Source organism: Desmodus rotundus, chromosome 3 (genome assembly GCF_022682495.2).
Source record: "Desmodus rotundus isolate HL8 chromosome 3, HLdesRot8A.1, whole genome shotgun sequence".
NCBI lineage: Eukaryota > Metazoa > Chordata > Mammalia > Chiroptera > Phyllostomidae > Desmodus > Desmodus rotundus.
In genome coordinates this window covers 64645216-64915338 of record NC_071389.1, presented here as the reverse complement: position 1 = coordinate 64915338, position 270123 = coordinate 64645216, and the positions used below count along the sequence as shown (strand labels likewise).

General features: G+C 37.3%; 2 protein-coding genes, 1 long non-coding RNA gene and 2 other non-coding genes across 9 annotated transcripts; 3 read left to right on the top strand and 2 right to left on the bottom strand.

Moving 5' to 3' along the window:
- The first annotated feature begins 15441 nt into the window (after positions 1–15441).
- GTF2B (general transcription factor IIB) lies at positions 15442–41761 on the top strand. 2 transcript variants are annotated; one of them, XM_045199504.3, is made up of 8 exons: positions 15478–15589; positions 15964–16372; positions 19804–19910; positions 34008–34141; positions 37250–37396; positions 37529–37658; positions 38707–38988; positions 41250–41761. In XM_045199504.3, the coding sequence occupies exons 3-8, from the start codon at positions 19880–19882 to the stop codon at positions 41381–41383; spliced, it is 858 nt and encodes a 285-aa protein (XP_045055439.2). In that variant the 5' UTR covers positions 15478–15589; positions 15964–16372; positions 19804–19879; the 3' UTR covers positions 41384–41761. The 2 variants fall into 2 exon arrangements, with proteins under 2 accessions (XP_024421162.2, XP_045055439.2); XM_024565394.3 differs by lacking the exon at positions 15964–16372 and having other exon boundaries at positions 15442–15589.
- A 31233-nt stretch (positions 41762–72994) lies between these two features.
- On the bottom strand, positions 72995–189978 carry PKN2 (protein kinase N2). Of its 3 annotated transcripts, XM_045199394.2 has the most exons (23): positions 189554–189978; positions 163307–163405; positions 147724–148024; positions 138724–138878; positions 129361–129478; positions 128910–129055; positions 128605–128818; positions 116079–116264; positions 114061–114170; positions 97105–97248; positions 96725–96800; positions 95972–96146; positions 95623–95749; positions 95017–95147; positions 94858–94933; positions 94688–94779; positions 89756–89932; positions 85418–85480; positions 83878–83954; positions 79866–80008; positions 76338–76445; positions 76064–76144; positions 72995–75976 (listed from the first exon to the last, which is right to left on the bottom strand). In XM_045199394.2, the coding sequence occupies exons 1-23, from the start codon at positions 189599–189601 to the stop codon at positions 75773–75775; spliced, it is 3051 nt and encodes a 1016-aa protein (XP_045055329.2). In that variant the 5' UTR covers positions 189602–189978; the 3' UTR covers positions 72995–75772. The 3 variants fall into 3 exon arrangements, with proteins under 3 accessions (XP_045055329.2, XP_024421060.2, XP_045055331.2); XM_024565292.4 differs by lacking the exon at positions 163307–163405 and having other exon boundaries at positions 189554–189975; XM_045199396.2 differs by lacking the exons at positions 163307–163405; positions 189554–189978 and adding an exon at positions 169197–169221.
- LOC112309426 (small nucleolar RNA SNORA48) lies at positions 86921–87056 on the bottom strand. Its single transcript, XR_002975237.2, has one exon. It is a non-coding gene; the product is annotated as a small nucleolar RNA SNORA48 (small nucleolar RNA).
- LOC112309433 (U2 spliceosomal RNA) lies at positions 114967–115155 on the top strand. Its single transcript, XR_002975241.2, has one exon. It is a non-coding gene; the product is annotated as a U2 spliceosomal RNA (small nuclear RNA).
- Positions 188672–224304, top strand: LOC139440791 (uncharacterized). 2 transcript variants are annotated; one of them, XR_011650982.1, is made up of 5 exons: positions 188672–189348; positions 207313–207418; positions 209637–209739; positions 210280–210650; positions 224206–224304. It is a non-coding gene; the product is annotated as an uncharacterized lncRNA (long non-coding RNA). The 2 variants fall into 2 exon arrangements; XR_011650981.1 differs by lacking the exon at positions 224206–224304 and having other exon boundaries at positions 210280–211991.
- Positions 224305–270123: the final 45819 nt, after the last annotated feature.

Below are 270123 nucleotides of genomic sequence, written 5' to 3'. Positions count from 1 at the left end.
TAGAGTTTTCTCTTATTTATGGATGAATGCAAGGCTGCCCGATGTAGAGGGTATGGTACAAAGAACGTATTTTTCTTCTAGAAGATAAATTGACCTCATGAAAAGGCCTGGAAACAGAGAGAGGCCAATCAGAGGGCTCCCATAGGAGCCCTGGGAAAAGATGAGGAGGGCAAAAAGGATTTAGTGTGAGAGAAGGATAAATCATCATACATCTTGGTCAAATTCATAAATTTTTCTCATTACTCTTATGATGAAAAAATTATATAACAACACGGCCACCAAATATTTTAAATAAATTATTCCTGCCTAAAACAAGAACTCTCCTTGGTTACACTTGGATAAATCCATGGTAAAACAAAACAAAAACCTCAGCTATGCTCCTGTAACATAAGAATTTCATTTTATTGCTGCTCTGAGAATACATCTCTTTACTCAATCATGCCGATTAAATAGGAAGTTCACCTGCTGACAAACAGCTATCTTGGGATACATCAAAATAAACGGTGGAAATAATTGGATTTTCTAATCAATATTAACTTAATTACATTATGCAGCTGCTAATTTCTTTTACATTTAATTCACCACTATTTCTTATAATATGTAAAGCTTTTATTTGTAGCTAAATCTCATGATTAAAAAGGCAGATAATCATTTTGTCTTTTTGTCAATAAGAGTGGTTTTCCTGTCTGCAGTATTATTTTCATAAACTCTTTTATCCTTCACACTAATTATCCATTAAAAGTATAAAATCATATTTTAGCCAAACCTTAGTGCTATGTCTTCTAACACCATAACTCCATCTACCGTACAAATACCTGAGATGACTTATAACACTACTTTTATTATTTTTTACTTTAAATAATTTTTATTTTTAATTGTATTTGACATACAACATTATTTTAGTTTCAAGTGTATACCCCAGTGAGTAGACATGACATAACTTACTAAATGATCATCCTGATTAATCTAGTGCCCATCTGACACCATACGTAGTTATTACAATATTTCTGACTATACTCCTCCTGCTGCACATCCTCATGACTGTTCTGTAACTACCAGTTTGTGCTTCCCAATCCCTTCACCTCTTCCTCCCCCCCCTCCCACCTGGCAACTGTCAAAATGTTCTCTGTATCTGTGAAACTATTTCTGTTCTACTTGTTCATTTACTTTGCTTTATAGATCTATTTTGCCTGGTGTAAATACTGCTTCCCCAGCTGTTTGTTTGTTTTCCATTTCCATGAAATATCTTTTTCTATCCCTTTACTTGTCCATCTATGTCTTTCCATCTGAAGTGAGTCTTAGATACAGCATAGGCCCGGTTCTAGTTTTGTTATCCATTCAGCCACCATATGTGTTCTGATTGGAGCATTTAATTCACTTGTATTTAGCATTTAAAGTCATTTTTGATAGATATGTATTTATTGCCATTTTATTATTCATACTTTTGGGCTTTAAAAAAATCCTTCTTCTTTTTAAAAAAAAGACCCTATTTAACATTTCTTTTAATACTGGTTTGGTGGTGATGAACTCCTTTAGCTTTTTCTTGTCTGGGTAGCTCTTTATCTGTCCTTAAATTCTAAATGATAGCTTTGCTGGTAGAGTAATCTTGGTTGTAGGTCCTTGCTTTTCACCTTTTTGAATATTTCATTTCTGGCTTGCAAAGTTTCTTTCAGAAATCAGCTGTGAAGGTCTTATTGGACCTCCCTTGTAGGTAACTAACTGCTTTCTCTTGCTGCTTTTAAGATTCTCCCTTTGTCTTTATCCTTTGTTATTTTAATTATGATATGTCTTGGTGTGGGCCTCTTTGGGTTCATCTTATTTGGGACTCTGCATTTCCTGGACTTGTGTGTCTATTTCCTTCACCAAGTTAGGAAAATTTTTTGTTATTATATTTTCATATAGGTTTTCAACTCCTGTTCTCTTTCTCTCCTTCTGGCAACTCCACGAGGCAAATGTTGGTTTGCTTAATGTTGCCCCAAAAGCTCCTTATACTATCTTCATTTTCTTATTCTTTTTTTATTTTTGCTGTTCTGATTAGGTGTTTTCTGCTTTCTTATCTTCCAAATCTCTGATGTGATCCCCTGCTTCACCCTCTCTACTGTTGATTCCCTGTAATGTATTCACTGTAGTGTATTCTTCATTTATGACTGGTTCTTTTTTATGTTTCCTATCTCCATTCTTGTGTTTTCTATCTCTTTGTTGAAGTTCTCAATAAGTTCATCAAACTTCACCTAAGTTCACAGAGCACCTTTATAATGAGTGTTTTGAACTCTGCATCTAGTAGGTTGTTTGTCTCCATTTTTTTAGTTATTTTTCTGGAGTTTTATTTTGTTCTTTCATTTATGACACATTTCTTTGTCTCCTCACTTTGGCTGCCTCCCTGTGGTTGTTTCTATGTGTTAGGTAGAGCTGCTATGTCTCCAAGCCTTGGTAGAGTGGCCTTAAGCAGTAGGTGTTCTGTAGGGTCCAGTGGCACAGCCTCCCCAATCACTGGAGCGGGGCACTCCAGGTGCGGCCCCTGTGTAGACTGTGCATGCCTCCTATTGTAGTTGAGTCTTGATTGCTGTTGGCACATCAAAGGAAGGCATTTATCCCCAGGCTAATCAGCTGTGAAAACTGGCTGTGACTACCATGGAAGATCATCTCTGCAAAAGGTCCACTCCATGGTCAGGACTTACTTCCGTGAGGCTCTGGTGCCTGCTGAGTCCACCTCTTGAGTGTGTACATTGAGGAGGAAACTGGGTGGTGTTTTGATGTGGTTTGAATTCATCCACTGGGTGCGCTGGCCCTGGGGCCTCTTCGGAGGTGCAGACCAAAGTCAGCCACCACCTGTGCCCAGCTCAGGGCCACCTGGCATGAGCTACAAAGCAATCTGCAGATGACTAGTACTTGTGCTGGGTTTGGTGGTGCCCAGTAGAGGCCAAACTGTGAACAAAGGCCAGCTGTCATTAGTGTCAAGGCTGCGTCCACTTAGCTAGAGGTACATGGCACACTGAAGCTAGATTCTGCTTGTTTGAGAGAGTTTAGGAAAGTACGAAGCATGAGCCAAGAAGGCTGTTTGTATGGAAAAGCCACTGGAAACAAGTTGGGTGGAACAGGGTCTGAGAGAATCACCAGGGCAGGGCAAACAGTGATAGACAAGCTGATGGAGACTCAGTTATGCCACTCACCTGGAGGTTCTGTGGGGGGATGGTGTAGAAAAGAATCAATGGCCTCTGTCAGCACTTCTGCCTGGGAGAAAGCTGCCCCTCCAGGTCTTGCCCCTATGCCAAACAACTCAAGTTCCTTCCTGCATGCCCCTACTGCCTTTTAAGCTTCTGCCCACTGCTGGAACTCAGTCAGTGATCCTGAGTACTGTATTTTTCAAACTATAAGATGCACCCCACCCCCCCACTAAATTTGGGAGGAAAATGGGGGTGTGTCTTATATTCCAAATGTAGCTTACATTTACATTGGTGAAATATTATGTTATTTATGTTATTAAATATTTTACCACATTTTTTGCTTCAAAATTTTTTTTCCTATTTTCATCCTCTAAAACCCAGGTGTGTCTTATGATCTGAAAAACATGGTAAATCCCTATGCAGTCTCATTAAGAGGAACGCCTGGGACTCCAGAAGCCCTCTGTCTCAGCCACAATCCCTGCTGGTTTTTACAGCCATAAGTGATGGAGATTTGTCTCCCTGGCACTGAAACCCTGGGCTGGGGGCCAGATGTGGCCTTGTGACCTCTTGCTCCTCAGGGGGCCCTCTGCAGCCTGGATATCCTTCCCCATTTTTATCTGGCACATGTGGGTGTGGGACCAGCCTTTCTGTGTCTCTACCCCTCCTACCAGTCTCCACGTGGCTGCTTCTTTGTATCCTTAGTTGTAGGACTTCTGTTCAGCTCGATTTTAGGCAATCTGGAATGATGTTTTCTTCTATAGTTGAGTTATAATCCTGATGTGGTTGCTGGAGGACCCGAGCACCACATTTACCTGCACTGCCATCTTGACTGGAAGCCAGCACTACTTTTATAATTATTCTTGAAGCAGTCTCCTGACTTACATGCATAAAAGAATACAAAACTCATGAAAAACTGTTCATTTTTCTAAAAATATTTCCTCTCTGGAATCCCCTTCTCTTGGTAAAACACTGGTCTGCCTGCTGCACCCTGGGGAGCAACCATTCTAAAGCAAAGTTAGCTCAGGACACTTCTCTGTTGGAAACCCTTCAATGCCTCTCTGTCTCAGAGTAAAGGCCAAAATCTTCACTCTGACCTTCGAGCCCCTGCGTGACCTGACTCTTCTCTTCCCTAACCTCATCTCCTACTACTTTCCCCTTCCCTCTCTCTGCTCCTTGAAGATCCCTGAACACCAGCTCAGCAACTTTGCACCTGAGGTTCTCTCTGCCTGTGCCTGTCCCCACCAGTGTCCACCTGGCTACCTCAGATCTTTACTCAAATGATACCTCGGGAGAACTTATCTGACCTCTCATTGAAAATTGTAAATCCTTCCTCTCCCATCTCCATCCCTTCCTTATTTTCCTTTTTAGCACTTACCACCATTGAGCTTATAATAGGTTCATTTAATTTATCAGCTATGTGCTCTCCTAATATAAGTTCCATGAGGCTAGAGATTTTTAATGTTCTCTTTGCTGCTGTATCCCAAGCACGTATTGCAGAGTCTGGCATGCACTGGGCACTCAACAAACACTTGCTGAATGAATGAATTTCTGCACACTGAATCTGGCTCTCAGAACACCATTGAATTTTGCTGTTTTGTTTTTAACCTCAAGTCTCTCTTTGGCCCATGATTTTCTATGTGCCTTATTAATGATTTCCCGATGCGCCAAAGTTTCTTCTTAAAGTTTCAGATATGATTGGCATGTATCAGAGTCACTTTGGCCAGGCTCGGGAATCATTTGTGTGGAGCACTTCAGCTAATTTATCATGCGGGGCTCCCTCTGTCCTCTGGAAGCCCAATCCCAGGATACAGGACTCATAGCTGCACTTAACCCTTGGCTCCAAGATACTTAGGTTGAATGCAGTAGTGGTCCGCAAGCATCTTTAAACCATGTAGTGCATACATACACATGCATATGCACGCATGTAGTGCATATATGCATGTACTGTGTGTGCACATGCAACACATATGTGCACATGTAGTGCGTATGCGTGCACGCCCATGCACACGCAGTGCGCATATACATGTGTAGTGTGTGTATGCACGTGTAGCATATGTATACATATGCATATGCACACACATGTTTGGGATTAGATCCATCTCCTCTTTTGCATGGCAAATAGATAGTTATAATCAGAGTTTGGTTCTCAGTCTAACATTATTTTGAGTGGGTGTCTCAGCCTGTGCTTCCCAAACATGGGGGAACGGGCATTTAAATCAATGCAACCTTTCTGAAGGGCGATTTCTCAATATTTATCAAAATGTTCTATGAACATATTCCTCAATGCCCTGATTGTATTGCTGTGTATTTACCTTTTGAACATGCAAATGTTCATGGACAAGTATGAACAAGGAAGTTCATGACAACATTGTTTATGTTTTATTTTTATTGTTTTTAATCCTCACTTGAGGAAATGTTTACTGATTTTTAAAGAGAGAGAGAGAAGTGTCGATGTAAAAACAGAACATCGATCAGTCGCCTTCCGTACATGCCGTGACTGGAAGTCGAACCCATAACGTAGGTATGTGCCCTGAGCAGGAATCGAACCCACAACCTTTTGGTGTACGGGTTGATACTCCAATAAACTGAGTCACCCGTCCAGGGCAGAGCATTGTTTATAATACCAAAAAGGTGGAAATAGCCAACTTCTCCATTATGTAAATGGGTGATGTAAAGTACCTAGTCAAAGAATGCAATCCATCTCTTACTTGAAAAAAAAAAACCCTAACAGACTATTGCATATGATCTGTTTGTGCAAGTTAAACAAAAATACATCAGTAGATTAATATACATAGGTACAATATGTATGTATTCTACATGAATTTGAATTATGCAAATTAGATATTGGGCCACTAAAAATATTAATGTAGTCTTTTGTATCCTCAAAATTTTAAATAATTTTAACTTCCCAAATACAAAATTTGCTTAGAAATGCGTAAATTCAAGACTGACAGGCCCTATGTTTATACCATTGCAATAAAGCATTGTCACCCGAGCTATAAATAGTGCCATCTTTTGGCCAAGAAGCTGAGATGGGAGGAGCGTGGGAAGCAGGAGGAGCTGAATGAACTCCAGTGTAGTGAGATACAGCACTGACATCCCAGCGCTGCGCTGGGGCATAACCTTTGGCTCAGGAAATGGCAATGGCCGTCTGCAGCACTCAGTAAATGATTTTAAGTCACACAGTCTCTCCTTATTTCATAGTCAATTAAATGGAATATTAATAGATCCAAATACTTTCTTTTGAGTTCCAAATAAAAGGACTCAAAGGTGTATGACCTATCATATTGTAGTTTGGCTGTTTGAAAGTAAGCCATAAGTAAATTATCATTAACGTAAAGTATAGCTCATATTGTATTACTATGGAATAATTTTATGAAAATTGGAAAGAATTGGAGTCTAGTTATGTATACTAGATGTAGAAACTTGTGATCATTTAGTTTAGTGGAAAATTCTCAGATTATTGTGAAATCAAACATGTGGCCTTGGGTTTGTGGGGACTATTTTTCCTCATTTTATTATTTTCTTTTTACATTTTGACCCCCTGTTCACCCATTCTCCCCACCTCTGACAACCACCAGCCTATTCCCTGTACATAGAAGCTTGCAGGTATTTTGGTTATGTGGGTGTGTGTTTAAATATTCCATATATAAGACAGGTCATATGGTATTTGGCTTTTTCTGTCTGACTTATTTCATAATGTCCTTGAGGTTCATCCATCATGTTGCAAATGACAAGATGTCCTTCTTTTTTATGGCTGAATAATCTATTACATATAGATATGTACAATTTCTTTATCCAATCATCCATCAATGAACACATAAGCTTTTTCCATGTCTTAGGCTGTTGTAAATAATGCTGCAGTGAACATTGTGGTGAATATCCTTCCAAGTTAATTTTTTGTTTTCTTCAGATAAATATCCAGAAGTGCAATTGGTAATTCTATTCGTAGTTTTTTGAGGGACCTCCATACTGTTTTCCACAGTGGCCGCACCAATTTACAATCCCACCAACAGTGCACAAGGGTTCTTTTTTCTCCATATCCTTGCCAACACGTCATTTCTTGTCTTTTCGGTTAACAGCCATTCTAACAGGCGTGAGGTGACATCTCATTGTGGTTTTGATTTGCATTTCCCTGATGATTACAAATCTTGAGCATCTATTTCTATACCTGTTAAGCCATCAGTTTGTCTTTGGAAAAAAATGTCTATTGAAATCTTCTGCCCATTTTGTAACCAAATTGTTTGTTTTTTTATTAGTGAGTTGTAGGAGTTCTTTATATATTTTGGATATTAGCCCTGTATCAGATACATAATTTGCAAATATTTTCTCCCACTAGGAAGTTTGCCTTTTCATTTTGTTGATGGTTGCCCTTGCTGTGCAGAAGATTTTAGTTTGATATAGTCTTACTTGTTTTTGCTTTTGTTGCTTTTGCTATAGCTGTCAGATTAAAAAAATCATCACCAAGACCTATGTCAAGAAGTTAATTGCCTATGTTTTCTTCCAGGAGGGTTATGGTTTCAGGTCTCATGTTCAAGTTTTTAATTCATCTCGATTTAATTTTTGTGTGTGGTGTAAGGTAGTAGCTGAGTTTCATTCCTTTGCATGTGGTTATCCAGTTTTGAGACTGTCTTTCTTTCTACTGTTATTCTTGGCTCCTTTGCCATAAATTAACTAACCATATATGTGTGGGTTTATTTCTGGTCTCTCTATTCTGTTACATTAATCTTTGTGTCCATTTTCATGCCAATACTATACTGTTTTAATTACTATAGCTTTGTAATGTAGTTTGAAATTAGGAAGCATGATCCTTCCAGCTTTGCTCCCCTTTCTCAAGATTGCTTTAATTATTCAGGGTTTTGTTTTGTTCTTTTTGTTCCACACTAATTTTAGGATCATTTGTTCTATTTCTTTGAAAAATGTCATTGGAATGATGATAGGGATTGCAATTAATTTGTAGGCTGCTTTGGGTAGTGTGGACATTTTAACAATATTGATTTTTTTCAATCCATGAGCATGGAATATCTTTCAATTTATTTGTGTCTGCTTCGATTTCTCTCCTAATGTCTTGTAGTTTTCAATATACAGATCTTTTACACTCTTGGTTAAATTTATTGCTAGTTTTTTAATTCACTTGTAAGTGAGATTGTTTTCTTTATTTGTCTTTCTGATAGGTTGTTATTAGTATATAGAAAAACAACAGATTTTTGTGTATTGTTATTTTTATCTTGTAACTTAGTGAATTTGTTTATTAGTTCTAACAGTTTTTTTGTGCCTTTTTGGTTTTGTATACAAAATGTTATCTGCAAATAGCAACAGTTTTACTTCTTCCTTTCCTATTTGGATTTTCTTTCTTTCTTTCTTTCTTTCTTTTTTTTTTTTTTTTTTTTTTTGCCTAATTGCTCTGGCTAGGTCTTCCAATATAATGCTGAATAAAAATTACAAGAGTGGACATCCTTGTCTTGTTCTTGATCTTAGAGAAAAGGCTTCTCAGCTTTGTACCATTTCACATTATATTCCACGTAACAGAAAAAAAAAAAGCAGAACATATAACCAACCCCTCATTTGCAAAATAGACAATAATGTAGGACTACAAAGAGAGTTTAACATATTGAAAAAGTAGCGACGATAATCCATAGACATGTCAGGAGTAAGCGTTTGATGAGAGTGCCACAAAAGTAGCTTGAGTGGCCAAAATATTGGGTTAGAACAGATGATTGCACAATGTGTCATGGGCTTCATGCAGCTTCTGTACTGCTTGTTGATGCACATGCCGTAGAATAGCATTACTAAAATCAGGAGATGATGGCTAACCCATTGTGGTTTCGGTGGTTTTAACAGAAAAGTTACATTCAAGTTAACTTTCATTTTTTTACCTTGGAAAAAACCACCCCAGTAAAAGTGTTCTGCATAACTGATAGTGTACCAAACACTCCCTGTATTAAGTTATATTTGGGGATTGCTTATCTTACTGTCATTTAAAACACTCACCAAGAGACTTGGTTTTGCAGTGAGAACGTTGTTAATACTTAGATAATAATAGTACTGGTGATGATATCATGGACTCTCGTGATGTCTGACATCAGACACTGCAGAGACTACCTGTTTTAGCTAAGGTGAGTGGGCGGATCATGAATGGCAAATATTTTTACTTCACAGAAGTTGGGGCAGGGTTCATCCATCTTATTAAGTGAAAGAGCAAAACCCAAGGTAGGACAGGTCAAAAAATAGCGAGAATAAAGAAGTATAGTTGATAATTTTGTAGAAGAGAGAAAGCACATAGGAGAAAAAGAAAAAAAGCTTACTATAATGGGAAAACTCCCTTGGTAAACCTCACTAATGTGGTTTAATTATTGTGAAGAACAATCAGAATAATGATATTTTAAAGTATAGTCTTTCAACGATAGGCAATAGTAATCAAAACAGCATGGTACTGGCATAAAAACAGACACATAGATCATGGAATAGAATAGACAGCCCAGAAATTAACCCACACCTTTAGGGTCAATCAATATTTCACAGAGGAAACAAGCACATACAATGGGCTAAAGATAGTTTATTCAATAAATGGTGTGGGAAAATTGGACAGATAAATGCAGAAAAATGAAACTAGACCATGTTCTTACATCACACATAAGAATAAATTGAAAATGGATCAAAGACTAAAATGTTAGACCCTTAACTATAAAAATCGTAGAAGAAAACACAGGCAGCAAAATCTCAGAAATTGCTTGTAGCAATATTTTGTCAGATATATCTTCCCAGGCAAAGGGAACAAAAGAAAAAATAAATAGATGGGACTACATCAAACTATAGGCTTTCACGCAATACACCAATAACACATACAAACCAACATTTATTGAATGTCTTCTGTGTGTGAAAGATTAGTCACAAAGGTCCAAAGAAAAATAGGATGCCTCAGTCCTCAGGGAGGTCACTACAGCTACTTCCAAGCACCCGAGGTAACAGAATCAGCCTGGGTCTTACAGCATTGTGTAGAAAAGGTCCTTGGTTCACAGGTTGATTTCAACACCTAAACTGCACTAAGATTTTAGGGACTTTTTCTTTTATCATTCTCCTATTTCAAAGGTATAGGTTGCTTCCTATCTTAAAACTTTAAAACCAAAGTTTTAATGTTTCCATTTTTAGAGTTTTGCTCGTTTCTAATTTTCTGTTATTAGAAATAACTTTACAATGGACATCTTCATGAACACAGTATCCCATCTTCTGGATGACTTTTTTTTTACTCTGGTTCTCTGAAGGGGTTTACTGGCTCAAGAGGCTTTAACATCTAAATCTTTCTTGAAGTATTGCCGGATTGCGTTCTAAAAGGTCTGTACCAATTTATAATACTGTGAACAATTCATGACTGTAATGAGAGAAGCAATTTTATGTTCTTTTCACGTGGTCATACTTTATAATTAATAGTATCGGAGTTCTGATTTCACATTCAAAGAATTAGATTACTTGAAAGTAGGTACATATTTTATGCAGTAAGGTTTTTCACATGTGATTTTTAATGGAAATAACAAACACCTAATGTTGAAATTGAGACTTTAAGAAAGTGTCAAGTAATAAGTCGCATAAATATGGACATGTTTCATGCTTTCATTTCCCCCAATAATTCATCAGTGCATTTGAAAACCACTAGTAGGACTTTAAAAGCAAATGTTATTTACACTAAAATAAACACGATTAAGAACATTTTAAGGAAATTATAGTCTCATATATTGTTTCCCCCCATGTTTTTTATTGTAGAATGAAAAACTTGTTATTTGGGGAAAAATTATTAGCTTTCAGACATAAAATGAAACAACACTAGATAATGCAGCTTATCTTTTGAAGTCACACACAATGCCAAATGGTATCTTTCTGGACAGATATTAATTTAAAAAGTTGCAAACTATACATATAAACCATTTCGAATTATTTTGGTTTGCTTTCATCAGAGTGATTTAGAAATTAACAAAAAACCCTGCTTACTTAACATTGAATTAAAAGTGAATTACTCTTTATCAGTCTTCCTCCTTGATTCTGTAAGGAATAACTGATGGTTAATATTTTCTATTTATTAATGTTTTAAGCCTATATTCTATTTCTAGCACTTCTGAGAAGTTTCTGGCTTTTGTCAGTGAAAAACTGGTTCTATTCTTAAATGGAGGACAAGCTACCAATACTGGTGAATCAAAGATTTCAAATAAATTAACAAACAGACAAATGGCAAAGTTAGGTTCCGGGCCACATACACAAGTACTTTCAGCAATGGGATAGGAGCCAGGCACATTCAGGTTGGGTAGCAGGGAACCTGACAAACACAAGTGTCCTTATGTGGGCAGCTGGCCAGAACATCTTAGAGCAGAGCTGCCCCTAAAACAAAGCCCACACAAATGCTGGAAGCCCACTGCTTGTTGAATCCATTCCCTGATCTTAAAATGTGTAAATCTGCATTTTTGTATATTGAGTTTCTATGAGGAAGCATACTTCATTGATCTGGAGCCAAATTGCCAGAGTTTAAAGCCCTCTTCTGTCATTTATTGGCTGTGTTACTTCAAGCTGGTTCCTTAACCATTCCTGCACCTCAGTTTTTCCATCCATAAAATGGGGACAATAATAGTGTCCAAATCATGGAGTTGTTGGAAAGGTTAAATAGGTTAAAGTATAAAAAGTCTTAAAATAGCACTCGGCACATAGTAAGCACTATATGAATGTTTGCTACTATTATTATCATTATTAATTCTTATTACTACTTCTACCTGAATTTAATAAAGGTTTATAGCTGATTAAAGGATCAAAATGATAGTGAATGCCAATCTGTATTTCCCAGGGAATGGTAATTTGGGCCTAAAAATACAATCTTGCAATAACAGTTACATAGTAGGCAAGCACAGAAGTGGGAAAGTTTAAAGTCAGTCATTTCTCACTTTGAACTCTACCTCCACCTCTAACTTGTGTGAACCCGGGCAATTTACCTATTCGACCTCGCTAGGCCTTCAGGAGAATAATAATACTTGCCTGACAAGATAATCAATAATTTGATAAGATAATGAATGTGAGGTGCCTGACAAATGGCCTAAAGCACATGGGCCTTAGATCTACTTTCGAGAACTCGACTAGTTCTTGCAGCTCCACGTGGCAACCTCTCTTTTCCCTTTCTGGCTCCTTGCCACCTTCAACAGAGTCTTACTCTGCCGCCTGATGAAACCAAACACCAAGAAGCAGACCCAGGATAATCACCAGCTAAAAACTTAGTGTGTAGAGATGTCATTAGTAAGGTAGTCCGCATTATAATGCTATGTTAAAAGGGTCGAAAGTCATTATTTTTTAGAAATGTACATTATTAAAGTATGTACGGGTCAAGGTGATATATGGGACTTGCTTTTAAAATACTTTAGCAAAAGGAGAAAAATAGAGACATAAAGGACCCATGAAATAAATGTAGCAAAATCTTGATATTGTTTAAAGATGATAGGTACATAAAGATTTATTATATTATTCTCTATTAATGTTTAGTTTAGTGTATTTGAACTTCATACATGATTTAAAAAACTGAAAAATGTCAAAACCCTCATATTTCTAAAAGTAATATATATGGCTCCTTAACCACTAGTCGTATAAATCTTGTCTAATATTCTAGACATTTCATCCCCTTTCCAAAAGAGGCCAAGTCAGACCCGGTCACACATCTCACTGAATCCTTTGTTCTTCCTAGTCCAACAGAATATGCCATATAATTTCCAAACAAGTATTTGTCAAACTGTGCTTAGGTTAGGAATTTGTCATCTTTCCCAACATCACTATACAGACACCTTTATAGGACACTTAGATATCAAAGTTTCTAAAAATGAGGCCACAAGATAAACCTAATGAACCTCTACAATCTTATGCCAAGGGAAAGAAGCCAGACACCAAACAGGGCATGTCTGTCATGTGGTTCCATTTATAGGGAAAGCCCAGAAAAGGCGCTCTGTGGAGACTGGCAGCAGGTAAGTGGTTCCTGAGACTGCAAGTGGAAGGGGCGTTCACTGTGCGTGGCCTGAGTGACCTCACTGGGATGATGGAAATGTGTTAAAACTGGGTTGTAGGTATGGTTGCACAAATTGGTAAAATTACTAAAAATCATTGACTTCTAAACAGATGAATTCTATGGTATATAATTATACTTAAATAATTTTTTTTTAAAAAAGGATACAGCTTAGGCAACAAACTTAAAGTCATTTATTAGGTATGTAAAACATTTTATAGTTTCGAAGAACTTCAGCACATCAAATTATGATTTCCCAGCAATTATATAAGCTTTTATCTTTTTTTTTTTTAAGATTTTATCTATTTATTGTCAGAGAGAGGAGAAGGCAGGGAGAGAGAGGGAGGGAAACATCACTTGGCTGCCTCTTGTTCGCCCCAACGTGGGGACCTGGCCCGCAGCCCAGGAACTGGCCTGACTGGGAGTCAAAGTGGCCATCTTCTGCTTCGCACACCGACGGGCAATCCCCCGAGCTACACCGCCCAGGGCTAAACTCTTAAATAAACTTTCACATCTGACACTAACACAGAATAATACTGAATGTAAATGGTAATTGGAAAAAAGGTAAATATATATTAAAAATAAAATAATGAAATAAAATTTTAGGTTACAATAGATGAGTGAATGGAAATAATTGACTTAATTAAATGTTTTAATTAATACACATAAGTTAAATAAAAGTGATGATACTAACAAACTAGAAGTTCTGGTAAATGCTAGTCTGGATCATTGATTCCTAGGTGATAAAACCCCAGTTGTGTGTGTGTGTGTGTGTGTGTGTGTTTCAATCTCAGGATTAGATACAAAGATTAAATGGGAAAAATGTTGATGAAAATGCTTTATAAATTGCCAATGCTGCCCTAACAAAGGAAGAAGAGTGGTCTACTTAAGTTGGTTTCATTTTAATATAAAAGAAATCCTAATCAGATTGTGACAGATAGGTGACTCTCTAGGTGGGGCAGGAGTAAATTAACCGGTTACCCAGCTTCCCTCCTCTGGGGTTTCAATTTCTGTAATGGTTTCTTCCTTCCACAGACACTACCGAACGCCTACGAGGAATCCACTAGCTGGTCGGTCCTTATTCCTGATGCTCGAGAGGCGCCCAGCTGCCCTCCTCCTCTCCCTCTTCCCCCAAACCGAAGTGCTCTCCACCGAGCACCGCAGCAGCTTCCTTCCTGATGGGGCGGGGCACCCCCAGCCCTGGTCCTGGTTCCTGCTGGCACTTGGCACAGGTGAAAGGAATTGGCATTTTTGAAGTTTTTCCATATATTAGGGGAGAATACCAGCCGCCCCCATCCATAATAGTGAAGTTTTTAAACTACAGATTGGGAGACTGAACCCCCCCCCTCTCATCACCATCCTGATTTCAGTTCCTAATTCCTGTGTCTTGCACTCCTTTTTCTTTCCAAGGAGTGCGTCTTTCCCACCTTTCAAGAAGACAGTGGCATTTGAGTCCCATGCCCACAGAACAAAGCAGCCACTATATTCTAAGTTCCCATCCCCATAGAAACCAGGAGCCCTCTTTTAAGGGTGGTTTGTCTTCAGCAAAGTGGTGGTAGTGTTCTTTTTACTATTATTACTATTACTATTCTGATGTTAGCTCGGCTAATTAATAAATCTGTGGTATCTAAATGTTTTGGTATGTTCTCTATACTTCGACTATCAGCCACATTTGCGAAAGGCCACGGGGGGAAATCAGGTTAGGGCCCAAACATCTTTCTGCCTCAGGGGGTGCACAGGGCTTACTCATCCTTTCGTTTAATCTCCTGCCAATTCTAAAAGGGTAAGCAAGGCATTTACTATTATTACCCTTTGCACCGAAGGCAAAAGGGATGTGCCTAAGGAGACAGCTTGCTAGCTGATAACAGAGCCTGAGTCGACGCCTGTCCCACCTGACCTAAGTGAATTTCTCCTTTCGTTCCGGATTCCTTAGCGGAATTAGCCTCCAGGCAAGTAAAAACTGCAGTCCAACCCGAGTAACTGACTTCCGGGTGAAGAGAAGGGTCGTTAGCCCTCGGGGGTGTGGGCTTTGCCTCCAACGCCAAGCTAAGGTTGCCTTTGTATTTTAACTCAGTCCAGTTACGGTATCTCTGGGGAAGCCCGTTTGCACTGTTCCTTTGAAAGTTTTCCTGGGAAGTTCAGCTGATTCATCCAGCAATACAGCAAATCACAGAAACGGATTAGAAAAGCAAGAAAACGCAAAGCACGTGGCATACGTTTCTTGGCCTCTCTCCCGACCCGTAGCCGCGTCCTATTGCGACTGCGTGGGCCTATAAAAGCCTGGCTCGGTGCGTCTCGTCGCCACAATCGCTTCCTGTTCCCTTTATACGTTGAGACTGTTGTTGTTGTCGTTCTTCTCTCCTGCTGGAACCCCGGTGGCGGTGAAGATGGCGTCTACCAGCCGGTTAGTATGTGTGGCTGGTCCGGGCTAGCTGAGGGGCGGGCGGGCGTGCCGGGCGGCCGCCGGGGCTGCGGCGTCGGGCAGAGCGCGCTGGTGATGCGGGGGGGAGCCGGTTCGTGCGTCCGGTCGGGGCGGACAAAGACCCTGCCGACCGGCAGGGCTGTCGGGTGTCGCAGGGTTACAGAACCGTCGGCGTTAGCCCCTCAGCGTTTTAGATCGCTCTCTCCCCCAGGCACCCCTCTGGGGCGGGGCGGGGCGGGGGGGCGTCCCTGTGTCCCCGTGTCCCCAGCCTCTAGTTCCTCGTCTTTTGCGGATATTTCAACCTTTTTTTTTTCTCGTTACTTTTTTCTGCGTTTGTTTTTCTGTCTACGGTTCAGTCAGCCCAAGGGCCGCCGAGCCCTCCTTTGCTAAGAGCGGGAAAGGGTTGGTTCCCGGTCGCCGGCAAGCTGACAGCTAGAAAGTTGGAGACGCCAGTGTGGGGGAGCCTGAAGCAAACGGCTTACCATCCCAAAGGCCCTCTGAATGGAAGTTAAGGCACTTCTGGAAATTCGACAAGTTTCCTTCTAGGAGATGTCTTTACAGAGGTGGTCGCCTGCATTTTCCTGAAGAAAATGTGGCCTGTAGGAAATTACTGGCATATGCTGGGCAGTCACTGCGATGTATTTTAAAAATGCGTTGTAGTCACTTCTGCGGGAAATGCACGCAGTGCCCGTAGAGAGACAGCCTTTAGTTCTGTGGCCTGAAGAATGCCTGCAGGTCCTGATTCTCTCTCCTGACCACCGTGAGGTAGGTATAGTATTTCTGCATGAGTGTAAACTGAGTCACGCCAGTACTGGCTTTTCCAAAATGAGTGTTGGAACAGCGTAGAGACTCACATGTCTGTTTCTTGTTCCCGCAAGTGGTTCCCTCGTTAACTCAGAATGCAGTAAAAGTGTCACACTGGGCCTGTAGCTTCTGGAAGGCAACTCTGGCGTCCGTTTTTGAACTTGTTATGATCTGTGCAGTTGAGTTCCCAGTGAATACCATTGTCGCAAATAGCAAGCTGGCGAAGTCCGAGCCCCTCTGGTAACTTCCAAGACTGACCGACTATTGTGTGTTTCTGTATTTATTAAAAAGGGGGGCCTTGAGGCAGCTTTAGCTAGTGGCCTGTTTGAAAACAACCCTTAAAGTCGTCCACACGCTTGTTTACTGATTCCCCTTCTGTGACTGAGTGCTCGTTCCGCCTGGGCGTGGCTCGGGCAGGTGAGGTGTCCTGGTAGGCGGGTGGAAAACGTCCGCTTCCCGAAGGCACCCTAAATACAGCTCAGGGTCCCTCGTGGCGGTAGATCTGAACGGTGGGCATATTTGGCACGGCTTTTGCATGTAAGAGAACAGGAAGTTGTATGTGTCAGAAATGTTACAGTGTAAGTGTAGTAAATGCACTTCATAAATTCTTCACCCACTAAGAACACTTTACTTTGTGTGCCTTTATTGTCTTCATTTGTTTAAAAAAATTTGGAAATAAATTTTTTCTAGACAGGTCCGGTTCTATATGTTATTGCACTTGTTCAGCTCTTGAATTTTTCTACCAGTGAGAACAAAGGTAAATGTTAGTATTTCTACTTCTAGCTATTTTTTTCCTTGAGAAAGATACACAGTTACTAGGCTGTGAAACTGCCTGGTTTTTCACAGAGAAGAGGCACAAATGTTCTGAGTTCAAATTTAAGCTCCACCACTTATTCTGTGACTTCAGGCAAATCATTCTCTGAGAATAATCTTTAAAGTGGAGATAATGATGCCTGTCTTGCAGGGCTGCTTCAAAATTAATAATGTATGTATGGCACTAGACCCACGGTTGGCACCCAGTAAATTTTAGCTATAAAATGAAGTTGGGATTATCTGGCTTCTTGGGTTGTGTCAGTTGTTTTAAATTCAGGGGTGATTATTTCCACATTCCTTCCCTATTGTTTTTGCCCCTTCCTTTTCCCTACAACCTGCCTTGTGGTTTCTCTTCTGTATTACTCCTGTGGGTAATTTGTTTAAAAGGTGACTGGCGTGATTTCACTTTATTTTGGATGGGTAACACATACACATGGTAGAAAAGCAAAAAGAAAAGTGGAAAGCAGTCTGCTTTCTCCTCTAGCTTCAGCCTTCTAACTCTCCCCCAAAGCAGTCATTGTACCCAGTTTCTTGGGTTTTGCCCACTAAGTTTGTGCTTTAGCAAACATATGCATATAGTTCTAATCACCCCCCCCCCCCGTGCCAAAAAAAAAAGTAGTCTAATGTAAACACTGTGCCTTGCTTTTGAAGTTGGCACACACATTTTAAGTGCGCAGCTCAGTTACAAAGTGAACATATAAACAGACCTACCACCCAGGCTAAGAAATCAAAAACCACTTAGTCATTACCACATCCTGATTTCTAACACCATAGGGTTGTTTTGCCCCCTTTAAGTGTTCTATAAATGACACATGTGTTCATCTGTCTAGTTTCTTTTATCAGCATTTTGATAAATATTCATCCATTCACGCACATTTTACTGAATGTAACTGTAATTCACACTTTCTCCAATTTTGTATAAAATCTGTGCTTTTTCATTTAGCATATCTTTATGGTGTTTCTTTATCATTTATACACACACTACATGACGGTCTAGCTCCTTTTTAAGAGTGCAAAATACATCAGCCCATTTCTTTGTATGCTGTGTGCCACCTGGCTGCCCATTTTATGCATTTGTAATTACTATTACTCTGCTAACATTTTCCTTTATTTCAACATAGCTTTTCATAATTTTTGCTTTCTTAATATTTGTCATAATTTCTTAAAATATTTTTATATAGGAATTTATGGAATAAGCGTGAATTGAAGCTAACCCCACACCCCCATTTTTCAATGAAAAGATCTACATATGTTCTTGTTACCTTGAATATATAAATTTTGGGATGAAATTTTTTCAGTTTTCCAGTGGGAATTGCCTTTTATTTTGAGAATTACCATTCTCAGTTTATTTGCACGAGAAACTTTATTCAAAACCACTAATACCTATTTACATGGGTAATGTCTTTTAGATGTATATTTGTGATGGCCATAACATAACCTTTTACTGCATTACTGCAAGTGAATTTTTCCCATAGTTAAACATTTGCTTTATTCCACATAATACAAAAAACATTCTCAGAATAACAATACCTATACTGCCACTGATACGAGTACTTAAACATGTTAATAGTTTCTACAGAGGTCCTCATTCTTTTACAGTTGTATTTCACCTGAACCTTTAGAGCATACAGCCTTTATAAGTTCGGTGTCTAAAACTGGCTCACCACAAATCTTTGCATTGATGTCTCTCCTGCCATATTGGGTGTGTAAAACTCAGTCTCCAGTGAGTTCATAGGAAAGGGCTAATGGAAATGATATTCTTTGAGTTCTTGCATGTTGTTAACAGTTTATCAATGGTCTTTTCGTTGAAGGTCAGCTTTGCTGGATATAAAGTCTCTGGATTACGATTGGGTCTTCTTCTTTGTATATCTTTATTATGGTTCAGCATTATTTTATTGTGAGGTGATACCCCCGAAATAATTACCAAATCTATGCCAGATATCTTTGTTGCTTTTTGAAACTGATTGTGTCAGGCCCTCGAAGGCTGATGTGTCTTCCCCAAACTGTTTTATTTTCAAAGTAAGATAATTGAGCGAATTATTAATACCACAAATAGATTGAAAGGCAGCTTTAGAAGCCATTTCTTGATTGCTAACAAACTCAGTCTGCACCAGATGAAATCATCAGGTCTTAAGCAGAGCCACATCTACCACCCTCTTATGTACCTGTTGGGGTTAGTGTGGTGTGCTGAATCTGGCAGCAAGGGCGCACACTGAGCGGTTATTGGTAAACGTCACAGGTTATTGCGGTGCCTAGCCACTCCTATACTAATCAACATTTTTTAAAAACTTGGTAGCCTGTTAAGAGGAAAAAAACTTTTCTATTTAAGTTTTTCATTCTTTCTATGTCTGCAAACCAGTAACTTTCTTAAAAAAATAATTTCAGTGGAATCTACCCATTAATAACTAGCTAGAATTTAAAGTAATTTAACTGGGATGTTTTCTTTGAAAATTTAGCTTAAATGTATTATAAATATATAATATTGGAAATGTGTTCAAAATTTTCCTATTTCAAAGACTATATTGTTACATGTTGGTTGGGAGAATATTAAAAAATACCTTTTTTTTAATTTCATTTAGTTTGGATGCTCTTCCAAGAGTCACATGTCCAAATCATCCGGATGCGATTTTGGTGGAGGACTACAGAGCTGGTGATATGATCTGTCCTGAATGTGGCCTGGTTGTAGGTAAGCAGTTATTATAGTTTTAACTAAAATCACTTTTTTAGATACTTTGCTTTTGTGTATTTTCCAAACTGTCTTCTAGTGAATACATTTTGACTGTTCTCCCCTATAGGTAATTCATATTTATTGTGAAACATAAAGTTGGGGGGGGGGGAAGTAAAATCATTCAGAGATACTATGTTTAATTGTAAATTCACATGCTTATGTTTCATAATGTTGGTTAGGAGGGAATGTCAAACTGAGACAGCTAATCCACACCAAAAAAAAAAGGCCCTCAGTCTCCTGAGTTCTTTTTCTTTCTTTTTTTTTTCATTTTTATTATTGATGCTATTGCAGATGTCCCCATTTCCCCCACTTTGCCCACCTCCACCCAGCCCGTGCCCTGCCTTCCCAGTATTTGATGGGACTTTGAGGACAGCAGGATGATACACATACATATGAAATAATAGACGTAATCTAACTTTTGTGGGGTTTAAATATGATTTATTTCAGAGTATAAAATATATCTGTATTGAATCATATCCAAGGCCTTTTAGACAAAAAAAAAAAAAGATTTGTTGTGATTTCATTTGCTCATATAGAATGATTTATTTATGTTGTTCTACTGTATAGTTTATTGTCAAAAATATGACTTCTTAAAATTACACTTTTACTTATTTTTTTGCTCACTAATCTAGACATACAACAAAACTTCAGAATAGAGATGATCTATTTAACAATTATTCTTATGGGGGAGTTGCAGACATGCTTGAGAAAAGGAGTAATGCTGAGCGGTTTGAAATACTTAAGAACCAAAATGCTGATATACCGTGGGTGTGTTTACTTGGAGGACATCTGTAATATGCATCCCAGTAGGCTGCTTGCCTCAGACCTCCATTGGGAATTTTAAATCATGCAGAGTTGCTAATAAGAATTGGAATCCATTTGCAATTGTATTATACTCAAGAAATATTTACAGCTTGTGCACTTACTGTACAGTAGGCACTGTTCTAAATGATTTATGTATTCGCTCAGTTTATCCTCAGAGAAATCTGTGAGGTGAGTACTAACATAATCTTCATTTTAGAGATGAGGAAACTGAAGTTTAAGTAATCTGTCAGTCTAGCTCCTCGGTCTGCATGGGAGCCAAATTTTAATCCTACATTCTCTCATAATAAGTTTAATATGAGATTGGCAAACTATAACCCACCACCTGTTTTTATATGGCCTGTGTGCTTAGAATGGCTTTTACATTTTTAAATGGTTGGAAAAAATCAAGAATAATATTTTGAGCACATGAAAACATCAAATTAATATTTTAGTCTTCATTAATAATTATTGGAACACAGTCACAATCATTTGCTTATATATTGTCTGTTGCTGCTTTCAAAATGCAACAGCAGAATTTAGTAGTTGAAACAGAAACCATATATGTTGCTCTCATCACTTTATACTGCTGCAAAGCCCAGTTGATACAGTTAAAACTCCAGCCAAGCATATCTCCATACTGCAACATTTTGTTTGTGTTTGTTACCCTTGCATTCTCACCATGTCAAACAAACAAAAAACTTTGAATGCCATGCTTTTAAGGATAGAGTGTTAAGAGTTACTTTGTTATTGAATTAGATTGTGAAGCATTGTATTTATTATGCTTTGATAGTTTAGCTGTGCTAAAAGAATACAGTAAACATTGAGATTACCAGACAAAGCACTGTCATAATACTCCCAAGTGAGGAAAACAATGGTCAGAAAATTTAGAAATGTAAAGTAGAATATCTCATCACAGCAGAATTCCTTTATGAAAATAAAAGAATTAAAATAAAGCTGCAGCTAAAATAAGTTTCTGAGTGTCTCATTTGTAGGTTAAGCAAGGAAAACTATTTATCAGTGATGAGTTAATTAATTTGTGTGTGATTGCAGCAGCTGGAGAAATATGTCCCGAGGAAATAAACTTAAGTCTGTTAGCCTTTAAGCAAGAACCGTTGCTTGAAGAGTTGACATTGGGAGAAACATCAATACTCAAAATACCAGGCAAATTATTTCAAGTATTTTTCCTAGACTTTTTATGCCTAGACAGATGTTACTGGTGAGCTATTTATTCAAGGAGTCAGTGCAGAATTTACAGAGTTTGAAGTGACTGCATGGAACAACTACAGGAGAAAGTATTTTCAAAGAAATTGCAAAAGTAATGGCTCAGGACAACCTGAAGTGGAATCTGCTACGATGTATTACAACTGATGGTGGTGAAAATACATGTGGAGCAGAGGACTTACTGGACAAATTTACAAAGAGTGCACAAATGAAAGATTAAAAAACCCCAATAGTTACTCATTTTTCATCAGCAGATACATTGTAGAAAAGGTTTGAATCTATCATGTGTTGTTATTGATCCAATAGTGTCAGTAGTGGATTTCATTCAGTCTCATGGACCTATCATCAGTTCTATGAATTTTTTTCAGAAATAGAAACTGAATATCCTAATTTGCTCTGCTACACAGTAATTTGTTTGCTTAGCAGTGGCAAAGTTTTCCTGCCATTCTTTTTTTTTTTTTTTTTAAGCTCAGGGCAAGGTTGAAATGTTGAAATTTTTCTGAACCAGTACTGCTTTCAACTACTATTAAAAACTGAATGGCTTTAGTGATTAGCTATTGCTTCAGACCGGCTAATATTTCTTAATGAATTCAACGTAGAACTGCAAGGCAAAACAGTGCCTATATGTTAAGCACTGTGATAAAGTCAATTTGACAGCAACTAACATTTGAATCACAAGTAATGTCAAATTGCTTTATATAGTGTTTTATATATTTTCAGTGATGTTAGAAGTTAAAACAAAAGCTAAGATCTTCATTCCCAAACAGCTGCAACAGATACATTTCCAGACTGAAACTATATTTTTATCAGTGTTTTTCAGACCTGGATGAAAATGCAAAGGAAATTTTCATCTTTTAAAATCTGTTTAATTGTACAATTAAGTAACTTCCACCAAACCTTCAATTGGAAGTGATTAATCTACAATGTAGTGACATGATAAAAGGCAAATATCAGATGAATGTAATAAAATTCTATAAATACCTATCAAGCACTGAATATACTCAATTAAAATCATATGCTTGTGGATTAATATTAGTAATTGGCAGTATTTATCTGTGTGAAAAGGGTATTTTTAAAAATGAAATACATTAAATCTTGTTAACACAACATTGGCAGATGAACATTTGTAAGCAATGTTGATGATAGGGAAGCTAACTATGGATTCCAGTTACGTGAAATGTTATCTCCCAGGAAGAGAATTCCCATTCTTCTCAGTAGTAGGTATGTATTATAACATTATATTTAATTATTATTGTATTATATTTTTAATTTCATCAATAAAAACGAGGATTTTTTTTCTTTTTATAAAAAATATCTACTTAATATCCTCTGTTTGATCTCTTGAGTCAGAGTCTGCAATATTTACTGTATGGTCTTTTACGGAAAATGTTTGCTAACACCTAAGTTCAGTGAGAGCGCTCTGATTCTTCCAGAGTGTTAAGATCAAACCGATAATGAGTAAGAGTCTGACAGACCCAAAAAATTGAATATAACTCATCTTCTTGGCTCTCCTAATTTCTCTAGCCACTTAAAAAGAAGTGTAATAATATTTCATTATATTTCCAGCCCTTCCATCAGTTTCACTTCCACTGTGACCAGCAAAATAGTTGGGTAAGATTAACCAACTGGAAAAAGAAGATGGAATTCACCAGGGTTATATGATTTTTTGTGCTTGGAATCCTTAATTTTTACTTGCATTTTCTTGCTATATTAAACTGAAGTTAGTTTTCTTTTAGTTTTACTTTATTTTTAGTCCTGAACACCAGCATCAAAACTATTGTATCTTATTTTATTTTTTAAAAGGTTTTATTTACTTAATGTAACAAATACTGTTGAAAATACACAGTAGCCTCATTCACAGATATTTGTGGTTAAATGTGTAATACGATGTCCTGCAGGTGAAGAATCTATTCCATGACTACACAAGGGCTGGTCTGCTGAAGTTCTTTTTTTGCTGATGGTATCATCAAGCAAATTATGTTAAAAATAGCTTAGTTGAACATGGTACTCCATGAGTCTAAATTTTAAAGATACATATAAATATATACGAAAATATCATTATCACATATTAATAATAAATTTAGATTGTATTATATATTGATTTGCATTATCTTGATGGTTTAAAGACATATGCTCTTTGTTGCCAGCTCAATTCAAGCCTTTCTTATGCTGTGGAGACAGGGAAGAAATTAATCTGAGCAGGTACTCTGCAGTCCACTTAAAGCATGAATTTTGTGGCTTTTTCCTTTTTGGAGATACTGATGTTCATAGGAATTTAAATTCATACATGTAACATCATCTGTTTTCTAATAAATGATCTTGTCATAATGAATTGATTGTATTTGCCATAAAGTTTTTACATTGTCTGAAACTTTGTAGATTATACCATATTTATTGAATAATCACCCATCAAGATTAGAACCTGAAACTCTTTTGGAATTGTTTTTGGACAACTCTGTAATTAATATTTAATTTGTGCTTGAAATGTATGACAACTTGTCACTAACTCCTCTTAATTTCAAACTCAATGCTGGATAATACTCAGCTGTCATTTTCAGAGCCATATATTACTCCTCAAATAAGTCAGCACCTAGGTGAGTCATTACTGTCATCTTTTTTAATAAAATGATCTATAATATAAAAATTATATTTTATCTTACACTATATAGACTGCCTTTTCTCCAGTCTTTAACAACACTTGTCTCACTGTCCTGCAAACCTGCACTGACAGGCTCTGTGAAGTCCACCATTCAGTTGCAAAACCACCACCACATGCTTCTAGGATTTTCTTAAAGCAACATTATACTTTCAGGAAACGATTTCTATTTCAATTACATGACAAACTACCTCAAAACTTTGTGTCTTCTAACAGTCATTTTATATTGCTCATGATTTCATGGGTTATTAATTTGGGAAGGACTCTTCTGGGCCATTGTTTTCACGTGGCACGCTGGCTGAACCTGGAGGATCCACTTCCATGAAGCTGCCTCACCTGCATTTCTGGTGCTTCTGTGCTCTTGGCACCCCCACGTGGGCCTGTCATCCCCTAGGACTTCCCTCTGGTTGTCTCAGTGTAGCCATATTTCATGCATGGTTGGTTTCTAAGAGTAATATCCCAAGAACCAGTGTTTTGAGAGAGTGGAAGCTGGACTTGGGTAGTTAAAGGCTATGGGTAGAATATGATCACTTCTGTATTCTATTAGTCAAGGCAGTCTAGAGCCCACCTAGATTGGAAGGGCTGGAGAAACAGGCTCCACCTGGATGTGAGAGTGGCAGGTCATGTTGCAGAAGAGCATGTGGGTGGGCGATCTGCTGTGTTTGGAGAATACTAACATTTAGTTTTTTTGTTTCCTTTCCCAATATTTAAATGGTTGTGTAGTATTTAGTCTTGTAACTTGGGTTGTTTAAAAATTTTTGTGGCTATTTTTAACATTATTTACCATGTAACAGTTGTTTGACTTTCCTTTTTTATTTGAATTACAGGATTTTTATTTAAACATATGACTTGTTATGATTTGTGATTGGCTATCTCACCATATAGTAATCCATAAAATATTGGTAGTGACCTCTAAAATAGGGCCGATTTTTAAAGCAAAGTTTTGTCATTTCTACCATGAAACTATTGGCTGTAACAGCACTTTATTTGTGGGTTTCCCCCCAAATCCTAACAGTGTAATTGTGTTACATTAAAAAATGAGCACTAGGTGGCAGTATAATCATATTTAGATCATCAATTTGTATACAAATTTTACCTTGTACATTGTTTATATGTTGGCTTATAGTCAGCAAAGCATTAGGTTAATAACCTGTTGGAGTAGCTGTTAAAACATGAAATTGGTTATCATAACTTTTACAGTTAGGATTTCACAATGAGGTAATGTTTAGAACTAGTGGTATCATTTCTAGTTAAAGCCACTTTTGCATACCATTTAAAACTGAGTTCTTTCATTGTTCTTAAGAACAATTAAGGAAGATATTAGAAAATAGCTTAGGTAAACTTGAAGGAATAAATGAGTCCATTTGACCTCTCCCTCTAAGCTCATTCTGGGTATTGTTTATACCAGTGAGTCTGAAACACGAGTGTATGGATGTGCACTAAGAATCAGCTGCGAGTAATCATGTCACGTTCACTGCCTGTCGAAGTGTTAATATAGACCTTCTGTAAATAACTTTTTTTGAAAAGGAAATAAAATCAGCTGGAACTAAATCCTAAAAAAAAATCAACTGGGAAATATGTTTTAAAAGATTCCAGGTTTCTCTTCCAGAAATTCTAGCTCAGGTCATATATCATATTAAGAAACACAAATCTATACTATTAACTTGACAGTTTGTCAGTCTTCAAGATGTTCTGTATTTTTAGATTTTTTAATATTTATTTTCACACTTTCCATGTCTGCAGACCTAGACTGCAAATTCCTGTAGAGCAGGTATCTCATGTGTATAACCAAGAGTCAGTGGCCCTTGAGTCCAGGCTTGGCTCTACTAATTAAAAGCTGTGTAACTATATTCAAGTTACATAATCTCACCAAGTTTAATTTCCTTATTTCATATAAGTGTGAAATAAGTCCCTCTCACCACCTGGGGTATAAAAAAGGACAGGTACAATACATCTTATAATTCTTAGGAATTGTTAGAATCAATTGAGATGTGTGTAAAATATATAGTATAATTCTGGCATGAAATTTCAGTGACACATAATTTGGAAATACAAATGGTCCTTTTTGTTTAACTTTGTAGAAAAAGAGGGTGATTCTAAGTCTGAGGTGCTATTCTTACAGCAAGGCAGTTGTGAAATGTGTTGGAGTGATTGCTGTGGGTCTGTCACATTTAATGCTGCAGTTGTATTGTAAAGATTATTGGGGTATCATCTTTACATTTGCATCAGCAGTATTTCCTGAAGGGACAAATGCAGCTTTAGTTCAGTTTGACCAAGCTATATTTTTAATTTAAGGAATACTTGTATTCACTGTCAAAATTCTTGCTTTGGTTTCAGACAGCCTTCTTGCCTAATTTCGAATTTTTAATTTTGCTGCTGCTTTCTTATAAGCAGGAGAAAATTACTAATTTTACTCAGTTAACACAACCATTCTTTGAGGTAGTTTTTTCTATTTTACAAAAAGGTAAACTGAGGCTTGCAGTGCTTAGATAATTAGCTCAAGATTGTGCATCTAGTAAGTGACAGAGCTACTTAAATTCATATTGTAGGGCTTAAAAAGCTGTCGGGTTTTCTGCTACATGTTTCTGCTAAGCACTGTGCTGGTCAGAGAGAATGACAGAAAGATGAGATGCTGTAAGCAACCTCTGGGACAACTATTTGGCTAGTGTGTGGAAGGGAGGAGGTTAAATTAATAGAACATAGCATGTTAAAAGCTCTGTTACTGGTTTTCCAAATGTGGTGAGAATACAAAGGAATGGGGTGGTGACTTCCTGGGGAAATTACTGTTGAATTCACCTTGTAAGATCATTAAGAATGAGTAAGGGCTAATGGAGGGAAAGTCATTCTGAGTAGAGGGGAAAAGGCACATGTGCCACAGTTAGAGGCCTAAAAGTATTAGTGTATGAATGACTAAATTTATTGTCACCACGGTTAGAATATACCTTCCTCAGAGCCACAGGTCCTTAGCTCAGTATCTGTTGCTGCCGCACAGCTGCCTGTAGTTGAGGAAAACAAGGTGTGTTCAGGTAGTCAGGGATGGAACTTACAATGCATTTTTCTTTACAAACTGTTTTCCAAGTGGTAATTACACTATTGATTTATACAGGGTGGTTTTTGTTTTATTTTTTAGGATCTATTTTATGGGCCAGTATGGGAAATTAACTATGATGTGGTTTGTATCTAAGGGATAATTCAGTTTGAGTTCCTACCTAATTTACATTATGGGAACATAAACTATGATTTTTGAGACTGGCTATATTATTAATAGTGTTTCTTTCTAGAATATCTCTTGATTATAGTTCTCAAAATTTTTCCCCCTCAAAATTATTTTTAATGCAAGACTTCTGTTAAGAGCATACAGTAGCCCTAGGTTCTTTGAGAAATCATGGGAATGGTAGAAGGGGTTATGACTGAGTTAATAGCATTTTAAAAGTGGTTGGATCTAAGCATATAAAATATTACAGCAATTACTATTTAGAAAATGAGATTTTTAACAGAAAAATAATAGTTCTAGCCTTAAATGTGAAGTACATATAATCCGAAATGAGAGAACGAGTGTATTTCCTTGTCCAAGAAGATTGATAAAAATTACTCCATCATTCACCAAACATACAGGCTTGGTGAAGCTTAATTCAAAATCAGCAGTATTTTGGTGGGAATGATCTTAATGTATTGAGTTGTAATTGCATACATGAGAATGCACAGGTCTCAGATCTACCGTTTGAGTTTGGACGTTGCATGTGCTGGTATAACCAACACACACGGCGTGTAGACCAGCCCCTTTACCTCGGACGTTTTCTTAACTTCTTCCTAGCCGTCACCTTCATCCCTCATCCCCACCCAACAGCAACCACTGTACTGATTTCTAGCCTCAGATTATCGTACCTGTTTTTGAACTTTATATAAATAGAATCATAGAGGATGTTCTTTCTTGTAACTGACTTTTTTTTGGCTTAGAAGTAGTATTTTTGAAATGTGTCAGTAGCTTATTTGCTGAGGAGTATTTAATTGTATATATTTTACTGTTGATGGACATTCGGGTTGTTTTCCAGTTTTTTAGCTAATATGAATAATGCTACTGTTAACATTTTTGTGTGAGACTTGTACGTAGATATGTGAGTGGAATTGCCAAATCATAAGGTGGTAGGTGCCGAAGTAGTTGAACCATTTTAAAGTGGCATGAATGATTTTGGCAGGTACTCTCAATTTCTTGAAAGAGATGAAACTTTTTCTCTTTAGATATGATAAAATATCTTAGTTAATACTCTAGACCTTCCACTCTGATACATGCATTGAAAGCTGTACGTGTGTGAATTGTAAGTACACATAGTGGATGTGTTTGCTTTTCTGGGTGGGTAACTTGCTCAGAGTGTTAAAGATCGTAGACTGTAGAGAGAGGGGAGTAGTCCTGTTGTATGTTATAGTAGCATTATTTTAGCTATTATGCATCTTTATGTTTAGACTTTCTGGCAGATGTTAATTTTACAAAACCCTGTGGGTGGTTAAAAAAGACACCTGTAAAAGTTAACAATCTCCTACTGTGGTCTGGTGGGCAGATTCAGAATGCGGTCCAGAGTGGGACTCACTCCTCTAGAAGATCTCACTTCCACTGTCATTTCTATTGACAATGGAAGGGGAATGGGTATTGGACCACAGAGAAAAATGGTACTTTTCCTTTGCACAAAAGATAGATACTCAAATAGTACTACTCAAAGCTTGGGGACAACACCAGAGAAACACAAGAATACTATAACCCAAATACAGGATTGCAAGGCTACTGCTGAAATTCAACTCCAGACACTTTGAACCCATTCTACTCAGAGTGAGACCTAGGGAGACGAAAACGTAGGTCACTCGGCACCGAGTTATGTCCCCAGCATCACAATTCCACCTTTCCAAGTATGGGCTAAGAGGAGCAGTCCTTCCTTCCACTGCTCCCCAGTTTTTAGTGATTGGCCTCAAAACGTCCTATTCAGTAGACTTTCTCTTCTAGCTGCAGCCAGTTAACTAAGTCTTAGTTATTTTTGCGATTTTCGAAGGTTAGAACATGCACATTATAGAACATTTGGAAGTGACGTCAGGGTCATGGTAAAGTGAGAAAACCCCTTTGTGTCTCCCTTTAAATCCATGTTTCTCGTTTCTAGAACATTAAAAGGTGTGTGAGATTGTGGGTATGTGTGTGCACGTGCTAATGGGCAGGCAGCTTTGTCAGAAGATGAATATACCCAAACATTATGGCTGCCTTGTACAGTGACCCTTAAAAGATTCTGTATTGCAGTTTCCTCCCTTCCAGAGCAGTTTTTAAAATGCCACATCACTTAGGTGTTTTTCCAAATGATTATCTTTTATGTATTCTGACTTTTTTCCCTGAATGGTCTGCCCTGTTTCTTCTTACTTGCACACTTAATCTGATGGTCTAGTTGTAGTTTCATGATTGTTACTTATTTTGGAAAGTTTATTTCTTGTAATTGCTGTTTTGAGCATTAAAATATAAAAAGAGGCAATGGCTCTTGGCACACCCCAGAGATTGTTGAATGAGTCATGTAGACTATTCCCACACATGTAGAAAAATTACATCACTACTTAGTTCTGATTTTCTATTTATAATATTCTAGGCCAGATTTCACCCTCCCCTATCCATCTTGTCTTTTATTAGGCTTTATAAAACAAGCCATAAAAGAAACTCACAGTAAGTTACTCTGGACCAAAAGGAAAATGCTGTGAAAAATGAGGCATCTTGGCTAAGTAATACTTGATTTCTAGGGATTTAAAGATGTGAGCATTAACTACCTGCCTGTTCATTTGCACTGTTCTCTTAATACATTTATTGTGTTAATTAAAATACTACAAGGTAATGATGACATTTGATATATTTTTAAATCCTCACCCAAGGATATGGTTTTGTTTGTTTATTTTTAGTTGATTTTAGAGAGAGAGGAATAGGGGGGCGGGGGGAGAGAGAGAGAGAAACATTGATGGGTTGCCTCCTGCACACTCCCGACCTGAGATTGAACCTGCAATCTGGGTAGGTACCTGACCAGGATTGAACCCGAGACCTTTTGATGGACGGGATGATGCTCCAACTAACTGAGCCACTCAGCCAGGGCTGATTTTTTTTTTTCTTTTTTAAAATTAAAATTTAGTAAACAACTCCAAAATTGAAGGCTGTAGTAGTTTCTTGTCTTGTGGATGTTCAGGTTTTTATTTTACTATGAAAAAGTTACACTGACTTCTCTCTCTTTGAAAATATAGGTGTGTGGAGACATCGTGGTATCACTTTAATTACTGGATGCTTTTAAAGGGCTAAACTTTATCTAAAAATCTTGCTTTGATGTTTTAATATAAATTTAGTGAAAAGATCTTGTCATGCAGCAAGCACAATGTGATCTAATTTTAATTTTGGGGAAAATCAAGACATATTATAGTGGTTGTCTCTGGGTATTGGGAATACAGGTTATTTTGTTGTATATGATGAGGGCTGTCCAGAAAGTATCCAGCCAAGTAATACAAAAAATAGAGACATTTATTGAAGAAGATAAAAGATGCAAGAAATATTGTACATAGTACAGTGGTGCCTCGGTCCCCTTCAGTGTAGGCACCTTGGGACCTCACACAGTTCTAGTCGCCATCAGCTGCCCTGCCATAATTTCCTGAATCTCATCAATGGTCTAAAAAATCTCTTTCCTTTCAAATGTGATTTTAGTTTTGGGAAAAGCCAGAAGTCACAGGGCTACCAAATCTGGGCTGTATTGGGGCTGAGTCACCTGGGCGATTTGATGTTTCAACCAAAAACTGTGCACAAGTTGTGATGCATGAGTGGGCATATTGTTGTGATGAAGCTGCCAATCACCAGTTGCCCATAGCGGCCTTATGAATCATCTGAGTAGTTTCCACAGGAGAATGTTCCAGCTTAATGCAAAATTTGATGCAGATCCGTTGCTCTACTCGCTCAGTCATTTTGAATGTGACAGCCACACAGTACACATGCTCACTCAATGGTGTGTACCACCCCTGCTGACTACTACAGTGAAGTCGACCTTGTTCACACATGCACATTCCAGTCCACTCTCCTTGCCTGCCAGTTTACATTGCTGTCGTGTAAACTGTTCTCATTATACTAACAATTGCTGGTCTTTTTCCTGATAGACCTCTTAGGTACTGTTTCTTAAAGATTTTATTGTTTTATTTTTAGAAGGGAATGGAGGGAGAAAGAGAGGGAGGGAATCATCAATGTGTAGTTGTCTCTCATGCACCCCCTACTGGGGAGCTGGCCCACAACACAGGCCCTGACTGGGAATCCAACTGGTGATCCTTAGGTTTGCAGGCCGGCACTCAGTCCACTGAGCCACACCAGCCAGGGCACTATTTTTTAAGTAAGCAAGTAGTAGTATTTTATAAAAAGAAGAAAAATCAATCTCGTTAGAGTGCTCTCTGAGATGTGGGCCTTGTTTAATATTGTAGTAAGGCTTCAGTGCACGATTACAGTTTTTGTTATTTTCAGGTAAGTTTTTTAAATCTTAATTGATATAAATTATAATTGCTTCCCAAGTTTAGTAATGTTTGTTATTATGAGAAGAAAGCAGAGAAATTCATCATGACAGTCCCATACATTTAACCTTCTTTTTCTCCTTATTTTGGGCCAACTGCTCAATCTATAATCTGTGAAATTGCCTTACAACTGATCTGTCTGCCTCTGCTTCATTGGCCATTCCTGTTGCATATAGATATGGCCATGGGGGCCCAACCACTGGTCTCCGCTCCCTCGTGACACGGACACCTGGTAGTCCAAGTAATGTGTGGTTACTCCGAAGTGATTTGAGTGTTCAGAGAAAAACTAATTTTTCCAAACCATCAGGAATCATTCTGTTGTGTAATTACCTGCTTATTTATGAGAAACCATTAGATTATGATATCTGTGCTGTTTATGAGCATTTTAATTAATGTACCATATAAAAATAGCTTTGAAGGTTTAGCACAGTCTACATTGAGTTCCTTTCTTCTGTTCTTTGCCTACCTCTTTAAATACCTGCAACAAAGTACTCTGATACTTTTAAAGTGAAATGTGGAGATTAATCTTTTACAAATGGTGCCTCCCCTTATTTCCCCCACCAGAAGGGGGGAAATGGCAGAATATCTGCCATCTTATTTTCATTTTCATAGCAGTAAATAGCTAATATCACACACTCATTTGAACTGTTCTTTTAAAGCACTTTGCATGCAGTATACCTATTAGCTTACTGTTTAATCTTTACATCTTTAAAATGTGAAGTTATTGGGGAAATTTAAAGCTGAGAAAGTAAAGGTACAGAAATGAGGTAATTTGTCCAAGGCTAAGCAGCAAGCGGTAGAGCCCACACTGTTAAATATTTTATTAGTTTACTGTCAGTGCCAGAACTTCTTTAAAGTGCGGAGGTAACTGATACCTGCTGCTCCTTTCTCCCGTTTGTTGTGTATAGGCACAGAGGAGGATGGTCTGCTTCCTGCTTTCTTTATCACATGTTGGTAGAAAAGCTCATATTTAACCCAAATGCAGTATAGAACAGAGACTGGAATTTGATGTACATTTCAGTTCTAGCTGTGTAATCGTAGGCAAATTAATTTTATTTCTAAAGTGGCGATAAAAATGACACCTGCCTTTAAAAGAGAACATTTATAAAGGGCACAGTGAGTAGCATATGCAAATGTTCAGTTTGTCTGAACATTTTGGTTCAGTTAATTTTCGTCTACTAGCCATTGAGCATTCCTCCGAAAGCAGTAATTAACAGGATCCATTCATGTCTGGTTTCTTGGCATGACATACTTAGTCACTGCCTAAAAGGAAAAAAATTGCCTACTTGGTATTTTCTCACTGATTTCTAGGCTTAAAGTTTATTTTTTATAAATTATTTGGCCAAAAATATTTTTTCATCAAGTACATACTAAAACATAGGAGTAAGCTTATTTCTTTGCTAAGCATTTCCCTTGCAAACTCAGTAATTTTTATATTAAAGCATGTGCAATTGGTACCATTGTGAAGTGTTTTCTCTATTTTCCCTTGCCTGTTGCACATTTCGTGCAAACTTTTGTTCAGAATCATTGTTACTTTATCTTTGCATCACATGTGAATAGGTTTATTTTGTTATTTGTCTTTAGTTCTTCTTTCTTCCAAGAGTTAGAATATGATCATAGCATAATGTGTTAGAGGGTTATTAGCGGATTGGCACAATGATTAAAGGAATGCTTGCGGACGAAGTCTGAGACACAATAGTGACTCTGGAGCCCCAGTGTCCATGTTCAGATTTCCTGGGAATAAAAGGGTTGAGCTGGTCATTTTAGATGGTGTTAACTAAACCCTGTCTTGACAAGACTGGTTAGACTTGTGCTTACTTTCTTAGGTGACCGGGTTATTGATGTGGGGTCTGAATGGAGAACTTTCAGCAATGATAAAGCAACAAAAGATCCATCCCGAGTTGGAGATTCTCAGAATCCTCTTTTGAGTGATGGAGATTTGTCTACCATGATTGGCAAGGTAATACCAAGTGGGGCCTGACCAAAGACCTGGGATCTTGGGAAATTTGCAAAAGTATCAGTGAGGAATCTTGGCCTGAGAGTGAGATTTGCCAGTAATACCATTGTGATTGATGGTTGCCTTATGCATCGCTTCCCTCTTAAAGGGGAGGCCAACAGATCAAAATTAGAGTCTTTATATTTCAGGCCCTTGTTTTTACGAAGCACATTTTGCACAGAAATTAAGTTAAACATAGTGTGGTCTCTATGAATTTATATTGATATGTTCGTAGAACATTAGTAATGTCTTTTCTCTTTATACCACCTATAAGATAAATTGGAGCTCAATATATCATATTTGCTAGTGTTGAAAATACCTAAGCTTCACATTTTTCATCAGTGAAGTGAGAATAATAGTACTTAATACCGATTGTGGGTTACATGGGAATATACATAGAGTATTTATAACAACATGTAGTGTGTAGTATGTGTTCAGTTAATGGTAGCCGCTGCTATTATGGAAGACAGTAGCATAGTCTTCCTACCAACCTGGCTCTTTTTTGCTCTGATAACTAAATGGGAAATAGTACTGACATTATTCCAAAGGAAATGTGTGCTATTTTAATACTTAATCTATACTAATGCATAGCCTATTTTTAATAAAGTATGAAAAAGCAGGTCATTAATTATTTTTTCATGCTCTATAAATTGTTAGATTTGAAAAACATGGTGTACACTAGGTTAAAAAGATTATAGTATAGAGAAATATCTTTAGGTGATTTCTGCATTTGCTATAGTCTTACAGACTGGAAAAAAACAGATAGTAAGGACATTTTCAGATGTAAGATTGTAACTCATTGACATGACATTTTTTAATGTTTAATTTTTTTTCCAAGGGGAAATAACATGACTCAAAAACAAAAATGTAAAAACAACACAGTAAATTTTCCTCATCGTTGGTCCCCAGACTCAGTTCCCACTGCAACCCCTCTTTTCTCTGTCAGAAACAAGTAATCACTATTGTAAATTTATCCCGTGTCCTCTGAAAGTGGTTATGCCTACATGGGAAAAAAAAAGAATTTTTTTAATGCTACATTTATCATATACAGTTGAGCGTTGAACAACACAGGGGTTAGGAGCCTCTTGCTCAGTTGAAAATCCACACCTAACTTTTAACTCCCCAAAAACTTAACTACTAATAGCCTTCTGTTGACTGGAAACCTTACCAATAATATAAAGAGTTGATTAACACATTTTGTGTGTTATGTGTATTATAGTAAAGTAAATTAGAGAAAAGAAAATGTTAAATCTTAAGATATATTTACAATACTATATGTACCTATTGAAAAAAATCCATGTGTTAAGTGGACCCGCACAGTTCAAACTTGGGTTACTCAAGCATCAACTCTATTAAATTTTTAAATGTATTGGTTTGGCCAAAAAGTTTGTGTATTTTTTTCCTGTAAAATAAGAGACATTTTTCATTTTTCCCCATAACTTTATTGATTTGGGTATTTTGAGTATGTGGCTATCTCCACAGTGGTATAACGTTGACTGTTCTCAGTCAATGTCTTGATTTGATCGCTGTCAGCTTCAAATGGTCTACCCAACTGTGGAGCATCGTCCAGCGAGAAACCTTCTGCAGAAAACTTCGGAAATCACTTTTGACACGTTATGCAGTCAACAGCATCTTCTCCATACACTGCACAAATCTTTTTTGGGGTGGGGGGGGGAGTTTCAGTTGCCTTTTTACCTTTCTTGAAATAATAAAGCATAACATGCTGAAAATGTCGCTTACTTTCTTTCCTCTTCAGTATTAAAATGGCTACACAAAAATTCATCGATTTTAATAAAATTTTTTTAAATGTACACTGATATGACAGCTGTCACAATACAATCTAACAAAATCGTTTCAAATGGGCTTAAAGACAGCTAAGTTGCTACTAGAGCCATCATATGGAAGAAACCCAGCAAATTTGCTTGGCCCACACAATATTTGGGAACATTTCTGGACTTTCTATCCATTCTTTATCTTTAGTCAAATGCCATACCACACTGTTTTAAAACTGGTAATCTTAGCCCTCCTTCATTGCTCTTATTTTTCAGCATTTTCTTCACTAGTCATTTCCATTTAAAGGGTCACTTTGTTTAACGAAAAAAAACCCAAAAAACTTGGTAATTTTCACTGAGATTTTGGTTACATTTATTTGCAAACTTAGGGAAAATTGACAACTTCTTGATAAATCTTCCTATCTAAAAGGTATGCCTTTCCCCAGGTTGTATGTGTCCTTTAAGAGATGTTTTCAGGTTTTTTTCATGAAGGTCTTACATGTTTCTTAAGTTGATTCCTAGATACCTTTTTTGTTGTTGTAATTGGAATGCTTTTCTTTCATTGTCTTCTAACTGGTTGATTACATGTATAAGGCTATTGATTTCTGTTTATTAATTTTGGTCCTCTCTAATGAATTATTTTTCTCATAGCAGTTTTTAAAGTGATTTTCTTAAGTATTCTAGGTAAACAAAGATAATATCTGCAAATAATTTTTCCTTCCTAGATTTTGTAGGAATTTTTCTTTTACCTAATTTTAATATAATCATAGTAATATAATTATGCTAAGTAATTATAATGACATTATATTGGCTAGTTTTTCTAGCACAGTGTTACAAAGTGGTAGTGGTAGGAGATGCCTTTGTCTTCTGACTCTAATGTTGCAAATGTGTCTCTTTTAATCACGTTGCTGGCTTTAGGCCTGGGGTGGTGATTTTCTAATATGAAAAAGTACCCATTTTTAGTATTTTACCAGATTTTTCAAAAAGTGAATTTCGAGTTGTGTTTACTTGCCTTTTTCTAGCACCTTTGGAGATAATCAGTTGAGTTTTCCTTTTGGGTCTGTTAATATGATTTATATGATTACATTCTCAAATAATAGATATTCTTATATTTAAAGTATTTGATAGAAAACATCTCTAAAGCCACTTTAACCTGGTACTTTTTCTGTTGAAGAATAGGTAGGTTACACACAGGGTAGGTTTCTTGGGCGTATGGAGTCATGTAAGTTATGTTTTTTAGAAATTGTTCATTTTGGTTTTCAAATTTTTTTATATAAAGTAATAAAACTTTGTTTTATAGGGTACAGGAGCTGCAAGTTTCGATGAATTTGGCAATTCTAAGTACCAAAATCGGCGAACAATGAGTAGTTCTGATCGGGCAATGATGAATGCGTTCAGGGAAATTACTACCATGGCAGACAGAATCAACCTCCCTAGAAATATAGTTGTGAGTAGCTGTCTAGCTCTGTTAAGCCATTCTGGCATTGACTTTGCATAATTTAATGAACACATGAAATTTTGATACTGCATCTAATTAAGTGGCCTGGAGTTAATTAAACTTAGTTTCTCTGCTTTGAAGGATCGAACAAATAATTTATTCAAGCAAGTGTATGAACAGAAGAGCCTGAAGGGAAGAGCTAATGATGCCATCGCTTCTGCTTGTCTCTATATTGCCTGTAGACAAGAGGGGGTCCCCAGGACATTTAAAGGTAAGCAGTTAGTTGCACGGATAAAACGTGTTATCTATGTCACATTAAAGTGAGAGACCAGAGTCGGGCAGCTTTGATGCCAGGTGGCTCTGTCATGTCCTTGTGCTCACATACAGTGGTGCACCCCGGGTAAAATGCCCACTGCTTTGTTCCTTGACAAGAATTCATTCTGTGCTCTTCCTGACCATGTGCTGCTCAGGCTGTCCTCCCATGTAAAGTCGTTTTAGTCCATGCAAGTCCTGTGTGCTTGGTGGTGAGGTCTTCTGACTAACAGAATTTTGTAAGCTTTGAGACCCGTTGTTATAAACCAGAGTAAAAGGCTTTGTACTAAGTCTGTAAACGTGCTTCCTGGAAAACAGTTTCTGCTTACAGCTGGGTCTCTACAGGTGAGGGAGTCAATCCTTAGAACGCATCGGTGAGATTGTTTCCCTCGAGTTACATAATTTACACTTTTACACTTAAGTTGGAGGCTTTGAGAGAACTAGGGTTTGAATGTTTAAGTTTTACGTTTTCTTACGCCACTACGAAGAGGCAGTGACCTGTATCATCCTTTTCATTACAACTAAAACTACAGCTTTTGTTAAATTTATTTTGAAAGTGTTTGCTAGTTGGATTTTCAGACTAACAGGGTCGTGTATTTCATCTCCCGCTGGAGCCTGTGATTGCAGGGATGGCATGTACATAGGACACGGTGTAGTTTGAGAAGCATTATTTAGCTTGAGTATTTTCTTCATCCCCTTGATATTTTACTTATTGTAGATTAATATATAGATATCAAAGATGTTTTTGATTGGTTGAAGAAACTTATTTGCATAAATTAAAACTTCAGAGTTGTTAACATTTTGAAATACTAAGATCTACATTTAACTTTTGAAAAAACTTTAAATTTTGATAAACATTTAAATTACATAACATTTTAAGCTCTAAGGTAAGTATCATGGAGACATTTATTGCTGTTATAGTGTATTTTGTAATCTGGAATGATAGGTTTTAAAACGAACTGTATGACCTGCGATTTATTTAATTTTTTTTTTTTTTTTTTTTTTAGAAATATGTGCTGTATCACGGATTTCTAAGAAAGAAATTGGTCGATGTTTTAAACTTATTTTGAAAGCTTTGGAAACCAGTGTGGATTTGATTACAACCGGGGACTTCATGTCCAGGTTTTGTTCCAACCTTTGTCTTCCTAAACAAGTGCAGATGGCAGCTACACATATAGCTCGTAAAGCGGTGGAGTTGGACTTGGTTCCTGGAAGGAGCCCGATATCGGTGGCAGCCGCCGCCATTTACATGGCCTCGCAGGCATCAGCTGAGAAGAGGACCCAGAAAGGTAGGGGAGGGGCTGCCACCACCATGGCTGTAGTACTGAACTGTATTTCTGTTTAAGTGCGAAGCAGGTCAATATCCAGAGCTCGCCTTTAAAAGGCAGATCTCCTTAGTATCAAAACTTAAAAAAAACGCAGCATTTCCCTTTTAAGTGGCTCATAAATAAAAATGTTTGGAGGTATAACCCTTTGTAGAGAGTTAACTTTTTTCCCATTTGAATTACCATATTTTTCAGACTATAAGACTCACCCCCCCCCCCCCATTTGGGAGGGGAATGGGGGTACATCTTATAGTCCGAATGTAGCTTACATTTACATAGGGTGAAATATTATGTTATTTATGTTATTAAATATTTTACCACATTTTTTGCTTCCAAATTTCTTTTCCTGTTTTCCTCTAAAACCTAGGTGCGTCTCATGGTCCGAAAAATATGGCATTTTAGTTTGTACATTTTTTATTTGTAGAAGTTCCCCCCTGCTACATTTTGCTGCTTATTTTGAATAGGGTCCCCTCCTCAAAAAAACTGAGCTTTTTAAGTCTTGATAGGAGGGAGCCATGCTTTATTTCCCACTGCCTGGCTGTCAGGCTGGAACATTCTGCGCGGCCTGTCTGTCCTCTTTCTCCTTCAGTGCAGTGCTAGTTTCTTAACGAAAACACTGGCGTAAGTAGTTCGCATCTTCTAAAGCGTATTTGAATTTAATTTTGTTTTCAAACACAAGTATTAAAGTGAATTTCTTCACAAGCATGAATTCATTCATTCTTTTATGCTCAAAAAGATGTATAAAGAAAAAAAGAGCAGTTAATTCTAAATTTTAAAGTGTGGTAGTGAAGTTACTTGCTGCAGTAACTTTATAAACCCAATTCAGAACACATATAAAAACACATAATTTTTTATAATTTTATATAATTTTATATAATTTTATAATTTTTTTATAATTTTTTATAATTTTATAATTCAGAACAGCCTTTCGCCCTGGCTTTGGGCGGCGTTTCTGTATCAGTGAGAGTAAATTATGTAGAAGAATGATTAGAAAGAAGCAGCCAACCATTAGTTGTTTAAATGTTCCATTATCGATTGTCTTTGGGCTTCACTCATACTCCTTAAGGAAATTTTGAGTCTTCTGGTAGAATTTATAAGCTAAAGCAAGGCATAGATGGTCCTTACTTTGTTTCCTAGTTACAAAGTTTATTCTAATCAACAACAGAAAAATGTTTATCTGGCAGTTTCTTCTGCTTGTGTTTTACATTAATGGTTGCATTGAAATTTAAGGCCTTTTTCTCCCTAGCAGCCATATGTGTTCAGTAGTTGGCATTCATCAGTATCTCTGTCTGGAACGATGTAATGTACGAAAAGGAAGTTTAAAATCAGTTCATTGCACCGATGGCAGGCATCCGCACTGCAAGTCTGCAGAGCCTCACTCATTTGAACTGACTCTGAAAAGGTGGTAAAATAAGTTTCTGTTAAAGGGTGCGTTTAAAAAATGTTTTAATTGGGTACTTATAACTAATCAAATATGACAAGTGGTAGTCCTTTCAGACTTCTTTTAATAAAAAGAAGGAAAAAAGTGATAACTTCGAAGGGTTAAAATGTATCCACTCCTAGGATTCTGGAAGAGACTGCAGAAATCACCGTGCGAACAGTCCTCATGTGTGCCCAGTGGGTGTGCTTAACCGTATTTACAGTAGTGAGAAACACCTACATTTTATAATACACGGCTGTATGATTTCAGGTGTACTAAGTAGGACAAAGAAGCTGTAGAACAATATTTAGAGTGTGATTCCATTTTGGTTTTAGTCGATTAACAGAAGTTAGCTACGGGGAGATGTTGCAGGGGAGCGTTCAAACACAAATGATAAAAGTGTCTTCCTAAGAATGTACCCATGGATTGCTTCTGGGATCCTCAAAGAGGTTTCCCGTGAAGGAAAAGGAGCTGTCAGTTCAAACACGACGACCGACCGTACAGTGGCTGCCGCTCCAGTGCCCTGCCCTGAGCACTGGCCAGACGTCTCACACATAGCCGAACTGCGGTGCTGGCCTGGTGACCCTCTGAGGCCAGAAGTACTCCCACCATCACTGTCACTAACTTTAGCCCTGCTTTCAACTTTCAGTATGTAATTCTGTTACCAGTTTTTAAAAATCAATAGTTTTGGTTTTGTTTTTCATTTTGGCACTTCATAGAGCTTTCTCCCAGAAATTGAAGTTCAGGTAATAGAAGGTAGTAGGATGGAAGTTACACTTTTAACATTTTGATTTTTGTCTTTTAGAAATTGGAGATATTGCTGGTGTTGCTGATGTTACAATCAGACAGTCCTACAGACTGATCTACCCTCGGGCCCCAGATCTGTTTCCTACAGACTTCAAGTTCGATACCCCTGTTGACAAACTACCGCAGTTATAAACTGAGGCGGCTGGTGTTCAGCTCTTGTGGTCACTGAGCTCGGCCTGCTGCACATAGCCTGTACGAAGTGCTGGATTGAGCCTTCAATAAGGAAAAACAGACGACATGGTACGCATTCCAGGGCTAACTGTTAATTGCTTGGCTTTATGTATGTATATACTAGTAAAACATATTTAATGATTTAAATTTCTTATTGAATTTTGCTTTCTTTTGTAGCAGTCTAGGAAGCTATTTTGGAAGATATTTGAAATTATGTAATTCTTGAATAAAACATTTTTCAAAACTAAAGTTTTTGTTATAATTACATGTTATATGTACTTTATAATATGTAATTATAAATAATGCATATTATTACAGCTAATAAAGCTGTTAGAGGTCCTTGTTTTCTGGTTTTTTTTGTTACATAGATTGTTTAAAATAAGGTCATTGGAATAGCAAAGGCCAGTGACATGAAGAACATAATTAGCTTGCAGTATAAAAGTTTGTGTGAGATACATACATATATATGCAAGAAGTAGCCCTGACCGTTGTGGCTCAGTTGGTTGGGCGTCATCCTGCGAAACTTTAGGTCTTCAGTTCCATTCCCAGTCAGGGCACATGCCTGGGCTGTGGGCCAGCCCCCAGTTGGGGGCATGTGAGAGGCCACTGATCGGTGTTTCTCTCCCTTTCTTTCTCCCTCCCTTCCCCCCTCTCTAAAAATAAATAAATAAAATCTTTTAAAAAGAAGTGATGGACTGGACACTGAAAGGCAAAGGCTTGAGAGAGAAAAAAGGTTCAAGTCTCTGCTTTCCCTCAGTGATAGGAGCAGTGATGATGGTGCTGGTATGTACAGAGCAGCTCGACAGATTGCACTTTTCACATCTTAACTCTTCACGTTACAGCACCTGCATATCTGTAGTGTTGGCACTTACGGGAAACTACAGTAAAGACTACTTTAAATGGAGATTATTGGGCCTGAGAAGGTCCAGGAATGTTGTAAATAAGCACCCTGCCTTAGGAGATTGTGATGTGTAGGTGTTTTGCATATCACTTTTTGAGGAACATTGATTTAAGGTCCCTTGACGGTTAGGCAATGTAAACAGAGACCAACAAAACATAACTTTTTTTTAAACCAGCTATAAGTAGTTTGTTCAGGGGACTTAAATCCATGCCAGACACCACGACTGCACTGCTTTAAAACAAGTATTACGATTCTTACCCATCTGTGAAGAGGCAGCGCCAGATTAGAAGGACAATTTTCTATTGCGGCCGGGTGGACAGGCTCAGACTCTGGTCCAGAGGGACTTGCCCCTCTAGAAGATCAGATCTCCACTGTCATTTCTACCAACCACGGAAAGGGCAATGGGTATTGGACCACACAAATGGTATGTCTCCTTTGCACAAAATCTAGGCATTCAAACAGTACTAATTAAAAAGCTGGGAGAGAACACCAGAGAAAAATACGAATGAACCAGCTACATGATTGCAACACTAGTGATGAAATTTATTCCAGGCAGGCAGAACCAGCCCATCCTACCCAGAATGAGCACTAGGAAGAAATCTTAGGTCACTGTCCCTCTTGGGCACCATCTTTGGCCCCCAGCATCACACATCTCTGTCTTCACAAGTCCGGACTGATGGCAGCAGCAGTCCTTCCTTGTAATGCTCCCCAGTTTCTAGTAATTGGCCACAGAGCATCCCATTCAGTAGACTTTCTATTCAAGCTTTAGCCAGTTAACTAGAACTTAGAGGTTATTTTTGCAGCATCAGAGATCAGTGCCTGCACGTGACAACATTTGGAGTCAACACATTGTCGTAGAGCAAGAGACCCCTTTGATCTCCCCTTAAATCTAAAACTAGTTGGACATCCATAACGCAACAAGGTTCCTCTGCTTAACACACTAGCGTGCCTGAGAAATTCACGCAGTACATGGGAAGTGGGTGCAGTAGAATGCAGGATGGAGGGAAGGAAAGGGATGGCCCACAGGCTTCACTAGCAGTAGCAGCGGCAGCGGCAGTGCCTGCAGCCCCAGCTAAGGGGGTGGAGTCAGGGTGTGGCCCTCTGCTAAGCCCAGTGGAGGATGAAGAGCAGGAGCAGGGTCAGCACCAGACGACGCGCTCTCCTGCCATGGTGTTTGTAGCAGCTGTAACTGGTCTTTGCCTTCCAAGCTGCAGCTCTCAGAACGGCATGGCAGGCTCCTGAACCCTGGAACCTCTTCACCCACCACATTCCCCCACCATGGTGGTAATGCCCTGAGACTCAGGTGACCAGGGCACAGCAGGCACACCCACCACCCCAACACTCCAAGGACCCCAATGCCCCCCATGCTGTAACCCCTGAGGCACAAATAGTGCAGGAAAGAAAACAAAAACGTGTGCTACAGCGCCATCTACTGGAAAAAGGGAAGATCTCAACCTGAATTACTAAAGTCAAACTGGTGTGTTTACTACCTCAAATGTCCCAGGAGAACACATAAACAACATGATGACAGTTCTCCAGAAACCAAACCCGAAAGTCATGAAAGACTATGATGTAAATGGTAGAAAATTCAAAATAGTCACAAACCCAACAATACAAGAAAGCTCAGAAATGTTGTAAAATAAGTTCAGGAATAAAATTGATGAATAGAAGGAGTACTTTACCAAAGATATTTAAACTATAAAAAAGAACCAAACAAATTCTGGAGCTGAAGAACTCAATAAATGAGGTGAAGAATGCCTCAGAAAGCCCTGGCTGGTGTGGCTCAGCGGATTTGAGTGCCAGTCTGTGAACCAAGGGTCACCGGTTCAATTCCCAGTCAGCGCACAAGCTTGGGTTGTGGGCTGGGTCCCTGGTGGGGGGCATGCGAGAGGCAACCACACATGGATGTTTCTCTCCTTCCTCCCCTCCCTTCTTTCTAAAAATAAATCAATAAAGTCTTACACACAAAAAAGTGATCAGAAAGCACCGGAAATAGAGCGGATGGCCGGAGGGGAGACTTAGCAAGCTCAAAGACAGAAATCTAGAAATCAGTGGGACGAGGAGGGAGAATTAAGATTTCTTACAAATGAAAGTACTCTTATCACGCTGATTTCATTAGGGCAACAGAAGGTACGCCGGAAGGAGAGGAGAGGGGAAAGGGAACAGAAAGGCTATTCAGAGGAATAATTGAGAATTTCCTAAAGTTAGGGAGTGAACTGGGTATTCAAGTACAAGAGACTAACAGAACACCTAATTATCTCAACACAAAAGGTCTTCTCTAAATGATAATGATAAAGAATTCTTAAGAAGCTGGGGGGGTGTGGAGACAGTAACCTACAAATGAAACCTCATCACATTATCATCAGATTTCTCAGCAGAAACCCTACAGGCCAGGATCAAGTGGAATGATATATTCAAAATAATTAAAAGACAGAAACTGCCAGCCAACAATAATATTTTCCACAGAATTTTCCTTTAGATATGAAGAGGAAATAAAAGCTTTCCCAGACAAAACCTGAGGGAATTTACCACCACAAGACCTGCCTTCAAGAAACGTTGAAAGGAGCTCCTTTACTTGAAAAGACAAAAGTACATAAACGTTTTAAGTGACAAATAGAAGCAGAAAATTGCTACGTTATTTTATTATAGAGCATTGAACATTTAATTATAATGTGAAGGTTAAAGGAAAATAAAGCAATAAAATTAACTATGCCCTGGCTGGTGTAGCTCAGTGGATTGAGTATGGGCCTGGAATCAAAGGGTCGCCAGTTCGATTCCCAGTCAGGGCACAGGCCTGGGTTGTGGGCCAGGTCCCCAGGGGAGTTCTCGAGAGGCAACCACACATTGATGTTTCCCTCTCTTTCTCCTTTTCTTCCCTCCCATTCTCTCTAAAAATAAATAAAATCTTTAAAAAAATTAACTATGGGTAGTGCAATTTGGTAATGAATGCACAGCACAAAGAGGGATAATTTGTGACAACAAAAGGGGAAAAGAAAGAGGATGAAACTTGTGTAGGTGAATGAAGATAGATATTATCAAAATAAAAAGGATTAGTTTATCTGAGGCATTTTATACAAACTTCACAGTAACCACAGCACAAAGATCCAGCATTTGAGAAACAAAATATTAAAAAAGAGGAAATGGAGAAAAACATCATAGGAAATCACCTAACTAAAATAGCAAACAGAAACACAAGGGAAAAGAAACACTGGAGATACAGAGCAACCAGAAAACAAAAGATAAAATGGAAGTAGTAAGTCCTCATATAGCAATAATTACCCTAAATATAAATGGACTGAACTCACCAGTCAAAAGGCACAGAGTGCCCTGGCCAGGTGCTTCAGTTGGTTGGAGCATTGTCCTGTACACCAAAATGTTGCAGGTTCGATCCTCAGTTGGGGCACATATGGGAGGCAGCCAATCGATGTTTCTCACATCAATGTTTCTCTGTCTCATTGATGTTTCTCCCCCTTTGTCTCATTCTCTCTCTGTGTCTCTCTCTATTCCTTCCTCTCCCTAAAATCAATAAATATATCCTCAGGTGAGGATTTTTTTTAAAAGGTGCAGAGTAGTTGATTGAATTAAAAAAGAAGACCCAACTCTACGCTGCCTTCAGGAGATGCATTTCAGCAACAAAGACAGATATAGGGTCAAAGGGAAGGGGTGAAAGAAAGATGATACTCCAGGGATATAGTATCCAGAGGAAAGCACATGTAGCCACACTTCCATGAGACAAAATAGAGTTCAAGACAAAAAGGTAATGAGACAAAGATAGATACTGTATAACGATAAATGGGGCAATCCATCAAGAAGACATAACATTTAGTAATATATATTCACTCAACCTGGGAACACCAAAATATATAAAGCAATTATTAATAGATCAAAAGTGAGAAATAGATAACTACACAATAATAGTAGGAGACTTTAACACCCCAAATACACCAATAAATAGATCATCCAGACAGTCAAAAAGGAAACATCAGCATTAAATGACATTAGACCAGGTGGACTGAGGAGATACAGAACTTCCTATCCTAAAGTGACATAATACACATTCCTTTCAAGTGCACATGGAACATTCTCAAGGATAGACCATCCATTGGGATACAAAACAAGTCTCAATGATTCAATGAATCTTAAATAACATGCTACTGAACATCTGTTGGGTCAATGAAGAAATTTAAAAAGAAATCAAAAGATAAAGACAAATGAAAATATGACACACCAAAATATTTGGCATGCAGCAAAGTGGTCCTAAGAGAGTTTATGGCAATATAAGACTACCTTAAGAAATGAGAAAAATCTCAAGCTAACATTACAACTTAAGGAACTAGAAAGAGAACAAATGAAGCCCAAAGTCAGTAGAAGAAAGTAAATAAAAGTCGGAGCAGAAATAAATGAAGTAGACAATAAAAAGACAATAGGAAAAATTAATAAAGAGCTGGTTCTGTGAAAACAAAATTGACAAAACCCTTACTAGACTTTGTAATTAAAAAAAAGAGAAGATTCAAATAAAACAATCAGAACTGAAAGACAAGTTACAACTATGATGAAAATACACATAATTACAAAAGAGTCCTAAGAAAGGCTACCCGCACCAAATTGGACAGCCTAGAAGAAATGGACAAATTCTTAGAAATACACAACTTTTGGTGTCTGGGAAACTCAACAGCCATGTACAAAAGAATAAAACTAGGCTACTATTTTAAACTGAAGACTTGAAGGTAACAATAAAATGCACAGAAGAAAACATAGGCACAAGCTTCCAGACATTGGTCTCAGTGGTGTTTTTTCAAGAATTTTATTCCAAAGGCAAGAGAAACAAAGGCAAAAATAATCAAATGGGACAATATCAAGCTCAAAAGCTTCTGCACAGCAAAGGAACAACAACAAAAAAAGCAACCAACCAAATGGAAAAAGATATCTGCAAATCATATCTCATAAGAGGTTAACATCCAAAATACATAAAGAATTCATACAGGCTTCCGGCCAAGATGGAGGCATAGGTAGACACACTGCGCCGCCTCGCACAACCAAAAGAATGACAACAACAATTTAAAAACAAAAAACAACCAGAACTGACAGAAAATTGAACTGTATGGAAGTCTGACAACCAAGGAGATAAAGAAGAAACATTCATCCACACTTGTAGGAGGGGTGGAGACGGGCAGCCAGGCAGAGAGGACTCACGGCAAGGTGGCAGCTGGTGGACCCAGTGAGGTGGCGGATTGTGGAACGAACGGGGCAGGCCAGGCTGCAGCTAGCAGACCACACAAGGTGGTGGCTGGCAGACCCCACGGCCCCCACATTCGCACACAGATAAACCGGGAGGAATGGTGGGGGAGTGAAGCAGACGGGGCAACCCAGGGCTCTAGTGCAGGGAAATAAAGCCTCAAACCTCTGATTGAAAACACCCGTGGGGGTTGGGGCGGCAGCAGGAGAAACTCCCAGCCTCACAGGAGAGGTCATTGGAGAGACCCACAGGGGCCTGGGGCATGCACAAGCCCACTCACTCGGGAATCAGCACCAGAGGGGCCCAGTTTGATTGTGGGAAGTGGAGGGAGTGACTGAAGTCTGGGAGAGAGTGGAGCAGGTGCCATTGCTCCCTCTCGGCCCCTCCCCCACGTACGGCGTCACAGCGCAGAGACCAGCGTTACCCTGCCCTGGTGAACACCTAAGGCTCCACCCCTTTACTAACAGGTACACCAAGACAAAAAAAACTGCCTAAATGAAAGAACAGATCAAAGCTCAAGAAAAAATACAACTAAGCAACGAACAGATAGCCAACCTATCAGATGCACAGTTCAAAACACTGGTAATTAGGATGCTCACAGAATTGGTTGAATTTGGTCGCAAGTTAGATGAAAAAATGAAGGCTATGCTAAGAGAAACAAAGGAAAAGGTACAGGGAACCAACAGTGATGGGAAGGAAACTGGGACTCAGATCAATGGTGTGGACTAGAAGGAAGAAAGAAACATCCAACCAGAAAAGAATGAAGAAACAAGAACTTGGAAAAATGAGGAGAGGCTTAGGAACCTCCAGGACATCTTTAAACATTCCAAAATCCTCATCATAGGGCTACCAGAAGGAGAAGAGGAAGAGCAACAAATTGAAAAATTATTTGAACAAATAATGAAGGAGAACTTCCCCAATCTGGCAAAGGAAATAGACTTCCAGGAAGTCCAGGAAGCTCAGAGAGTCCCAAAGAAGCTGGACCCAAGGACGAACACACCAAGGCACATCATCATTACATTACCCAAGATTAAACAGGAGGAGAGAATCTTAGAAGCAGCAAAAGATAAGGACACAGTTACCTACAAAGGAGCTCCCATAAGACTGTCTGCTGATTTCTCAAAAGAGACCTTACAGTCAAGAAGGGGCTGGAAAGAAGTATTTGAAGTCATCAAAAGCAAGGACCTACATCCAAGATTACTGTATCCAGCAAAGTTTTCATTTAGAATGGAAGGGAAGATAAAGTGCTTCCCAGATAAGGTCAAGTTAAAGGAGTTCATCATCACCAAGCCCTTATTATATGAAATGTTAAAGGGATTTATCTAAGAAAAAGAAGACAAAAAATATGAACAGTAAAAATGACAGTTATTTAACAACCACACCTAAAACAAAAACAAAAGCAAACTAAGCAAACAACTAGAACAGGAACAGAACCACAGAAATGGAGATCACACGGAGGATTATCAACAGGGGAGTGAGAGAGGGGGAGAGAGGGAAAAGGTACAGAGAATAAGTAGCATAAATCATAGGTGGAAAATAGGGAGAGGGTAAGAATAGTATAGGAAATGTAGAAGCCAAAGAACTTATATGTATGACCCATGGACATGAACTATAGGGAGGGACTGTGGGAGGGAGGGGGTTGGCAGGATGGAGTTGAATGAAGGGGGGAAATAGGACAACTGTAATAGCATAATCAATAAATACATTTAAAAAAGGAAAAAAAGAATTCATACAGTTCAGCAACATAAAAAGAAATCCAACTTAAAAAAATGGGCAGAAGATGTGAATAGACATTTTTCAAGACATATACATGGCCAACAGGAACATGGAAAGAGGTTCAACATCACTAATTATTAGGGAAATGCAAATCCAAACCACAAAATGTGACCGTACACCTGTTAGAATGGCTATTACCAGAAAGACAAGAAGTTAACAAGTACTGTAGAGGATGTGGGCAAAAGGGAACCATCATGCACTGTTGGTGGATTGTAATTTGGTGCAGCCAGTGTGGAAAGCAGCATGGAGGGTCCTGAAAAAACTGAGAATAGAACTACAATGTAATCCAGCAAGTCCTCTTCTGGGTGTTCATCTGAAGAACAGGAAAACAGCAATTCAAAAAGACGCCTGTGGCCGCACGGTCACTGCAGCCTATTTACAATGGCCAAGTCATGGAAACAAGGTGACTGCCCGTGGCTGGCTGAATGCAGAAAGAAGATGTGGCACACGTGCACACGGAGTATTACTCGCCATAGACAAGATGAAAGACTGTCATTTGTGATGCCGATGGGTCTTGAAGGTACTGTGCCAAGTGAAATAAATCAGATGAATAAAAGGACAAAACCACATGATGTCATTCATATGTAAACTATAAAACAAAAAGAGTGCTGAACAAAGTAACAAAACAAAGCAAAAGCAAACTCCCAGGGGTAGACAACAGAATGGTGGCTGCCAGCAGAGGAGGCTTGGGGGGAGGGCAGAATGGGTGAAGGGGGTCAAATACATGGTAACGGAGGGAAACTAGACTTTTGGTGGCGAGCATGAAGTAGAGTATACACATATTGAATTCTCATGTCGTGTACCTGAAACTTACATAATGTTACTAACCAATACTACCTCAATACAAATTTTTAAGTTTTACAAAAGAACATTTGGAAAATGCATAATGAAAACACCCATAAGCCACCCAGTAATAACCACCAGTATTTTGATATTTTTCCTTCCAGCTGTTATGTTACACTTTATTTCTTTCTTAAAGTACAATTGTGATTCAGGTACAGTAATATGATTTTTCATTTTGCTGATTACAAAAATGTATGAGAGAACTAGAAAAATGCAGATAAACAAAGGGGGGGACGTGCCCCCCCCCAAGATGGGTCAACATGGTGGTCCATTTTTTTATTGCTACACATTTGGAAAGCTTGGATCAGCAGCACTGATTTTAAAGATTCATTGGGGCAGAGGGTATGTTTGCTTTTTTTTAGGGAAGGACCTCCTATTTTTGTAGGTGTTTCTTAAAAGTGAAAGAAGTAAAACGCTAGTTACTCTAAATTCTTCCTAAGCCACTCACGTGGTTTAATCACTTCAGCTCGATTCCGGGTATGGACAGAGGAGCAGGCCTGGAGAAGGGGCGACGCCGGCTGTTCCTCACTTCTCCCCCCGCCTCCCCACCCCCAACCCCGCCGCGCAGCTTGAGTGGTCCTGACAGAGGCGGGTGTGCTCCGGGTTGGATGTGTTGTTAGTGACGGTTTCGGGGAGTCACTTAATCTGACTGCTGGAACTTTTCCCTTACTTGGGAAGGGGGAGTCTACAGCAATTTCCATCTGGGGCTGCCCCCTCCCCCCCACCCGTGTTCCCTTCCCACCTGAATGGGACCAAGTCCCTCTTTGTCCATCTCCTTTGTTTGTTCATCGGACTGACTGGCACAGTATCGCAGGATTTGTGTTCAAGGCGCCCTTGTTTTACCTGATGGCCCCAAAACCCAAGAGTGGGGATGCTGGAAATTTGGATTTGCCAACGAGAAGCGGTAACGTGCTTCCTCTGAGTGAAAAGGAGAAAGTTCTCGACTTAATAAGGAAAGAAAAAAATTATTAGGCGCTGAGGTTGGTAAGATCTACGGTAAGAAGGAAACACCTATCTGAAATTGTGAAGAAGGAGGAAGAAACCGTGCTAGTTTTGCTGTCACTCGTCAAACCGCAAAGTGACAGCCGCGGTGCGTGACCAGCGCTGTTAGGATGGAGAAACGCTGAGTTTGGGGGTGGGAGACGTGAACAGAAACACGTTCCGACTCAGGGCACCGAGCTTTGTGAAGACTTCAGCAAGGAATCCCCGAAACAAGTGTACGGAAAGGAAGGGATGGATACAGTACGACACGTGGAGAGGTCACGTTCACATACTTTTATTACAGTATATTGTTGTAATTGTTCTACTTTATGCTATGGTTCTTCATCTCTTACTGTGCCTAATTTGTAAGTGAAAGTTTACCATAGGTGGGTGTGTACAGAAAAAAACATGGGATAGGAAGGGCTAGGTACTATCCGAGCTTTCAGGCAGGCCATTGTTCGTGACTCTTACATGCTGAGGTGTGAGAAACTCCCCATGCACAGGTGGACGCCCACCTTGTTCAGTGCTGGTCAGAGACGTTGGAGCCAGCTTCTGTTTGGGCCCACATTTTAACAAGTTGCGGATGCTACTGGTAGTGAGCCATGCAAGGTCATTTCTATGAGGATCAAGGGGACCCTTCCTGCACTTGCTAGCATTTTCAAGGAGTTAAAACATTGGTTAATGTGGCCCTTCCACATTTAAAACAGAGTCACTGGAAGCCACTTTCATCAACAATCTCTGCTATTACATGACGAGTTCAAGGATTGGATTATAAGCTTCATGGAATCGAAGTTGGAGCCCTCTGGTCCAAAGTCTCCGTTTTGTAGATGGGAGAAGCCCAGAGAAACCGAAAGATCTGTCCAAGTTCACCCAGGAACGAGAGAGGGGACTTACTCAGGTCCTTGGTCACTCAATCCAGTGCTCTTTCCACCAAAACATACTATTGAATCTATTTCAGAGAAGGCTGCCTCAGGACCAACTTTATTCTATTTTTAAAAAATTTATCTTCACCCAAAGACTTGCTTATCAATTTTATAGAGAGAGGAAGGAAGGGGGAGAGAGATGGAAAGAAACATTGATGCGAGAGAGAAGTGTTGATCGGTTGCCTCTTGTGTGTGTGCTGACCATGGACGAAACCCGCAACCTAGGTATGTGCTCTGAATGGGAATCAAACCCGCAACCTTTTGGTTTATGGGATGACGCTCCAACCAACTGAGCGGCACCAGCCAGGGCTCAGGACCAACTTTAGTTGTAGCTCCCAAGTAAAATTCTGTTCAATTACTCAATTAACATATTTATTCAATGCAATACCTGTGTCTGGTGTCTTGGGAAAAGCTCTTCAGAATGAGTTTTTTCTTTGTGGTTGTTGATGCCTTTACAGATGTCCCCATTTCCCCCCTCGGCGCACCTCCCCGTACCTTAGCACCCCTTCCCCGGCCACCAGCCCACTGTTGTCTGTGTCTGCGGGTCGTGCACTTATGTCTTTGGCTAATCCCTTCACCTTCTTCCACCCAGTGCCCCCTCCCCACCAACAGCGGTCAGTCTGTTCCAGAGTGAGTTTTGAAGTTCTTTTTAAATTAGTCCAGGTGTCAAGGAGTTAATAGCTATAAATCATTCTTCAGTTTTTCTAAACGAAATGCTGCTTAAACGAGAGGCCTCTTGACAGTAAGCCTTTGTGTTCAAAGCAACAAATGCACTTTACCCACGGCTGTCTTTGGTTTCTGAGCTAATTTTGTATCACAGGTGCAAGATTTACTTTAATTATCAAGAAGAACAGCTGAGGGGGTCAGCCTATTACCCATCTGGTCCTAATCCAGCCAAGAGGCCTCTGTGCCCACCGCCAATATTTCCAATTGTCAAAGGCCCTGACTTTTCCTGTGGCTGGAGTTTTAATCTCATCCGCCAATTGTGAACTTCTGACAGGTCCCCTGGCCCCCTAAACACCTCTTCACTCTCTCCCTCCTGGGTGTTTACACGCGCACACTCCTTTCTTCGGGATCTGAAGGTCGCGAGGTGTCAGAGAAAGCGCGGTTCAGCTGCGCTGCAGGCCCCAGAGCCCCAGCATCTTTCACAGCGCAGACCTCCGGTTCCAAACCCCGCCGGGCTGGCGAGTCTCTGGCCCGTGGCGGGGTGGGGGGTTCCCACTGCCATTCTGGGAGGCTCAAGCTCGCACTTGGTGAAAGTGGAAGGAAAAGATAAGCGTAAAGCTTTTCTTTTCCTCTGCAGACTCTCAGAACAATTTTCACGCCCTTTTTCTGATCTGCCACAGCCGATGCCTGGCACAGCCACTATTTGAAATGGTAAGTGTTTGGAGAGCTTTGAGAAAGAAGGAATATCACTAGCATGCAAAGTACTTCATAAGAGCAAGAACACAGAAGTAGAAGTGCTGTTACAAGATTCTGCCAAAGGATATTTTGCTTTAAATTGACAGGGGTGACAAAGTTCAAAACCGTAAAGGAATTGGGCCTGAAGCTCTGAGAGCTGTTAGGAAGGCTAGTCTGTACTGTTCCAAAGGCAGGTCTGGGATGTAGGAGTTACATGGAGCTCCCGGATGAACACGTCTATCACGCTGAACGCTTCACGGAGGTGTTTTACCAGGGACTTGCTGTATCTGTCAGACTTCTCTGGAATGACCTTACTGCCTCGGTGGTGCCTTCTAGCTCTGTGGCTATGAGACACCAGAAAAGTTAGTGATGGACTGAGAACTTTCAACCTCCTCCTACATTGCTGTGGCCCAACAAATATTGCCTGCTCCGCAACCATCTTCTCCCGCTGTTCTAATTTGTTAACCTGAGGGGTGGTCTGCTCTGCAGTACACATCGGGGGCCCAGCTGTGGGCCCCGGTAGCACATTAACTCTGGCTTTGCATCTGGAGGTGCCAATGTAAGAAGTAAGACACACCCCACACTTAGACAACTATGAGGTGGAGGCGGCGTGGGCAGAGGCCAAGAGGGTCGGAGAGGAAGAGACACTCATTCTGCCTGGGTAGAAAGAGCAGGCACAAAGTGTAAAAAGCAAATGAACAAGCAAAACCCAAACAAAAACCCTAGAACGTTTTAATTGAAAAAGGCCCTCGAAGCACAGGTGGGAATCACACTGGTGGGGAGACAGACATTCCTGTGACGAGGTCAGTACGCGGTCCCTGAGGCGGCATGTGGTGAGCCCAGTCCCTTGTTTCTGCCACCTAAGTAGCATTTACGCATCTGTGCTCTCACTCCTGAGTGACGCACCCCTGCTGACGTCTTCGTCTTCTCCCACGGTCCTTGAGGAGGCTCCAAGCTAGTGCTCCTGCCTTCAGTCTTGTACCCTCCGGTCCATTCTCCATGTGGCGAATCCAGTCACAGCGCTGCCAGGGGAAGGTGTTTCAGTGGCTCTGCGCAGAGGGGATCGATCAGAAAGCTCACGAAACTCGAGGTGTGCTTGCACAGGCCCCTCCAAGGCTCTGAATACAACAGCCATAAACACATCCTCATGGATTTCTTCAAGGGGACTCCCAGAAGTGTACACACTTCCAGCCCCGCAGAACTTACACCTACCCTGTGGGAAATAACCCTTTCTGAATAGTGCCTGCAATGTCTGCACAATGGAGCCTTTTCTTTCCTCATCTCTGCCTACCTGCTTATTTGTAGTTTGCTCCAGTGTGATGAGACGACATCAAACTAGAAAGCCTTTGCACGGAAAAACAGCCAGTGAAATGAAAAGGCAACCTACAGGACGTGAGAAAATATTTCTGAAACATTTCTCAGATGATGTACAAAATATATTAAAAAACTCATACAACTTAGTAACAAAAAAGTCAAGCAATCCAATTAAAAAATGGTCAGAGGAACTAAAATAGCTATTTTTCCAAAGACATACACATGGCTAACAGGTACATGAAAAGACGCTCACCATCACTAATCGTCATGGGAATGCAAATCAAAACCAGTGTGAAGTATGACCCACATCCTGTTAGAACGGCTGTCATCGAGAAGACAAGAGATAGTGAGTATTGGCGAGGATGTGGTGAAAAGGGAACTTTTGTGTGCAGTTGGTGGAAATGTCAATTGGTGCAGACACTATGGGAGACAGTACGGAGGTTCCTCAAAAAAAAAAAAGAAAAAGAAAAAGAAACAGAAACTATCACATGACCAGGCAATTCCACTCCTGGGTTTGTGCAAGGGAAATGCAAACAGGACAGGGAAGGCGTCCTGCACCCCCGTGTTCACGGCAGCGTGATTCACAACAGCCAAGACACAGCATCGACCAAGGTGTCTGCCAATGGATAAATGGAGAGAGACGTGAGACGACACACCACGCAGGAGGCTCGGCCACGAGAAAGAATATCCTGCCATTTGTGAAACCATGGACTCCTTGAGGGCATTATGCTGAGATAAGCAGACAGAGAAAGACACATACTATAGGATATGACTTACATGTGACATTTAAAGAAGCCAATCTCAAGTGCCCATCAGTGGATGAGTGGATAAAAAAGCTGTGGCACATTTACACAATGGAATTCTACATGGCTGTTCAAAAAGAAGAAACTTACCTTGTGACAGTGTGGATGGACCTGGAGAACATTCTGCTAAGTGAAATAAGCCAGTCAGAGAAAGACAAAATATCACATGGTCTCACTCATATGTGGAATCTAATGGATGAATAACTGATGAACAAAATAAAACCAGAGGCATGGACACAGGGAACACAGCGACAGCCCTCAGAGGGGATGGGGGCCGGGTAGGGGGAGCGGAAGAGATTAGCTGGAGAACAAATATGCATATAAGCATGGCCCGTGGGCACGGACAGTGATGTGGTGAAGGGAGACTGGGGGGGCAGGGCAGTGAGTAGCTTGGTGGAGGGGGGAAAAATAAAAAAGTAAAAAAAAAATCAAACATAAAATAAAATAAAACAGAGAAAGAATGGGGGTTACCTGGGGTTGGGGGTTGGGAAATTGGGGAGCTACTGTTCAAGGGTACACACTTGCCACCACTAAACCGTCCTGTAGATCGAATGCATAGAATAGTGACTACAGACGACAAACTTCGAAGCTGCTGAGACTAGGTCTTAACTGTTCCCGTGCCACCGGAAGAAATACAAGTGACAAGACAGAGGCGTTTGCTGACCCTACAGTGGCAATCATGTCGACACTCCGTGCACTGTACATTTACATGTTCTGTGTCAATTCCATTGAAATAAAAATAAACTTTGAAAAAGGAAAAATGGCAAGCCCTGGCATCACATGATCTAGTGCCCACAATGTGACAGGCTAAGTGTGTTTGTGACAAGGCTTTCATGAAGACAAAGATATATTAAATTTATATCAAACTGTTGGAAGACACAAACAGCGGATGTGTGCCTACATAGTTGGCCACACATTGTGAGAAAATGAATTTTTCCATCTTTCTATTGTGTATTCTGGTAAGAAGCCAGCTAAAGTTTCAAGAATTTCCAAGGGAAAGTATGATTACATGCAATTTTTGCTTCACTTAATTTGTAAATGAGTTTACTGCGTAAGGTTAAACTTCAGTTATATGCACATTTACATACCGTGAGCTACTCCAAATGCTGCTGAGTTATGAAAGTGTTACTGTATATTTCTTTTAGTTTTTTTTGGAGAACTGACTGCTCCACTGAATTGTCTTACAGTTTACAATTACATAAAAACATCAGTACATTACTCTTTTTCCTTTTATGACTTTTAACTCTCTTGCTGACTTTAGTGAGAAAAATGTGTGACTACTTTTGTATTTTTCAAGCAGATAACATACATGGATAGCTTAATAAGAGAAGTCTTGTCTATTTTCTGGATTTTGCTTATTATGTAAATAGCTTGGCTTCCTTCTAATGAGTTAATAATTAGCATGCTGATACCCACTTTCTTGTCATTGTTAGTACTTTAGCAACAAAATCATCTGATGCAAGATAATTCCCACATAAACATGTTATAATTGTGAAACTGTTTACGTATCAGATGTTGATAAAGTGATTTAATCTTTTAAGAGAGACTTGTTTTATGGCCAGACCAGAAGCATCAACATCACCTGGAAACCTATTAGAAATGTAAGTTCTCAGGCCCTACTCCAGGCCTACCGAATCAGAAACTGGGAGTGAGGCAGGCATACAAGTTCCTCAATGGGATTCTGACACATGCGGAAGTTTGAGAACCACTAGATGGAAGAAATTTCATACTGGCTCATTTATGGTAGTGAGAAGAGTTAGTGTAGTTGTTTGGATGCAAAGATAGATTTAACAATGGTTGGGGTGGTTCTTTTTTTTTTTCTTGGAGAGTTAAAAAAAACAATTTAAGAGGAGAAAAGAAAGGCCATTTGAGAACACAAGAAGACAGCCTACAAAATGAAGATAAAGGCCTCCAAGAAATCAGTCCTGCTGACACCTCGATCTTGGTCTGCCAGGCTTCTGAATTCTGAAAAAAAATAAATGTCTGTGGCCTCAGCCACCCCACACCCGTGGTACTTCGTAATGGTAGCCATAGCAAACTAACACAGTGGGTCGCTAGCTAACTTTTTAACCTTCATTTGGGCATCTGGCTTTGCGATCTGCAGATGGATCCCTTCTCTGCTCAGCAACCCCCGAACGATGGCCACCTCCTGCCGTCTCACACTTCACAATGGCAATGCCCTGATGCCTGCTGCTGACGGTGGGGGTTGCTTCCCTCCTTATTCCGGAAACAAACTTGCCTGCTATTCCCAAACTGAACGCGTGGACAGTACACTCTGAGGGATGTTGGAGTGGTTCTTTGCTTAAGGATTTGGGGCTCTGCTGCAGTGCCACGGGCTGCTGGGCCTTAATTTGATCATCCTGACCACAGGTTACGTTGTTCAGTGTGCCCCAGGACTATACCTTGAAGTGGGTTCCATGTGGATGCTCCTCTCCTAATGCTCTCTGCTGCCCCACCCTTCCCCAGGCCTCTCCCTTCATCCCCTACCTGCTAGAGCACCCCGCCATTTCACTTTCTGGGGAGGGTTTTTTTTTTTTTAAACAGAGGGGGTTGTACAAAGCAGCAAGAGAGGAGCAGTGAGGTGAGAATATAAGTGAGGGATGATGGATATGGGGTTTGAAGGGGGTGAAGGGCACGTTGTTTACTTATTAATATAATGAATACTGATGAAATTGCCACCTAACCTGAAGACCTAAAACAATACCAGTAACTTCTAACTACCAGTGTATTCTACCACTATCGTACTCTTCCACCTCATGATCAGATAATCACTATTTTAACTTCTGTTCAACATTCCCTGGCTTAAAGAGAAAAAAAAAAAAGCAATGTTTCATCACATTTACTTGGTTCACCTTAAACTTTAAAAAAGATTATCAGGCTGTAGTGTTCTCAGATGAGCTTCTATCACACATTTGGTTCTTTTGTATTGTTCCCTAGAGCTGCAATTATTTTCATCGCTGTATGTTTCACGGTATAAATACAGGGTCTGGCACAAATAAGGCCCCTTTTTTATTACACAACCATAAGCATGTAAATTCTGTAACATAACAATACCACACTCAAGCACACCATATGACATTTTAGGTGAAATGTGCAAACTATCTGCTATGAATTATTACACCCATATTATTACCCCACCAACCACACTCACCAGGCGTTACTTCTGCCTGTGTACTGTGTTTCACTGCACATCGCCTCCCATTCAGGAGCATCTGGGCTGTTTCCAGGCTTTGCTGTCCGTGCTATGAACATTCTTGCTCAGGCTCTAGGGGCAGATGTACAGCATGTCTTTGGGATAAAGCACTCAAGTGGAATCGCTGGGTACCAATCAATGTACGTAAATGTTCAACCTTCCAAGATAAATTCTTTTCCAAAGTGGTTCCATTTCTTTACACTACCCACAGCGGTTTACACGAGATCTCATTGTTTCACTCCATCACCCACACTTGAAATGGTCAGGAATTTAAATATTTGCCAATTGAACGTGTGCAAATTTTATCCAGTTTGGTGGTGGTTTGTAGTTGACTGTTGAGATTGGGCATGTTATTGTCCACATGAAATGTATGTTCATAGCTTTGAACTTTTCCATGTTCTTCTTATTTAGAAATTTTTAATACAAGCTATCATGCTTTCACATGGGATGTAATCTTCAGTTTGTGGCTTGTCTTTTTACTTTAATGTTTTTTGATAAACAGAAGTTCCCAATTTTATTGTTGTTGATTTATCAAACTTTCTTGCACTTTAATGCTTTCTTCTTATATACATATTTTCAATATTTTTAAGTTTTGCCTTTGTTTTCAATTCATTTGAAATTTTTACATATGCTGCGAAGCAGAAATTCAATTTATTTTTCCCTTTCCATGTGGATAAACAATTTTCCTAGCTCTATTTCTGAAACATTTTCTTCTTTCTGAATTGTCACTTCTTACAATTATCAGTTTCAGATATATCGAATTCTGTTCCTTGCCCTGTTCTGTTCCATTTGTCTTTTGTACAAATTATTGCAATAATTCTACACCTGTACAATTCTTGCTATCTGGTAAGAAATTCCCTCTGTCCTCTTTTGTTTTTAAGAAATTCCTTGCCTATTCTTGGCCTATGCTCATCTACATGACTTTTAGAATAACTTGTAAAGTTCCACAAAATATTACTGGGATTCTTTTTTTTTATTATTTTTTTATTTTTTTATTTTTTTATTTTTTTTATTTTATTGTTATGCAATTACAGTTGTATGCCTTTTCTCCCCATCCCTCTACCCCACCCCAGGTGAACACACCTCCCTCCCCCCTCTCCACCCTCCCCCTTGGTTTTGTCCATGTGTCCTTTATAGTAGTTCCTTATTACTGGGATTCTGACTGGAGCTGCATTGAATCTACAGAGCAATTTGAAGAAACTGACACAATTCATAAGATAGGATATTTCTACATTTTCTGACTGCTACCACGGAATTTTTTTGTCCTGGCCAGGTGGCTCAGCTGGTTGGAGGGTCATCCCGTGTGCCACAGGGTTGTGGGTTTGATTCCCCATCGGGGTAAATGCCTGAGTCACGGGATCAATCCTCGGTCAGGGCACATGTGGGAGGCAATCGATCAATGTTTCTCTCTCCCTTCCTGTCTCTCTAAAGATCAGTGAATGTATCTTCAGGTGAGAATAAGCAAAAATTTTTTAAAACAGGTACTGAGTATCTCTTGCTAGATTATTTCTGGGTAAATTTTGTTGCTACTGTGAAAGTTGTATTTTTAAAATATTATGTCTTCTAATTGTTTGATGATGGCATATAGACATGTTACTAACTTCTGTATCTTCAACTCACAACTGGCATCTTAGGTAAAACGGGATTGCTGGCAAGTTGCAGTCTTTTCAGTTTTCTAGGTAGACAACCGTCTGCAAGTAATAACCACTTTATTTTCTCCTTATATCACTGAGAGTAGAACAGTTCAATGTTGAAAAGTAGCAGTGACAGGCATTGTATCCTGTAACAGGCATTTGAAATGTAAGGGAAACTTCTAATGTTTACTTATGTGGGACAATGCCACTGACTTTTGTGTTTTAAATATAGACACTGTATCAGTTTAAAGAACTCCCTACACTGTTTTTTTAAAGCGAGAAAGTGTTCAGCTTTTTCTAAATCTATTACTTTTTCTCCTTTAATCTGATAAAATGGCAAATAACATTACAGATTTTCTAATGTTAAGCTATACTAGAATAAGCCCAATTTACTAATAATGTTTTTCATATGCCACTGAACCTGATTTAATATTGTTAGTATTTTTGTATCGATCTTCATGGAGTGAAATTTGCTAGTAACATGCTCTGGTTGCATGTTCTGTTATCTAGATTATACTGACTTGATAGAATTGGGTTGGAACTCCCCATTAGCTTGAAAATAATCCAGACTATTTGTTTTCTTTGTGGGAAAACTTTTAACTTCTACTTTTATTTAATAGTTTTTGGTTTATTCAGTCTTTAACATTTTCCTGTTAGTATTATTTTATTGTTCAACAATTATCTCCATTATTTTGTTTTCAAATTTACTTACGTAATGTTGATAGCATTTTTTATTTAAAAAATCTTTGCTGTATTTGTATTCCCATTAACAATAGTATTTATGCCTTTCATCTTTTCAGAACTGTGTCCATTTTGTTATAATTTTCAAGGAAAACCTTGTTTCTATAATTTTAATTGTATTGTTCACTTTCAGTTAATCTGTCATTCCTTTCTAACTTCTTAAACAATTTGATCAATTTCTTTCAAGTGTAAGAACTATTTATTATTTTAATTATATTTTATTGATTATGCTATTACAGTTGTCCCAAGTTTTCCAATTTGCTCCCCTCCACCCAGCACCCCCCACTCCCTCAGGCAATCCCCACATCATCGTTCGTGTCCCTTGGTCATGTGTATTGGTTCTTTGGCTACTCCATTTCCTGTACTGTACTTTAGGGGTCTCTAACCCCTGGGCCACGGGCCAGTACCAGTCCATGGCCTGTTAAGAACTGAGTTGCACAGCAGGAGGTGAGTGGTGGGTAAGTGAGCAAAGCTTCCTCTGTACAGCTGCTCCCCATCGCTCGCATTTCTGCCTGTGCTCCCCCTCCTGTCAGATCAGTGGTGACAATAGATTTTCAAAGGAGCGCAGACCCTACTGTGAACTGTGCACGCAAGGGGTCTAGGCTGTGCGCTCCTTATGAATATCTAATGCCTGGTGATCTGAGGTGGAGCTGAGGCGGAGATGCTAGCGCTGGGGAGCGGTTGCAAATACAGATTATTGTTAGCAGAGAGGTTTGACTGCACAGAGACTATAATAAATCCATTGCTTCTAGACTCATAACAAAACCCTATCAGTGAGAGGCAAGTGATAATTAAGCTGCATCTGGTGGCAGGCTTTCTAGTGGCAAGGGAGTTGATGTACTTCAATTGTACAGCTGTACCTGGTGCAGGCTTTAAGCCAGAGTCCGACACTTATTTTAGTCCGTGCGTGGCCTGCCCATTATTTTATTTACCACTTCCGTCTGCCCTCTTTCCCCCACTGTGTTCTTGTCTCAGTCAGTTTTGGCAAGCCCACATGCTCACCCTCGCCCGAATGAGTAAAAAACAAACATCACTGGGGAGCTTCTTTGAAAAGGGGGAAAGACCCAAGGACGGGACAGCAGAAGACTCTAAGACTCCCCACAAAAAGAGAGCTGCATTTAACAGAAAATACCAATTAAATTATGGTTCATTGCAACAGGTGATTCACATCCCACAAGCCCGCTTTGTATGTGGCAACCAGCTATCCAATGAAGCCATGAAACCTTCCAAACTGCTTCGCCACATGCAGACCAAGCACGCTGTATCAAAAGACAGGCCTTTGGAGTTTTTCAAAACCAAAAACATGAACACAAAGAACAGTAGCAATTATCGAAGGCTGCCCCTTCACCCAATGTGTCTGCCCTGAGAGCATCACTCTTAGTGGCTGACTGCACTGCTAAAGCTAAGAAACTCTTTACTGTTGGTGAAGAGTTGATCCTGCCTGCTGCTAAGGACATCTCTTGTGAACTTTTAGGAGGGGATACTGTTCAAAAGGTGGCATGTGTTCTTGTTTTGCTTAGCACCATAACTAGATGAATTGAGGAAAGAGCAGAGCATATTGAGGCACAATTGTTAGAGAGGACTAATGAGTCACTGTGGTAACACAACCCAGGTGGACGAGTCTGCTGATGTTGACAATGATGCTTGTTTTTGTGCGATATAGTTCCAGGGGATGCACACGAGATGTTATGTGCGCTTTTACTGCCAACCAGCACCACAGCTGCAGAACTGTTCGTCTGAATGATTACTTATCAGGAAGACTGAATCGGTCATTTTGTGTCGGAATATGCATGGAGAGAGTGGGTGCCATGACTGGACAGCTTTCTGGTTTCACTACTTGGGTCAAAGAAGTTGCCTCAGAATGTGAGTCAACACAGTGTGTTGTCCATAGAGAAATGCTGGCTAGCTGAAAAATATCACCTAAACTTAACGTTTTGCAGAATGTGATTTAAAATGATCAACTACATTAAAGTACATGCCCTTAACTCACGTCTGTTGATGCAACTCTGAGAAGATGGACGCAGAGCACACACATCTTCTCTTATACATAGAAGTGAGATCCATTTCTAAAGGTAGGTCACTGGCAAAAGTTTTTGAGTTACAAGAGCCACTGCAGAGACTTGAGAAAAAGTCACCACTGGCACTACATTTCAGTGACACAGAATGGGTCTCAAAATTGCTTATTTGTGTGATGTATTCAACCTGCTCAACAAACTCAATCTGTCACTTCAGGGGAGAAGGACAACTGTGTTCAAGTTGGCAGATAAAGTGGATGCATTAAAAGCTAAACTGGAATTATGGGGGCAACGAGTGAACATTGGGATCTTTGAAATGTTTCAAACATTAGCAGAGATTTTGAAAGAGACTGAGCCAGGGCCTTCTTTCTCCAAGTTGGTATGTGATTACCTGTTTTTGTTCAAAGAGTATGAGCATTACTTCCCAACCACAAAAGACCCCAAACTGGGAAGGAATGGATCCACAACCAATTTGTGAATAAGCCAGGTGAAGGGACTTAGTCTGAACTAGAAGAGGTTCAACTGCTTGAGATCGCAAATGATGGTGGCCTTAAAAGTATGTTTGAGACAACTTCAAATTCGCATACCTTCTGGGATTAAAGTCAAGGTGGAATATCCTGAGATTGCCCCCAAAAGCACTGAAAAGCCTGCTGTCACTTCCAACATCCCATTTTTGTGAGGCAGGGTTTGCTGTGGTAACAGTAACCAAAGTAAGATTACAGAGTAACCTGCACATAAGCAACACACTTCAGGTGTCACTGTTGCCTATCACCCCAAGGAGGAACCCTCTAGTTGCAGGAAAACAAGCTCAGGGCTCCTACTGGTCTGCATTATTGTGAGTTCTGTAATTATTTCATTATGTATTACAATGTAATAATAGAAATAAAGTGCATAGTAAATGTAACACACTTGAATCATCCAGAAAGAACCCCCTCACCTCCTGGTCTGTGGAATAGTTGTCTTCCATGAAAGTAGTCCCCGATGCCAAAGTTGTTGTGGACCACTGCTGTACTCTACATCCCCATGGCTATTCTGTAACTACCTATCTATACTTCTTAATCCCCTCACCCCTTCACCTGTTCCCCCATACACCCCTCCCATCAGGCAACCATCAAAACCCTCTCTGTATCCATGATTCTGTCTCTGTTCTTCTATTTTGCTTAGTTTGGTTTTTTAGATTGAATTGTTGATAGATATGTATTTATTGCCGTTTTATTGTTCAGTTTTGATCTTCTTTTTCTTAAACAACTCCCTTTAACATTTCACATAATAATGTTTTGGTGATGATGAACTCCTTTAGTTTCTTCTTGCTGGGGGAGCTCTTCATCTGCCCTTCAATTCTAAATGACAGCTTTGCTGGGTAGAGACATCTTGGTTGTAGGTTCCTGCTTTTCATGACTTTGGAATGCTTGAAGTTGTCCCAGAGGCTGCTTACACTATCCTTTGTTTTTAATTTTTGATTCATTTTTCTCCTTGTTCTGATTGGTTGTCTTTTGCTTCCTTATGTTCCAAATCACTGATGTGATTCTCGGCTTCACCCACACTACTGCTGCTTCCCTGCATATTGTTCCTTGTTTCATTTAGGGTATCCTTTCTTTCTCACTGGATCTTTTTTATGCTGTTGAGGTCCTTATTAAGTTCCTTGAGCATTATCACCAGTGTTTTGAACTCTGCAACTGATAGATTGCTTATCTCCATTTTGTTTAGTTCTTTTTCTGGAGTTTTGATCTGTTTTCTTATTTGGACCATGTTTGTCTCATTTTTGCAGCCTCCCTGTATTAGCTTCTACATATTAGGTAGAGCTGCTATGACTCCCTGCTTTGGTAGTGTGGCCTAATGTAGTAGATGTCCTGTAGGGCCCAGTGGCATAACCTCCCCAACCACCCAAGTTGGATACTTGAGGTATGCCCTTCTTGTGGGTTGAGTACACCCTCCTCTTGTAGTTGAGGCTTGACTGGTGTAGGTAGGTAAATAGGAGGGATTTACCCGGGCCAGTCAGCTGCAAGGACTGTCTGTGACCACTGTCCCCTAACCTCCACCCTCCATGGAGGATCAGCTGTGCAGGGGCAGGGTGGTTGTGCTCTGATGTGGTCTTTAGCTGTCTACTGGGTGCACAGGCTCTGGGGTTTTCCAGGTGGTGCAGGCCAACCAAGGTCACCCCCCACCTGTTTTGCTTGGGGCCACCCTGCCTGAGCTATAAGCAATCTGAGATGGCTGCTAATTGTGCGGGACTTGGAGATCCCAGGTGAAGCCAAGCTGTGAATCTAGGCTGGCTGCTGCTAACAGGGGCCACTTAGCAAGACCTATGGGGACTGGGGTTCCCTGAAGCTGGCTGTTGCTTGTTTGAGAGGATTTAGTAAGTTGTGAAGTATGAGCCAATACCAACCATTCATATGGAAAAGTAGCTTGGGCGGGCCCATAAGCTGGATGGGACTGAGTCTCTGAGGATTTCCAGGTCAGGGCAGTGATAACCAGGTTGATGAAGCCTCATAAAGGGCACCAGCAAGCTGGGTCTGTCTCTCTGTGGAGGGTTCAGAAAAGGGACATTGACCTCTGTCTGCCTGTCTGGGAGAAAGCAGACTCCCAGTGCTCACCTTGATGCCAGACACTTCAGTCTCCCCATATGCCACTGGTGCCTTTCAAGCTGCTATCCCAGTGCTGGAGCTCAGAGGGAGTCCGAGTGTATTCTTTAAGAGGAACTGCTTGGGACTCCAGAAATTACTTCCACTGACTCAATCCCTGCTGGATTTTGCAGCTGAAAGTTATGGGGACTGATCACTGGGATTCTGGGCTGGAATGCCTGGTGTGGAGCTGGGACTCCGTGCTCCTGAGATATCCCTTCTGAATTTTTATCCACCATATGTGTGGGACCAGCCTGTTCCATGTCTCCACACCCTGTCTACCAGTCTGGATGGATGTGGTTTCTTTAATTCCATAGTTGTCAAGACTTCCAATCAACATGATTCTGACGGTTCTGAGTGATGGTGGTTCTATATTTTAGTTGTAATTCTGATGTGGTTGTGGGAAGGGGCCAGCCGTGTTTACCTATGTCACCTTCTTGACCCACAGTAAGATCAATTTTTAACCCTCCTTTTTCTAATAAGCATTTAGTTTATAAAGGTCTCTGAAGAACCATTTTTGCTGTATATTAAATTTTGGTATGTAATATTTTTACTATTATTCAGATAGTAAATATTTAATTACTGCTATTATTTCTCCATCTATTATTTGATTTAAAAATGCTTCATGTGGGCCAGTCGGTTGGAGTGATGTCTTGGTCACCAAAAAGTTGTGATTTTATTCCCAGTCAGGGCGCATATGGGAGGCAACCGAATGATACTTCTGTCTCACATTTGTTTTTCTCTCTCTCCCCTCTTCCCCTTCCTGTCTCTCTAAAATCAATGAGCAAATCCTTGGGTGAGGATTTAAAACAATGTTCCATGTGTGCTTCAAAAGAACGCAGAATCTCTTAGTTGCTGAATGCAGAATTCTATTTATGTCCATTGGACAAAACTTGTTTTGTTCAAATATTCCATATCTTTGCTGATTTAAAAAAGTTCTTTGTCCAATAATGTAAGTAGGAATCTTCTACCCCAATGAGTATTTGTTAGTTTAAGAAACTAACAATTTTTTCTGTATGTATTTAACTATTTTATTGGAGACATACATGTTTTAAATTATATCTTTTTGACTAAATGAATCTTTTATCATTATGTAGAAATACATAATGATGCTTCTTGGTGATACTTATTTTTTCATGATAGAGCTAGAATCTCTTAAGTAGAGCTTTATGTCGACTTTACCATTTTATATATTCTTCCTTTCAACTTCTCTATCACTTACATTTTAGATGTACCTTTTGTGAATATTATAAAGCAGATTAAAAAAAATCTATACCTTGCATTTAACTGTGAGTTTACTCTATTTACATTGTGAATACTAATATATTTGAATTCAATTCCACAATATTAGCTTTTAGTTTGGAATTTATATGCACTACATACTTTGAGTGAATATTCTTGAAATGTAATGATGTACCTTTAACTAAAGTAAATCCATTCCCTGACACTCCAAAAATACAATAGCCTACCTTAGCTCTGACCTTCCCTATCTCAATTTTTTCTTACTCCTGTACAGAACAAAATCATCTACTTATTGACTTGGTTTACTGAGCTACTCAAGTGTTTACAATTTTGTTTGTTTCCCAAGCCTTTTTTGTAGCTTAGATCATCATTCTGAGATCATTTTCCTTCTTGTTAAAGCACTTCCTTTAGAGTAGGAACTTTGATGATAAATTTTTAAATGGTTAAGATGGTAGATTTTATATTATGTATATTTTACCACAATTAAAAAAAGACATGGGAGAACCAAGATGGCGGCGTAGGTAGACACACTGCGCCTCCTCGCACAACCAGAACTGACAGAGAATCGAACAGCAAGGGGGACCAACACCAAGGAAATAGACAATAACCATTCATCCAGACTGGTAGGAGGGGCGGAGACAGGCACCGGGGTGGAGAGGACTCGCGTGGCTGTGGCGGGACTGAGACTGGCGGAGTGTGGGATAAATGGCGCAGGCAGTCCGAGCACTAGCTGACCCTGTGGGCCCACATATTTGCACAGATAAACCGAGAGGGCTGGACTCAGAGTGGCGGAGAGCGGGGGGGAACACCCCCCCCCCCCCCCGGCACCACATTCGCCCACAGATAAACCAGACCAACGGTGGGGAGCGAAGCAGACCGTGTAACCCAGGGCTCCAGCTCCGGGAAATAAAGCCTCAAACCTCTGATTGAAAGTGCCCCTGGGGGTTGGGGCAGCAGCAGGGGAGACTCCCAGCCTCACAGAAGAGGTTGTTGGAGAGACCCACAGGGGCCTAGAGTGTGCACAGGCCCTCTTACTCGGGAACCAGCACCAGAGTGGCCCAGTTTGATTGTGGGTAGCGGAGTGTAAGATTGAAAGCTGGAGGAGAGTGAGGCGGGCGCCATTGCTCCCTCTCGGCCCCTCCCCCATGTATAGCGTCACAGCTTAGGGACCAGCGCAACCCCGCCCCGGTGAACACCTAAGGCTCCGCCCCTTAAAGTAACAGACACGCCAAGACAAAAAAAAAAAAAAGGCCCAAATGACAGAACACTTCAAAGCTCCAGAAAAAATACAACTAAGCGACGAAGAGATAGCCAACCTATCGGATGCACAGTTCAAAGCACTGGTTATCAATATGCTCACAGACTTGGTTGAATCTATTCGAAAAACAGATGAAAAAATGAAGCCTATGCTAAGAGAAACAAAGGAAAATGTACAGGGAACCAATAGTGATGCGAAGGAAACTGGGACTCAAATCAACGGTGTGGACCAGAAGGAAGAGACAAACATCCAACCAGAAAAGAATGAAGAAACAAGAACTTGGAAAAATAAGGAGAGGCTTAGGAACCTCCAGGACGCCTTGAAACGTTCCAACATCCGAATTATAGGGGTGCCAGAAGCAGAAGAGGAAGAACAAAAAATTGAAAACTTATTTGAACAAATAATGAAGGAGAACTTCCCTAATCTGGCAAAGGAAATAGACTCCCGGGAAGTCCAGGAAGCTCAGAGAGTCCCAAAGAAGCTGGACCCAAGGAGGAACATGCCAAGGCACATCATCATTACATTACCCAAGATTAAACGCAAGGACCTACATCCAAGATTACTGTATCCAGCAAAGCTATCACTTAGAATGGAAGGGAAGATAAAGTGCTTCTCAGATAAGGTCAAGTTAAAGAAGTTCATCATCACCAAGCCCTTATTATATGAAATGTTAAAGGGAGTTACCTAAGAAAAAGAAGATCAAAAATATGAACAGTAAAAATGACAGCAAACTCAGAGTTATCAACGGCCACACATAAAACAAAAACGAGAGCAAACTAGGCAAACAACTAGAACATGAGGGTTGTCATTAAGGGAGTAGGAGGGGGAGAGGGGGGGAAAGGTACAGAGAATAAGTAGCATAGATGATAGGTGGAAAATAGACAGGGGGAGGGTAAAAATAGTGTAGGAAATGTAGAAGCCAAAGAACTTATAAGTATGACCTATGGACATGAACTATAGGGGGGGAATGTGGGAGGGAGGGGGGTGGGCAGGTTGGAGTGGAGTGGGGGGGGGAATGGGACAACTGTAATAGCATAATCAATAAATATATTTAAAAAAAGAAAAAAAATTATTTGCTTGCATTCTTAAAAAAAATTTTTTTTCACTTTCTTTGTACACAATTCCAGGTTGACATTTTGCTTTCTAATGCTCTTAAGACAATATTCCACTGCTTGCACTGTAGCTATTGAGAAGTCAGCCATCAGTCTTTCCTTTATAGACAACTAGTCCTTTCTCTCTGGGCAGTTCTGAAATGTTACATTTGGTGGTCTGTAGTTTCAACTGTCCTATGCATATTTATATTTATCCTATGTGGAGAATATTGTAGTTTTTGAATATTTTCCAGCTGTGGACAAATTTGCAGTCTTTATCTAATTATTACCTCTCTTACATTCTTTCCTCCTGGGTCTCAGTTCTGTCTGCTGTATCTCTTAACCTTCCTTTCGTATTTTCCATTTCTTTATTTTCTATTTGATTTGGGGTGATTTTACAGATATATCTTCTAGCTTTACAATTTTTTCATCTCTCTAATCTGCTGTTAACCCTTCCACTCAGTTTCAAATTTGATCAATTATATTTTTCATTTTGGATTTTAAACATGTTTGTTAATTTCTTTACAATTTAATTTTATGTTTATCCTAGTAATTTTAGGTATATAAACATTTTACTTTTTTAAGTATATTTTATTGATTACGATATTAGTTATCCTAATTTCCCCCCTTTTCACCCTCCACACAGTATCCCCTTCCTTTCAGAAACTGCCTCCCATTAGTTCATGTCCATGGTTCACGCGTCTAAATTCTTGGGCTTCTCCATTTCCTACACTATTCTTAACAACCCCATCTGTTTGTACCTACCAGTTATGCTTCTTAATCCCTGTACCTTTCCCCCATCCTCACCCTTTCCCTTCCACAATAACACTCTAAATGATTTCCATATGTACGATTCTGTTCCTGTTTTAGTTGCTTAATTTGCCTTTCAGATTCAGTTGCTGATAGTTGTGAGTCTGTTCTCATTTTAATGTTCATAATTTTGACCTTCTTCTTTTTCTTAATTCCCTTTAACATTTCATGTAATAAGGGTTTGGTGGTGATGAACTCCTTTAGCTTTACCTTGTCTGGGAAGCACTTTATCTGCTTTTCTTTCTAAATGATAGCTTTGCTGGATAGAGTAATATTGGTTGTAGGTCCTTGCTTTTCATCACTTTGAATACTTCTTGTGAGTTCCTTCTTGCTCGCAAAATTTGAGAAATCAACTGATAGTCTTATGGGAACTCCTCTGTAGGCAACTCTCTTCTCTTGCTGCTTTTAAGATTCTCTACCTTTAATATTTGGCATTTTAATTATGATGTGTCTTGGTGTGGTCCTCTTTGGGTCCAACTTGTTTGGGACTCTCTGTGCTTCCTGGACTTGTATGTCTATTTCTGTCCCCAAATTAATAAAGTTTTTCTTTCATTATTTTTTCAAACAAGTTTTCAATTTCTTGCTCTTCCTCTTTTCCTCCTGGTACCCTATGATTCATATGTTGGCAGTTTTGGAAATGTCCCAGTCTCGTTATTCACTCTTTTGAATTATTTCTTCATTCTGTTCTGGTTGACTGTTTCTTATGTTACAACTTGTTGATTTGAACCCCAGCTACCTTCCCTTCAATGTTGGTTCCTTGTAGATTTTTATTTCATTTAGTGTAGCCTTCATTTCTTCCCTTATGTTTTTGCAATACTCAGTGAGACCTCTGAGCATCCGTATCATCAGCGTTTTGAACTCTGTATCTGATAGCTTGGCTATCTCCATTTCACTTAGTTCTTTTTCTGGGTTTTTGTTCTTTCATTTGGGCCATATTCTTTGTCCCCTCCATTTGGCAGCCTCCCTGTGTTTGTTTCTGTGTATTAGGTAGCACTGCTTTGACTCCCTTAGTGCAACTTTTAAGTTGTGTGGGATGGAGCCTTTGGGTTATCTGCTGGGTGGTTCAGTCTGCTTCACTGCTTTGAGGCTCTGTATGTGGGGGAGGGGTCGGAGAGTGGACAGTGCCACTGTTTGGCTGCTAGAGGCTTGCTTGGCACTCACCCCATTTCCAGTTACTTCACCCCCTTCCCATACATGACTGGTGCCCCTCTACCTGCTGCCCTGGTGGTGGTTCCCAGAGTGGGTGGGTTTGTGTTTGTTCTAGGACCATGTGGGCCCTTTAAATGCACTCTCTTGAGACACCAGCAGTCTTTGATTTTTCAAGCCAGAAGTCATGAGACTTCATTTTCTGGCACTGGAACCCAGGGCTGTGCACTGTGGCCTGGGGCTAGCTCTCTCCCCAAGGCGTCCCTCCTGATTCTATCCACCATATGTGAATGTGGGACGGCCTGTTCTACTGGCTGCCGTCGCCCCTGCCTTGCCACTACCACACCGTGTCCTCTTTGCCCTGCTCCCTCTCTTCTCCTCCTACCGTCTGGATGAATTTGGCTTCTTTAGATCCTTCGTTGTAAGATTTCTATACAATTCCATTTTTGGGCAGTTTTGGGTCTTTTCTGTTTTGAAGTTAGTTGTGATCCTTCTTATGGTTGTGCAAGGAGGCCAAGCATGTCTACCCACGCCTCTATCTTGACTGGAAGTAGTCGAAATAAATGTTTTATACATAATTCTTTTATATATTGTATCTGAAAATTCTAACATTTGAATTCTTTTGGAGGAGTGTCTAAATTTACTATTTTTTGTTGGTTCTTATTCAAATTAGCTTGCTGTCTGTCATGTGTTTGGTGATCTTTGACTGTGTATTTCTTAACCTCAATGTGTGAAAGGCATCTGTTCCATTTTGGAGAAACTTTCCTTCAGAAAGTATTGATTCTATTGTAGAAAGAGACTTTCAAACCAGAACTTGAGATTTTAGAGGGTTTGAGCACAAAACATAAATTCTACTGCGGTTGCAAGGTTAACCTCATAATGGTGTTGTGAGAGGAATCCATCTTGGTAACCCCACTTCTTCTGGGTGCCTGCATTTCCAAAGCCAGCTCTCTGCCATTCTGGCCTTTATTACCTTGTCCAACTTCCTAGGTCTCTGGCCTACTATGTGGACTCAGCTGCTAGTCCCAACCTTTGAGGAGTCTCACCTTTGTGTTTCAGCACTCCCTAACTCTTGGTGCAGAAGCCTTAGCTTGTCCAGATAAATGCTCATGTTTGCTGTTTTGGGGTGAAGGGTTGCCAGACACCACTCCTACCTTCGATGAGACCAAAACGCCTCAAATTATGGAGGTTTTGGAGCTTCTAGCTAGTTATAATACTATAAGTGAAAATTATGCAAGACTTTTGACACTTAGAAACTATTTAAAAGCTTACCTCTATTAATACATGGATATGTTTATAAATACATATACATATATAAGGTTAATATCTTAGACATTATACTTCAAAATATAGCTAGAAGGTAAATAAGAATTCTAAATTACGATTATGATCCATGGATTGCCATTTGCTCCTTTGGGTTCCTCATACCCTCAGTTTTTGGGGAAGATCAGTGATACCTGTAAAAATTGTGTTAGATTGGAATCTATAATGCAGCATTCACCTAGTCAACATACAGTAACAATTTCCATTATGACCCCAACTTGTATTACAGAAATAGCATGGATCATTTTGTATTTCTAAAATATTTCACCTGTAATTTTTGAATGACTATGAAATGGTTAGTATTCTGTTTACATGTACTATTTTCTGAAAGGTCAGGTCTTAAAAAAATTAAGTACATTATCCCAAACAAGAAGAAAGTACATAAAATAGAGTGCTTGCATTTTAGCATTAATGCATACCATTCTTTATTTGTGAAGACTTTGATGCTTCCCCTACCTTTCTATCCTCAGTGTATAGCCCACAGAAGGCATTCCACTACTATCCACTGGATAATAAATGCTACTGACCTTACGGGAGTAAGACACAAACTCTTCCCATTACCACCAGTGAAGACAGCAACTTGCTGTGAATCTTCATGATTTTGCTCTTCCCCAGGACAAAAAGTACTTGTAAGAAAGCTAACTAAAGTTAAAGTCTTTGAGATCTTGACTACAGTAGGGCTAATGCATAGCTGACCCACAGAAGTTTCCAAAAAGAAATAACACTTAAAACCAAAGTTACAAATTACAATCTATTTATATTTTAATTTGTGCATTCGTGGTAATTTATGACTGCAAAACACTTTTTTTCTTAGAATGACATAGTGAAAGGCACATTTCATCTGAACGCACAGTGCGCCATTCTACAACATCCAATTTCCTCACAAAGCGCTCGAGCAGCCACACATACAGTAATAGCGAAATATATTTACACTCTATAGAGTTTAAAATTTTAAAATCTAAAATATATATATATATATATATATTTAAAACTACAGAAAAAATTAGTGCTTTCTTCAGCTTAATTGTGTGAATATACCCTGCCCTCTAATTTTTTTAGTGATTGGCTTCAATTTAAAAAAATTTCTGTACATTGTGTAGTAACAAAAACGCTGTCAGTTTTTAATGCTAAAAGCCTACTTTAGACATTGCTTTTTATACATTTTTGAGAACCAGAAAAGGTGAACAGACTGTACCTCAAAAGTATTTAGTGTTTTTTTAATGTTGTGTTAATACTGTTTAAATTAAAGCCAGACAATTAAGCTAAGATCCTCTATTGTCCTTTACCAAAAGTTAACTGGCATTTAAAAATAACTTGAAACAACATATTGCTCCATCTAGAAGATTATCCCCCAAAGGATCTTGGGTAATAATCCATTTTAAAGGAAATATGAATTATCTTGGAACAATTTTAATTGCTCTGAGAGTACAACAAAAACATGCCAGCACACCCTGGTAAGGCTGAACTATTTATAAACGTTTTCAGCTCAACTCTCTAGAAACAAATGTGCTTTCACGTTTCTCATATTTAAACTTGAACAATTTTTAACACGTGAGATCACTGTGATTAAATGGTTATTTTAGTATGGTTAGTTAGCAACTTGCTGTTCCTGAGGTATGATGACCCTAATACGCTAAGCACAGAATCAAAGATGATGTTATTGAAGTAAAGAGAAACAATGAAGTTATGGACTGGAAGGGAAAAACAAATGAACAAACAAATTAAAGAAACCCAAAAACAAATCCAGGCAAGTGGGAAAGTCATGGCTTACAAAAAGACTTTCCTGTAAGAGCGTTAAAAAAGCCACAAAAGGATCCTCTGAAGAGTTGTAAAAAGTACTTGATCAAATTATTTTTGAGACTTTTGAGGTACAGCTTTAGTGTTATAATAATTTTTATAAAATATAGACTGTTTTATCAAAAATATTTATACATTCTGTTATAATATATTGCTTTTGCCCTTAGTAACTGCCAATATAAAATCTGGACCCAGTGGCCTAAACTGTACAAATGCACTTAACGTAAATGCTGGAGTTTGAGGTGTCCGCTTGGCCACTGTACAAAAGTGATGAAGTGGTGAAATTAAATAATAACCCTACAACATAGAATACATTACAACTTGCAAATATACATGTTCACAGCATGTATACCATAATTATCTCTACGTTTTAACAAAGATATAGTTCCCTTCTACAGTAGACACAAGAGCAAGATGAACTAGGTTGATAAAATGTACAATGAATATCAAAAAAAGCATTAATCAACTCACTATTTTGGAAGAAGGCATGAGTGAACACACTGAGGGGCTAGGCTTTGGGAATGCATGTAGGTAACACAGTGTCTTGGTTCAGGCTAATCAGAAGTCCTCATTCTTAACACTTTTAGTAAATGTTGATGTTTAGTTGTTCCTGTTCATTTCATAATGGTCTAATAAACAAAAAATTGTTTGGCAAGTAGCTCTGTTGGAAAGCTATGAGGTTCTGTTACATGGTTGGTAAAGATAAGGCAATAAAAATTTTCTCCTAATAAATATAAAAAAAAATTTATAAAACAATACATCGATTCATTTCATTAAAAAAGCCTAAAAATATGCATAAACTACCACTACTTTTTTGACATTAATTTCTTTAAAAAAAAAATAACAGCATTTGCCTTATTTAAAAAGAATCGTACTGTTTGTGAATAGGAATAGCATCCCAAGCCCTTTTTCCTTTTTAAAAATACAGCTATGTGAAGTTAACTGATTCATTTTCCTTCTGCTAAAGGCAGGCATACGGCAAAACCAGGGACTATAGAGGAGTTTTCTTCTTTTCTTTTTAAGACTATTGATCCAAAAGTATTTGTGATAGATTTTCACGGCTGATAATTCATTCAGCCTAAACTCCATGAAACTGTTTCCAGTGCTCAGATTTATGCTGAAAATACATCAAGAAGCTACTTTTCAGGAAGGTATTAGAAGTACTTTAAAACAAATCTTCATGTGTTTAAAAAAAAACAACAAACTCAGAAGCTACTGGTGGCACAGAGAGCAATGAAAGGTTGCTATTTTTAAGAGGTCATCTTGTAGTCAGTCTGCTTGGTTTCACAGTGTCTAGGAATTTAACACCAATCAGCAATGTAGTCAAAATCTCTGAACATTTCTTGCTCCTCTTCTGAAAGTATCCTTGGTTCTCGAGGTGGAGTCAGAATAGGTGCTTCTGAGGTAAATTCATCATCAAAATTACTAACATCTTCCCGTCCTCTAATGGTAGGTACAAATGGCGGCTTTACTTTTTTGTCCATCAGAGCAATCCAATCAATTAGCTAGATTACAAAATATAAAACGACCGCTTTAGTTTCCTACTCCTGATTGTTACAGTTTCAGAAAAAAACCTAAACTTTCATACTTACTCGAAAAAATGGGTGTTTTTTTACATCCTCTGCATCTTTCTCACCAGCTCCGAGGCGCCTCTCTGGATTTCTTCTTAATAGCTAACAAGATAAAGAAAAAATGTTCAAATAAAACCAGCAACTTGATAAAGATTCTCATAACCTGCAAAGATCTACATTTCTTTTTGGTATGTATTTGTCTAAATCATGTGTCTATGAACAACTTCTAGAGTTCTACTGAGAAATGTCTTTCAAAATAAAAAATATGAGTAGTTTATAAACCATTAATTCTTACCCTTCTCATTATTGAAATGGCTTCTGTAGATAAGAACCTTGGATACCTTACTTCATCATTGACAATACTGTCAAAAACCTCCTCTTCATCATCACCAGGAAAGGGAGACTAGAAGAAATATCTTTGTGTAAGTTAAAATAATTTTCAATACAGTAAAATCTTATCAGCTATCCAAAGAACAATCAAGAACCAGGTGGTCAAACTAAACTAACAAGCAAAATAAGGACAGACTCACAGACAGAGAGCAGGCTGACACCTCTGGGGGTGGGGGGGATTAGGGGCTGGAGGGATTGAGCAATAAAGAGAAAGGACTGATGGTCATGAACAACAGTGCGGTGAATGTTGGGAGGAGGGGGGGATGGGTGGAGGTGGGAGAGGGTATATGGGGAATAAATGGTAATAGAAAAAATATGATAAAAAACTTGCACTAAAAAAACAAGAACCAGCCCTGGCTGGTGTGGCTCAGTGGACCGAGTGCCTGCCTGCTAACCAAAGGATCTCTGGCTCAAGTCCCAATCAGGGCACATGCCTGGGTTGTGGGCCGGCTCCCCAGTAGGGGGTGCTCAGGAGGCAACCACACATTGATGTTTCTCTCCCTCTCTTGCTCCTTCCCTTCCCCTCTCTAAAAATTTAAAAAAAAAAAAAAAAAGAACCAGGCAGTAAAAAAATAAATAAAAATAAATAATTAAAACACACCACACAAACAAGGACTAGAAGAAGCCACAACAGATACGTATCTGTTGCCCATAGGATATACAATATACTCTTACTGAAATCTTCCTTAAATTTATTTCACAGACGTTTAACATATTTGGTCAAATCACTTAATATCATTTTCATTCCATTCCATTCAATTGTTTTATTTAATTCATTTATTCATTTATTTAGCCAGACAGTAAATATTTTTGGTGTCTACTAGATAGTGGGAAATATTTAGATAATAGACACAAACTTAAGAAGCTCAGTATTGTAGAAAGACAGGAGGAAATGAGCAGGTGAATATGATAATAAGTGTTACTACAGAGGAAAGCAGATTTTGTGGCAACAGGTCAGATATGGATATGCTTTGAATTTCACAGTCAACAGTAAATTAATTGTCATAAAACAATTAGAAATTTTACAGGCATAATACCTGCACTAAGAAGCAGCTGCCAACAAAATTAAACTGAAAGGAACTCAAAAGCCACATGTTTCCAGGCATATTTATTGTTCTATACACTGTAGGTCTTGGGGCATTTCAGAAAGAAGCAGAGTATTAAAATTATTACTCATAAGAAAAAATGAAACCAAGTCATAAAAAGGTAGTTAAACTCCATTCAGCATAACATAAGCTCTCAACCATGTTGAAAATGTGGCTATAAAATTACTACCTCAGAATTTCACCTGTTATTACCTCAGCATTTCAGATGGCTTAGATTTGATTGCTTGCTTCCTATAAGGTACTGAAGAATAAGAACCACGCAGCAGGCAGTATCAATAGAAAGAGAGGGTTCTTTGACCTGAGGAAGCTGTGAAAATGAATTCAGAACCCAACTTCCTGAAGCTGAGCTGCCCATGCTATTGCTCATATCTAAGATAATTTCAAACTTTTTTTGTCAAAACTTTATTCATTCACTCATTCAAAATACATAAGTCAAATACCTACTATGTGGGGACAATATAAGTTCTTTCTAGAATTGAGATAAGTCAGGGGAAATTTTTATTTCATAAGGATTCCCAATCAGAATTTCAAGTGGTAATTCAAAGCACTTTGGTATTTTACTTGATCAGTCAATTTTGTGTTTAAAACTGTCACTCTATAAGTCTCCGAATAGTAAAGATCTATCTTCATATTTGTTAAAATTCCTTGTTTCTTCAAATAGATTTTAAGCTAACAACAAAACCTAATGCAACTGTTTTAAACACATATAAAAATGCAACAGTCTATTCAGATGTCAAACATCTGATCCCCGTATCTAAGGTTACTTCACTGAGACATCATTTTGTGCAGGAAAAGGAGACCTGGTACATTTGTTTATTCCTGGGGTCTTCCCCGTCTTCGAAACTTGCACAAATACAGATACAAATTTCAAATACAAATTTGAATATGCATGATACAGCCAATGGGTTTTCAATTATTTGTAATAATAGAGAAATTAGAAACTTTAGCTCAACCTCACTTTTATCATAGTTTAGTAAACATACAGTCTTTGGTAACTTAAATCTCATACGCAATTGAATGCTACATTTAAAAAACAAAGCAACAAAAAATTATTTTTAAAAAGGGATTTGAAGTATGCCCGAATTTATAGAAACAATTATTAAGAGTACTTCTGGCATTCTTAGAAAGTAAAGACCACCAAGGATAAAATACATCTTTCAACCCTAAAACACCCTAATACAGTAAACTTTTCTAAAGAGATGTGAAAAATTCAGTTCTGGACCATTGTTTTAAGAATAGAAACGGGTTGGGTGCATTCAGTACCCTATTCTGGAGGTAGCAAAGCATAATGGTTTAGGAGACAGACTCTGAAGCCAGACAGCCAGTTTAAAATCCAAGCTGTACCACGTGAGAACTGTGTGACTTAAAGCAGTCTTCAAACCTCTGAACATCTGCTTGTCTCCACTTACACAACTGAAAATGGACGTGAGACTAGTACTGAGCATAGTAAAGGTTGCTGAAAAATTAAATGAGCTAACATTTATTAAGGACATAGAAACGTGCTTAGCACAGGATAAACATTTCTTTCCTCCCTTTTCTAAGTATTCACTCCAATTTGACATTCCAAAAAGGGCTGTCACTTGGATAAATTAAAATCATTTATTTGCTTGTTTGGAATAAGTGCCACTACATGACAATCACAGAACAAAATTTTAGAAATAACTAACATTCAATAATTTGGTCATTCATTAAGCTACTAATTTATTTATGCCAAGAATGTACAAGAAAGACTGCTGGCACTGGGGAAACTGTAGAACAATGCGTCAATCCCGTAGGATAATGTTTCTGGCATCTTGAGGTCATCAAGCCCTTCTAAGTAGTTTTCAATTACTTGTCTAAATATTGATTCTTACCCTGATTTATCATTTCCAACAATGTATAACAAAATAGATTAGTCTCTTATTACTGCTTTATTAATTGGATATAATTCACTATTTCCGAAGTGGTAAAAATTCCTGTGTACAACTAAATTATCCCCAGAAATTTATTTCAAGTAAATCTAAAGAAAACAGTAAGAAAAAAGAGTTAATTTTTTTTCAATTCTGCTGTATTGTTTTTTGAAAGTAACATTTATTTTTGACCAAGATATAGCTGACTTTTCTTTATAGGTATAGAGTACATTCTTTTCATTAGTTTTCCTGTTATTCTATTTCCTGTGAAATGATCTATATTATATCTTAGAATCAGAAGCAATTATTAATATATTATAAATATTTATAAAACCAGCTCCACTTATACAATAACATATTAAGTGGTTTTATAAATGACATGCTTTATTCTTTCAATCATCTTTCCTCTTTTCTTTCCAACCCATTTTTATTGCTTACCTCTCCAACAAGCATTTCATATATAAGTACACCAAGTCCCCACCAATCTACAGCCCTTGTATAGGATGTTTCTGTTAATACTTCCGGGGCAAGAAATTCAGGAGTGCCACAAAATGTGCTTGTTCTGTCTCCATATCCCATTCCTGAAAAAGGTAACATTTAATCATTTGTTAGCAAAGAAAAACATCTAGAATAAAAATTAGAAGATATCCTTAGGAAACAAAATTAAAGTTGCACATTAGTACACATGACCAAACTCACGATATACCAAAGACTTTTAAAGAAAATGTTAAAGGCTGGTATGGAGAAAACTGTGCAATAGCAACTTTAATTAATGGGTAAAAATAAAACTTTCATACTTTATTTACTTATTTTCTCTTTCTTGTCATTACAAGCGATGCCAAGAAGTTGCAAGAAAAGGAATTAATTGTAAGCTTCAATTTCTATCTTTCTAATTCAATCTTTTTAGGAAGTTTATTTGCTTCATTATAAAAATAACACTAAGTATAGTTTGGAAATTACCACAAAGCAACCTTTGGAAAATCAAGAGATCACCAAATGTGTTATATAATATAGAGATATGGTTTTAATAATTTTAGCTAACTAGTTTTCAAATATACACTCCCTATACTTTAGTTAATCAAGTATAAATTCTACATATTGAAGGTAATTGGTCAATGTATTCTAACGTGTTAAAAGCTCATAAGCATCTTCTTACGAAAGCACCTGAAAGAAAAGACCTCAATTCTAAATATAAAAAGGTATGCATTTTTAATGACGGAAATCTAAAATTTGTAAGTCTATAGATCAAGTCATGAAGGGCGTAATTAAATATATGAGCATATTACGGTGGGAGAATTTTTTTTTGTAAAATTTCCTTAACATTGGTCATATTGTTTTTTCTTCAATAAAATATTATTTGTAAAAAGAGTTGATTTTATACACACACACACACACACACACACACACACACTTATACAATCCTTTTAAATGCCTTGGTCAAGATTAGAAAAAAATTAGTTAACAAACATGGAAACAGAACTAATTTACTGATTTTTATTCTGTGTCCTGATTATATAATTAGAACATATTATATATGTCATACTTTTAGGTTAAATATACTCTAATTTTCCCCTTAGTTTTAAAATAGTAATATTATATATCTGAAGTATTTTTTTTAAACTGTAGTGTTTTAACGTAATACATACATACCATGTCACTTATATTAACATAATTATATTTCATTCATTCTAATAAATTTTCCTGTCCTGATAGTTTTAAAGGAAATTGAAAGTAGGCCCAATTATCTAAGACTTCAAATGGGTAAAACCCCACATAAGTAGTTAACATCAGGCTCTGGAGCCATGAATATCTGGGTTTAAATACCAGCTTTGCCATTTGTTAGACATGAGAGCATGGGGGAAGTTGTCTTACCTCAGAGTCTAGTTTCCTCTTCCGATCTACCAGCCTTCAGAAGATTGTTAGAATTTAAATGAATATGAAGCATTTGGCAAAGTGCTTGGCACACAGTAAGTGATCAAAAATGTTAGCTATTATTATTATAATACACAATGTATATTTTTATGATAATGAAGAAATACACAATTAATCTGGTTACTGAATACCTATTTTCCGAGCACCTATTATTTTCTAGGCATCCATGCCAAGTAGCAGGAACATAAAAATTACAGTTAAGACACAATTCTTAAGAAACTTACAGGAAACTGGAGGAAAACAAATATATACTGGTAATTTTATAATGATAGGGTAAAGAAAAATTATTATGGAAACACTTAAAAAATGACTCTTAAAGCTGATTTAAAAGTTGGGATAAGAGAGGAGTCTCAGGAAGCTTATATGAACAGGTGACACCTGAGCTGAGTCTGAAGGATGAGCAGACATTAGCAAATGGGAGTTGGGATGGGTAACAGTGGTGGAGAGACAGACTATAAACAGTTTGTTGCTGCTGAAGCAGCGAGTACTAAGCAGATGGCAGGCAGCAAGAGATCTGGCTGGAGAGGCTGGCAAGCAGATCAAGAAGGGCAATCTATACAGTCTTAGCCACTGAAGGATTTTTAGCAGGGGTGTGCCACGGTTAGGTTTGTATTTATGTGGACCCCTATAGCGTTTTGGCCATTACATGGCTGGCTGATGTGAGGGAGAAAAAAACTAGAGACAGAAAAGGTTAAGAGGCTATGAAAGTACTCTTGTCAAAATATAATGATGGTAGGCAGCATTAGAGAGGAAATAAAGTATTTAAGATACATTAAAGAGGTATCTACCAGCACAATTTGATGACTAACTGAATGTGGAAAGTAGAGAGGAGAACACAGTCCAGGATATTCCATATTTTCAAACTGGGAGATTGAGAGGACTGTGTCATCATCAACTACGAACTAGAACAGCAGTCCCCAACTTTTTTGGCACCAAGGACTGGCTTGTGGAAGACAATTTTTCTATGGATGGAGGGTGGGAGGTGATGGTTTTGGGATGATTCAAGCACAGTAACCTCAAGCTGACCTCCTGCTGTGCAGCCTGGCTCCTAAAAGACCTGGACCAGTACTGGTCCGAGGCCCGGAAGTTGGGGACCCCTAAACTAGAATATCTGAGGAAAAGAAACTTTGTTTATATAGCATTTGCGATACCTATTGACTATTCAGGTAGAGCTGTCTAGTAGACAGCTGAGTATATGTTAGGAAGGGAAACAGTAGATTTGGGAATCATTAACATATAGTTATTAGTTAAAAACTAGCAATGAAGAGCAATGAGCTAAGGGCTTACTCTGAAGAACAAAAGCATTTATTGATAAATCAACAGCGTCCAATTCAGGGAAGTCTAAGAAAAGGAAAACAGTTTTATCAGATTCAGTAATTGGAGGTCAATGGGTAACTAATGGACATATACTTACAAAGTTCATTTGTTCATTTATTTATTCATTCATTCATTTACTCATTCCTTCTCTAACTACTACTTATTAATTGAACATTCACTTTTGAATACTTTGGATATGCCAAGTACTATATCACGTGCTATCATGCATTATAACAATGTCCGTTATAATACAATGCATTATAATATTCTTAAATATAAAAATAACTATTTACTATATGTCGAGCACTGTGCCACATACTGATCTCCAGTTCTCATAATACTTCTAAACAATGAGGATTATATTTATTTTATAACTGAGGAAACATTCAAATACTCAATGAGGTTAAAAGTCACTCCTCCAAAAATAGAGAGCAAGTAAGTGGCAAAGCCAGGATTCAAACCCAAGACTGTCTAGTGCCAAAATCTGTGCTCTGTACACTTTTTTATGCTACCCTACCTCCGATTCAAATTTCTCCAGTTTACTTATTTATTTAACTTTGAACATACAGAAAGGATTCTTGGGCTATAGATTTTTTTTCCTATTTAAAAATGGTAAATGTTTTAAGAAGCCGGAGAGAAGTTATTAGTAGGCCTAATTTGTAATTTGCTCTACATCAGGGGTGTCAAAGTCATTTTCACTGGGGGCCACATCAGCCTCATGGTTGCTTTCAAAGGGCCGCATGTAATTTTAGGACTGTATAAATGAAACTACTCCTTAACAGTTAAGCTAGAGCTTGGAGCTGCCACCGGGTAGAGGCAAGGGGCCAGGCTGGATAAAACAAGGTGGAGGGCTGGATTTGGCCCATGGGCCTGGTGTTTGCCACCTGTGCTCTACATAGTTAGTCCCAGCAAAGCGAAAACTTCGGTGCTTAGCCAATGTTTTTGTAGAATAGTGATAGAATCATTATTAATCATACAAAGAGAATTTTTGTTTTATACTATAATTTCTGAAAACCTAACCATATTCATGTCCACAGAATTCTTAATAATGTGATAATTAGGTTACACGAACAACCCATAATGTTTTAATAAAGAATAAATTAAAGTTAAAAATACATTATACTTTCCACAAACTTGAAAACTAACAAAGTATAAAGGAATAGTAATTTATTAAAAAAGAAACTTTAAACTGTCCAATTACCTTCTTTGCAAAGACCAAAATCAGCAATTTTCACAAAGCCCTCTGTATCTAGCAATAAGTTATCCAATTTCAAATCTCTGTTGAGGATTAAAAAAAATGGAAATAAAATAAAATCAATAAAATCAATAGATAATAGTTAAAAAAATTTCACTAGGAGCTATATTTTCTTTTTACTAAAAACAAGCTTTTCAAGTTATGATTTGAGATTTAAATACTGTATTACAAACATTCATTTTTCTTCCTTTTGAAAAGTTTCTTATTCTGTATTTTCTGAATAATTTTCCTCTGTTATATAGGTAAGGAAGACTGTATTTAATGAGGAGTGTTTTTTCTATTTAAATATATATTTTAAGGCATGAAAGGAGTTCAAGAAACTTTAACTCAGATTTTATTAATTTGTTAATTATGATAATCAGACTTCGATTAAGTTGGAAGTATGCCTACATACCATCCATAAAAAAGAAATGTTTAATAGTATAAATAAGGTATTGGGGGAGCAGGCTTAACTTTCTAAGAGTGTAATTCAAAATAAAAAGAAAGCTACATGTCCATACTAACTGATTACAAATTAAGTTGAAAATATTTTATCCTGAGAGTAAAACAGGATCATGAGGAAACCTTTACCTTGAAAATATTATTAGAAGTTTGAATAAACTGATGTTTATAGTCTTCTAATTCTGACTGGCCTTTCCATAATCTGGTCTAGAGCTGTATTTTCAACCAGTGTGCCCCAAGAATTGTTAAAACATCCAATACCTGATCATTTAGTCAGGGGCACTGACCTCTTTTTTCCCCTCAGGTTGTCAAATAAAAACATGACAACAGCCAACACAATTGCTGTCTGGTGTGAATGAATCAAATTATACCTATTTTTTTTTTTTTGGTCAGATGGGCAGAAAATACAGTTTTTGGTGTGCTGCAGAATTCTGTAATTAGTTTGTGTGTGCCAGGAGAGGAGAAAGACTGAGAATCACTGGTCCTGAGCCACGCTACTCCAAGCACGGCCCATAGACTAGCTAGCTGCTGGGCTACAAACTCTTTGCTACAGTACTGCATTTTGAAAGGTGCTTGTGCCAGACATAAATCAACTATGTCACCGAAGTACACTGTTTAATTGACAGCAAGAGTTAATAAAGGCAGCAGGGTGATGTTTCACACTCTGGCTCAAGCTGCTTTATCATGGAAAACCTTCAACTAGTACTGGTTTACAGAAGCTTTCTGCAGTGGATCTGTTGAACATAAAACATTCACAAGGACGAATATTGTTAGTGAACTGTGTTATCAGAGGCCACCTTGTAATCTGACGACTGTAATTATGTAATGGGCAGAGGTTCAAGAACAAAGAGGTCCATCATATAATTACAGTGTTAATTATAATTATATAGGTGTCTTTCAAAATTGAAATTTAACTTTTAGATAGGCCAACTTATCATAGGAAAGTGAAAATTAAGAAGCTGATTAAAGAAAAAATATTCTTAACTCTCTTTAATTCTAATTTACACCAAAGTAAGCCATTAGGAAGTATCAAAAATTTACTTACCTATAGACAATTTTGTGTTCATGTAAATACTGCAACCCAAGAACTACACATGCAGCATAAAATCTGTTTGAAGAATTAAATTTTAAAAGTTTAATAAATTCCACTGTTGAATTCTAGTTTATACTTTCATGCTTCAAAGCAGAATTTCATAGTAAATAATTCCACAAGCATTTATTTAGTCCTTACTATGTGTCAGACACGGTAAGAAATGTACTAAATATTAGCAGTAAAATTAAAAAAAATAAAGAAAAAAATATAATCTCTACATCGGAAACCATTAACTGCTTGACGGCTTTCACTGTAGTCCTTAGAGTAGACACTTGACCTGGTTTTGTAGGAAAAATTACAATATGCCATAAGGGCAGAAGGATAGTGTGCAGAGAACTTTCATAGGGGAAATATAGGGCATTCCCTTAAAAAGGAAAGAAACAGAGTTATAAGAGGCATACCATGTTTGAAACCAATAATAAGTTTACTGTGGCTGAAGTAAAGAATAGGGGAGAAGCAGTGGGAGACAAGGATGAAAAGACAGCCTAAGGTCAAGTTGTGAAGGATCTTGAATGTCATATTATGGACACTGAAATTTTTTTCTTTTAGTGACAGAGAATCAAACTATTTTAATCAGGGCAGGATAATCAGACTTATGTTAGAGATTTTTCTGACAGTAGTATGAAGGCTGGAGAAGAAGGAGGTAGGTATCCAGAGGAATAAAGAAGAGATAACGCTGTTATGATGGTACAGATGGAACATCACAAGAACCTCCATTGTAGTGCCAACAAAGAGTACGAGACGGATTTAAAAGAAATTTTAAAACCAGCAAGAAAGGACTTGGTATCTTATTAGCTACAGAGGATGAGGGTGAGAAAAAAGCTTAAGATGACTCTCAAGGTTTCCTTCTTAGTGTAATGAATCTGTAAAGAAATAAGAAGTAGCCAAATTTTGTTGAGGAAATTAGTTTGGTGTAGATATATTGAATCTGAATTGCTTTGCGGTAGGTGAAGAGGTCTAGTAATGGAGGAGTTTGAATCTTACAAAAACTTGCCCTCAGCTAGAATGTTAACTCTTGAGGAACAGGACCATGTGTGTCTTTCATTGTTCATACTTAAATGCCTGGCAAAATGCCTGATACTAGGTAATGGTAGGCATACTGAATGATCAGGTAGGTTATAAATAAATGGGTAAATTTAAAAATGTAGATCTGTCTTCAGTGTAGAATAGCTTATTAGGAGACACTTAGGAGAATCAATTCTTAATTATACAAGCAATACATGGCTATTTTCTCTATCAAATACACATAACACCCTAGCCCCAAAGCACAATATTTCATTTATCCATCTATCATCCCACCCCAACAGCACTATCATCCATAACGATAACTACTCTTGTCAGTTTGGTGAATGTTCTTCAAAGTTTTAGAACGCATTTAGATGCATATGTAGAAAACACATGGCTGTGTTTTGTGTTTACTGATTTTTTAAAAAAATTTTAAAATTTATTTTTCATCTATGTGTCCAAGGCATGAACCAGGCATGGGCACAGACCAGAAGCCAACCTGGGATAAACAAGGAGTTACTTTGTCCCTGGCTGATATGAGACAAGCACCACCACGCCAGACGCAACTCTACCCAGATCAGGGAGAATTGTGTTTACTGATTTTTATAAAAATGGAACTACAATTTGGGAGAATTAAAATGCAACTATTTAGAAGTATTTATTTGATATATTAGATATAATTACTTACCAGAAATTTAAAAAATTTAACTTAAGTCCATTAAAACAAATGTAATTCTAAAATTGCTAGTTATTTTTAGCACTTATTTTGGTGGCAAAACATTATGACAATTATAAAAGTATTTGATTTCTCTTTTCTTTCATTTTTTAACAGATTGCCCTAATGACACTGAATAATTGGGCAATTTTTAAAAAAATATGTATTTCACTGAATACTATTTGTCAGATACTGTTAGACATTTTCATTTATCAGCTGATTTAATCTTAAAATAAAGCTTTTAAGATAAATATTTTACAGAAACAGAAAATGAAGCTCTCAGAGAGTAATTTGTCCAAAGTCACACAGCTAGAAAACAGTAGAGCTAGAAATCAAACTAATTTTGATTCCATAGTCTCAATCAGTAAAAATTCACTGACCACCTACTATGTGCCAGCCACCCTTCTAGCTGTTTCACTAATACACAGTGGAAATGGTCCTTGTTCCTGACTTTTACATCTCATGTAAAAAATAAAGTCACAAGATGATTTCAGGTAGAAACAAAGTCTATGGAGAAGTAAAATAGAAAATAGAATAGATAAGATTTGGACAATAGTGATGCAGTGGTTTTTATTATTTTTTTAATCCTCACCTGAGGACATGTTTAGAGAGAGGGAAAGGGAGGGAGAGAGAGAGGAAGAGAAACATTGATTGGTTGCCTCTTACGCACTCCCTGACTGGGGCCCAAACTCGCAACAGACATATGCCCTGACCAGGAATTAAGCCAACGACCTTTCAGTTTCTGGTTTACTGGACAATGCTCCAACCAAGGCTGATGTAGTGGTATTTTGGACAGGGTACTAAAAAAATGACCTTCACCCTGACCATGTGGCTTAGTTGGTTGGAGTGTTGTCCTGTACACCAAAAGGCTGCGAGTTCAGTTCCTGGTCAGTGCACATACCTAGGTTGCAGGTTCAAGACCCAGTCAGGGCACGTACAGGAGGCAACCAATCAATATTTCCCTCTCTCTCTAAAATCAATAAACATTTCTTCAGCTGAGGATAAAACAAATGACCTTCAAAGAAACAACATTTGAGGTGAGATCTGAATAACTGGAAGTAATGCAATGTATCATTTTATTCTTATATTTCATTGGGCTTGTTTCATTTGTATATGAGTTGTATTCTCAGCAAAAGTACAAGTTCCTAAAGGAACACACACACACACATATGCATAACAAGAACAAAGGAATTCCCATGGCAGCACACAGCTAGGCATAGTCTAAATGCCCTATTTTTAATTTTTAAATATTCAGGGAATAAATTATTAGTAGCCTTCTACTCTCTGGCTTTTTGCCTCCTTTGCAAAAGCTTCACTGTCTATCAGAACTAACTTCTTTCTCATCTCAAACTTGAAGGTATGACAGTATGCTACTACCTGCTGTACATACACCTAATGGTTATGAGGAGAATCAAATAAAGAAGTGAAAATGCTATACACATCAGTTGTCAGAATATAAACACGATGAAAATTCAAGAATAAACCCAGTAAAGGTTTATGATTGGTTCAGGATATGTTTTGGAGGCAAAATTGATCAAACTTGCTAATAATCTAGATGTTGCACATGAGGGATAAATAAGATCAAGACTGACTCCTGGTGTTTTGGCTGGTACACCTGGTAGACGGTACTGCTGTTTAATAAGATGGAGAAGACTACGAGAGTAGCGGGCCTGGGGAGTGGTATGTGAGGTCAGGGGAAAATGGGAAAAATCAGTTTAGTTGGAGAAGTTAAATGAGAAGTAATATGAACCATACAAAGGGAAAAGTCAAGTTGGCAAGTGAATATGGTTAGAACTGGAAGTATAGGGAAAAGGTCAGGGCTGGAAATATAAATTTGGCGAATACCAGCATATAGAGTATAGCTATATAAGAATACTTTCCTAGGTTCAAATCCTAGCTCCTCCACTTAAGAGCTATAAACTGTGATAATAATAGGGGAAAAATATATACATATATTTAATCTCAAGTGTTTGTTATTATCTTTTCTGTATGCATTTGAGTTGACAAAACCTTCACATAATATCAAATTCAAAAACTACAAAAACAATTCAAATGAAGTCTGCTTTCTATGTCTCTCATTGGAAGCAATACCAATACCAGTTTCTTTTATACTGTATAGACATTGTAAACAAATACTTAATATAGCAGTACTTTAAAATTACCCTATAAAATGCAAATACAAATATTTCATACATTATATGAAACAGACTATTCTACACTTTCTCCTTCCACTTAACAATGTACTTTGAGTATAGTTGCTATTTAAAGCCATGGTCCTAGATGGCATTCCCTAGGGAGAAAATGTAAAAGAAGAAATTTTGCTAAAAGGAACCTAAATTTTGTTATCTAAATTATCAAACATGATTTAGGATAATCCATGAAGTTTTCAATATGGACAACGGAGTAAAATAGATATATTTATATATGACAAGAGGTAAGTAAGCAGTTATAATAGTCCTTGTAGAGATCCATTTTTCCATTTGGGAAAAAGAAATAATTCAGAGAGCTTTATTCCTTCCCAGAAAAAACCGGTCACGAAAAGCTCAGAGAAATGTCTGAAGCATACTCACACAGCTCTTGGTTCAGCAAAGACATCAGTATGGATGTGCATCATTAGGTCCCCACCAGCAGCATATTCCATGACAAAGCAAACATGCTCTTTGGTTTGGAAACATGCAAAAAGGTTCACCAAAAATGGATGCCTTACACTATTCACAGTTTCAAAAATTCTCTTTTCACACATCAGGCTGTAAGAGAAAACATTTAAAATTAATAGGTTTCCCCCTTCTTTAAGTTCTAGTTGGAAACAACATTCTTTAAAAATTGTGAAACTCTAAAATAAGCAAAGTTCTTAACTATAATAACTTTAAAACCATAAAATGTATTTTTGTTTCGCTCCAATGCTTTGAAAAATGTGGTCTATTTGACATATCTAATGAATTGAAATTATTAATGCAAACTAAAATCTACAGTTAGCATGACAGAACTGGTAGAGTTCCCACTGAGTATCAGAGCAGCACACACAGCTAGTAGTTACAGTTAATAAAACAGGCTCGATTAGGGTAGACTGTAAAATTTATCAGGAACTGGTCAGAGAATTTAGCAACCTAAAGCATAATTTTAAAATACAGTTTGTGTAATTTAATGACAGTAATTTCAATGACAGTGTTTTCAAGTTCATAAGCTACAGTATTCAAATATTTTATCATAAAATATATTAAGTAAAGATATGCTGTATAAAGTTGTAATTTAGAAGGCTGATTGGAAAATAAAGAGGCTACATGGAGAATTCTATAACATGCTTCAAGAAGCTCCTTGACAGTGGCACAATTTCCCTGCAAGTCCATAGCGATCACAGGTTGTTCTTGTAAGAACTTTTATAAGCTGCTAGGAAGAACAGTGTTCAAAATCGTTGACTCTGGAACATTAATTTTGCCTGAATAGCAAAAAGTATCAATCCTCTTCTCTCTGAAAATCAACTTGACTTAAAGTAGAACACCAGATCAGCTGTTCAAATATAACTTGGAATTAACTTATGTTAAGTACTTGATCAAAATAAAGATACCAATAGATGTATTTTATTAACAATTAGATTATATTTGTATTTCTAATACAAAACAGGCACTTTGTTTTGTTCTTGAAACTGGAACCAAAAGTTGACATTAATGTTTAAAAGCATTAGTAATACTTTTAAAAATTAAGAAATGCTTAAATTTTGTTGTTGATTTCAAAATGCCAAACTAAAATCCTCAAATTAGAGGGAAGTAGACCAATCCCTCCTTTCTTTTATGTCTTTTAAGAAAGAGTTAACTTAAAAAAGGTTGTTTTATTTGGGTATCCAGATTATATTGCTATGAGTTAAAAAATTAAATAGAATTTTGAAAATATTTGACAGTATCCCTGTTTGTAGAAGGAGCATAACATTTTCAATGCTATGATAATATAGTTGTCATCTGGATTATGAACTAAAACAGCTGTACAGTTTTACATATTGACAGTAAATGCAGCTATTATGTAATAGTGTTTAAACTCCATTTATTATGGTCACAGTCAAGATGAACTTTTACCCTCTGATTTTACACAACCTGTTCAATATTTTATACATATTCAGAAATAGAAAGCTCTACTCACTGTGATTGTTTTTAAAGCTTTAGGCTTATGTCTACATATATTTGGCAAGGTTATAAATGTTACTACAAATTAAATCATTACTAGAAGTAAATTCACAGAAAATCAAAAAGAAAGTTCATAGCTTTGATTTTTATCAGCATTTAAGTTCATTGGAAAATAATGCCCGAGTGGGCAAGATCTAGATGATGGATTCTAAAACTGATTTACTAAGTCAATCTAAAATATGGGTAATGTAGAGATATTCAGATGAAATAAACTGGTAATATATTTTGGCTTAAGTTGAAGACAAATATGGTCTCTTCATTGTCTATAGTTTATATTTATGGACAAATTCTAATATATCATATATTAGGCCTGTGTTGAACATGTAAATGGTATAAAAGATCAAGGATCAATGATCTAAATGCCTCTTAAAATAGTTTTAATGCCACTCTTAGGAATTCTTTGATGAGAACCGGATAGACATCTTCAACTATTAGATAAAGGAGAAAGGCTCCCTTTAGACCCAAATTGTGACAATAATAGCAAAAATCCATTCTCCTTACAGACGGGGAGATTACCCTAAATCCATTGGTACACCATGATATTCCCTTTCTATGGGCTGCTATTATCGTATCGTTTATTTTAAATGTAAATATATGTAGCCTCTTTTATTAACATAACTAGTATATTTATGTTTTCTCTCCCTGATTAACATTCCATTCTAATACTTTTTTTGTGCACTTTCTTCAGAGTTCAGTACATTATTAGATATGCCAGAAAACTTAAAAACTTGTATAAATATTTTGGTCAGTGGAAAACCACATAATTAATATGGCTAAGGTCTTAGGATTAAACCCTGTATCTGTATATAATACAGGTGGCGGCGCTTTTATTGTGCATCTGCAACACTATTTTGTTGTCTTGAAATAGGAACCAATAGGGACCAGTAAGAAAAGGAGGCTAAGAAAGGAAGCATTACAATAACAAATTTAACATTCTTATTCTGCACTGGGGGAGGATGGGACTCAAGAGAGAATGTTGTACTAATGGTAGGTAGAAAATGTGACCCTTGAACATGAATTGATAATTTTGGAGTTAGTCCATAATTTATTTTCATTTAAAAAGAAGTTAATTTGGAATTTTTCTCTATAAAAAAGTCAGTTTCCTAAGTAAAATAATAAAATCCAGACTAAAGAAAGATAATTTAAAAAGTGAACATAAAGGATTCTGCTTAGTTTTAACTAGTCTAAATTGTTTATTATTCAGACTTGCAAGTAATACATATTACTTTAAAAATATACTGCTCTATTTTTTTATTTTCTAAATTTTTTTTCTTGACTTCCTCTAACTGGTTCTTTTTTGCTGCTTTCCTCAAATTTCTGATAATGAGTTTTATTTCTCATTCCAAATTTTCCATTTGTTTTTGTACCAGTTCCACTGAAGATTATTTTATTTTCATGCTACTCAGTATGTAAATTTATAACTAAAGTTAGATGAGAAGGATCACTCGTCCACTTTTCACCAAGGCTGAATTAATTTTCTGTAGGGGTAACGGCCTGGGTTCCAGCTATGGCTCCATTCTCTGATATGAACATTCTTCTTTAATAGCTATATTAATAATATTCTTTTTAGATTTAATTAGAAAGGTTTTTCTTCCAGAGACCTGGCTCAAAATAGTTCACAATAAAGAAGAAAGCTATATAAACCTATGTAAACGAACAGAATTAAAAGAGGTCATACCAATTTCATATTATTTTAGGAAACACAAATTTACTATGTATAGGTCTGAAACAAAGCAAACATTCTTCCAGAAAAAATACTTGACTCTATTATCATTGCAATTATAAACAGACTGACAGTGCAATTAAAGGTTTGCTTTAACCAACTACTTATGTAACATAAAAATACAGTTCTAGCCCTGGCCAGTGTGGCTCAGTTGGTTGGACTGTCCTCCTGTAAACCGAAAGGTCACATTATCTACTCCCAGTCAACGGACATGCCTGGGTTGTGGGTTTGGGCCCCAGTCAAGGAGTGAGAGGCAACCAATCAATGTTTCTCTCCCCCCGCCACCTCCTTTCCCCTCTCTCTTAAAAAAAAATTCAATCTGGATGTCCTCAGGTGAGGATAGAACACATACACACACATTCATTCACATTTCTAAGCATATAATATGATGTTCGTAATTGTTCATAAATATTCAGCAAAATCCTTTCTGAGTAGTTTTAGGTATCAAGAAAGTTTATTTTGATATCATTGAGGAGTATGAGAGGTAAAAAATATATAGACAAATCTAAAAAGAAAAAAAATTGTATATAAAGGAAATCCTCATCATTTAGGCTCTATCCTAATTCTGAGAACTTCCCATTTTGTGGGGGAAAAAAAACTAATTTGGTACATCTATATGGCACTTAATACAATTCAACAGTGCAAGTATTACCAAACATTTCATTTTTAAAATATGTGGATTAACTGAGGCTCAAAGGTACTCAATTAATGGCCCTGGGGTCAAATCATTACTTACGGAGAAACAACCAGAACTAGATAAGTCATTCTTCTCACTCGTAGTCCCAGGTTCTTTTTATTACATAGGGCTGGCTTCCATTAATATTAACTCATGCTTACTAGTGATTTAAGAAAAATACTACTTCTAATGGAAAAAATAAATTAAAAAATAAAATAAATAAAAAGAAAAATACTACTTTATATATCAAATGAAAGCCTCTTTTGTAACAACTGTTCTATTTGTTATACAATTTTTCCATATTTGATCACCCTATTTGAGACAGTCTTTAAAAAACATACTATTCTTTGACCTAATTACAATATTACTCCCTAAGTCCTTGGATTTCAATAATTGTACATACAGACATACACATTATCAATTTATAGTTATCAAACCCAGAAAGATAAAATACTAACTATGGTCACAAACCCCATTTAAAAAAATAGAGGAAAAAATAGAAGTGCATTTTAAAAAGTAGGATATAGTAACCATCCAGTAACTGCAGATTATCTATAATGACATTCCGTGACTTATGGTATGGGAGATAATAGCCTCACCCAACTAACATTTCCTACGCCACATAAACACCTTAATATCTCCAAACATAAAAAACTTAACAGTATTAGTTTAAACATTTCATCATCTTTCCTTAGTATCCTCTAACCAGTAAATTGTCATAAGGAGGGAAAGGAGGAGTTGTCTGAAAAGAAAAACAGTATTTAATTAATGTCTACCTTATGTCAAGTATAGATACATTAACTTTTTTAGTTTCCTCACATACTACAAAAACAGAAAGCTTTGCTGTTGTGTATATATATACATGAATTTTCATGACATTAAATCACAACTTCATAAAAATAAACAATTTTATTTTTAAAAAACTAACCTGTCTACTTCATCTCGAGCTACAATGTCTCCTTTCTTTAAGGCTTTTATAGCAAACATTTCATTTGTGTGTTTATATTCAGCCAAAAGCACCTAAAATGAAATTGAAATAATTATTTCCCATTTGAGTTATTACTTTGGTAGATATTCCAAGAAAATTTAAGAAATTACCTTTCCAAAATGTCCTCTACCCAAGACAGCACAACATCTGAAGTCTTGTAGATTAAACTGAAACATCTGTTGAGATCTGAAAACAGTAATGTCAATTAAAAGTAAGGCAAAAGTATGAGGCCAAAAATGTAGTAGCAAAGATGTATATATATTCTTTACCTTCCATCCTCAAGTTCTTGGATACCACTATATTCTAGGCCCGATTGAGAAATATCAGGGTCATATTCAGATTGAGGTTTTGGAAGTATACTATTTCTGTCATTTTCAATATCAAAACCAGTTTCTGAATCCTGTAAAATATTAAATACTCATGCAATCATAGAAATATTCAAGAAAATAACTTATTTGTTAAAGACAAATAATGTCAAAAGTCAATATAAATATTAGTGAGGAAAACAAAATTCAGATACTGAATATTCATTCTAAGATGATTAATTCTATCTTGCACTTATCTAAAATATGTGAAAAGCTCACATATTGTTGTCATCTTCCGTGCACATTCAGAAATCATGCTACCCCAACCAGAAGATGAAGAGTGTTTCAGGCAGTTGTCATCTAATGTCAACCATGTCCTATCTTCCTCCTAGCCGCTTCAGCAGCCTATTCTGTCTGTTCAAGCCCATGAGCATCCAAAGGTTTTTATGTTTCACTCACAAGGACACAAAACATAGATAACTTTTAAGTAACTGAAATGTACACCTCATTCACTATGATGCTTTTGCTGGTAATTCACATGGTGAAAATACAAGGTTTAAAACGCCTTACCTGTCCTGGTGTATCCAAGTCTCTTAATTCAGCAGATTCATCTATTTCTCCAAGGGAAGAATCACGTGGTGGGGCTGGAGGAGGTTCAGGTTCAAGATCAAAGTCCAACTTGGTTACTGTAGAATCACTGATAGGAGATAAAATAATTCACCAAAAAGTTATCAAAAATATATATTTTAAACAGCTCTACCATTAAAGCAAACAACTTTAATTTTTAAAAGGAAGAAGAACACTAATTTCAAAATGCTATTTGGAAAAAATGAGATTTTTAATAGGCCCACTGTAATCAAGATAAAAATGTCACAAAAATTATTTTATAAAAGCAATGTTCAAAAATCTTAGCACATACCTAGTTGGAGGTGCTAGTTCGGGAATGCGTACATCAACCACTGGCACTGTAGGAGGCACAGGTGCTTGAGGACTGAAGGTGCCAGAATGATTTACTGTAGGAATAGCTCTTCTCACTAGCCTTCCCCAAGTGGCAATATTAATATTCATTTGAGGAGCTCTGAGAAATGTTTTGCCTGTGGATATTGTGAAAAGAGAAAACAGAATAAGAAATTTTTAAATTTAACCAAAAGCTATAATTAAAAAATTCATATTCATCGGTTTATAATTCATGAAGAATAAACAAAATTTGTCACTTAAAAATACTTAACTATCTGTTATAAAGGCTAGCACAAAACAGCTGAAAAAGTTTTAAAAGTAAATAAGTTGAAACTTTTAAAAAAGTCTAGTAATGATATGTGGTTAAGGTTTAAAAAGGAACTCTTATTCTTCAGAGATACTAACTGTAATAGTTAAGTATAAATCAATATGATGTCTGCATTTGCTTCAAATAATCCGAGGAAGCAGTGAGAGAATGACACGTAGATGAAACAAAATCAGCCAGGAGCCGACTACTGTTGAAGCGGAGTGATGGTCCATTGTGCTAGCCTCTCTACTTGTGAATATGTTTGAAATGTTCCTTAACAAAAAGTCAGAAATAAATGAATAAACAAATTAAAAAAAGCAAAGCTGGATGTCACTTTTAAAATACTATGTAGATTTTCCATATTTAAAAAATACCAGAACACTTAGCATTTGATTTCTTAGTAATTACCTTGTTGTTTTGAAAAAATTTTCTTTTGTCGTTGGAGTTTTGGTCGTCTTTCAATGACTGGATTAAAAAAGGTAACCTGCAGTGAAGAAAATTGAAGTGGATATGAATATAGCACTGGATTTATGGCTCATGAAATTCACTGTACTTCTAAGTTTTGAAAACCTAAGAGAATCTTAGATATAATATAGTCCAACCCCTTCTGAGAAAACAGACCTGGAGAGGGTAAGTTATTTGTCTTATATACCTTTTCGGTGGCAGAGTTGAGCCAAGATTTCAAGTTGTCTGTTGTTCACCCTAATGCCCTTTCCACTTCTACATCATGCTGCCTACATATATATTTCGACTGTACTTAAGCACATTTAATAAAATGCATTTATTACCTCTGCAAATAAAGTACCCTGTGGTTCCAAATAGAGACACATGCCATGCCGCTGGTTGTCTAAAAAATCTTCTAACCTCAGAAATTTTACAGCACACAGAGATCGCCAATCACGCCAATAAACTGAAATTTCCAGTTCACGTGACTAGGATGATTTAAAAGAAATAAAACAGAGAAGACATCATTGGACACATAGGTGAATGAAATATCACAAAAATATAAAATACAAATGCAATAAACAAAGATAACACACACAATGATCACACTATTTTAAAGAGTGCTTTTCAATATTTCTTATATTTATTACTTTAACAAATGTATACAGTTTTACTCAAAGGAAGAAATTTATATTCCAACAATCTCTGGCTAAGATATTCCTTTTATATAAAGAATACACAACTGGAAACGGCCAATACAAATAAATAACTACAGAAACTCTTTCCATCTTACACTATAACCTTTCAGATTTTCCTCCTCCATTTGGCATCCCTTGCTGTGCTAGTGCTAAAAGATCTCAGTGCACACCTGAAAGAATCATTTCAAACTTTATTCCCTTGTCTCAGTGTTGAGTCAGGGAAAGACTGCCAACTACAGTACTTATTCTGTACTTACAGTGTGCCACCCACTGTGCTAAGCACTTTAAGAACATTAGGTCCCTTAATGTTCAGAAGAATACCATTGGGTTATAGGACCAGTGATAGCAGGGGCCTTTAGTGGGTGGGGAGAAGAAGGGAAATTCATATTAAGGTTTATATAAAAAGATGTGCATTTATTGTAACAACAAAAAAATAGCATAAAGCAAGAACTTGACTGTCCAAAAACCATGGGTATGTTAAGTATATTATACCGTATTCATATGGGGGAGTACTCTGTAGTCATTGAAAATGATGCTTAAATAGAAAAATGTATTTAAAGTTTTAACAATCAATTATTAAATTCACTAGAAGAATACAGTTTATAAATGGGGGAGGGGAGTCCATGCCATAAACTGACCTCTCTCTCTCTATGTGTGTTATAATCTACATACAATTAATTACAAAGCACCGCACTTATTTTTTGTTTTCCATGATTGTGCAGACCACCCACAAGAGGCTGTTTTTCCCTTTAGGCGCAACAAAGTAATACATTACTTCTTTCAAATAACAACTTTAAATTTATGAACTTATGTATCTTATGTAAGCTCTTAGTACACTTAATAAAAATATCTTTTGTCTTTAAATAAAACCAGTTGATACAAATGAACACAGAAAACACTCATAAAAAAGAGAACATGAAAAAAAATGATTCAAGACACAATGTGCTAGAGGATCTCATAGCCGGTCAGGAAAAGGACTAGAAAAAGACATTTATGGCAATGAATATGGGAGCCCAGGGCCCCCACCTCATTTCTCTTCTCTGATATGTATTACTATGGGAGAGAATACTTGTCACAAAAGGGGAAGCATGAGTATAATTATTTTAAGATCAGTAAATGGTATATAAAAGCCGTGGGTATGAGTACTATAATATTCTATTCAAGTTAAAAGTTTAAGTATTTTGGAAAGTTATTTTGGGAAATAAATGGAATGAATAATTAAACCAGGAACTGCTAATTTAATTATATTGTTTTAGACTAGAGGAGGAGAGGTATACTTTCTTCTATCTTCTTCCACTGCATCAGGGAGGAAGACTTGTTATAGAGAAGGCAGATGCCAGGATATGGATGCGGGGGATGGAATTAATACCTGTTAAAAGTTCTTATACTTTCACACTGCTAAAGTAACATTGTATCTTTCTCTGGACAGGAGGTCCAATCACCTCTTTTGCATTTATTCTAGCCACTCTGGTAGAACTCACATGTTGATTCATTTCTCTGTCTCCTTTATTGCATGCTTCAAACTGAACTATGTTGAAAGATCTGAGATTTGGGATAGAAGGGCATATCAAAACCTTAGGCTGGTTTTCCTGGAGTTTCATAATGAAGTTTTAGGTATAAAGCTTTTCAAATTTTGTTAAACAATTTTGCATTGTTCCCTGTATTACTCTCTACACAATTTAAGGAGGTGATAGCTGTGATCTAGAGCAAAGTAACATATTTTATGTCAGTAATGATAACACTGTTTCACGGCACCCCAATCTTACTTTAAACCCTAACATCCAGTGTGATATGGATGGATAAAACAGGGATATTTCATCTGAAAAGCTAAGTATCTTCTATATAACTAGATGCCAGTAGTACTTAGTGAATTTTTAAAAATTTTTTATTGTTATTCAGTTACAGTTGTATGCCTTTTCTCCCCCTCCCTCCCCCACCTCCGCCCTCTCCCCCTTGATTTTGTCCATGTGTCCTTTATAGTAGTTCCTGTAATCCCCTCTCCTCACTGTCCCCTCCCCACTCCCCCCTGGCTATTGTTAGATTGTTCTTAACTTCAATGTCTCTGGTTATATTTCGTTTGCTTTTTTCTTGTTAATTATGTTCCAGTTAAAGGTGAGATCATATGGTTATTGAATTTAAACTGCAATTGTAACTGCTCATTTGCTGGCAATTTTCCAGAAGAAGGTCAGTTTTTATAAAGCAAGAGCATGTTTGCAGGTAATGTCAAACCCTAAGAGTAACAAATCATCAGAACAGCTGAGTAGTATGAGCTAAGTATTGATTTGGCAGTACTGGCAATCTGTCCCAACTTGTGTTTCATTCTGCCACCATGAATTTGAACACAGGATCAAAGAGAAAAACTCTGGTAGACCTAAGAAAACTGAATGGTTTGTCTGAAGTTTCTGCAAGGCCTAAAAGTGAATATAAAAAGGCAAGAGACTTTTAATCAACATGCCATACATGTAGGAGGAGAAAGAGAGCAACAACTTAAAACAGTGCTGCAATTTAAAAACACAGTACGCATCTAGCATGAAAAGAATTGAAGCACAAAGAAGAGGGAGGTTCCCAAATTGCTCTTGAGAAACTCCAGGGGAATGGAGATATTTTAACTTTACAAAGGAAACATAGTAACATGTGTGGCACACCATAAGAAACAGTCGACATTGAACGTACCACATTCCTTTTGATGACATCACATCTTTGCTAAATTGGGTTTCAACCACTGATTTTTACCACAGAAAAGGGAGGTAAGGTGCAATGTCCAATTTGATTCCAAGCTTTGAGAAATTCTATTTTATATAACAATCTGACATATCCCACTACTAAGTAGCAGGTTACATAAAAATTAAATAAAAATATTTAAAGGGTACACTGCAATGATTTGATGTATATATATACATTTTGGAAGGATTCCTCTCATCTAGTTAATTAACACATCCATCACCTCAAATATTTTATATATACAGAAAAATATATTATTTGGTGAGAACATTTAAGTTCTAGTCTCAGCAAATTTCATTTATACAATGTTATGGACTAGAGTCACCATGCTATACATTGTAAGTTTAGACCTTATTTATCTTATAGCTGAAAGTTACACCTTTTTGCCAGCTCCTCCCTACCCTCCCAACCCCTGGTAAACACTTTCTAGTGTTTGTTTGTTTGCTTTTAGATTCGATATGTAAAGTGATATCACGCAGTATCTGTCTTTACTGATCTGGCGTATTTAGCATAACGTCCTCAAGGCCATCCATGTTGTCACAAATGGCAGCATTTGCATTTTTCACAGCTGAATATTTGTGTGTGTGTGTCTGTGTGTGTCGGAATATACACATATAACACTTTCTTTATCCACTTATCCACTGATGGATGGTAAGATTGTTTACATATCTTGGATATTGTGAATCATTCTGCAATGAATGTGGGACTGCAGATATCGCTTCAATACCCATTTTCATTTCCATTGGATATATACATACCTAGGAGTAAAACTGCTGGGTCATACGGCAGTTCTATTTTTAAATCTGAGGAACTTCTATACTGTTTTTCACAGCGGCTGCATCAATTCACATCACCACCAGTAGTGCACAAGGGTTTTTCCCACATCCTAGTCTATGTTTATCTCATCTTCTTGATGTAACTACTCTGAAAGGTGTGAGATGATATCACATTGTGGTTTTGATTTGCATTTCACTGATGATTAGTGATGTTAATCACCTTTTTGTGTACTAGTTGGTCATTTAGATGCACTTTTTATTTTTAAGATTTTATTTATTTATTTTTAGAGAGAGGGGAAGGGAAGGAGAAAGAGAGAAACATCAGTGTGTGGTTGCGTCTCATGCACCCCCCATAGGGGCCCTGGCCCATAACCCAGGCATGTGCCCTGACTGGGAATCGAACCGGTGACCCCTTGGTTCGCAGGCCGGCAGTCAATCCACTGAGCCATACCAGCTAGGGCTAGATGCACTCTTTAGAGAAACATTTAGTCGGTTTCTCTGCCCATTTTTAAATTGTTTGCTTTTTGCTATTGAGTTCTGTGAACTCTTTATATATTTTGAATATTAATCCTTTATCAGATAATTTACAAATATTTCCTCCCATTCTGGAGGTTGCCTTTCCGTTTTGTTGACGGTTTCTTTTGTGTAAAACATCTTTAGTTAGTAACTACTTCTTAATAAACATCAGCTATGATGATGATGATGATAGGTACTTAAGAAAATCTACACTAGCAGAAGGATAGATTGGAAATAAGGAGACAAGTTAACCTATTATTATGAAGAACATAGGCTTTGGCTTTTATATATATATATAAATATATACATATATATATATGAGGTGGGAGGACTCCCACATTCATTTTATGAGGCCAGCATTATCCTGATTCCAAAATCAGATAAAGACCTGACAAATAAAATTGTATGCCAATATCCCTGATGAACATAGATGTAAAAATCCTCAACAAATATAAGCAAATTAAATTCAGAAATACAGGAAAGAGATCATACACATGATCAAGTGGGATTTATCCCTGGGATGCAAGATTGCTACAATATTCTCAAATCAATTAAAGTGATACACCACATAAGCAAAGTGAAGGATAAAAACCACATGATCACTTCAATAGAAACAGAAAAAGCATTTAACAAAATCCAGCATCCATTTGTGATAAAAACTCTCAGCAAAGTGGGAATAGAGGAAACATGCCTCAACACAGTAAAGGCCATATATGACAAGCCCACAGTCAACATCCTACTCAACAGGGAAAACCTAAAAGTGTTTCCCTGAAGGTCAAATACAAGACAGGGATGTTTACTTTCACCACTCTTACTCAACACGTACTGGATGTCCAAGCCATAGCAATCAGACCAAAAGAACAAATAAATGGCTCCAAATTGGAAAGGAAGAAGTAAAACTAATTATTTGCAGATGACAATACTGTATGTTGAGAACCCTAAAGAGTCTACCAAACACTACTGAAACTGATAAATGAATTCAGTAAAGTAGCAAGATAACAAAATTAATACTCAGAAATCAGTGTCATTTTTATGCACCAATAATAAGCTATCAGAAAGGGAAAGTAAGCAAACAATACCACTTACATTGCATCAACAAAATTCCTAGGAATAAATTTAACCAAGGAGGTGGGATACCAGCACTAAGAAAACTATAAGACACTGAAGAAAGAAACTAAAGAGGGTACAAATAAATGGAAGCATATACTGTGTTCACAAAGAATTAACACCATTAAAATGTCCATAGTACAGAAAGCAATCTACAGACTCAATGTAATTCCTCATCAAAATACCAATGATGTACAGAACTAGAACAAATAATCCCAAAATTTACATGAAACCACAAAAAAACTCTGAATAGCCTCAGCAATCTTGAGAAAGAACAACAAAGTTGGAGGTATCACGCTACAGGATATCAAACTATACACAAGGCTATAGTAATCAAAATAGCATGGTACTGGCATAAAAAGACAAAGATGGATAGATGGAACACAACAGAGGGCCCAGGAAAAAAACCCATACTATATGGTCAATTAATATTTAACAAAGGTGGCAAGAACACACACAATGGGGTAAAGATGGCCTATTCAAAAAATGGTGCTGGGAAAACTGGACAGATACTTGCAAAAAATTGAAACACTTTCTTACACCATATACACAATAAATCAAAATGGATTAAAGACTTAAGATATAAGACCTGAAATCATAAAACTCCTAGAAGAAAACATAGTAAGATCTCTGACATTTAGCTAAAAAGTTTTTGCACAATAAAGGAAACCATCAACAAAACAAAAGACCAAACCACTGAATGGGAAAACACATTCTTCAATGACACATTTGATAAAGGGTTAATATCCAAAATTTATAAAAAAACTCATACTACTCAATACCAAAAACAAACAAACAAAACCAACCAATCCAATTAAAAAATAGGCAGAGGACCTGAACAGACACTTCTCCAAAGAGGACATACTGATGGCCAACAGACATATGAAAAGATGCTCACGGTCACTAATAATCAGAAAAATGCAAGTTAAAACCACAATGGGATATCACCTCACACCTGTCAGAAGGGCTGTCATCAGTAAATAAACAAACAACAAGAGCTGGAGAGGATGTGGAGAAAGAGGAACCCTTTTGCACTGTTCGTGGGAATGCAGATTGGTGCAGCCACTGTGGAAAATAGTTTGGAATTCCCCCAAAATTAAAAGTGGAACTGCATATATCTCAGCAATTCCATTTCTGGGTATATATCTGAAGAAATCCAAAACACTAGAAACATTAGTTTGAAAGAATACATGCATCCCTGTATTCACTGCAGCATTATTTACAATAGGCAAAATATGGAAGCAACCCAAGTGTCCATCAATCGATGAGTGGATAAAAAAAGCAGTGGAATATATATACAATAGAATCTTAGTAATCAGAAAAGATGAAATATTACCATTTGCGACAGCATGGATGGACCTAGAGGGTATTACACTCAGCAAGATAAGCCAATTAGAGAAAGTCAAATACCATATAATTTTACCTACATGTGCAATCTAAAGAACAAAATAAATGAACAAAACTGAAACAGACTCACATACAGGGTTCCTGGTTTTGCCAAAGTGGAGGGTCTTTGGGGGAATGGGTGGAAGAGGTGAAAGGATTAAGTGCAAATTGATAGCTACAGAACAGTGTGGGAATGTACAGTATAGTCAATAATATTGTGATAACTATGTATGATGCCAGGTGTGCACTGGAAATACTGGGGGGAGCACTTCGCAAATTATATAATTCTTAAAACCTTGGTTTCTTCTTCATTAAAATGGCAACAAATATACCTTCCTCAAAAGTTTACTGTAAAAATAAAAAATAATAAAATTACTAATATAAAGAAAAAATGTAAATACAGTAAGGATTATGGAAAAAAAAAAAGGCAGCAGCAGCAGCCAAGGGGGCTGAGGTAGGGTAGAAGTTACATAAACAAACAGGGAAAAGAAAAGTTGCTGGTAATAAGGTAAAACCCTGAAAAGTGGGCCAACTTTTATAAGCCCAGCTCAAGTTAGAAATTAAAATTTATAGTAATAGGCGATCCATTTCAGCAGCATTCAGCACATCAGAGCAAATTAGACAGATGGTAGAAGTGATTTGTAGTTGTGGGTTTCCACAGCAGGTCTGGTATAAAGACAACTTTGAAAGATGTTACATGGTATCAGTAAGACAATGGTTGTTGGTAATATTAGTTTTACAGTAAATAGAGTAAAAACTAACCTGTAAGGGGGTAATGGACCCTTCTTAAAGGATCAAGGAAATGGAAACATAAAATCAAATATCTAGCTTGGTGTTAACGAAGTAAAAGAGCCAGAGGAACATCAGTAATAACTTGAGTTATCATTTACTACATAACTATGTGCACTACAAGGTATTAATCCAGGTGCTTTGTGTAGTTATCTCATTTAGGGAAATAAAATTCGGTGAAAGTTTGACATAAGAATTTAAGAGTTCAGAACAATTCTTTGCTAAAATGACAAAGAGTAAAGGTATACTGTGTTTGAAGTGTTCAAAGAAACTTGAAATAACATTAGGTTAAATAGGTTGTTTAGATATACAGATATTTTTAAATCCCCCATAATGATGGCAAATGTTAGAGTGAAGAACCAACTGAAGTTGGTAAGGAGTATTGCAGAGTTCCGGCCAACATGGAGGCATAGGTAGAAACCTTTCACTTCCTTGCACAACCAAAGGAAGATAACAACCAATTTAAAATCAATAACAACCAGAAGTGCCAGAATATCAAACTGCATGGAGCTCCGACAACCAAGGAATTAAAGAAACAGTCAAACAGAACAACCAGACTGGTAAGAACCCACAGAAAGGCTGCAGACCTTGAGGGTGGGGCTGGCTAAGAGAAACCACAGTGAGGTGGAGGATGTCCCTGCCTGCGCTGGCTCAGAAAAACTGCAGCAAGGCAGCAGACCCTGGGGGCGAGGCTGGCTGAACGGGAAACTGAGACTCAGAATTGACTGTGGACTACAGTGGTTGCAGCAGTTGGAGAAACTCCCAGTCTCACACAGGAGTTTGGTGGAAAGTGGGCCAGGGCTGAGCACTGTTCCTTCTCTGGCCCCTCCCCCACAGGCACTGCCACGAAGCAAGGAGGGTTGCCCTGCCCCGGTGAATTTCTAAGGTCCCGTCCCCTTACAACTTAACAGGTTGTAAGACAAACAAAGAAATAGGGCCCAAATGAAAGAACACAGCAAAGCCTCAAAAAGAGAGCTAAGTGATGAGATAGCCAACCTATCTGGTAGAGAATTTAAAGCCCTGGTAATCAAAATGCTCACAGATCTGATTAAGGTTGGTCAAAAAATGAAAAAACAAATGAAAGATACCCAAAATGAAATAAAGCAAAATATTCAGGGAACCAACGGTGACAGGAAGGAGACTAGGACTCAAAGCAACAATTTGGAACAAAAGGAAGAAATACACATCCATCCAGAAGAAAAGGAAGAAACAAGAATTCAAAAAAATGAAGACAGGCTTCAGAACCTCTGGGACAACTGGAAATGTTCCAATATCTGAATTATAGGGGTGCCAGAAGGAGAAGAACAGCAAGAAATTGAAAAATTACTTGAACAAATAAATAATGAAGGAGAACTTCCCCAATCTGGCAAAGGAAATAGATTTCCAGGAAGCCCAGAGAGTCCCAAAGAAATTGGACCCAAAGAGGAACACACCAAGGCACATCATCATTAAGTTACCCAAGATTAAAGATAAAGAGAGAATTTTAAAAGCAGTAAGAGAAAAGGAGAGAGTTACTTACAAAGGAGTGCCCATAAGGCTATCAGCTGATTTCTCAAAAGAAACCTTGCAGGCAAGAAGGGGCTGGAAAGAAGTATTTGAAGTCATGAAAGGCAAGGACCTACATCCAAGATTACTCTCTCCAGCAAAGCTCTCATTTAAAATGGAAGGGCAGATAAAGTGCTTCCCAGATAAGGAAGGTCAAGTTTAAGGAGTTCATCATCACCAAGCCCTTATTACATGAAATGTTAAAGGGACTTATCTAAGAAAAAGAAGATAAAAAATATGAACAGTAAAATGACAACAAACACAACTATCAACAAATGAACCTAAAAGAAAACACAAACAAAAACAAAAACTAAGCAAATAACGAGAACAGGAACAGAGTCAGAGAAATGGACATCACATGGAGAGATTTCAGTGGGGAGGGGGAAGGGAGAAATAGGGGGAAAAAGGTACAGGGAAGAAGAAGCATAATTGATAGGCATAAAATAGATGGGGAGAGGTCAAAAATGGTATAGGAAACAAAGAACTTATATGTACAACCCATGGATATGAACTAAGGGGGAGGAATGCAGGAGGGTGGGGGAGTGCAGGGCGGAGGGGGGGATTAAGGGGGAGAAACTGGGAAAACTGTAATAGCATAATCAATAAAATATACTTAAAAAAAAAAGGAGTATTGCACAATACCCAGTGGTCAAGAAATAATAAAGATGAGAAAAAAAGTAGACAATTATATATATTCCACTGTCTCATTTTTTAAGACTCATAGTCTCAAAGGAGGATGTGACATGTCAGTTGATATGGAATCAGCAAAAGAGACATAAAAAGTGTAAATATTATTATAGCTCCATTATAATTTTAAAAAACAGCATCTCAGATTAAACAATGTGCTCAATGTCAGACAGCTCATGCACGGAGGGAATTACCGTGTTTCTCGGACTATAAGACGCACCCCCCCAGTTTTTTTTTGGGGGGGGGCGTCTTATAGTCTGAAAAATATGGTAAAATGTCTCTGAATTCTTAGTCTATGACTTGTTCTACATTAAGATGTTGCATCTTTACATTTTTATCATTTTATAGGGAGGACAGTATCTTTCTCACTGCCATGGTTTCTATGAGGTATCATTTGCACTTCTCCCCTAAAATCTGGGTCTCTTTCTCGACCTTCTTACTCAAGTCCCAGTGTGAGTTTTCTGAGAGGGGGCTTCCTTTTTTTCTTGTGAAGCAGGCTGTTAAATGAAAGCACACAGTGTGTTCTCCCATGCTTTAAGTTTTACATGGGTTGGGGTCCACAATGTTGCTGCACACCAATTACACTTTCAGGTATCAGCTTATGTTTCAGGAATAAGGATGAGGATATGACAGTGGATGCTTTCAAAGAGTTAAATGTTAACCTTCTTTAATGCAGTATAAAAAGATATTTCTGAAAATCTGAAGCCAATAAACAGAAAAAATCCCTTGAGTTCTTCTCTAATCACCTTGTCCTCTATGCTACACCCCAGCCTCTCACTGCCACTGTCATACGAACAAATGCAATCGCACCACAATCTCAGCTGTCTGCAACCTTCTCTCTGACCCCCACCTAACATTCTGGCTCAGTCTCTCTGGTACCTCAGCAACCACTGATCCTTCAGCCTCACTGTTACTTCCAGCCTGGTAATCCTACTACCTTTTTATTGGATCTCACTTTCTCACTGTCCTTTCTTCCTCTTTCTCCACTTATCAGTGAACATTCTCTATTACTGTGCTCTGAACAGCACTGATTCCTGCTAAAAATTTTCTAGTTTCAGTTCTAAGAACAGGGCCCATCTATCTATGTTTCTAATATTAATACAGATTGTCTCTTTTACAATAGTAAGGTTAATAAAAATGAAATGTGAAAGGGAAAAGGTTAGGTATAAAGGCTTGGTGTACCCTCTTGTGTTTTATTTTGAATTCTCATGGAAGAGTCAAAATTTTTATAACAATGGAGATGGAGGAATTCAGGAAAAGTGAGAAATTACATAGCTATTGTGTTCTAATAAACATGAATAAAGACCAAATTTTATAAGAAAATATAAAAAGGGTAACCTGGTAAGAACAGAAAGAACGCAGAATGAGTAGTCAGTAGACTTCATTAAGAATCTTGAATTATATCTTATGCTAATTATTTAACCCCTAGGACATAATTTCCTTATTAATGTGTAAAATGAGGGGGCTGGATTAGATCAGCAATTTTCAAATCTTTTTTTTTTTCCCTGACTGGCAAATTCCAAATGACATTTTACCGGGCATCTCAATAATAAAGAAAAGTCCCTGTCCTGTCTTCTGAGACAATTCTGCAGAGCCCTGAGTTCCCAGGAACATAATTTGAACTCTTCTAGATCATTCTACATCTATGTCATTTATAGAGTATCTTACAACTCTGAAAAGACTTACAAATCTTGTATCTTGAAAAGTACAGACCCAGTACAGAAAACTTAGTTCCTAGAATGCCATATAAAAGAAACTTGACATTTCAGGCAAAATGCTGGTCATGAACATGTCAGGCAGTTTAAAATAAATGTACCTACAAATGTATCTATAAATATTCTCTATAAATAAAGTCTATAAATGTAAGAGATAAAATGAAAGAGTAAAAAGCACATGAAAAAGTAAGACATACTATGAAAGCAGAAGGGGTTGGTACAATAACGAATGTGGTTTCTGCCAAAGAAGTTTACAATCAAATTAGGGACAAGTAATATGCATATCAAGAACCTAAAAGTTCTAGTAGGCCTGAGGGATGAATAGCTTGACTTAGCCATGTAATATCTTCAAAGTTCCAAAGTGGGAAGAATGGAGTAAAGAAACAATTGTAGGTGAAGATTGTAATTCCAAGCGAAGAATAACCAATTGACAAGTATCAGTCTTTCTAGTTGTCTAACATTGTAGTGTGTGTAATTTTAAACTATCTTCTCTCTTAAAGGTTTCCATCATCTTCTGCTGTTTCCTCCTCTGTGTCACTGTAATCTTTCTATCTCATCAGGTTACCATCCATTTAGGATACAAAGTCTAGTACCGGCTCTGACACTTATTGATATGCAACTAAGTACTCTGGTTCTCAGTTTCCTTAACTATAAAACGATCACATGACATTTAACTACTTTTAAGTTCTATTTTAAATATATACCTCTTTACACAAACACCTAGCTACAAGGGAAATCTAACCAGCCATTTTCCCTCTAATAATAATTATCTTTAGTAAGTTTCATTTTGATCATACCAGTCATCAAAAATCTGAAAATCACTTTAAATTAGCTCTCAAATGAAAGCAAGTAACATTCAACCAATTAATTCCTCATTACCTAACATGTTCTTGTATTACACTCATATTTATAGTCACATGCCAAAGCCAGGGGCTGAAATAACTAAAATCACTGCGTGGCTTAAATGTGCCAGGCAACGTGAAGCATTTTATATACACTCTCACAATTTTTCTTCATAACAGTCCTATGAGGATTATATTTTATCTCCATTTTTGAGATGGTGAAACAAATGCCCAGAAGTAAGATTATATAAATTATTTATTATCAAATAGCTAATAAGGAGCAGATGAACAATGAACCCAGTCTCTCTGGCTTCAAAGCCAACATTATAGCAAACCTACTACATTAAAAACGAATGGAAACTGAAAGAAACATTTTATAGTCATAAATATTTATATGTATTTACACATCTAGTGTAGGAAAAGGATGCAAATACAACAAAACATGAAGACCATGTCTATACACTAACAACCTCAACTGTATTTCTCGTTCTGGTGGGCTTGACTGAATTATAATGGTCTAACTATTTAAACAGCTAATTTACGCCATATAACAATGCTACTTCTCTGGCCCTGAAAGAGAAAAGAATTGAAAAACATCTTAGAGGTGTAACCATTCTGACACAAGAATTCCCTTACATTCTCTTTATAAATTGCTCTCTGAACTTTATTAAGAGAGAATTTACTAATTCCTACAGCAGCTCATTTCATTTTTTAACAGTATTATTCTTTGTACGGAAATGAAATCTGCCATCCATTGACTTGTGCTTTGTCCTCCACAAAGTACACAGTCAATCTAAGGATGGAAGATGTGCTTACAGCTTGCCCTTTCTCCACACATATGGCAAACACTGCTACTTGATCAGTATAATTTTCTCTCTAAACCAAATGTACCCAATAAATTTTTTTTAAAAAAATTTTATTGTTATTCAATTACAGTTGTATGCCTTTTGTCCCCAACACCCAGTAAATCTTAACGAACTCCAGAAAACCACTACCAATCCATTAGAGTTGACATACACAAATTGAAATCTCTTGCTATTCTTAGTCTAACTCTTTTTATATATGTTCTTTTTAAAGATAGTTACCAAATCTTTGTTAAATATCCTCTTTAATAGACTTAAAATCCCATTTTCCTTCAATGGTCCCACATGTAACAGGATTTTCATCATCTCACCATTCTGGCATTCTTTACTGGATAACCTTTTAGAATGCTTATCTAATCTGAAGTATGATCTGATGCAGCTCAAAAGGGTTTTTTTTTTTTTTTTTTAAAGATTTTATTTATTTATTTTTAGAGGGGAAGGGAGGGAGAAAGAGAGGGAGAGAAACATCAATTCATGGTTGCCTCTTGCTCACCCCCAACTGGGAAGCTGGCCCACAACTCAGGGATGTACCCCAACTGGGAACTGAACCAGTGACCCTCTGGTTTACAGGCTGGCACTCAGTCCACTGAGCCACACCAGCCAGGGCAAGATTTTTTTTTTTTTATTTCTCTTTGGCAAACTCTTGTCCTCCTAACCTTGGGATACTGCTTATAATTTAGTCCTTATACCTTTGTTTTCTTACTTATAAACTCTTTCCCATGATGGGTTAATAACTATTTTTATTAACTTCTGTAATACATGGTACTTATTTTTATCAGAGCATTTATCACAAGTAATTCAGATGATGTCAACTCCCCTATTAAAATCCCCTCAATTGTCTTCCAACATATAGCCTGTAAAGACCCCAGCAATCTGGCACCTACCTACATTTATTATTTCACATCACACTGATCCTACTATTTTTATGCTTCCAACACATCAAGTTCTCTACTACCTTGCGCGGTGGGCAGGGGTGGTAGCGGTGGTGGTGGTGGTGGTCATGTTTTGTAGCCTCTGCTGGGAACACCCTCTCTGGATCTTTGCAGGTTTGGCAACTTTTTACTCATCCGATCTTAGGTAAAACATAGCCTCCTCAAAGACTTTCCCTAATTACTCTATTTAAAGTAGCCCCCCAATTTACTTATACCACCCCATTAACTTCCTTCACTGTACTTGTAGATTTTTAAAAAAACTTGTTCATTATTCATCTTCATTCATTATAATGTAAGGTTCATATATATAGGGAATTGAACTATCACTACTTTGATCATCACCAGCATCTGGAATGACGCTTGGCACAGAACAGAAAATCAGTGATTAAGCTTACAAGTTCCATTACAGCAGTAAGTAAATGTTATCTCTGTAAACGGAACCTAATACATATAAGATGTTCAATAACTATTTGTGAAATAATGGAATGATGTTATCCACTTGGCATTCACTATGACCTCTAATTTAAAGATGACTTCCAAATCCACTTACCAAGCCCTAACCTCTAGTTCCACACCTTTAGGTATACAGAACCTATACACCTATATACCTATAGAACTAGCTATACAGCCCCCTGCAGTATTGATCTTTTCTAACTTCTGTGGCATCATTTTCTTTGAAAATTATAAATTCCAGCCCTGGGTGGTGTGGCTCAGTGGACTGAAAATTATAAATTCCTTACTCTGTAATCATATCCACTTAGCTACTAAGTCATAATAATTTTTCCTTCATTTTTACTCTATCTTTCTATTCCTATTGCCATATTTTACTTTAAGCTCTCATCATTTTATAGTTGTAGCACTAGAGTAGCCTCATGATTTATATGCCTTTAGTCTCTCCTACCTCAAATTCATTCTTCATACAAATCTGATGATCAATTTTTCTGTTATGTTTCTCATCCCCATGCCAATTAGTATTCAAAATCCTAACATTCTAACTCCTCAATATCATTTTAACTGAAATCATCAAAGTAAAGGTATATTTGGGAAATTAGTGGTAGACTGTTTTCTTTTTTGATTTTGAGAGTATATTTATTAAAGCTACGGACAGTGAACAAGAAAGGGCCTAGACTAGAAGAAGTAACAGGAGAAAGCCTAGTCGGGCAACTCTGGCTCTCTAGAAATGTGACAGGAAAGAAATGACCCTGAGCACGGGTGCTTTGGCTCATTGGGAAGTCAGAGAAAAGGAGGCCTTGGAGACAGGTTCAGGGGGTTAGCCCAGGATGAGCTGTTGTTGCCCACTGCTCCCCTGGTTGCAAGTATTATGGGGTCCCTTAGAGTTTAGGAGATGCATGCTTGTGGTGGAAAAGAGGGGGAAGGATAAGGTGTGGGAATGCTCCCAGGAGGGAGAGCACGCTGAGATGGATAGATTGCTGAAACTGGGTAGATTCTCATACCCAGTTTCAGATGTAATGGTAAAAAGTCTGCAACTAATCAGATATATACTGAAGAGCCACTGAAGTGTAAGTTCCTTGAGAGAACCTTGAAAGACCTTGTTTATATTATTTGCTGCTCATCTACCACCTGAAAGCCCCTGGAATACAGTAGGTATAAATGACTATGTGTTGATTAAATAATTTTATAATAATTTTTCATAAAAACAAATGAATGATCCTAAGCCAGGGAATGAATGCTAAGATGAAAGTAGTATTTTCTGAAAGATCTGTCTGGTTCTCAGACACATGGAGATTAGTTAGTAAATTAGTAAAAATTGCCAACATTGTGTTCTTACATTAGTGAGCTCTTACCACTATTCTAAAAGTTTTACATGGATTTAATCATTACATACCTCAGCACTGTAGATACTACTAAAGATAAGGAAATTGGTGTACATAGAAGTTTAGGTGTTTTGCTCGAGTACACAAACATTTAAGTGGCAGACACAGTATTGAAACCAAGCAATGATGAGGGCCTGACTAGAATGCTGTCTGTAAGGATAAAAAAAGATAAATTGGAAAAGTAAAGGCTAGACAGTAACCGCCACCTCATATGATCATTAAGCATTATAAATCTGCTTTCATTAATACATGTAATTTTTAAAATGACATATGTACCATCAATCTGAATACTAAATGATAAAAAGCTTGAAGTCTTTTATTTCTAGATAAAATTATAATTAATTTTTAATACTTTCTACTCATTCTCCAATGGATATATTAGAATATGAGTAATAAAGTTATTTATCATCATAAATTTCCATTTACTGTGGACGGATTAACCACTATGGCTACAGATTGCATTCTAGCCATTCACATCACTTACAAAAGCCAATGAAACACATGGAGGGCTGGCTGGATGCATAAGCATAACAGCTCATTTCAAATCCAGCTTTGATAATAAAACCAACAAATGGTAAATTAATGATTAGAGAGTACATTATTAAAATACATTTTAATATTAGATCTTACCTTGTTGCCAATCCTTCAAGGTTAATACAAACTACACATTTTCAAATCACTGCACAAATGACAGCTACAGCAGCAGTCTGATACTTACCTCTATCTTAAGGCAGATAGATTTAGGTGTAACTCAACAGATGACAAATGTCAAAAGTACTAGGTTCTTCTATTCTGTTAAAAATAAAACTTCTCAAAGTCTTATGAAACGTAAATTTTACATTCAAAATGACTATAATGAAAATTCAAGTAAAAAGTTTTCCATCTTACCCTGTCCAGTTCCAGTGTAAACTTCTGGTCCCATGACTGATTGGAAATGGGTTTCCAACTAGTTTGACCAACCACAGTATTATCTAGCTTCAAAACTGCGCAGACATCATCTGTAATTACAATTTATAAACTTGCTTAAATATTTAAAAACCTTTATAATAGAAGTACCACTGTTTAATGGAAACAAAAACCTTCCAATCCTTTCATAAGGTTTTTCCTTACTCAATACTGAAGCTTTTCATTCTTTTATTTTATTTATTTTTAGAGAGAGGAGTAGGGAGGGAGAAAGACAGGGAGAGAAACATCAATGTGTGGTTGCCTCTTGCATGACCCCTACTGGGGATGTGGCCTGTAACACAAGCGTGTGCCCTGACCGGGAATCGAACTGGTGACCCTTTGGTTTTGCAGGACAGCACTCAATCCACTGAGCCACACCAACCAGGGCATGAAGCTTTTCAATCTTAAATAGCTAGTTTTATATATACATACACTACCACTAGACACCCCCAGTTTTATCCTGTTTGACAAAAACAGAAATATCAAGGGCTACCTATTTGATTTATATTAGAATGTCACTGGAAGGGCTAATAGGTAACAGTGACTTTTTGCCACCATGTACGTGTACATGTATGTTTGCAGAGTTCACCCTGGAACAATGTGGAGGTTAGAGGTGCTGAACCCCCGTGTTGTCAAAAATCTGCATGTAACTTTCCCCCAAAACTTTACTATAGCCTACTGTTGAACAGAAGCCTTACTGATAACATAAACAGTCAAGTAACACATATTTTATATATTAAATGCATTATTTACTGTATTCTTACAATAAAGTCAGCTAGAAAAAATATTAAAACATCATAAGAGAAAGTACATTTATAACACTGCACATATTTAATGAAAAGAATTTGCATTGCTTCTTGGCCTTTGGCTAAGATGAAGTGTTTAAGTATCTATTCTTATCAGTTTAAGACCTGGTAAGGTCATATCAGGTGTTATATTAAATGAATTTTTGGAGCAGGGAGATGGAATAGGAGCTTGCTCTGTCCACACCACACATCAACCTGGTATTGCAGGACCTCTGGTAATGGTGCATGAAAAAAAGCGCAACCATTCAGTTTTTCTCTCCTTGTATTTGCTATTTATGGAATTTGTTACCTTAGACATTTTTTATTTTCACATTTTTCCTAAGATCTCTATGTACAGAAAAGCAAAGGCACACTCACCTTTGTATTGTACACTACGTTGAAATGTCATGTGCCTTTCTCCCTAATTACACATTTGTATCATAGTTTATAATTATACTTAGAACATCTCCAAAGTGCTGCATCAACCTATTATACAGGGTCCGGCCCAAATAATGCCCCTTTTTCATTACAAAATCTTTTATTACAAAATAATAAGCACGTAATTCTGTAACAAAACAACATCACACCCAAGCACACCATGTGACATTTTAGGTGAAACATTCAAATTAAAACTATAAACCACTACACCCACATTACCACCCTACCAACCACACCCAGGCAGGCATTACTTCTGCCCTGTATTTTACTCTTACCACCTTCACCTACTCCCCCATTTCAGCATGCTACTGGGGTAGTGGGCTACTACCCTAGTAAACATGTCTGATCCAGTGGTTAGTTATCAAAAGCTCAATATTAGTTTACAAGTGTCACTATAACACTAAAAGAATTAAGATGTGGCAAGTCCCACAGCCTCTATGTACTTTTACTTGGCATAAAGAGGGATACTCAGTATTTCATTCTGCCAAAAGAATTAATGTTATATGTCATTCCACTTTCTAATGTATTTTCAACAAAGTAAATGTTGTTGCCTTTTTCATTTTCCTGTCATTATAGCTTTTAATATTTTAAAATTAAATTATGAAAATCATAATTTAAAAAATTTTTTTCTGGTCCAACTTTGACTCTCCCCATTCTACTTTATTCCCAATGCTAAGTCCTCCGTATAGGCCCTTTAATTTGTTATATGATTAAAAAAAAAAAATCTGGTTACTGAACTGGATAAGTCATCAGTTTTTAGGAGATTTCGACTACTTCCACTTTTACTTTTGCTCGTTCTGCTCATGAAAGATGATCTGGTTTCACTTGGACTCCAAACAGGTAGTGCAACCGATGTTGCTTTTGATCGTCCAGGGACATTCTCTAGGATATCTTGACAGCCCATAAGACGAACTTCCAAAGTACCTGTTAGCATCAAAAAAATGTCAAATAGAACATCAATTTTTAATATATAAAACTATGTCTTTGTCACCTATTTAGAAATGGGGCTCAGGGAGATCATCTACAATAGCAAAATCTCTTCTCCCGAAGGATCTGTGAGGTAACTAACATCTTCCCTATTTTAATTAGAGAAAACTAATCAAAAATCTTAAGTCAAATGTAAGAAATTTTATAGAAAGAACAGCACCTCCCAAATAGTGTCTGTAGGGCATAAAACAAAGCAAGTTGCATAAACTTCTATATATCTGAATACTCATTTCTATAATTACATGGAAGAATGACAGAATTACAAGGACAGAACATGTGGGAGGGGAAAGATAAAGCAAAATAATATGCCTATTAAAATACACATAAAAATTAGAAAACTAATTCACATAGTTATGTAGATAACATAGAAAAAGACTTTACAGGTTCCTTTAGAATAAATGGGATTCTGTTTTGTTTGAAGATGTAATATAACATTATCTTTCCATGCTCATAGTTGAGTAAACTAATTACGGGTTGTAATTATCTACACACAAAATAATTGCTATTTCCTTTGGCAAATAAATACTAATGGTGTTCAAAATGAAAATGAGGAACTGTGAGTTAGGGGACCTGGAGATACGGCTTTGTCATCATTTGGGCTAGACACAGTGTACTAGATTTAAAAATGGTTGCTTTAGTGTTAGATACTGTACATACACAGAGCATAACATTTCAGAAAGAATATTCCTTGGTAAAAGCTGTCCCATTAAACTTAAATGATTAACACTTAATTTTACTTAAAGTTTTAAAATATTTAACAGTAACCAAAGGGCTTTTTAAAAATTATTTTTTATTCTCACCCAAAGACACGCTTATTGATTTTAGAAAGAGGAGAAGGGAGGGAGAGATAGAGGGTGCGAAACATCGATGTGAGAGAAAAACGGTGCGAAACATCGATGTGAGAGAAAAACATCAATTGGTTGCTTCTTGCACAAGCCCCAACTGAATGTGTAACCCAGCATGTGCCCTGATCAGGTAGGTTTCAAACCCGTGAAGGCCCTCCAACCAAATGAGCCACAATGGCCAGGGACAAAGGGCATTTTAACCGAGTGAAAAAGCCTGGATTTGCTTTCAACTCAACAACTAAAAAAAAAAAATTAGACAATATAGGGAAAAAGGAGTATCAAAGACACTGGACATCAGGCAGTGAAGAACAGTGATCCCCATGAGATAGGAAACATCAGACGAGCCCTAAGTTTGATACAGTTTACTGCCTTGAGAATGTCTAGGACACAGTAAAAGGAGGGAGGAGCTCAGGTGAAGCCAAGTAGACTACCTGAGTTAAGGAAACGGAACTAATAATGAAATGACCAAGGCAGCTAGCATTCATAGGTAAAGAAGATAGCTGACCAGAGACAGAACTCCTTGGATTGGTTCCTTTGATCAAGTACTCAGTCTTGACCCAGCAGTGAAGATTAATTACCCTTAGACTAAAAATGCTCTGGTCCCATGTAACAAATCTTAAAAGCAATCCTCAAAAGACCAAACTGTTTCCAGGTAACATAACTATAACATAACTGTTTCCAAGAACAAAACTCAAGAAGATTTATAGAAATCCATAAATATCCAGTACTCAACAAGCTAAAATTCAAAATGTCAGACATTACCAGCTGGATTTGTTTTCTACTGCTGCATTTTCAATTACCACAAACTTAGTAGTTTGAGACAATACCCATTTACCATCTCACAGTTCTGTAGGTCAGAGCCTGGGTGGGCTGGTCTGCAATCTCTGATCAGAACTCTCAAGGCTGAAATCATCTTGTTTCCCAGGCCAGGCTCTTATCTGGAAGCTCTGAAGAAAAACATGCTTCCAAGCTCATTCAGGTTGTTGGCAGAATCCAGTTTCTTGCAGCCACTGGTCTGGGAATGCTATTTTCTTGCTGGTTAAGAGCTAGGAAATATTTTCAAGTTCTAGTGGCCCCCTCCATCTCTGAGCCATCAATGGCATTCATGATTCAGCATTCTCTGATTTCCCCTCTGCCATGAGTCTCTGAAGACCCTCTGCTTTTAAGGGGCTCAGGTGATTGTATTAGCCTCATGCAGACAATTGATATTTACATTAACTCAAAGTCAAGGAATTAATAGTAATCTTAACCACACATGTGAAACCCCCTTTACCATATTATTATCACAGAAGTGATGTCCATCGTATTCACAGGGGAGGTGTCCCACTAGTTATTCTTAAAATTTTGCCTATCACACTGGGCAAGCAAATAAACAGAAAACTAGAAACCATAATATAAAACAATCAAATGAAAAACCAATCCAAAAATGACATGTTAGGAAGTAGATAAAAGCATTCACACAGTTATTATAACTATATTCCATCTATTCAAAAGTCGAATAGAGACATAGAAAATATCAAAGAAGACTCAAAACAAATTTCTAGAGATGAAAACCACAATGTCTGAGACTTAAAGAAAGAAGTACTGATGGGATTAGTTAGCAGATTATACACTGAAAAAGGAAAGGCTAATGAACTTGAAGCTATAACAATAGAAATGATAAAGTGTAGGAGACAGAAAGACTTGGGGAAAAAACAGTAACAACACATATGTGAACTATGAGTTTAACTTCAAGTGGCTAATATTTGTATTACTGAAGTGCCTGATGAAGAGCACGAGAGAAAGAGGGGACAGAAAATATATCTGAAAAAATAATGGCTGAAAATTTGTCTAAATTTGTGAAAACTATAATAAACTCAAGAAGTAGCCAAGAAGTTCAATAAAGCCCTGACCATCATGGCTCAGCTGGTTGGGCATTGTCCCACAAAGCGAAAGGTCATTGGTTGGATTCCTGGTCAGGGCACACGCCCGGGTTGCAGGCCCGGTTCCTGGTTACGATGCATGGAGAGGCAACTGAACAATGTTTCTCTCAACATTAATATTTCTCTCCCTCTATCCCCTCCCTTCTCCTCTCTCTAAAAATAAAATATTTTTTAAAAAGTTCAATAAACAAGAAGAGGAAAAAAAGTAAATCACACTAATTCTTAGAATAATCAAATTTCTTAAAACAAGTTATAAAAAGAGAATATTAGAAGCAGACAAAAAGGCATGTTATATACAAAGATTAAGATGCTAGCAGATTATTCACTAAAAACAATGAAAACAAGACAGAGAAGCAACATTTTTAAAGTACTGCAGAAAAAAAAACCCCTGTGATATTAGAATTTTAAAGCCACAGAAAGTATCTTTCAAAAATTAAGACTTTCAGATATAAAAGGAGTAAGGAATCCATTATCAGAAGACTACCATATGATCCATCCATAGTATTCCTAGGTCTTTACCCACGTGAGCAGAAACCTGTTTACACAAACACCGTACATGGATGTTAGTAACAGCTATATTTAAAAAAGTACAAAAGGAAAACAACCCAGATATCAATTGCAGGTAAATGGATAAATGAAGTATAGAATATTCACACTAGAGAATACTCACAATAAATAGAAACTATTGATACACACAACACAGATGAAAATCAAATTAAGAGTGAAAAATAGACAAATTACCCCCCCCCCAAGCCAACAGTATATACTGTGATTCCTCTGATATAAAATTCTACAAAATGCAAACTAATGCCTAGTGACAGAAAGAAATCAGTGATTGCCTGGGGACAGTTGTGGGGAAGGGCCATGAGAAGAAAAGGGAAGCAGGATTACATACATAGAAGCAAAGGAGGACACTTTTGGGGATGATGGATATACCGTATTTTACCGTGTATAATGCACACTCACATTTTTGGTCCATACTTTCAGGAAGAAAAATCTTTTATTTTTTAATTTAATTATTTATTTTAGATACTTGTTTTTTGTATTATAAAGGAATTGTAATTTTACTGTTTATTTTTGAACATATTATGGTACAAGAAATTTTATGTAATAATTACAAAACACAAGAACAGATAAAAGGTATTTCAGGTACTATACTCATGTGTAATGTGCATTCTTATTTTTTCCTCAAAAATTTGGGCAAAAAAAGTGCACATTATACATGGCAAAATATGGTCATAATTATCTTTGTTTTGGTGATGGTTTCACAACTTCAAATAAGACAAAACTTCATACTTATAGCTTTAACTATGTGTAGTTTATTGTATATCAATTATACCTCAAAAAAACTGTTCTAATGACTGGCTGTTGATGATTGGAGCACGACTATATATATATTTACTAAAAATCAGAAAATTGTATACTTTAAATGGGTGAATTCTATGGTAGTAAATTATGTCTCCATAAAGCTGCTAAAAGTGGGGTGGGGGAAGCCTCACTCTTGTTTGCTTAGGCTCGGAATATCTTATCTACCTGCAAAGTGTTAAGGCAGACTAAGTACAATAGATTCTATATTAACTTTAATTCAAAAGAAACATATATGTATGTTTTATTTGCTTTTTTGTTGTTAAACTGGCAAAGTTAGCTCATTTTCAGTGAAAATGCTGAGCTGTAAAAGTAATCCCGGGGAAACTGAAAACATCTGGCTACCACCTCAAACTCTGGTAGCTTATTAAATATTTTAGTAATTTCAGTATTAGGAGATAACAATGCTCAACACCTGTTTCCATTTAGAAAAAAAATCTGGAGGGATTTAAGATCTTTATTAAGTATATAGAAGTTTCTTGCTTTTATGAGGTAATACAATTGCAATTGCATATAACCATATTAGAAACAGCTGAAAATTACATTTTTTACTTTTACAGCCTACAATATGAAATTTTTAAGACCAGCAAATCCAAGAAGTAAATGTTTATATTCATAAGCAGTACCTGTGAATTCCATTAGAACAAGTAAATGCATTTATTTTTTTAAGTTTCTGGAAAAACTACTTTATATAAAAGCTACATTTTACTAATTCAGCATTTTATCTTTTTACAATTGAGTAGCATTTTTTAATTCAGGAAATCTTGTATAAAAACTAGATTATGTCTCAAAATGTGGACCCAAAGGATTCAATTATACTTTTATGTCAAAGTAGCAACAAACATGTACATTTTAGTATTATAATCATACCACAAAAAGAAGAGAGTACAAATGAGACAAACCACAAATAATAGCATTCAGTGAAAACTCGGGACAGTAGATGTTCCTGCTACTCATCCTTGCTAATCCTTCATCATGTCTAAACCTTTATTAATACTAGCACTATTTCTCCCCCTAGCTATTACCCCATACATAGTTTCAGATCCAGTAGAAACTTAGAGGAATTTAAAAAAATTAAAATGTCTTCTTTAAAACCAAAATGTGTTAGACTGGCGATTTATATTACTTTGCATAAAGTTCACTAAAGGAATAAAGAAAAGCAAAATAACTGAAAAGAGGTTAAAGAACTGAGAAGAACCAACCAGCATAGGAAAGGAAAAAAAAATTTCTAGCCATTTCATTTTTTCTAAAACATGGCTTTATTACTTTTCTAGAAATGTTTATAATATTTGTTTCTAAATATTTTAATCAACGAATCATTCAGAAGTTCCTGAATATTAATATGTTTAGAACCATAAAATGCTGAAACTTAGATAGTAAGTACAGTCCATGCCTTGTAATATTTACTGAGTATAGCAGTGCTCCCTTATCCATAGTTCCGCTTTTCAGTTTCCGTTAGCCACGGTCAGCCTCGGTCTGACTACATTAAATGAAAAATTCCAGAAATAAACAACTCATAAGTTGTAAATTATGTGTTGTTCTGAGTCACATGATGAAATCTCACACTATTTTGCTCCTCCCTGCTTGGGTCATGAATCATCCTTTTGTCCAGTGTGTCCACAATCTTAAGTTCACAAGCCATTAGTCACTTTTCAGCTGTTTCGGTTATCAGATTGACTGTCATGGTATCATAGAGCTTTGTTCAAGTAACCCTTATTCTACTTAATGGCCCTAAAGCACAAGAGTAGTGATGCAGGCAAGTTGGATATTCCAAAGAGAAGCCATAAACTACGCCCTTTAAGTGAAAAGGTGAAAGTTTTTGACTAAAGAAGGAAAGAAAAAAAATTGTTACACCGAGGTTAAGGTCTACCGTAAAAACAAATTTTCTGTCTGTGAAATTGTGTGAAGGAAAAAGAAATTCTTGCTAGTTTTGATGTTATACCTCAACATGCAAAAGTTACAGCCGTGGTACGTGATGAGTGCTTAGATATGACAGAACGGGCATTAAATCTGTGGGTGGAGTCATGAACAGAAAACTTGTTTCACTGACAGGAGCGCGTTGCACCATAAAGTACTGAGCCTATACCAAGACTTCAGCAAGGGATCCCCTGAAACGAGTGACACCAAGCCTTTTATTGCAATTAAGAAATGGGTTATATGCATTCAGGAATAGGTTTGGAATTTTATTATCTTATATCAGTACAAGAAGAAAGGTGAAAAACCCCACATTCACAGAACTTTTATTACATTATTATAATTGTTCTATTTTTTAATGTACTTATTTATTTTATCTTCACTCAAAGATTTTTTTTATTGCTTTTTAGAGAGGAAGGTAGTGACAAAAATGTAGATGCAAGAGAGAAGCATCGATTGGTTGCCTCCCATATATGACCAGTCCAGAGACTGCACACACCCAGACAGAAGAGTGTACACGCCTGATCTGGTAACCGACCCTGCAACCTTTTGTACGAAAAGTGACTGGAAGAGGCTTGGGTAGGCCAGCAAGTTGGGTGAGGCATGGTCTGGTGGAATCACCAGGGCAGGGCAAAGGGTGTTAGGTAGGTTGATAGGGGCTCAGATATTGCTCCCTTTCAGTTACAGGATGATGCTCCAAACGAGCCACACTAGCCAGGGCATTATCGTTAATCTCTTACTGTGCTTAATTTAAACTTTATCATAGGTATGTATGTATAGAAAAAAACATAGTACATGTGGGATTCAGTTCTATCTGTGGTTTCAGGCATCCATTGGGGTCTTGGAAATACCCCCCACAGATAAGAGGGGAGTACTTTATCTGCTGAATGCACATGGTAGGGCAAAAGTAGGTTTATAGGTGTATGTGAAGCACAGAATTTATTCTTAAGTTGTTTTTTATTAATTATATTATTTTTCATATGAACCAACTCTTAATCTACTTTTGTCCCACCCTGTATTAAGTGTCTTGTGGTAGGGGCTGGGATTACATGTAGGTTAATGACGAGGTCTTTGTTCTTCACAGGTTTATATTCCAATTTTGATTCTAAAAAATACAATAAAAAGTTGGACAATAAGGCAAAGGCATTAAGCAGGCACTGTGCACAAACCAGTTTAATTGTGATAGAAGTTTCATGGTAGAGTTATAGAAGATGTAGCTAGAAAAACACCTTAAACAGTAACTATTTAAACATCTGATATAAAATTGAGGTTTTAAACATGACATTCCCAAGCTTTCTCAATTCCTGGTACACTAGTGTCTCAATATTTTCATTGTGCTCCTGAAAGATATACCTAACAGTTCGGTTTCACAGAATATTGCAACAAATAACTATATAAAAAATAATACACACAGCTTTAAAAAGTAACCTTATTTCATTCTTAAATAACTCTCCTAATGGGATGTGTGTACCTGTTGGACACTGTACAACCTCTTGAACTTTGGAATTAGACTGGAAACTATGAGTCACCTTTATCATTTTAATTAATCTCTGAGTTCATCTTGTTGGGCTCACTCCGAGCTTCCTGGGCTTGAACGTCAAGTCATTTTAGGAATATCCGTAACATGATCCAATACAGGCTATTTGTATGGAAAAGAGACTGGAAGAGGCTCGTGTAGGCCAGCCAGTCAGATGAGGCAGGGTCTTGTGGAATCACCAGGGCAGGGCAAGGCAAAGGGTGTTAGGTAGGTTGATAGGGACTTAGATATTGCTTCCCCCTGAAGATGCAGGCTGGATCCGGGAGGGCTCATCAAAGGGAAAATGGCTTCTGATAGCACTTCTGTCTGGGAGAAAGCTGCCCTTCTGGCTCATACCCCGAAGCCAGACAATTCCATTCCCTTCATGTGTTTCTGGCACTTTTAGAGCTGCGGCCCCAGCACTGAAGCTTAAAGAGAGTGAGTTCATCAGCAGATGAGTCCATGCACAGGCCCTTTAAGAGGAATGCCTAGGACTCCAGAAGCCCTCCATCTCACTAAGCCACAATCTCTCCACTGCTTTTCACAGCCAGAAGTTATGGAGACTTCTCTTCCCAGGACTGGAACTCTGGACTTGGGGCCTGGCGTGGGGTTGGGATCCCTCATTCAACAAGGAGGCCCTCCGCATCCAAAATATCCCCCATGATTTTTAACTGCCACATGTGATTGTGGGATCAGCTCCTTTCATGTCCCTCCCCCTCCCTACCAGTTTCAATGTGGCTTCTTCTGTATGTCCGTAGTTATAGTACTTCTTTTGAGACAGACTTCAGGTGGTTCTCAATGACATTTGTTCAGCAGTTTAGTTGTAACTTGATGTGATTATAGGAGGAAGTGAGCTTTTAGCAGTTCCCTATTCTGCCATCTGAAATTACACAATATTTATAATATGCAGTTTTCAATAAAAAATTATGAGGTAAGCAGAGAAATAAGAAAGTATGGGTGGTACACAAGATAAGCAGAAATTAAGAGCAACTGTCTCTGAGGAAGCAAAGATACTGGATTTATTAAACAAAGAATTTACATCAACTATCTTATATATAGCCAAAGACCTACAGGAAACCAAAGGGAAAAAAAAATGATGTTCCAAAAAATAGAGAATGTTAATAAATATACAGAATTTACAAACAGACCCAGACAGAAATCCCAGAGCTGAAAAGTATAATAACTAAAATATTAAAAAGTTTATTACAGAGGTTCAACAGCATAGCTGAGCAGGCAGGAGAATCAGCAAACTTGAAGACAGGTCACTTGAAACCATGCAGTCTTAGGGGCAGCAAAAAAAGAAAAGAAAGAAAGAAAGAAATGTAAACGTAATTCTACATTAACGGAGATGCTGGGGAATGAGGGACAGTGCATGAAGAAAAAACACTGATTAACAATTATAGCTGACTTCTCATAATAGAAATACGGAAGCCGGAATACAATAAAATCACATTTCAAAAGAAAAATCACAAAATCACATTTTGAAAGAAAATGAGATTTCTATATCTGCTGATTATATTCTTTAAAAATTAAGGTGAAACCTACAGGAAAAATGTGAAAGAGACTCTAGCACATCTTCATACAATAAATGCTAAAAGAAATTTTATGAGCTAAGGAAAATTATGACAGAGAAAATTGCAACAAGATTTAAAAAGAATAAAAGGCAAAAGAATAAAAGTCACTAAATATAAAGGCAATGTTTTGTTTTGTTTGCTGAGAAAAATACTCTGAAAATAGTAAACTATATCCTTAATGTTCTTAGCTTTTAAAAGTAAAACCAATACTAACAAGTAGATTACTGATGCATTCGTGTAAGTAAAATATATTACTACAAGAAAGGGAGGCATGGAAGGATTTGCAAATGTATCTTTAAAAAATTCTTAAACTGATTTGGAAGTTAAGAGAGTATGCTGTGATCAGAGATGGTAATAAATTCAATATTAATGCCCGAATCTCTAAATTAAGCAATAACACATATACAGACACACACAGACAAGCATAACTAAAAAGCTATATGAGAAATGAAATGGAATAACAGCAGCCATTTGTTTCAACAACTACGAAGTTCAGGAAGAAATAAATGGAGAAAAAAGAGCATATGCTATTCACGAACATCAACACTAGAGAATTAAATATATATCAAAAATAATAGTAATAGGAAGGTTTATAAAGAATACATGAAACCTTCTGGGGGTTGCTATGTCAAAAGTTTTCCAACTGTATACATCATATGTGCTGTTTATATATACAGTTGGGTCTCTGCATCTAGAGGTTTTATGCAAATACTACAACATTTTATACAGGGGATCTGAACATCTGTAGACTTCTGGTAATGTGTAGGGGGTACTGGAACCAATTGCCCATGGATAGAGAGATGACTATGTAACTAATGTTGTTAAAAAAAAAAAAAAAAAAAAGCAATACTACAATATCCTAAAAACTTCAAATTAGATATTCAGCACAGATAAAAAGAATAACCTACATGATATATATAAAACATTTCACTTTAAATTAAAAAAACAGGTGGAAAATAAAAAGTGGAAAAATTCAGTAGGTTACTTTATGCATGAGAAGGATGGTATAATTCTAATAATAGACAAAGTAAGCTCCATGTCAAAGAGTACTTTTAGAAAGAAAAGGAAATATTTATGATAACAGTAAACTGATAAGATATTACAACACTAAATGTATATGCTCCTAATTAAAAGCAAAACAAAAGGAGGTATTATTAAAACTTAATGGAATTAAAAATGGTTTGCAAGTGACCTAACCTATTTGTCACTTGGTCTGATTACTTTAAGAGCATATGAGAGCTGCTGCTTCTTCTTTTTTGGGGGAGCTCTACTAAAGCTGGGTTTTTAGGAGAGAACTACTATAGTAGTTCAAACCAGACACATGATTCATGTGTGTGGACTGGGCTCATGGAAATTTGTTGGTGAGAAGACTGACTCCTGATGCTTGTTTGCTTCAAGCTTATAATTTCTGACATCTATGAAAGCTGATGCTTGTTTTTGTGTTTACGATCTCTGGTCTCCTAAAATGTCAGTACATCAATAAACATTTGTGGTTGTCAAAAAAATTAAAATAAATAATAAAGGGAAACAGAGACCAAGCAACCTCTGGGATAACATCAAGAATACAAACATATACATTATGGGAGTCTCAGGAGAGAAAAGAATGTAGCAGAATGAATATGTGAAGAAATTATGGCTGAAAACTTCCCAAATCTGATGAAAAACATGGCCTACACATGAAGAATCTGAAAGAATCTAAGAAGGACAAACTCAAAAGAGATGATCATTATGAGAAATATAATCAAACAGCGTAAAAACAAAGGCAAAGGGGAAACCTGAAAGTGGCAAAAGAGAAGCAACTCATCACTTACAAGAAATTCTCAGTAAGATTAAAAGCCTATTTTTCACTAGAAAGCATAAAGGCCAGAAGGAACTGGGATGACATTTTTAAAGTGCTGAAAGAATAAAATAAAGACTTGTCATCTAAGCATTGTACATATGGCAAAACTATCCTTCAGAAATTAAGAAAATAAGAAATTCTCAAATACACAAAAGTCAAGGGAGTCTGTCCCAAGTAGACCTGCCTAGAATAAATGCAAAGTCATTCAGATTAAAATGAGAGGACACTAGACAGTTACTTAACATCGGATAAAAATAACACCAGTAAAACTAACTTCATAGGTAAATATAAAAGCCAGTAATACTATGTTTTTGGTTTGTTAACTTTTTGTTTCCTTTATGACTTAAAGGACAAATGCATAGTATAATAATTATAATCTATGCTAACCAACACACAATGTATAAAGACGTATGAAGACAGAGAAGAATAGCTGTATAGGATCAGAATTTTTGTAGGCTACTGAAAATAAATTGGTATCAATTCAAACAAGACAAGTTATAAATTTAGGATGATGTTGTAAGCACCAGGATAAACACCAAGAAAATAACTTAAAACACCTAAAAATATACAGAAAAGGAAACAAGAAGGGAATTTAAAAGGTAAGGTAGAAAAATTCAAAAAGAAAGGAAAGCAGTATGAAAGGAATTCAAGAAGAAAATAATCAGGACTTGTAGAAAACAAGTAACAAAATGACAGAAGTAAGCCCTTTTGTTGTATAAAAAAAAAATACAGGTAGTGTTTGCCCCTGGTTCACCACAGTCAAAAGGTGAAACAACCTCAACATTCATCATTTGATGAATAAATAAACAAAATCTGGTATATACCACACAATGAATATCATTTAGCCATAAAAAAGAATGATGTTCTGACACATGCTACAAGAACAAAAACCTTGAAAACAGTACACTGAATGAAAGCCGCCAGACACAGAGAGCCACGGATGACACATAATTTTGTTTAAAGGAAATATCTAGAACAAATGTATACACACAAAAGCCCATAGTGGTTCCCAGAAGCTGAGGGGAAAGGGGATTGAGGAGTCACTACTGAATAGGTATGGAGTTTCCTTCTGGGATAATGAAAATGCTCTTTAATTAGATAGTGGTGATAGTTACACAACATTAGAAATATACTACCTACCTCTGAACTGTATTTTTTTAAATGGTTAAAATAATTAATCTGTTATGTGTATCTTACCACAATATTGTCAAAAATATGTGTGCAGTTTTTAATTTATTTATTAAACCAGGACAGATGTAGACAAAAAAGCAACAGATAATCAGAAGGTACGTGCTACATACCTGTTAGTGCTGCTGGTTTGGATAGTGTACTGTATTGGTTTTGTGTAGATATCATACTTTGACGTGGACTTAGTGTTGGTGAAGCAACTAGCGAGAGCTCCTCAATAATGATACTACTTTTGGGATGATTCTTGGGAAGTTCATTTAATCTTTGTTCTAATGAATACTTTAAAAGGTCCAACTTCTGACTTGATTCATTAAATCTTGCTTGAGCCTTGAAGAGAGAAAAGACAATTGCTGTCACTTAAATAATTACATTCTTTGAGTAATGTATTTATTAAATTAAAACTTTTATTTAAAATTACTTCTGAAAGTGCTTTTCTGTCTGTTACTTTTCCTGAGCCAAGTAATTTCATTACATTCTTTGCACCTTCTGCTACTGCAAACTCTATCCTAAAATGATGCCTTAATTCTTCCATCCGAAGTTCAAGAGGACTTATGACAGGTTTTGCTAGAGGAGAAAAAAAAAAAAAATAATTGAACCATTTACTTCAGTTTTTAGTATTAGTAATCAAAACTCATAAAAAAATGAAGCCTTGCAACATTAAAAGTCCTTAAAACACTGAGTACTTAATAGGTACAATGTTGAGAAACACAGCCTTTTAGATCAAAACTCAGATTAAAAACTCAAGGAAAAAAAAGTATAATGCCGCTTGCTGCCTCCTCTTCAATTTTAAACCACTGCATCTTTCTTACATAAAATTTATTTAGTACCATATTGCCCATAAGAATGACAACTTATCTCTATTTAATCACCATTGTCAAAAGCCAATTCATTGGTCTGGACTGCCTGAAGTATCTGCATTCGTATCACTTCTATTTTTGTCTTGCTGTCCTGGAGCAGTTGCTGAGCTGTGCCATGGAGTTTCCGATCCTATTAAAAATAAGTTTGAAAAGGTAAGCAGATAAAGAGACAAAGCATTTTCATATCTTTTACCTAAGATCAAATTATGTCAGTAAGGGGTAAACAAGAGTTACAAGAACTCTGTGAGCACTACTATCTATCTATCCACACACACACACACACACACACACACACACACGTAGATACATTTATTTTAAAAAGCCATCAAGCAGGTAGGGTGACAAAAGAGAAAAACAAGTCCATTATTTAAGACAATTTGAGAGAAAACAAGTAAGTCTTATTACTGTTTTAAAAAAATCCAAATTCATATTTGTAATTTTCTTTCTTTGCTTGACACAGAATACAAGTAATTTTCCTATAACATTGTCAATAACACTCATATTCAGCAGCACTGTGTGTGATGGATGTCTCAGTCACTAAGCCTAAAATTTTTAGAAAATCTTTTCCTCTCCCATTACGTTAAATTTTCATGGAACTTCACGTATGTTGGCACATTTTAAAAATAGCTAATCATAGACAGTACTTGTGTTCCTTTAAATTCTGATAAAGGAACAGGAGACAGCTTTTTTTGACACTGGTAATACTGAGACAGGTACCTAGAAATTCTTGAATGTCAAAAAATGAGACCTTTTCAGTAAAGCTATGGTGGAAGTTATAGTGAATAAACTTGTCATTTATTATGATTTCAAGAAAGGTCCTGAATTAAATGAAACAGATTATTATCGTCCCTCAGCTGAGTTCTAGTAACAGTGAATATTATTGACAGAGAGACACAAAAAAACTTACCATTTTAGTTAAGTGTGGTAGACAAAATAGTAACCCACTCATAGATCTCCATATCCTGAAACCTTCAGAATATGTTACCTTGCACGGCAAAATGGGGATTAAGATAACACCATGAGGTCACTAATCACCCAACCTCAAAACATAGAGAGATTATTCTGGATTACCCAGGCAGCTCCAATGTAATCTCAAGGGTCCTTAAATGTGCAGGAGGAAGACAGATGAAGCGACAAGTGAGAAGAAACAAAACCACTGTTGTGGCTTCCAAACCAGATGAAGAGGGCCAGCCTCTAGAAGTTGGAAAGAACAAGGGAATGAATTCTCCCCTACATCTTCCAGAAGGAACAGCTCTGTCAACATCTTGATTTTAGCTCAGTGAGATCCATTTCAGAATTCTCAATGACAAGGTTGTAAACACAGTAAATTAGTGTTCTTTTAAGCCACTAAATTTGTAGTAGTTTGTTACAGCAGCCAAAGACAGCTAAACAGAGAGAATTTTTCTTCAGAAGTTCCATATGAAACAAGGGACAGAAGTTAATGATATCTATTACATTAGTTGTCAAAATCTGGTAGGCTTCAACACACACACACACACACACACACACACACACACACACACGGTAAATAAAAGTGGGCCTAAGTTAGGAAGCACTTATTTCACAAGAAAGACCAATTTTTGAATATTATTTAAGCTTCTCTACTTTTATCACTACTAAGGCCATCAGTATTAATTTGGAAATAAAATAACATATACTCTATATTTTCCAGGAGACTCAAGACTGGAAGCAAAGAGCAAGCATCAGATACACAGCATTATTTCAATAAATCAAACACACACGGAATACTCTGACACTGAATAAAGTGCAGGATGGAGATATATGTGGTGGGAGGGACAATATTGCTATTATATAATGAAAAAAAGAAAATAAACTGAGGTATATTATGTTAAACACCAAATCAGACTGATATACAGTGGAGAAAAAAGCAATTAGCAAATTTATAAATTTTTCATTCATTTCTTTCCTGCTCTCAAGGTCAGTCATTTGAGAAAGCACTTTTAGTCCAATTTTGTTCTCTATTAAATAAAGTATTTAGATTTCACACCAAGGAAATAAACTCAAATAGTTTACCAAGTCTCTTAAATATCAATTTATGCCATAAAGAAGTGGACACACACACACACACACACACACGATATTTGTTACTTCTGCTTTGCCAGTCAGAATACTACCTTGAATTTGGTGTTTGTCTATGACTTATATATACTTTTATGAATATACCTATTTACCTTCCAAATTTAAAATGAAAATACCTTTTTCTTTAATTTTTCCTCTTATCCAGGATTAGAAACATCGGAAAAACTGGAGATTTAAAGTAACTTTTCACTGAGACCAGATCAGATTAAAAGCTCCTAATCCAAAGCTCCTAATTTAATGGGACATATATGTTTTGCGACCAGATAGAGTTAGGACCAAATCTTACTATCTTTGTAAATTTGGATTAGTTACACATCTTCTACAAACTTCAGATTTCTTGAATGTGTAAATGGAATACCACTCTAACATATAGAGCTTTGGTGTGTATTAGGTGAAACTAAAATTATATTGCCTAGCACATGACTGGCATTAAAATATTCTCTTACTGCAATAAAAATCATGGTTATTTTATTTTACTGAAGTTCTAAGGTAAAAGTATGAATATTAAGTAAGTTATTTATATAACACTATACTTTTCAACTAACCTACTCTTATTATTTTATCACTATGTGAAATGACACTAATCCTGTCACTTACTCTTTTGGAAATACTCCTTTCTTAACTATTTCAATGCAACATACAAGGAAAGCATATGTATTTCATTTTAAAAGTAGGTGAATTTTCCCACACAGATTTCTGAAGATCTGCACAAATGTCAAAGTATGATGAAGACATTTAAAACAGACACTGGATATTACCTGTCAGAAGCAATTTATAGTTAGGACATGTTGGTCTTATGCTTTCGGACATTCATTTTATTTTCTATTGAGCACATGATACATTTAAGGTAAGAGATAAGGTAGGTCTAAAGTATATGACCTGGCTTATGTACTAGAAAAATACTGGGTTTTTTTGAAGGGAAGATTTTTACATACATTAGGTTATACCATAGGAAAATGCCAGTATCTGGTGGTTTCTGAAGAAAAATTTTATATGGTTCAACCTAATAAAGTAGTTACCTAATGTTAATTAACATTCTACAATGCTTGATAGTTTCTTTTGAATGTGTAGTATTTTACAATTATAAATTAAAAGAACAAATTTTATATTTTCAGATAATAAAATAATTTTTATTTTATAAAAGACTATTTTTGCCCTGGCCAGGTGGCTCAGTTGATTGGACCGTTGTCTTGGCACCAAAAGGTTGTGGGTTTGATCCCTGATCAGCGTGCATACCTAGGTTGCAGGTTCAATCCCTGGTCGGGGCATGCATAGCAGGCAATGATCAATGTTCCTCTCTCACATTAATGTTTCTCTTTCTCCGTTTGTCTGTCTCTCCACCCCCCCCTTCTCTAAAATCAATACATATATGCTCAGGTGCGAATTTAAAAAACTATTTTTGTTTTACAAGTCATAAACTAAATGACACACAGCTTTCAGAAATAAATAAATAAACCAACACTATATTTCTCCATCACGTATTTATGGATGTGGTCACATCCAGGAAAATTATTAATCAGCTTATAATTAATTTAATAATTAGTCAGATGAATCAGTTACAATGCAACCCTATAAAACTTAAAAAGTTTGATATGATAGATACAGATAATTATCATATGAATCAGAATGTTGGAAGTTGCCAAAGAAAACTTCAAAGGAAGATAGGATCAATGTTATCTGAAGGAAACCAGAAAGGTTTTATGGGCTGCTAACTAATATAGATAAGATTGGAATATATGAAGATTAAAAGGCTGAAGAGAGGGAGGCCTGGATAGATGGTCAGGTATTTTCAAGTGAGAAGAAAGTATGAAAAGACTTGGAAACATTAAAAAAAAAAAAAAAAAGTGATAGAGGTTAGAAATATCCCCAAATTTTGATAAACAACTTGGTCTGTCATCTGAATATATGAATGGGAAACATATCTTCAACATGCCTTATCAAGCCCTCAGAGATTTTTCTGAAAACCAATGTCCAAAACTTACCTGGAAACATATGAAAATGAACACACAACAACACAAAACCTATGGGAAATAGCAAAAGCACTCCTGAGACGGAAGTTTATAGCATTACAGGCAAACCTCAAGAAGGTCAAAAGATCTCAGATAAATGTTCTAACCCTACAATTAAAAGACCTAGAAAAACAACCACAGACAAAGCCCCAAAAGAGTAGAAGGGAGGAAATAATCAACATAAGAGCAGATATACATGACATAGAGACTAAAAAAAAAAAATTCAAAAGGTCAATGGATCCAGGAGCTGGTTCTTTGAAAAGACATTTAAAAATTGATGAACCTTTAATGAGACTCATCAAGTTTTAGAAGAAAAGATCAGAAGGTAGCAAAAGGTAAATAAATCAAGTATGAACTGCAGAGTCACAGTAAGGACTCTGGATTTTGTTCCAAGCATGCTAGAAATCCACTGGAGGGTTTTGAACAGGATTGTAAAAATATGTGACTTAGCTCTCAAAAGAACAACTCTGGGTATAATATATACTGGGGTAATAATTTTGTTATACAGAATTCAGTAACCAGAGTTCAGAAGATATGTTTATTGTCAAACTGAATTAATCATCCATGTCTCTAAATATGCTCCCCATGGTACATTACCTATTATTGTGATGGGCATCACTATTTACCAGTCTGTGCACATAACTAATCTAAGAATCATTTTTGACTGCCTTCTTTCTCATATCCAGACACCACGTTTATTCTATCTAAAGAGCTTTGTCCTTGTCTTCTTTGCTTCAGTTCCTGTTACGAGAGGGATGAAGCCTGTTTAACCTGGACTACTACAAAAGCCTACTTAAAACTTGTTGCTTGTATACTTGATCTTCTCTAATTAATTCCCCAAGTTTGAAGGATGTGAACTTTGTAAACTTTAAATCTGATCATGTATTTTCTCTGCTAAAAGTCTTTCAACATTTCCACATATCTTGTAAGATAAAATCTCAACTGCTTAATTTTGCCCGAAGTACTTTATAATCTGGTTTGCCTTTCCAATATGCCATGCCTCTCATTATACCTTACTCACTGAAAGCTCTACCAGTAGAGAATGACATAAAAAGTCCCACTGAAATGACCTAGAGGACTTTTCTCAAATAAGATGTGCCTTTCTGGAGATTCAGATTTGTTCTCCCATAAGAGCATGGCCTCTCATTGAAAATGGTAGAATTGATGATTGTTACTATTACAAGTACATTCTACTTACCCTCAGATATGTTGGATAAGAAATAAGTCAAGGGCCTCTGTTATAGCCATACTAAAGCACTTCCATTTTTTAGAACAACCCATGGTACTCCACAGTTTCTTATTCTATACACAAGACCTGTCCAGAAAATGTCCAGCCATTGTTAATATATCAAGAATGGTTTGTGTGACATCAATGTAACTTGGCAGCCAAGGCAAGTGGACTAGAATGTGCATGCATGAACAATGAGGACTTCATTGTACTAGTCAGTGGGGGTGGTAGACACTGTTGAGTGAGCATGTGTACTGTGTGGCCGATGCATTCAAAATGACAGAGCAAGGAGAGCAACGAATCTGCATCAAATTTTGCATTAAGCTTGAACATTCCTCTGCAGAAACTATTCAGATAATTTAGAAGGCTTTCAGGGACAATGCAATGAATGCACTGCAAAGAAAAGTGTGGCACAGATGCTTTAAAGATGGTCGAGAATCTCTTTAAAGTGATCCATGTTCTGGAAGGCCTACAACAAACAGAACACCTGAGAATGTTGAACGTGAATGAGCTGTAATCAACAAAGATCACAACTGACAGTGCGAGAACTATGAGCTGACCTGGGATTCCAAAAACTATTGCATCCGAGATTTTGACACAGGATCTTGGCATGAAACGTGTGGTGGCAAAATTCATTCCACTGCTTTTGCTACCAGAACAGAAGAAACATCATGCTGTAGTTGCTAATGATTTGATTCAAACTGCTACCAATGAATGAGATTTCCTTAAGAATGTTATAAACAGAGATGAATCGTGGATCCACAACTATGATCTGGAAATGAAGGCCCAGTTATCCCAATGGAAGTTGCCTGGTTCTCCACGCCTGAAGAATGTGTGGCAAAGTCACAGCAAGATCAAGACCACGTTAACTGTGTTTTTTGATTAGGAAGGTGTTGTCCATCACAAGTATGCTCTTCCAGGCCATACAGTTATGGAGTACTACCTTAACGTTCTTCATGGATGAGAGATGCATACAATGAAAATGGCCACAGCTATGGGCAACTGATAATTGGCAGCTTCATCATGACAATGCGCCTGCTCATGGATCACATCTCGTGCAGAGTTTTTTGGTGAAACATCAAATCACCCAGGTGACTCAGTCCCCCTACTGCCCAGATTTGATGCTCTGCAACTTCTGGCTTTTCCCAAAACTAAAATCACCTTTGAAAGAGGAGACATTTCAGACCATTGATGAGATTAAGGAAAATATGACAGGGCAGCTGATGGCAATTGGGAGAACTGTGTGAGATGCCAAAGTGCCTACTTTGAAGGGGGCTGAGGCATCATTGTCCAATGTACAATGTTTCTTGTATCCTCTATCTTCTTCAATAAATGCCTCAATTTTTCATATTACATGGCTGGATACTTTCTGGACAGACCTTGTATACTGGGTTTACCAAGCTCACCATTCCTACAAAGTAATTCCTTCTTAAACTCCAAATCACACTTAAAATTTTATACTAAGAATTTCATGATTTCTTCTGGCAGTTAAGTGACTTTACTATGCTTCTAAAGTAACTTGTACATACTACTATTATATATTGTAATTATTTATATATGATATCTCCTTTTCAGATAGTAAGACTTTTGAAAACAGGGTATCTATCTCTAGAGTACCTACTATGTGTAAAGCACTATCTTTAATACATTCATACTGCAGAGCCCAGCATAATTGCTTTCAAACTGGCAGGCCTTAATGAATAAATTAACATTCCATATAACTTCAATTTACAATCATCCCTAATCTCACAAGGTATACTATGACTCCTTGATAGGTTTAAAGATAAGAAACCCAATCTAGACAGAAATAACTAGCAGGCTTACCTCAGAAACTACAGCAGCTGTTAAAATGCTCTGGACCTCCATCTGAGCCATTCTCAAATAAATGAATCTTCTACTTAAAAGTAAAAACTACTGGCCCTGGCTGGTGTGGCTCAGTGGACTGAGTGCTGGCCTGTGAACCAAAGGGTCATCGGTTCAATTCCCAGTCAGAGCACATGCCTGGGTTGCAGCCTGGATCCCCAGTTGAGAGTGCACGAGAGGCAACCAATGGATGTTGCCTCTCGCACACTGATGTTTTTCTCTGTCTCCCTCCTGTCCTCTGTCTAAAAATAAATAAATAAAATCTTAAAAAAAAAAAAAATAAAAGCTACTGGAAAATTCTCTATTTGTTTTAGCAGGCTGCTCATAGCCCTGTTCATTTTGGACTGTAGTTATAATAAGTTATTTGTTTTAATTCGTCCATAACCCTGCTCAATTTTGAAGGGGAGTGGCATTACAGATCACTTTGAGAATACGATGAAATCTATGGCTCTCTCATTCATTCATCTATCATCATCACAGTTACTTCTCCTATAACCTCAAAGAGCTCATGAATCTCTCAATCTAATCCATCAACCCTAAATTAAAAAAAAACCTTACTCCAGAGGGTGATAGCTGAGCTAATTTAATTTTAAAACACTCTGCATAATATTGTGCATTCACAGTTCCAAGAACACAATATTTCTCTTAAAAAGAAGTCCAAAATAATGTTTGATAAAGATTAAAAAAACACTAAAGATTAATACTAAAAGTAACACAGAAAAACCAATTCTACCACCCCATAATAAATTCAAATAAGTTCAAACTTAGTGAAATAATATGCTGGCAAGTATCATATAAGTATCACATATAAACAAATATATTTCTCTAAAAATAATTTAAAATTCTTTTGAAACATAGCACAAAATCTAGTTTTCATAATTAAGATTAAAAAATCTTATTTATAATATACTTTTTCTTATCTGCATCTTCCCAAATTTCATTTGGGTGGGTAGGCATTGTGCATGGCTCCAACCAAAGATTCTCCCCTCACCTCCAATTTCAGATTCTTCCTAAACTGAAATAATAATAGTAATAATAATAATAAAAAAGAAGAACACTTAAACTTTCATTCTGAAATTACTTAACAAATTCCTGTTAAAATAGAAGAAAAACTGATTTGTAGAAGCAAGAACATTGGAAATAAATGAGTATTTGAAATGAAAATCCAAGGGTGGATTTTATAATAAATGTACCTTTCTAAGACTTTTTGGAAATTATACAACTGTAGAACCTGAGATTAGAAAGAGCCTTTATGATAATCTGTTTTAGTGGTGCCCAACATTTTTTCTTCCATACTATACCACAGAACAAGGACACATTTGCATTAGCAACAACTGTTCTCTTACAACACTGATTTTCAATTAGGAGTTATATGCTCACACCAGATTCCCCAAGAACCCACAGGTCAAGTCAAACAATCACTAATTCTAGAATGTCTTATCTTTTCATTTGTTCTTTTCTAAAAACCTGTATATAGTAATGGAAAACTCATTAGAGCCTAAATGTTCTAAAATGAACTTCTTCACAACAATTTTAGATTTCCAGAAAAGTTGCAAATATGAAGAGTTCCTGTGTACCCTTTACTCATTCAGCCAAAATTTTTTATTGATGGGTTTAAATAGAAATAAGCTATTTTAAAAACCATTTCTTTCCAACTTGTTTTACAATGTACTTTTTACAGCAGCAATTTTTCTTTCTTTTCATTTCATGGCAAACATAAATTAATTACTAAAATTCTGCAGCACACCAAGTTATTATTTTTTTTTTGCCAATCTGACAAAAAAAAAAAAAGGGTATAAATTTGATTCATTCACACCAGATGGTTATTGTGTTGGCTGACAACCTAAGGAAAAGGAGGTCAGTGTCCCTGACTAAATAGTTAGGTATTGCAAGTTTTTAAAATTCTTGCAGCACACTGGTTGAAAAATCACTGGTTTACATTATAAGTGATTACACAAGAAGGTGGAGTGTCATCTTGTTCACCCTCAGCTGTGAACATATGCATCAGATAATTCAAATTTATTGCTCCTCTGTATATGTCCACTAATGACTGTGAACGTGTCATGAGTACTGTTGTCCAGGTTACAAATAAATCCTTTTGGGTAGGTGAATTCACACTTATGGAATCTGAGAATAATGGGGATTGACCATCTACACTTACATTATTGTACTTACCTTTGATGATCCATTTGAATACATCTGTATCATGTTCTCTGCACCTTGTTTTACTTTAAGCTCTATATCCAATTGTTTTTGTAAAGCCATCAATCTATTATTGCTAGTAGAACAACGAGGGTCACTACTGGGAGTGTCTGGAGTTCTTGGGCAATCTGTAAATTAAATAGTATGTTAAAATTACTTACTAGGGCCAACTGCGGATTAAAATTGGAAGTTAATATTTTCAAAGAATAAAGAATTATAGGGTTGGAGATGAGCCTGAAGTCAACTAAATGTAATTTCCTTATGCTTCCAGAAAATATAAAAATTCAAGCTAAGAAAATATTTAAGTAGATTTGCAGGACCATCTGCCAGGTATACTGTAGAAGGGATTATATTGAAACTGAAGCTGAATTAGATCACTGCCCAGCGTTTTTGCAATACTATTATTTTAAAATTAAATCAATTTGACTAGTATAGTCAAAAATTAAATGAAATTCTCTACTCATTATCTCATTAGTTAGAATCAAAGCATATTCAAATATTATAGAAATTCCACTGAAGGAATTCTCTGGAAATGGAACTAACGGTACTTCAAACATAAAGCTAGCATTAATTAGTAATAACTTAAGCATACACACAAAAAGCCATCAATTTTGTTTTCTATTGTGAGGGTGTTCAGTAGAATGGAAACTGTTTCAAGGATATTAATTAACTGATATCACATTGATGGTGGCGGGGATGTAAGAAGACCAAAAATTCAAATTCATGCCTTCTCATAAAGCATATTGTGGTGTTTCTATTTTAAAACAAAAAACTTCAATTAAAACCCTCTAATTATTCTGGGTAATCCATTATGGTTGAAACACTTTTCTAATAACTTAATCATGTAACTATAAATCTTCATATTGAAGTTCATAATTTTGTGTTTTATCCCCACTAGATCCTTTGCTTATTTAAGAGAAAAGAAAAAAAAAGCTAGAAGACTAGGGTACCAGACCTAGTTTAGTTTTAAGTAACTTGGTAATCACTGGAAAATTGCCTAAAATGCAAATTACTTAACCTTTGTGCTTCAGGGTTTCCTTCACTCCTCTGCAATAGAAGATGATGTAACTTACTGATTTTAATGAATATGTTTCATATTTGGTTTTATACTTCTTTAAAAAATTCATTAGTTCGGAAACATTTAAACATAATTTGTTCATTAACTTACAAAAATACAGGTGCTGTGCTAGATATTGATGTAATATAATACTATTTCATCATTAATATACTACTTTACAAGGTATTAAATCCTGATCTAAGTGCTTTATAAACCCATTAATGCTCATAAACATACACCCACATTACAGAAAAGAAAACTAGGGTACAGAGAGGTTAAGAAACTTGTCCAAGGTCAAACATCTAGTAAGTCAGTTCCATATCGAAGTTACTTTAATAACTGCTGTGCTACACTGCTTTTGCCATTTAAAAACCTATAAACACCTATACTAGACTCTCCATGGACGTATGCATACTTAAATATATGACAGTATAATTATACAGACAAATATATGTATGCATATTAATATTCCAAATAACCTTTTGATACAGACATGACCCACATTTTACACATCAGAAAACAGGCAAAGTCACACAGTTATTAGCTGAGATTCATCAAGAAAGGTCTCTGTTGTAACTGAATTCCCCAAATCACAAATGTGCTGTACGAAAAGTTGATTTTATAAGTGACATGTTCTTATAGATAACTGATATATATATATATATAAGGTAGAGAAGGTTTCACACAGGCTTATAGAAGAACTATGTAACATATTGCTATAGATAATGTTTGTATTCCCCCCAAATTCACGTGTTGAAGCTATAATGTGGTGGTGTTTGGAGGTGAGCCTTTTGGTCAGTTATTAGATACTGAGGGTGGTCTCTCCTTGTCATGTCAGGATACAGTGAGAAGATGCCATCTGCAAACCACAAAGAGGTCCATTACTGGAACTCTGACCATGCTGGCACCTTATGTCGAAGTCCCTAGCCTCCAAAGTTTGAGAAATAAATTTGTTTTTTAAGTCACTCAGTTGATGGTCTTTTGTTAAAACAGGCCTATGGTTAAGAATGCCTAGGTTTTACAAATAGGAGAGATGGAAGTGTAGGTAGATATGCTTTGCCTCCTCGTGTGACCAAACGAAGGAAACAACCAATTTAAAAACAAAAAAACCCCAGAACTGCCAGAAAATCAAACTGTATGGAATTCTGACAACCAAGGAGTTAAAGAAGAAACATTCATCCAGAGTGGTAAGAGGGATGGAACTGGGCAGCCAAAGGGAAGGGGACGCATAGCAAAGTGGCAGTTAGCAGACTGGGGGTGTGAGGTGGCAGCTCGTTGACTGGGCAACCCCACATTTGTATGCAGATAAACCAGGAGGAACAATTGGGGAGCGAGACAGCCCATGCAACCCAGGGTTTCAGTGCAGACAAAATAAAGCCTCAGAACCTCTGGCTGTAGAAACCTGTGGGGGTTGTGGCGGTAGGAGAAACTGCCAACCTCTTGCAAGTGGGGCAAGAGCTGAGCAACTGACACTGTTTTGTCTCTGACCTGTCCTCCACATACAGCACCATAACTTGGCAAAGTTGGTTCCCCTGCCCTGATGAATACCTATGGCTCCACCCCTTACAATGTAACAAGTGCGTTGAGACAAAGCAATATGGCCCAAATGAAAGAACAGAGCAAAACTCCAGAAAAAGAACTAAGTGATGAGGAGATAGCCAACCTTTCAGATACAGAGTTCAAAACAATGGTAGTCAGGACGCTCACAGAAATGACTGAGTACGGTGGCCTCAGAATAAAGGAAGAAATGATGGCTATGCAAAGTGAAATAAAGAAAAATATACAGGGAACCAACAGCAAAGGGAAGGGAACCAGGACTCAAATCAATGATTTGGAAACAAAAGGAAGAAATAAACATTCAACTGGAATAGAATGAAGAAATAAGAATTCAAAAAAATGAGGAGAGGCTTAGGAACCTCAGGGACCACTTTAAACATTCCAATATATGAATCACATGGGTGTCAGAAGGAGAAGAGAAAGAGCAAGAAACTGAAAACTTATTTGAACAAATAATGAAAAGAGAAGTTTTCCAATCTGGCAAAGGAAATAGACAAATAAGTCCAGGAAGCTCAGAGAGCCCAAGCAAGTTGGACCCCAACAGGAACACACCAAGATACATACATCATAATTAAGTTACCCAAGATTAAAGAAAAGGAAAGAATCTTAAAAGCAGCAAGAAAAGAGAAGAGAGCTACATATAAAGGAGTTCCTGTAGGACTAGCAGCTGATTTCTTAAAAGAAACCTTGCAGACAAGAAGGGACTGGCAAGAACTATTCAAAGTCATGAAAGGCAGGGACCTACATCCAAGATTACTGTATCTAGCAAAGCTATCATTTAGAATGGAAGGGCAGATGAAGTGCTTCCCAGATAAGGCCAAGTTAGAGGACTTCATCATCACCAAGCCCTTCTTATATGAAATGCTAAAGGAGCTTATCTAAGAAAAAGATCAAAACTATGAACAGTAAAATGACAACAAACTCAAAACTATCAACATTAAATGTAAAAAAAAAAAACCAAACAAATCAGAAAACTACCGTATTTTTCATACTATAAGATGCACCAGACCATAAGATGCACCTAGGTTTTAGAGGAGGAAAATAGGAAAAAAAAATTTTGAAGGGAAAAAATGTGGTAAAATATTTAATAACATCCTTTAAAACAGAAATCCTTTTCTGCTTTGACATCTTTCCACAATTACGGTAGATTCAGCAGGAGACTACGGTACACTATCGAATCTTTCTACAACAAAATACGGTAATGACAGAACTATCATGGGGGCACTGTAGCTGAGAACATCAGTGGATGACGCACTGTTATGGGGAGATCTGCTGCTGGAGGGCCACAGGTTGTGTAACACTCTTGTATGGGGACAGCAGTTTTGCACAACCTGCGTGGCTCTACAGCTGTTGCCAAATTACAGCTCCCATCATCCCAACCTGTCCAAGCATGATGGGAGTTGTAGTTTTGCAACATCAGTGTGACCCTGCAGTGGAATTTGCCTTATGTTGATGTTAATGGGGGACATACCAGTCATGTGATGGAGGCACATACGGGCACCGCAGGATTTCTTCTCCTAATGTGCCAGCACTGCCGGTACCCTCCTCCCTAGCACTGTAGTATGCCGCAGCTGGGACTCCACTCCTGCCTCCCTTACTTCGCACTGCTGGGACATGCCCTCCTCCCAGCCCAGGGCCCGCAGCATTACCCTACGCCTGTCACTGCCAGCTTCCTGCTCCTGCCTCCTGTGACCTCGATTCACCGCCCCCCGATCCCAACAAGCCAGATAAGCTACATTTGGACTATAAGAGGCACCTCCCCTTTCCTCCCAAATTTGGTGGGGGGGAAACGTGCATCTTATAGTTTGAAAAATATGGTAAGCAAACAACTAGAATAGGAACAGAATCATAAATCACATGGAGGGTTATCAGCAGGGAAGAGGGATAATGGGGGAAAAGGTACAGGGAATAAGAAGCATAATTGGTAGATATAAAACAGATGGGGTGAGGAAGGTTAAGATTATTATAAGAAATGGGAGAAGCTAAAGAACTTGTATGTATGACCCATGGACATGAACTAAGGGGGGTGGGTACTGCTGGAGAGAATGGGGATACCAGTTGGAGAGGGATAAAGGGGAGAAAAAAGAATGGTACAAGTGTAATAGCATAATCAATAAAATATACATAAAAAAAAAGAATGCCTAGGTTTAAATGTCAATTTTGACACAAACCATGTAATATGGGGTTGGTTTCTTAACAAACAACACTATGCCTCATTTTCCTCATCTGTTAAATAGTGAAAAAGCATCTACCTCACAGGACTATTGTAATTAAGTTATATGTAAAGAGCTTTAGAAAAGGGAATAGTATATAGTAAATATTCAACGAACATTAACTAATAGTAGTCATTGTAGGCAGCAAAAGTATATCTCTGTTGAGTCCATAAATTAACTGCACATTACAGCAATGTCTGAACACTTCAGTGTATTCAGATATATGAATAGCTTTTCTTTACTTTTTTTAATTACATAAATGACACAAGACACTTTGAAGAAATCAAAATCACAAAAATTTGGTATATAATTTTTAAGCACATTTTTTAAAAGAAATGGAGTGCATTCAGAGTAGAAGGCTCTCAGTTGAAAAGAGTATGATTATGTTTTGTTGGATAGTTGATAGTGTTCATCCTAGGATGAGAAAAGAGAAATTCTTCCTTAAACATTTGTCTATGAAAGAATCTGTCCACTTAGTATTTCCCCATAAGGCAGAGAATTAGAACCAATGGGTGAAAGTAATAAATAAAAAGGACAAATATTTTATCACAGGATAAAGAGAAATCCTTCACATTTTTAGTTATCTAACAGTGACAGTTTGCCTTAATATTAGTAAAATCCCTTGTCTCTGGAAGCATTTACAATAGAAGCTAGATTATAATCTGTTGAAGATGCTACATAAGAAATCCTTGCACATTAAAGCAGGTTGTACTAAGACATTAAGTATCTATTGACTCTAACAGTCTGTGAACTTGTAATATATTTAACACTTTTTATGGAAAAGTATGTCCTAAGGATTAGAAAAAACATAAGTATAATTAATAGTAAAGGTTCTTAATGTCAAAATGTCTTGGTTAGAATCCTGTAGCTGCTCCTTATTGGTGTGGTCTGGATCATATACTTACGTAACATTTCTGTGTTATAGTTTTCTCAGCCACAAATTGGGGGTTATTGTGAAGATAAAGCCTGTATGGTTTGAGACCAATGTTTAGGGCACAATAAAATTGCATGTCAGAGCTCAGTTAAGTAGCTGTACTTCTGCTCATTTAACCTTCAAAGGAACTCACAAAGATTTGTAATATAAGCTCATTTTACAAATAACCTGCCCCCCACCAAGCTCACAGAGCTTAAGTAATTTGTAAAGATCACAAAAGTATGTGTGCCAGGCATCAATTTAACCTTAGATACATCCTGTTTTATAAAGCCCACTTTTTATTCATTCAAAAATTAGAGAACCATTTTGCTGTTTTCTTCAGATTTCACCTATTTTCCCTTTTAACTTGCTACTTTTCTTCTTTTCAGTTTTGTTTCTTGTAGGTATAGTAAGTTACAGCACATAAAACCTTTAACCAGCCTCACTAAGAAAAAAGGAGAGGACCCAAATAAAATCAGAAATGAAAGAGGAGAAATAGTAACTGACGACAAAAGAAGTACACAGAAGTATAAGAAAATACTATGAACAAATACATGCCAACAAACAAGACAATCTGGATGAAATGGATAAATTCCTAGAAACATACAGTCTTACAAAACTCAATCAGAAAGAAGCAGAGAATCTGAATAGACTGATTATATCTAGTGAAAATGAAGCAGCACTAAAAAAACCTCACAACAAACAAAAGCCCTAGACTGGATGGCTTCACAGGTGGATTTTTATCAAGCATTCCAAGAAAAACTAACACCTCTCCTTCTCAAACTATTCCAAAAAATTCAAGTGGAGGGAAGACTTCCAAGCTCATTTTACCAGGCCAGCATTACTGTAATTCCTAAACCAGATAAAGACATTACAAAAATGCAAGCAATCAAATTTAAAAATGGGTGAAGGACCTGAATAGACACTTTTCCAAAGAGGACATACACATGGTCAATAGACACATGAAAAAATACTCAACGTCACTAATCATCAGAGAAATGCAAACGAAAAACAACGAGATATTACCTCACACTGGTCAGAATGGCTATCATCAATAAATCAACAAACAAGTGCTGGCAAGGATGTGGAGAAAGGGGAACCCTCTTGCACTGTTGGTGGGAATGCAAGACTGGTGCAGCCACTGTGGAAAGCAGTATGGAGATACCTCAAAAAATCAAAAATGGATCTGCCTTTTGACTCAGTGATCCCAGTTCTGGGAATATACCTGAAGGAACCCTTGAGAGAGATGGCCTAGGATGGAAAGAGGTAGTTTTTCTATTTTTATTTTCTGAGGCACTAAAAAATATCCAGCATAAACATTTGTTAATTCTATTGTGGGTGAGAAGGGTTAAGAGATCAAGCAAAGAGAAAAGAAGAAAAGATACTCACGGACACAAACAACAGTATGGTGACTGCCAGTGGAAAGTGGGGGTGGGGGGTAGAAGAGCGTCAAGGGGGGAAAATGGTGATGGAAGGAGACTTAACATGCTGTGGTGAACAGACAACACAATATACAGATGATGTATGTAGAAATGTACACCTGAAACTTATTTAAACCTAATCAATGTCACCCCAATAAATTCAACTAAAAAATCAATTAATTAAAAAATATGTTCTTCAATAAGACTTATGGATTATATTTTCTTTTGATTTTCTAAAGGAAAAAAAGGTGCGGCAGCAAAAGAAACCACTAGTCTCTCAGGAGAGTCCATTTGAAAGGCCCAGGGGCCCTAGAATGTACACAAGCCCACCCCTTCTGGGAATCAGCACAAGGGAGCAATTGGAAGGGTGACATTAGCTTCTGGGAAGAGGGGAAAGTGACTGAAAGTGCGAAGAAAATGGATCAAGTGGCATTGTTCCCTCTCTGACCCCTCCCCCACATAAAGTGCCAAATGCAGCGCAGCAGGTTGCCCAGCCCTGGCAAATATCTAAGGCTCTGCACCTTACAACATAATAGGTGCACAAGACACAGAAATATGGCCCAAATGAAAGAACAGATCAAAACTCCAGAAAAAGAACTAAGCAACAAGGAGATAGCCAACCTATCAGATACGGAGTTCAACAGTAGTAATTAGGATGCTCACAGAAATGATTGAGTATGGTTGCAAAATAAAGGAAAAAGTGAAGGCTATGCAAAGTGAAATAAAGAAAAATATAGAGGGAACCAACAGTGACGGGAAGGAAGCCAGGACTCAAATCAACAACTTGGAACAAAAGGAAGAAATAAACATTTAACCAAAACTGAAAGAAGAAACAAGAATTCAAAAAAATGAGGAGAGGCTCAGGAGCCTCCAGGACAACTTCAAACATTTAAACATCCAAATCATAGGGGTGCCAGAAGAAGAGCAAGAACAAGAAACTGAAAACTTATTTGAAATAATAACGAAAGAGAACTTCCTCAATCTGGCGAATGAAATAGACATACAAGTCCAGGAAGCTATTAAGAGTCCCAAATAAATTGGATCCCAAGAGGAACACAACAAGACACATCATAATTAAAATGCCAAAGTTTAAAGATAAAGAGAGAATCTTAAAAGCAGCAAGAGAAAAGGAGACAGTTACCTACAAAGGAGTGCCCATAAGACTATCAGCTGATTTCTCAAAAGAAACCTTGCAGGCAAGAAGGGACTGGCAAGAACTATTCAGAGTCATGAAAGGCAAGGACCTACATCCAAGGTTACTCTATTCAGCAAAGCTATCATTTAGAATGGAAGGGCAGATAAAGTGCTTCCCAGATAAGGTCAAGTTAAAGGAGTTCATCATCACCAAGCCTTTATTATATGAAATGTTAAAGGGACTTTTCTAAGAAAAAGATCAAAACTATGAACAGTAAAATGACAACAAACTCAAAACTATCAACAACTAAACCTAAAAAAACAAAAACAAACTAAGCAAACAACTAGAACAGGAACAGAATCACAGAAATGGAGATCACAGGGAGGGTTATCAGCAGGGAGAGGGAATGGAGATAATGGGGGGAAAGGTACAGGAATTAAGAAACATAATTGGTAGGTACAAAACAGATGGGGTGGGGGTTAAGAATAGTTTAGGAAATGGAGAAGATAAAGTACTTATATGTATGACCCATGGACATGAACTAAGGGGGGTATTACAGGAGGAAATGGGGGAACTAGGTGGAGGGGGCAAAGGGAAGAAAAAAATTGAGACAACTGTAATAGCATAATCAATAAAATATTCTTAAAAATTAAAATAAGAAAAAACTGATAATATACCTGTAACATCTTCTGGATCTGATACAACAATATGTGCATTTAGTTCCTGTAGCTTGTGATGCAGTTCTTCCAATTTTTTATTTGACTTTTTCAAAATGTTGTCCACATAAGCCAAACTTTTTTTATCAGTTGTGACTTTCCTCAGATTTTCAGCCCCTTCTTTGATTTTCAGTTCTTTCCTTATTTCTCTCTTGATTCGATCCTTGATATCATCCAATTTCTGTTGCACCATTGTATCTGAAAAGTCTAATTTTTGAACAGCACTCACATTCTCAGGAAATGGAAGAGTTCGTGAATCTCCCTACAGAAAAAAAATAAACATACGTATGTGAGAGTTTAGGAAGGTTAGTTGCCCAGTAAAATGTGCAGCATAAGAATAAAACTACACATGAAGTGACTGATTCTTTATTAAGTACATTATATTTAATTCTTCCCTTAATAAGCAACAGACTACTTATTTACCTTTATTATAACCATACAAAATCCTAAGTTCAAAAGCTGCCCACTCACTAAATAGCAATACCTGCCAAATTTATATTAAAATAAATACAATATACCTACACACAGAGATTGTATAAAAATAGATTTTCAATATCCCATGACTTCAGGTTAGATCCAGCCCTACACTATGAATCTTGAGCAAGTTATTTAACCTTCCAACACTCAGTTTAATTGTCTATAAAATCTAAATAATAATATTGACTACCTTTCAGAGATGTTGTGATAATTCAAAATAGTATATGTGTAGCTCTACATATAATTCTTGGCCCATGGAGTCAATAAGTAAAAAATTATTAATTCCAGCCCTGGCTGGTGTAGCTCAGTGGAATGAGCGCAGGCTGCGAAGCAAAGGGTCGCTGGTTTGATTCCCAGTCAGGGCACATGCCTGAGTTGTGGGCCAGGTCCCCGGTGGGGGCCATGTGAGAAGCTACCACACACTGATACTTCTCTCCCTCTCTTTCTCCCTCCCTTCCCTTCTCTCTAAAAATAAATAAATAAAAATTTTTTTAAAAAAATTATTAATTCCACACTGAGATAAAATTATATTTTATCTTGTACAAGAACTCTCTTAAAAATAAACTAATATTGGCAAAAAAAATAAAGTTATATCCTTTTGACCATTTTTTAGTTCATGAATTACATGTGTTAAGGCTTGGGAAGATTATATTCAGATCTTTACTTTTATTTTCATGGCTAACTATTCCAACTGATAATTTGGTTGACTCATTACAAAAACATTATTACTAGAAAATATGTCTATTGGGTTGGCCAGAAAGTCTGTTCAGTTTTTTCTGTAAAATAAAAGACACATTTTTCATCTTTACCAATAACTCTATTGATTTGGATGTTTTTAGTATGTCAGCTATCTCCTGCTATTGGTTTCTAGTGGGTAGAGGCCAGGGTGCTGCTAAACATCTTCCAATGCATAAGAGCCCCACAGCAAAGAATTACTTGACAAAAATGTCAACAGTACCAAGAAACTTTGCAAACCACTTTTGACACATTCGATCGTCACAATAGCTTCTCCATACACTGCAGATTATTTTTCCCACTTCAGTTGCGTTTTTATCTTTCTTGGAATAATAAAGCATAATACGCCAAAAGTGTTGTGTATTTTTTTCCATCTTCAATATTAAAATGGCTGCACAAAAATTCGCCAATTTTAATGGGTTTTTTTTTTTTACATGATGCTGGTATGACAGCTGCCACAGTACAATGTAACAAAATTGTTTTGAATGAAATTAAAGACAACTTAAGCAGTACTAGAGCCCTCGTATGGAAAAAACTAAACTAACTTTTTGTCCAACCAAATAAATTATGTCCTACTGACGGAAGCTAAGATTATACACGGTATCAGTTACTGATCCTAAATTGAAAATCAATTCAGGCAAGCACATCTAAATGACCCAAAGTTATGTTCCAGCTATTCGTATATCATTTAATATTTTAAACTCCATTATTATATATAATATTCTTGGTTTTAAAATTACTAATTTCTCAAACACAAGAAACTAAAGATAATGTTTACCTTTTGGAAGGTAAATTAAGTTTGTGAAGGACATAGAAAAGAGAGACATTTCACTATGCACCGTTTATTTACCCTTTGACCCATGGATGTAATTAATTCAACGATTTTCTTTAATTTCTTTGAGAATTCATCACATCCATATAAATTCTATTTAAATTGTTGATGCAAATACTTTTTCCATCTAATCCTTAACCTCTAAAAACCTTATGCCAATAGGCGCACTATGCAAAAAATGAAGCAATTGATCTATAAATCTGTTCCTAACCTTTTGAAGGCCAAGAGCCCCTTTGAAACTCGGACAAAACAAAACAAAGAAAGCACAGTAAAACAAAGAAAACTACAAGTTTGTATATATAATTTCCAGGTTCCACGGGTCTTAAGACTAAGAATTGCCAGGATAGGTGATCTATACCTATTAGCCTTAAATGTGATTCTTATCTATATGGATACAGAAAGATCTACCTGAAACAAAATAATGTCTAAATTTTTTTACTATCTGTAATAGAATATAAGTTCTATGGACAATTTATTCAGTTTCCAAAGTTTATAAATGCACCTTTAGAGCTAGTTATCACAACACTAGCATGTATGACTACACCACATGAACTGCTTTCAGAAACTGGTTCTTTAATATTATGTACTGAGCCAGAGGTTCCCTTAATTTCTTGGTTCCTGGTGATCTTATTGTTTCAGTAATATTTTCCTTATGCCCCACAGGCCAAAAGACATACCTAACAATTCTATTAACTAAGTAGTAAGGTCCAAATAACTTAATAAATACTTATAACTTAGGAGATGTTTGAAATGATACAAATTGAAAGGAAAAAATTACATTTTTATTTCATTCTTTAATAAGCAGTTACTTGTTAATGGGATGTATCTGCCTGTTGGGTTAAGTACTTTCACAACTTCTCAAACCTTAAAATCATATTGGATAGTCTCACCTTCATCTCCTTGTTCCATCGTACAAAAGGAATGTAGAATAATTTAAATGAAACTTAACTGACTCAAGTTAGTTCACATGGTAACCAACAAATTGTATCACTGTGTTGCCCTAAAAAATTTAAAATATACTACAGTATCTGAGAGTTTGTTGAGGTACCCCAAAAAGCTTTGGTGCTTAGTCTGAGAATCATGGTTCTAAAAGTCTATTAAAAAACTAACAACAAAAAACCCCCACTACTATATGAAAATGTCTTGTTTTCAATGTGAACCCTTTGAAGGCCTTTGCGTACTTCAACTCCCCTTTCAACTTGCTTCCCAAATTCCAATCAAATTACAGAAGTTCACTGATGAAAGCTACTAGACATGCTGCACCTTTCAGATATACTAACCTTGTTTAAAAAAAACTTTATTTTTATTTTTGACACTAATACAGATGTCCCCAGTCCTTCCCTCTTTGCCCACCTCCACCCAGCCCTCCCCCTCCCTCCCCTTCCTTCAGGCCATCACCACACTGTTGTCTGTGTCTATGGGTTATACCTGTATGCTCTCTGGCTAATCCCTCACCGTCTTTCAGTGTCCCCTGCCCCCTCCCCTCTGACAGCTGTCAGTCTCTTCCATGTATTCATGCCTCTGTCTGTCTTGTCTGGTTATTTTCTTCTTTCTTCAACTACCTCTTTCTACCTCTTTGCTCTGCTAACTTTTACTTTGTCCAAGTTCACTACAATTCTTCCCGGGAAAGAATTTCCTGCCTATGCCCTTTCTTGGAATTTATATTAAATGTCTCTCCTATATGCTCTAATAATATGGATCCTATTTAAATAATTATCCATTTTCTTATCTGACCCATGCAAAGACTATGAGCAATTTGAGGGCAGGGCTTATGCTTGGCAGAGCAGTTTTGTTTTGTTTTTTAATGATCTGTCTATCATACTATTTAATATTCTTCCCTTAGAATTCAGAAAAATCTGTCACTGCTGAGGAAGTCATGCTTTCCTATTTCTGATAATACTCCAAGCTCAAGGACAAAACTGATATTCAATCATAGCAACTATATTAGTTAGGCTTAGATATGAACCACATGTAGTTAACATGTTTGCTTTCCCTGCTGCTTTTCATAGGCCTGAAGTTTTCATAATCACATATTTACTCCTGCCTTTTGTTGTGGTCAAACATCATTTGGAAGAGCAGGAGATACATACAATATAAACAGTAATTCAAGATGAAAAAAAGAAATGGCTTCTGAGAACAGAGAGGAAAATTTATAGCACTTTCTATTATTCCTTTCCTAAAAATTTTAGTTGCAATAAACTGTGAAAATTATTGGAAAATGTAATTTTCTTGCATTTGCAACAACTGAAATGAGATATCCCATCTATCAAATTATGTCTCTATCCCTCCAAAAATTACATCAGAAATGCCATGAATCAGTACTTAGGCAAATACATAATATCGTCGACCTAGAGAATATAAATCAGCCTCAGGAATATAAACAGCCATTTAACTAGTGAAAATCTCAGTGCTAATCTCGGTGTGAATAGATTCTATTACAATAGTAGTCACTATGTACATCATCTACATTGTATTAATTTATGCTTACAAGCTTAACGCTTTTATCCATCATTCACAACTCTTTCCTACTCTATAAAATTTCATCCCTTCTCCAAAACTAAACAGAATATACCTTTTCAACTTTTTAAAACAAAGTCAGATCCAACTTCTAATCACAAACTCCCTTTAAAATTCATTAATATGCTCAGAAAGAACAGTTAAAAATAACTAATTCTAAACATATCCTAAGCATAAAACTAAACTTTTAAGAGCATTCACAATCCTACACCAATTACCTAGATGTAAAAGAAACCCCATAATTCTTGTATCTTTCATCACTGAAACCACAAGCTTAGCCACTTCGTTCTAGTCAAATTTATTGAGCACTGTGCTGTTTACATTTTTTTTAACATGTTTGTTACATCATATCCCTTTCCCCGTTAATCTAAATTTATGACCACAAAATATTCAAAACATATTTCAAGTTTTGCATAATTAATCCTACCTACCCATTTCTAATGTACTTTAAATTTTATATTATCTAAATCCTTAATGCTGTCTTTTAATCTGATGGGTCAAGTATGAACACAAGGAAACTATTAGTGGAATTAATACCCTCAGCATTTGTAGAACAATCAAAATAATTTTTAGCTAAGTAGATTTCAAGTGACTAAATAAATACAAAAAGAGAGACCTGAATGAGTTAAGAAACAAAGAGTAAAATTTAGATGGATTTCAAAGGAACCAAAATAAATTAAAAACTCAGTAGGTAAATTAAATAGCAGAATAGACCAAGATAATGAATTAATATATGGCAGACAGATAACTGAGAAAAGTACTCTGAATTCATCACACAGAGATATAAGAAATTAAAAAGCATGGAAGATTAAATAAGAAGACCTAAGATCTATCTCCTAAGAGCTCCAGAGTAAGAGAATAAAGAAAATGGGGAGAAGCACTACATGAAGCAATAAATGGATAAGAATTTTCCACAAGTGAAGAATGATATAAATCCTCAGACTGGTAGGTCACATCAAGTTGCAAATAAGATAAATAAAAACAACAACAAAAGTAAACACAGAGAAAAGGCATTTATCTATAAGTGAATGACAGTTGGGTAAACAGAAGTCTTTTCCTCACTCACAACAGAGAACCCCAAACTAACAAACTTCTATAGGATTTTCAACTTTTATCTTAAGGTCTTCATATGTTGCTAAAGTTTTCTCTAAAACTACAAAAATAAAAGTGCTTCAAAATATTAACATTCTAGGGGAAATTACAGATGAACTAACCCATAGTCCATGTTATACTTACATCAATACCCTGTTCATTAATCATGTATGTTAATTTCATTAAAGAAAATTATGCTGTACTATTGAGAAAAAGACTGTACTATTTTTACCTCTTAAATTGACAACAATCCTGCTGTAAGCCATAAGTCTTTTGAGAAGTTAAAAATAAAGTTTACAAATAGCAGGGCTTTAAACCAACTTATATGAAGAGAAAGTTCAGGATCTCTCTCTAACAAAAAATTTCAAATAATCTAGAGAATAAGGAAAGGTTTCTCTTATTTATGTCCTTTAATATTCCATAGCAATGTCCAGCCTGACATATTGCTGCTATGTACACAAAGCTTTATTTCAAAATATGTCTAAAATAAGAATTGGGTGGGTGGGGTGGGGAGTGGAGAGATTGGAAGGAAAGAGATTAAAATATTAACAATAATTATCTCTGGGTAAAAAAATTAAAAGAAAATTTCATTTTTTTCTTCAAAGTATGCTGTATTTTTTTTTTAAGCAAAGAATATATACTGCCTGTCTAATAAGGAGGAAAATACATTATTTAAAAAAAAGCCAAAAGTAACTTTCACTTTCAATTTTGGCAGATGTACAAGCTTATAATGATATCTTATAATCTACAGTATATTTGCAATTTAACTAGGTTATTTGGAGTCAATATAGTTCTACTACAAAGCATGAGGTTATACATTCCACTCTAACTAGATCACATCACGTGCCAGCCAAATATTTCAAATTCACAAATGTGCTAATATATATTTGATATACTATTTTTATTTATGAAATTGTGATCTGTAGACTAAAACATAAACTGACATTTTTAATTTATTGCATTTCAACAAACTCACAGTGAAGAAAAACACTAAAATAACAACAGGACTGAATTCAAAGAACAAAAATGAAGAAAAAAGCTTGTCACTTAAGATCCAGTACTACATTAAGGGAGAGAGAGCAAAGGATGTTTATTCCTCATTGGCTAAGTTCCCACAGAAGAAGTGAAAAAGCTGTTACTTTCTCTATGATAGAAATATAGAAAGTCTGACCTGGCAAATGCCAGGAAATGTTAGAGAACCCATAAAAACTCACTAGGTACAGTAATTCATATACTGTTTAGCTAGAAGGAATTGCAAAGATCATGTAGCCCAACTCCCTTGATTTTAGTTTTGAGGAAAGCAGGCTCAAAGCAGCTAAGCAGCTTGCCTAGGGTCATAAAGAAATGTCACTGACTTGCCTGAGTTTAGCATACTAGTTTTCCTGATTCCTAGCTTGGTGCCTTTTTAGTCCACTATACCTTCTTAGAAGATACCTCTGCAATATCCATTTCTCTATACTTGAACTACACCTTGACCTAATTGAGACTTGATTAATCGGTATGGCCTTAAAGCAGGGATATTGGCAGGATATATTTCATTTTACTCCCTAACTTTGCCTTAATCCAATCTTTTGTGTCTTGGGAGAATGTTCTCAACCAGAAAGCAAGAAACCCATTATAACACCAGCTCTCCATCATCAGCTATGCAATCCAAGAATGTTATCCCTTCTTTCTGTACCTGCTTGTTCATCTGCAAAATGATGCTTGGCTTTCCTGAGTTTTTTAAAACTTCATTTATTCAAAACATTCACTGAATGCTAGGTAATGGAAATGGCTCAATTCTGCTTTCTTTCAGGTATTCAATTTAAAGGCAGACAGACATGAAAACCAAACAATCTAAAGAAGCAGCAAAGCTTTACACAAATACAAGTCTTATTGTGAGTGTGAGTGTGTGTGTGTGTGTGTGTGTAAGAGATAGATAACAGAAGGCTTGGTTATAGTACCATGGAAAGAACTAACTATTTGGAGTCAGGCTGACTATGTTTAAATTCTGATAATGAACCATGCTAAAGTTTAAATTTCACCATTTGCAAGGCAGAATTATTACAACTATCTTGACTGTATTATTTTTAAGTTTCATAATGGCTACATCCAGGACTAAGAAGTATGCTCTCATAGCAATAGTATGGTTGCTGGCACATAGTCAGCACTAAAGCAGACAGTGCTAAGGGCCATCCTGTCACATAAAGGGGACAAATAGGACAAAAAGTCACACCAAGAATGGCAATGCAGAGAGAAAGAGCCTGGACCCTGATGGCTTTATTGAAGCTATACAAGTCCTGCCATGCCTACGTTAGACTCTTTGTTATAGTTGAAATATAAACCCCTATTAAACTAAGGATCATATAGGGACTTACAGGCCAATATAAAGACTTGGGCTTTTACTCTGAGTGAAATGGGGTAGGACTTAGACAAAGAAGCGATATGGTATCCTCCCGGTTAAGACAGATTTAAGAGGCGGAAGAAAAATGGGAAACTCATTATCAAGCTATGGCAGATTATCACAAAATGGTCTCAATGAATCCTGCCTTCCTGCATTCACACCATCATGTAGCCCCCCTTCTACACTGACTCAAGGCTCGCCTTTTGATTTACTCTGACTGTAAGTGTGATGGTAGTGACATTCTGATGGGCAGGAGTTCCAAGTACAGTCCTCAAGACAATATATAGCTTCTTCTTTTTGCTCTTGAAAATCCACCTTCTATTTAAAGAAGTCCAAACTATTCTGATAGAGAGAAGGGCCCTGGAGGACGTGAGAGACCATGTGAAGAGAAGCCTTGCAGAAGAGAACCAAAGCAATCCAGCTGTTCTAGCATTGGACAACATGTGAGTGAGGCCATAGTGGCCACTCCAGTCTAGCTTAGGTTAGCCACCAGCTAAATGCAGCTGCATAAGTGAGTGCAGGCAAGACCAGCAGCAGAAACACCTGCTACACCCACAGAGATGGGTGTGAGTGTGTTATACCGGGATGAGTTTGTTATACTATAATAGATGTGATTGAGGCTACTGCAGTAACCCAGGCAAGAGATGATACTTAGAGATGATACAACTCTAAGCGCTCTCTTCAATTACAATGACTAATACTTTCTGCCCACTGCCAATAGATAAAAAGTATAACAATCTAATTTGAAGGATAGGGGTGTTAATAACATTATCATATTAAAAAAGACAACATTTTCTTCCCCACTTTTCACAACCCCCCCTTACAGTCACTTTGAGAAGGACGTAGGGAGAAACAACAATCTTTACCTTAAAAAAAAAACACCCAAAACATAAAGTCATTACATTTAAAAAGACTTGCTTTAAAAAACTGCCTTGCTTCCCCATCATTCCTGTCACAAACTAAACATAAGCTGCACACTGGTAAAAGCATCCACTCTTTTGATTCACTGATTGGTTTGAGCAGTCATGTGATTGAAGTAGGCCCTTTCAGATCTCCTTTTCAGGGACTGATAGAAGTCTTCCTGGGAACACCAGTTATAAAGAAAATGAAAATCGAAAGCTACTGATGGAGAGAAGTGCCTTTCTTCCCGTAGACAGACAGAAAACAAAGCTAACCCGGAAAGCAAAGGTGAGACTTAAAGAAAAAAAGATGACTGGGGACACAGGTTGAGCATCTAAATCCAATCATGCTAAAGCAAACATACTCTATACCCTTAAACTTTTTAGTCAAAATACCAACCAATTCCTTTTGGCTTGAATTAGTATGCTTAAGATTTCTCTTATCAAAAATCAGAATCCCAAGTAATGATATATATAGTTCCTACTTTGAAACATGAAATTTTATCTAATTTAGGAATGATAATTGCAATTCCAGATCTCTATATATGATTTTTTTCAGTATCAGGATCAATGTTCCTTTAAAGTATTTGTATATTCTACAACTCTAAATAACCTTGTTTTTATACTACAAAATGAAACCTAACGGGTCAGATTTCCACCCTTGTTCCAAAGGATGTCACTAGTAAATTTCAATCTTATTTTGTATACTCCTCTCCTTGAGTTTCTGTGAAATGTTTCTTATCCCACCCAAACCATGTTATTCTAGTGAGGTCTTCAATGTTCTCACATGATCCTATATGCCTGGCCACAGTTGAATGAGATGGACACCTAAGTAAGCTAAACCATAGTATCTTATCTTACACCCTGGCCAAAGAGGCCTGATCCATTCACCTACTGATGGACATCTTGGTTGTTTCCAATTATAAATAAAGCAACTATAAGCATTCACATGCACATTATATAAAGAAATATTTATGTGTAAATACACACATTAGAATATGTACATCTCCTTGCTCTATCTGATGATGATGAGAGAGCCTAAAAGAAAAGAAAACTGAGTAGCAACAAATATACCTAGCGCCTAGAACTTGGTTTCTAATAGTTTCCGGGGGGGGGGGGGGGGGGTGGGGGGGGGGGGGGGAGGGGGGGGGGCGGGGGGGGTAACTAGGACTGGGACATACAAAACAAGCCTTGAGCATCTACTAATGCAAAAAAGTAAGAAAGCATTCAAAACAAAATAAAAATTTCCACATTGATGGAGATATGTCAAAGGGACACAAGAACCAGATGGAAGGGAGGGAAGGAAGGAATAAAGGAAGGAAGGTGCTGTACACCTGAAATTAATATAATTGTGTGTCAACATTAATAAACAATTAAAAATTTAAAAGAAAAAGACAATCATAAGACTGAAAGGTAGAAAGAAGGCAGACCAGTTAGCGACTTCAGGTCTTGAGGAACATAAGGTGGCAAATTCTCTGGTTTTTTTTTTCATCACAGACTTTTCCAGACTTGGTGCCAGAGAGGTCTGAGATCCAGATCCTTCAAAGCCAAAGTGCAAAAAAAATCTTTGGACAAGAACCACCCTATCTCAGCAAGCACCATGGATGCCCCCCATCTTTGCACACTGAGATACTGAGTGGGGAGTCTGGACTTATCACTTGGCAATGTCAGGTGGTCCAGGGTAATGTGGAAAGTAGTAGCACCCTGGGGCAATGCTCGCTTTCCCTGCTAGTATGGTGCCAGTGGACATGAAGTGGGCATCCTGAGCTCCTGCTCTCTGACACTATCAGGGACCAGAATGGGGCTCCTCTTTCTTATCAATGAAAACACATTAACAGAGACCAAGTAGGAAGTGTGGTCTCCTTTCCGCCACACTGAGGTAGTAGAGGGCCTGGTATGTGGCATTCCTTCCCTTCAGGGCAACATAAGTAGAGACCAAATAGGGAATCTGTACTTCCACTTGAAGTACAGGAAGTGTACTTCCTGCTTATGCAGGCCTATCAGGGTGATGATCCCTGCCCTCAACAACATGGTGTCAGCGCAGACCCACCCCCATATCCAGCAGCAGGAGATGACCCAGGGCGACACTCCCAACACCCACTTGCATAGTATCATCACACAATGAATGGTTTTGCCCCCCATTTAGCAATAGCAGATAGTCTGAGGTGGCAATCCCCTCTTCCAATGGTGTGTTGTCATGAAGACCAAGTGTAGACCAAGTTAAGAATTTTACTCTTAGTCAGCAGGGAAAGGCAGTGTATCTCACTACCCCAATAAGACAAAGACAGTAGAGTAGAAGCCAGAGGATCTTGGAGAGAATTGGAGAAAAGAATTCTTTAAGCCTGCATAAAATATCCTAGGCAGAACCAGAACTTGGCAGAACCAACTCATACATTAAGGTGACTAAATAAATAAGCAAAAGTGTTTGAGAAATAATCAATATCATGAATCCCAGGTTTTCAGAGTGGCTTTCAGGTAGAACACAAAGCAAACCAGACTAACACTGCAAAGACTGAAAATAAGTTATCATTGAAACTACAGCCCGTGAAAGTAGGCCAGGGCCTGTGTGCTGAAAGTTAAACAGAGTGAGTACATGCTAAAACAGAACATTTCAATGGGATACAGGTCCTCATAATAGCCAAAACGTCCATGACATAATTAAAAAAAAATTACTCATTGAAGAACGAGGAAAATGACAGACTCAATGTAAAATGACAGTAAATATATGCCAACACTGAGATGACTCAGATGTTGAAAATAACTGACTAGGATTTTAGAGTAATCATCATAAAAATGTTTGAACAAACCATCATAAACATTCTTGAAACAAATGAATAGAAACCTCTGCAAATAATAGAAGATATAAAAATGAACCAAAATATTTGAGAACTAAAACCTATAACAACTAAAGTGAAAAGCTCACTTGATGGGCTGAATAGTAGATTAAAGAGGCAAAAGAATCATTAAACTTGAAAACACATGAATAAAACTTAGCCAATCTGAACAACAACAGACTGAAAAGGAAACAGAAAGGAAACAGACTGAAAAAAATGAACAAACCACAGACACCTATAGAATATTAACAATAGATCTGCCATTGGTGTCTCTGAAGTCCCAAAAGGAAAACAGAAAGTGTCTAAAAAATATGTGAAAAAAATGATGGCTACTTAACAAATTTTGGAAAAATGTATAAATCTACAGATTCAAGACACTAAAGAGATACCAAAAAGGATAAATTCAAAGACACCCAAGATGCATCAAATCAAAATTATGAAAACTATAGAGAAAGAAAACATTTTTGAAAGCAACTAAAGGGAAATTACACATTTCTCAACAGAAACCATGGAAGCCAGAGTAAAGTAGCATAACATTTTAAATGCTGAAAGCAATGTAAAAATTGAAAAAAAAATAATTAAAAAAATGCTGAAAGCAAAGAACTGTCAATCTCAAATTCTATACCCAGTGAAAATATGCACCAAGAATTAAAGGGGAACAAAGATATTCTCAAACAAAGAAACTCAAATCAGCAGTCTTATTTTTAAAAAAGGCTAAAAGGAGTTCTCAAAACTAGAAAGAAATAACTGAAGGAGGTTTGTAACTACATAAAGAAAGAAGATAAAATAAATAACATTCTGCTTACAAGTTTTTATATGATTATTGATGTACTCAACTTACAGGAAACAAGACAATCATAATTTTTAAATTCGGAGAGTAAAAGTGATTAGAATAGAAGTGCCTGAATCGAAGTGATTTCTACACATCACCTGAAGTGGTCAAATGTCAATAGCAATAGCCTCTAATAAGTTACACATGCATATTGTAATACCCAAAGAAATCACTTTAAAAAATGGTGACACACTCAAAAACATTATAAATAAATCAAAATGGAATTCTAAAATGCTCAAGTAGCCCACAGGTAGGCAAGAAAAGGGAGGAAGAAACAGAGGAAACAAGTAATAATCTGACAATATAAGCTCTTATAGAGCATAGTTATTTTAAATGTTAATAGTCTAAATATAAAAATTAAAAACAGATTGGCACAGTGGATTGAAAAACTATGACCTAACTATATGCTATCTACAAGACTCTAATTTTGAATACCATGGCATAAGTAGATTGAAAGAAAAAGTATATGTTATATAAACATTAATAAAAAATAAGAGCAGAAGTTGCTATATTAATATCAGTTAACATAGACTGCAAAGCAAAGAGAATTATTAGGGCAAAAGAGGGTCATTACAAAATGATAAAAGGATCTATCCAAAAAAAAAAGACACAGCAATCCTAAATGTGGAAACAACACAACTGCAAAAGAGAAACAAAAACTGATAAAACTGAGAGAGAAAAAAAGAGAGGAATATGCAATCATCATTGGGGACTTCAAGACTCCTTTCTCAGCAAGAGAGAACTACCACCAGAGAGAAAATCAGCAAGCAGACAGAAGAAATAAACACCACCATCAAAAAGAGGCTTTAATCAACATTTATGGAACATTCCACTTAACAACAAAATACTTATTCTGTTTAAGCACTCATGAAACATTCACCCTGATATACCAGAGCCTGGATCATAAAACAAAATGAAATAAATTTAAAAGAACTGAAACATACTGAGTGTGTTCACTGACCAAAAAGTCAGTAACTTCTAAATTTGTATTAAGCAGAGTTCCAGATGATCAAAGAAACAAGTCTTCCTCAGTGCCTGGATTCTATTCTTATACCTGTGAAGGCAAAGCACGGGACATTCTTCATTGTGAACTTCCCCCATTCCTGAACTTACCAGATTATATAACATACAATCCCTGTTTTGTGTTCTTTGTCCTAATATAAGAAGTAATGATAAGTTTTATATACATAGTAGTGACTATAATACTTTAACTGACACTTTTAAAAACAAAGTGAAAAAAATATTTAAAGGGCTACTTACACATTATAATTTTCTTTCCTCTCTAAATGTGAACTAAAAGTCATTTCCCCTAGCCAGAACTTCTCAATAGAGGCTTTATCATCTCCTAGAGGCATTTTAGAAATATGTGGAAATTCTGGTTGTGAAGATAGAGTCTGGCATGTGGGAAGTGACAGGCAGAGATAGACTCTGTGAAACAGAAACCCCAAAGACTCTAATAAAATAATGAGACTTACAAGCACACTGGAACAATGAGGAACAAAGGTTTTGTCTTAAAAGACTATAAATGATTAAATTAAAATATAGAAATCTTTGTCATGGTTTCTGGCATTTATCACTTATTCAATTAACAGAAGAGTCCACATTATCATCATTATTGCTAAAAAGTACAGCCAAAAAGTGGGCAAAGGATAGTAGGATATCAACATGAAGAAAAAAATGAAGTTAAAATTCTTTTGTGGCATGCTTAACCCTGCAGAGGTTGTGGTCAAAAAAATTACGTAGGTCACAGGTATCTACGAGATACATTCATTACTAACATTTGCTGAAATGTGAAAAAAAATTAAAAAACACTGCAAATTTACATTTATTATATTTATATAATACATGGCTTTTTATTTACTTTCAGTTACAACCTAGAATTTATTAAATAAAGGAATATAAAAACATAAATAAAAAATTTTCTTTTCAAATAATGGAAACATGGATATTGCTAAAAAATACAACAAAAATATCTAACATTAATTAATCACAATCTTCAATAGTTGGCTTTGCAAAATGTTTATAACAGTCATCACAAACAATATTGCTATGTCCAAGGCATAAATACTTTTCACAATACTTGCAAAAACATTTTGATTTAAGTGACTCTCTTTGGATGCATAGCACCTAACTACACCAACACTGACTTTGGAGTTTGTGGCATCTCTCAGATACAATTTACTATTGAATATCACGCACCCTATGGCATGAGTGTTATAACTACAATGATGGCTTAAATGTTATGGCTTAACATTAGTCACGTTCAAACGCTCAGCTAGTCATGACTTTGAACCTATGCACCTAATATATGCAACAATATTTAAGAAAAGAATATGTATCTCTCCCATCAGCCGTGACCTCCACAGGGTTAATTTAAAACAGATCTGATTTATCACAAAACCTCCAATGTGCTAAAGTGTTACATGTTTTTGAAATAACTAAGCATATATAAAATATAGATAACATAGTAGCTTATCTATTTCAAGCATAATGAATGATAGGGTTTAATAAAGAAATATTACTTATTAAGGAAAAAAGGCCCAGAGATGCTTTTCTTGTTGTGTGGAAGTATACAATAAAAGCCAACCAAACTAAAATTATAAACTGAGAGATAAATGTATGAATAGACAGACGTGGAGGGAAGGAAGGAGGGAGGGAGAAAGGGAGAGAGGGAAAGGCAGACAGAAGGGTATCAGGTTTAGGACCCTCATCAAACGTTTTATTTTAGTGGTTACGTTGAGAAATAGAAATCAAGTTGTCAGTTACTCAGAGGAGGTGGGAAAGTCAACAATGAAACTATATAGACCAGCAGTCCCCAGTCGTTTTCCCAGCACAGACCGGTTTTGCGGAAGACAATTTTTCCATAGGCGGAGGGAGGGAGAGGGGTATGGGGAGGACAGGAGACAAAGCTCAGGCGGTAATTCGAGCAAAGGTCTTGCTCACCTCCTGCTGTGTGGCCTGGTTCCTAACAGGCCAAGGCCCCGTAACTGGTCTGTAGCCAGGGGTTAGGGACTCCTGACAAAGACAATACAAAAAAAGTCCCTGCGGAAGTAAAATTAATTAGTTAAGTGCAAGATAAGTAATAGCTGTTTACAAACAGAAACAATAAAAGAACCAAGTGACTTTGTTGAAACAAGTTAAAAACCAGTGAGTGATAAAATGTTATACTGTTGACAATTTGATGGAAATGTGATGTATGAACACAAATGCAAGGTTCCCACTGCCCTTCATGTTGGTTTCATGTCTGCTGATCACACTCACACACACACACACACACACACACACACACACACACACACACTCTTATAACTACCATGAGAGTATATCAAGAGCCAGAGATTTCATCAAGAAATTACTTCTGGTGTGGAAACGATAAATGCCAGATTTCATATAGCAGTTGGGGTGGAGGATAAGGAGGGGCAGAAATGTCCGAGATATCCAGGAGCCTTCAATCTATTATGTTTGTGATGTTTCTTTAGCTGGGGGTGAATACAATGAATGGTGTCTTGTTTTATGACTATGCACCTTTGGTACACCTATAATATTATATAATAAAAAGAGAAAGGAATGACAAAAAAAATTTTTTTAAAGGAGAGAGCTATGTAACAGTAGGACACTCAATTTTATTATTGGGTAAATAGTTGCGGAAGGCTGTAGAATTCCGAGATCATCTAATGTATGAAAGGCCTCTGCCTGGAATTTCACACTGCAGGTGAAGGTAATAACCTCTCAACCTCCTAAAATTGTTCTATTCTGAGAGTACAGTTTCTTGAAAACATGTTAAGAATTTAAAAATTGAAATGCCATGTTCCTGAGCATAGTTCCACATATGAGAACTTACGTTCAACATAATATACAAGCATCTTTTATAATTCCTAAAAATTGAAGTTTTTAAATTTTTAATTACATTTTAGTAATATATCATTCATTTTTTCCATATTGTAAAGCTGATGTCCACAAATATTAATAAATCAGAATAAAACAATTAAAATGGCACAAATGTATTAAGAGTCAAGTGAAATTTGCACTTGGCTTCTTAAATGGATTCGGACTTACAACCTTAATTAAAAATACTTTACATCTTATGCTATATTAATATAATGTTTTTGGTAATTTACAACTTACCCTGATTATTACCATTCTAAAGGAATAATCCACGTTATATTCTTAATACAGAATATGGTATTAGCTCTCTAGATAAATTTTTATAGTAGTATGTAATAATTGTAACTGCAAACACATTACTCCTGCAAAAGTGATATTCCATGAGATACTATGAAAACATACATGGGAAGGGGTGGGAGTAACCTACAATAGTCTGATCAGATATAAATGATAATTCAATTTTTGGCATATAAGGATGCTGATATCTCCTCTGTCCTATAACTTAGCATACAATCTTGTGTTTTAATTACTGTTTTATTCAGCAAAAGTTTATTAAACATCTTCTTTGTGTAAAGTCCTATTACAGACATTGATGACACAAGGATCAAGCCCATCTTCCTGTAAGTTGGTGGCTCAGACCTAAGTACACATAAACATATGTACTTAATATAACTTGTTTGAAAATTACAGATCAATAAAAGGCATCCAAATTGGAAAGGAGGAAATGAAACTGTCACTGTTTGCAGATGACATGATAGTGTACATGGAAAATCCTATAGATGCCACCAAAAAACTACTTGACCTAATAAATGAATCTGGCAAAACAGCTGGATACAAAGTCAATACTGAGAAATCAAAGGCATTCCTGTATACCAACAATGAAACTGCAGAAACAGAAATCAGGAAAAAAAACAACCCCATTTGATATAGCAACAAGAAAAATAAAGTACCTAGGAATAAACCTAACCAAGGAGGTAAAAGACCTATACTCAGAAAACTACACAACATTGAAGAAAGAAATTAAGGAAGACACAAACAAATGGAAGCATGTACCTTGCTCATGGATTGGAAGAATTAACCTCATCAAAATGGCCATACTACCCAAAGTGACTTATAGATTCAATGAAATCCCTATTAGAGTACCTATGATATATTTCACAGATATAGAACAAACATTTCAGAAATTTATATTGAGCCATAAACGACCCCAAACAGATGCAGCAATTTTGAGAAAGAAGAACAAAGCAGGAGGGATCACAATACCTGATATCAAACTGTATTACAAGGCCACTGTCATCAAAACAGCCTGGTACTGGCATAAAAACAGGCCCATAGACCAATGGAACAGAACAGAGAGTCCAGAAATAAACCCAACTCTCTACGGTCAATTAATATTTGACAAAGGAGGCCGAAGCATAAAATGGTGCAAAAACAGCCTCTTCAACAGATGGTGTTGGGAGATCTGGACAGCTACGTGCAAAAAAATGAAACTCGATCACCAACTTATGCTATACACAAAAATAAATTCAAGATGGATAAAAGACTTAAATATAAGTCATAACACCATAAAAGTCCTAGAGGAAAACATTGGCAGGAAGATCTCAGACATTCCACGCAGCAACATCCTCACAGACACATCCCTTAAAGCAAGGGACATAAAGGAAAGAATAAACAAATGGGACCTCATCAAAATAAAAAGCTTCTGCAAGGCTAAAGAAAACAGTATTAAAATACAAAGAGAACCAACAGTATAGGAAAACATATTTGCCAATGATACCTCAGACAAGGGCCTGATCTCCAAAATATAAAAAGAACTCACACAACTCCACTCCAGGAAGACAAACAACCCAATTAAAAAATGGGCAAAGGACTTGAACAGACACTTCTCCAAAGAAAACATAAAGAGGGCCCAGAGACATATGAAAACATGCTCAGCATCACTAGCCATCAGAGATGCAAATTAAAACCACAATGAGGTACCATCTCACACCAGTCAGAGTGGCCAACATAAACAAATCAACAAACAAATGTTGGAGAGGATGCGGAGAAAAGGGAACCCTAGTGCACTGGGAATGCAGTTGCAGTTGATGGGAATGCAGACTGGTGAGGCCACTGTGGAAAACAGTATGGAATTTCCTCAGAAAACTAAAAATGGAATTGCCCTTTGACCCAGCAATTCCACTGCTGGAATTATACCCTAAGAACACTGAAACACCAATCCAAAAGAACCTATGCACCCCAATGTTCATAGCAGCACAATTTACAATAGCCAAGTACTGGAAGCAACCTAAGTGCCCATCAGCAAATGATTGGATCCAAAAACTATGGTATATTTACACAATGGAATTCTATGCAGCAGAGAGAAAGAAGGAGCTTATACCCTTTGCAACAGCATGGATGGAACTGGAGAGCATTATGCTAAGTGAAATAAGCCAGGCAGTGAGGGACAAATACCATATGATCTCACCTTTAACTGGAACATAATCAACAGAAGAAAAAAGCAAACAAAATATAACCAGAGACATTGAAGTTAAGAACAATCTAACAATAGCCAGAGGGGAGTGGGGAGGGGACAGTGAGGAGAGGGGATTACAGAAACTATTATAAAGGACACATGGACAAAATCAAGGGGAAGGGTGGGGGAGGGAGGGGGGTTTGGCTGGGGTGGGGTGGAGGGATGGGGAGAAAAAGCATACAACTGTAATGGAATAACAATAAAAATTTAAAAAATTACAGATCGAGTTAATCAGAAAAATGTGGTAATTTTGAAGCCTATAAAATACCATATATACGTAAAAAACCAGAAATTATTTTAAACCAATAATGTGTCATAAAAATTTGCTTATCTTAGCAGAATTATAAAAGCTTAGGGAAAAGAAGTAGGTCAAAACTAATTTCTCCACATTGCAATAAAAGAAAATTACAGAAAATACAGTTCCTTCTTTCTAAGTTTGATTATCATTCCTCAAAGATCATTTTACTCTTATACTTTTGCGAAGAGTTCATCCACTTTACTGATCAATACAAGTCGAGGCAGAAGTAGGTTTATATTAGGTTATATGGAAAAAGACATGCTGGTTATGATTATCACAACAGCTTTAATTGTGTTTTGCATACTCACAACCGTAAACCTACTTTTGCCTCACCCTGTATAAATGATCCTATTTCTACAGTTGTAAAGTAAGTGTCTTAGAAGCATTCTAAAGGGATTCTCATTAAAATACATTGTATATACAAAGTAATAAATACCTATAATTTAATCATTTCATTAATAAGGAAATCATTTTTTTAGCCCAGTCACATCTCACATTTTATATTACTAAAATTACTATTGGTTAAAAAGATACCTCAATCAAAAATGCAATTTAAAATTAGCTCTATTTTAATAGACAGCATGTACAAATCTTAGGCTCTTCTCACCTGTTTTCAACACAGAAGCACATTTCACAACCAAAAATATCTAAAATGATTAAACTAAGGTGGGATATTAAAGGCAATGGAGAGGAGAGGGAAGGGGAGGAGACTGAGATGGCAAGAAAAACAGAAAGAGAAAGAAAGAGAAAATAAAAAAAGAGAAAGAGATTATGAATTAGAAAGCCTAAGTTATATTCAAGGTTCTGTCACTGGTTTGCTGTAAGATCCATAGTAAATTTTTAAAGTGTGTTTCGATTGTTTTTTTTTCTAAAATAGTGATTAGTTCTAATTTTAACTCAAAGTTTACATTACACCCATTTTGAATCCTATAAACAACCTTTGCTTTAATGATGACTTGGGATCATGTGCTTTTTTCCCCCTTCATTATCCTACTTCAGCAGTTCTCAAAGTATGGTCTAAAGTCCCCTGAAAGTTCCAATATTCTTGTATAATTATAGCACATAATGTCTATCTTCCCCTTCATATTTTAAGTTCCCTGAGAGAATAAAGCAAATTTAATCACTATTAAATATTTTGATCATTATTATATTAGGTCCTAGAATAACATAATCTGAATATAGAAGGTACTGCGTATGTGTTGAATGAATGGAGAAATGGTTGCTCCAAGTTGATACACTGAGTAAAAAGCAATACCCAGGAGAAAAAGTAGGACCCCCCCCCCCAATACTAACTACTAAGGCCTTTGGTACAGGAATGAGTACTATACACTTCAAGAAAAAGTCAAATTTTCTGTGTATATTATGTAAATCAGGCAGCAAAATGTAACACATACTGCATGAATGTAATTTCTAAAGAGAATGTTAAACATCAACGCTTTATATGTTTAAAGCATTAAGACTAATTTATTTGGAAAATATATTTCATTCCCCATTGACGAAGCACTATAATATGATTGAATATTTAAAAAAACAAAACTACATTTTAATTACAATTTAGAATTGGTAGTTTTGACGTATGACTTGTTATTGTATCACAATATATATCAAGTCACATACTCCAAAATGAAGAAGCAACTTTCCCCCTGGTATAAACAGCACCCCAAAAGAAGACAGTCACTTGAGACTATCAGCTATCTTATTCTTTACTACCAAATGAAAGTTTATAAAATGACATTCCACTATGGGTGGAGTTAGATTAAAACCTACAGAGACCCAGTTAATACCCGTAAGTAGCTTCCCTATTTCTATTCACATTAACACAAGAACTACAGGTTAGACAGGCTGAACCCCAAAAACCATAGTTAGAGTACAACAGGTACACTATCACTGCAGATCTACAGAATGTCACTGAGGCATTATGTATCAAGGAAACACTTAAAATAAATAATTTGAGTCCCCCCACCTCGTTGACAACCAGCAGTGGTGTTAGTCATGACACTGAACATAACCAAATGGCAGTTTTGTTCCCATGTACTATTTAATACTCTCCAATAGGCTGGATTTTCTTCCAATACACAAGGTAAGTAAAAAAAGCATCAAAAGAAAAATGTAAGAACAATTATAGATCCAAGTACCTTAGTAATTCAAATATGAGTTATACATGGATTAGTTCTGCCATTGTCTAGAGCACTCTAGGATAAAGAAATATGAAATATTAGAGTTGCTTTCCCTCAATATTTAAGAAAAGTACAATCAGGTATTAATAGAAAAAGAACGGTACGATAAACAAATGACAATATACCAACCCTCTGTTATAATCAGAAAGATGCAGTTAAAACAATGACATCCTTTTTATACCAAAATAAACTATTTCTCTCCTAGGCATTTATCCACGAACAATGGAAGCATAAATCTATTGTTTTAAAAAAACTTATAACATGAATTTTCACAGAAGCTGTATTTGTAATAGCTAAAAAACCTGGCAAGAACCCAAATATCCATGAACAGGTAGATGGATAAACAAATTATGGCATATCCATGCAATGGAATATTACTCAGCAATAAAAAGGAACAAACTCGATACATTCAACAGCATGGTGGAATCTGAAAACCACTAGGTAGTATAGGGAACCTGTCCACATGGTATGGAGAATGTAGCCCAGCCCGATTCAGAAAACTGATGGGGAGTGAGGTCAAAACACACAAGAAGCCAAACCCACGGATCTGTTTTGCCATGGGGATTAGGCCTGCATGGTACCTAGGATGATTTGAGGCTTGCTTTTTGCTAAAACTCCCTCACCCTAAATTGAGGCAGCAAATGTTTACTGCATATATTTAAAATAACTTCCTAAAATCTATGCTAAACCTCCCAAGGATAGAGTGTAACCAGTTCAACCACTGTTTCCTTTGCATTTGCAAATGTCCTTTTTCTTTGTGGTAATTAGCAACTTCCTCTCCTTTGTTATCCGTAAAAGGTAACCACCTAAAGTGAACCTGTGCATAGTAAATGAGGACCATCCTCCATGTAATGTGCCCTGAAAAGCACTAAAAGCCTGTCCAGGCAGGGGTCGGAGCCCTCTCTCTCAGAGAGTGGCCACGCCGTCCCTTTTTCTCCATAGGACTTCTGCAGTCCGTGTGAATTTGGTCGTCGCATCCACAACACACGGACCCTGAGGGCCAGGGTCCACATCAAGGTAGAGTGAAAGAAGCTAAAAAAAAAAAAAAAAAAAAATCACATACTGTGAGATTCCATCCATGTAAAACTCTAGAAAATGTAAATGAATCAATAGTTACAAAACGTAGAAACTGGCTGCCTAGGAATTGGGTGTAAAAGGGTAATGGCAAGAGTGTAAGATTACAAACAGATATAAAGAAACTTTTGGGGTAAGAGATTTGTTCACTATGTTGACTGTAGTAATGGTTTCACCAGTACAGAGGTATGTCAAGTCTTACCAAATTATATATTTTAAATATGTGCAGTTTACTTTATGTCAATTATATCTCAATAAAGTTTTTTTTAAGAGAAAACCTTAATTGTTATTTCCTTACTGTATACATGATATTTTCCTTTTATTAAATTCAAGGTTGTTCATTAAAAACCATACTCTAGAGTTAGAACATAATGGTTCCAGTCCCAGTTCCCTTACTTAGTGATGATGGTAGACAAATCACTTAACCTTTCTGGGTCTCATTTTTTCATTTGTAAAATGAGATTAGGCTAAACAGATAACAACACAAATCTCAATTAATATTTTACGAATCTGTAGACTAGTAGCCTTGGCTTTTTATCACATTATGTTGTTCCTAGAACTAAGTAACAAATCAAATCACCTTCTGTGATAGGGAAAATGTTTATTACAAAATTCAACAATAAACCCTTTATAATTGTTTAAAATATTAAAATATGAAATATATAGTTAAATCAGCATTGGCTTGGATTTAGACCCAGTTTAAAAATCCATTTGGTCTAATCTGTTATTTAACACAAGCAAGTAATGTTAATTCTCTATGCCTCAGTCTTCTATTGACATGTAAATAAGAAAAAAATAAACCAATACCTCTTAGGGCTGTTGTGAAGATTAGTAAAATAAAAAGGGTGAGATGATCAGCAGATTCCTGTCACATAACAAGTGTTCAATAACTGGTAATTAAGATAACTATTATTTAATGATAAAAGTACTTTAAATTATAAAGCTATTTGTATGCTTTAGAGTTGATTGTAATACACGAATGTGGTAACATATTATTAATATAAATTAAAATAATCACCACTTTAAAAGTATCTCTCACTATAAATTTTAATAGACAGGAATTTGGTTGTTTACCACGAATGAAGTTAGGCAAGAATATTTCTCGAGTGCTCATCAAGTATCAGCCACATAAATAATAAATGCTTTATTTCATTTAATCTACACAAGTAAACCAAGGAAGCAGAGGGGAAAATAGGGGTGTGGAAGGTAGGGTGAGAGGTACTGTTATTTTTATTCAAGGTAATGAAGAAAATGTTCTTATCTGATTAAATTTTTTTTTGACAGGGACTTTAGTATATTTTAATTCATAAAGTATATTTTTACACAGAATATCACGGCATCATTAGCCAAAGACTTCCCTGGATAAACTATAAAGAAGTCATTCCTTTAAATTGGCACATGAATAAACAGAATACAAAATACTTCAAACACCATGCTGTAATTTGAATGTAATTCCCCCAAACCAAAGAAAAGATCCAGCAACTATTAAACAGAAGAAGTTTTCAACTGAAACTAGGATACTTCGTGAAAATTATGCACTTGAGAGCTTTCATTGCTTTCCCTTATAGCTCTTTGAGTTAAATTATCTTTCATCATAACAGAAAGAAAATACGTAACTGACTAAAAATCTTTTAAGTGGTAAAATATGCATATTCCAAGCAAAAAGTAACTATAATATAGAGTAAAGCTATTTTTAAAAAGTTTCGTTCTTATATCTTTTTTGGCTGTTTACCTCAAAGAATAAAAATAGCACAATGCCTTATTTTTCAAGCTGTTGACCAAAGTTTAGAACCAGCAATACATCAAGGCTGATTTCAATTGTTAAATGATTTGCCTGTCAAATAAGGAAAAAACAAAAAGGACATAATTTGGGGCAGCTTTCTGAATGAAAAAATAGAAAGTTTTCATTAATTTTTACTACCTGCATGCATTTGGTTCCCATTATCCCACTCTCCTAGAACATCTTTTCATCTTAATAAAATTCTACCTATCAATAAACTATGCTGTATTTACACAATGGAATACTACACAGTAGAAAGAAGGAAGGAGCTCCTACCCTTCATGACAGCATGGATGGAACTGGAAAGTATAGTATTATGCTAAGTGAAGTAAGCCAGGCGGTGAAAGACAAATACCATATAATCTCAATTATAAGTGGAACCTAATTAACAAAACAAACCGGCAAGCAAAATATAGCCAGAGACATTGAAATTGACAACAAACTGATAGTAACCAGAGGGGAGGGGAGAGGGAAATAACATGGGAAAGAAGGGAAAGGGACATAAATGAACACGTATGAGGGACCCATGGACGGAGCCGGGGTAGGGGTGGGATTAAGGGTGAAAGCGGGTAGGGCCGGGGGAAGTGGTGGTGGGAAAATGGAGACAACTGTATTCAAACATCAATGAAAAAAAGTAAAAGAAATAAAATTAAATTAAAAAACATAAAAGTCAAAAAAAATTCTGGCTATCCCTCAAGCCAAGTTAAATTTCACCTCCTCTCTAAAGCTCCTCTTGAAGTGACCGCTCCCTCCTTTGAAGTCCTATAGCAACTATCGGTACAACTCACTTAGAAATTACACATGACCTCAAGCCATCCCTTCCCCTTTGCAGTTCTGAAATATAATTTAAATATTGAACTGGTAACTCCTCATGATTGTTTTAGCAACTGAATTTAGTTAGTTTCTAGAGGGCCACTGTCAGCTTAGTAGTCATTAAACCACATGGGGCTGTGCATATTTAAATTCATATTAACTAAAAAATCAGTTCCACAGTTGCACTAGACCCAATTCACATGTGGCTAGGGCTATCCTATTGGATAGTTACTGAAAGGACAAAAAACACTTCTATCATCCCAGCATGTATATTATTGAACAAAATTGCTCTAAAAGGTAGTGGCCATGTCCAATGTTTCTTTGTATATACTATAGTTCTTAACAAAGTACCTGAAGATGGTAGGTATTTCAATATTTATTCAACACAGTAATGTCTTGATTGAATAAAAACATTACTGTTGTGGCAGAGATGGTCCTACAAATATGTCTTATTTTGTTAAGTCTGTTAAGAATTTGAACAAATAGGTTCTGGCCAAGATGGAGGCATAGGTAGAAACCCTTCGCTTCCTCACACAACCGGAAGGAGGATAACAACCAATCTAAAATCAATAAACAACCAGAAGTGCCAGAAAATCCAAACTGCATGGAACTCTGACAACCAAGGAATTAAAGAAAAAAATCAACCAGAACAAACAGACTGGTAAGGCTGCAGACCCTGCAGGAGGACTCAGAAAAACCATGGCAACCCAGAAGCCTTAGGGGCAGGGTGGGCTGTGGGGGGAGAGGCTGACTTAAGGGGAAAACTGACACTCAGAGGGGACTGTGGGCTATGGCTGGATTTGCCTCAGTGGGAGGTACTCCCAGTCTCACAGAACAGTTCCTTGAAAAGTGCACTGTTCCCTCTCTGGTCCCTCCTCCACAGGCAGTGCTGCAGCCCAGCAAAGAAGGTTGCCCTGACCCTGTCAATACCCAAGGCCCTGCCCCCTTACAACATACCAGCTGTGCCAAGAAAAGAAATATGGCCCAAGTGAGCAAAGCCTCAGAAAAGAGAACTGAGCATGGAGGAGAGAGCCAACCTATCTGGTGGAGAATTTAATGCCCTGGTAATCAAAATGCTCACAGATCTGATTGAGCTTGGTCAAAAAATGAAAAAACAAATGAAGGATACCCAAAGTGAAATAAGCAAAATGTTCAGGGAACCAACAGTAGCAGGAAGGAAACCAGGACTCAGAGCAACGATCTGGAACAAAAGAAACAAAAAAAAATCCATCCAGAAGAAAAGGAAGAAACAAGAATTCAAAAAAAAGAAGAGAGGCTTCAGACCCTCTGGGACAACTTGACATGTTCCAATATCTGAATTATAGGGGTGCCAGAAGGAGAAAAACAGCAACAAGAAATTGAACACCTATTTGAACAAATAATGAAGGAAAACTTCCCCAATCTGGCGAAGGAAATAGACTTCCAGGAAGTCCAGGAAGCCCAAAGAGTCCCAAAGAAGTTGAACCCAAAGAGGAACACACCAAGACACATCATCATTAAGTTACCCAAGATTAAAGATAAGGAGAGAATCCTAAAAGAAGCCAGAGAAAAGGAGACAGTTATCTACAAAGGAATTTCCATTTGACTATCAGCTGATTTCTCAAAAGAAACCTTGCAGGCAAGAGGGGGCTGGAAAGAAGCATTTGAAGTCATGAAAGGCAGGGACCTAGATCCAAGATTACTCAATCCAGCAAAGCTCTTATTTAAAATGGAAGGGCAGATAAAGTGCTTCCAAGATAAGGTCAAGTTAAAGGAGTTCATCATCACCAAGCCATTATTATATGAGAAGTTAAGGGGACTTATCTGAGAAAAATAAGATAAAAAATATGAACAGTAAAATGACAACAAACACAACTATCAACAAATGAACCTAAAAGAAAAGAAAAACAACGAAAACAAAAACTAAGCAAACAACCAGAACAGGAACAGAATCAGAGAAATGGACATCACACGGAGGGAGTTCAGTGGGGAGGGGGAAGGGAGGGATGGGGGGAAAGGAACATGGAAGAAGCAGCATGGTTAGTAGGCATAAAATAGACAGGGAGACATAAAAAATGGTATAGCAAACAGAGGACTCAAATAACTTATATGTACAACCCAGGGACATGAACTAAGGAGGGGGATGCTGGATCATTGGGGGGGCAGAGGGGAGGGGGAATAAAGGGGGAAAAATTGGAAAAACTGTAATACCATAACCAATAAAAAATACTTAAGAGAATTTGAACAAATATTTTTAAATATAGAACATACCTCCCAATAAAAGGCAATAAGCCCACATGGAAACAAATGACCACAGCTGAGAAGTGGGTGCCACAGATGCTTTTATATCTGCTTACCTGTCAATGCTGAGCCCACAATGTATGTACATCCATTACACTCCCCTGCTTCACTAATTATGTTATTTGCCTAGACCCTTGAAGGCATGTTATTTGTGACCTCTCCTCCATCCTCCATGGACATTTAAAAATTATTTTTATTAAGTAATATAAGGATTAATTTTGATCAGTTTTCTAAAGCTGTAAGTAGTGTACTTAAAATTGTTTGGCTCCATTTTGATAATCCTTTCAACAATGCCAGCCCTTAAGTAAACTGCTCTCTTTATACAAATGGAAGGTTTGAAATTAGAACTTTCATTGGTGTCTACTTGTCAATGCCTGGATCACAAGAATTGATTTTCTGTCAAGGTGACTCTCTCAAATAAAAATCTTAATAATGCAATTTTTGAAATTAGTTTAAAAATGTTTCTCTACCGAGTATTGAAATGAAGATGTCTGTTTTAACTTCACGATACTATCAATTCATTTGCTTGTATTTGATTATCATAGTTGGTATACAATAGGCAACTGACCGAATTAATGAATTATTATATCCTTGCCTATATATGAAACAAAAACTTGCTGCAAATATCATCAGATAAAAAAAAATGTTAGTATGCAAATAGTGAACTGTGAAATTCTGATTTGGTAATGTTTTCCTGAACTCAGTATTTGTTATTTGTTTCTATTTGAACAACAGAAAATATAAAGCAAGAGAAAAGAAATCATTTCATTTAAATCTATCTTGATTATTGAAGGTTTTTTAATGGTACCTACATATATACTAAATTTAAAAAATTATTTACTTTCCTCAGCTTTCAGCCACTTCTCATTATTACACCAGTTCATTAATTGTAACTGTAGAAAGCCAAGTTATTAACAGAAAAACAAAAGTTTTTGTTTTAAAAAGAGCTGGAATATGAACTGGTATTCATTCTTAGCTGAACTCCAATATTTAAAAAGATACCTATTCCAGAGTTGCTTATTATTAATATCACTCCCTTCTCTTTCTAGAAGATCAGAATAAACAAGCTAATTTTTTTATTCCTTACTATTAGTTCAAACTGAACACTGTTTTTAAATTAGTGCAACAGTCAAAAGTTTTGTTATGGAAAAATTCATTAGACCTTTTTAAAATGAGATTAGATCAATTTCCTATTTACTTTTAAAAAATATAAACTCACACACACACTAAACCTGCTCCTCCAGTTCCCCAAAAGTGACATTTGAGGCTGTCAGGAAAATACAAAACAAACAAACAAAACCAGTTTCATCTAATCTCAGTAGTAGTAAGAATGCTAAAGAATACAAAATTTGTAGTTAACAATACTGTACAGTATATTTGAAAGTAGCTAAGAAAGTAGATCATGAAAGTTCTAATGACAAGGAAAAAAACACCTATAACTATGTGGTGTGATGACGTTAACTGAACTTACTGTGGTGATCATTTCACGATATATACACACTTCTAATCATTATGTTATATATCTAAAACTAATACAGTGTTATGTATCAAGTACTTAGTAAGATAAAGTTAATTTTAAAAAGAATACAGAATTCCTTGGATAAGTTGTTTTAAGATCTCAACCTGAAAAACTGGCCAAATCACTACTATCATCACTTGCTGTTTTCTATACCTGATATCAAACTCCAACTCATAAAAAAGAATGTAATTTAACACATATGCCTCTAAAAGAATGATGGATATAAACTATGACTTCAAATTCAAAACTATTTGTCTGTAAATCAAAGATTTTAATATATTAAACTTCTAAGATACTGATTATCATTCACTTAACTCGAAAACCAATTAATTAAAAATTCAGACAGTACAAAGTATTTTAACATTTTCTAGTCAGAACAAAACCCTCTGGACTCACTGCAAAAACATCTTTAAACAGACATAATTACTTTCTCAACAAAACTAATATATTCAAATGTAAATAATTTCTATAGCCCACAAAGGACATTTCTGTCTTCTCTAAAGTCAAGGTATTGAAATATAGACCTGAGCATTTACTATCCAGCAGTGTTCAAGAGAACTTCCTGCAACGATGGGAATGATGGGAATATCAATGCTGTTCAATATGACAGCCACTAGGCACATGTGGCTACGAGCACTTAAAGTGTGGCTAGACGGACAAGAATTAAATTTTAAATTTTATTTAATTAAAAATTTAAAAGCCATATGTGGCTAGTGGCTACTGCATTGAATAACAGTTACAGACTAGCAAACGATCCTGACTAGGTGCAGTAACTACAAGGGTGCTATACTGATAAAGGAAAGCATCATGGGAAGCCACCCAAGTGTCCACCAACAGATAAGCAGATGAACAAAATGTAGTATTTACATACAATGAAATATTATTCAGGCTTACAAAGGAAGGAAAGCCCGACACATTACAACATGGATGAACCTTAATGGCATATGTTAATGAAATAAGCCAGTCACAAAAGGACTCACCATATGATTCCACTTACATGTCAAAATTAATAAAGACAGAGAGCAGAAAAGAGTTTGCCAGGATCTGGGGAGAGAGGGTTATGGGGAGTTAGTGATAAATGGGTAAAGAGTTTCAGCTTTACAAGATGAAGAGAGTTCCGGGGGCGGATGGTGGTGACAGTATGGTGAATGCACTTAATACCATGAACTATATACACTTGAAAATGGTTAAAATATTAACACTTATATGCATACCACAATTAAATTTTTTAAAGCATCACAATTTAAACAAATAAGTACTTCTGATAGTATAGCTAACTGGAAATCTAAAGTCACCAATAAAAGAATTAAAGTGCTTCTCAGAAGATGGAAACATCAGATTTGCTGAGAAAAGGTTACAGTAATCCTATAATGAATCAAGTTATACTAAATTACCACACCATGGCCAAGAGCTAAGCATTTACCTTGTACAGGATCTAGCTAGACAGAGTATGTTGGAATTCCTTTAATCACAAGGTTAGAAAGAAGTACTGTCAAACCTGAATTGTAGTGTTTTGTTGTTTGGTTTGAGTTTAGGCACTGGTGATAACAGAGCTGGCCTTGAGCAAGTCACATATTGAGCAACAAGAAAAACAAAGCCCAGAAATGTATTCAGTTATTTGTTAATTGTGTACAGTTATTTCTAACTTCCTTAGAAGATTAAGACTAACTCTATCTTAGAGGAAAGGCATAGTAAAAGTACAGCTCTCAGATAATAGAGCATAGCCAGGGAAATTAGGGTAGTGATGAGAATATTACCATCAATAAATCATGTACAACAAAGGAGGATAAAAGTAGTGTAGATAACAAAAACAAAAGAGATCATCCTTTTCCGCATAAATCTATCTGACTGTATTTAGGCCCAATGCTACCATCATTAAAATATTAAAATATTACAACAAATTATTTTAGGAAAGTTGTTAGATACTCAAGTGGAAAGGGGCTTATAAAATGAAATTTATTGTTAGGCTTTTAAAAAACTTAAAAAAAATTAAAAACTGGTTATCACTATAAGATCTTTATCCCTACAAACAATCACAGATTAGAAATAAGTGCAGGATAACCTTTAACATCAGGGAAAAAGATATTATTCCTTTTAAAAGATCTAAAACATGAATTCGGTTTCAGTGCACTAAAGTATCTCATGCACGCAGGACACTAACTTTGCAAATCTATAATATGGGTAACATGATTGGACTCTTTTAACTTATTTATAATTTATAAATATAGAAAACATCTTTTGACTTCATAAGAAATAGCTTTAAATGATTTTTACATTTTACATAACTTTAAACCACCATAAACTCTCCAGAAACTACACACTACTGCTGCTGAAATCATCACACTTCTACAATATTTTTATGTTACAAAAATACTACAAAGAACTTGGATACCACCTGGAATACTCACAACTAGGTAGTGAATTATAGATTCCCTTTTATAGTTATTCTCAGTTCACTTGGAAAAAAACATTTTTTGCATTTATTTTTTACACAGCTTTGAAGATGTTAACCTTCACCAAACACTACAGGAAGAAAATAAAACTAGAATTTTTCCTAGTATACTATGTACACTAGTGTACACTACAGGGAGAAAATTTTTATTTCATTTATTTCCTTTAGGTATACTAAAAGAAGAAAATAAAACAGAATTGCAGGAATAATAAAATGAGGGAACAAAAGTGAGAAGATAATGATTCAGGTTAGAGCAGCCATTGGCTGAGTAAATATGAACAACTGTAAAGTGGGTATAATAATCCCTCCCATCCCTAATTAAAAGGGTCATTTTAAGAATCAAGTGAAGTAAGACATGCAAAAGTGCCTTATAACTCAAAAATGCTTCACAAACATAGAGTAAGAGTACTATCAGTAATACTACTCATTTTTTCAATATGGTTTTCTTTATTTTGTATGGGCTACCATTTATAACCAACACTAATTCCTTCTCTATAATGATCATTATACTACACTAAACTAAATAATTACCTGCCATCTTTGCTAACCTCAAACAAAACAAAAGGAAAGGTCAACTTTATAAAGAGACTTAGTAAAAATTTTTTTAGGATTTGGTAAAGCAAGATTTTTGCTTTAGATCTGATATTTAAGGTTCCCTTGGTTATATGTCACAGGCAGTAAGGAATCACTAAATGCTGGAGACAACTCCTGAATCTAGCGATGTTCATAGTCTAAATAAAAACAAAAGGAGACCGAAGAGATACAAGTAAGATATCAAGATATTGTAACCATCCAAACGTAATGAGGGCTCAAACTTAGCCCTCGTTACATTTGAAGAGTGGCTGTGTAATTAATTCAAGTTAATAATCAGGAGAATCAACTGAAGAGGCTGAGACAGTAGTCAAAAATGACCAGCAAATTTCTAGCATTGGCAACCATGGACAGAATGATAACCTTTAGAAATACCAAGAAGTCAGATGTAGTAAAACCATCATAGAATCAGTCATTTATATATTGAAGCATTATATTATTATATATTGGTCATTTGGTCATATATATTGAAACATTAATCAAGCATAAACCTTATGCCAAGTGCTAGAGACAAAGATGAGTAAGACATACTTCCTGTTCTGAAAGGAAAGATACATGTAATTTAACAATTAATTGCCATACTGGGTGATATACAAGGGTGGACCCCCCCCCCCAAAACAAAATTTATTTATAAAAATTGTATATTTATTCTTACATTTTTAAATTTCAGTCTCCTTCAAAGTACTCCCTTTTTGATGTTATACACCTATCAAGACTTTTTTCCCACTGCTCAGTTTTTGAACATGTCAATTTTGATGTCTTTTAATGCTTCTTTAAGTTTTTTAAAGTTACTTGGGGCGAGATCAGGTGAATAGGGAGGGTGGGGCATTAGGGTCATGCCATTTTTGGTTAAAAAACTGCTGAAAACTCAGCACAGTGTGGGCAGGTGTGCTCGTAAATTTCCCATGATGAAATAGGCAAACATGTTTAAAGATTCTTCAAAATAAATTCACTGAAGGTGAACGCAGCCTCTGACAACAATGCCAGCTTTTAGAATAGTCACCTAGTGCGGGGGAAGCCTGTATTACAAGAGGCCCACCCTTCAGAAGATATTTCAGGTTTTTTGGAGGGTCCCACCTTGTATTCAGTAACAGGTGATGCAACATGGGAAGTAAGCTAATATGCCACTGGATGAAAATATTACACAACCAATTACTAAATTTACTTACTTATCAAAAATGTATCTTAAGCAAAATTTTGCTTGATTATATATATTCATATATTCATTAGATATATTTTTCTTAGCAGAATTTTAAGGAATGCCCAAAAAGCTTTTCAGGCAGACAATCAATACTGGTATTCTTAAAATAAGAAACAGCATGTGCAAAGATATAGAAGTATAAAGAAGCAGTGTAGTTCTAAGAACTGCAAATAATTTTAATATCACAGAGTATAAGATGCATAAGGAGATAAATCTGAAAAGACTGATAAAGGCCAGATGATGGAAGATCTAATATATCTTATTTTATAATCAATAAGAAGTTATTTTAAAGGGGCTTAAGCAGAGAAGTGCTTTCTTAATACCTTCTCAGAGAACAAACCCATCCCTAACTCACAGGAGAGTCCTTGCAGCACATTAGCACATACTGGCACGAGAACTCCATTCTTGCACTGCCATAATTGACTGGACCATGGACATGTCATACAGAACTGGACATGTTCTGTATGGGGTCAATCAGATTTTTCTCATTCAAGAAGTTTGAACTGTGGCACAGAATAAGTCAGTCAGTTAGCTCTGGGCATTGGACTTGTAAATTAATGTAATTTCAGAAGTTAGGGGTGCCACTCAGGGGCGACATGAAAGGAGAACCAGTACACTGAGGAAATATAAAGGAGTATGCATACTCCAAGAGATATGAGAACATACAGCCCCGCGAAAAGAAGCCCCTACTTTCCTATATAATCCTCATAGGATGTGACTGTATATCCTACCCTTGATTAAGTAAGATATCCCTGTAGCTTTCCAATAAATCCAATTATTGTTTAAGTAAGTTAATTTAAATGTATTTCTATTCCCTGTAACCCTGAAATAAAAGTGATTAATTCTGGTGGTTAATCTGAAGAACTAGAGAAAAAGAGGCAAAAAGTGTAGAACATTTAAACAAGAAAGGAGTTATCAAAAGAAAGCAAAAGTAGCAAATAAAGATAGATATGATGAATGAAAAAGTAACCAATATTGTGCAGGGTTCATGAAGCTTAATTTAAACAGGAGACTTTCAGGAAGCTGAAGCAGTATAAATTGCCTCCAAAGCTAGAATGAAAGAATAAAATATTTAAAAATAAAATATTAATATAAAATATTAAAATTAATAATAAGCATTTTCCACTAAAGAGATATGGAATGGAAAAAATGAACAGTTGATGAACTATTTACATATAGAATTTTATTATTTCTTTGTTTCTAAATTCACTCTTTGAGTCAACTGATATGCGTGTCTAGTTATGTTAAGTGATGCAGTATTTTATACAACTTTCTATGGCTGTTCATTTGGATACCAGGGATTCTCAACCATTTTCATCTTGTGGCACACATAAACTAAGTACTAAAATTATGCAGCTCAAAAAAAAACCCCATATTTTTTGCTGATCTGACCAAAAAAGATAGGTATAATTTGATTCATTGGCACCAGGCTATTGTGTTGGCTGTTGTCAGATCCAAGGGAAAACAGGTCAGTCCCCTGGCTAAATACTCATGCAGTGCATGTTGTGGCGGACCAGTTGAAAATCACTCGGATAACTAAATTCACGGAAAATAAACTCAGTGGCTTTACCCTTTCTATACCAAATCTAGAATAGATTTTAAGTGCAGCCTTGCTGATCACAGTGATGTAAAGGATTCTGATATCCACCATAAAGGTTAAAACATTTAAAATTGTCCCTCCCACAAACTCCCTAAAAAAAGTGAAAAGACAAGTTACAAACTGAAAGACATTCACAATATATATAATACATTAACGTGAATATAAATAACTCTTATAAATCAATGAGAAAAACACAGAAATATCATTGAGAGACATGAACAGGAATTTCACTTAAAACAAAAAGGCCAGTAAACATAAAAAGAAATGTTCTACATCAGTGATCAGGAAAATGCAAATCAAAACAACAGTGATAGAGCATATTACACTCTTTCGGTTTGTAAAAATTAAAAGGCAATATTAAGTGTCTAAGAGGATGGATAACCAACTGACCTTTTTAATTTCATATATTGCTGATATAAACATAAACTGGCTCAACCACATTTAAGCTGGGCACCATCTCCTACAATTGGGCATTAACCTACGCTGAGGCAGCAATTTTACCTTTAGGTATATAATCAACAGAAACAGATACATACAATAAAAAAGTGCACAGAATGTCCACAGTAGCTCTGTTCACAATTACAAAAGCAGAAAACAACTAATGCCTAACATCAGAGAGTGACTGGATAAAATATTCAAGTGGCCAACAAGGAGAGAGTTAGTGAATATTTTACTAAATATAATGCAGCAATTAAAATGAGTAACTTTAGCAATATGCAATATAGATAAATCAGCAATAGGTAAAAAAGCAGATCTGGAAAGATTATGTTCAATATAACTATATAAAAACAACTAAAGTAAAAGATGTATCTTTTAGAATCATATATCCAACAAAAACATACAAAGAAAGTAAGACAATGAGTCCAGAATTTAAGATGATGATTACCTTGATTGACAAGAAAATAAAAGTGGGGAGATGGAAAAGAGAAAAACCATATGTAGGTTAAGTTCCTAGCTTTTGGGGGAAGGTGGGGAGTAAGTGGTAGTCCATGTGTGTTTATTATAATGACAGATAGTGATAGATAATGATTAATCTAATGCAGTGTACCTAAGGTTAATAAAAGAAAAAAATCCAAAAATTTAACAAAATTTGTCCAGTGAAAATTCTGAAATAGCCAGAAGCACCTCTGTAGAGAATCATTAAGGGTAACTATAGGAAAGGGAAAAAAATATGATTAATATTTAAAGATATGTTATCCACCACATATACTAGGTGGAAAATAGGTCTTCTATAATCTAACATAAATTCCAAATGCTGCCATAACAACTTTCTAATAAGGTCTTTGTGAGCCAGGGCGGTAAAATGCCTTAACCAATTAGAAAAAGTAATTACTGCCAAGTTTCTAAAACAGATAAATCCTAGTAATGCTATATATTATGTTAATTCTTGTGTATCAATTCAATTCTATAATGTGACACTCACACTAACCTTCTAATCTAAGGTATTTATTATCAACTGCTCCTGCGCTTTCTTATTCCTTATTTTTAACAGACGATATTTATGTACCTGTTACACAAATGTAATTTCTGTGAGATTGTGAAAAATACAGCTAATGACAATACAGCTAGTTTCAAATATTTCATTAGATATAATTAAGAGAAACTAAACATGTACCAAAATAAATGCTGTCTATTCTGCTTTTCCAAGATATTAGAAGTTACTTTCATTAGTATGTTTTCCCATTCAAAACTTTACAATAAGTATCTTTTTAAAGCCTTTAACTAGTTTTCAACTTTCTAACTTTGCTGCCAAGTTTAAACTCTGCTGTATATCAAAAATTAATCATATTCAATGTCATTTTTTCATACTGTAGTTAAGAGTAAAATAGGTTTTTGATATAGAGTAGATAGTTGTTCAATGCAATACATTTTCCTAAAAAATTATGCAGAATTAACTATTCCATTCAAATATCATGTATGTTTTTGGAAGTAACATTATTTTCATCTCCATAAACTACTACTCCACTTTTCCCATTTATTTAAAAATATAATACAAAAGAATAAACTTATAAGATGCATGAAGATTTATTGTTGCCGACTTTGAAAAACAGAAAAGAACTCAAAGAATCAGATTCAAAGCCCTAGGGTAAAAGAGAATGCCTAGAAGGTGTCCCTACCTATCTCTTTTAAAACACTGATAAAATACTAATAGTAGGAGTTGTAGGAGACTAGAATTAATCTCTATTATACTGATCAGAGATGACAGAAAAACACAATCCATTTTAGAGCCATCACTCTGTAACACTAGTTTCAGTACAGAGATGGTTACCTAGGTAGCCAATTAAAAGTTGGCAATTTATTTAAAGTATGTCGGATTCAATAAAGTATGCAGATTTCTTTTAAGAGTATCAATCAAATCTAAGCTGAAAACCACATTGTACTGATTTATTGTTCGGAGTCAATGCTATATATCATTGTCTATTACTAAGTACATACTGTACTCACCACTTACTTTTCTTAACTGTATCTCCAAGTACTGGCTCAAAATTAAATGTTTTGACATTAAAAAAAAATGTTAATAAAGCTAGTTAAGAGGAAATAGGCTCAGATACCACGGGGCGAGTAAGTTGGAAAAGTTTGTCAGTTATCTCTGAGAACTATGAGCACATTTCTGTCTCTTTTGTGCTTTTGCACATTTTCCAAATTTTCTACAATTAACATGTACGACTTTTATAACTCAAAAAAAACTGTAAAATCTATTTTATCCATTCTACCTACTTTCTCATACTACATTCCTCCAACCCATCCTAAAATTTTAATCCTCCCAACAAAGAGACCTCCCCCTTTCTAGTATCACTGCAAAATTAATGTCCTCTCTAATATTGACCAAACAGGTAACATAGTGTGCTATATATGTAGATACACCGTATTTTGCTGTATATAATGCACTTCCATATATAATGTATACTCACGCTTTTGTGTGCATTATACACGGGATTATACCCATGGTATGTAATCATTATACCCATGTATAATGAGCATCCTTATTTTTCCCTCAAAAAATTCGGGCAAAAATGTGCACATTATACACGGCAAAATACAGTAATATAACTAATGCAGAAATGTATTTTGTATTTGTCAAGGGAATATTTTTGAGACAAGAGATTAAAAAGTAAATTAAAGAAGATGAAGTCATTTCTTTTGTCAATGATTATAATAAACTTTCTTAGAACAGCCAAGATATTTCTCATCCTAGGTAACAAATGGAGATTTCATCAATGAGAAACACATAGCTTGATTACTTATAAGCTTAAATTTTTAAAGCAAGGTTTATCTTATGGATAGTCTACAGAGAAATATAAAATATTTTGGAAGATTTAATGCAAACATTTAACAACTTTCATCAGAAAGAATAATTTTTAAATGAAGAAAACTGAGAAAAGGGTATTGATAGTGTAATTCTTTGCAAAGTATCCCACCTTATTCACAGTAATAAAACACTGCTAAATTATCAACTACCAAATAGAATGTAGAAATCATTTTTTTCTTGTTATAGAGGAACCTAACAAGAAATATAAATTTTATACTAAAGTTAATGCTGGTTAATTACATTTTTGGCCAATTTTTATAAAGTTTACGTATCTACCACATTGGAATGCAAAACATTTATGGGTCCACAGAACTGTGGCAGCTTAAAGAATAGTCTAGCAGCAAAGTCAGACTTAGAGTGTGACCATGGAAAGTTTGCTGAACATCCCTGAACTTAATTTCTTGATCTGTAAAATGAAAGTAACACCCACCCACTTTATTGGATTGTCGTAAAGAATAAGGTGTATAGGGTACCAAGTACAATGTCTGACATACAACAAATAAGCTACAAATGTTACTTGTACTCTCCTCTAGAAAGTGAAAACCACATCTTGTCATCTTTATATACTTCAATATAGTTTTAGTAGGTACTCACTCAGTGTTTCTTGAAATGAATCCCTATAATTTAATGCTAACTACTTCAAGCTTTCACTTGAGCAAGTCACCTCTACATAAATCAATTCTGCTGAGAATGGAATTTTACATTCCCAACACTTTATCAGGCATTTTCATGAAGATGAATCTCCATTAATGGACAAGGTAACTTTATTAGTATGTTACTCAACATTTAGGTCTATAGTCTACAAAATTAGCCAACATTTTCAGTTTGAGGTTCTTTATATATAGTTTTCATTAATCCAGTTTCCTTGAAAATAAACTTTAATTTCGGTGGCTTCACAAAAGTATCTCATTAAGTTTCCCACTTCATTTCAAATAAAAAATAAAGAGAATAGGACCCAAGAAGTTTATTATAAAAGATAAAAATTAGAAATTGCCAACTAATTTTATATTTTTAAATAGCCTATTTTAATTTTTACTACAGCAAATAAACATTCTTCCTTACACTTTGAAGTCCCAGCCATCAGTTCGTGTGTAAACATTACTCCATGGAAATATTACAGTAATTAACAGAACAAAGTACTGTGGTTTTAGATTTTCTTTATCTTTCCACAACCAAAGTTACTAATAATCCAATTCCAGCTCAAGTAGTTAAGTATTTCAAATTCTGCAGTATAATTTGAAAATGATTTAAAAATGTCGGATACATAATATTTCTAAGGAAATATCAATTTCACTAAAAGTAGGTAACATGTAACTTTCACAGTGAAACAAGTATTCCTGAGACAAGATATGGCAAAGTAATAGTTTTTGACAACTAAACATGTCTTAAAACTTGCGAAGTAAATTACTATTTAAATACTTAAGAGTTTGGCAGAGAAGGATTAATAAATTTATAGTACAAAAATTTTTAATCTAAATAAATTCAAACAGGACATTTTTAAAAACTGATTCTACTAGCAAGTGTGATAAATATTTGGTTACTATATTCTAGTTTCTTGACCCAATAAAATAATAAAATGTTTGAATAGATAGATATGCTTGGTGAGGCAAATTTTATCACTGTTTATGTTAAATGCTAATACAAATAATATTCTCAATTACTTTAATAAACATTATAAAGTTCAACTACAATAACTATTATTACAACTGGGAGTCAATTACACTAAGAAAAATGCCCTGGATATATATGACAACCTATAAGGTAACACTTAAGGAAAACTATTCTTTTTCTGGAGAGGATTACATTTCACATTATTTAAAATTCTAACTTTAGTTGTTTCCTTACTTTGGACCCATTTTTTAACCCATTTTTGGACCCATATTTAAAACTCTTTATTTCTCCAACTTGCTTCCTTGTTATTGTCAAAACTGACCTTATTAAAAGTCCACAAATGCTGTATTTTAATACACATGAAAATGTTTTCAGGTCCAGTGTCAAAGTCTGTCTTTTATGTCAACTTTCTATAGAATCCAAATAAAGATGCCAAATACTTTATAATTCTGAAGTCACCCCATTCAAAAAAAATGCTCCCGTCATTTTCATGGCTTTTTCAGAATCAAAGTATGATTTTCATATCTCAAGACTAGGCAATGAAATGCATTTCCGATTGTGCCTCAAACTTCATTTTAAATGCTCGTGTAAATTAATAACACAATAAATTTCATTCATTTATAAATTGTGGTATGCTGCATGACCTCCTTATAAAAGGCTAAGAGCAATTAAAATACTACACATGTTCAATACATGTTCAATACAAAATTCAGCTTTGCGTTTCCAAAAGATTCCAAATTTGCAACAGTGCATTGGTATACCCTGTTGGAATCTCTATTTTTGTGGAGGAAATATCAAGTATTATATAACAATACATCAAGTTTACATCATGCACAATAAACCAAGCTTATTATTGTAGGGAGCTATCGAAAAATAGATTTGAAAGGCAAAAAACTTAGAAGCAGCTGCAATACTTAATTTTGACAACATCAAGAATCAATCTGTGTCCAAACTCATCTTTAAAAATATTAACTGTCCAATGCACATAAAGAAATGTAAGTATGCTATTTTTTCTTCTCTTTTAGAAGACTACATTAAAACTAAGGAAGTTTAAGTCAAAAAACAGGCACGAAATTTTAATCCAAATGTAAACATCTCTGGAAAACTCCCAAGTGATGAAAAATAAACCCAACAGGGCCGCGTAGGTACCCTGGTACATCATAGAGACCTAAAAAATAAAATCGTGCCTACATCATCAAATATTTAGCTGAAGATGGGAAACAGTAATATCACTACTCGACAAGGATTTAACTAATTAAAGGGGCTCAATTTGCTCTCATTTTCTGCAGGCATGCAGTGTCCAGAATCTTCCCTTAGTCGACTGCTTTCTCATTTGTAAACAACTTCTGGAGCTTCTTCTCTGGTGTTCAAACGGGAGGGAAAATGAAAGTCTTAAAAGCATCAGCATCTACGAATCTGAGCACGGAGTTACTGAGAAGGGGAAAGCAGCTGATAAGAGAGACCACATATATCACTTGGCAAAAAAAAAAAAAAGGTAGCCCTCAAATTAGAGGGGGCGGAAAAAGCAGTTACCTAAAGAGGGCTAGTTAAGTAAAGCCAGCATTTAGTGAGACACGTTAAAAAAGAAAAAAAACAAAACACTCGTCTGGGGGCTGGAAGTTATGGGGGCGCTCTTTGTGCGAAGTCTAAGTGGCAGGGGAGAGTCGAGAAAATAGCTCTGGAGTCATTCAAAGGAGCGAGAGCAGCGGTGGACTAGCGAACGGCGGGGCGGGGCCCGGCTCTGCCCCGCGGAGGGAGGGGGCGGCTGGGGCGGCAGCCCGCGGCTCGGACACCCAGGGAGGGGGCAGTGAGCTGGCCGCTCCGGGGACCGGGAGAGAGCTGACTCGGGCTGCAGGCAGAGACGGGGTCTCTGCAGTAGGTAATTAAAACAGTGGCAATCCAGGGCTCTGGGCGCGAGAGGGTCCGGCTCCCGAAGGAAGCGGCTTCCGAGTGACATCCCCAAGTTTCCGCACTTAGCGGGTTAGAGGCGCGGCGGCCGCAAGGCTTCCACCGGGCCCCGACCCCGCGCCAGACTTTCCCCCTCTCTCTTCCGCCAGCGCCTCGCACCCGGTTGCGGCCCTTACCTGGAGCTCCGTGAGCAGTATCTCCCCCTGCTCGGGGTTGGACGCCATTGCACTCAGCTCCGGACTCCGCACCTGGAAGCGACCGCCGCTCGCGGAGGGAGAAGGCGGGACGGGACCCGGGGAGGGGGGTGAGGAGCCGGGAGAGAAAGAAAAAACAAAACAAAACTAGGGCTTCATGGAGGCGCAGCCCCTGCTGGAGGCGCGACTTACTCCGCCCGGTTCATGGAGAGCGGCGGGGAGCGCGGGCACTCGTAGCGGACTCCCCCTCGCCGCCCGCCCGCCGCCGCCGCCGCCCTCCGGCGCCGGACTCCGTTCGCTCAGTCGCTCCCTTAGGGCGACGCCAGGAGCCGCCTCAAGTCTCTCCGTGCGGGGCGCAGCGGCCGCGGCTGCAAACTCCTCCTGTCGCACCATTTGGCTGTCACTGCGTCGCAAAAGCGGCCTCACTTGGCGGCTGCCAGGACACGTGACGGCCCGGGCCGCTGCCTCCCGCCGGGCGGGAAAGGTGGGGCGGAGCGGCCCTGCACCCGTCTCCGAGGTGGGCGCAGTCTTTGGAGCCGGACGGGGTGAAAACGGGGGGAAAGGAGTGGACTCGCGGCTCGGCGGGCGGGAAGAGGAGGAAAACACGCCCGCTCTCCGGCCTCGGCTAACGGCCCCCGCTGTGAACGCTGCAACTCGGAAGCCTGCTCGCTATTGTTTATTTGCTTTTTCCCCAGGCCACTTACTCTTCCCGAAGTTTAGACCTAACGTAAACGGTTCCCTTTCTAACCTCCACACCCTAAAGAGTTTCGGAACTCAAACTTTACGGATTATTTCCCTTTACCCCCTCAACCCCGCCCGCATCACCCAAGCTATTAATCTTGCCTTTTGTTGCCTCCCACCCCCGGCGCGCCTTTCGGACCAGTAAGGTGCACGGGGCTCAACTTGGGTGTGGTCTGTCCTTATTAAGAAATGTAAGCGGCTCGCAATCCCTGACAACTTTTAATGCACAGCCTTTGAGAGATACCTTTTCCCAAGCGCTGAAGTGTGGTTTTGTCTGCGGAACTACAGAGAGTTTAGAATTTAATTAACTGGCTTCTTGAATTGTTTTAACTGAATTTAAAATGAGGGACTTGGAGGGGGATCGGCCTCGCGAATGGAAAAAAGCCAACTTTCCTTGATGTAAACGTCCAAGCTAACCTATTAGTAACATAGAGCTAAATAGTGTAAATTGATGTTTAAAAAATGACTATGCGTTGTATTCAGCAATGCAAGTAAAGTCTCCAAAAGTAGCTTTTGTTTTGTATGAGCGGTGAATGGATATTCTAGGCAACTGCCTACCTTTAGATTGAGATTGAAATACAATGGCTTTGTTAAAAGCTGCTTGGAGAAAAGTGGTAAGAATTATTTAGTTAGCTACTTGAATAATGGCTTAGTTGGCATACTTCTTAAGTACATACATCTTTATGTACTTGTCTCACACTCCATGTAAGTTATATTGGACTGATGCTGGGATGTAATGTTTATCTTTTTGTCTTCTCAAGTGTGACAAACATTTGTTGAAGGTCTAGAGTTGTGTAGCCACATTTTCTGAACTCCAACTCGTGATGTGTGATAAAGAATTTTTCTAGTGTGTATTTCAGAAGTTTTAGAGCTTTTTATATGTTTAATGCATTGCCTTGGTTGAAAATGGTAATTAAAATATATGAAATAACAATACTTGGAAAAGCCAGGTTATAAATGCCCTCCCTGGTAACTAAAAGTCAGCGAGTATTCTGGGCCCTGGAGGTAACAGCTAGGATTAAGAAAGAGTTCTTGTCCCTGGAGTGATTGATTTCTTTAGACAGAGAAACAGACTTGCGTCCAAACCACTAAAATTCAATTTTGAAAGGTAGGCATGAAATGTTAGGGGAGCACTTCATTTAGAGAAATATACGTATTTTCTGTGTTATGAAATATACATAACAAAACTTACCATCTTAATGATAAGTGTACAGTTCAGTGGCATTAAATGTTTGCAGATGTATTTTGCTTATTTTTGTCTTGCCTTACTCCAGCATAGATTTGATATGGCTGACATGCACATAGTAGGTGCTGAACAGTGACGAAATTTAAAATTACCTATGTTAGGACTTAGAAATACAGTCAACGAGCATTCTTTTTAAAAGTAAATTTAGATATTAGAAAACTTTCACATTTTTAGCACCATGGACATTTAGAACTAGAAAAGACTAGAACTAGAATGTCTAGCCTAATTCTTACTATAAGTGGAAAAAAAAAGACAAAATTTACTTACTCATTAGGAGCATGGCAACTTAGTGGCAGAAATGAAGCCTAGAACCTGATCTCCTAATCCAATTGCAAGTCCTGGGCTTGTGTTAACCTATACCATGCTGCTATAAGTACTTTAAAATAGAATCTTTGCCCTGGCTGGTACAGTTCTGTGGGTTGGGCGTCGTCCTGCAGACCAAAAGGTCATTGGTTTTATCCCTGGTCAGGGCACATGCCTAGGTTGCAGGCCAGGTACCCACTTGGGGTGTGCGAGAGGCAACCGGTCAGAGTTTCTCTTCCTTTCTCTCTCTAAAAGTAAATAAATAAAATATTTTTAAAAATAGAATAATTTAAACTGAACTCAAAGCATTATATAGCCCCTCAAAAGTTTCACCATAGAAAAAGACTTCAAACTTTACATATTTCTATTGCTAAAACAAGTATTGATAATAATTTTAATTTTATATGTCACATGTGAATGTAAACAACAAACCTAAGTTTTTAGTTACAGGTATTATTTCTGAGATTCATTATGCTGGGGAAAGTAGTACCATACAAAAGAGGGAACAAGACAAAATAAAAACTGATAACCTGCAAAATGTAATGGTTTAAACAGTAAATTACTTTAATTTAAGCTAAAAACTACTGCCCATCTCATAGTCTGTTCAGTGGTGGGGGTGGGGTGGAGAAATAATAGTACAGGGGACAAAGTAATCAGAATGCAGCACACTTGAAGACGTTTAATGAAAACCTATATCGTGTTGATTTAGATGAGTTGTATTCAGTCCCTATTTGCAAATGATTTTAGGGAGTCCTAAGTATAGTTCACCTGAAGTTATGTTCTAATTTATATTACCAATAAAAATAGTTATGTAGGCACCTTTAAATATTTTTCATTGTGATTTTAAACATTTTAATAATTAGAAATCATCTAACATAGAAATAGTTTCAACAGGCTTTAAAATGCAAGCTCCCAATCTGTACCACATTCTCCAGGGCCTTGAGTAAGTTATATTCATTGTGTCAGTTAAAAAAATAAAAAAAGACTGTAACTTCTTTAACACTCAGAAAATTTTCCCACACTAAAACAATTGTACTCTTAGAATGTTCCTTATCAGCTTGAGCTTTCTAGAACCCAGCCACCATTCTGTAAGAAGCCAGAGCCTCATGGAAAGGCTATATGTTGGTGTTCTCGTCAACAATATCAGCTAGCCCAGCCTTCAGACCGTCCCAGCCCAGGCACCAGACGAGTGAGTGAAGATACCATCTCGGTAACAGATCTAGTCACAGCTATTCCAGTCCCCATCCATTCAGGTCACCAGCTGTTGAAATCATCCCACTAGAGGCCACAGACATCATGGAAAGAGACAAACAACCCCCTATATGCCCTATCTGGATTCCCAAACCATTCAATTTGTGAGCATAATAAAATGGTTTGTTTTAAGGGTGGGGGAACAGTAGATATTCATAGCAATAGATAACTGGAACACACATTCCAAGCTGGACATTTAATTTAATTTATTTATTTTTAGACAGAGGGGAAGGGAGGGAGAAAGAGGGAGAGAAACATCACTGTGTGTTTGCCTCTCACACGCCCCCTACTGGGTCCTGGCCTGCAACGCAGGCATGTGCTCTGGTGGGAATCAAACTAGCGACCTTTTGGTTCACAGGCAGGCACTCAATCCACTGAGCCACACCAGCCAGGGCCCAAGCTGGATATTTGGATATGCCCTCTTCTCAAACTTGCCATTGATAGAATTCTTCTGTAATAGTTCATTTAAATTCTCTAAATGGATCAATTACAAAGTTTACCTTTTATAATTATTCACTACTTGAGTGAAAAAATATCAAACCTCTGTAATCTTCACAGAATCTAGTATACAGGGATAGGCAAAAGTAGGTTTACAGTTTGTATGAAAAAATATATAATACAAGAATAAACTTTCACATACTTAACCACTGTAAAACTACTTTTGCCCACCCCTGTATATGTAAAACTTCTTATGAAAGTACTTGAGGAGAACTTGATAGTTTTTTATTTATACTAAAAGTATATATGCAACCATTTTTCATGTTCGTATAACGTATTAAGGTATGGCTGAAAAGACATGCATGCTCTAATTTAAAATAACTGCTAGTTATAAGCACTTCTAAAAACAACTTTAAACTATGTCATGTTATAAAGGTCCTTATGAAGGGTTTCCTATTAGAGATACTATTTTGGAAAAGAGTATTACAGCCATTTGCATATTTATTTTTACATGCTGGTAATTCACATGATCTGTGTATTGCTTTTACAGTTTTACTGTAAGCCTTTCACCAAGTGAAATCTTATTTTTTAAGGTATCTTATCACCACGCACATACATATGCAAGCAGTTTGAATGGTATATAATGTAAGGTCCACATTTCAATTGCTCTACTGTGTTGTCTATCACAACTGGAGCTTCCTAAAGTTCTCCTTTACTAGAGCAAAATGGGGTTGATTCAAATACCATGCTTCAGTTGCCTTCATCATTTGAATGAGATAAGCTCTCAGCAAGATACATTCAAGAAACTATGGTTCAAACTGTGTTATCCTGCCATAAAGCAGTCTGCTAAACATTTCTGAAGCAATTCAGACAGCTGTGACTTATTTGCAAACAATGTGGACATTTAATCTATTGACTTGCAATTGGGGCTACAGAGAAAATATTCAAGAGTTTTCTCATGAGTTCATTTGCCACATAGAAAATACTTTGTATATTTTACATACTAAGAATGGAAAACTAAGAACTATCTATATTAAAACAAAGAATAAAAGTGACTGACCTTACAAAATGGGTTTTATTAAAATATGTAGTATTGTAGATATGATATTATACCACCTACTGTAAGTATAAACCATATTTTAAGGCCTTTTACTCAAAAGAACATGACATAATTTTAATTTTGTTTCAGGTTATATTTGTCTTAGTATAAATTCTTCATAGATATTGGTAAATGACTTGCCATTTATCAACATCCACTTTTCACTGCCTTCTTATGCTGATAAAATATGTATTCAGAGTAAATAATTACTCACCTAAGAAATGCATTCCTTCCTGACTTGAAACACAATTCAGAAAATTCTTTCTACTGAGACAGTTAATAAAGTGTTACATTAGTCAACTATACAATAATCTTTGATAATGATCAAACCATATTAAAATTTGAAATTCATTATAATATATTCATCAATATGGAAGTAAAGAAAAAGACACAGAAGTTTATCAAGAGGAAAAATGCTTATTTTGTACTTTTGTTAGTCCGTTATTTTTACAGCTATCATTTAGGTCATGACTATGATATGTCAAAACTCACTATGTGGACATCATTCAGGTACAAATGTGTAATGTCAAAATAGAGTTATATTTGTTGAATATAACCATTAGATGAGTTGGGTTTTCTCATTTTCAACTTCTTGGTTTGGCATTATGTGAGTATAGTTAACAGAATAATAAAGCAAATAATTTCTTAGAGCTTGTTGATTATTTAACAGATTTTACATTACCTCAAAATTTTGCTTTGGAGGTGCCTTTTTAAAGGTATTCACCTTCTAATGCTTTCTTTTCTTCCCACTGGTTCATGGTCCAGACTAACAATTCTTGTAATGGCAGCTCTGAATGAATCAGTTTTCACTGGCATGTGTTTTACTTGCCCTAAGTACCAAGTGAAAATTGCTCTCAATTGGGGCCTTGCGCTACCACTTAAATGCTGAAAGAATTTAAATTCCTTAGCTATAATGATAATCAACTCATTTATTTTTCTTTGAAAGGAAAATGAAGCCAGAAGCTATAAAGACTTTTATGAAAAACAAAGCTAACTCCAAGTATTAAAGATTTGATGTGTTATTTATTTGTAGGCAGTTCATATAAGATAACCCTTTGCCTAAGGCAATGTTAATGGATTAAAGATAGGATATTCCTGGGAAAGGTTTGAAGTGTGATAGTCAGGATTGTCTACTTATTCATCCCCTCTACACTTGGCTGTGATATCGATGTGGTCCATGATGGCAAATAGCTTATAGACAAATGGTAGTTATAAGTGGCAAAATATGCTTTTTGATAAACCATCATTTTCCCCTTGATATAGGTTCCCTGCTCTCCCTTACTTACCTCCTTTACCCCATGCAGTTAGAAATTACTTGAAATGGATCGGTAAAGTAAGACATGTAGAATAAGGGTAATATCGCACAGCTATTACATCAACTCACTTAAGGGTTTAGATTTTATATATAGTCTTTAAGAATCTGTAATTCTAAAGTGATTTGTACCTAATCCATTTCAAGAGAACAATCTTAACCTTAAAATTTTCAAAAGAAAAATCCATATTTTTCCCATAAATTACAATTTTAAAAGTCTTCCTTTTGTCAGACTATATATTTTTTCCATCAAATTTAAGTCAGTTCTCCATCTCAACTTTAAAAAGAGAATATCTATCTGATTTTTACATTTATAAATAGACAATAAGAGAAATAATTTTTGGATAGATGTATATGTTAGAATTAGATTAATTGGATGACTTACTCAACTCTCTCTGTCCAGCACTTGCCCATTTGTTCACCTCTAACCCAAGTTTAATTTTCTTCAATATTAAAGGAGTGTATTAGGCTCTCCCATTCTGATCATGTGGATCTGATCCACATTATCAGCCAAAGTAGAGAAAACAAAGTTCTTCATTTCCATTTCAGACGGGCAATGTATTTAAGACCTAAGCTCTAGCTTTAGTTCATACTGCCCCTACAATTTTGTTGTTAGTGTTTATACCTGTGTTGCACTATTTTGTGTTTGTCTGACAGTATTGGCATCTGCTTAATGGAGCCACACAGAGTAAAACTGTAAAGAACTAAGAAGGAAAGAAGATAAAAGAAGAGTGGAACTTACAAGTTAAACAAAACACATTCAATTTTATTTTCCTCCAGAGGACCTATACCAGCTCAGTTCTAAGATAACTCCCTGAGACTGGAGTGAAGAATTCTTTTTCTGCCTACCTGCTTGCCTTGTCAGTATCCTTATTGGACCGAACCATCACATAAAACAAAACGTAACTCGTGTGTGTTATGTATGTGTGTATTTGCATGGATCAAATATTCATTACATTTCATTTCTTATGTCAGTAATTTATATTAATAAATGCTTATTCCAACTACTATTTTAAACACTTTATATTTTATTCTCCCCAATCCTATAAAGTAAGCACTACTAGTTCTTAATTTTGTAAGTGTGGAAACTGAGGCTCAGAGGGGTTGAGTGAATTGCCCAAGGCTTCAGAGCTATAAGAGGCGGAGACAGGATTCAGTTTTCTGGCTCCAGAACCTACGTTCTCTTATATTCTCTCTCTCTCTCCCTCTCTCAATTTTAGAGAGAGGGGAAGGAAGGGAGACAGAGAGGGAAAGAGGCATCTATGTGACAGAGAAACATTGATCAATTACCTTCCCTACAGACCCCAACCAGGACCAAACCCACAATCCAGGCCTGTGTCCTGACCAGGAATGGAACAGGTGACCTTTTTGTTTGTAGGATGATGTCCATCCAACTGAGTCACACTGGCCAGGGCAAAACCTATCTTCTCTTAATGCTAACAGTTACTCATACAACTATGAACATCAAAATCCATGTATTTATGAGTTGAGGCAGAACACACGTACAGAAACCAAATGAGAAGTGTGAGGCAGTTACTGCAAAAACAGGACTTGGGAAATCATTATGTAAAATCTAGGCTGCCTCTAGCCTAGATTGTAGCTGAATCCTAGTCTATTGAAATCTGTGTAATGGGTAGAATATATTAAAATTACTCAGAGGAGTTAGGAGACCACTAGGACCCTTTTATCCCTGCCTTTTCATTTTAAATCATTTTCATAAGAAGGAATACCATATGCATGTCCAATTGGTGTGTGAAGAACATATAAAGGGCTTATTTTTATATCCCCAGTGTACTACTTTTGAGATATACTCTTTATTATTGTAGTAATTTCCCTAATCATTTCTAATTACATTCACACATCATCATTAATGATGATGCCTTACTCCTTATTCAGTTAAACACTTGGATAATGTTCTTTATACAATTAAACATTAGCACAGGTATTTTGGATTACACAGTATACTAAGTTCTTTATATTTGAAAAGGCATATTTTATGTTTATGTGTCTAACTTAAAACTATAAAATAAGGAAAATTCAGAAATGATCTTAACATTTTTCTTTGAAAAATATACCACAAATAGGTTTAAGGAAAAATGTCACGTGAAGACCATCTATTCATTCAGTATCGGCTAGCAGTGTGTTAATGGACCTGATACTCGATTTAGTTTATAATACAAGTTAGGAGCAACTTTTGGGTATTCAACTATTTTTACTCTGTATATTTAAGTATCTCGATTGAAGTAATCTAATTTTGAAATTCAGGTATCACTGGTTAGTTGTGTCTCAGATGACAGTCAATAAATGATTGCCAGTTCATTGCAATAATTGAGGCTCTCCAGTCTACATAGTTAAGACTAATATACAGGAACAAGGGAGAAGACATCCCTACAGGTCAGTCTTTGGGGAACCTCCCTTAGCGATTATATCTACTCTTCCAGTTTCTACTAATGTCACTGAGAGACAACTTCCAGTCTAGAAGCCTAGCTTGATCTCTCATTAACTTCAGCCTCACATCTCCTACTTACTGAATGTTCTGGATATTTCCACTTGCATATGTAACGTTCACCTCAAACTCAAATTATCTAGAGACGAACACATCACCTTTTCCCTTAAAATCGTGTCCCTGTCAGATTTCCTTATTTCTATGAGGAGTATCTTCATTCTTTCACTTATTCTGGCCAAAAATAATTGAATTTTGACTCCTACCTCTGTAATGCCTCTCACCTCACTCATGGTCAGTTGCCAAGTCTTGGCTATTGATTACTTCATTAGTGTTTTTTACATCCATCCATGATTTTTTCCCCTAAGGCCATTTCTATAGTCCAGATCCCCAATATATCTCATGGGCTCATAATATCTCGTACTAAGTATTCTCAAATTACAGGATATTTGGATAAGCTATACCTACAAAATTGGCTGCACCATTTTCTGCTGCCAGAATCTGCTTACTGCTATCAACGATAGCACCAAATTCTTTTCTTGGTCTCTCAAGCACTATTTACTTAGCTGCTTTTTAAAATCTCATTATTTGGAGCTAGCAGCTACACTTGAATGTGTAGATTCCTTCTGTTTTTCTAGAAATGTAGCAGAGTCCATATCTCTGGCAACACATATCTGCTTTGGAATTCTAACTTAACCTTAGATCCCTTAACGTAACTTAACCTTGCTCCTTCTGAATTACTAGAGAAGTGAGCCATGGTCTCGGGGGTAGATTATTCTTTGTCCTCACCCGCAACCCTCCAACCCCAAACCTAACTTCAATCTTCTCTTCCTAATCAGAAGGTAGGACTTCCTTTCCCAACAGATCAGTGACAATACTAAAGTTCACAAAAAGCCCAGTTGGCCAACATACTATGTAACCTATTTGGCATTTAACACGAATAGTAAAATCACTTACTTGTATGCTTAGTGATGAAAATTGGTCTCTACTTCCTATCCCATTCAAAACTTTACCGTAATATCTGTCTGCTTTGGGGTTGGTTATACTTTCAACATTCTGCTGCTGCTACATATAAAGGATGAAGATCAAATATCTGACACACCAGTGAATATATTTAAATAAGCTTCAAATTATGTGAATTAACCAGTAATTGTGACACCTTTTCCCCATTTCTATAAAGCATACAAGAATGCAAGAGAAAGAAAATGATGTATCACAGGAATGATCTTCAATCCCTAAAAAAGGAAGAGTGCTGTTAGCAAACTTTAAAAGCACACATATATCTAGAAAGAAATTATTTGGAATATACCTATGTCCTACACAATAGGTAGAAACACCACTGACCCATGACCGTAAAGTTGAGAACTTTGCCATTGATGGATCTACTTTTTTTTCCCCCCAAAAGCTTTATAAGAAAGGAGTGGTTAGACTTCTTGCTTAAGCTCAGATGCTTTTTTTTTTTTTTAAACTGATTTTAGAGAGAAGGGAGAAAGAAACATTGATTTGTTGTTGCACTTATGCGTTTATTGGTTGTTTTTTTTTAAATTGACATAATAGAGAAAGAGGAAAGGAGAGATGGGAGAGCAGGGGGAAAAGAGAGAGAAGAGAAACATTGATCTGTTGCTCAACCCACTGTATGCATTCATTGGCTGCTTCTTGTATGTGCCTTGGCCAGAGATCCAACCCACAACTTTGGCATATGGGAACAATGCTCTAACCCACTGAGCAGCCCAGCCAGGGCCAGTAGGAATGCTCTTCTGATCAGGGACCATGCTCTCAAAGCCTGCACGGGCTCCTTGGTTTCTGTATATGAGTGAAGTAGGCAGAGCACAAGGAAAACAACACTGTGAGCTTGAGGATAACTCCCATCAATTAGACTATGGTGCTGAGGAGATATTAAGGAAAGATGGGGACTGCAGAAAATGGTAGTGTCTTTTACCCATCTAAAAAGTGCAGTCACTGCATGAGAAGGGAAGTCATAGGTTAAGTAAGGATCGCAGAGTAGAATGACAGAAGGATCCCTGGTGATCATGGATGCCACATATAAATCCATGACCACCTACCTCCATCTCTATCTGGTAAATCTAGGGAAGTGAAAGCTTCATGCATATCAGACCCAGGGATCAGCAAGCCTTTCTTCACCTCTCAGGTCTTGCTTTACTCTGCTTCTCCTGGCATGTTAGCTTTTGTTAATCCTAGATTGGTTTTCTTTGCATGGTAGGGGAAGTGCCACGAGCATCTTCTCATTTGGCACTTACCATGAATAGTGAAATCACTTGCATGCTTCAGGTCCACACTCGGAGCCTGTGATCTAAAAGCAACATAGGGATACTCCTCCACTGCTAACTCTAGCAGAAAAGTTGTGAGGAGGCCTTTGAGTGCTCTGGGACAATTATATGCCCATTCCTGAACCAATATGATTGGCCCCTTCAGACAAATGGAATGAGGGAGGAATTGCCTGAAGGAAATAGGGGGAAACAGACACAAACTATAGTCCCCATAGTCTTGTATTTTATCTCCTGTATTATAATTCTCCTTTCAGTTCTCTGTCACTGCTGTGGCTTTGTGTGGGCCTTGAGGGCAAAGACTGTGCCTTATTAGTTTTGTACCCAGCTAGCCAAGAACAGCACATGGTGTATAGTAGTCCTTCAGTGACTGTTTGCTGATGAATGAAATGAATGAGCAAATTAAGGCAAAGAACTTCAAGAAGAGAGCCTTGGGAACCCATGACAAAACTCCAAGCGGTAGGTAAAAAGTACCAGGAATAAATAGTGGCTTCATGACCACTAAGCCAGCCTTAGGTTTGAAATTTTATGCAGTTCTGGTAGCAGCAGGAACTTACTGCAGTGTGACCAGTTCATGCAGAATAAACATGTGACTGGCTTATAAACTTGTGTGCATAGCAAGCAAATATTTTTTTTGGCAGAAAGGCCCTGAAAAGTCTCATAATTTGTTGTTTAATCTTGTTAAAATTTTTAAAAAGTCATATTTCAAAATATGTTTCAGGATGAGGGGGATGTAAACCTCTGTGAGAAGGTTCGACTGCCCCAAATGATGATGGGCAATTTTGGATTCAGAATGGCTGAAGAATTATAAAATTTTATAGACAAATCTCAGTTTTATCAACCCTTTCCCAAAGCATGAGCTTGGATGGGACAACATTATTTAATAAGAGAATTGTGCCAAAAAAGATGTAAATAACAACTAACATGAATCAAGTTCAAAATGGTTTAGGAAATAGTTTGAAGATGGGTATGAGGAAGACTATGGTGTTAGAATTGCTGTATTGATGTTTATGTGTGTGTAGAGATAAGAAACATTCCGCAAAGTACTAACTACAGGATCGGTTTTGAGAAAAGCTGGTTTTGAGACAAACACTGATAATCTTAAAAAATCATCTGTTGACGAGGTGAGCAGAATCAAATACAGTTTTGTGAAAAGAACAGGGGTGAGACAAGTGAAAGGTTTGCTTTAAAGAAATTCATTTTGCACTCAATTTTTTAATAACATCTCTATTCTAAAATATATAGACTACCCCTGCATTTGTTAAATTACTGTACTCTCTGACTCAGTTGTCAAGTATTAAAAAGTGAAGATGTGCTGAGCTTATTTACATACAGGATGTTATCCTGATCCTATATGATGTTACAGAGGGCAAAAATAGCATATTGTGTTCATCTTCATATTCCTGGCACCTAAGAAAGCTCGCAACTCACGGTAGGCACTCGACAGATGTTTATTGAGTGAGTCCTCAATGTCTGTAGTGCTTTACAGTTTTCAAAGAAGTTTCATGCCCGTGATTTCATGTAATCTCATAATAACCCTTCGAGGTATCTGTAATACATTTTTCAGATGAGAAAATAGATTCAAGAGGAAAATAACTTCCCAAATCACAAAGATTTGAATCCAAATCTTCCTTCTGGCTTAGCTGAACCATAATGTCTCCTTTCAATGAATAAAGTATATCTTAAGTCATGACACACCCAGAGGTGTAAGGACATGTAGAAGATACCTATTGTTTTTGTCTGTTCACCTCCTTTGTAGAGCTAAACCTGCCATTCACACTAGTCTCCCCCTCTGGTTCCTGGGGGAGGAAAGCGATCTGTTTCCAGTCCATAATGGTACTCTGACTGCAGCGTTTGGCTGAGGTGAGGGTATGATGCCAACCATGTCGGTCTGAGTCCTTCTCCAGGATTTTCCAGTCTAGAGGTAAAAAAGGTTATTGCCCTTGGAAATCACACAGCCCGAAGGATATAAAGGTGGGTGTGCTTGTGGTCATAGAGGAAAACTGTGCAGTGGTTGGAGAAAATAAAGCAAGCTGACAGTGAGATGGAGCTGTATAGAGCCCCTGGGCTGGCCGTGCCTGGAGGGTCGGCTCCATCCCAGATGTGTTGAACCATATGAAATTTCCATTTTTTTGTAGGTCAAAATGGTTAAATATCATCATTTTCCTTTTGTTCAACCAGATATATAAGTTAAAGGACCACACATGAATCTTACCCATAACCTTATGAGATTTTTCCAGCCTTACTCATTCTTGTAATAAATGGGGAAATGAAGGCCCAGAGACTTCAGAGGACTTGCTCAAGGGCAGTGCTAATGTCGAGTAATGCAGGATTTTGAATTTCAGTCCAGAACCCTTTTCTTTAAGCATAGTGAGTCCAAAAATTTAAATTAGTCACTAACAAATTGGTAAATCAGTTGCGTTTCACTGATTGTTTTGTTTTTGACTTAAAACTTTTTATTTCCTTATTAAGCGTAGGGAAATATGCTGTTATGATTCAAAGCAGGCAAATGTATTTGTTATAAACTTTTCCAGGAAAAGTATTCTCTAGGTTTCTGACTAAAACCATGAACTTTAAAACCAAAAGAAATAATCTGGTACAAGTTGAACACATGGTAATTTTTCAGGCAAAATTTGCACATGAAAATTCTGACCACCTACATTTTTTTTCTTTTTCTTTTTTTAGTATTCATCCAAAGATATGTTTTTTATTGGTTTCAAAGAGAGAAGAAGGGGGAGAGAGAGAGCGAGAGTAAGAGAGCGAAGAGAGAGAGAGAGAGAAACATTGATTGTTTGCCACCCATACGGCCCTGACTGGGTATCAAACCTGCAACTTAGGTATGTGCCCTGATGAGGAATCAAACCCTCAACCTTTTTTTGGTGTACAGAGCGATGCTCCAATCAATTGAGCCACCCAGCCAGGGCTTCTTTCTTTTCAGTAGATCTTCTGAAAGACCTCAAGCTTTAGTGCATATAAGAAACACCGGGAGTTGCTTTTTAAACGAATGGATTCCTGAGCCCCACACCATACCACTGAATCAAAGCCTCTGGGGTGGGGGCTCTAGGCCTGTTCACTCCAGCAAGCTTACTGGATGTTTTCATACACACCGAAGTTTAAGCAGTTGAGCCTAAAAGTATTGCCATTCTCAGGGATTCTGTCACTCCACGGGGACAGTGCTGAGAACACATCTTTATAAAATCACTATAATGCCACAGTTACCAATGGGGCTGTGATTTGTCCTGCAAGTGTCCTGCAAGCTCCCAGTAATTAAGGTACCACCTACTTATATACTAAACTGTATCCTGCTCAAATCTTTGACTGAATCAACATAATATTTCTAAAGAACAATCAAATATTTCTACCTCAAACCCCACATGTCTTCAACCAAGCTCATTTTCATTGGTTTCTCCAAATCTGCTTTTCCTCTACATTACCTGCTTCAGGTAATGGCACCACAAACCACCCAATTGGTTAAGCCGAAAATTCAGATTTGTCCCACTTTTGTGTTTTGCTTTTCATCTGATTAGTCACATAGTCAAGTCTCATCTACTTTTCAAACATCTTTCAGGTTAGTTTTCGTATAATCCTCACTGCCATTGCCTCATGGTCCTCCTTAGATGCTTGTCATCTCCTATGGGCTTTGCAAGTAGTCTCCTAAAAGGCTGTCCTGCCTGTAGCCTCACTTTTTCTGTAATCCACCTTTCACAGTGCCATTGGAAGTACATTTCTAAAATGTAAATCTGATTCTGCCACTTCTTCTAAAGTGGCTCCCCATCATCTCCCAGATAAAGTCTAATCCATTTGTATGATATTCAAGGCCCTTTGCGATGTGGTTTAACTTTTCTGAGTAAGAATCTCCTGCTACTCCTACCTTTGGTGTCAACTCCACTGGACATTCACACTATGATCACTTATCATCTTCTGTTAAACCTTTGTGACTCCACCCCCTATGTGGGAACACCCCTTAATGTTCTTTCTTTTTATCCTCACCTAAGGACATTTTTTTCATTGCTTTTAGAGAGAGAGGAAGGGAGAGAAAGAAATATCAATGTGAGAGGGAAACATTGATTGTTTGCCTTCCATATACACCCAGATTGGGGATTGAACCCACAACCTAGGGATGTTCCCTGACTGGGAATCAAACCTGAAACCCTTCCGTTGCAGGACTATGCTCCAACCAACTGAGCCACATTAGACAGGGGTAGGGTACTTTCTTTACACAGGCTTCTGTAATAGCACTTATCATTGTCCTGAGATTATTTTGCTTACATGCTTATTATTCAACTAACCTGTGAACTTCTGGAAGGCAAGAACTCTACAGTATTTATCTTTGAGTCAGCAGCATATGACATATAGAATTTCCTGACTCATGGTAGGTCAGTGAAGGAACAAATATATAATTGACTTGAGGAAAAATTATGTGTAAAACACTTTCCCTTTTATCTTCCTTTGCAAAATGTGTTCAACGTATTCTCAAAGAGCATTTTTATATTTGTAGTTTTATATTTATAGTTTCTCTAATCCTATTTTTTCAAATTTCTGAGAATTATAAGCCAAAGCTTTTGATTCAAATTCAGTAGTTTTAGATTTCATTGAACTATCAAATATCAAAATTTCATCATTTTAAAATGGCCCTAAAATAATATCTTGTTAGTGTTTATTAGGTATAAAATTTGGGGCTTCCATAAAATGTTTTGAAAACTATTAAAGTGTAACTCATACCAAACCAAAGACTCCCTGTGAACATAAGCGAAATCAAGCCATTTCCATCTATGCAGAAAAGACACGGTGACTTATTCTGTGATTTATCCATGGTAGGCCCACTCTCAGCAGGAAGCAAAAACTGGAAGAGTTTTTCTATCTCAAGTCAGCATGAATCTGATGTTCTCAGCACATCTCTTGAAAAGTTTGAAAAAAAATCAATGAAGAAAAGTATTATTTCCCTATATTCGAGATGGGAACTTGAATACAGTTCCAACTGTATTCTATTCCAATCCACACCAACTTAAGCCCCTGCACGGTAGGTATTTTAGATATAGTTTACTCTCGTAAGCATTACGTTGACTCTTTCCCACGTATTTCTAATTTCTCATCCAGCCTTACCTAATATCATTGCTCTGCACTGCTAGTGTTGATCTTATAGGTCAAGAAATGATATAAGTCAAGAGGGAAAAGAATGAAACAGCCAATTTAGGAAAAGTCAGTTTTATATTGAAGAATCAGCATTACATAGGGTCCAGCAGAGAGAGCGCCATTGAGTGTGGTTGGTGGGGTATGTGAATGTCTCACACGAGAGGGACAGCAATTTGAACAGTTCACCTAAAATGTCATGTGGTGTGCTTGAGTGTGATGTTGTTATGTTACAGAATTATGCTTATGCTTTTGTAATAAAACATTTTTATGTAATAAAAAAGGGGCGTTATTTGTGCCGGGCCCTGTAGCTGTGCCTGCAGGCTTGCAAGAGGTTGAGTTCCCTCTGAGACAATAGAAAGCGGTCATTAACATAAATGTAATGACTTGTAAAACAAGTCTCAAGTCAGAAAAGAGAGCGTATTACAAAAGAAAGAACATGTCCGATTATAGGAAAGGAAAAATATACCGGTAAGTACCACAAATCGGGTAATGGCCATCAAGGGGATCAAGGAGAATAAAAATGTCAGTACTGACATAGGGCAGTTCAAGGGACCATATCTCAAATAATCCTGAATACACCATCAAAAAAGTATACTATTTTTTTTTAATGGAACATGGAGTAATTCTTTAGGCTCTACTATAATATTTAGCACTGCTGTTTCTTTCCCCACCAGTTCTTAAAGTTTTCCCTAAGAGGATAGATACACTAACCTTAAACTTACACACCTTGGTCCCAAACGTCTTCAAGTGAATTTGTCTGTCTTTACCCACGTTAGTTTGAAAGTTCTAGAGACTTGTTTCTCAGCTTCTGGGAGTCTCTTCTTTTTCTGTTTTGAGAGCTCCTTAAGAGATAGGTTTGTATTTGATCCAACAAGATCCTACCTTACTTCCAAGTCGCTTCTCCCTGTCTTTTCTTTGTGAGACACAGCAGGCACCACAGACTAGAGCTGGGTGCCTGCTGGGTATTATAAACACCGTGTCCTTCCACTGAGCACTCTAAGATAAACATTCTAATCTTTCCCAAGCACTCGCTAGCTGAACTGTAAAGCCCTTTTGTTTGTATTCAGAAGTGTGGTGAATTATTTACTTTCTTAGTTGTAGATAACTTAGCCGCCAGCATCTTTAAAAATAGCCTGAGATCACTTACCTTATTAGTTTTTATAAAACTGAGCAGCACAGTAGAAAAATTTGCTAAATAACACTTTTGGAACAGAAAATTTGACAGCTGTTTTGATGATTAATAAATCTGCTGTCTGACAACATTGCCATTTACGGCACGACTTCAAGTTGCAGGTTAAGCCTGTTTTATTTTATTTTATTTTTTGTCCTAAGTGTCATCAGTGTATGTAGCTACTGTTGGTCACTGTTCTGTTATGTAAGTACTTTCCCTTTTCTATAACTCTGTCTCCCAATCTTGTTTTTAACTTTATATACATGTTTTTAGTTCTCATGTCAACTTTGGGCTCTAAGATCTCCCCGTTGTTCTTCAGGTGGTGGCTGTCAGAATTAGCACGTGCCGTGATGGAGGCTCCACTAGCACTGAACACAGGAGGAAGCCAGCCTGACGGTCCTCACGTACCACATCCCAATGACCAGGTCAGGGAAGAGCGTAGCGCCTCACTGTTCATTCACGGTCGGCTAATTATTCACTTTGACCCTATATATTTTCCAGACATGCTTTTGTACAGCCAAGGTACCTTTCTAACTGATTTTTGGTTTGTCATTGTTTTGTATTGTACTTGCCCCTATTCACTACTATTTTCTTTGTTTCCAGCACTCCTCTGTTTGCCAAGGTCATTTTGAATTCTGATGTTGCTTTATGGTTATGGCTATCCATTACGAGATGTTTGGGAACATCACTTCTGTCCTCTCACCCAGGTCCACGCTGGGCTCACAAAAATTTACTTCTATCCCAGCAAACATCAGTGAAAAAATCTAAAGGGGGAATTTCATCTACAATTGCAAAAAACTGCATAAAATACCTAGAACAATCTAAAGAAGAAGTGTGTAAGAACCACATGAAGAAAAAGACAAAACCACTGAGCTAGCCCCGACTGGTGTGGCTCAGTGTGTTGGGTGTCCTCCTGCAAACTGAAAGGTCAGGGCACATGTCTGGGTGTCGGAGCCAGGTCCCCCCAGTTTGGGGCATGTGAGAGGCAGCCCATCAAAGATTCTCTCCCTCTCTTTCTCCCTCCCTTTCCCTCTCTCTAAAAATAAATAAATAAAATATTTTTTAAAGAACTTAAAAAAACTACTGAGACATACAATAATTTTTCCACAGGCCTGCTAGCCGGGACATGCTTAGTGCTCATCCAAAGGGCATTACGCTTGGATTAAGCGCATGAACGCTGGAGTCTGAGCTTGTGCGCCCGGTGGAGGAACTGCTGTCGGAAGCTGCAGCAACTTTCTGACTTCTTGCTCTCTGACTACACAAAATCGGCGGTGCTTGGAGGCTGTCATGCCACCTACAATACAAATTACAATAGAAACAATGATTGCAGTGAACATTTGGTCAGGTTGCAGTGTTTCTTGTAGGTAATAGTTTCTAGTTGCACTGTGAGAAAATAATAGGAATATTTGTTCAGAAATTAAAAATCATTGTGAACTCTCATTGATAGATTTTAAATGTGCTAATTTAGGCCAATAAGCATTTGGCTTAAAGAATTACACTTTAAATATGTAACAAATTGGACATTTGAGCTTCAAAGCACTTAGTTTAAAAAAAAAAACAAAAAACCTTCACATGGCCCCTTTTTACATGGTAAGACCGAAACCTCTGGCATCCCGAACTGAGAAATGAGTTTTTGAGATAGCTTAGATTTTTCCAATAGTTTAAAAAACTTAAAATTTATAACCATTGTAGATGAAAATTTTCCTTAAGACTATAGTATATTTTCCTGCATCTGTGAATAGAATAGTTAGTGTAAAACTTAATTTTCATTTGATGTCATAGGTTCAAAAGACCGCAGGGGAATAAGGAGCTTTTTCTACAGAAATTCTGGTTCTGCCCGTTTACAGCTGTGCTCTTTGGGCAAGTCGATCAATCTTTCTGAGCCTTGGATTACACACGACCTGAGCTTCTCCCATTTCCAGGTTGCTGTGAATACATGCGAGAGAAAAGCAGAGTATGGATTGCACATTGTTAAATGTAGAAGTATTGCTTTAAGTTGAATTTGGGATTCAAAAGGGAAAGACCACTGAGTTTTCTTTTTTAGTGATTGCTGTGTGCCAGGTACTTCACCTGTTGTCTCCTCCAGTTTTGTAACGACCTTCAAAATGGTTATTATTCCCATTTTATGGATGACGTATTAAATTGCAGAGTAGTTATGTAACTTGCTCTTTGAACAATGGTGAGAGAATGAGAGTGAAGTGGGTAAATCAAAGTCCAGAAGGATAACTTGAATTTGCCCTGTTCACATAAAGGGAAAAGACTGAGATTTAAACATAGTCTTTTTTTCACTGTCAGTTCATTGTTTTTTGTTTTTTAATTTTTTAGTTGTCAGGTTTGTTGTGCCAAAAAGGAAGTGCATGGTTAGATATGTCTTGATATTAGAGTGAATATTAATTTCCAATGTGTCATAGTAATATTATGGTTATCAAGTTTTTAAGAGTCCCATTATGAACTGGATGTTTGCGAACCCCCAAATCTGTATGTTGAAATCCTATCCTCGCCCCCTATGTGATGGTATTAAGAGGTGGGGCCTCGAGGTGATAACTAGGTCAGAGCTCAGGAAGGTGGAGCCCTCAGGATGGCATTAGTATCCTTACAAGAGTTAGGAGAGCGCTTGCTTTCTCTCTCTGTTCTCCACTGTAGGAGGGTGCAACTGGAAATCGGCCATCTCCGACCCGCAGAGGGCCCTCGAGGGAGCCTCACCTGTGCTGGAGCCCTGGCCTTAGCCTTTCCAGCCTTCAGAACTGTGAGAAAGAAATTCCTGTTACTTATAAACTACCCAGTTTATGGTATTTTCTTATGGCAGCACAAGCTGATTAAGACATTTTTTTTTCTTTTAGAGATACATTCTAGAATATTTACAAAGGAACAGTTATGATTTCTGGAGTTTGTTTTTAAAATTACTCGGAGGTGAAGGGGAATGAGTTTTGGTTGGAGGTATAGATAAAACAAGGTTAGCAGGAGTTAATAAATTTTGAAACTGGGTGATGAGATCTTTCCAAGTCCCCTTGAATCCACAGCCCATACACTGTTTTACCAGGTGGAACACCCAAACACCATCCATTTCAGCGCCCTTTTGCCTGGGTCTTCTCTAAATGAAGTAAAGTAATGATTTCTGAAAACCATCTATTATGGTGCATTCTTCCTGTCTTCTGAATTTTTATGAACCCGCCTTGGAAAAGAAAATAGAAAGTGTATGTTTTCCCTTTGGCAACACTCTTAACAGCTGCGGCCACTCTGAGGACTGACCGATGTGGTCCAAATTCACGCAGCGCTTCTTTTGCAGGTGCAGAGACTGATCCTCAGCGGAAGCCACTAAGTTGTTGCCGAGGCTTATTTGTTGAGATTGGAAGTGGTTCCAAAAGTCTTCACATGGCTGTTTGTGGGAGTGTTCTACTTTAGGTAACTAGCTGCCATTGCCACCACCAAAATATCCTCTCCTGGACTTTCTACTGGGTCTCAGATCTGAACTGGAAATTGTCCCCTCACTTACGAGTGAAGTCACCTTTATCATGAAGCGACTGAAGCCTGTGCTTCAGGGCCCACCACCAGTCTGGTCTGCTTCCAAATTCCGGCAATATGGCCGCGCTGGGAATTCAGAGAGCACCTTACTGTAGCCCTTTATGAGAAAACTTGAATTGCCCCGGCATCTTACAGGTGAGTAATCATAAAAACTTGATATTTTCCAAGTTTGACAATAATCTTAAAAACTGACTTTGGAAACAGTGAGCTGTGAAGTGGAAAGAAACTTTCTAATCTGTCAGTAATAAAAAAAATTTTTTGATCAACCATTATCGAAGAAAGATGAATTATCTTTCTGTTCCCTCTATAGAAAATATTATGAAGTGATTACCACTTAAAGATGTCAAAGAATATATAGTTGAAAATTATGTGGATTATGTCATAAAATTAATTAGTAAGATACTGTTATTTTTCTGGATTTGGGGGTCTTTGAGGTATTTGTCAGCTTTTCAAACTGTGTAATTAGTTGTAATTTCTTTTCTCATTCTACGTGAATATTCATTATTGAACCTAACTGTTTTGTATTCATAACTTTGTATTTCTTTTCTTAAAAAGTACTCCCCAACTGTCTTAGCACCAGGCATTATAAAATCAGGCATTACCCCCCACTCTCTCTCAGCACTGTTGCAAACTGAGCTGTTTTCATCCTCCTGTAGAAGTTGACAGAGGTCCCAAAAGGCTTTCTAGTTCTTTGTTTCTTGGAAGGAAGGGGGCCTCGCCTTGAAAAAGCTGGTTAGGATGTTGATCCCAGAGAGCCGGGCAGTAGTACACCCGCATGCCCTCATGTCCACTTACCTCACAGGTGGGGGTGGGGGTGCTGTATTATCACAGCTTCCACCTCTGCTCCTCTGGGGCATTTGGTCTGGGCTTAGCCACAGGACTGGCTGTGAGAACTGGTTTCTTAGCATGCACACCCGCACATCTAGTCTGCTAGCTCCACTGGTAGGGTGGGGCACAGGCCCTGCCATCTCAATGAGATTTACGGTAGCTCCTCTCTAAGATTTCCCCTTCTCAAAGGCCATCTGTTCAGACTCCAGTCTCCCCTTCCTAGGAATCCTGGCCCCTGCATCACCGTCCCCAGTACCGGGAGCATGAATGACTCCCAGGGAACTTTGATCCGTGACATCGCTTCCCAGGACACAGGCTCATTCAGACACTGATCCTCAAAGTCTCTGAGCTACATTATAAGCATTGATAGACTGTACTTAATGCTGAGTAAGTTTTGAGAATAGTAACTATTTTTTTGAATTAAAAGCTAGAGAAACAGTGGGAAAATTCTGTGTCCCTATGGGGATTATGAAAATAAATACTAAAAATCTGAAGTGTCCTGAAAAATTCAGAAAACATGTAATTAAAGTTCATTCTGAGGTAAAGGGATTAAGAAGTACAAATTTGCAGTTATAAAAATAGTCACGGGGATGTAAAGTACAGCATAGAGAATATATTGTAATAACCACGTATGGTGCCAGATTAGTACTAGACTTATCAAGGTAGTCACTTCATGAGGAATAGAAATGTCTAATCACTATGTTGTATACCTGAAACTTACATAATATTGTCTTGAAAATAAAAAAATATTTAAAAAACAGTTTGTTGGTGTTTAATATGACCCCAGATTGTTAATAAATTTTAAATCTGTTCAGATGCCCTTCACACATGCTCTCTTCCCTGACTGTCAGATTAGCAATTAGCCATGATCATCTCTGGCTACAGACCAGTTAACAGCCCTCCTCACCTCAGAGGTAGTGGTCTTGAGAGTGAGTCCAGAGCGGGCTGTTTCCATGGAGATCTCAGGTCTGTCACATAAGACCATGAACCCTGGGCAAGGTCTTTAACTTTTTGTTCTTTGATTTCCTCATATGTGAAATGGCAGAAACAATGTACCTACCTCGTGAGGTTGTCATGGGTTTGGGCTTAACTAAAGCTGCTGAGAACAATGCTGGGAAAATAAAGAGTACTCAACAAGTGTTTGCTACTGTCAATTTCTTTCTGATTTGTTATTTCAAATCTGCTAAGGATTTAAAAACCACATAATCAACAACAGAAAAAAGCAAACAAAATATAACCAGAGACATTGAAGTTAAGAACAATCTAACAATAGCCAGAGGGGAGGAGGGTGGGGACAATGGGGAGAAGGGTTTACAGGAGCTACTATAAAGGACACATGGACAAAACCAAGGGGGAAGGTGGAACCAAGGGAGGGAGGTGGGTTTGGCTGGGGTGGGGGGGGAGTGGTGGGGAGAAAATGCAGACAACTATAATTGAACAATAAAGTAATTAAAAATTACCCAGATAATCAGGCTTATTTGAACTGAATAAGAAAAACTAAAATGGTTTTTGAGTGAATACCTAGCCAATAGCCTGAGAGGAAAGTTTTTGAGTCTTAGTGCCGCTGACTTGTTTAGGTAGGAAACGCTTTAATGAGGCATCCTTCTGTTACAAAGTGCTGCTTATCTGACCTGCTTCTTCTGATGAACAGAATCTTCACCCTGATTTTGGTTGAGACAGAATTTTAATGTCATACAAAAGTATCCCTCAACTCAAGTCTTTATAATGACAACAACATCGTGTGGTGAAAATGGCTCTGCCTGAGATAAAAAGCGCACAGCTTACAGGCAGGTGTATTAAACCTAACAAGGCTCAGAGCAAAATTTCCTCTTCTGTGTGGTTCTGATATTGATCTCTACCATTCTACATGCAGGAGCTGGTGACACCTTTAATCAGTAGTGGGTGAAGTAAACGTCTGTGTCCGCACTCTGTTTAATCCTCTTCTCCCATCACCCCAGTTTTCACAGCTTCAGCAGTGGTTTCATTCAGTTAGCTATCCTTCCTTCTTGTTTTTCTAGAACAGATCCATGTAATGCTGAAATTCCCAGTGCAGAGTTGGCCTTGGCCTTGTTCTGAGACAAGGTTTCTGTCTCTGGGGTGAATTAAGTGGAGATTATGCTGCCCAACACATAACAGTCTCTCAATAAATATTTATTAAGCAAATGGATTATTGCTCTAGTTTTCAGCGGGAAGAGAGTGATGCATATGGCCCAGGAAAACTCCCTGCAATTACTCACATAGCATTGACCCTAAAATGTGTTTTTTATGTCACACCATCAAACATTCTGGCCTCTCCAGCTAGGATTTGAATTGTTTACTTCAAACATGTAACCATCTATGCACGAGATTATGTATGCACAAACCGTGTGATACTTATTCTGCTGGGTCAGAGGTATTTTTTGCTTGGTTTTTTGCTTGGTTTTTTTGCTTGGATGGGTCACATTGTTCAGTAACAGATCGCAGATTGTAGTTGTTAAGCATATTAAATCTGTTTAAGTGGAAATTTCTATTCATTTTGCTTGAAATTCTGAACTCTTACTTGTTTATGGTTCATCTTTTCTCACAAGTGCACTAGCATCAAGTACACTAATAGCAATGTTTTTATTAAATGTTCTCTGTTAGAGTTTATAATAAGCATCTGATTAAAAAGAAAGAAAGAAAAAAGAAAGAAAGAAAGAAGGAAAGAGAGAAAGAAGGAAAGAAAAGGCAGCAGTTAAGAAGTGACCTAAAGTCAGGACTATTTTCAAAACAAACTTAAGGGTTTACCGTGAAGGGAAAAAATTTAAAATTTAGTTGCTCCCTCTAGTGGTAAACTAGTAGATGACTTTAGTGAAGACATTTTAGTTTTTCATGTTGATTTTATTCAGATTTTGTGGAAAGTAGGAAAAAGTATTTAATAGACTATCTTATTGTACCACTTAAGAGAAAATTACTCCACATAAATAGAATTGTCACTACTTAGTGAATCTAATTAAACTTAAAGACATTTGCTAGCCAACTCAAATTTCAAGTAAGTATTTCTTTCTTAATCTGTCTAGGAAGTAGCATTGATATTTATATGTATACCTATATCATTAATCCACATATCATCCTAAAATATAAAATTTAGGTCTCACATAACTTAGTAAGGCCTAAAAATTGCTCTGAGTTGTGTAAAATAATATCAATCTTTTCAAAAGAAATTTAGAAATCAGGATTACCCTTGTTCCTGAACGTAATACATGTGGTTAACAAAGGCTCTAGGTCAGGCTACGTGGGTTCAAGTCCTGGCACCAGCACTTATTAGCTGTTGGGCCTTCGTGTCTCAGTTTCTTCATCTATAAAATGAGACTAATACTGCCCCTCATCAAGTCCTGAGGTTAGATACTACATGGAAAACACCTGGAACTGGATCTGATAAAAAAATAAGTGCTCAATAAAATCTTCCTAGTATCATTACTGATATTCTTTTGCATATTCATGGATTTCTTTTCTTTTCAAATGCTCACCTGAGGACATATTTCATTGCTTTTAGAGAGAGAGGAAGGGGGAGAGAAAGAGACAGACAGACACCGATGTGAGAGAGAAACATGGATCAACTGCCTCTCATAGGCTTCCTGACTGGGGACTGAACCGGCAACCTAGGCATGTGCCCTGACTAGGAATCGAACCCACAACCTTTTGGTGTATGGGACTACACTCCATCCAACTGAGCTATACTGGCCAAGGCCATATTCATCGATTTCTTGATGTCGACTTGGTGTGTGGTTGCATTATGCCTAGCAGTCAGGTATCCATTTGGCAAGCCATTAGGAATCACTTCCTTGACTCAGTGAAATGTTCCCACTCTGGGAGGGACTCTTCCTTGTAAAATCTTCAGTGTAACCAAAGCACATTCTCAACATTGTGTACATGGTCAGTCATTTCACTTTCCAAATTCAGCTTTTGCTCCAGAATTTCAGCACTCACCTGGAAAGGAGAATTGGTGTGCTGGCTCTTGGGCATGACCAAAGTATGTTTATTTCTCCTCAGAAAAAGTGAAGGGACAGATTCCACGAAGCTATTTACACACATATTCCAGGGGAGAAAAGAACACTGGATTAACTATGTTAGACTACATTTTCTTTCACCTGCAGAAAAGTGTCTGCCATGACGAGACCTCCCTTCTTCCCAGAGCTAATTGCAGATTCCCTCCAGAGCATGGACTGTGGAGCCAGAAGCTCCGAGTTTTAAATCTTAGCTTGGCCATTCGATAGTAGGGTAACCAAGACAAATTCTTGACCTCTGTGGGGCCTTGTTTGTGTATTTGTAAAAGGGAAATCTTAGAACCTATTTCAAAAGTTGTTCTGCAAATTAAATGAACTAATATGTACAAAACACTAAGACTAGGGCCTGGTATGTAGTAAGTGGCAAATAAGAGTAAGTTATGATGGAATTATTATTTGAGGATACTCATTATTCTGTAGAGAGTGAAATATGTCTTTCTAGAAATCTCAAAGCCAACATTATCTAAGACATTCTTTCACTCTCACCCTTTGTGGCATTTTCCCATATACTCTCTTCTGGACTCCAGTCTTAAATTTTCTTTGCCTCTTCCAAGTCTTTTATTTTCAATATTTCTTTTTAGATAGTATTGTTTACATCAAGACTCTTTTCTCCTATTAATATATTTTTCTCATACCCTTTTGCTTCTTACCAGAAAATTATATGATGACATGAAATGTGTTTATTCTTTGTATCCTTAGGATAGCTTGCACAGAGCTACAGCCACAGTAGCTTCCCAATAAACATTCATGAATATAATACAGAGAAAAACCAGGTTGCACTTGCACCTGAGTTTGTGATTGCCACAGAAAAGAATATCCACATTTATAATTATTGTCATTTACTTGGTGTCTATTAAATGCTAGGCATTGTACTAAGAGTTTTATGTAGCATTGTACTAACAGTTTTTTTTTCCAGTATCCAGAAATAAAGTTTTGTCGGAATACAGCCACACCCATTCATTTCCTTATTATCTTTAAGTGTATTTTATTGATTATGCTATTACAGTTGTTCCATTTTTTCTCCCCTTTAGCCCACCCCACCCTACACCCTCCTCCCTCCAGCATCCCCCCACTTTAGTTCATGTCCGTGGGTCGTACATATAAGTTCTTTGGCTTCTCCATTTCCTATACTATTTTTGACATTTCCCTATTTTGTACTTACCCATTCTGCTTCTTATTCCCTGTACCTTTTCCCCTTTTCTCCCCCTTCCCCTTCCTTGCTGATAATCCTCCATGTGATCTCCATTTCTATGAATCTGTTCCTGTTCTACTTGTTTGCTTAGTTTATTTTTTAGGTTCAGTTGTTGATAGTTATGTTTGTTGTCATTTTACTATTCATAGTTTTGATCTTCTTTTTCTTATATAAATTCCTTTAACATTTCATATAATAAGAGATTGGTGGTGATGAGCACTTTTAACTTTACCTTATCTGGGAAGCACTTTATCTGCCCTTCCATTCTAAATGACAACTTTGTTGGACAGAGTAGTTTTGGATGTAGGTCCTTGTCTTTCAAATTGCATTTCATGACTTTTAATACTTTCCAGCCCTTTCTTGCCTGCAAAGTTTCTTTTGAGAAATCAGCTGACAGTCTTATGGGAACTCCTTTGTTGGTAACTCTCTCCCTTCCTCTTGCTGCTTTTAGGATTCTCTCTTTATCTTTAATCTTGGGTAACTTAATGATGATGTGCCTTGGTGCGTTCCTCTTTGGGACTCTCTGGGCTTCCTGGACCTCCTGGAAGTCTATTTCCCTTCCTAGATTGGGGAAGTTCTTTATTATTTTTTCAAATAAGTGTTCAATTTCTTGTTCTCCCTCTTCTCCTTCTGGTACCCCTATGATTCAGATGTTGGAATGTTTAAAGTTGTCCTGGAGATTCTTAAGCCTCTCCTCATTTTTTTGAATTCTTGTTTGTTGATTCTGCTCTGGTTGAATGTTTATTTCTTCCTTCTGGTCCAAATCATTGATTTGAGTCTCAGTTTCCTTCCCTTCACTGTGGGTGCCCTGTATATTTTTCTTTATGTCGCTTTGCCTTCACTTTTCCCTCTATTTTGCGACCATACTCAACCATTTCTGTGAGCATCCCAATTACCAGTGTTTTGAACTGTGCATCTGATAGGTTGGCTAGCTGTTCGCTTAGTTCTATTTTTTGAGTTTTGATCTGTTCTTTCATTTGGGCCATATTTCTTTATCTGGGCACAGCTGTTACATAGTAAGGGGTGGAGCCTTAGGTTTTTGCCAGGACAAGGCAACCCACCTCATTGTGTTGTGACACTGTATGTGGCGGAAGGGTCAGAGAGGAACAATGCTGCTTGCTTGGCTCTCTGCTGGCTTTCAGTTACTTCCCCCACTTCCCACAAATTGGACCCGTCTGGGGCTGATTCCTGGGTGGGTGGGTTTGTGTACATTCTAGGACCCTGTGGGCCCCTCCAGTGAATTCTCCTGTGAGGCTGGGAGTTTCTCCTGCTGCTGCAACTCCCACAGATTTTTACAGCCACAGGTTTTGAGGTTTTCTTTCCCCCCTGCGCTGGAACCCTGCTTGTGTGGTCTGTCTCGCTCCCCAGTTGTTCCTCCCAACTTATCCCTACACAAACGTGGGACAGCCAGCCGCCTCCGCCTCACCCACCCAGTCCTCCAGCCCTACTGCCTTGCTGCGTGTCTTCTCCACCCAGCTGCCTGTCTCCACCCCTCCTACCAGTCTGAATGAATGTTTCTTGTTTAACTCCTTGGTTTTTGGATTTCCATACAGTTCGATTTTCTGGCAGTTCTGGTTGTTTTTTGTTTTTAAATTTGTTTTTGTCCTTCTTTTGTTTGTACGAGGAGTCAGTATATCTACCTATACCTCCATCTTGGCCAGAAGTCCCTGTACTAAGAGTTTTATGTAGCATTATCTCATTAAATTATATCAACAATTTTGAGGGCGAGTCTTAGTAGTTTTATTTTACAAATTAGGAATCTGAGTTTCAGAAAATATAAACTAGTTGTTAAAGGTGTCACTGTCAATGGCCATAGCTCCTTTTCTTGAAAAGGCCTCCCTTAGTTATTGGACAACTCCATTTATTCCTTCTAGTATGTTGGTTTAGGATGGGGCCACATTTCTTTTATCTGCTATTTCCTGCAGGCAAGTGCCTTTGTCAAACTTCCCCAGAGAACTACACATTTGAGAGGTTACAAATTCAAATACTCCAGCTGCCTTACAGAGAACAGAATTTATTGTGTGAGGGTGTGGACTGTGTTCAAAAGATCAGATCTGACTTAACTCTAGCCCGATATTGTCAGACAGAAATGCTAACACAGTGTTGACAGACACTTGAATTTTTCAAGAGCTTCTAGGAAACTTGAATTTTGTGTATAACCTTGAAATTCAAAACCTGACTTTTAAATGTTGGCTCAAAGTTTAAAAGAATAGCATGAAGGCCAAACCAAACAGGTCCATGGACCACACCTAGCCACAGGCACCAGTTTGCACCGACCCTCTGTTCTGTGCACAGAAAACAGCCAAGGTCCGGGTTTCTCTGCTCAGTAACTAAGCCCCAATCCCAATGACATGCACAGGTATAAGCTGCAAATATCTGTCACTGGCCTGGAGGCTGAGTGGCCTATACCAGGAACCATAACTTATTTATCGTATCAGCAAACAGATTGCTGTGTAGAATTAAAATTTTTTTTTCTCTTTAACCTTTTTTTTTCTTTCCTTCCCTTATTTTGGTTACTGGCTGTGACTGGTAGTCTGATAATTCCTATGTGCAACAAACTTAACTACTCTTTTGGAATAACTCCCTGCATCTATGGGGTTCCTGAGTAAATATTTAAACATTTTAATTCTCTGTGAGGAAAAACAACTGTTCATAGTAATTCATTTGATGGGGTAGGAGACTAAATAGAAATAACTGAATTGCTTAGAAGGTAAAAAAAAAAAAAAGAAGAAAGAGCTCCACTGAGGGAGGGTGGGAGATAGGGAGTAGACCAGCATCCTGGTTCTAGTCACCTCAAATGAATCGGTTTCTAAATCTTCGTCTGTGTTCCTGACCTATCTTTGAATCTACCTAACCCTCTAACTATCCAGGCTGGACGCCAGGCTCCATGAGGGTAGGGATCTTCTCTCTCTTGTCACATCAGAATCCCCAAACTCTAGCACATTGCCTTAACACAAAGTAGGGAATGAATAAACATGGAATGGGGCATAAGTAGGTTTACAGTTGAGCATACACAAAACACAGTTTATTGTTTTTTATTATTTATTCATTATTGTATCATTTTCCATATGAACAACTGTAAACCTACTTTTGCCCCACCCTGTTTGTTCATTGACCCCTGGATATTTCACTTGTATGTCATTCTGTCACTCAGTCTAGTATGTCCAAATCTAATGTGTCTCAGAATTATCTCCTTTATGAACATCCCTGCTTCTGTAAATGGACTTCTTATTTTCTCACATACCTATGCTTGGAAGCATCCAGACATCTTTGAAATCCGTCTTCCCCACTCCCCACCTCATTTCCCCCATCCCGTCAGTCACCAAGCCTGTGAATCAGTGTGTCCGTCCTCTCCTTCTCTCTCCACACCATCACTCCAATTCAAGCCCTCGTTACCTCAAGTAGCCTGGGACTATTGCAAGAGTTACTTAACTCTTCTCCTCAGACCTTGTGTCTTCCCCTTCCTAACCTTTTCTGTTTATCACAGCAAAACACATTTTTGAGCACTTTAGCCCCTTACTAAAAAGGCTTTGTATTTTTCCATTGTTTATTACTAAGTCCAAACTTAGCTTTTTCTTACAGACCAGAAACATGCCTACCACTCCAGTCTTAATTTCCATTATGCCCTTTCTCCAAATCCTCTGCTTTAGTCAGAATGGTTCCATTGGCAGGTCCTGAAAATGCCAAGTATAGACTTTATTTATCTTTTCTACTTATTATGTTTTCTTCACATCTTCCAGATAAATAAATCTTACCCCATGTTTCTGGTCTATACTAGGGTTTTTTTTTTGTGTGTGTGTGTGAGGCAAATGTTTGTGTTTCTCTCCTTCTCCCCACTTCCCAAAATATGAATTTCCCTGACCACGTACCACACTCACTATATCATGAATATGGAAGACATTGGGTACAGCGTTTTGTAGAGAGATAGTAGAGTATTGTGGTCCAACATATAAAGTCTGGAGCCAGGCAACTGATTGCAAACCCTTGTGCTACCACTTGTTATTCTGGTGACTTCAGTCAAGTTATTAAACCCCTCTGTGCCCTGATTACTTCTACTCTGCATTCAAGATAAAAATAACACCCATCTGCCAAGGTTGCTGAGAGGATTAAATGAATCATTGCAGGTAAAACAATGCCTGGAACAAGGTAAGCAGTAAGTAATAATAATAATAATAATAATAATAATAATAAAGCAAATTGTTTTTTATGTGAATGATGTTTTTTATAAATGATTTGTAAGCTTTTCCAGGTCAGAGATTTCCAGCTATTCCTTCCCCTTGCAGAGTAGACTCACGTGAAAAGAGTGCAATGGTACAAAGATTCATAGTGGTCAAGAGACAAGGCGTATCAGGTTAGGCAGGTATCTCATCTTCTCTTTTGTGTGTGTGTCTATTCTGTTTTTATTTTCTTATTACTTTTATTGTATTTTTTCCATTACCATTTATCCCCCTTATGCCCTCTTCCTACTCCACTTACGTCTTCCCCTCCCCGAAATGACCACACTGTTGCCTGTGTCCATGAGTCCTTTTTCTTTTTCGCTCGATCCCTCCATCCCCAACATTCCCCCCTAACTGAGCTGTCAGTCTGCTCTCCATCTATGGGTCTGTCCCCATTTTCCTTGTTAGCGCAGGTTGTTCATTAGATTCCACATATGGGTGAGATCATATGGTATTTGTCTTTCTCTGACTGGCTTATTTCACTTGCATAATGTTCTCCAGGTCCATTCATGCTATTGCAAAAGTTAAAATTTTTTTATTTTTTATGGCCAAGTAGTATTCCATTATGTAAATGTTCTACATCTGTTTTTATTCACTTACCTACTCATGGATAGTTGGGCTGCTTTCATATCTTGACGATTGTAAATAACACTGCAATGAACATGAGGGTTCTTATAGTCTTTCAAAATAGTGCTTTGGATTTCTTTGGATACATTTCCAGAAGTGGAATTGCTATGTCATAAGGCAGTTCTATTTTTTAATTTTTTGAGGTATCTCCGTACTGCTTTCCACAGTGGCTCCACCAGTCTGCATTACAACCAACAGTGCAAAATGGTTCCCTTTTCTCCACATCCTCGCCAGCATTTGTTGTTTGTTGATTTATTGATGATAGCCATTCTGACAAGTGTAAGGTGATATCTCATTGTGGTTTTAATTTGCATTTCTCCGATGATTAATGAAGTTGAGCATCTTTTCGTGTGTCTGTTGGCCATCTGTATGTCCTCTCTGGAGAAGTGTCAGTTCGGGTCCTTTGCCCATTTTTTAATTGGATTGTTTGTTTTTTTGGTGTGGAGTTTTATTAGTTCTTCATAAATTTTGGTTATTAACCGTGTATCATTTGTAGTGGTGAATATGTTCTCCCATTCAGTGGGTTGTCTTTTTATTCTGTTGATGATTTCCTTTGTGTGCAAAAACTTTAGTTTTATGCAGTCCCATTTGGTTACTTTTGTTTCCTTTGCCTGAGGAGATGTATCAGAAAAAACATATTGCTACAAGCAATGTCAGAGATTTTACTGCCTATCAACTTCTGTGAGACTCCCATTTGCTTATGTAAAATGGAAATAACTTTTTTCTTACATTTACATATCATATTAAAGTATTTCATGTGCAATAACCCATTTACTACCTGCCTACTTGCTTCACATATGAGATAATTTGCTTGATGCATGTAGGAGACAGAAGCATGCAGATGTGAACTGTGTTACTAAGGTGCTCAGTAAGTGCTTTTTGAAGAATGGGATTAAATATTTGTCTTTCTTTCTCCCCTTCCCCCCCAATGTAAACTCTATGTAAGAAACATTAAAAAAAAAGTTTTAGTCAAGAGTGTCCCAATCTTTTCCTGGAGCTCCCCTCACCCTGCCAAAACATTACTGCTTTTAGAAGCAGTGGTGAATATGAATAGAGACACCTGGTTGTATGGTGTAATGGTACCTGGAGAAATAGTAGGAATTGCAAAAATCTCTTGATGTTCTAATTCTTGTTTCTTAGAGTTTAGTTTTTGTGCCTACTGCTTATCAGGGTGACTACTGTCTGTTTTCTGAGGTAAAAAGAGACGCTAGACTTAGAAAACGGGAGTAGAGTGAGCAAAGTATAGAAAACCAAATAATCATCATGGGAGAACAGAGAATTAGAAAGTGAAACTGACATAAGGACAATAAAGTTATTATATTAAAAATGAACAAAAGGTGGAGCCATGCAAAATGAATGTGATTTTTTAAGGCAAGAAACTGTGACTCGTTTAGTCTTTGAGAGGCAGAATATTATCGAAAACATAGTAAAAATAATGAGTACAGAAGAGTATATGATGTGGCCCACGGTGGGAATTCTAGGCTGGCTTCTGTGCTTATTATTAAGTATCCCAGCTCTCATTCCATATTCAAACTAAGCATCCATAAACTTCTCTCTCTGGCAGGGTGAGACATAGGGAGATATTCAATTACCAAAGTAACTATGGAAATAGGAGGAACAAAGAAGAATTCTTGAAAGTCTCTGGGTAAAGATAAAAGAAAAACAGAATAAAGAAGATCTCACAGCAGGGGCTGTGACAGATCTCCATATCAGGAAGTCAGGATGATGAAGTGGAACAAAGCCAAATCTCCACATCCAGCGAGATGGTCCATAGATTTCAACTACCCAGTTAACTTTCAGATAACTCACTCAAGAGAACAGAACTGGAAACATATAAAACATAAATTAAATTCTCGAAGTAAATGATGCAAACAGAGTAGCAAGAATTTTGAAAATGGTCTTACATTGTAAAAATTTTATGGACTGCCTGAATGTCTTAAATAACCTGGGGAAGAATGATCCTAGATTAACCAAATTCTAAATATGAACATTATTCCAAAGTGTTAGGAAAGCAATCTTAACTTTTGAATAAATTTAATGGGATATATATATATACATATATATGTATGTATGTATATATATATATAAATTTAAAGGAAGGTTATAGATTTCTGCCATACCAAATAAAAGGCAAAAGATACTTAAAAAAATCCTTACTGGAGGATATGTTTATTGATTTTAGAGAGGGGGGAGGGAGAGAGAGAAAGAGAAACATATGCACCCCATATGCATATGTGGGTGCCTCCCATATGCACCCCAACCAGGTATGGAACCTGCAACATTTTGGTGTGTGGGACTACACTTCAACCAACTGAGTCACTGGGCCAAGGTGGCAAGAGATACTTTTTAGTATATACCTAATGTAAATGCCTTATTGGATCCTTAGTCACTTACTACAGTCTGAAATTAGCTGTGTGTTTTGATGATGTATAGGTTATTTATTTCTACATGGCAAACGCCACGAAATTTACAACTTTCCACATGGTTTATTATCCCCTTATCTGGCATGTTCACAAGGTCTCTTGAGGCCTAGGTTGTAATTCATAGGATATCCCTTCCTCCTCATTCAGTAGAATCAATCTGAAGGCCAGCCCCTATTCAAGAGGTGGGGAAATTGACTCCTCTTCTCAAGGGAGAACTGGAAAAAAATTGGCTATTTTTCACCCATCGTAGGTATTTAACTCAATTACAAATGGGATAAGAGATAATGAACAAATCCGACTTAAGTTGAAAACTGCTAAATCATTGCAGCATTGTGATTATTGCGTAGCTGACTCGCTGTTCCTTCTCTCCTTCTCCAGGGTCATGTTGGCAGGTGTCCTCATCGGGAAGTTCAGGACATTGTGCTGCAGGCATGCTGAGCCACTTGGAAGCATGTTTGGGGGCTGGGCCACTATTGGTTTGTCCCTTGCTATTCAGTATCTCCTGTACGAGTCTGCCACCAGTTCAATGACATATAAAGTGTACTGAATTTCAGAAAGAACGAGTTTTCTGTGTGTTGTAAATCTTGTGGTAATATTTATCATTAGCTCAAGCACTGATCCATAGTTCAAAGGAAATTTATTCTTCAACTCTGTAGGACAGGCTGTTATCTTCTTAACTCTTGGCACCAGAAAGCCTAAGGAAAAATAGTCAAGCAAAAAAGAGAAAGGTTGACTAACCTTATTTATTCAGCTCTGTGACATCCTCATAAGAACTCAACAGTGACAATGGCCGGAGGGATCAGTGACTGTTTGAGGTGGGCATCGTCATTGCAGCGACCCCACAGGGCAGGGCTCTCCCTCTCTGAGGAGCTTCCACGTTTGCAGACGTATCCACTCCTTGCCCCTACTCGGACAACTACCTCAGTGTCAGGAAAGGGTCCCCTGGAATTGTTTTGGGTCTGTCATTGACCTATGCTGAGCCAATCAGTTTGCTTCTCTCATGAACTGAAATGTTGCCAGAGGAGCAACAGTGTTACTGGAAACTGTTGGTGGCTGGGACACATTGCAATACTCCGGAAGGAACACCCCCTGCAGAAGAAATACATGAAATTGCCCTACTTTTTAATCTTCCTGAGCTTTGGTTTCATTCTTCCTTAGATTTTGTGAGATATTCCAGTATTCTTGCAATTAATTCCCTGTTTTTACTCCAATACTGGAGTTGGTTTCTGTTACTTGTTATCAAAAGAAACTTAACTAACAGAAGACAGCCACAACTGTGGGTGAATGGTTAGAACAAAATGGATTATCTGGATGCCATTTCATTGATTCATTCAATTATCATTTACTGAAGACCTATATGAGAGAGAGGCACACAAATAAGACAGCAGGTGTGAGGAGGTAGTCATGCAAACACTAAGTGGTGATAACGTCCTAGCAGAGATACTTACAGTGTGATGTGGGAGGACAGACAAGAGTATGAATGAACTCTCTAGGTAGGTTGAAGAACTGGGGTTAATCAGCTTGGAGAAGGATGTGAGCTGAGGACTAACAAAGGTATACAGAAAACTCAAAACTCATTACCTTACAGTGACAGCAAATGAAGAAATTTCTACAGAGGGCCCCAAGACCAGCTATTTTCAGTGTCGACTCAGCTCTGCTGAGTGGTAACTGATTTCAACAGCAGTGGGAGAGACTTAGACTACCTAGGAAGGAATTTCCTGACAGGGAGAGTTGTTAATGCTGGCAGATTATAGACTCTTCTAAAGGTTTAAAAAATAACGTAGCTCTTCATCTGTCTGGGACAATGTTATTATGATGCTGTCTAAGAGTAGGGAAATGGGAGATAATAGCTCAAGGGCTTTCCTAGCTTAGAGATTTTATAATTCTGTCACTTTTTAGAAAATCCATATCAAGTCAATGAAAAAATAAAACTACAGACAGAAAGGTAATGCAAAAGGAGGGAAAAATGATCAAATAATTAACTTCTTATAGGGGTCAGGAGTAAGGAAGAAGTGGAGAAACTAAAGAGTTCTAATGTTTTAATTTTAGATATTATGTTTAAAGATCACATAGCCTGTTGGTTGTTCTAGAACCCCCAGAGCTGGGGCGCAACCAATGCCCCACCAGAGTGCTTCAGTTTCACCCAACTCACGTTATCACTGATCTCATCTTGTACAACAGCCTGCAAATGTTTATAAAGTTTTTACTGTGACCTTAAGCAAATTTATAAAATAAAACTGTCAAGTGAACATTAGCTCTCTATATCACTCAAAATTTATCTCTTCCCCTTTTAAGGTTAGCTAACTACATTTTACTTACAGTATTTTTGAATTCTGCTTTCTTCCACATGACTGGTTTTATTTATACTCTTATGTGTTGATGTATTCCCTATACTTATCACATTTGATAGCACTTTAGCACGTGACTCTGAATCCATAGGTTTTGATATACTCGTGTTGTAGTAAGTGGGACAGCTAGACCCGAGTAAGAGGACAGGTGCCCTGGAACCATCTGTGATGGGGTGAAATCATCACTGCCTCCACCCTGTCACCAGGGCCTCCTCTCCCAGCTAATTCTTCCCCTGTCGCTCCCTCCCTCTCCACTCCCCCTCTTCCTTCCATTTTCTTCTCCATTCCCTCCCTCCCATTCTCTTCCCCTTTCTTCCAATTTGAGAGACTAGCATGAGCTTAAAATTACAGCTTGTGTTCAGAGGCTTATAAGTCTAGGTGTACTAAATGTAAGGTATATGACTAGAAAATAAGACTGGAAAATTAAGTTAGGTAAAATGATATAGGATTTGCTGAGGCCACACAGCTTAGTTCATTGGGCAGGCATTGGGAAGCTCACGAACACGGCCTTAGAAAGGTAGGCATGAAGGTGGGGGATGCAGGAGGCTCTTCCTATTCTCGGTAGTCAGTTCATAGAGTGAGTTAAAGTGGGGAGCCATTACAAATGATGCTCACATTAACATTTTGTTTTACGTTAAAACCCAAAGATGTACATATGTGTGCCAATGTTTTGATGTTGGGCTAGGGCCTCATTTTACTTTTTAAGTGAGGATTCACTGATTGATGCCCCAAGTTGTTGTTTTTTAGTTTTAGGGGTTTTGTGTTTGTTTTTCACTTCAACCATAACCATAATGCATTGTCTATGATGTCCAGTTTGGGTTTCTTGAAAGCTGAACAGCAGTTTAAAGATACTTGCAAAGCAATCTTAGTGTAGTATCCCTTGAGATATTTATTTGTTTCCCAATCTTTTATTCTGGTCTTACCTATATCACTTTGACAAAAAATTTTTAAACAACTTCCTTTATCAAGTCTTTACCAAAATATTCAGCTTAAATTTCATAAAAACTACATCTCTCTCTTTTCTCACACATACTTCATGAGTTTACAGAGTTTTTTTCTTTAAACTCAGTAAAGCAATTACAATCATGAAAACGTACCACAAAATGATTCTTGAGAAGCATACAACTTAGCTGATATGGAGAGAAGGAAGGAAGGAACAGGTGTGGTAAAACACAGTCTACTAACCAGAAGTGTTCAGTGTACTTGGATAAAAGGCTTATATTTTATTTATTTATTTACTCATGTATTTATGTATTTAATTTTCTTTTTATTGTCACCTGAGGACATTTTTCATTGCTTTTAGAGAGAGGGAAAGGGATGGAGATATTGGTGGAACTGGCAAGCTATGGCAGAGAATTTAGAAAAAGGAAGGGAAAACCACCCTCCTAGAATTTGGTTTTGAGCCTTTCACCAGAAAATAAAAGTTCATTTCTTGGTGCCTCTACATGAGTCTGATATACTGCCTTGAATACACTACACTTCCACACATGTACTTGTGTCTCCCTCACATTCAATTTTCCCCGCTCAGTTTTCTTAAGATTGTGGAGCATAAGGAGAGAACTGGGTGGAAATATGTCAGTGCCCCGGCTAGTACCTTCTTCCGGGATGAAGACATTTTTGGGAAAGGGAAGGTCATTTTGCCATTCAGATTGTAGATGATTAAAAGGGATTGTTTTCTGTCTTGGTTTGGAAGCTCCTGTTGAGATTTTGTCTTGTGACCCCCTGTTTTCCATGCCCTATTTTCCACTGGGAATATTATGACCAGGATGCCATTCAGTTTTTGGCTTTTCTTACAGAGCTTCTGGGATCACCAGCATCTCCATCTAATAGAATTGAAAAGATAGAGGAATCTCTCCCTTGGCCCTCCTTAAAGTATGCAAGAGTATACATATACCTTTCCCTACCTTCTCCTTGAGATGACTTGCAAAGTTAGGACCCTGGAAACCTTCAGAAAAGAAGACTTGCCCAACTCGATTCTGTTCTTGGTGCTGATTTGCGTAAGTTTTTGTATCCTGGGCATTATAGTTTCCAGTATCCTGATAGTTAATCTGGTGGAAATAGCATAAGCTTATTTCTTGAGAAAGAAAAATATAAAATTATAAATGATTTTCTCTTTAAGAATAAAATCAGGTTTAACTGAAAAACTGGAGGGACTATAATGCCTCCTGTGGTGCAGCATAAAATTATTCAACCAATTAAAATCTCAAATGTTACGAGTGTATCGTTTTTTTCTGCTTAAGATCGGGAATCTAACATTGTCCAAAAAGCTTAAGAGGTGCTATTTGTTTCAGGTGGAATAGAGGGCTTGTAGCAAATATTGCGGTGGATTATAAAAAAATAAAGAACAGATGGAATAGTCTCTTCACGCCATCCAGGAGGATACGGCAGTGCTAGGCTCTGTGGTGGGAACAGTGGTTCTTGTTACGAACTACCTCACATATATCAGATGACACCTAAACGTTAGAAGAAAAAATGTTGTCTGGTGGTGTTAGTGGTGCATTCTCCTGACAGTGTGTATTGAGGGGTATGTGTTTATGTTTTCTATCTGGGTCACTCAACAGTGCTGGGAAATGGATACAGCTTAGCGTCAGGATCCCTCACTTCCAGGGCCCTTCAAAATACTCATGTGGTCCTATGGTTTTGAGAAATTCGAGAAAGTAGGATACTTCAACTATAATTTGTTAAGATCACTGGATCACTCTACTTTTATTTCCTGTGATAATTTTATGTGTAATCTTTTAAGTTTTAAAAAAGACTTTATTTATTTATTATTTGACAGAGGGGAAGGGAGGGAGAAAGGGAAAGAAACATTGATGTGTGAGAGAAACATTGGTTGGTTGCCTCTTGCATGCCCCCAATCAGGGACCTGGCCCAGAACCCAGGCATGTGCCCTGACCGGGAATCCAACCAGCGACCTTTCACTTTGAGGGACCTGCCCAACCCACGGAGCCAGGCCGGCCATGCTGATGTTCTCTGGACTGGGCCATGGAGTGCCCAGGTATTTGATGAAACATTATTCTGGTTGTGTCTATGAAAGCATTTTTTGGGACCAGATTAACATTTAAATTTGTAGACTGAGTAAAACAGATTGCTCTCCCTAAGGTAGGTGGCCCTCATCTAATCAGTTGAAGGCTTGAATAGAATGAAAGGCTAACCGTCCCCCAGGTAGGAGAGAACTACTCCTGTCAGAGTGTTTGAGCTGGGCCATTGGTCTTTCTGCCCTCAGGCTTGAACTAAAACAGCAGCTCTACTTGGGTATCGAGCCTGCTGGTTTTGGGGCTAAAACCTAGATCCACAGTTTGCTGCCTGTAGATCCTGAAATCACCTTCACAATTGTGTGAGCCAATTTCTTAAAGCAAATCTCTGCATAGATATACATCTTGTTGGTCCTGTTTCTCTGGAGAACCCTCACTAATACCCTTCCTTCATATTTACCCTTCAGTTGGGTGATATGGAAAGTGTTTTGGGGATTTGGCTTAGAGGATATTGAATCTGGGAGTCATTTAGTTGGATGTATTTATGTAGTTTGCAGTCACTTCTGCATATAGTAAACTATGCCAATGTGGAAATGACATCCAGTGGTATTCCCCCGCCTACTGTACCTGCTCATGGGGCAGCGTGGCTGAAGGTGCAGGGCTGAGGTCTATCTCTGTGAACGTGTCTTTGGCACCTGGCACTGAAAGTATGTGGATAGTGGAAAAAATGATGTCAAAGATTCATACAATATAGTGTTTACTCCCTTTACTTATGGGGTGTACATATGGGTACTATAGCATCTGTTTCTTGATGTGGATACAGGAGCTCCAGAGTAACGAGTGGGATAAGGTTTAAGAAGATTGTGCCTGTGCAAAGTCAGTCGCTGCAGCAGGAGCACCGGCAACAGACAGGTGAGACTGAGATCCACAAAAGTGGTGGATAAGGTGTGTTTTCTTCGATTCTAAACCACTTCCTGCCGTCGTGTCTTCAAATATTAGGTCCTCTAATTCTCGATATTTTAAAATTCCTATTAACTGTTTGGATTTCTCATTTTCTCCATGATTTCTCTTATTTCTGCTTTCATATATTCCAACTCTTTTTTCCCCTCAAAACTGCATTTTGAGTGATTTTCAAGACTTTATCTTTTAATTCATCAGTTCTCTCTTCAACTGTGTTTACAATTTAATCCACCCATTACGTATTTGATTTTAATAATTGTCTTTTTCATTTCCAGGGTTTTTATTTTATTATTTAAAAAGTCTATCTGTTGTTTTATAGAAGCACAGTCATTTTCTGGACTTATGTTCTATTTTTTTTTTATAATTCTGAACACTTTATTTTGAAGTTTCTTTCAAATTTTTCTTTTCCTCAAGTTCTTGAGAAGAATATATATATAATTCCTTTTGGACAGTTGTCAACTTTGCTTTTGCCAAAACTTTAGGAGCTTCATCTGTTCTAGGCCCAGTTTTTAATTTCAATATTTCTTAGCTTAGGGTGCTTCACCATCTAGGTGGTTTGGATTCAGACCACATGCCCCGTGTAGCTTAGACCTGGGGTTCTTGTTTATTGCCCCAGATGGTGCACTGCTTCCCTGGTTGAGAAGAACCTATTGCAGGCCGTGTCACATAGTGGGCAGACTTCATGACTCCTAAGCTCATGCAGGTAGATCAGGTCCAGCTCCCTGGGGTCAGGTTTCTGAGTCCTGGACTCCAGCATCCCTTGGGGTAGGTATTAAAGACCCATCCCCGAGGCCTTTATGAACTACCTTGTAAAATTTTAACTTCAGTTTCTGTTCAATGCTCCAACTTTGAATTTTGTCTTTATTTCTAACACCTAGGTAATTTTTCTTTCTTGTTTAGAATTTAGCTATGCATTTAAAGTTTATTGTTAAATTGTGTCCAGAATTTCTATTGTTTAGAGCCAGGGCAGTGGTGGCAAGAGTGGGGCGGAAGCAGGGAGTGCAGAGGCTTCCACAGTGATGAGCCGTTTCCATGGATGGATCTGTTCCATCTCCTTGGAGAGATCATCCAGTTTAGGAATCTGTGACCTGCTCACCATGGCATCTGCAATGTATGCCATAGCTTTAGGTTCCATAAATAATAATGCCTAGTGTGTTCTAGATGCTATGTTAACTATTTTCCTATCACATATTGTTTAATATAAAAACTCTAAGTATTAGGAATAATTATTGCCACCCACATTTTGCAGATGAGGAAACTAAGACTTAAAAAGTTGAAATAATTTTGGCTGATAAAACCAGTGCATGACTGAGTAACAAGAGCGCCCAGATATGACAGAAACTCTGAAAGCCTGTATCTGGGCACACTTCTGGCTCCCCCAACTTTTTTCCAAGGGGACCTTCCTAGGGAGTTACAGTGTGCCATTCCTTATTCCTTGAGGACACTATGTGAGTTGTTACTTTTCTGGTAACATTTGATTATAATAGCTTATTCCACCTTAGATCTCTGTCTCTGCTCCCAAAGAGCCCAGAGCCTTGAATGACATATGCTTTCTAAAGGCAGAGAAAGGCTAGATCAAGGTTAGTGGGCTATAGCGTAAATTTTCTCTTGGTGCCCAGCTTGAGTAGTATCAGGAAGGTGAGCACTAAATAAACCTATTTTAGGACTGAGGGAATTTAAGAGAACTTATGTGGGGAACTTATAATTTCCTTTCACCTTTCCTATGAAATTACCTGTATCTCACCTATTTATTTTATTAGCACCCAAACCTCTCTGTCAAAGCAATCCCTTCTCTGCTGTACTCTCAACCTCTTCACTATTGATTCCATTCCAATGTCATTTAGATGTAAGTCTTTTCTGCTAATTTGAACACAAACCTTGGTACCTTGTTAGATTCTCCTGATGACTTTTTTTACAAAGACCCTACTTGCCCCTGGCCTGTGTTGTCACCATGGTCATTGCTATCGCCTTTTCTGAGTTCTCTGCACTGCTGGAGTCTATCTAGTTGGAGCCTTGGGCCTGCAGGGTCCTCTTGGCTCACACACCGAGCCCTTTGTTCCGGGTATCCTTAATGTTTCATTCAGATTGTGTGTGAGTGATACTCTAAACTTACCAGTATCCACACTGTAGTCTTTGCTATTAAGTCAGCTTCCAGCCTTTGTCACGGAGGCAAGGCATTGGCCTGCTTATACTGCCACCAGCCCTACAAGCACCACCAGCACCAAGGAGTAACAGTGAGTCAACACGGGTGACTATGCTGTCCACTCAGCTTTTATTAATGCAGTTTCAATCCAAGCCTACAATAACCCAATAACAATAATAATCACTCAGAACAATCAGCAATAATATCACACAAGATAACTGGGGGCAAATGAACCCGAGTCCCAGGAGTCCAGATTAGAGCCAGGTCCGGGAGGCAGCCAGTCAGTGTCTTGCAAGGCAGAGTCCACAGTGGCCTCAGAGTCAGCTAGAGCAGGGTCGGTCAGAACAGCAGGGCATCTCTCGGCCATCTCAGCTCCTCTCAGCTGTCTGTTCGAAGGCCTTGGCTTCATACTTTTGTATGATGCAATGTTGCATCAGCCTCTGATTAACACACAGTGTTTTGCACCACCTCAATAAGTGCATATTGATTATGTCACTCTACTGCATGCTCTGAGAGGGTGATGTGACCCTTCAGATAAGCACATGTTGTCTACCACATTGTAGAGCACATGCTCCAGGGTTTACATCATCTCTCTGAGGCATTGCTCTACTGCTCATGCTATGAACATGACTTCCCTCAATGCCATCTTAGTTCAGTCCTACTCTCCACAGATTGGATTAAACACTAAAGTTCAGTCATGGAATTTGACCTCCCAATGACTGCCAAGGGACCAGGAGATATAGCCTGGAAGTGTGGGAGAGTCAGGGATAACCTTGACCAGTGAGATTCAAAAGTAGGAAAGGATTACATAAATTCCTGACCCTTTTCTGGTCTAGAGACTACTCTGAGGTGTGATTTCTCCTAGAGCCCTTCACGAAGGCCTGCAGATACACCTGCCAAGACACCTGCTGTGTTTCTTGGTGAATCATTATGAAATGAGAATCAGTGCTTCCATGCAGTTGTCACATCACTTTACATCTCTCCTTGTCTTATTCCCCCTTTTCCGTACCCTCACTTCCCTGGTTTGCATTTCACAAAGAACAGTGTTTTAATTTTTACTTCAGGCTTTGTTTCCTAGAGGACCTGGGCTAAGATATCTATCATAAAAATTTTTTTCTCAACCCCATATCTCCCTGCATCTATTCCACTTACATCTGTCTTTGTTTGAAATGTTCTGAAAGAGATTTTAAAAATACTTTTTATCTCTGTTTTCTTATCTGCCATTTAATCCTCAGCCTAGCTCCTCTCTACCATTTCTCTAAAATTGCTTTTATCAAGGTCAATAATTACCTGTTGTTGTTAAATCCAAAGGATAATTTTCAGCTTTTTTCTTACTTGATCTGCCTGAAGCACTTGACAATGACCTCACCTCCTTCTTCCAACATTGTATTGACTTGACTTGACTTCTAGACAATGTACTCTTTATAAGTTTTTTTTTATCCTCACTCAAGGATATTTTTTTCATTGCTGTTTTAGAGGGAGAGGAAGGGAGAGAGAGAAACATTGATGTGAGAGAGAAACATCAATTCGTTTCCTCCCATTCCCGCCTGGACAGGGGATCACACACACCTGGACCAGGGATTGAACCCGCAACCTAGGTGTGTGCCCTGACTGGGAATTGAACCTGCAACCTTTTGGTTATGGGATGAAGCTGCAACCTACTGAGCCATACTGGCGAGGGCAGTGCACTCTTGGTTTTTATCTTGTAGTTATATCTACTCCATCTTAGTCACCTTTGAATATCTTAAATATTGGTGTTTCCCAGGGTCTGTCTTTAGTCCCTTCCTTTCTCTTCCTCTACCTTCCCTTTCCTTCCATTTCCTCTCTCTGTATAAAACTATTTCTGGACAGTCTTATTTATTCACATAGCTTCAAGTGCCATCTATATGCCAATATTTTCAAAATTATATTTTAAATCTAAATTTTTTCTTCAGTGCTAGATTTTTTTAAAAGGATCTGTTATACAAGATATATCGTCTTTGATGTCCTATAGACCTTTGAAAATCCACATGTTCAAAAATGAAAACTCAGCATTCTCCTCCTGCCTGAATCTGTTCTTATTCTTGCCTTCCCTTTCCCAAGTCAGATGTTAGATGTTACCCTACCTCATCCACAACAGGAAGCCAATTAGAGGGACCGATTCACCCTACTTTTCCCAGGACTTTCTTGGTTTTACAGGAAAGTTCCCATATCCATGGAACTCCTGCGATCCTTAAAAACTGGAATGGTTTGTCTGGACCTGTCCCAGTTTTAAAACTGAGAATCTCAGTCTCATGTCTTGGGAAACCCTTCAGTCCTGGAAAAAACAGAAGGTTGGCCACCCCTTGTTTAATATCTAATCAATCATCAAGACAAACTGATTCTAACTAGATTGTCCTGTTCTCTCCATCTTCACTGCCACTATAGCCACTATAGGCCATTACCATTAGTTGCCTAGAGTGCTGCAAAGCTTTTCAGCTTTCTTTTTGCCTCTGTCATTTCTTCCTACACCCCATCCCTTGAATTGTTGCTAGAGCAATATTTCTAAACTATAAATGAAAGGATGTTACTCTTTTTCTCAAGTTTTAAAAACTGTTCCCTATTTGCCCTCAGGGGAACACTCTTTTGCGATGGCTCACATGGCCTCTCATAAAATTGTCCTGCTCATTTCTCCAGACTCATCCCCTTCTCACTCTCCTTTTACATTGTATGTAAGCCCATTCGCCAGCTGTTCCCTATACAAAAGCAGGCTTCGTCCCTATTTTACACCCACGTGGACACAGTACTCTTGCTATCTTCACATTCTCTTTCCCAAATCTACTTCTACTTAGTGAGGAACATGGATATTCTATCACATGTGGAATAGCGACAGCCCTCAATTTACCATTTGACGATATTTTCTCCAAAGTTTCTTTTCAACTGTGGTACTTGTAAGATTTTTTTTTGTTTTGTCTTTACTTTTGCCCCAGGTAAAGCAGCCTTCCTGGCTCTACTTGCACCCGCCCTGCATCAGGCTCTTCACATTCATCTCTTTAGTTTATTGAAAAATTTGGCTTTGCTCCAACTGCTGTTTACAAATGTACATTCCTAACTCCATCCAAGGACTCAACAAATCAAAGTGACCTTCTTTTTCTAGATTTCATTCTTGCTTAGTACCAGCATTTTTGGCTTAACTATGTCCCTTAAGGTCCCACCTCTCATCCCAAGTAGCTTATTAAAATCTTCCTTTAAACATTTAGTGTTACACTCTTAGAGGAATTATTCTATAAGTTCCTAAGAGATAAAAGTTTCTTTATTTTCCTACAAGTGTTTCAGCCATACTGAAACAGAACCACTCTGGATTCTATTGCCTGCCACCGAAAAAACTGTGACTCCCAATGGCAGAGTCTTATGGAAAGGAACTATTTATTAAAAAGTTATACAAGATTAAAATAATAGTGGAATCTTTCTGTTTAATACCACTCCCTTAAAAACAAAAGAAGCACCCACAAACACACAAAGAGTCCCCTTGACAAACCAGGCCAGTCAGAGGTACCATCCTTAGGAAAAGAAATGGACGTCTGTAGCTTAGCTGCGCAGATTCCCATTTTAACATTCCAGCTTCTCCCAGTCGTCGGTGCTCGGCTAGGGTCCTACTCTTAATCCAAAACTGCATGGGCCCTTTTCATGGTGGGCTGGTGGGGGTCCTTCTGCATCCTTTCAAACTGTGTGGCCAAGACCTCCTTCTTGGCTCCCAAGCCACATGGTTGAGAGCATGGCTGCCCTGTGCTTGGGCTTAAATCCCAGGGAGGATCTTCCTCTGTAACCCCATTTCTGACTCCTCCTACAGAGGGTTACACTTGCCAGTACTCTGGTTTCTTCTGTCTTTCCTGGCTGCCATTGGTAGTCCAGGCAAGCATGGCCCCATGACATAGGAACTACTCCCAAGCCTCTCACGCAAGTGCAGTAACCAGGGACCACTTCCTGGCTGCATCTCAGGTTAGAGTCACGCCCATCTCCTGGGCTCAGAGCAGCAGCAGGCACAGCTGTTAGTATTACTAAAACACTGGCCAAGTTCTTTAAATGTGCAAAGTAACTCTCAATGGTCTTGCTCTGCTTCCCCTTCCCCTAAGACAGGTTAGTGGGGGACTTCCCATTTTGGGGACCTCGATATTCACTGTTACAATACTGGCTTTTCTGTAGTTCTCATAATGTTTCTTGTTCTCTGCTACTATGTTTTTATATAAGCTGCCAAATTGCCTAAGATCCTTTAACACCATTTACCTAAGGAAAAAAGTTGACTGACTAATAAATATACCTAAAGTTATGAGATTTTTTTGTCTCCGTGCCAAAATTAGTCTTCGGCGTCAGGAAAAATGGACTGGTTTTTATAGACTGAACCAGTGTTAGATGTAGTTTATGGGGTTTGATTTGGACAAAGAAATTCCTAATCACATCATGATTCATTTTAGCATTTTTAATCATCATTGCATGATGAAATTCACTGCATTAGTGTTTAGGGGATTAGAAAGAAAACTAATTTCACATTTTGAAAGTCATTTTCAAGACCTCCAAAGAATGTTGGTTTATAAAGTTCATGAAAAAGACCTAAGAATTATATAGCTCTCAGTTTGATTCTAAGTCTGAGAATCAGTAAAATTAATCAAAACTGCAATCCACAGTCCCTTAGAAAACATTATGCCAAACACATGGCCATTATGTGCATTCTAAGCAATCATATATGTTTACAGGTTGGTCATATGCAATTAATCTGGTTTATTTTCTTGATAACATCCTTGAGTATATTTTCACTTTTACTAATGCAAATTGAAGATTTTAAGATGGCAATGGAATAACTTCTGCGTGGAGAAGTCACACTATTTGGGTTTCTCAGTGGCCTTCCTTAGTACTAGAGCCCCTGGGCTTCGAAGCTTTGAAATGAGTGTGGATTAACAAAAAAAAAAAAAATACGGAGTTAGAGTTTAGAAAACCAGATTTCTATCCAGCTATATTTTCTGAAGTCATTTAAGACTCTCTGCACTTGCTTATCTTTAAACAATCCTTACACTCATTTTAAAGGAGAGATCTTCCCTTATGGCTTTTCTTGCTCAGAAGGTAAAGTAAAGTAATAAATGTGAAAATCCTTTGAATGCTAAAAATGTTTTGCAATCGTAGGTGGGTCTGTCAGATCTGTAAAGGGTAACCATGAGGAGATTTACTGTATCAATCTATTTATCCTTCTTACTATTCAATTATTTATCTACCTGATTTCCCCCTCCTTCTTCAACAAGTATTGATAAAGCACTTAGTAGTTGCACATAATAGGTATGAGCTCTGTCCTCATGGAACTTACACTCTTACATAAATAGTAAATGGACAACTTAAATTTAGATTGATAAAGTCTGTAGGTGAGAAGAGAACTGCGGGATAGTTAGATTAGTTAGAGTGGTGGGTAGGAAAAGTTTTCCACAAAAAGTGATGTCTAGGGTTAGTGCTAATGCTTCAGTTCTCATAGGAAAACATGGGAAATATTGTAGGTTTCGTGGGAAGTATGGGTAACAGCAGGGCAAAGAGAGGTGATACAATACATAGAGAGAACATTGTGTGCAAAGGCCCTGAGGCAAGAGTAGTATGGTTCAACAAAAACTTCAAGTTAGCTGTTCTGCCATGTAAAAAACTGCCATTGAAATTATTTATGAACAATGTAGTAGCTAGTTCTACAGAACATCTGAAGTGTGAAAGGTGTGGGGTTGATCCATTTGCAGCTGTTTTTCTGGCCTCAAGTCTTATGTTGAATTGCACCATCCCTGGCAGCTCCCTTTGTCTTTTTTACAAACAAATCTTGGGGCACTGGATTACTAAGACTTCAAAGCTTTTGGTGTTTAAGACATGACAGAGAGCTTGACTTGAAAATCAGATACTGAATAAGTCAATAATAATATTCTCATCTCTTCTCATTTTAGGGCAGAGGAAACTGGATCTCAGGGAGGTTAGTACCTTTTCTCTAGGTTAACCAGCTATCAAATTACAGCTATTAAGTGGAACATAGGCAATTCCCGGGGCAACAATGGTCTCCTCGTACTAGAATCAGGAGCAACATGACCATTATAATACAAGAAGATCAAGAACAACCACAGAGCCTGAATACTATCTTTAATGATACAGGACAAGCAGACAACTGAGACTCATCACAGATACAAGTTACCTTACTTAAGTGATCAAGCCTTCTAATCTGAAACATTGCCAATGTTACCTGCCATGGATCCTTCCTGACATTCATTACTAGAGTAGGCAAGTCTGGAAAGCATGATTGTCTCCTGATGTTCTCTTAAAGTTGATAGTTAATGAGCACAAAATAAGTTCCTAGGCAACGGTTAAGAAAGATAGGAACCTGAAACTCAGGACTAAGAAAAAAACAAATAAAATGGGACTTTAAGAAATCCAAATACAAAATTCTATTTACCTAGGACTGACAGCTTATAAACCCTAAGAAAACTGAGCAATCAAACATGATTAGAATGATTGCCAAGCATCTCTATGCTTGACTAACAACTAATCACAAGAATAACAACATAGAAGAAAATAGAATCCTTCTCCAGTCTGATTATTGAATACTTGGGTTAGGTATGTTGAACAAAAGCAGGAGTGTGAAGGTAGTAGTGCTATTTCTAAAGTCTAAGACATATTACACCAAGAAACATTAATGATTCAAATTCTATAAACCCACTTCTGCTAGTACAGTACATGACGTCAGGCAATGGCAAAACTTTTGGTGTAGCTGTCGTCCAAACCTTTCAGTGAGATTTAAAGGTCCTACGACTGAACCTCTCTTATCAGAATTTTTTCTACCATAAAAATTTCTGTATCCCTTAGGAATCTTTCAGATGCAAGTCACAGAATACCTAACTCAAATTTGTGCAAGCAAAGCATTATTGGCTCATATATTTGAAAAGGCCAGAGGTAGGGCTGGTCATCGATGCAGTTTGATCTGGGGGATCGAATGCTGGGTTTCTCATCACCTCTCACCACTTTCTTTCTTTGTGTGTCAGCTTTATCTTTGGGTTCCTCCTTTAATGAGATAAGGTGGCGGCAGCATTTTTAAGCTTCATACCTTCATCTACAAACTGCAGTGAAAGCTTTTCTTTCTTAGAGTCAGTTACCATGGCCAAGAAGTTGGGGTTGTGAGGTTTTGCTTAAGTCAGTCAGGGTTCTCCATGGAGGTGGGGAGAGAGATCTCTCCCATCCATCTGACTTTGGCAGAGAATTGGGATGGGGGTATCCCCCACTCCCAAATTCTGCTAGTAGATAAGTGGAGAAATTGATGTCAAATAGCAACGAAAAGATTTATGTCATCTCATCCTTGATTTTTTTTTGTCTCTTTTTTGGCATTCCACTTAAAAGGACTATCAGTCAAGTTTAGTTTCTGTATTGGTTAAAATACAGTTTTAGGTGCATGTAATAGAGACTCAAAAATAACAGTATATTAAATAAGATAGAATTTTATTTCACTCGTTTAAAGTCTGAGATGGTGTGGTGGCTCTGCATTATGAAATTACAAAGGACCAGGTTCCCATCATGCTCTGTCATCTCCAGGGTGTTGCTTCCATCCCTGTGATCCAACATGCACCATTCCTATGTCTCAATTACAGCCTGGCAGAGGAGCAAAGAAGGGGAGGATATGTCTCTCTAAGTCAGAATTTGTCAATATTGTCATCTTTGCCATTCTGGGCCAGATAATTCTTTGTTGTGGGAGGATGTCCTGTGCATTGTAGAAAGTTTAGCAGCATCCCTGCCTCTACTCACTGGATGCCAGTAACATCCCTCTTTCCTCATATTGTGACAATCAAAAATGACTCCGGACTTGTCAAGGTGTGACAATCAAAAATAACTCCAGAAGTGTCAAGTATCCCCTGGTATGGAGACATATTTTAGTTCTGCTCATATCGTTTGGCTGGAACTGAGTCACATGGTCATTCATAACTACAAGTTGTTCATCCTTTTATTTATTTTTTATGGCTTTGTGCCATCTAAAATGGGACCATTATCATTCTCTGCCACGGTGTTCGAGTATAAGTATGTCATTCCTTGTTAATATCAATCTAGGGCACAATGACAATAACAAACAACAATTATTGAGCTTTTACCATCATCTGCCTCCAGGATACCACAAAATTTTCCTCTAATATTTGTGACAAGTCTCTAAGATGCATTTCATCTTTGTGAACATTCTTTTAGACTTTAACTATGGAAAACTTGGGAATCCATGGAACCATATTTAGGCATCTTACAAATGATGTTTCCACTGGTGTACGTTTTGGGAGCACTGACATCAGCGTCAAGTACGAGTTCTAGTCACTCTCGAAGCTTTCTCTCCAAAGCTGTTGGTGCAGCTTGTGCCTGCCGTTACTGCTGAAGTCCCTGGTGCCATCTCAGGCCACCAGCTATCCGCTACACTATAAATCCCTTCCCAGCCCGATCTCTGGTCTTGTTGAAGTACTAATGAGGGCTTTCAGCGCGTTATCAACACTTACAGAATTTAGCTTCTCCACATACCTTCTTCTTTCCGTAGTCCTCTGGGTGTTGGGATGGAAGACAGTTCTGAATAACATAAGCCTTGATGTGCTCAAATCATTCTTCCATTCTCTGATGATTGAAACATTGTCACTGAGTCAGCTTATGTGCCTGACACCTCTTTTAGCACAATTATTTCTCAGTCCCACACACAAGCAGACTTCGGGTATAATGTCCCATTAGTTTTCTTGACCAGGAAGAATAGGTGGAGGTCAAGTTTAGGCTCTAGTTATAATTCTTTGCTATTTATTCATTTCATCACTCATTTTAGTCATTCATTATTTTCACTTATTTGTTCAGTTAATGTGTTTATTGAACGGCTCCTACATAAAGGCATATTCTGGGTCTCAGAGTTGCAACTGTGAGCACCGCTGACATGACCTTCACCTGCACAGCCCAACAGGTGCGGTGTTGACAGCTCTCTCCTCCTGCACATTGTCCATTTGTGGATTGTATAGTTGGTTCATTTTTCACTGGAAGATTCTAGGTTAGACCCGAATATCTCTGTTGCCCATGGCTGTCAGTGGTGTGTACTAAAGCAATTCAGTATTTGTGTAGGCCAATCCTACCGATGAAGATTTTTCTGAGACGCAAGGTAAAAATTACCCTGTCACACATTCTTAAGTTAAGCAGAATGTCTGAGTTATTAGAAATCTTGAATTCTCTACTATTTTCTGAATCCATGCTCTTCTTTTTCTTCATGAGCTCTGGTCAGACTGAGGATTGACTACATCGCAATGTGTGTAATTTGCTCCATAAGAGCTCATATATTTTAATATTTTTAGAAATATTAAAAATGTTCTTATTGTGGTAGAATATGCACAACCATTTTAACCATTTTAAGTGTACAGCTCCATGGCGGTAAGTACACTCACATTTTTGTACAGTCATCACCACCCTCTGTCTCCAAACCTTTTCGCCTTCCCCACTGAAACTCTGTACCCACGCAACATTTATGCCCCATCCCCCCTTTGCTCCAGCCCCTGGCAACCACGATTCAACTTTATGTCATTATAAATTTGAATACTTTAGAACCTCATATAAGTGGAATCATATGGTATTTGTCATTTTGTGGCTGCCTTATTTCATTTAGCACAAAGTTTTCAAGGTTCATTCACACGTATGTCAGAATTTCCTTCCTTTTTAAGAGTGAATAACATTCTACTGTATGAATATACCATACTTTGTTTATTCATTCATTGATAAAGTGAAATGCTTTTTTTCTGCCTTTAGGTAGTGTTTCATCTGGAATACTAAGACCTATGTCTTAGTATTGCACTAAGAAACTTAGTATTGCCCCTAAGTCTTGCACTGGTAAATGTAAATACTTTAAAGCATTCGGCTCTGTGGCATGAATGAACTAAGCTATAACGTTTGCTATTGTCACTCAAGAAGGAAATGTAATAGGCTCTGGTCAAGTAGCCCATTTGGCCAGAGTGTCATCCTGATGCACTAAGTTTGTGGGTTCGAGCTCTGGTCAAATTGATGTTTTTCTCTCTCCCTCTCTCTTTTTAGAAACCAATAAATAATAACAATTAAAAATGTAATTTTACAATAAATCAAATTAGTGCCAGTTCTTATTAGCATTTGAAGGCCTAAAATGGGATTATGAAATTATTGTTTTATGAAAATGTCAGTTAAGAATTTTTAGCAATTAATGCCATTAAGAATATTTTAAAATGATGGGAAGTCTTTCTCTTATTTGTTTGTGCTGACCAGTGTGGTAGTCACTAACCAAAGGTGGATTTTAAAATTTAAATTAATTATAATTAAATGAAATGAAAAATTCAGTTCCTCAGTCACACTAGCCACATTTCAAATTCTCTATCACCATTGTCAATAGCTACTGTATTGAACAATAGAGTCATAGAACATTTTTATCATTTCAAAAATTCTATTTTAAACTGCTGATTGTGTTAGCTGGGATTTTCTCCCCCAAAGTTGTTAGGGATCATTTAAAGTTCATAAAATTTATTGCCACCTAACGGAGTGTGATATTCTGAGTGCTTCTTGGCTTTGCCAGTCTGCAGTCTGTAGCTGAAGAACAGGACTCAATCTCCTGTGGACCAAAGGACAGTATCAACGTAGTCTGTGGCCTGCTGGTCACTCACCTGCATAGGCACAAAGAGCTCAGTGTGCGGAGAGGAAAGGTGAAACTCCAATAAGGGCAAGGGAGGCAGGCCATGAAAAAGTAGCTTCATTGTGAGTTAATGGTATTTTAAGTTTTTATGGGGTTTTGAAATTTAGTTTGTGGCCTCTCAAACCCCAAGTAGTAAAAATGCACATAGATGGAAACACTTAACAATAAGGAACATGTTTGGATCTCATGCATTTTAATTCTTACGACAGTATACTTGAAAATCTAGTGTAGAAAGAACTCTCTCGGGGATAATAAATAGGACCTAATTATAAGGAAGGCAGACTACTTTAGACTCTGTTTGTTTTTTACTTTATTTTATTTAAGTGTTTTTTAATTGTTATTCTATTACAGTTGTCCCAATTTTACCCCTTTGCCTTCCTCCGCCCAGCCCACCCCACTGCTCCCACAGTCATTTCCCTCACTGTTGTCCGTGTCCACTGATCATTCATACATGTTCTTGGACTAGTCCTTTCCTCTTCTTTCTACCATATATCCTCCTCCCCCTCCCCCTCTGGTCACTGTCAGTCAGTTCCATGTTTCTGTGCCTTTGGTTCTATTTTGCTTGTTAGTTTATTTTGTTCATTAAATTCCTGTTATGGCTGAGATCATACAGTATTTGTCTTTCACTGACTGGCTTATTTCACTTAGCATAATAGTCTCCAGTTGCTTCCATGCAGTCGCACAAGGTAGGAATTCCTTCTTTCTTTCTGCTGCATAGTATTCCATTGTGTAAATGTACCGGTTTTTTATGTACTCCATCTATGTATGCTCTCTTACTGTAATTGGGTTTTGGTTGTTGTTGGGTTGTTCTTTAGTGGATTCTAATCTCCAGATGGCGGACTGTGAGTCACACCACCCATCACATCTTGTATGCTCTTGCACAGGTGCTGCTAGAGCAAAAAAACAACCCAGGAAACAAAGCTCACACCTGCAAAAATATCCCCCACCTTCAACCACACAATAACAACAAATGAGCAAATATTAATACAGATGACAAGAGATTAAGACTATTATAAGAAAGGAAAATGAGTATGGGATGACTAATGGAAAGAAAAATAATTTTGAGAGTGTAGAAGGAAGAGAATCAATAAGAGTAGGGAATAAAAACAAAGTGAAGAAAGAAAGAAAATAAATTTACATCAAAAGTAAAAACGGGAGCGAAGAAGGCAAAACGGAGTAAGAAAAGGGAAGAGAATAATATGAAGTTTTAAAAGGAATAAAAATAATAGTGAAAATATGGGAACAAATTGAAGAAAAACATCCATAGTAGCAACATCAATGGCAAATGAGCAAAGATTAATACAGGTGAAAAGGGATTAAGAAGAAAAACAGAAGGAAAAGAAGATTATGAGATGTCTAAAAGAAGGAGAAATGATTTTGAGAGGGTAGAGGGAGAAGAAAAATAAGACTGAGGAATGAAAACCAGGCTAAGAGAGAAAAATGAAATTCAAAATGAAAAAAAGAAAGGGCAGGAGGAAGGCAAAATGGAGTAGCAGAGGGGAACAGTAAAATTTGAGGTTTGAAATACAAAAATAGTAAACATCTAGGAATAAAATGGAAGAAATACAACTACTACCACCACATCAACAACCAATGAACAAAGGTTAATAAAGGTATAGAGAGAATAAGGGTATTATAGAAGGGAAAAAGAATGTGAGATGACTAATGGCAAGAAAAATGGTTTTGAGAGGCTGGAGGGAGGAGAGATAATAAGAGTTGGGAGAGAATCAAGTTGTAGAAAGGAAAAAAATTAAATTAAAAACAAGAATAACAAGAAGAAGGCAAGATATAGGAAGAGAAGGGAGGAGTAAAATATGAGATTTGAAATAAACTAAAATAAAAATAGTGAAATAATAAGAAAACTGAAGAAAAATTTAAAAAATGTTCAAAAGCTATGCAGGAGAAAAAAATAACGCAAATAATGAAGAAGACCACGGTGGAATTCGTCTCAGCCGAGTCTAGTGTTTTCCACTGTCTTCTCTTTCTGGATCCACCCCTGGCAATGTCAGATGGTGTCCTAGTCTAGCCCTAGCCACAGCACGACACTTTCTGTTCTCCCTGTGCAGCTGAACTCAGCGGGAGCAAACTGCGCTTTCTCTCTGGTTTCTTTGTTGGCAGAATTGCTGTGTGTGCACATATGCAATCGGAGGGTCCCTGGCGAGTCTTGCCTCAGCTCCTCTTTTAAAAGTGTCTCTATGTGTTCCCCTCCCCACCCCCCAGCAGCGCCTGGGCAGGTTCTTTGTGCATTCCACCTCTCCAAAAAGCACAAAATCTCTCTTGGTCAGGGCTGTCCACAGCCTGCCAGTGGCTCTGACAGTTCTAGGAGATAGAGATTCTCTCTGGAACTCTCCCGTTTGGTGCTGCAGCTATGGATGTGCTGCTCACTGTGTGTGTGCAGCCTAAGCCTCCCAGACTTTGTATGTCTCTCCAAGTGTCTCCTAATTAGGGTTGGTGGTTTCCCTGTGTGAGAGCAGTCCCGCTCTGGGAAGGGAGGGAGCCACTAAGCTGCATTTTCTGTCTGTTCTGTCCTGTGCTTCAGGTACCTTGAATAGAGCATTTCCCCTCAACTTACAAAAATCTCTTACCAGGGGTGCAAAGCATCCTCTGTACCCCTTGGCTTCAAAAATTCATATCAGCTGAGATTCAGGTCACTTGTCGGAAGATCAGCTGAGAATCCATGCTGGAGGCACAAGCAAGTTGGCTCAGCTTCCACCTACTCGGCCACCATCTTCTGAATCCTGTCTCTTCTTTAAAGAGGTGATTTCCCACTTCTCTTTGCAATTAAGATGTCCTGGTAGTGAAGGTTTATTTGTAAATATTTTGTTATTCTATTTGTATGGCATCCTGTGCTCTTAATGCAGATCAAATAAATTTCGTTTTTAGAGTTGTTGATATTTCTTTGACTCATTAGCACAGGGGCCTTTCTTAACAGCTTGCTCCACCCCTAGAATTATCTTTGCCCATAACTGGAGCTCAAAAAAGTTTGAATGAGTGAATGAATGGGAATGAATACCCTAGAAGTTTTGGAAAACTGGGTTGAGAATTGTTCCTTTAGGAAAATTAATTTTCCCTGAATGAGGCAATTTTGATCCTATTCACCAATGGGCTTGCAGAGTCCTTCTTCAATTGACAGGGAAGCAGCATAGCATAGTGGTTAATCACATGGACATAACTATGCAATGGTTTGGGTTCAGGTTCCCACTCAGCCCCTGATTAGCCACGGGAACTTGATCATACTAACCTCTTGAAGCAATTTCCACATTTGGAACACAATATAATCTTCAGGTTTCAATATTTAAAAAAAATAAACAAAAAATTAGAAAAAAAATGAATTAAAAAATTTAAAACTTAAAAAGAATTCCTAGGATTTTTTTGAGGATCAAATAAATTGAAGTACACAAACTCTTCAGTATAGTGCCTGACACATATTTAGCTTTCATTGTATGTTAGCTTAAAAAAAGGACACTTTAAGCATGTGTTGGAAGAATCTGGGCTGAGGCGGAAAGTGAGAGAAGAGAGAGAGAGAGACAGAGTGCTTGTGTTATCGGAATCTAGGAGAGAGAGAGTGAGCTCATGGCACAGTCTGCAGACTACGGAATCAAGGAGGTGAAGAGGTGGTGCCACTTTATGGCAGAGCAGACAGCTGGAACTGTCACTGCTGCAAAGGAGCTGTTAAGTTCTAGGTGCCTGCTGAGTGCTTGACTGGCTAAGATGATTTCTGCTTGAAATAATCTTCCTCCAGATATCTGCATGGGCATTCCTTCAGTTCATTCAGGGCTTTGCTCGTGATACTCCTCTCTGTTAAGCCTATTGACAAGGTACCTCCTACCCTCTAATTCCCAATCTTCAATTATAATGATAATGACATACCTTATTTTACTTTTCTTATGAACACTTTCATCATTGATTCTATTAGATATCTTTTTCACCCACTACATTATAATTGTATGTGAGGAGTGTCTTTTTTTGCTCACTCTTCTAGAATATAGTGTTCGTTCATGTTAGATCTGCAATGAATTATTGTTGAATTCATGTTTTTACTATTTGATCATCAAAGAACTCTGCATGGTAAATGGTTTTAACCTCAGGCTAAGGGGGGGGGTGAAATATTGTGTTCATAAAGGTTAAATGTCTTGCTAAAAATCACATAACTAGTGAATCTTGGAACCAATATTTGGGATTTAAAAACAAATAGTCTTTCCTTTGTATCATATCAATTAGTTTTATACTTTTTTTCAAAAGGAATTGGGAGCTTACAAGTTTATGAGTTTAATGGAAGGTGATTACTGATTATGTAAAATAAGACAAATAGAGATAAAAGAGGACAGAGATCCTATGTATAAAGTTAAGAAAATAGGTTCTCTCTGACATCTGAGAGGAGCCAAAATTCTTTTTTTTTTTTTTTGCTGTGTCTATGGCGGCTGGTAGAAATGAACAGGTTCACACTGACCTTGGCACTCAATCTCTTATTGCAGGCATTGAGTCCCAACTTCAGAGGGCTTAATCATCAAGTAAGTCTGCTTTCTTTATTACATTATACACTCTTTCAGAACAGGGGCTATATCTTAATTTCTGAATTCCTTATCGCCTTTAGCACAATGCCTTGTCAGATGGCCAGTATCTGTAGAATAACATGCATCATGCTTCCATACATTGCAAAGAAAGTTAGGCAAAATGCCTTCTACCATCCCACTGCCTCTGAGTCTATGACTCTTTTGAAAAGTACTTGAAGTACTTGAAAAGTACTTGATATGTGCTTATTAAGGTAGAGTCACATATGTCAAAACCCAGCATGAGGGAAATTGAAGGGGAGTAAAGTTGGAAGTTTACATGGGGCATACATTCTCACTGCAACAGGTGGCTGACCCATCTGAGCATGAGCGTAAGTAGCAGGAGGACCTGCAAGTGGAGCCTCTTTATGCTTCGATTTAATGGCTGGTGGAGGCTTTAAAATGATGTACTGTACACTGTGGAAGAGATAAATCTAAGCAGATACAACTTTAGAGCAAATGTGCCCTCTGATTACTCTTTCATCAAGTAGGGATTACAGTTGGCTGTAACAGGAAACTGAAATAATGGGGCTTGAGTTAGATGGGGTTTATTTTAATTTCATGAAACAAAAAGTCTGGAGGAAGGGAGGGAGGGTACAGGGGCTCAAGGATATCAGGTCTCTAAGATCTTTGCTGTTTCTTTCAGTGTTTCCCTTGTGGTCAAATGCAAGTGACTGTTGCAGCACTTGCCATCATGCCTGCGTTTGCGGGTGCACGAAGGAAAAAGAACAAACGGCACCAAGGATGGAAACGCAATATCCGCTGAATCTGTCTTCTCCTTCTTTAAGGTATTTTCTTTTTCCTGCCTCCAAACACTTAGCCATAGCACCTTGGCCAGAACTGCGACACATGGATATTTCTGCCCATGTGTATAACTGTCTGCAGTGAAGATTGGGAAACTTAATTTTTATTAGCTGGGCACTTTGCCCTCATCTCCCAACAAAATAATTGTCAGAAAGGAACAATTGGAAAATGAATGGATGTTGAGTAAACATCTAAGTCTTGCCATAGCTGTCCATTAAAGAACCTTAGAATGTACCCATAGAACCCCTGTTTCAAAGAACATTAAATTTTGATGGGTCTCCTGATCAGTTAGCTACATAATATGTTCTGAAATTGCTGTATAAGCTTGTCTTTTGATGGGGATATTTAAGAGGAGTTATCCTTTGAAATGCTGGATGTTACACAGACAGAGCCCTGACATGGGCTCAATACTGGTTTTACCACAATTCGCTGTGCACTATTTTAAAGTTCAACTCAATTACATGGAATAAGGAGATAGTACAAACTGATTTAAAAATATCTATTGAAGAGCAAATGACTAAGAATAAATAAGACATTCTTACAAAAGTACAAGGTAGTTGTCAGAAATTAAGAATTTATTATAAAGCTCTATTTCTTTAGTTGGCCTAGAATTAGATGCAAAGCTATACACATTGATCAACAAAATAGAAAAGACAGCCCAGAAATGGATCACTACAAAAATGGAAATTTCATTCATGATTGAGATGGTACTACAAATTGATGAGGAAAAGATGAACTTTTCAGTAAATGATCCTGGAAAATTAGTTATCCAAATGTGAAAAGATAAAATTGGAAACCTATCTCATATTGCATATAAAAAAATCAAGCCCTCATGGATTAAGGCTTAGAAATATAAGTCATGATATCATTAAAATCCTAGAGGAAAACATAGGCAGTAAAATTTCAGATATCTTGCATAGCAATATTTTTGCCGATATATCTTCTATGGCAAGGAAAATAAAGGAAAAAATAAACATATGGGACAGCATTGTATTAAAAAGCTTCTGCATGTCTAAAGAAACCATCATCAAAGTGAAAAGGGAACCAACTGTATGAAAGAACATAGTTGATAATGGTATAAGGAAAAGGGTTTGATTGCCAAAATATACAAAGAAATCATATGACTCAACGCTAGGAAGACAAACAATCCAATTAAAAAATGGACAAAGGACCCAAAGAGACACTTCTCCAAGGAGGACACACAGAGGGCCCATAGACATATGAAAAGATTCTCAACATCGCTAGCCATCAGAGAGATGCAAATTAAAACCACAATGAAATATCACCTCAAACCAGTCAGAATGGCCATCATTTATAAATCAACAAACAACACGAGGTGGAGAGGATGTGGAGAAAAGGGAACCCTAGTGCACGGTTGGTGGGAATGCAGACTGGTGCAGCCACTGTTGAAAACAGTATGGAATTTCCTCAAAAAATTAAAAATGGAACTGCTGTATTACCCAGCAATTCCATTGCTGAGAATATACCCTAAGAATCTCAAAACACCAATTCAAAAGAATTTGTGCTCCCCTATGTTCATAGCAGCCCAATTTACAATAACTAAGACTTGGAAACAGCCTGAGTGCCCATCAGTAAAGGAGTGGATTGAAAAACTGGTACATTTACACAATGGAATACTATGCAGCAGAAAAAATAATGAATTCCTAGTTTTGTGACAGCATATATAGAACTAGAGACTATTATGCTAAGTGAAATATATCAGTCAGTAAAAGACAAATATCATATGATCTCACTTATTAGAGAAAGCTAGTAAAATAAACTAATAAGCAAAATAGAAACAGAGGCATGCAATCAGGGGATAGACTGACAGCTATAATGGGGAGGGGAGCAGTGGGGACTTATTGAGAGAAGGGGAAGAGATAGTCAAAGAACATACCTGAGGGACCCATGGACATGGACAATGGTGAGGGGATGGACTATGGAACTGGGGGAGGCTGAGAGGAGATGGGTAAAGGGGAAAAGTGGGCCAACTGTAACAACAGAAGCAAGAAAACATCAAAAATGAAAAAAAGAAGACTAAGAAAAGACCTATGTACAAGGCAAAACTGTAAGAGTGAGAGGAAGTTTTCAGTATGTATCCACTTAAACAAGCACAAAACATGCAAAACTATATTAACATGTTGCTTAATGACACAAACATGATTACATATAAATAAAAAGAAGAGAAAAATAAAGAGAAAATTCAGAACTGCATTTCCTCTTAGGGGACACAGAGGATCTAAATATTCTTGTCCTTAAATTGGGTGGTGTCACCACAGAAGATTGTGATATCATGATACTTCATACCTCTTTATACTTTGTACCATTTTATAAGGATTCTTTTGTATCTGCACATGACTTTTAAAAGATTTAAAATGTAGAAATGGAAGGCATCAGTCTCATTGGATTATTGTGAATATCGAACATGAAAAGTATTTGAAGAAATATGAAGTAAATGTAAGTTATCTTTATCCACTACTCTGTGAACTTCTTGAAGACAGAATTATTTTTATTCATCTTTGTACTCATACTTCAGTGTCTGAAATATAGCATATACTCAATAAACATTTTAAAAAAGATTGTATTTACTTATTTTTAGAGAGAGGGAATAGGAGGGAGAAAGAGTGGGGGAGAGACATTGATCAGTTGCCTCCCGCACATCCCCAGCTGGGGACCTGGCCTGCAACTCGGGCATGTGCCCTGACCGGGAATTGAACTGGTGACTGTTAGGTCTGCAGGCCAGTGCTCAATGCATTGAGCCACACCAGCCAGGGCTTAATAAACTTTATTTTAATGAAAAACACATTTTATTTATTTATTTATTTATAGAAAAAAATTTTAATATTAGCATATGTTAATATAGGTTTTTAATGTTGATATTATTAGAACTAAGCTGCTCCTCCTAGTATTTACTAACAAACATATGACTTTATTCACTTGTTTGTTAATTTATTCATCCTTCAAGTAGTTAAATAAGACCAACAGTGATCCAGGTATCCTGCTAGTTACTGGGGAAAGTGAGATGAACTCTACATATGTTCTATTCCCAACGAGCTCAGAGTCTAGTGGGAGAGAAAGCCCAAAATCTGGACAATAATATTTGCTTGTATAAACCATTTATTAGTAATGATAAGACCATCACTACTATGTTTAATAAAGGATGCCTATTTTCCTGGTTGCATTTTTCTTTTCTCTGGATAATAAGGACATTTTCAAATTTTACCTTGATGAGTGGTAAATTAACTTACATCTACTTCACAGGCACTCCAGGGAAATATTATATTCTCGTATGAACTGCAGGCTGGGGAATTAGCATGTTCGTGCCTTTGAATTGAGTTTAGTTCAGACTGGAATCAGGTGTGAATAGAAAAAGGATCTACTTAATCAACACCCGCGTTGAGAGTAGCGACACTCAGCGAGAAGCGCTTTAAGTACAGAGAGTTTGTATTTGACAGGCTTCAGCAGCACCTGGCTGGCAACGTTAGAGCAAGTGCCAGTGTGGGACTTGATAGCTGCGGGAAATACGAGAGCAACCACGATGAAGTCCACAACAAGGAGTGGAGAAGATCGAAACATCAGCTCAGCTGACACTAGGGTGATTACATTAAATAAGACAGACCAGTGTTGAGGACAGAATTTCCCAGATCGTATTCCGTGGAATGTCATCCCTTCAAAGATGTTTTATAGAAAAAAGGAATTGAAGTACATTTGGGAAATGCTGATCTCTTTCTCTCTGTAGATTCACAGTGCAGAAGACTATGTTGAAGGCCGCCATGAAGCCAGTACAACTTTGTTTTGAAAGATGACAAAATGATATGAAAAACGGTTCAATTTTTGATGAGTGTCATTTCTATTTTTAATTGTCTTATTTGCCTAGCAATAATTTCTTGAGTGCCTACTGTGAGGCAATGAAGCAAATGAGTTTTAAATCACTAGTGATTTGGGAGAAAGTAAAATACTTTTTAAATAGAAGAAAAGATATGGGCCTGGGTTATGGTCTCTGGGGGCACAGCACCGAGTGTGTATAGCAAATGACTTCAATGTCTTAGATATCTGCTGCAAAAACAGTGTACCACCTAGTGACAATTCCTGGAAGTGCAGGCATATGCCAGGGCTGGTTTTCCATCCCTTCGCTGGAAGGAGATGGTGGACCTCCTCACAGAAACCAAGATTCCTGAAAAGTAAATGAAATTTGGATAAGGCATGAATTAAAAAAATTTTTATTGCAAAAGAAATTCTTGCTAGTTATAGAAAATATAGAAGATATAAATATGAAAAAACAAATAAAAATAGGAATATATAATTTTTTACATATTTTCTACATATTTATAATACTATAAATGTTTTAGACCATAACTGTACAGTAATTGGTAATTACCATAAATATTCTTTTATAACCATATTTCACATAATATTGTAATAATTCATGTATATCTACTTATGTCAATGAATATAAATCTAGATTTTATTTTTAAATTATTGAGTAATATTCCGTTCTATCAGTACATCATGATAACATAACCTTTTTCTATTGATGAACATGTAGGTTGTTTAAAATTTTCTAACCATAAATAACACTGTAATGAACATCTTCTGTATGCTTGACCTTTATTTCTTCAAAATAAATTCTGACATAATGAAAATGCTGGTGCTAAGATATGCACATTTACATTTAAATTTTTTTCTCAGAGAAGTGTGTACCAACTCCTACTCCCACTTGCAGCGTCATGAATGTGTCCCTCTCCATATCTCCACACGCAGAAGAGTATTCATAAAACAATGCTTTGTGTACACAATTAATGTGACAAAATCGCTTCATTGTTTTGATTTGCATTTCTTTGTTTAACTACTGAAATAGAATCTTATTTTTCTGTGCTTATGACTAGCCATTTGTTTCCTTTTCTTTAGAGACTTGCTGATTCTACTCTTTGCTCATTTTTCCTATTAGGATTTTGGCTGCCTTTTTACTGATTTGCAATCAGATTACTTTGCAAGCATTTTTATTTGTTTCTTGTTTCTAACTTTTAATTTGAACTAATTTTGGACATACAAATTAATAAAAATAGAACAGAATTCATGTATGCATTTTAACATAGCTTCTTCTAATGTGTTAATCTTATTTATCCACAGTACAATCAACAAAGTGAGGAAATTAACATTGGCACAATATTATTAACTAAACTACAGACATTATTTGAATTTTCCCAGTTTTTCATTTAATTTCCCTTTTCTGTTCCAGCATGCAATCCAGAATCTCACATTGCACATGGCTGTTATTTCTCCTTAATCTTCTTTAGGCTGTAACTGTCCCACTATCTTTTCTTGTCTTTCATGACTATGATTCTTAAAGAGACCTGGTCAGTTATTTTATAGAATGTTTCTGTCTTTCTTTCTTTTTAAGATTTTATCCATTTATTTTTAGAGGGGGGAGGGAGAAAGAGAGGGAGACAAATATCAATGTGTGGTTGCCTCTCTTGTGCCCCCTACTGGGGACCTGGCCAGCAACCCAGGCATGTGCCCTGACTGGAAATTGAACCAGTGACCCTTTGTTTCCAAGCCTGGTGCTCAATCTATGGAGCTACACCAGCCATGGCTGTAGAAGATTTCTTAATATTTGTTTTGTGTTTTCTCATGCTTGGAATTAGGTTATGCATTTTGCAAAAAACTTCCCGAAGAGCCTCGATGTTGATATACCTTACTGTCGGTGATGTTATCACTCGGTTAAGGTGGTGTGTGCTGGGTTTCTCTTCTGCAAAGTTTCTGGTTTTCCCTTTCGAGTTAATACAGTTGACCCTTGAATAATATAGGAGTTAGGGATGCTGCCCCCCATGCAATTAAAAATCTGCATATAACTTTTGACTCCACAAAAACATAACTGCTAATAGCCTGCTGTTGACCAGAAGCCTTACCAATAACATAAACAGTCAATTAACACATGTTTTGTACATTATTTTTACAATAAAGTAAGCTAGAGAAAAGGCAATGTTATTAAGAAAATAATAAGGAAGAGAAAATATGTTTACAGTATTTATTGAATAAAATCCACATATAAGTGGACCTGAGCAGTTCACACCCGTGTTGTTCAAGGGTCAAGTGTATCTTTCTTGGGGAAGATGCTTTGAGTCTAGGCAAATGCAGTTTCTCCTCAACTAACTGAGTTCTTGCTTCAAGTTGAATAAATTAAACTGAAAATTACATATATGATAAATTATAGATGGCTATCACCAGGCTCTATATTTAAAAAAAATTGGTGAATAAATATTATATGTAATGTTTTATATGTGTTATATATAATGCTATATATTGCTTATATAATGTTTTAACAAACTAAAATATTTGACTTATTATCTTTTAATGATTTTCTATTTTCACCGATTCTTTTAATTAACAACCTATTACTGCCCTTGATTATATTTGATAAGAAGACTTCTACTGTATACGTAACACTGCTTGATTGAAACCTTAAATCTGTGGAAGATAATTTGAAGAAATAGTAAATACTGACAGAATTGCGGCCTTCTGTTTTTATTCTTTGTAATAGATCAAATAAAGTCTTATGAGTGTTGACATTGCAATGTTCTCTTTTTGCATATCTCCTACCCCTGAACAGACGCAATAACTTCAGAAAATAGTTTAATTGTCCTAGAAAAAACTAGACTGACTTGGAATTCTAAATTGCCTTCTTATTAGCCATGTGACCTTGGGCAAATCAGGTCGCCTCTCTGGTCTCAGATGCCTTACTCGTCTTACAGGGCTATTGAAAAGATCAACTGATAGAACATGGCAAAAGAGGTTTGTAAACTGGAAAGCAGTAAGTGCATGCGAGGGATTATTAATACTATTGTTATCTTTTATTAGTTTGTAAGACCACTCTCAGAGGTACGAGGGCTGGTTACTGTTATGTCAATTTTGTTTCTAGGGGATAAAGGATTATCATGAAGTATATGGCATGTGCCATAATACATTTTGTTTTTGTAATATACAGTATTGCACTTGATTCATTTCTGTATTATTTTCCTGGTACAACTTCCTACCACACTTTGACAAACAAGGAATGAGCTGCTTATCTATAAAGATTTATAGCGTAGGGATTCTGTAGTCTTGGGAAGATGTCATTGGCAGTGCAAATAGCAAGGTTAACATGGTTGTTTACGAAATGACTACAAACCAGTTAGTATTTCATCTTGAAAAACAGTTTAGGCACTCTTTAGATAACCTCTTATAATTGAAGTCCTTTCATAAGCTAGGCTTGTGTATTGAGTTTTGTCAAATTCAAGGTCAGGCAGAAATTCTAACATTAATCGGTTCAAAATTGTGGCTATTGTCTTTTCATGAAATATACTAGCTGTTGCTTGTCTTTCTGTCATCTTCCCTTTTCTTCTTATAGCTCATATATGTAGTTAAAAAAATAAGTTCATCAAGTTGGGTTAGTCACAGTGGAACAGAAGTTTTGCCTTTTAATTTAGTAAATGGCTTCTGACTTACTACAGTCACAGTCCAAAGCAGTCCATTCTGATTTGATAAATGTGTTGAAAGCACCTACAATTGTTTCATCCTTTCTCTTTCTTGCCTTTCATCTTTCGGAGCAATCAAATGAAATACCCTTTAGGTTTCCTAATCGAAGGTGTCTGCTCTGCCCTGGTGCCAACAGTGTGTGTTTCCGCCAGCGCTCCTGTGTGACAGCAGGTTCCCCAGTCCTAAACGTGCGTTATCTTAAAGTTTTACAACAGAACACTCTAATAAGTTTCCAGTATGTTTTCAAGTTGGGAGTTTGTTATTAAATCAGTATGTATATGTTGCACACACATATGTATTTTGTCCATGATTTTAATGCTAGTAAACATTTATAGAATTCTGGTTTAAAACATCATTTAACATTTAAGAAGCTTCACAACCATGGTTAATAGCATAAGAGCAATTAACTCCACATTGCTTGCTTACTAGATCACTTGTTAATAATTAATCTGAAGAACATGTACATGGAGGGTTACTACTTGACATAAGATTTTTACTTGTGAAATGGCGCTGCCTGAAGCCACGTTCAATACATTGTCCAATGTGCTCATGGTTATAATTACTCTTTGTTGTGTCCCCAAGAAAGTTTGCACTCACTTTAGCAGTTGTTCTTCTCTTTTCCCTTAAAGTAAAACCTCTTTTTATCGTAATGCCACAGTGATATTTTCTGTGATAGCTTTTTGTATTGTGTACTTACCAAAAAGGAGAATCCCACTTTCCTGAAATATATATAGTGGCACAAAGTGCCACTCGGGCCTCCAAATAACTTGCTGAGAATCTGATGACAGGACGGTGATTGAAATCATGTCACAGTTGTTTCCACACTTGGAGGAAAATGAGAAGGAACTGGTACCAAGGTGTGGTGGCCCTTTGAGAAGACAATGTGCTGGGGGAATGATGGGCAGGCTAGTGAGGAGCTGAAATATCATCCAGGTATGCTAAGCCTCCACTCCCATAATGAGGTTGAAATTACATCAGTTCCTGAATGGTAGTCAGTAGTTCTTTGCTGAAATCTCTGCTAAGGAATCAACAGGATGGCTTTCCCCAGCTTGGATTCATTTCAAGAGATTAGTTTTAAGAGGAAGCATTGACTATTTCCTGTATTTATTACTACTTTTTCACAAAAGCAATATTGATCTACACATGATTTCAGGGAAGCCTGATTTTAAATTTTAAATTAAGCTTAGCTGTTTAACAAATGTTTTAAAGACTCCTTTAAATTTTGAAGTTGATAAAATGTTGCCCCGCTCTGCTTAATCACTATTTTTATTTGAGTCTATGATTCAGTACAAATGAATATTATTAAAGCTTTGATTTAATTGGTTCATTAAATGTGCTATCTATTATGTATCAGGTACCGTGCTAGGTGCTGGGAATACAGAGATATATCATACCTGGTTTTTGTGTGACTATTATCCTTAAAAAACACAGTGTGTATAGGAGGTGGGGCAGAATTCTCTTCTTAAGCAGAGAAGCAAATGTGAGAGAACATCTCCATATCCGTATAATGTAAATACTTTGTTGTTGGGCAAACTACTAGACAACAGGCAATGGACTCTTCTATTACACGGTTAAGGCCTGCGGCTGCAAAAATGTAACATGGTCGAAGTGATCTGAGGCAGGGATGTTTTAAAACCCAACAAGATGGGGACATTTCCTGTGTTTCAAAAGAAAATAGGGACTCTACTATTTTGCATTTGGGGCCAAAGACCAAAGGGTATTTTTCACTAGCTTTATGAGGCCCCTTAAACCCAACTATTCAGTATTTTCAAACACACTATGAAGGGCTAAGAAAGAAGCACCAGCAAAGCTATCCATCTCTTCCATCCATCTTAAAATTATATCTTATCCCCTTGTCTGTGCTGTACAGCTCTTCCTCCCTCTTCCATTTTGCTAATCTCATTTATTCTTTAGATCTCAGATTAAACACCAGCCTCAAGGGAGCCCTGGCACCCCAGTGACGGTAGAACTTCTGTTGAGTGTGCATAGGATGCCTTGGCTTTTCTTCAGATCACTATCACAATTGTTATTTGAATGACCATTTATGTCATTATGTGTTTCAGTCTGCTTTCACCACACGCCTCTAGGAGATCGGTAACATTGGCAAGTGGAGGTTTAGGATTTGTGATTACTTCTCAGTAGAAAGATTTAAAGGCTGAATGAAATAGGAGTCAATAATTTTTATTGTTTTATGAAAAGAAGAAGGGTACAAAAGTGTAACATTAATGTTGGTTTCGTAGAATGGGAAAATGTGTTTACAAAGTAATGAAACAGCTGTAGAAAGAAAGACCTACGAAGATATAGAGTATAGGTATTTTGTATGTGTTAGATGACTTTTTAATTTTAACTTTAGTCTTTCAAAGACAACTGAAAAGATTAAATTCTTGAATTGTGAATTGACTATTACGGGCAGCTATGGGAATATTGTTTTTGAAAACTGCTCAAATCCCATGTTATAAAAAGCTTTTCTCGTTAAAGAGAATATATCAAGGCAAGATCGCCCACTTTAAGTACAGCTGTTACAAGTCAGATTCCCTGGGACGAAAATTCTGAGATCAGCGTGCAGAAAGTTTACTTGGGAGCTTTCTTGAGTCAACACACCTGTGGAGGAGAGACGACTACAGGACGGGGCGGAGGGAAAAAGTAAAGCTCTGATATGGTTTCTTAGTAACCATATACTGGGGACAGGGTAATACCAAAGCCTATAGCCCTCTGTGGGTAAGACCCTCCAGGCTGCCGTTGCAGTCTTGCTGCTGTGTCCACCTTACTTTTGATGCTTATCTTTCACCACTTGGCCTCTGTTATTTTGGGGTCTTATTACTCCATTTGCTGTTAAGGGGTCTGGTTTCATAGCGCTGGCCAACAAAGGACAGCCGCTACCAAGATTCTCAGTGATGCCAGTGCCCCTCCCGCCAGTGTGTTTCTTAAACCAGTGCCTTTGGGACTTCCTAGCAGACCATAATCAGCTGGTGGATTTTTTGGTTTTACTTAGTATTTATAATCTAGCATATTCAATTTTCTAGGCCTTTTTATCCCTCTTCTACTATCTACGGAGGCAATTGTGGCATTTCTACTAGATTTATCATGGGCCATTGTTTTTCCCAAATTTCGAAGTGTCATCCTAATAGTGTGTTAACATGACTTTTTAGAAGCCTTGCCTAGGGTGTAATCCTGAAAGAGGCTGCCAAATCAATGCCTTTTCCTTTAGGCAATGTAATGTTTCACCTTCTTGGGTCCACTCAGAATACATCCTTAAGTACAACATGCTGGTACACGTTGGCTAGATCCTGCAGCTCCTTACCCCCAGCAGGCCGAACACAACTTCAACTAGGTTTTCTTATGACTTAGTACTAGGTTATGGCTGTGTAGCTAGAGAGAGAGGTGGGGAAATATTCTAAAGGGATATTTCTTATCTTGCAAAGCAGAGGCTTCTGCAGCATCTGTAAGCGTAAGGCAGGAGGAATGCTAGATTTTAACAGTGAGGGTGGGTTATTTCCTCAAGTCAAGACAGTTCAGGAAAACCAGGCAATTCATGACTTTTGAAGATTTGCCATTCCAGACTTCAGGGCCCCATTTCTTCCCATTCGGAGTCCTGCCTTGACAGCGCAGACCTCCTGCAGCTGGGAATTCAATCTTTTCCGTACCTCTGCTATTCTTATATAATAAAGGTCTGGCCCTGGTCCTCAGTCTTTTCCGTTTTTGGCTTCAGAAGATGTCTCTTTTAAATTCTGCAAAGAGGTGCTCTGACTTTGATAATTGGCTTTTAACTGCTGATTAATCAGCCTCAGCTTTTCATTATCTTTTTCCGAAAGCATTGATTGCCCCTAGAAAGAGCCTCTGATTCTATTGTTATACTTAGCATTTCTCCCATGCTTCTCCAGTGCAGAAGATACTACACCACCATGCATTCTCCTCCACTCCATTATTGTTTCACTTCCTCAGTGGTGGAAGTTGTAACATTTCCATTCTAGCACATGTCAGGGGCTATCCGCACTCCAACAACCAATAGTAAGTTGCCTAAGGGGTGATTCAGCTCCACAATCCTATTCAGGAGTCTTCTTTCTTGTACCATGGGATCAACATATGTGACAGAGGAAGTAGGGTTGGGCAGCCAACCTGTGGTGGGACAGGGGTAGTCTGGCACCGTTGGCCGCAGGGAAGGCTGGGCCTTTGAATAGGAACACAAAGCAATTATTGGACGTAGGCTCCCCCTGGGGATGGATCCATGGCTTTGGGCGAAGTGCCTCTGTGTAGCTGAGGGCAATATCTGGGGAAGGACTCAGCTCCAAGCTGCCTGTCACCAATATTTCCAGCGCTTGAGGCAGCGAGTGCTTGGGTACTAAGGGAGGGTGTGGCATCTGGGAGGTGCAGTGCAGTGTTCGCTACAGCCTTTTATTTCCCACGTGGCCTCCTTCCTCACCCTGCACGTTTTACAAGCAGAACGGGTGTAGGAATGAGGCAAATGTCCAAAACGTTGTCCTGCTGACTCCCTTCTGAAAACCATCCTGAAAAGTTAAAAATCTAGCAATGTAAGTTTCCTTGTAATATAAATACCCTGAGTGCTTAAGGGCAATTGGACCTGCCAATTGATTTCATGTGCTCGGCAAACATGAGGCACTAAAGAATTATTTGTTGCACAAATACATGAATAGATGATTAAGTGCCTACTGCATACCTGTGGCCAATCACGCCCTCAGCCACAATGATTGGCGAAGTGCTGAAATTGATTTAGAAATCATCTAAATGGACTTATTTGATTATCTTCCCTTCCCTGGGATAGAATGCAAACATGAAGAGAACTGAATTTGGACAACGTCGGCCTGCATGCTTTGACTGTGTTATTCACAGGTTGTGGGGACTTGGGCAAACTACCTAACCTCCACGAGCTATGGTCCTTCTATCTATTTGGTATAATACCTGTCCTATCTTTCCCACAGTGTTCTTGTGAAAGTTAAGCTAAAATGTTAGTAACTAAGACATTGGCATCTATAAAACATTATGCAGGCATGGGAGTATTTATTATTATTAATAGTAATAGTGTTAGTATTAGTACTAATATCAGTAGTACCATTGCTAGCATTATAAGAAGCAGGAGTGCATCAGGGAATACTAAAATGGCTAAAAGTGGAAGAAGAGCAGAGATCTTGCACAAGGAACTATAAACTATGATTTATTTAAAAAATCAGCATGCAGATGTATATTTCTGGCAGATGGTTTTGGGGCCATTTGTTATGTCTTAGGCTCTGTACTAGGACTACAGTAAAAAAATGGTGAAAATCCCGATTATTTGGTTAAACATATATTTCTAATATTTATCACTGTATTAAATTGAAATCTTTTGCAACATTTTCTTTTATATCTTTTTTTTATCACTCACAACTTCTGTTTCTTTTAACCTTCATATAATAAGGCTGGTTGTCCAAATCATGTTTTTCTGGTGTTCAGTTTTAACAATCTCGGCTAATTGTTCAGAGGTGAGTGCCCCATGCCTGTTATGGTCCATCATTTCTTCAAGCCACACTATTAAGACTATGGCTTTGGTATCATGGACATAGAGTACCTTCATTTGGGAGGAACTGTTTTATATCTTCACACAAAGACCATATGCCATGCAATAGCAAGTAACAAGAAAAATCTTTGTTCCAAAGATACTTTTTTGATACCAAAGCATAGATGGTTGTTGAATGATCAGCATTCCAAATGTTTTCTTGTCATCTTGTGAGTGTTCAAATCAACTCATTTACACTGTTAGTTGTGTGATGGAGCTGTAAAGAAAACTATACAAGGGGGGACCCCCAAAACACCGGAATTTATTTATTAAAAATTGTGTATTTATTCTTACATGTTTAAACTTCAGTTTCCATCAAAGTACTCTCCATTTGATGGAATATACCTATTGAGACATTTTTTCCACTGCTCAAAACAGTTTTTGAACTCATTGATTTTGATGTCTTTTAGTGCTTCTGCCAGTTTTTGTTTCACCTCTTCCACATCAGCAAAATGTTTTCCTTTGAGGACTTTGTTTTCCAGGGAAACAAACAAAAAAAAGTTGATCAGGTTGAGATTGGGTGAATAGGGTGGGTGGAGCAAGGGGGTTATGCCGTTTTTGGTCAAAAACTGCTGAACACTCAGTGCAGTGTGGGAAAGAGTGTTTATAAATCACCCATCAAGAAATGGGCAAACACGTTTTAAGAGTTTTCAAACAAAATTCACTCAAGCCAAATGCATCCTCTCACAACAATGCCAGCTAGTACACCCATACAGATGGGTTCCTAGAACACTCACCTAGTGGGGGAAGCCTACACTATAAGCAGCTTGCCCTCCAGAAGATAATTCCATTAAAAAAATTTTTTTGGTCCTCCCTCACATAAATCATTCATTGCCATGGGTCTGGATTACTAAAGGAAAATTTCTAGAGTTACCTTTTCTGTCCTCGTCCATGTTTCCCCTTCTTGTGCTGAGAAATAGAAATCAGGTAGGATTTCTATTGACTATAATGTGAAGACAGAGCCGATCAGTTCGGATTACAAGTTGGCAAGTTTACTTGAAACACAGAAATACATCAGCAACATGTCAATTTGAATTTTGTCAACCTAAGACATTCCCTGAAAAAGAAACGTATTCAGCACAACTGAGGGGCATCGCCCACCATGAACAGAAGCGACACAAGAGACTCAAAAGTGGGAAGTACATGTTCCTATCCAGGACCTCAAAGCCTACTAAGTGAATAATAAGTGACTATGAAGAAAGGCAGGGTGATGAGTGCCTCAGAGGGAGTTTCAGCTAGTTGATGGGTTCAAGGTAGAAGGAGATATTTCTTTAGACTCTGTGTGGTAGGGGTGGGTGATCTGGGAAAATTTCTTAGAGGATATAAAGTTTGGGATAAACCCAGAGAGGCATCCTTAACTTTTTTTGTGCTTATTGACTTGTTCCAGAACAATGTTTTGAAATATATAAAATAAAACACAAAATATTATAATGGAAACCAACTTTATATAAACTCAGTTGTTGAAATATCACAAAATTTGAAATCATAAGTATACTTCTTAAGTAAGGCATTATATAAAAAAATTCTCATGGCAGTTGTAATAACTATTGTACTTTTGAAGTAGTGATGGGCATAAGTGATAATTCAAGATATCTGTAGTGACTGTAATGTGATATGTATATATCTGATTTTTATTTGTTACCAAGTCACACACACTTCTCATATTTCTATGGTGTATTGTCCATATTACTAATAGAAGGAAATGTTACATTTTAGTTAGAAGCCAGTGAAAATCAATATGTAATTTTTCTGTAAGCTAAGTCCACAAATCCCCTTAATTTTATTTATGGGCCCTTTGGGGATCTGTGGATTACAGATTAAGAAATGCTGGCCTAGGAGGATAAGTTTAGTTAAAACATTACTAGGGACATGGAGAAAGAGGAGAGAAATGAGAGTGGGAAGGACCTTCCAGGTAGAACAACCTGAGCAAAGACCTCAGGGACAGGGCGGTGGAGGGAATGTTTGTGCAATGGATACGTATGGCTGGGGGTGTGTTTGTGTGTGCGTGCACTCTGCAGGGTCAGGTGAGAAGATGATGGATAAATAGGAAAAGGAGACTGTGAAGCATGCCAGAGGAGGAATTGGATCAGTGGGGAGCCATCAGTGATGTCTTTGATATATTTGTTTTAAGAAAGTAATTTGCAGCAAAGTGGGAGTTGGGCTAAAAAGGTTGGAAGCAGGAAGGCTTTTAGTAGTTTATTGCCTTGGTCAGGAGAAATATATTGAGAGCTTGAAGTAGTTCAGTGGAAGTGGAAAAGAGAAAACCTAAGCATGAGACAATGGACAGATAGATTGAAAGGACTCGGTGACAGGATGACCAAGGTAGATACTGAAATGAGGGAGAAAAGCTGGTTCTAAGTGTTTAGTTGTCTCACAGAGGTATCATACATGGAAAACTTACCAAAACAGAGAACACGGCAAGGAGAGATAAATCTGGGGGCACAGAAATTGTGAGTTTTGTTTGGGTGTATTGAAATTGTGAGGTATTCATAGACTGTTGTTGTGGAAATGTTCATCAGGGAACTGCAGACGTGAGTCTAGAACTTGGAGAAAAGTTCAGAGCTAGAGACACATATTTGGTAATCATAAAAAAAACAAGTAAAAGCAAGGGAGTGAAGAAATTGCAGAAAAAGAGAAAGGGTGCTGAAGACGAAATCAGTGTGGCTTCTCGGATCGTGTGAAATACATTCCAAGAAAAACTGCTTAGTAATTTTGCACGTTCAGTACTTGTTTCTTCAGTTCGACAAAGAGAAAATGTGCTCGTTATTTTTTAGATATTTTACTTCCTTAAAGATCAATAAGACATTGGCCTGCTTTTAACAAAATAATATTCCAAGTAGGGAAGTCAACATATGGACAAATACAAATTAGATGATAACAGAACCATGTACATGGAAGAGGGCTGATACAGAGGAGGGAGTGATCACAACGAGGGTGAGGGACAGGAAGTTCTCTTAGAGAAAGTGACAACTAATCTGGGTTTTGAAGTATGAATAGTAGCTTGTCAAGTGGAAAAAGCATTTAAGTAGTAAGAATGGAATGTGCAGAAGCCTAATGTGTTCAAGGAACTGTTTTCCTTCCCTTGTTTCTTATGCTCAATCTTCTACTGACGTCACACAACAAAATTTGAATATTTACAAGGCTTGAAGTCCTGTCTCTCTGTGACTAGTCCTTCTCTTCTTCTTCATCTTTAGAGAAGGACACTCAACTTCAGCCTTGAAACTCTGTGTTATGTTTGTGGACCCCGAGGAGAAAGATTCATTTGATTCATTCCTCACCAGGAAGGATCTCAGACTGAATTCTCTGCTTCCTGCACTATGCCTGGCTTGTTTATGCCCCCTGAGTCAACAACTGCAGGGAAAACCTAATTTGGTCTTTCTACCAATGAGCTGAGACCTGCTCCATCCAATCAGAACTGCAAAATTTGCATAAAACAGATATAATTGAGAACCTGGGTGGCAACTTTCGCTATGAAATGTGGCTTCCCCTTGACTCGGTGGAACACGATTTAGGTTGCTGCCTGAATCCTTGTCTCTTGGGCTGCAGCTCCTTTTTGGTTTACATGTTTAATCCAGATCTTTCAGTTGAAATTTAGCTCCACTTTCACTGGTGGTACTCTTTTATATATGAGATGATTCAGCAATCCTTTGTCAAAAAAAAAAAAAAGAATTGTTACAAAGAGTTCAGTAAGTGTAAAATTAAAAGTAATGCCATGTGTCATGGAACATATTTTATTCCAAGTTCTCTGTACCCCAGCTCTTTTTTGCTTCCAGATTTATGTTCATAATAATTTGTGTCCCTTCATGGAAATTAAGACCTCCTCAGAGCCCATGTTTTCAACCGAAGCATGTCAGACTGTTCCTGATATGTCCCAGCAGGTGATGCTTAGTTTCATGGTGGAGCCATTGAGCAGTACTTGTTTAGGTAGATGAGTGATTTTTAAATACAAAAAAAATCACATCATGAAGTCATCAAAATTGTTTTATTTTTATATCTTTATACTATTGTATCAAGATAGCATTTTTTCTCTACCTCTTTTTTTGGGCTGGGGCTCTAAGTCATACTTTCTGGAGACCTCGCACATACCTACCCAGGATGACAGAAGATAATTCTAAAAACAAACATACAAGCAAAAAAAGATGAATCAGAAAGTCTTTAAGCATAACAGCAGGGTCCTGCTTTCATGTGCAATCAAATGAGAGAGGTCTGTCTTTTTCATATTTAATTCTGAGCTTTAACTAAGACTGATTTTTCCCCTTCATCATCTCATACACACTGGAATGGCAAGAGCCATATATAGCTCCAGTGGGGAGAAAACTTGAAAGGACCATTTGACTGAAAGACCATGGTCAGGGTCAAGAGGAAGGAGCTGGAACGCTGTGCAGAGGGGTCAGGGATAAATGAAAATTGAAGACAGAGAGAGACCAGAGAAGAGGGACTCAATTATAGGCTGATAGGAGTCTCAAGGAGGAAAATGAGTTTTACAACAACTTCCAGACTTCATGTATAGGCCTATCTATATAAAAAGATATATAAATCATATATTAGGCATTTACCTGTTTTGGGGAGACCAATTCACACAAATGTCAATACTCTATGCTTAGAAGGTACATACGAATGGAATAAATATCTAGTTTGTAACAAAGATTCTGTTGTACTTGGTACTCTTTTATACATGTTATAGGGTTTGAGGGGAGGAAATAACCTTCCCCAAGGAATGCAGGGACTGCCAAGAAATGGACCTCAGTTCCTCACTGAGCCTCCTTTGTCTAAAATCCTAAAGAAGTGGTTCCCACATAAATAGAGCCGGCAGCAGTCTGGTTTAGCTTATTATTGTCTCCTGCCTTAAATTGATTGATTAAAGAAGTAACCATTTGTTGAGTTTTGCAGCATCCTCTATGTCCCGCATTCTGTGTAGGGGCTGCGGGAATGAAGATGAGGATAAACAGAAGCTTTCCTTGAGGAGCTGAGGACATTTAACACGTAAACAATACCCATTACCCTTGTACCCACCAAAAAAAAAGTCTATAAAGTCTTTAGCAGGCTCTGCTCTGCTGGTGATTGGCTTTTTATCAGTGGGCTGTGTAGCTAAAAAGGCCCAGGTATGTAAAAAATATCAACACCGATCTTCCTGAGGCTGAGACAAGGCTCATATCTTCTCTTTGGGTCTTAAATTTTATTAAACACCTTTTCTTTGCCTATTGATCTCATATTAGGCTGTTAGGAGTCTACATGTTCTGAAAGACAGTGACAGCCACAGATTAAGTTGGAATCATTTAGTTGGAATTCCTTCTTTGCAGACCAATACCACTGGAAAGAACCATGTTTAACCCCATTTGGCAGAGATAGCAGTGAACATACACAGTTTCGACCCTCATTTCCCGGCTCAGAACGAGGCTCCTATATCTTGTTAGTCCTTTCCTTAATGTGCCCTCTCACTGCCATGGTCTTCTGAAAGATTAGGTCTGATTGAGCAATTCACAGATTTTCCCAGGGAGAACGATCTGAAGTCCGTAGTGTGGCCACTGTGCTCTCTCCAGTCTGTCTCTGCAGGCTCGCCTCCCTTTGCAGCCTCGCCTCCCATCCAGCGGCACTCCGGGTTTCCTGAGCACACTGAGCGTGCACTTTCATGGTTGTGGTGTTAGCTCTTGCTGTTGCCTCCACCTGGAACAGGCTTCTGCTCTCAGGCTGTTAAACATGCCAGGCTGTGAGTCCTACTGATCTTTCAAGACTGGATTTAAATATCGCAAATGTTTTCAAAGAGCCTTCATGATTTTCTTTCTTGGTATTAATAACTTCTTTCTCTGGGTTTTCCCAGCACTTTACTTATACCTCCCATAACATTGAGGTTGTAGGCATTAAACTAAATGGTATAAAGTGCAGTGTTTGGCACAGTGAAAGCTCTCAATAAATATTAGCCATTAGCTTTCTTTATCACATTATCCCTGAAGAAACTTTTCTATAGATGTGTCATATACAAATACTCCTCCACTAGTTGGTAAGCTCTTTAAGAATAAGAAGAGACAATAACTCAGTTTACTGTTTAGAGCCCTGGACTTGTGTCTTGTTACCTAGGAGAAGTGTAAAAAGCATTTGCTGAAATACTGAATGGATTTGTTACTAGACTCTAGGAAAGAAAATACTGAGTGGAACAGGTTTTGACCTTGCTATGTGCCGAGGCACTCTTTTGGGCTTTGTATGTGGTACTTTCCTTTATTCAACTCTGAAAACCATCCTGTGCAGCATATATTGATCTCACCATACAGAGGAGGAAAGTGAGACACCAGGAAATTTAAATAATGTACTTTAAGTCAGAGCTAGGGTTGGAAGGTGCCTTATTTCTGTTTCTAGCTCCCAGATTTTTGTTCCTATGATACCATGAGACATCACGTTTTCCCCAAGGGTGATAAAACGTGGACACCAAAAATGGCTCCTAACAAAGATTGCTAATACAGTTCTTAGAAAGATGAATTGTATCATTTCAACCCAGTTAGAAAAGAAATTCCTTATTTCAATCTAGATAGGTTTCTAGATTTTTTCCAAAGATGTCTGCACCCCCTTTGAAACATACCTTTCAAATGGACCATAAAATAGCATCTTACTTATAAATTCCCTTGGAAACAAGTCAAACTTTGAGATAGTAACATGAATGAATATGTGTTCTCAGGGGACCCTAGATGTTTATAAATCCTTAAATTACCATTTCCAATGCCAATGTATATACTTTAATTAGAGGCATGTAGTAGGCTTCTCTGTTAAAACAACAACAACAACAAAACAGCAAAAAACTGGAACCATATGGATGCTCAGCCTCATTTTCTGCTGAGTCCTTCCAGGGACTGTAAACCGTCAAGTGATGTTGGAACCCAGCACTTTTCCATTTGCCAAGAAAGGTGAGAACAGTACGTCTCTGTGCAAAGGCTGAATATACACAAGATTGTAGCCCTGAACTACTCTTTGCTTCCACGTGTTTTTGCCCCACTTTACTTTGACTAATTCTATAATCTGCAAAGTAAGGAAGCCAAGTGACTTTCACCTATCTGGCTGATTACATGGTTTGGTGTAGGGATGCTTTTGGTATGAGGCAGCTTTTAATTTGCCTTCAATTTGAACTACAAGCAATAGGAGTTTTCTGGGAGAAAAAAACCCCCAAACTATTGCAACGACCAGTAAAAGAGAAAGAGAAGAAAGGACCCAGTCACTGATGGCAAGGTGGAAGCAGCTTAGGTTCTGGGTTTGATTTTTGGTTGGCCACTTGCTAGCTCCCTGGGTGACCTTCAGCAAGGTTTGACCCTCTCTGAAGCTCAATTTCCTCATCTATATTGGGGATAATCAACTCCTTCTGCAAGGGGACTATGAGATTTAGAGCTAATAAATGTAAAGTGCCTGGTAACTAGGAGGCATGTGAAAAATATTTGATATAATTATGATAGTTTTAATTTTTATTGGAAGAGCGTGTCCTTCAGCAGTGTGAGAGGTCCTGAAAAATATCAGGATTCAGGACAGATCGGATTCACGTTGATGATAACACTCTTGGTATATTTTTCTTATTTCTTTGCCCTTCTTGTGTCCCTGGCTTTCTCCAGGTTAAATTAATGTTCCCCACACAGTCTTATCAGCCCCTCTCTCTTGTTTTCCCCTGTTCATCCTTTTGAATCATTCAGAATAAAGTGGCATTGCTAGTCAGATCAAGTAGTTACAGTCAGGCTTTGTTTGGAAATCAAACTTTTATTTCCTTTGCTCTGCCCAACTTTTCTTTGGTCTTTTCACTCTCTACATACCTGTGATAAAATGGACTGCGGGACAGATCAACAAATGTATCACCTTGACACTTCAGTGAGTGAAGACATAGATTTGAATAATAGACTTAGCTGAAATGTCTTCCTGGGGGTGTCCAGTTCTGTCATTTACAAAACAATTGCTATATCAGGAAACAATGGGCAGATACCTCCCCCAAACTGAGTATCATTCTTATAGATGTGAACTAAGGAAGCTCCTTTCTTGAGGAATTCACTAGATTTTGATCAGTCTTCAATACTGTTGCTCAGAGCTACATGAAGGACCCCCCAGGGTAGGTTGGGGCTGCCAGCTGTGGCAGAAATGGACGTTTGTTTTTTTCTGATTGGGTTGTCAGGGCTGGACATTGGCCACTTGAGATTTCTTTTTTACTCCTTTTACCCAAAGCTACTCCCAACAAGGAAAATCTTAAAAATAAGGTAGATTAAAAATTGATGATGCGCAGTGTGTCCAGGGTTGTTTTCTATTCCCTTTTACTTAGTGAAAATCATAATTTGGGGGCCAGCAATTAAAATTGCTGACTCTGCCACAAGCAAAGCTCATATTGCTCACAAAACACCCCAGCAATGCCAACCCATTTTTTAGGGAGGATTTAATAGCAGGTCTGTTCAGTGAGGCACATACAAGTTCATTACCTTTATAAAACACTCTACTGGAATTTTACTAGTGTCCAAGGCAATGCTGCTAGCGGTTTCCAGCTACACATTTCTACAAAAGAACAAAAGACAACCTGTCCTGTGTTAGACTTGTTTTTCAGTGTTTTCTGTTTCCTGGATAGTCTCCTAAATTTAGTCTTTTACACTGAATCTTGTAATAATTGCATTAGTTAGCAACCTGCTCCAACTGTGTGTTATTTCACTCTCCTTTCGGTCAGAGTTGTTGTAACTGTGTATTGTCTAAGGTGCCGTCTGCTCCCTTATGCTCAGCTCACGCAACATTTCAGCCGAGATACAGGTTCTGACTGTTATGCTGCTGCACAGAAGGTCA

Coding starts and splice junctions, on each gene's coding strand:
- GTF2B (XM_024565394.3), top strand. Junction 19,911..34,007: donor TGAATGTGGCCTGGTTGTAG/GTAAGCAGTTAT, acceptor TTACTTTCTTAG/GTGACCGGGTTATTGATGTG. Junction 38,989..41,249: donor TGAGAAGAGGACCCAGAAAG/GTAGGGGAGGGG, acceptor TTTGTCTTTTAG/AAATTGGAGATATTGCTGGT.
- PKN2 (XM_045199394.2), bottom strand. CDS start 189,601: ATGGCGTCCAACCCCGAGCAGGGGGAGATACTGCTCACGGAGCTCCAG. Junction 80,009..83,877: donor TTTTGGTCTTTGCAAAGAAG/GTAATTGGACAG, acceptor TACCTTTTTCAG/GAATGGGATATGGAGACAGA. Junction 75,977..76,063: donor AAAAACACCCATTTTTTCGA/GTAAGTATGAAA, acceptor TTTGTAATCTAG/CTAATTGATTGGATTGCTCT.